At 38.1% G+C, this 266547-nt stretch overlaps 4 protein-coding genes and 1 long non-coding RNA gene across 21 annotated transcripts; 3 read left to right on the forward strand and 2 right to left on the reverse strand.

The window, feature by feature from the left end:
* Window positions 1–34596: 34596 nt before the first annotated feature.
* On the forward strand, window positions 34597–88788 carry RNF17 (ring finger protein 17). Its single transcript, XM_042793429.1, has 38 exons — window positions 34597–34670; window positions 35325–35416; window positions 36116–36174; window positions 37162–37217; window positions 38628–38727; window positions 40938–41018; window positions 42455–42555; window positions 43376–43547; window positions 44931–45007; window positions 47313–47387; window positions 48590–48861; window positions 50060–50137; window positions 52779–52940; window positions 53857–54046; window positions 54475–54640; window positions 55989–56179; window positions 57210–57352; window positions 57838–57987; window positions 58680–58795; window positions 61140–61260; window positions 61998–62115; window positions 65308–65529; window positions 66469–66619; window positions 67753–67871; window positions 68652–68742; window positions 69586–69701; window positions 70022–70329; window positions 71552–71715; window positions 72521–72640; window positions 73687–73767; window positions 74451–74587; window positions 74721–74745; window positions 79071–79181; window positions 84567–84723; window positions 85697–85832; window positions 87136–87325; window positions 87686–87787; window positions 88151–88788. Exons 1-37 carry the CDS (start codon window positions 34597–34599, stop codon window positions 87782–87784), a joined length of 4821 nt encoding a protein of 1606 aa, XP_042649363.1. The 3' UTR covers window positions 87785–87787; window positions 88151–88788.
* Window positions 88789–90234: 1446 nt separating this feature from the next.
* Window positions 90235–106660, reverse strand: CENPJ (centromere protein J). 7 transcript variants are annotated; one of them, XM_042793297.1, is made up of 17 exons: window positions 106620–106660; window positions 104665–105167; window positions 104020–104143; window positions 102980–103213; window positions 101653–101797; window positions 100052–100157; window positions 98141–99758; window positions 96578–96710; window positions 95560–95725; window positions 94328–94567; window positions 93608–93707; window positions 92567–92664; window positions 91756–91854; window positions 91528–91668; window positions 91333–91417; window positions 91112–91232; window positions 90235–90562 (listed from the first exon to the last, which is right to left on the reverse strand). In XM_042793297.1, exons 2-17 carry the CDS (start codon window positions 105085–105087, stop codon window positions 90370–90372), a joined length of 4026 nt encoding a protein of 1341 aa, XP_042649231.1. In that variant the 5' UTR covers window positions 105088–105167; window positions 106620–106660; the 3' UTR covers window positions 90235–90369. The 7 variants fall into 7 exon arrangements, with proteins under 7 accessions (XP_042649231.1, XP_032847046.2, XP_032847044.2 ...); XM_032991155.2 differs by having other exon boundaries at window positions 92564–92664; window positions 102917–103213; XM_032991153.2 differs by having other exon boundaries at window positions 92564–92661; window positions 98123–99758; window positions 102917–103213.
* Window positions 106661–106827: 167 nt separating this feature from the next.
* Window positions 106828–114713, forward strand: LOC116961138. Of its 3 annotated transcripts, none has more exons than XR_004406821.1 (5): window positions 106828–106924; window positions 108299–108439; window positions 110765–110937; window positions 111821–111933; window positions 114571–114713. It is a non-coding gene; the product is annotated as an uncharacterized LOC116961138 (long non-coding RNA). The 3 variants fall into 3 exon arrangements; XR_004406820.1 differs by having other exon boundaries at window positions 106844–106924; window positions 108318–108439; XR_006165342.1 differs by lacking the exon at window positions 110765–110937 and having other exon boundaries at window positions 106844–106924; window positions 108318–108439.
* An 11896-nt stretch (window positions 114714–126609) lies between these two features.
* Window positions 126610–154353, forward strand: MPHOSPH8 (M-phase phosphoprotein 8). Its single transcript, XM_042792146.1, is given in 15 exon segments — window positions 126610–127643; window positions 132260–132415; window positions 133317–134028; window positions 134031–134173; window positions 138654–138750; window positions 139927–140175; window positions 140614–140739; window positions 140826–140914; window positions 142078–142218; window positions 143032–143118; window positions 145090–145244; window positions 149644–149798; window positions 151098–151225; window positions 151914–151997; window positions 152898–154353. Coding segments are annotated over 15 exon segments (2625 nt in total). The 5' UTR covers window positions 126610–127382; the 3' UTR covers window positions 152940–154353.
* Window positions 154354–156969: 2616 nt separating this feature from the next.
* Window positions 156970–222143, reverse strand: PSPC1 (paraspeckle component 1). 9 transcript variants are annotated; one of them, XR_004406812.2, is made up of 10 exons: window positions 221268–222143; window positions 219063–219364; window positions 216333–216428; window positions 215115–215311; window positions 209768–209852; window positions 208620–208728; window positions 165849–166102; window positions 162533–162636; window positions 158211–158414; window positions 156970–157526 (listed from the first exon to the last, which is right to left on the reverse strand). XR_004406812.2 is itself a non-coding variant. In XM_009966720.3 (9 exons), exons 1-9 carry the CDS (start codon window positions 221646–221648, stop codon window positions 181929–181931), a joined length of 1584 nt encoding a protein of 527 aa, XP_009965022.2. In that variant the 5' UTR covers window positions 221649–222139; the 3' UTR covers window positions 181639–181928. The 9 variants fall into 9 exon arrangements, 3 of the variants coding, with proteins under 3 accessions (XP_009965022.2, XP_032846943.1, XP_032846945.1); XR_004406811.2 differs by having other exon boundaries at window positions 156970–157530; XR_004406810.2 differs by having other exon boundaries at window positions 158198–158414.
* Window positions 222144–266547: the final 44404 nt, after the last annotated feature.

The raw sequence follows: 266547 nt of genomic DNA on the forward strand, positions 1-266547 counted from the left end.
CCACATTCAGGTACAGGATTATGCAGGTCCTCCGATCTGCAACAGTGGACATTCCATTAAGTCCCTATATTACCAGCTACTCACACTAGCACCTCTACTCATATAAAAGTTGGGGTTTTTAATAAGTTAGTCTTCAAACTCCCAAGAAGTTGCCACCACAGGATAAGGCTTCCTATTCAGTAAATGGAGAGGTCAAGACATATTCTAAGAGGAATTATAGGCAGTGAAGTGAGGCATTTCGTTTTGCCATTGATTTTGTAAGAAACCTAGGCACCACTCTGCATAACTTGGCTTTTCCAAATACCAAACAAGAAGAGAGCGGGAGTCAGTCATACAAAAGGCCAGGCATATCGACAGACATCTGCATGGGTGCCAGCTGCCACTCACAATTTAAAGTCCCTCATTCGGGGACAGATGCTGATGGGGAGACAATGGAGAACAATGAAGGGAGGGAGTGACAAGGAAAAGAAGACAGCAAATCAAGAGATTGTGGGGGTTTTTTTGAAAAAACAAAGAAATTAGAGCACTACTGAAGAACAAGGAGACTGATGTATAAGCTCCCCTCACCTTGAATTTACAGATCTCACATTGCAGGCAACTGCCTTTAAGATCAGACCAAAGGAAAATTCATGGTAGAGACAATCTCCACCCCTCCTCAGTAGTGGGACCATCCTACATGAAGGCAGTTCTCTGCAGAAGAAGACCCCTTTGGTTCCTGTCTCACCCCTCTATCAAAGCAAGTGGGAACTCTACATGGGAAATGTGTAGACAGGAACTGTAATCTGGTCCCCTAGCACCCTATCCTCTGAAATCAAGGTTTCTAAAATTGTGACCTAAATTATGACTGAAAGACAGAATATTTCAGAATTCAGAAAGCATCGTCAACCTTTATTCAATTCATTTTGTGTCTAGTCTGTAAACTCAATGAAAGAGTTTTAAAGAAAATAACAGACAAGTACCCCACTGTTTTACTAAAGACAGGTACTTTCTTTTCCCGCTTAAAACTTTGCCCATTTTTCATACCTATCTTATTCCTAAGAAGATACAAGATAATTCTGATCTATCAAACACCTCTATGAAGCCTCAAGGAAAACTTGAATTTGAATCTTCAGTTTAGGCATTATCAGACCAGGAGGGGATTCAGCACAACGCAAATAGTTCTGGAGAAAGAACTTCTTCATTAAAAGGTTACTCTCTCATTCTACACATCTTCTGAAATAGAACTGATGTAACAGAGTGGATTAGCTGACCTTCACAATTTAACATAAACACAAAAAACAGTCCTTTTGATGTATATGAAGCTATCTCATTACTACTGAAGAAAAGAATAGCACTATGTGTTATCACACTAATTTCCAGTGGTTTTAAAACATTTCTTCATACAAGATACTATATCTTACAACGTAAAACTGGATTATTTCCGAACAGCCCATAGCAACCTTAAAAGCAATTTTATTTTTCAATAAGATTCACAGATATCATTTTAACTGTAACTTAATGAGCTTAAAGTAAGCACAGTGTGGATATAATCAACCCTCCTCAGAGTCCCTTAGAGTCACTGCATGCAGAAGATTTCATCTCAGCAGCCATAGCTAAGCAACTCTCTCCTATTGAGTGGCAAAATGTACATAGTGATTCACAGTGGTTTATAATTACAGAGATTAGCATCTCATAGTCATGGATACCACAGAGTGTGTTTCTCTCTTTGTAAAAGAAAAGTGTTCCTACCCATAACAGGAACCAGAAAAAACAAGTGAAGCCTACAGTTGTTGAGCATTCAATGGGAAACCCCATATCATTAGAAGGGCCAATCACTCCAGCAACAGCAAGTGTTTCCAATCAGACCCATCTATTGGCTTTCACTCCATAGATCTCTCTGTAATGTCCCAGGAAATTGTGGCAGAAGACAACTTTCCTTTTCTCATTCATAGGTGATGAAGTCAGTTACATGGAACTGCTCAGCATTACATTTTAATCTATGGCTCCTTGAGTTTTATGGTATGAATTTATTCTGATGATCTGATTTTGCAGGTTCCTGTACTTTCTGGAAAGGTACTCTCAAAATTTAAACAAACTCTCAAATGAGTTAAGAATGATCTATTCCTGTTATACCTGGTCATGAACGACTCTACGATCACACTTCGGATTTTAAAACAACTCTTTCATTCAGTTGCTAAACAAATGGGGTGAAGCAGATGGTAGGCTATATGAGGGAAATACAAAAATGGCAAGATGAAGAGATGTTCACATGGGGATCTTGGAGGAGGTTTATGTCTCCAAATCCAAGAACCGAGTCAGAAGGCTCTAGTCTATCACTGCTAAAACTCCCCAGTTGGATGGGTGGGACCCCAAGTTCTCTTGGCACCCTGTGTTTTGGTGCCTGCTCAGAGTAGCACATCCAAGAGCCCAGCATCTTCCTAAAACCCATTTCAGGACAGAGATTAGGTCCTTCATGCTGTCATTTCTGCTTCAGTTTAAGCTCTGGTAGACAGAGTTGCAATTCTGCAAAGTTGTAGATGTGCAACCTTCTTAGGCACGTCAGGGCTTGAAAGTGAGATAAGTCTTGCCCCAGCTTCTAAACAAGACCCTCAAAATAGGCAGTTTTTCATGTAGATGTAAAAATAGTAAAGCTTCTGACTTAACCCAAAGCTAGAAAAGGTCCACCAGAAAGCTCCGTAAAGCCCACGGAAAGCCACTTGACAATTTCAGTGAGATTTGGATCAGACTTTTATTGCATTACTTACATCTCTGGAATCTACAGGTGTAAAGAAGCCCTTTACACAAATCTTTAAAAAAAGAAATAGAAAGGGAACGCCCTGTGATTTCTCATTCCAATTACAAATTTTGAAGCTAAGTCAAATAGTCAAAATAAATATGTGTTTTCACAGCTGCTCATAATAGCTTAAAATATATAAAGCTTGAGTTATGAGTTATTTTTCTACTTTAGAACTGCATCATAACTTCCGCCCCTGTATGCATTTGCTCAGAGAGCCTGCTAAAATAATTTGCCAAGAATGGGACTGCATTGCCATCTGCTAACAGCTGAATGAGACTGGATCAAGCTTTACCCACTTTAAAAAAATCTTGTCCTCATATTGCCATCAATTTCTCCTCATCCTCTGTCTTGACGTGACCTGTTTTCAGTTTCTGAAAGAATCTTGAGGTCATGAATAACAGGATGAGTAATAGCTTAACAGGATCACTGAAATCAGAGAGGAAGAACACTAAGAGGGCAATGAAGTCTGCCTCCTTGTAACTACATGATTGTATTTACATTTTTTTATTTACAGTTTCAGTAACTTTTAATTTTGCCTGCCAATTGTCAATGTTGCAGGTCTCAGTGTTCCTCCTGCTTCCTTTCAGCAGTTCTGTAACCTAACAGTTCTCATTCCCACAAAGTATTTCTTCATATCCTGTGAGCATTTAAGATGACCCTTGTTTTAAGTTTCTCAGCTGTTGCTCATCTCAGAGAAGTTTTGACTATTCTGTATTATATGACTCTCAGAGAAAGGAAAGTTGTAGCCCTTCCCTCTTTGCCAAAATTACTGAGACACTGTGGCTCTGTAGCTAACTCTCCAGCATTTCTAAACAAGGCTCCTGTGTGGAGCTACACTAGTAACGGGACCTTTCTTTTTCATAGTGGGAGCCTACTCACCCATCATGAACAGCATCCCAACTGTTCTGTGTACTTCTGATTTAACAGTTCTTCTGGATAGTGCAAAAATGTAACGGTACTTCTGCTGCATAAAGAGAAGTCTCCAGCAAGCTACACAGCCCAAAGTCACAATCAGATTTCTTCAGAGAAAGAGATATTCCTGTATTTGTCATCTAAATAAAGAAAACAGGAAAGGTCTCCATTGTGTTTTGGTGAAGAATAGTCAAAGAAGGAACAAAGCCAGACTCCTAGGTATGCAGCTGAGATAATGTATCTCCAAAACACTCATGCAAAGCAGCAAAGATGCACCTTTTTGGGGCTGAGATTACATATATCACCTGCATCTTTCATAGGCATCTAATTCTGAAGATTTTAATCAAAGGCAACAAATCTTATAAGCAGATACTGCATTATTACAATTATGTGTGACAATTACTGTTCATACAAATTGATATTATGATATTACATTTTAATAAAGCCATATGTCAGGCATCCTCTACTTATCTCTCATACCCACTTTCTTTCTATAGTGTAGAGGCAGAAATTTTTCCCAAATTAGTTTAAAAAATTGGAAGGGGGAGAGGGTTTCTTTTTATTTCCTTCACTGTAGTTCAAACGTCAGAGCTCACTGTCACTAATATGAGATGATATGGGAAACAAGTCTGCTCAAAAGCAATCTGCTTTTACTCTTTGCAGAAGAGGTACAATTTTGCTCGTTTTGCCTCACCAATTGTAAATTTTGCAAGTGATAGAGTCTAAGTTTCATAGATTTTATTTCTGGATTCTGTTTATAACCACACAGTGTATATTATATTCTCACATTTTCCTCATTTAAATTATTTCATCTGTGATCCAGAAGAGATGGAACAGTGCCAGATGTCTAAAAGGTAAGATAGAGAACAAAAAGTTTCCTCAAATCTTTCTGGTTTGATATTTTAAATTTAACATACTCTGTTCAGCTGATGGGCTGGCAGTGAGAGCTTATAAGCAAAGAATGGTTGCCTCAGCCTTTCAAACTAGATTAAACAGTTCAGTATCATGTTCATGGATGGGCCGTAAAAAGGGAAAGCCTGAAATGCCAATATTGTCTGAACAATAGGAAGATGTTTCACTAAGTACATTACGTGATGTATCAGAATATGTTCATGTTGTTTTCAGGAACATTCTTCCTTCCAGTACTCCTCTAGCTGTAAGCAAGAATTACAAGCCTAAAATTTCAAATGCTCCTGATAATTTTGTACCCCATATTTTGGAATTCATCTGGATGACCTTAGAGAAAAACATGACACTCAAACGCTGAAGAAGAGTTTTTTGTAAAACTGTGTGTCTAGAACAACACAATTGATTGGACTCTGGTTGATACAAGTGAGTATTTGGATCATAGTTTCTTTGCCAAAGGGTGTGTGGTCCCCATACTTGGCTTCGGGGGCCAGGGGGGCAAGCAAACATCCCGGTGCAAAGTCTTAGAGATCCAAGTCTTGTACTGTAGCCTTGAACATGTGTCAGACATTTGTTATGCTCTGAATGTGGAAAAAAAGGGCATTAGGCTGAAATTTTACCTATCATTATTTCTTTATTAGAGACTGGGGTAGGACCACATCCTGGGGTTGGTAGACCAACAGATGTGGGATTCTTGGATCTAGAGGTCATATAAATGCTTTGGAAAATTCAACATTTGTAACTCTTGTTTTCCTTTATAAAGATCACTGATTAACTCTAGAAGTGTTGTTCTTAGCCTGACCTGTTGTAAACAAGAAAAGAATCATATCCAGACATTTCTGCAAACAACAGTTCTTGTGATGATGGCTGCAATATTTTGTCAGAGTTCAGGTAAATAGAGAGAAGCAGCCAAATAACAAACAGAAATATGGTGAGAAATAAAAACATTATAAATTTTCAAACACAGTAAGAGCAAGAAATATATCAGAGACCCTGCACAGACAATAGATGATGAAGCTACAGTAGAAGGGCTCAGAAAAAGATGAAGCTATAGCAGAAAAACTAAGTGTATTTTGTAACTACATTTGCTGGGCAGAGGGGGAGAGGGGAAGAAGATATGCTGGTACCCATCAGAACATTTTTTTATGGTAAGCACATGAAAGGTCTGTCTCAATTCAAGGTGTCAATAGAAATAGCTATGAAGTGAATAAAAGAAAGAGTGGTAACAACTGGACATTATAAGGTGGTAGAAAATCATGATTTCTAAAGATACTCTCAAGGTTAAAAAAGCCAAACCACTAAATCCCTGAAAACTGCCTCATGACCAGAAAAGTGGCAACAGTTTTACAAAGACTTTCAAAAGAGATTTGAGGAACTATAAACAAATAACATCTACGCTGGGGGAATTGGTAGCAACTCTCCTGAGGAATAGAATTAACAGGTACAACATGCAAAAGATCAACACAGCTTTCACAGAGATCAAGCATCACAAATCTGCTGGAATTCTCTGACAAGACTTTTAATAAATGTGTGGACAAAGAAGATGCATTTGATATAATCTATTTTCATTACCAAAACGCATCTGGCAGGGCTTATTGTGAGAAGCTCTTAAAGAAGTAAACTAAAATGGACAAGAGGAAAGGTCCTCACATGGCTAAGAAACAAAGGGTAAGAATATTTACTCAGTTTTCATGTTGTGAGAGGTCACTATGAAGCTCTGCTTGGGGCCACACTGTTCACCATATCTATATATAGATAATATGCATAAGGTTTGTTAATGTTTGTTAACAATACCAAGCTGTGCAAGGTAATGGAGATGCCAACTGACTGAAGAAATGCAGAAGAGTCTTATCACTAAGTGAATGAGAGAGAAAATGACAGATTAATTTCAGTACAGGTAAATCTAAAATGATACAGAGGAGGAAAATCGTACTTGCATGTTTATGATGCTGGGCTCTGAGATGGAAGTTGCCACTCAGGAATAAGGCCATGAGGTAATTCCAAGAAATAACTTGATAACATTGTAAGAAAAACAAAACATTAGTTTGAAAGTACTGGAAGACAAAATGTATCATGGGTCACTGCACAGACAACTATATCTTCGACACTGTGAGAAATTCTTACTCCTCCATACCAAAACAGTAGGAAAAAGCATCACTAAATGCTGCTCATTCCTTGCATTCTTACCTAAGCATATGCTGTTGACCCCTCTTAGGGTTAGCAGAGCTTTATGAGCCTACTATGATCTAAAGAATATTATTTTCATTCTTTCATATGTTACAGTTTCTATGTCTAAGAAAATTCATTCTTCCTATTACTACATCACAATACTTCAAATCCAGTAAGCAGTGTAACAGGAACACTTCCAGTTCTAGTGACTGGTGAGACAGCGATTTCGGTCTCATAATAAATCCTTTTAACCTAGAAGAGATTTCTGTGTAAATACAAGCTTGAACAAACAAAACAGTAGAATTTAGAAAGGAAGATGCATGACACTATTCGGTTTTATGCCAGTTCACATTTGCTCCTGACAGTACAGTTTCTCAGTTTTTTTCTACTGTCTAATTCCTAAGAGACATTTTTCTATGGTTAATATAGCTCATGTCATTTTCCAGAGGTTGTGTCAGTGTAATTTCCAATCCCTGTGTGTGGTGAAGACATCTGTGAGAATTGTAAACATCCACCCTGAAACTGCAATCTTAAGTTACGCAAAATTCCCTTTTGAATAAATGGGAATAGTCCTTCTTGGAAAAAAGCCAGAGACCTATAGATGCAAGTGGAGGAAGAACTTGAATTACTTTAGAAAAAAATTAAGAGCAAGTGATTTTCAGCACATTAAGTACCAGAGCTGCAATCTGATCATTACATCCACTCAGTTCCCTGGAACACAGTATACTCTATTATTCCACAAATAATCAGCTGGTCTCATTCTGAACAGTGTGATTTCTCCTAAATACAGTCAGAATGTGTTACAATAAACTGTATGATTTTCTGTTGTTTCTCTCTAATGCAAAGCAGTATCTTAATTTGACATTTTAGGATGCCACAAGTAAAACTCAAGCAAAAGATGCAAGAATAGGGGGTGACTAAATACATCTCCCCTTTGCCACCAAATAAGCACACAAAAATCTGATTCATATAGATTCATTGTACAGGCTGCCAGGACCCTAACTAGACAAGAAGATGCTCCCAATACGGTATCTCTATATTTCAGAGAAGCATAAGGACAGAGAGGACCACAAAAGCACCACAGAGGTGCTACAGAGTCCAGTGTGTTTAGGTGAAGTTAACAACCATTCTCTTTCTCCAGGGTGAAGGGAGTCTGCTGGTAGGGTTAAGAGAACCTTCCAGCTTCTATTTCCCTAAATATTTCAGGAAAGTCTTCATGCGAGATGTGCTGAAGAACCAGAGAGTGCTACATAATTATTAGAGGATATCTGTGAGAAATGCTGTTGCCTGGAAGTTGCACTGGAGGGGGGACTGATTTATGTCCTGACAGTCATGCTAGGGAGAATTTAAATATGTTTAATGACAGAATGAAAGTGAGGGTACCAGCGGTAAGTATGTTAAAAATTTAAATGGCCAGCTGGTTTTCTTGATTTCATGATCTTCTCTTTCAGCTTTTTGATACATCTGTCAGTCCCCTTGCAAAGCATGTCTTATGGATGAAAGTCTTCCAATCCTCCATCTCAGACCCCTCAGGATCCTCTGATAGACTTCATAAAGTACAGATATGACCAAAAAGCTGTTTCTAAAATCTGGACAGGGGAGTGTCTACCCTGGCAACTCAGCCAACTCAGACAGAAAAAGAAAGGCCAGCACCCTAAAAACTTAAACCTTCAACAAGAAACAGCATTCCCAAATCTTCTGTGTAGAGTCTGGTCCTGTTCCTGGCCGCCACCATTGCCCAAGCACTGCTTGCAAGATGCAAGTCCCAAAGCCCTCTCAGGACTGTACCTATGGGTAGCTGGCTTTGAAGGTACAAATTCTTTGGTTTGGAGGGACTTGGCATTTTTTATCACAAATATACATCTTCCTAGGTGCCCCAAGAAACCTTATTAGTTCCGTTGCCCTCAGGAACACCATGACAGGAGTGATATGAGTTCCCATCTCTTTAAGATGTTGATTGGAAGAACACCCAGGCTGGGCTTTTTCTCTGCCTTCAACACAGAAACCCAAGTGTGAATGTAAACAGACCCAGGACAGGGCATTTAGGGTTTAGTATTGTTACTGGAAATGAGAGGAGGTGGACTGACTCTGGCAGTCCTGACTCCTGTGCTGTCAATCCGCAGGGATGACTCTGGCAGTCTAGGGCACGCTGTACTGGATTCCTGCTGAGTACTTACACACCATAACAGGTGTTGCCAGGCCAAAAACTAGGACCTCATACTGGTCTGGCTGGGTGACATGGGGTCATGCACTATCCTTTCCTTCATCAAGCATCTAGAAATGTAGCTCAGGTAGCAGAAGAAGAGGCAGAGCTGCAGATTTTGGGAAGCATGAGAACGCTTTGTATCCAGAGACAGCTCCTCTGGCTCCTCTTCCCGGTATGCTATCTGCATGTTTGTACATGTACATGGCATGAGGCTGATGCTGGCACCTCTTTGCAGTGCAGTAGCTGGCTGAGCCAACTTTTGCTGTCTGATGAGAAAGAGGCAAAAGACCCAGGCACGCAATGGTTGCAACTACGTACAGTAGAAGCTGAAAGACCAAACTACTGTGTCTAAATATGCACAGTACTGCCAAAGGCTATCCAAATATCCTGGGACCACCCTGGGCTCCAATTTGGCTAGTTACTAGGCACATTTGGGCCATGTGGCAACTCCACCTCAGCTATCCCACTGTGGTATCAGAGCAAGGGGATGTGCCATACATACACACTGGATGACGGGTGTATACACAGGCTGAAGGGCAAGCCTGGGTGTTTTGGATCTGGCGTTCAAAGTAAACAGCTCATGATGTTGTCAAGTACACTCCCAGAGCAAGGCACTGTGGATGCTCGGGAAATGAGACCATGGGAGCACATAACTGACATGGCTATTAGAAAACAGGCCTTCTGTTCATCGTTTTACTCCCTTTACTGACAGTTTTATTTCCAAAAAATACAGATTTTCATCAATCTTACTTCTCTCTCTCTTATAGGTAATTGAAATATGAAGCTGAAGTAATAGGTATTACTTGGAGAAATTCAGAGCAGATTCTGCACCATCCGAAATCCCTTGTGCAGTTCTTTGTTCTTTACTTTGGACCTTTTTCCTCATTATAGATTGCATTTCAGTCTTTAGAGGGTTGACAGGTAATACATACTTTTAATATGTGTCCATGACAACATCTATTTCATTAAAACATACTGTATATGCCACACTGGCAACAATTTGATAGTATCTAAACTAATTCCAAAAATAATAATTACACCTTTCCATATTGTTAGCAAAGAGATCACTATCAATATCCCCCAGCCTCAGATAATTACTCAATCCACTCCTGAACTTAATTTCAATATAAAACTAACTTCTTCCAGGCAACATCAGAGTGACTGTAAAGCCACGTACCACTAAAGAGTCACCAAAATAAGTCTGTAGTGAAGTAAGAAATTAAGTGACTATGAGACCAGACAATCCTCTACCAAGGATCTCAGATCAACATTTCAGAAACAGCATCAACAGTCTTTTAATGAACGCAGTGTGGCCAAGTTCAGCCTTCTCACAAATTTATATAGTTGGAATAAATGGCCTCTTCAGTGCTTTACCGATTAGTATTTACTTTCTTGGGCTATTTCTATGATACCAGTGGGATTTACAATGCCTCTAGTGATGGCCTCATTCTCATCTCAATGAAGGATAATTGCATATGATGATCGCAGAATGTATTTACTTCACTTACTGCCTTATTTTTTGGATCCTTCCCAAACCTTGCATGGCCCAATGCTCCCCTCCAGGTTAACTCAGCCAGAAAAGGATACTGTTGTACACAGTATATACAGTACTGATATACCGCTAATGCTTCTAAGTCCTGCCTAAATGCTGTCTCCCACATTCCTGCAGGAGCATGTTTTACCTTTTTCCTGGTAAGCACGCCCGCATTGCTCCTCGCAGCAGAGCTGCTTCCTTGTCAGGTGAATACAGAGTCAGTATTCTGCTTCTTGTTGGGAAGATTCAGTACAAATTAGCAGACCATTGGCAGAACACTTCAATGAAAATTAATTCATTCATGTCCTGCTCTAAGTGGGCTTTTTTGCGAGTGACTTCTAAAACGGGATTGAGCTCTACAAAACACTCTGTAAGGCATAACCCTTCACCCTTACAGGAAACTGGATACCCTAATAAGTATATCATATCTGTGTTAGACTTCAGCACCTGTGGCTTCTCAGACATCAGGTCAGATAGAAAGGCATCTTGAAAATCATAATAGTCTTAACTTGGATATTAAAGAAGTTGTAGAGGTCTGATGTATAATTCCAGCCCATGCCTCCAAGATAAATGTGTGTGAAGCAGTTCAGTCATCAAGAAGAGATGATTAAAGATACTAATTCTATCTGCCTCACACCCATCATACCAGCCCCATTCCCTACACTTTATTAATGAGTGCACCATTGGAAAATCTGTTATCAATGTTCTTATTACACAAAGGTCACAGACTGCATTAGCATTTGCAATACAGTAGTTTTTTCCAGAGGTTGAGCAAGTCAGTCACTTGCAGAGAAGCTACCATATAAAGAACCTATCATCTTTCTCACATTGACTCCTGCCTTGGCTCAGAGCAGAATCTATCAGAAGTCAAGGATTTCATGACCATCAAGAAGTCAGTATTACCCATATTGCTCACATCTCTTCTGTGACACCCATTTTCTACAAAATATCTGCCTACAGAGATCAGAAAAGCAGCACAGTTGACAGCATTTAGCTGCCAGCACATCTCTGCAAGTTTCTATATGTTTGTTTTCAGGATGTGATTTTGTGCCTGCCACTAAGTTCTCAAATAAATGTCAGTGCTGTCCCCAAAGCAGCAGAAACTCTGCTCAGAAGACAAATGGGGAGGGAAAACACAACAACTTGTTTTATAGTTACCAATCTTTACAGAACTCTGAGGTCAAAGGACGATGACATTCAGATCTTGATAATGAACATGACATTTTCACAGTTACATTATCTTCTCTAAATGTCAGAACAGAGTACTCCAGTCACAGTACATCAGTGCACTCAGAGGAATCTGGTCTTCCATTCCCTCACATCAGTTTTATACCTGTTTGACTCCACTTACATTAAAAAAATTGTAAAATAAAAAATAAATTAAAAAAAAAAATAAAAAGAGGAATAAATCAGAGGGATGGAGTCAGCAATGATTTCTGAATTTGTGGGGTACATTTCCCTAAGTAAGATATCTTGGATACTGTAACAGTTGTAAAGATGATTATATTTAGGAAGAAAGCAACTCAGCCATTCTCTAATATTTCAGACAGTACAATGTCTGGGGCTTTTCTCAGATGTAAACCAAAACGGACACTTTCCCTGGTGTTTGGTATCTCTGTAAATGACCCTGAAATTTTGAACTAGACTTGCAGAATGACATTTACAAACTTGTATGCAGAAAATGAAAAGAGCAAACCAAAAAGAAAGAATCAATCCCCAAAATACTGATGCATGCTCTTCAGCAGAGTCAACCCAGAAACTTTAGCTTTTTTTCTCAGAATACTTGGTGGAAAATAATCAGACAGATATAGGCACATGGACAGTTAGAAGAGCTATATTGCTAAGACCATCTGTTATAGCACTTTTTGGTACACATGCAAAACCTCTTCATGAAGCTAACGTGATCTCTGGCTCCTTAACTCTGTTTGTCTTTGGCACATCACATTATTAGATTCAGAACCTGTAGCACAAGAAAAAGGAATAATAATGGAGCACTTAAATTTTAGATCTCTGCTTGATTCTCCCCCATACTCTCACAATGATGTTCATACTCTCATAATATTTTTCCTTTAATTACCTTTTCAAATGTATAATTAAATAAATATATACATAAATAAATACATAAATACATACATACATACCTTTGACATACTCATGTGTCTGCAAACTTGAGTAAAAAAAGACAACTATTTGTAATTTGGCAGATAAATTTTAATTTTTACTTTACTTGAGAAAGCAGAGAAAATTACAAGGGTGTGACAGGGTAACCAACTGGATATGAGCTGAGAGTGATTTAATCTTAGCTGAGAGCAAAAATGTGACCTTACAGTGCATTATACAGATACTACACAGTAGAAGTGGTGAAGTGGTAATCATCCAGTACACAGCATTTTGTCCAGTACTCATGTCACCCAGACCAAGGTTCAGAAAGCTGTTCAAATAACAGTGGCATATCCAGATACAGCTTTGTTATCAAAGAATTAAAAACATGGTCTATGCAGTTTCTCTAATGGAAAGTGAGCACAGAGCTTGATCAGTCTCTATCTATACAGCAGAGAAATTTCTGAAAGTAGATGGATCTTTAAGCTAGCAAAGACATTATGAGATTCAATATGTAGATATAGAGACTGGGATAGAAATAGCTGAAAACAGTTAACAAATAATTTAACAACTTTCTTATAAACATGATCAGTTTTCTTTAATTTACAGTCTTTAAAGCAAAACTCGATGCAGTTCTAAAGGCTATTACCACCCACAGCAGCTAACAGCTAGCACAAAAGACACTGAAGAATAGTAAAGAGTTATTGTTTCATAAATAAAAAACTTCTTTAATTCAGCGCATGTTTAAGTCATGGCAACCATAACCGGTAACAGAAGTTACAAGACATAAAAGTTACTGCAAGAAATTTCAAAGACAAAGTACTATGGTTAAATTTGTTGAACTAGAAGATATTTGGTACAGTCTGACTTCCAGTTGACCCCTCTCCCAAACCCAGTGGCTTTTTACCATTTAACAAAAATCACACATTGCAAGCGCATTTCCTACATGCATCTGCTCAAATGTGTTTTCTCTGTTGATGTTAACTACTAGCAATAGAAGGAAATAGTCAGATTATGTACAGAGAACAAGGAGAAAATACCCATTTTCAAATGAGGCGATGGAACACATAAGAAAAGAAGAAACTCCAATTAAGTTAATCCTGGTCTGATACAAAACCTGACCTATGCAACAGCTGTACACGGCTCCGCAGGATGCACAGATATCAGAGTTCAGGCACACTGAGGTCTCACCACCAGAAAAGCAAGAACTGCGGGTGGTAACTTCTCCTTGCTTCCTTAAATAAAGCGTGTTTCTTCTGTACAATGATCCTGATCTGTTCAAATTAGTTCTGCTTGGAACAAATGGTAGTTCTGATAGATGATGCCTTATATTAGCATGATAACAAGACATAAGCATTACCTGTTCTTTATCTTGTATAATATCATAATCTTTGACTTTAAGATTCTTTTCCTTAAAAATATTAAGTTACTTATATCTCAGTTCAATATGCAGTGATGAACACAGAAATAAAAATACAAAGAACTGATAAGTACAATATTTATAAAAATACTTTAATAAATAATTTAATAATTTTGTAACATATTAGTCATTTAAATCTTAATCGTATTATTTTGAAGCATTTGGATCACTGGCAGGTATGTATCCTCATACAGTTCTAGCATCCTCTTCAGAAACCCCTTCTTCATCACTTGTTAGTAAAAAGAGACAGGAACATACAGTGCCTTCCCAGCACTGTTTTTTAAACATTTTAAATTATTAAGAAAATAGCTCTGAGTTAAGATTATATTTTTTCCTCATTCATTTTCTATTATTTCCCACACTGTTCATTTCTCATAATTTTTAAGGCATCTGTTCCAGCACCCTGGGAGGAACCGCCTCTCATACCAAATGGCAAAACTGCAGATCCAGTTTAGTGTTTGACCACTGTACAGCTAACAGTGAGCTCTTGCTAACACGATTACATATCATTGCTTAGCCTTGCAGTCGTGTATGCATTCAGTAAAACTCACTTGTTAGACTTCACCATCATGCTGACACTCAACCAGCTCACTACCAAATTTATCATTGTGATAAAAGATTTTGTTCTAAATTCTCAAGTGTATGGGGAACGCTTTCAAAATGTTACATATTAAGATTGCAAGAGTACAGAGACCACAGACAGTAGACCACTGAGAAAGCCACTGTGAGCTATCTAACTACACACACAGATTCAATGCTCTTCACAAATCTGCTGGGGACAGCTATACTTAAACTGCTGGAGGCAAATCCCCTGCTGGCTTGCAGAGAGGAAATTTTACATCAATAGGACAAGAATCTGCTCCCACTGGATTGTCTTTGCTACAGCCTTGATCTGACAATATTTTGTATATCTTTGTGCACTGCACACATTTCTAAAGGGCAGTTGCTAGTTCCCGAGTGGCCGGTAGCCTATGGCAGGCTCAATGTTTCAAGTACTGTTTCACCTTCATACAGTAAAAAGTATGCTAACCCATTTGGAATTAATTTCTTTATTCTTCTACAGTTACTACTTGATGTTGCCTGCCTGACATTGCAAAAATGTATACCGAATCTTCTGTTTATTTACTTTTCTTCCTTAGCCTTCTCTCTTTCAACCCTGTGTTCATTTTTTACCATTAATAAAACAGTTTAATGTGATTTACGTAAAATGACAAAAGATATAATAGAGAATAAAATACAGGAAATCTCTTGTAGATCACGAAAAATTAATCCAAAACTTTATGGTTATAACAGTGGTCTTCTTACCCAGTCCATCCTTGCATGCTTGATATTGTCACAGTAAAGGTAATTTTCCTCTTCCTGTTTTTTAAATTAAAAATACATGTTAAAGACTAGATTAGATTAGATTTTGCTAAATGCTGAATTTTTTACATATATTTATAAGTGAGGGAATGTGTTTATAGAAATCCATCTCCTTGTGCATTGGTTCCTTCTCCTGCAATGAGCTGAGTGCTGTAAACTCTCTGCCATAGTGCACAGCAACATAACACTGTTTAAACTAGCTCCCAGAGGAAAGGCTGTCAAATGGACAATCGTTTAATAGCTTCTGCATTTTGTTTCTCCACAGAGATGAAGCAGAATGCCTTCTTTTCACAGTTTTTTAACATAAAGCTGTTAAAGAAAAAAAAAAAAAAAAAAAAAAAGTGGGTTAATTCTCAGTGCTGATCCCTCCTAACTTATTCTACCTCCCAGTTAACCTAAAAAGTCTCTTCACATGGGTCTTCTCCAGGGCCTTGTGCACCGTAGTATCCTTAGGGCATGCAGTGCACCATTCTGAACTACAAGAGCATACCGAGTATGTCCTACGTGAGCCCTATCAGCTCTGACAGCAGGTGCTAGCGTGCTGTTGGACCTGTGCGTGCCTTCCCCTTCTCTCCAGCACAGCAAGCCAGCCTTCATGCTCAGTCCAAGCAGCAGAGCTCCCACAGTGAAGGCTGTTGCAGTGGAGATGCTGAGAGGTGCTTTCTGACCTTAATCTAGACACAGCAAGATAATGACTCCAGCCCTCCTGTGACCCCTCTGCTGGGAATGTCCATCTGCTTTGAATTCTGTCACATATAGGAAAGCTGCGCTCCCTGGACACTCTTTGACTTTCTAATTTACAGCTCAGCAGACACAGGAAGAGGCAGGGGGAGCAGAAAGGGCTGCGGAGGTAACACTCTCAATGCTCTGTGGTTCAGCAGCATGTTGGGTTACCACCTCTGTGTCTGGTTTGGGCTGCTGTAGAAATACCTTATCCTCTTGTCAGTGCAATGCAGGGAAAGATTTTCACAGGAAATATTCCTAATCCCAGTTCCTCTGATTTTGCAGTTTATGCTAGTTAAACCCTTTTTTCTCCCAAACTGCCTCTATGAACACTTTAATTTTGTGGGTGGACTGTATTAATGTTGAAGTGCAGTCTTTGAAGTGCATGCTCCATCTTATTCAAGAGTAACTTTCTCACACAGAGAGGCCCTTCTGCCTTTCTTTCCATTGGCCTCAAAGTGAGTAGAACTATCAGATCTGGATGTAAGAAGGAGGGAGGTGAAACTGGTCAGGTATCACACTTGCAGCCCCACTCGTGGCACCATAAACAGCTAGCTGAGACAATAATGTGGGCACAGCCAAAGAATCCTACAGTTTCATACAGAGCAAAATGTCCTGAGCCAAACCAGCCCACAAGAGCTGCGGCTAAAGAACCATGCCCGAGCTAAAGGCCAAATAAGTAGATTTAACTTCCAGAGCCAGACATGCACTTCCCACACAATGAATTGAATTTATTCAGAGTCCAGACTTTCTAGCATCATTTCTCTGTCTTGCTCTGTTTCATACCTTCGTTTCTTATTTTTCTATTTTTTTTTTCTAAAATTCAGGTAATTTCAAAATTATGAAAAAAGAGCCGGAGAACTTCCTAATTCATTAAGTTAAAAAAACAAAACAAAACAGTACCTAGGAAACATTTGCTCAAAAATGTTCTTTGATAACTGGGATAAGATTTGTGTATTTTAAGTAGTCTAACAATATAATGTTCTGAACTAGTGAAAAGCAAGAAATTAAGTTCATAATGGTAACTCATTTTAAAAAACAAAATGGATTGCATCCAGTATAACTCAAGTTAATCCTCAATCAGATTCTTTCACACAAAAACAATCTTTACTTCAACTGGATCAGGACCAGTTACAAAGCTTTGTTATTTTTGGTAGTGATAGTAGTAACCATGGCAGTAAAAAAAACAGCTCTAGTAATTCAAATGGCATTTCAAGTATTTTTAAAAGCACAATTTATTTTTTACATTATTGAAAATTCATTAGTTGTGCATCTTGTATTCTTTGAGAAAAGCTTTGAGTAGTTTCTAAGATTGTAACTCATTGCATGAATCAGATGGTGTTGTCAAAGTATAAACATATTGTAATACTAGTCTTTGCACCATATTCTTTTAAACTCACATGGTTTTAGAGAAAGGTTTTCAAATGTATGAGATGGCACAATTTATTTACACAGCCATAGATACATATATATAAATATCTCTAGAAATCCACGTATCACCTTTTTTCACACATTAGACTCATGGTTGCAGAGACCCTTACAAGTATGAGGCTAGTTCATCCAACGTTATCTAACAAAGTACACAGTCATAAGTCCTCCTTTGCTGGCCCATCTGCTTTAAATCACACAAAAGTCATCTGGTATCCCGGGTTTGAGTGGTGGGGGTTTTTGGTAGCAGGGGAGGGGGCAATAGGGGTGGCCTCTCGAAGCTCCCCCAGCTCCAAGTCAGCTCCACCTCTGCACCAAAACTGAGCCCATCAGCTGCGCCTCTGCGATAACGTATTTAAGAAGGGACGTGGTGACGGGCAGTGGGACTGGTGAGGAGGAGTTGCTGCAGCTGCGTGAGCACCAAGGTCAGTGGAGGAACGGAGGAAGAAAGGAGGGGGGAGGTGTGCCGGAGCAGAGACCCCCCTGTATCCTGTGGGGAGACGGCAGGGCGGCCCCTCCTGCCACTGTGGAGCAGATGCTGATAAGGCCTGTGGGCCCCACAAGAAAATGAAGGTGGCTGTGCCTGAAGGTGGCCCTCTGAGCTGAAACTATGACATCTGAAATCAAAACTGTTAAATCAAGAAGCAGTCATATTAGTGGTTCAGATAGGGTAGGCACTGGAGTGAAAATAGCTCTGTTTCAAGCTGAGTTGCACCATGGAGGAAAATATTACAAAAACAAGACAGAAGCCTTTCAAAGACAGGAAAAGGAAAAAAGGAACAGAGAGATAAAAGTGAACAAAATACAGCAGCAACCTAGAGTGGACCAGATTTTCTTACTGATTTGCAAATGTAAACAAAAGGCACTGAATATATCATAAGGACCTAAGTGTTTAGTTAACACAGAAAGTCACATTCTCCCACTGATCCCCATGCAACCTTCATACCAGTATCAATGGCTAATTGATCTGTGCTTTGGGGAACTCACTGGCATGATTTTATACTCCTGGCTGCATGGACTACGTTATATCTAATCAAATTGTGGCATTCATTATCACAACATGCCAGATAAATTATTTGCATAAATAGATTTAAAATAATTAAACAGATTTTTGCAGAGAAGATCTATCAATGACTACTAAACATGATTAATATTTAACCTACTGACTCCAGAAACTACAAGTATGAACCAGGAGATGCAGCAATTTGTACCTCTAATGTTTCTCTATGCATCCACTATTTACCACAACTTGATAGAAACCCAGATTCACTAAGGTTGGAAGGGACCTCTGGAGACCATCTACTCCAACACTCCTGACCAAAGCAGGGTCACCTAGCACAGGTTGTTCACAGTTGGGTTTTAAATATCTTCAAGGAGGGAGACACTGGACAAACTTTTTCATTGTTTGACCACCTTTACAGTAAGACAGCTTTTTCTTATGTTCAAATAGAATTCCCCATTTTTCCGTTTGTGTGCATTGCCTCTTGTCCTGTCACTGGATACCACTGAGATGCCTCTGGCTCCATCTTCTTTACTCCCTCCCATCAGGTATTTATAAACACTGATAAGGACCCTGAGTCTTCTCCAGGATAAACAGTCCCAGCTCTCTAAGTCTCTCCTCATATGGAAGATGCTTCAAGCCCTTAATCATCTCCATGGCCCGTCGTGGACTTGCTCCAGTATGCCCATCACATCCTTGTACTCCCCCTCCTTGTCTTCCCAGCTGGTTTCCAATCCATTGCAGCTATCCCACCATGTGGCTGTGATCACAGTGTGATTGTAACACTGCAGCTACACGCAGACCTTCACTCCTCCTGTTTGCTCCCTATGCAGCATGCACTAGCACACAGGCACTCCAGAGAGGTATTTTGTCATGCTGATTTAGTGACTTAGTTCAATGTTTGGTCTGATCCTGTAAGGCTTCTGCTGTGGTTTAACCCCAGCCAGCAACTAAGCACCACACAGCCACGCATTCACTCCCCCCCACCGGTGGGATGGAGGATAGAATTAGAATAGTAAAAATGAGAAAATGCATGGGTTGAGATAGAAACAGTTTAATTATTAAAAAGAAATTATTATTGTTGTTGTTGTTATTATTATTATTATTATAAATTGTAAGGAAAAGAGGGAAAAAATAACAAAGAGAAAAATAAAACACCAATAATAATAATAATAATAATAATAATAATAATAATAATAATAATAATGAAAAGAGGGAAAAAAATAACAGAGAGAAAAATAAAACCCCAAGAAAGACAAGTGATACAAATGAAAACAATTGCTCACCACCAACCAACACCCAGCCAGGCGCTGAGTAGCATCCCCCTCCCTCCTGCCAACCTACTCCCTAGTTTCATTGCTGAATATGACCTCACATGGTGTGGGACATCCCTTTGGTCAGTTAGGGTCAGCTGTTCTGGCTGTGTCCCCTCCCAGCTTTTTGTGCACCTCCCACCCACCTGCTGGTGGGGAAGTGTGAGGAGCAGAAAAGGCCTTGACTCTGGCTAAGTGCTATTCAGCACTAACTAAAACATCCCTGTGTTACCAACATTGTTTTCAGCACAAATCCAAAACATAGACCCATACTAGCTGCTATGAAGAAATTTAACCCTATCCCAACCAAAACCAGCACAGCTACTCTTACAAACTGGTGCTCTGAGATTTTACCTTTTCAAGGTCAATATAGTAGGCAGTTCCCATAAAATCATAGGCAAAAGGTAGAGAAGGAACATTATAAGGTCATGGTCCAACATCTTAATCTAAGCCAGGGTCAAATACTGTTCCTGAGATACTTTTTTTTTAATATATTCTTCAGGTGTGCAGTAGTTTCAAATATCAGTTACCTTACTAAATGCTTGTCTCTCCCTAACATTTGAACACTTTTCCACAATATTTAACCTAATTAGTATTTGCTTAGCTAATGTCCAAATTTTGTTCAGCTAAAGCTGCCAGAAGCAACTTCTGTTGCTCCTTCGGTGAACATGGAGGGCAGTCTATTGACTTCTTCCTATCTGATACTTTTTATATATTCCAAGACAACCCATCTCACTGTTATTCTCATTACTTTAATTTTCATTTCATTGGCTGTGCTTTCCTGTCCCCTGAAAAGTCTGGCTGCTTTACCTGGGACTCCATCCAACTAGTTCACCTTTTTCTTGATATGCTTCCCCAAAATGGAGGAATAATAGAGCTGTGAGGCCTGCCAAACAGAAAAGGCACGCTATCTTTCAGACGACACTTGCCTTGTTCACAAAAACATGCCATTGTGGACTTGCATTTACCTTGTGACTTCTAAACTACATAATTTCAAAATCCTTTCATAGAACATATACAGGCCCAGTTTACATCTTAGTTGAGGACATCCACAAGACAACATCTGATGGAAGAGAATGGGATTAACGGTCTCAGGACACAACCTTCCCTCCTAAAAACATCTGAAAAAGGCTGCCACTCGGAGAACAAGTGGGTTAGCAGTCACAGAGGAGATATGGCAAAGGCAGAAGAGAGTGTGTTACTTCTATACAGCAAAGCATTTGTCTTTCCCAGAAATCTATAGCACCATTAAGCACCCAACTCTGAAGACTTCCTCCCTTTCTCTGAGGTCAGTCTATCACCTGGCATGAACATAGTGTGTAATATCTACTATCTTCTATGTTATTGTTGAAGATAAAGCCTTCAAGAGTCACCCCTGTAAATAAAATCTGTATGTTCTCACGTGTTTGCCACAAGTTAGCACAAACAATCTCTCATTATGCATTTCCTGCTTTTTGCATGACTCCTCACTGATAAGGCAGTTCCTCTGTTTCTTTCAAAGACAAAATGTGTTCAGTTTCTCTATGTTCTCTGGCCCAAACTCCCACTAGTTCAGACTAGGAGCAATGTGAATGTGAATAGAACCTGTATCACTCATTCAGTAGCATGCAGTGACCACATAGTTTCCTAGCTGGGAGAAACCAGGGGGACTCCTTTGATACAAAAGCAGCTTCACCCTAGAAGAAGATGCGTGAAAGTGGCACTCCTTACTTCAAGGGTTTCAAGCAAAGCAGCTGACAAAAACCAAGTATGTAATATCTCTTGAAGTTTGTTTAAAAAGTGTCTTCAAGTTGCTTTGTTTATTAAGTAGATGCAGTTTATGAGATCAGAGGGCAAGATAAATATTTAAAAGTATAGATACATCTATAGTTCCATAGGAGCTGTCAAAAGCTTCTGTTCCCACGTGCATATGAGCATATAAATTGTTTTATAAAAGTGCTAATGTCACTGTCTTCTATTAGCCTTCTGGAAATGTAGCACTTCTGAAAACCAGACATGTCTAAGCTATTTTCAACAGAGCAAATTAATTACATTAAATTAGGTCTCATGGTCTTTTAATGATAATTTTCACTTCCTCCTCTGATGCAGCATATAACTTAAACTTCCCTTTTGAGCAGAAGTTCATGTGAGTATTAGCATTATAGTCAGAGCAAGGATAAAAGAAATAAATAAAGGGGAATATCAGCTCCATTTGGAATCTGAAGGGGCTTATGCATATTACAAAGACACTGTATTATTCAGGCCTGGAACTGAGTAGCTCTGTTCCTCCTAATGATTAGGTAGGTGACCGAGGTAAGGTGTTTACAAATTCAGATGATCTTGGAGGGAAATCCTTCTAGGAAATTAGGTCCTTCATTCCCTCTAGTTTACTCTTTCCAATAAGAGCTATTACAGACTGCCAAAGTCTTATTATTTATTATCAGCCACCTGCAGATTTCTGTTTTGGACAAAAAAAAAAAAAAAAAGACAACCTAATTTTAAAGTATTACAGTTGATACTTTATCCACTTTATCCTAGGGAGAGAACAGACAGCAATATCCATCAGTCTTTAAATCCCCTTGTTTACTGTACCACTAGACTTTATGTAATGTTTTTCTTCCTGAAATGTGTCTGCCAGTGATATGAAATGATCGCAATGTAATATCCTAAATGTTTTCATCATGTGTAATTATTTATTTTCATGCCATTCTGAAACCCTAGGCAGATTGCCGACTTGATGATCATGTTTTCCCCCACAAAATACTTAATAGACAAGAGACAAAAGCCTTAGAAGGATCAGAAATAGAAATGTTTATATAATCTGCCATTTGAATCATCTGAAAGCAAATGCTATATCTTATTAGGAAAACACAAACAAGCTTTTCTTGTCAATGGCTTTTTTTTAACTGTTTGCCATAAACCTTTATCAATTAATTACAGTAATAATTACAAATGAAAATTATAAAACAAAGAAACAAAGAAAATAAGTAAAAGCCAAGCTGACTAAACTAATTTGTACCATCTTTGCAATAACTGGCAAAAGGCTGACATGTAATTTCTGTTAATGTTATTAATTTAATTGAATGCCTCTAGAACCACAGTTATATTCAATTTATGGCAATTTGCAAGTAAGTTTACAGTGTGAGCCCTAGTTTTTAAACTGGATGGAGAGTAACAGCATCACAATCCCTTTTATTTTTTAAAAAAGATTAAGATATTATGTGAATCTTTCAAAAACTAATGTCCAGTAAATTCTCACACCAGATTGACAATTCTGAAGCCTGCCATTGGAGTGGATAAAAACACATGACTTCAGGAGCATAGGGATGGTCTCTTTAATACAGCAGTATAAAACATGCACTTTTAGCTACTCTGCTAAAAGAAATATACCCTATAAGTTTGTTCCCTGTGGTCAGATTATTCTACCATTTTGGATGAATTAATTTGACTTTGAAAAGTCAGTTCCTGGACGAGCATAAAATGAAATCTTTCGTTTTTTTCCTAGGGACTGCGATTTCAGCTACCCTTGGCACTTCTGCACACTTCTTCAAAGTTTCAGTTGTAGTAAACAATTGGACTTTGGTCTTCTCTCAGTCGTGCTTGAAAGCATTAATAAATCCCAAACCCAGTACACAGCTAACGCTCATGGGCAGAATGCAAGAGAACTTGTACAGGCTGGGGAGATGAGAAAACTCTTACAGACACATTATTAGATAGCAGATTCGTTTGGGTGGGACTCAACTCAGCAAAAGGTTTTAATGTAGATGTCCTGATTTCAGGGAACTGAGAACTTTAGTCTCTCTAAGCATCCTTTATGGTTAGTGGGGAAAAATAGGCACTTGTAAGCGTGATTCATGTTTTGCTTCAAACATCTCCTTGAGAATGCAAAGGTATTCTAAAAGTTCCTCTTCACTAATTACAAGATGAGTCATGTCCAGGCTGTAAGGATCTTGGAATCCATATGCTTATAAAATGACCCTTGAGGTGACACAGCAAATGGTTGCAGACATGATAGTTCTTCATCACAAGTAGCAGACTGCTGCTATTCTCCACTTCTTTGGGTCCCATGTCATTCTTGTCAATTTATTCACAAGTAATGATTAGGCAAGTCAGCTTACTCACGAGTAAGGTCAAACAAGGGCTGAAACTGCACTCATGGAGTGTTTGCAAGGAACCGGCCCCATCTGGAAAATGTTATTCTGCATGATCATTTCTGCTCAGAATTCTTCTGGACATGGCTTTCTTTAGAGGGTTTCATCTGGGTGACAGAAAAGAGATGAGTAAGTTAGCCAGACGCAGCATGTTTTCAAACCTCTTCTTGTGGTGTCTTTGAGAATCTTCCAGGAAGAATCCAGCAAAGCCATACTGCTGTTTTGACATCTTCATTTCTTCCCAGCCTTACTGAGATAACTGTTATAATGGAAAGTAACATAGCTTAACAGCATTCTGCATAAGTTTTGGAATTCCTTTTGAAGCTGTACCTTTTAATAATACTACAGGAATCCTGGAAAATACAATGTGCTTATTAGCCTCAAGAATTATTAAAACTTAGGTGCTCTTATCAGCCCTAAGAAGAGTTTCTGTTTCTACATCAGCAGAAAACAAAAACCAAGGAAAATAAAACCAGATAATACTTTCAGTAGAGTATGTTGGTCAGGGATGAATATCCTTTTAGTCAAGCTTTCTCTCCTTATGTCCTTTCTTCCCACCTACACTTTCACAAACACCATGGCTCTTTTCTTCTACATTCTCAAGTAATCTCCCTTTAAGTCCATATCCAGAAGCTGCATAACCAACTGGTCTTACTTAATGACATTCCTCAACTGCAAAATCCATATAGAGCCCCATCTGAGATGCGTGCTTTTTTAAAAGCACTTGACCCAAAAACCAAACCAAACCAAACCAACCAACCAACCAAATAAAAAAACCCACAACCAACATACACTTTCAAACCAATCTGTAGGCTCTTTCCTTGACTTATTAGTAACTCCAGGATAACAACAACTTGATCTGGGTTCTAAACATGTGTCCAGGACTCTTGGACCTATGACCTGCTTGGAAAGACTGAAAACAACTGGCCAGGAATGAACTGATCAACTTTGCCTGGAATATGACTAAGTTCCCCTTTGTAAATACATGGAAATATACTCTGAGGAACTTCTAGCATTTGTGATTCTATCCTAGTATTTTCCATTATTTTAACTGAAGTTTGCTTGAAAAGTTTGGATTTGTTTTTCTCCTTGTTCCAGCCACTGCTCTCCCGCTCCAATCTGGCTGTGTATGTTGTTCAGTTTAGAAGAACAGGTTTCACATTTTCCATTTAGAACTCCAGTGATTCCTGGAATATATGTGATTTACATGGAAGAGCTTCCACACATTATTTCAGCCTGACAAGTGCGACTGAAGAAATGGAGAAAGCAACATGGAGGGAAAATCCAGCAAAGCCCTTCCTTCACTGAAGACAGACACTGGAAAATGCTTATTTGTCCCATGATTAATACATGTCATAAATTTTCATTATATATTCTCTGAAATGCTACAAACTTGAGGCACATTATAAGTATTCAGAAACAAGCTCTTGTCTGAATTAAATAAGGTGCCAGAATGCCTATCATAGGAAATGTAAGCCTGTGCTTTAACTGCTCTTCATGATTCCCCATTGCATTCCACCAGCAAGCTGTCAGCCTACACTGGAAGGATTATATCTTCATGTGAAAGAATGTTTTTCCCATTCTCAACTCAAACAGTGTCATCTCTGCTAAAGTTAATGTATCAGCCAAAATAGTAATTGGGATGTTTACCTAACCAGGAAATACACTAAAACTCAAAACATATTTTAGTGATGCTATCAAATAGATCATGTGCAACTACTTAGTCACCAAAATCATAAATGAATTTAAATCATGTATAAAAAACTAATCAGACACCTGAAATAAGTATATGTGTACAAAAATTTTATTGTATGTATACTGAATCATTTTGTGCCATGGTTGAATTTAGTTCTCCAAAAAGAGAGGCACTATATCACAGTATTACTCTACAATATTAACTTTGTATCAGACCTTTATTAGATTCTTGGGGTCAGAATCTATTAGCATGGAAATAAAAGCAAAAATATACTGGTCCTTACCAAGAGACAGTTTGACAAAAGTGACCTTATCTCTTACTGTGGCCATAAGTGGATGTTTAGCGCAAACTTATAAAAATAGACCAGTGTGGAATGCTGTTTCCCTTAATAGACTCTTTTGCTGTGAGCACTGAGAGACTAACAGAGCTATAATAGATCGTGCGTACATCATCCTTTTTAACAGTACTTCTGGTCTAATCCATGGACCATAAAATTGACTGATCATATTTTAATATATTTGTAATTCTGTAGGAAATTCATGGTTTGAGCACCACACAGCTGCTCACTTTCCCCCTTCCCCCTGCCCCCAGCACTGAGAAGAAGAAAATAAGCAAAGGCTTGGGATTCAAGATAGGGCAGGGAGGGATAAATCACCCATTATGGTCATAGGCAAAAGGCAGACTTGTTAGGGGAAGAAAAATTGAACATCAATTTAATACAGACACTAAAAACAACACTTAACAGACAGAGTAGGACTGTGAGAAGCACTACCACATCTTGAAAACGCCTTTCCTCCACCGCTCTGTTCTTCCCGGGCTCAGCTCTGCTCCCAATATCTCTACCTCCTCCCCCCAGCAGTGCAGGGGGCACGGAATGGGAGGGTGCAGCCAGTGCTGCTGCTTCTTCCATCTTTGAGGGGGGGGGAACTTCTTCCCCCTGAACCAGCATGTTCCCCCCCTCACAAACCTTCTTGACTCGAGTCCCTCCCACAGACCGCAGCATTTCCTGAACTGCTCCTGCATGGGACACGCTCTCATGCTGTAATCCTCCTGGTGCTGAACTATAACAGTGGGGGCTGCTTCTTCCCACAGGTTCCCAGCCTCCTTTGGGCTCAGTCACCTGAGATGACATGGGGCGCCCCACAGACTGCATATCGGCATCTGCTCCACCATAAACCTCCATGGGTGGTGGTGGGGGTGGCCCTGCCATCTCACCATAAAATACTGGGAGGTTCCTGCTCTGGCGCACCTTCCACCCTTTCTTCCTCCATTCTTCCCCTGACCTCAGTGTTCACATAGATGTCACAACTCCTCCTCCCAGGTCCCTTCTTAAATACATTATCGCAGAGGCGCAGCTGATTGGCTCAGTTTTGTTACAGAGTTGGGTCTGACTTGGAGCTGGGGGAGCTTCAAGAAGCTTCTTACAGGTGGCCACTGCTGTAGCCCTCTCCCCTGCTACCAAAACCCACCACCACCCACTTAAATCCAGGACACCTGAATTTTTAATATTATCCCTTGTGTAGAGAGTGATAGATTTAAAATTGACATATAGTCCTGAGAATGTGCCTCACTTGATTAGCTGCCTCTTTAAATTCAGATTATCTGTCATCGATTCCATTCCTTTTTCTTTACACATGAATAACACAAAAACCTCAAGACATAGAGTACCTTCTAGTAAAATATTTAAATATCTTTCCTAGAATAGGAAGAATTAATTTGATAATAATTGCAATGCCAAGGATTGGAATAAGCGTGCCACAGCGTGGAAATCCTGTTCGTTGTAAACAACATCAATTTTATCAGTAAAACAACAGAATTCAGAACCAACACTATGTGATATTTCTAATGCGTATTACAACCCCTAATAGCTGTCCTACTCCTTTGTCTATAGTTTTGGACAAAACATCACAAAACAACCAAAATAGACATGGGGAACTGGTGAACAAGTGACTAACTAGTCAAGGTCATACAAGGTGTTACTGCAGAATTACGGTACTGAAGTGTCATTTCATTGGTTTCATTATTCAAGCTCATGACCATCAGACAAAACCTTATTAACCTTAGGAATAATCCATACTCTCCCTTCATCAACACCCATTTTCAATGTATTATGAAGAATTCTAACTAGTATATCCTCTAAATGTCTTCTTAAAAAATCAACTATTTTCTATATGTTTATAAAAGATAAAGAAGCTAGTGCTTTTGTCTCATGGAGAGGTCCAGTAAGAGGAACCAAAGCTGAGCAGCCCAGTCGGGCTGAAAGGCTTATACAAACACACTTGGTAAATCGTATTTTTAACAATCTGCTGTGAAGGGAATCTCACTGCATATTTGCATCTTCAACTGCTGAAACTTTGTGTACAGGCACAGAAGGAATACTGCTGATCTTTTCACTTTCATCTCACATGGGTGATTCTGACAAATCTTCTAATAAATTTGGTTCTTAACAAAAGATGATTTGTTGGGAGTACTTTTTATCACAGGACCAGTTCACTGCATTTATCTCAGCACCCATCATGACCTACAGTGTATAGCTGTTGCCTTAGAAAGACCCCAAAGGAGAACTGAGAGAATAAATGTCTTCTCTGTTCACTTAAGGTGAGGCATTGTGACTACCCATAGTCTTTGCATACAAAATCTCAATGTAATTCATGAACCAAATCTCCCTTCAGCGTGTTTTCTGTATGTAATCTCTAAGGATGCAAGAAGAGACCATGCCTGTTTTCCAGAGTGGTTATGCTTTTACTAGGCCTTCGCCTCCACCACATCTGTTTGTGACTGGCAAATAATTTTCATCTTTGTCTCTGAATAATAAACAATACTACAGCAAGAATTGTGGTTGCAATATGCAGATAACTACCTTGGATCCAGTTAGTTCGGACAGCAATACATGAAAAGATAACACTTCAAGCCTCAGTGTACACTGTAAAGTCTACCAGGGAGCCTGGTTTCCCAGGTTACCACGTCTTCACCCTCCTGCAAACAAGCTCCATAAAACATAGCTGGAGTTGTTCTTTCTAGGCACGAGCAGAAATATGGCAGTCAAAACTACATGCAGCCTTTGCAGCATAGTGTATTACACTATCTTCTGCAATCTAATATTCCACAGACTATGGAATCACTATTAATATAGTCTACCATCTCGTTTGGTTTCTGAAAGCAGTGGCACAGAGAACCATTCTGGTTTTTTTTCCCAGCGAGTTGATAGTAATTCTGGACTACACAAGCATGTATGCGGTTGAAATATTTGCTTCATAAAGTATTGCTTAGCATTTGTCAGTGTTGGGTTCACATGTTATTCAAAAACTGCTGTTCCCTAGGCTCTAATAAAGCCTCCTGAAGGCTCCATGTACCTTTAGTCTTTTTGAAGCTGTATTTTAAAAGCATCTGAGCAATAATGGATGAGCTTAAAGTTGCATTATATGATAGGGTAAAAACAAATAACAAGCCCACACTCACCAGCATATTTCTCTCAGCTATGTGTTTAGATCCTAAAGCCTAGACTTTTTTCCCCGTTGTACTAATTAAATAATAATTCATGGTCCAAAAATGTGGACTAGAAAGAATATTTCATGAAGAATTTCAGATGGAATTTTTGCTGTGCAAGCAAGTTTCTTAAAGATTTTAAGAACAAAAGAGAAAGCTTGGCTTTCCTAGAGGCAGGATTTCGTTTTCAATGAGCCTAACAGTGGCTCATCTGCAACAAGCATTTCAGAAAGGTTTTGACATCTTTTATACATCTTCACACACACAAATATAACGAGAAGACCCCCAAACAAAATTAACTGCCTACATAGAGCCTTCAGTCAGACCCCATGGGATACTGCAGTCCCTCTCTTTGATACTCATTTCTGCATTAGGGCTGAAATCTATACCTTGATACAGATATACCAACTTTCAGAGGTTGAAAGCTGAAGTCACAAAAAGATTTTCTGCTTGTTTAACAAGTCCTTATTTCCAGATATCCCTATTTATACTATGTGGTCAAGGTGCATCATAGTCTTTTCAATAGTAAATTAAAATTGGGAATACATGCTCAGCCTCGCTACTGGCTGGACCTGGAGGGATGGAGCTGCTACAGCTTCAACCACGTCAGGCTCCTAGATTCGGCAGCTGACCGCAATGGACAAGGCCAACTCGCTATCCAAACTCTGGCTGCTATTTCCCTACATGCTAAAAAAAGATGGAATTTAAACAAAAAGTACTGTGTTATGCTCACAGTAAAAAGCTTGTAAGACGAATTTTAAAGGATGAAAGCCTGATTCAAGTGTTAAAAGCATCTCATAAAAATTAAAACATTTTAAATTCAATGCTTTTACACCTATGAATTTTCATGTCATATTTTTACTATTAATATACCTGAGGACAAACTCAGCAAATTTCTTACACTATGATTTAGATGGAAAAAAAAGATTCTGTAGAGAAAAGAAACTAGTGGGAGTTCAGCAACAATGCCAAAGGAGTACGTAGGACCAAACTGTCCATCATCACATTTACAGGTAACTTGTTGGTTTCAACTAGCAGAGTGGATGAGAAAAAATTATCTGGCATACTTTGCAATTAATTTCATTTGTAGAAAGTTAGATAAATAATAGCTACTGAATATAAGCACCCAATAACCGCTACTATGAGGACATGCCCATGTAAGAACAGCCACTGACTGCATTGTCAAATGCAAGGATCCAAGGCCCTCAGTATGAAATATGAGGAAACTAAATGGTTACCCAACAGCAACCTATATATCCAGCTCACTGTATGGCTCCAGAAACACTCGCGGTAACACAATGGAAGGGTGAACACACACCTGGGACCAGAAAAATGCAAGACCTACCCTTTCAGCAACAGCACAGGTGTAGATCAACCATAAGTGGTCATAAAAAGTAACTTAGGCACAGTGATAAAAGCAACATATTAACTGAAGTTGAATAAACAATAATTTTTACTTGAATGACGGTTGCGAGATACTACAGCTGTAAAAATTAACTATTTATAATGATAGAAATTTCACTGAAGAAAATACCAACTGTAGTCTTAGAGCAGAAATTATGCACGTTGAGTAATTCTAGAAATCACTGACATGTACATCCTGGCTAACAAAAAAAAACTATGATCTTGAAAAATCTAATCTCTTTCATAATACCAGTAATCTAAATCTGGGATACTTCAGAAAGATAGTTACAGATATTATGAGACAGTAACTGTTGGCGAGGAGTTGAGATGAAATACATTTCCCCCATCTGTCTCTGTTAGATGACCACATTTTGAAATTACTTGTTTAACTCATGTAAACCTTAGAAACCAGGTAATTCAGTTGTTAATGCTACACAATTAGCATTTCATTGATGAAATCGTACTTCCAATACACCTGCACATCTCCTATCTACAATTTTTTCAGAATCATTGCATTGGGCCCTGTCTGCAGTAGTATAACAGGCCTCCTTCCTTCTCCAAACACACATGCACCCCTTCACATAACATTTAGCAGAAAACTATTTTTCTCCTTACCATGTAATCACATGGCTATACTACAGAAAAAAATCCAATAGCAATCTCATACCAAATAACCATTCACAAAATCTATGATCTAAATTACAACAATTAAAAAAAAAAAAAATAAAAAAAAAAATAAAAAACTAACACTGGCCTGTTTTAGTGCATTTAGTCATTAAATTTTGAAAGCAAAAATTCTCGCTGAGAAAGGGCAAGATACAGACAAGAAAGGAGGATGCATTTGAACAAATAACAACTGGCTGGAAAGATCATCTAGACAGTATGCATATGTTTTCAACCTGCATTTGACTATGATTTATAAATATAACTACGTTGTTCACACCAAAGACAACAGCCTGTTCAGTATTATCTTTCTAATACCGTGTAGTTTCTGTAACAGACAAAGCTAGTGAAGTGAACGAGATCACCTTTGTGTAAGTGGAAGCGAGAGAGCGAATCCCCTCCAGAGCTAATCCACGCTGCCATCTTGTGGTTACCCACATCAGAAACACTGACTTTTACATTGCCTAAATTTTAAATATTATTGTACAAAATTAAGAAACATCAGTAATGTTCTCTGAATCGCTAATGGCACAGACAGAAGGTGTTCCTTCTTTTCTGGAAAACTACTGTTGTCATTTCAGAAATAATAAACCAAGCTGCTGGATTTGTCTTCAGATTTTCAGAGTGGTATGAGCACAAAACTGAAGGGGTGCAGTGTATGTTTATTTACTCTTTCATGTATAGGCTGACAGAGCTACAAACAAACATAAGATATAAATGATATATAATGTAACACATATGTATACCTTTTATAGTTCTTTGTAAAGGCATAGAGATCAGAATGTGAATATATTGTTAATTTTGACAAATTTATACGCAGAAAAAGATGAGCATTTGTTGCTGTTGTTCACTTACTTATTAAATGGAGCTAAAGTTGAAATATAAGTAAGGACAAGCTGTCTTCCCACCACAGAGCTAATTAGGCCTAATTAGGCTTCTCACAAAAAAGCTAATTAGGCTATTTTTTAGACAATACTGTACACTGCTGGTTTAAAATTGCATTCAGGCCTTTAACCAAGGCAATCCTACCTATCATGTCCCTTTCTCTGCTACGTCCACAACAGATCTCCCATCACATATCTTGTATTTTGCCCCTCAGCCATTATTCACCATGTTCTTAAGGAATGTTTATACGAGTTAATTTTTAAGTGTGAATTAACATAGAATATGAAAGATAAAGACAAAATTTTGGGTGTGCAGGCCTTTCCTCACCTTTGAAACTGAGGAAGCAATTTCCAAAGCTAAATACAAGTTGAGAAAACTCCTGAGATTTTAAGTTCCCTGAAAAACCTGGCTGGAGAATCTGAGAGAAATGATAACTGGCATTTACAGAGCGGGAGAAGGGGGTTTAGCTCTTACAGGACAGAGATGGCTATTTTGTTGTTTGTGGAACACGGGCTAACTGAAGATGAGAAAATAATAATGTGCCACAGCACCAGTCTCTAACAAGTCTATAAATTTTCATGTCAATAAATAAGACTTTCAGTTCCCAGCCCTGTCTTTTGACAGTATTTTTTAGGATTTCTCAAGAGGTTGTTTCTGAAAAACTACTGGTAACGGGAAGTTATATTGTATATGCAAGTTCAGCCTGGGACATGCAGATTTTTACTGTCACAAACAGGGTTTTCTACAAACTTTCTGTAGGCCAAACCACACCAAATAGAACCAGACTGGGCACTCGCACAGGTGTAAAATGTGACAACAGATCTCCACAAGGATTTTATACAAAGTCGAGTCTAATCAAGATCTGGTTAACAACGAGGGCTTCTGGGGGAAATTATTTACATGCTGAATCAGTTTGAGGATAACTTCTGGAAAGTTCTGCACCTCACAGACAAATCATGAACATTAAAGTGTAGACAAATAAAACCAGTGCAAGCTTGCTTGATTTGAGTGTTTCACCAGAAAGTAGGTGAGCGCCTAGCTCCACAGGATTTACTAATTTTTGAACTTTTCTTCTCATTTTTTCATGCTTTCTTCCTCATTACTCCTGAAATAATTCTGCCCTTTCAGCAGACAGGACTGTAGTCTTCTTTTGGCTCTTTTCTCGACAGACTTACAGTTTGCCTTGGCCACGCCACTGGGGTACTCCCTGTCGTTAACATAACCTGGAGTGGTTTGTGTGAACTTTCAAACTCTGTTTTGTTACTCAAGTCAAAACCCCAGCCTAACAAACACTTACTTAATACATTTAAAATGAAAGATGCAGGGTAGAATCTAGTTTTGCTGTGTCAACAGTGCAAAAATATGAGTAACTTAGCAAACTTGACTCTTGGAAAGGTGGCCTACTTCATGATTTGGCAAGTGTCTAAATGTTGCAGGGAGAAATCAGTGTATTTTTAAATTTAAACTGTAGTTTATTAGAGGTGATTTAAACAGAAATCTGGAGATTATCATGCTACATTTATAATAGCCAAAACATCTAGGGGTAAAACACTTCAAAACATCTCTTACATATCCTGCAAATAATGGGAATACATGTAGAATAAAATAAACCCAAAGAGGGGACTTTACGACTTAACGCCCAGGAAACACCCTATGTTCAAAGAAGGCCCTGTGGCCTCCCAGCAGACGCGAGGAGGGATCAGGCCAGCCAGCGCCTCGCCTGCCGCGGTGGCCCGGCCGCACCTCAGGGCGCCAACATGGCGGCGAATGCTGCCCGCGCGTGCCGCCGCAACCACCGCCCTCCCCCTCCCGCCCCGCCGTGATTGGCTGCGAGGGGACGAAGGGCTGACGCAGCGCTCGGTGATTGGCGGTTGGGGTAGCTGGGTTGGCGCGCGGTGGGCGCCGCGGCCTGTCTTCGTGCTGAGGGCAGCCCGGCTCCTGCTGTCCCGTCCCCGGCGGCCTCGGTATGTCCTTGCTCCAGCCTCTTCGCCGGCGGCCTCGTGGCATCTTGCAGCGGCAGTGGTGCTCTGGGCGCCGGTCGGGAGGAAAAAGCACCTCGCTTGTCGAGTAGTTTTTTTGTTTTGTTTTTTTTTTTTTTAAAAAAAAGGGTGTGGGGAGGTGAAGGTTGGGTCAGTATACGTGGTTTATTGCAGGCAGGGCATCAACCTACACTACTGAGATAGTGCAGAAAAGAGACATTAATATTGAGAGGGTGTGTGGTCAGGAAGAAGGTTTGAACACTTGTGGTGGTGTCTCTTGCTCTGTCTGGTAGTGGTAAGGTTATAAAAAGGCCAGCGTTTTGTTGCATTCAAAACACTTGCTTTTCAAGGAAAAGATAAGTGTATGTTTTATATGAATTTTGTGTCTTTAATTTTACTCTTTGCAAAGTGATGAAAAGTAATCTGTAGCGTTGGCTCAACTGATTAAATGTGTATATTGCAGAAAATTTGTCCCCCTTTTTTTTTTTTCAGTCGGGCACCATCATGAGTAGTAAGAAAGAATTCTCCCTGGTCGATGACAGTAATGAAGAACTTAGAAGAAAAATGAAAGTTATAAGGTACATGAGTTTTGAGATTACTCTGGTGGATTTAGTATTTTTAAGTCCTGATAATGTAATTATGAGGAAATAGTATTGAAGAATGGTAGAAAATAATTTTGTATTCAGCAGTGTTGCAAATGAGTCCATTTTTATGTCTCGTGTATGTAAAGCATGCAGTTTATGGAACATTTTAGGATTTGGAATGGGTTCAGGGAAAAAGACATTTTAAATGCACCTTGGGATGCTGTCATACTGAGTTATTAGGCTACCAATGTCTTGTATTGATGTGTATGTATATTTTACAAGCAAATAAACCACTGTTGATCTATTCAATGTGGTTTTAAACAACTATAGAATGAATGTGATTAAAATAGATTATATAAGTTTATACAGTATACAATGCTGGTTCTAATAAGCTAAATGCAGCATACCTAAAAACTCTAGTACCACTTTTATTGACAATTAATTTAGTATTGTAGAGATAATTGTTTCTCCTCAAGTTAAAAGAAGGCAACAATTTTTGTGTGTGGTGTGTTTTTCATTAATTGCACCTTCTTTGTCATAAAGTCATTTGGTAAAAGTTGGTAAGTTTAGTTCTAAGAGAGCTGGAAGTCAGAACTCCTGTTTGGTTCATATCTAATGATACTAAACCTTTACTTTTTACTTCTCAAGGCAATGTCTTAAGATACTAGAAGAAGATTTTACAGAACCATATCAGAGAAACAGTGATTTGTGTCATGTGTTAAAAGCTATGACTGAGAAAGGTAAGGCTTTTGGATCTTTTTATCTCCAGCAATTTTGTGGTGTGCTGTATTCACTGTTAATTTATATTTTATATGGTCTGTTAAAGACAATAGATGGGCTGCCAGATTTGATTAACGCATTGTTTATTTACTGTATTTCCAGTGCTTAGCAAGAACAATCAATACCTTTCTCTGCTCCTCCTGCTGTTTTTCTTGACAAAGCTACTGAAAAGTTTGTTTTAAAAGAAACCTATTTTTTTTCTGGGATTTTCTGCTCTGGTATCATTTTTCCAAGGGTTGTGAAATTATGTTGAGTACCCAGTATTTTTGTATGCTTTATGAAACAATTTTTTTTCCTGTACTACAGGTACAGATTTTGCACGTGTGTTTTCTTTTGCCTTTTCACCTTCCCTTTCATGTGTTTATCCTGTTCTGAATGTAGCAGCGACGTAATATAGCTAATCATGCAGATAATGCCCTAATCATTAAATGTAAGTAAGTTTTTGTGATCCCCAGATAACTTTCATATCTATTTATCTGGACTTCTGTTCCTAGCTTTCAGATTCTGTCATTACAAAAGTCAGTGTCCAAATCCCAGCTGACTTGAATGCTATCTAGAAGACTGCTCCGGTGATCATGTATTCTGTTTGTCTCATTGATTAAAATGTCCTACAGTTAACAACATTCAGAGTCGGATGTTTCCTGTGTTTGCTTTTACAGCACTGCATGAGGATGTAAAGGATGAAGATGCTGATTTTTTTGGTTACTCATCTACAGAAGTAAGTTGATCTAAAACTTTTTGTTCAGTAGTCACTGTGGTGTTCTGAAGTGGTGATACTACAGGATCTTTTCCCTTTTCATTGAAAGTGATTAAAGCAAGCTCAGGTCCCCTCTGAGGTAAGGGCCAGCACTTCAGAACCACCTACTCTCCAGCGTGTCTTCAGTAGCGTTTCTCATTATGCAGTGTAGCTGTGTAGCGCACACCTGATGTCAAAAATCTGGATTAAGGAAGGTTTATTTTTACAGTTTACATTAGTGCCCCATATTGCCAGCTACATTCCATCCTCTCATCTGCACATAATGTGCAGGAAATCAACTGGTGCATATGTTCTGGGCTTTTTTTTTTTTTAAAAAAAAAAAATCTCATTCCCTGTCAGCTCACAAAGAAGAGGTCTTAAAAGACTTTTTTGAAAAAAGCATGTCGCTTTGCATGATAGTGCATAATTTAGGAATGCATTTCTGTATTTAAAAAAAAAATATTTTGCTTGTGAATCTTTTCTGTATTATGACATGCTAATGCCATTTGTTTCACAGAAATCTATTATTTTGGACAAAAAAATAAGTGCTTTTTTAAATTTATGTAAAAGAGTGGCCATTCTGTTTTTTTCTGTTATGAAATCCAGATTTAGCTTTTATTGCAAAATACAGGTAAGTCAATTATTTGAAATTAAGCCCTGTCATTAAGCTTTATGGAAAAATAAGTTGTAATCAAGGTCAGTAATATATGTTAGAAGTTTTGCATAGTAGTGGGAAAAATAATAAGAGTAAACATGAAATCAGCGTTTGTTTTACTAGGAACACTTTTCATATACCACAATACACTGGTGGCTATTCACACCTCTCAATCCAACGAAGCTTGGTGTAGTTGAAATGGAGGAGGCGGGCAGATACTGAAGGTGCAAACAGGCTTATTAGAGCATTTTTTTACTGGGATTTGGGCTTAATGCTGGATTTGAACTTGCTTTCCTTTTTTCCTTTTAATTTAGACCAAAACTGATTTTAAACCTGGGCTGTGTGGTGGCTGCTCACAAAGGCTAGCAGGGTAAGTATTTATTAACTTAACTGTTCTTTGTGTGTTTAGATGCCATACTAGGAGAGGACTTGACTGAGCAAGCACTTCCATCCATTTTTTGTGGGCTGATTTTTTTTTTTTTTTTTTTTTTTTTTTCCTTTTTTCTATTCTTTAAACTTTGCTGATGTGGTGTTTAGTACTGTGAGAACACAACATGCTTGACACATGAGTACAAGTAACATTTCATTGCAAGGCAACAAGAAACAGACTGGTTTGGCTTGAAAATGTTTGGAACTGAAAGGTTGAAGCACTGTGGTAACTCTGTGATAAGGGTTCACAGGGAGGGTAGAGAAATGCTGGAATGCCAGGCTGTGGTAGGAGGGACCTACCTCGTCATTGAAGTGCCTCTTTCCTCCCACCCCCCTGCTGCTCCCGTTGCACCTTCTGCTTAGATAACAGATCACAGCTGTAAAGATTAGATGCCAGCAATGTTCTGTGGTATTGTCATATCTAAATTACGTTCACTTGCTTATTTGTCTAGGCTATGGGAACTTGAAGGAAGTCTAAAAGTGTGTGTCTTTCCCCCCCCGCCATTGCATTTGTATCATGTTGATACAAATGAGAATAGGCTCACGTAATTCTTACAGATCTGTTGCATAAGGGATCTGTTCTATACAGATGTGCTCTGTAAGGGAGGTATAGGTAATTTGTCTTCCAAGATTGGCTCATGTAATGCGCATTGCTAACCTTGCCCAAAGTGAAATAGAAACTCAAGGTTTCATGTATGAATGTCATACTCCATCAGTGTTCTCCAAGTCCTCTCACAGTTCATCAGAAACAACAAACTGAGCACAGGAAGAACAACACAGTGCTTCCTTCCTGGAATTAGGCTGGTTTATACAGACTGGTTTCATGAGAGTCTTGTCAGCTGTTGAGATCTATGTGTACTTTGCAGAAGAGCAGGCATGGGTAACCATACAACAGAATTTAAGAGCTTTCCTAACAGGTTGTCAGTAGATAGTTTTAATATAATCTGTCATGGATTGTAAAGATTTTAACAGTCTAATCAATATCTGATGTTATATGTAAAATATTTGGGCAACAAATGAAAAACTAATACTGGAATATTAATAGTCATGCATTTTACTCTAACTGGGGATAAAAATCACTACCACTTACTAAGGTTTTGTTCAGCCCTGCCAAAACTGTCAGATGAAAAATAATTACTAAAGGTGAATTTTAAGATGTTTCTAGTAGACAGAAAACTTCTTGAAAAATGAGGTACCTGTAGTGTATCACAGTGTGAATTCTACTGTTTCAAAAATAAGTGTGTTTAATGATAGATTTTGAAGTACTCAAAGTGCGTCTAAAATATTTGTGGAAAGTTTGATATCTTATATAAAACGCGTAGGTTTTTTTCCTTAAAGTTTTATTTTTCAGGCCCTTCAGTCACAATACTGAAGAGAAAAATGTTCAGCACCCTGTTTCGTCAAATGGTGAGGTAAGGGATAAATGGGCTCTAACTCCATTAGCAGAAATGGTGTGTTAATAGGAAATTTCCTTACGTTCTCACTCATGATTTTTGTATATGCATAGTTAATACTGCACTTCTTAAAACACAAAAACCTGCAGCCTTAATACTTACGTACTATTATTCCGTCTTACGGTAGAATCACTGTGCAGCTACAGTGTGAGTGAACTAACCCGGCAAAATGAATGCAACTCAAGCCTAACCAGATCATAGCTGAGGCAGACTGGCGTATTCAGCTGGCTGTGAAACTATGTATTTTGAATTTAGTTTTTCTTAAAAGACACCCAAGGCTTCACAGTATTTGGGTTTGGGGCTTTTTTATTTCTTTTTAAATTTCAGACAGCTGCAAGGTTCATGCAATGCATCCTTACAGTGGTCATTCAAGGCAACAAGGTTTTGGACAAATGGATCTCTCGTGAAAACATTCTGTTAAGTTTTTCAGCCTCATCTTTCTGGATGAGGTTTGTGAAGTTTTAAGCCAGGAAAACTGATCTTGTGTGTATTTTAAATGACAGAATAAAACAGAAATGAGGTGCATCTTGTGCCAGTCCTGTTTTCTTCTAGGGAGATTGTCCTGTACAGTTATCTTGAAGGAATCATAAGTTGCAAATATCTGTCTTGGCTTCTCAGGTAGTTTTGTTATAGTGCACATTAAAGTTTGAGCATGGTTTCCTTTTCTGAACATTTTTTTTTAAAGTTTGTTTGAAATAATGCTGTATCATGTTATCTTAAATACATTACTGTTGACAAAGTATTAAAGGAAATAGCCTGAGGTTATCTGAGTATCTTGAGTTTGAGGTCGTAAGTAATATTTTCATGGTAGTCACCTCTTGACAGAATATTTTCTGTCTTTGGAGAAAGTTGCTGAGAATGAGCTCATGTGAAAACCCTTGTTTATTGAGATTCTAGCCTAACTGCTACTTACTTTTGTTTTTTAAGTTTTTTTTTTCAGACTCCTTTATTTTGTGGTTGATTACTACATCTGTGGCAGTATCATTTCTTACATCACTGAATGAGTATATCCATGCCTTTTGAGTTTTGGAAGGATTTTTACTACTGCGTCATTGATCATAATGAGAACAACAAAGCAGAGGGATCAATACCATTCCATGACATTTTTACCTATTATGTCTCCTTCCATCTGCTCAAAATAGAGTGGGAATAGTTGTCATGGAGAAGTGTTCCTAACACAGTTAACATCCAAGTCATAATAGGAGGAGGGTTTCCTTCCCTTTTTCTGCTCCTTGGAAGGAGACATAATTGTTTTGAGATGTTCAGATGTACTGATTGGAAAATTGTTCTAGAGATGAAGGTGACAATAAACGTTTTTAATAAACTCCATAATGATGTGTGTGAGTAACAGGTCTCTCCCAGATTATGGGCAGCACTTCCTTTCAGTTACACCAGTGTCTGGTCAGAGGCAGAACTATTTCAGGTATTTGAACTCTAAGCTTTAATTTCTCTGTAGTTTGTGTTTCTTCCCCTTAACACTAGTGGGGAGCCCTTTAGAAACTGGAGATGTTTGCATATTGGTTAAGTTGGATTTTGGCAATGTGAGCTGGTTGCCTAATAGTGACAGGCTTACACAGCACCATCCCTGACGTTTTCAGTCATCCCCAGTTGATGATGTTCTCATTTTGCTTTTAGCAAAATACCAGCACTCTAACCAGTACTCTCACACTAGCTTTAGTAGTGCCGGTGACAAAATAAGACGCTTCTGTGCCGATTCAAATGCAAGTATTTTATTGTCTTTTCTTGGATCAGCATAAAACCAGAAACTTACTACACTTTTTAAATTTTTGTTTTCCCCAAATGACATTCCTAAATATTTTACTTTTTTCTAGGATGCAGTGTTCCCAGTCTTCAATCTTCCATGTTTTCTTTGCTCTGTATTAGTAACGTAACTTTGCTTTTCCTTCACATACTGTCTTCTCATTTAGTTTTTGTGTGTTATGTGTGTGTGCAAATAAATTGCATGTATTTAACAAACACATTTAGAATCCGTGTTTCAAAAATACTGCAATATAAATGTTCTCAGCATGATTCAGGTGAGCTAAGTATTTTGGGCCTGTTTGCAGCTATAGAGCTGCTCAGAGCCTTACATAGATCATTAGTCACCCACATCAAGTGCCTGTTTGTAAAAATGGCAAATTAGTATAGTCCATCTTACCTTCTAGTTACACAAGCAATTTTATATTCATTGTCAAATCTTTTCCCAGGACAGCAACACTATGGAAGAGATTGATGCAGCTTTGTGCGTAGCTATTTGTAATCTCAGCCACTTACATGATGCAGATGAGGTGGGTGAAAATAAGTTAAATAATGAAATCTTAAATCCTATCCTTGATTGAAGTTTTTTGTTATGAGTAGTCACACATTAACATGCTATTTAAATGTGGGTTTACTGCATTTGTTTTGACATCTCTTTTGTCCTTCAAATGTTTCTCTGAATATATAGCTTCAGATTCCAAGGAACAGTCTGGAGTTTACAGACTACAAGAGTAGTCTGTAAAGGAGTACATGAGCCTATGTGTAACTTAATAGGTCAATCCATATATTTAGCAGAACCATATATAAACCAGTTTTTAAGTACTAAGCTTGTGTTTCGTTGGAACAGGATAAAATTCAGCATTTGTTGCTTTACCAACTATGCTTTTTAGTTTTCATGTGCCTCTTTCTGGTTTAAAGGTGGAAAAGAAATTATGTGGGCAGCAGAAGTATTAATTTTAACAGACACAATATGTAAAACATGTAAATCAAATAATGCTTTTTTATACATAGTACAAATACAGGAAGAATCCTAAAATAGTGGATAATGCTGTGTATAGGTTTTGCTGAGTAACCTATGAACTTCTTCAGTGATAATTATTTTATTTAAACTTGAACTTAGGTTCAATGTGCTGTGGAAAAGCTTGCAGTTTTGTCTTTATGATTTATTTACATTTCACATGTATTCTAAGATACCCAGTCATAGAAGTGTTTAATGATCCAAAAGCTTAAAGCAAATTCATTCTAGTAAGAATGACATGAAGTGTCCTTAAAACCTGTTTTCTATTCGCTTTCTAACTTACCTCATTGCAGTGGCCAATTTGTCAGTTAAGCAAAGTTATGTTGAATACTTAATTCATGTACTAATGGCATCTTGTAAAAACTTACCATTTCAGCAGCTCTAATATAATAACTCATGCATACAACTGTGGTCTTCCAACAGCTTCTCAAAGACGGAGAATTGCTGAAGCAGTGTTGCATTGATAAGCTTTTTTTCCATAGTTTCTTCATTAAATGCAATTATGGAGACAAAACTGATGCTTAGCCAGAGGAAGGAGCTTTATTTTTTTCCTTTATGCCCACAATAAGGTTTAAAAAAAAAAAAAAGTAGAAATCTCAGCATGCTAGTTACCTGTGTATGGTGCTATATTAGAGTGTCAAAGTGAGACAGTGGGCCCAAGATATTTGAGTTTCTTACCTCATAGATCTAAAGACTTCTGTTGACATGAGCATCCAGACAGTGCGATCTTACTAGGAGTTAGAGCAAACAAAGGGATTTAATGAGCTATAATTGGTTTAAGTGTCATTCTTAAGTAGTTTAGTGTCACTCTTTCCGCTGGAGTATTGATTAGTGTCTCACTGTTCATTGCTTCTATTCTGTTTTGAATTTTTTAAAAAAAGTAATGTGATAATATAATAATAATATTGAAATAATAAATGCATGTTTATTTAATACTGAACAAAACAGATACTGAAATACTTGGAATTGAAAATTAAGCAGGAAGGAGACAAAGTTGTAGAAACTGCAGATAGAACATTTGATGAACTTACTACTTCTCTCCTTTCAAGGTACTAATCTGTTTTGAGGAATGGCGGGGATGAGTTATTTTCATAAAGCTGTTTCTAATTCAGATAAAAGAATTCTAAATAAAAATTCAGTCTTCCTTGTAGCAGTATTTTATAATACCCGTATTTAATTTTTGTGCAATATTTTTTCACTGTGATAGTGACATCTTGGAGCTGGTTTGCGTGGTTGGAAAACACTAGTTTATGCAGCTTCTGATCTTTAAAAAAAGAAGCTTAATCTTAATGGTGCTCATTTTATGAAATGGCTCAATTTGAGGGGTTTTTGATACTACCATTAGTGGGTGATGAATTTAACAGCAAGAATAACTTTTTTAAAAATTTACTTTCTGCATGTTTTCAAGCTGATAGAAGCCCAAGGACACTTAATTTCTTTCTTTTCAGAAATACTTGTATCTTCAGATTTAAGGGGGTGAGCAGTATCAAAGCTTAATGTTGCAGAAGAGCCTGTGAGAGGGGGATCTGACGATGGGCTGAATTGTAAAATCCAACTGTTTAGTTTTAAGTTGGATGTGTATGGAAGTACCAGAAGGCTTGAATGGGAGAGTGCTTTAAGCATTCAATAAAAAAAAAGTGTTTCTCCAAACAAAGAGGCTTTTCAGTGAGAACTCTTTTGTGGTTCTTCCAGTTATTAAGTGGGTTTTTTATGCTTTTCTCTTTTCACTGTTTGAGGAAAATTTTATTTCTGTGTAAGATGTATCCACTGTGTATTGTGGTATAACTGGCAATGGTGTGTTACAGTTGAGGTTTGAATTTGTATGTCTGAGTGCTTATTAAATTCTGAAAAGTAATGTTTTTAATACAGGAAAAGGAAACTATGTGCAGAATTAGCAAAGAGCATCAACAGCTACAGTGCTGGTATTGCAAAAGCTAAGGAAGTCATTGAAGAAAAGAAAAAGGACCTGATTGGTACAATTAGGATTGCAAATGAATTAAAAATTACACCTTCTGTAAGAACCTATTGTGATCTCACTCAGGTAGCTACTTTCTTGCACTATGAAATAATTTATTTTTAATGAGTATATTCAAATTGGGATTGAAAGTTTCTGTGATCCATCTTTCAGTTTGCTGACTTAAATATCGAGATTTTTGCAGTAATTTATTCTTACCCCACCTCTGCACACACACAGAGTTTATATTTGGTTTTTGTCACAAATTAGGGTCTGGTGGCTGGTGTGAAACAAAAAAGATGGTCCTTGCCTTGAAGAGCGTGCTCTCTGAAACAGCAAATGGAGGGGGAGGACAGGAAAACTGTGACAGAGTATTGTTCAGTGAAAGGGCAGCATTTTCAGCACGGGAGAAGTGTCTCAAGATTTTCCCGTTCCAGAGCTCTCCAACCCTCTCACTGAAATACTCCAGAACTAATAGCCATGCTCTCCTGGTCCTCTTGGTCCCAGGTCTTTACTTCCATTCTTCCTCCCCATCATATCTGCTGTTCATAGAAACCCACACTACCTGCCATGCTGAATCAGACCAAAGGTCTATCCTGTGAAGTCTCCTGTCTCTGACAAGAGACTGGAAAAGGTGCTTGGAGGAAGAATGTAAGAACCTGGGCATTTAGTGAGTTTACAAAGTGAGAGGTTAAGGATTTTATAATGGGTAGGATACAACAGGGTCATTGCACTGAATAAACATAACCTCGTTGTCTCATAAGCTTGTGTAACTTCCTTGAATGTTTTCATAATGCTTGTGTCAGTGTGTATGTGTATGTGCATATGTACATTATGTATTCGTATTCAGTGGCAGTGAGTTCCACGTTTGAATATTTAAAATGAGATGTATATAAACTAGCTTTCTCTGCTCTTTCTAAATATGCTACCCAGTTAATTAATTTGGAGACTTTGTAGTTCTTATTTTGAGAAAAATAATTAATAACTGGTTTTGTCATTCTTTGAAGTAGTATGATTTTTATGCTGTCTTGTTCCCTGCATGCAGTTCTCAATTCCCATATGAAGAAACTTTGTCTTTCTCATCTGATCCAGAAAAGAATTCTGATCCCTCATTTCTTCTGTCTCTTGCCTCTATCTTGCCCAGTGTGACTTTTGGGAGCTGGCACCTGCCACTGTCCTCCTATAGGCCTACCTTCTTACTTAGAAGTCAGCTTCCCAGTAGATGTTCATACAAAAGGAAAATCTGAATGCTGCTTCTGTTCACATGCTAACATTACAAAATCCCCAAACATTAGGTCTTAGCAATGTAAGAAGATATAATTGAGAATTGGTTGTTAATGAGTAAACTCTTGGGTTTTTTCTGCAGCATTAAAGATGTCATACTCTGGTTTTATTATGTTGTAGATAATAGGTGCCTGTATAATCTGTTTTTTGTATAACACAAGCTAAAACTGTACTACTTAATTTCAGGTTATTTATAATTTAAAGTTGCCAGTTGAGGCTGAGCTCTCAAGAGTGAATAGTTTGAAGAAAAAAATACCTCCAAGGTAAATGAGTGGACCGGGAGGTATTGGGAGGTACATGGAAGCCCTGGTTATCTTAATTACAAAAACTGTACATATAATAGTTAAACAGCAGAAATCAAGCTGCTTCAGTTGGATTTTCCTGATGTATATAAACTCATTACTAACAATGCGCTCTAGCCTTCATCTGAGGCATCAGGGAGAAAGCACATACAATTTGCTGCTGTGTAAACAAATATATATGCATTTAAAAAATTCTTGACAGACTTCTGCCACTTCTAAACTTCTCTCCTTCCAAATAGAAATAATTGGGGAAAGAATGGCGCATTTTTGGTTTGGTTTGGTTGGTTGTGGTTTTTTTTGGTTGGTTGTTTTTTCTTTAATTAATCAGTTTCTCACCTTCAGGAAAGACTTAAATGATTTTTGGGGCACTGATGTCTAAGAAGAAATTTGTGGAAAATCCCAGTTACCATGTTGCCTTCATTGGAAGTGACAAATATGGTTTCTATACCAGAAATGTGTGAGAAAATGTCATAGCTGTGGTACAGCTGACCTTATGCAGTTTGGTCATGAGGCTGGTCAGAGTACTATAATTGTAGTGCATGAAGGCCAAATGCAGGAACAATGAAGGAGGGACAGGACAAAGATGGTGTTAGGTTGGAACATCTTAGAGATCTCATTATGTTTCAGGACATGGAACCACTCTGGGAATTGGAGTGATTGTGTGCCATCAGATTCTGACTGGCACAGAGGAATGAAGCTCAAAGTTGATTACTTGCAGGCAAAGTGTGAAAAATTAGAGAGTCATTTAGGTTGGAAAAGACCCAGTCCAACTGTTAACCTACCACTACCAAGTCCACAACCAAACCATGTCCCTAAGTACCAAGTCTACACGTCTTTTAAATCACAGAATCATAGAATGGTTTGGATTGCAAGGGACTTTTAAAGGTCATCTAGTCCAACCGCCCTGCAATACGCAGGCACATCTTCAACTGGATCAGGTTGCTCAGAGCCCAGTTTTGCCTGACCTTTAATGTTTCCAGGGATGTGACATCTACCACCTCTTTGGACAACCTGTTCCAATGTTTCACCACCCTCATGGTAAAACATTTCTTCCTTATATCTAATCAGAATCTACCCTCTTTTAGTTTAAAGCCATTACCCCTTCTCCAGTCACTACAGGCCCTGCTAAAAGGTCTGCTCCCATATTTCTTATAAGCTGACTTTAAATACTGAAAGGCCACAATAATGTTTACCCAGAACCTTCTTCAGGCTAAACAACCCCATTTCTCTCAGTCAAGTGCCTCCAGGGGTGGTGACTCTACCACTCCCTGGGCAGCCTGTTCCAAAGCTTGGCAAAACTTACAGTTCCTCCTGTCATAAGTTAGTTGCGTCATTAGAATATGGATAAAGGAATCTTTAAAATCATCATTTAGTAAACTAGTGACCTGGTAGGTAGGGCCTATTTTGAAGATTATGTCAGTGGTGAATGAGAGTTTCAGAGAAGCCTATTTAAATGCACAATGACGAACTCTCCCAACCTAAAAGAACGCTAAAATGTGACAACATCAAATTTGTTTGCATTGCAAGACCTTTTAAGAACTTGAACAAAACGGGGGAAAAAGGAGATCTGATGAAGGTTGAGTATAAAGGCCTTGCATGCTAGTACCACTCCAAAAGTGAAAAAATCACAACTAGGAGGGGCATAGTAGTTAAGGCACATTTTCTAAATATAAATACCATAGAACAAGAAGTAAATATGTTCCTGAAGAGACAAGGGGGAAGAAGAAGGGCTGTTCAATACTGCTAACACTTCACTTTTCACAGTGTTCATTATAACTGGACAGCAAAACTAAAGATTTGATTGAATGAGGCTATGTTTACAAGTCTGTTAGCCTAACTGGAAAAGTGCTTAAAACAATTTTGCTAGATTTCATCAGTAAAATAAACAGTTGTTTATTACTGTAACAATAAGCAGAACAAAAAGAATACACATTTTCGGTTACAGTTTTGTTCTTCAGGGCTGTTGGAGAATTCTTTGTGCAGCATAATTTATTCTGAAGTGGGTATAGGTGTGAAAACGCAGTGAATGTTGGAATACTCTGTCCATGAGAGTGAAAGGCAAAGGAGTTTTTAAGAATGAATGTGAGGATAAATAAGCAACCAAATCTGTTGTTCATAGGAGTGGCAGAATTAAACAGGAATAAGTAATTAGTCTCTTGTTTTGCCCCTCCACAAATACTGTGCTGAAAAATAATGTGTTATCAAACTGTCAGAATGATTTAGGTATTCATTTCACCTTCGGTAATGTTTCTCCTCTTCTCTCAAGATTCTTCCTAAACACTGATGAGATTACAGCTTTCTTAAAAAATTTGGGCAAAATTGAATGGGGAACAACAACGCAGTAAGTATTTTTTTAATAGAAGGGATAGGGACAATAATTTACCTCTTCTTCTAATAGTTAAATATTTACTGGAGAATAAATTTGAAAATAAAAAAAAAAAAAATGTATAACCTCATGTGTTTATAGGAGTATAATGGAACAAAGCAAAACTTCAGATGCTGATATTTCAGTCAGCATCCCAGTTAATCCTGTTAGACTTCCTGACATTTCAGTTTTACTTGTGTTTCACCCACCTTTGTTTCACTGTATCACTTAAGTTATCAAGATTTTTTTTTTTTTTATGCTGTGTGCTTTTCAGCTTTGGTTGGCATTTAAAGATACAATCGTAGAATCACATAATCATTTTGGTTGGAAAAGACCTTTAAGATCATTTAGTCCAACCATAAATGTAACACTGCCAAGTCCACCACTAAACCATGTCCCTAAACACCATGTCTACATGCTCATAGTACGTGTAGTAGAGTCATTTATTGTTTCAGCATATGAAAATTACTTCATGTAAGTGTAAATAAATCTCTGAAATCAATAGCAAATACTGAATTTTACAGTATTTCCACTTCAGTCTAAGTACTGATTGTGTCAAATGCCAGAATAAGTTACTTAAGATAAAGTTCAACAAGAAAAAAACTCTTATTTTTAAAATAACAATTCCTTTTATTTTATTAGTCCCCTTTATTTATTTTTCCCTGCAGTCTTTGACAAAAATGAGAAAATGGAATGGAGTTGCTGTTAGGGCTGTTGTAGTTAGCACTAGTTATGTTAAATAAGGCTTATTGCATACTGTAATATTTGAAAATTCTGCAGATTACAGTGAAGAGTAATTGTTAGTACAAAAGCATCTGATATGCCTTTTGTTTTTAACATGAACTATCTATCACATTATTAATATCTTTTTCGAATAATTTTTATTTGTACCTGTGGTCTCTGATGATTGAAGCAGGGGTAGGTCTTGTACTTAGCTGTGCCCAAGAATACGTGCCATTTCTGTGACAATCCCTTTTAGGTTTCAGAAATCATGTTACCGTTTTTGTTGTCTTGGTATTAAAAAGCATAACGCAGTTTATTTCAAACAGCTTTTATGGGGTGTTTTCTTAGCATAGTGATGCATTCTTAACAAAACCTATGCTTTGACTTGTGTGTTTTTCTGAAAACAGACTGGATTATATTGATTTGTCTCCAAATAAATGTTTTCCCAGATACAGTGAAGATAATGGACAACATACTCCTATCCCTGATGACAAAGAAGACATGCCAGGCAGCAGTACTCAGTCATCTGTAGAGAATATGTTTCCAGCACTTAGAGAAAGTAAAATAAAGGCTCTTGCAAATAATCTTGATGTTCACAAAGAAGTGAAAAATACTCAAGCACAAGAAACACTTCATATGATACATCATGAGAGTATTCCTGCTCTACACAAGTCTCCATCCAGCCCTGATGTCATAATAGAAGAAATATTTGAAGAGGAGCTGGAAAGTAGGTTTCTTAATACCTGATGCTTTCAATGTTCTATTGTCAAGCATGATGTTATTTATGTGGTTTGTATTATGTTTTGTTTGTAGTTGTACTCGGCTCATATGAATTCTTCAATGATGTCTGTATTTCACTTTATCTTCCTTTGAGCTAACATCGTTTCTTTTTTGTCCACCTTCAGCTTAGCTTAGTGAAAACTTTCTCACGAGTTCTCTCAAAGAAGAGTCACAAGTGCTTGTGTTGGCCTGAATGATTGTCATTGACTCTTAGTTATTACGGTCTCCCTCAGAGTTTCTGACATTGGCTCTTGGAGAATGCATTTCTGGCAGTTCCCTTGGCTTCCTGAATCTTCTCCGAGGGTGTTGTCCTACATTAACTGGCAATAACAATTAGGTTCCTCAGCTTGTCAGATTTTCCCTGGACTGTATTAGTAAGAGTGTAGCTAACAGGTCCAGGAAGAAATCCTTCCCCTCTGCTAGGCTCTTGTGAGACTGAATCTGGAGTACTGCGTCCAGTTTTGGACCCAGCAGTACTGAAAGTCACTGTCATAATGGAGCGAGTCCAGCAGAACCTACCAAGCTGGTGTCCAGGAGGTGCTCAGGGATAGGCTGAAGGCACTTGTTGAAGAACAAGTTGGAACATGTAAATTCCAATTAGATATTAGGGAGGAGTAGATAGATGTGTCCTACAGCATAATTAAGATGCTTAACATCAGAGTGTTCTGTGTCCACAAATGCCTACAAAATCCCTATGATCAATAATGCTTAGGGAGGATGTGGGAGAGGGTAAGTAAGGGTGGTATGTGATAGCAATTGTAGCATATAGCTGTGATCAAGTTGAAGTAAATTTCAGAGCTTGGGCATGACTGTCTAAAATAGCGTATTCCAGAATCACAGTGGACTTCACAAAATACTTGTCGAAAAAAAAATTCCTTCAGACTGCAGTGTTATATGAATTTTGCATGTGTTGAATCTAAGAATTTTAGTGGTAGTTTTGTAATCTTGGAATTAACGTGGGCTGGCCACATGCACATAGTCCCTGTGTGTGCATCTGTTTCAGCCACATCGGATATGAGAATTTTTGCCTTTGCAGTACCCCTACAATACCTGTAATTTCTCTGTACTGTTTGCTGCTTTCCTACATATGTACAAATACTTAACTAAAATAATTCATTCAACTTTTCTCCTAAAACAATAAACAGAGTTTCCCACAGAATGTCATGCTGATCAACAGAGGAAGAAAGTCTTCACAAAGGAAGCACTTCTTCAATGCAGAGCTGGTTAGTGGTGTTCCTATCTGGGAAATAGTTTAGTTTACTAGAAGGGACCATCCTCTAAGCACTGAGAGCAAACACTGGAGTTTGTTAGAGTTGGACACATATGTTAGCATTCTAGTTGGGATCAGGAATGTAGTAGGCAGCAGATCTCCTGACCATACCTAGTTAGCGTGTATTCGCTCACATGTAGGGGCAGTCTTGGGACACATGGGCTGATTTCCTTCCAGTTAAAACTAGTCTGGGAGGTGCTTACAGTGCAGATGTCATTCTTAGCACCAGGACTTTTGCTCAGCAAAAATACTCCCTACTCTGCTCTTCTTGGTAATGTAAAGACAATACCATCTTAAGATTTGCCATAAAACCGCTTAGTTGGAAGATGCAATATGGGAAGTCCCAAGAAACTTTCAGAAGCTTGGCAGTGTTTCTCAACAACTGGGAGATACCTGACATAACAGTAGCAGTGTTGGCTGTGAACAGGGGGACCCATTTCTTATGTCAGTAGTTTATATACTGAATTTTGAACTGTTATCTTACTCTCCCTCCATCTATGGTTTTCTGAACTATTAGTGGACAGATAAATATACAAAACAGAGTAATTTGAGGAAATAAGTTACTTTGTTCAAAAAACCTGTAGGCAGAGTTTGTGCCGTGCTTTGAGCTTTGTTCATTGTTGAGTGTAAATGGTAATAAAAGCTTAAGAGTAGAGATTGCAGTATTGGGGAAGAAAGAGACTGACCTAAGAAGTTGACAGAGGAAGAAGCACTGGTGCAAAAAGATACGCCTTAATCTATAACACAATAAGTTAACAAGTGAAGAAAAAGATTAAGGAAATTGCACTGTTTCATTTGATTTGGGTCTTTTGTTTGGGTTTTTTTCCTTTGTGTTTTGTTGTTTGTTTTGTTTTTGTTTTTTTTTTTTCAAAAATGAGAGTCATATAAATGCACTTTCCTCTGACAATTTCCTGTCTAGTAACTTGTGAATTCACTGGCTGCTGTCATTGGGACTTGACAGAATGTTGGGGAATTTGAGCAGTTTAAGTCTGTAACAAATTCTGTGGAAATAAATAGTTAGCAGAGAAATTCTCCTAATACCAATACTGAAGTTAGTGTAGTGTGTGCTCACCCTTTACTAGATGTCAGAGAATTCGCATGGAGAGATAAACACCTCAAAACTATCACAATTGTGTGACGTTTGAGCCTTAGCAGACGGTTGAGTATCTCTCACATATACATGAGGTGAACAAGATCTTAAGAAATTAAATGATCAGAGTTACCTGGTGTGATTGCTTTTATCAGTAATATGCTAAAATACGTATTTTGTACAGTACTGGATCTTTTTTGGGTTATGGGAAGCATAATTTGAAGTTTGATACGAGTTTTTCATTCTCTCCTGCTAATAGGGTTAGTTATTCGACGAATAGTATTTGATATATTTTTCAAATCCTTTTCAGGCAGCTGTGGTTTGTTGGGATTTTTTGTTTGCACTTAGTTTAAGGAACATACTCAAACAGCTTAAAGACATCTCTTCTGGATCCATCTGGCTCTGGTGATCCAGAACTGGCCCAGCTCCCATTACTGTTTCTGGCTGGAGGGATCAGCCTCTGCTGATCTAGTGAAGTGTCTGGTAACCCTGGTCTACTTGAGGCAAGCTGGCTGATTCACCACATCATTGGAGATGGTGACCAGGGATGACCCAGAAGAGTCAGTGTACCTATAGGTGAAATCTTTCGAGTCATTCTGCCTTTTTACTCGGATTCCATCTTTCCCACAGGAAGTGCCCAAGAGTAATCTTGCATCTGTTCCGGACACTGCATTTCCTAAACTTCTAAGCACAGTCCTGCGTACATGCTCAGAATGTTTCAAATGCCAGATCCATTGTACCCTCTTTTGCCCACAGTGAGTTGTAGTCCAGAAGTGGGCACAGAGATGGCAGTACTCTAGGATGCTGCAAATCTCTCTGCTTGCTGTGCACTGATCAGTCACCCAGGTGTCACTGGATCTAGGTGATGGTATCCACTCTGCAGGAAGTTTTGTGGTGTAAAATACTCTTGTAGGAATTGAGTTGATGGGCTTCTAAAATCTTCTGACACATCCATCACCTTTGGTGAGTAGCTTCAGGAAGAGAAACCGGCATTTTGGATCTCCAGTTCAAGAGAGGTACCTGCAGTACAAAGGATTTGGATGCTTAATCTGAAGTACTGTCTTACATAGTGTCATCTCTTGGCTAGCTTTAGGCCATTCCTTCATGTATTATCACTGAATAACTGTACAGAAGTGCTTAGCATACCTATTCTTCTATGTAGGAGTCTTTATCTCTCTAATTTGCTGTCTAGAAGCTTTGTATATCTGTGTGAAATAGAGGGAATACAAACTTGGAATTATCTACTTAAATTCAGGCTAGCACTTTGTAAGCAGCAAGACAGCCTTTTGTTCTGCAGGAGAGCATAAGGGAGGTAGTTGAAAAGAGCTGATTTAAGCAGAAAGCAAACATAGTAACTAGTTTGAAACAAGTGTGAGCAGACTTCCCAGTTAAATCTATTTCAGATAATGTCATATTCAATGCAGCTTAAACCTAATCACATGTCTGATAATACCTGTTGGAGTCACTTGAAGAGTGCATGATAACCTGTTTTATGTCTTCTTAGGTTTGACAGAACTAGTGTTTGTAAGCCATGTTATAAGTCCAAGCCACTTCTATATTCAGAGATACTCACAGAAGAAAGAAGCAGGGCTTTTGGAGAAGAAATTGAACAAGTTTTGTTGTAATAAGAGTTCGTATCTCTTGCCTTCAGATGTTCTGGAACTAGGTAAATTATTAACTTCTAAATATCTACATTAGCTTAAAATACTATATTGCAGTATGTCTTCCTTAATGTAATATTAATTTTTATTCTCCACCCCCCTTCCACCCCTTTACATAGTAAAGCAGTCCTTATATGTTCTGGAATATATAATTAATGCTTTTTGGGAAACATTGTACACATTGTTCCGTAAAGCAGACTATTATTAAATCATATAAATTGAAACGGTAGAAGTGAAAAAGTTGCAGTCCTTCTCAACCTCAACAAATTGAGTGCTTAGAGGAACCAGCAGTTGAAACACCTGACTGCAAACTTAATGTTTTCCAGCATTAGGTGGTAATTGCTAACTGATAGTTTTTTCAGTATAATGATTTTAATGACTAGCCTAGTTCTTTCATTACCTCAGTAAATCAACTTTCTCTCATGCAGGCAACATTCCCTTTGAGTGAATAGATGATTCTTTTAAAGTTCACTAGCTGGATACTAGCCATTCTGGAAGTAAAAACGAAAGACGGTATTACATTGCTAAATCATTAAAATTATTTTCTAGCCTGCATGTTGAAGGTGTTAACTCACATCTAGAAAACATTTAGAAAACTGATAAAAAGTATGCAGTAGCCCTCAACTTTTGCCACTTCAGTAGGAGGTATAGAAAGTTTGACAGAATTTACTTCTTAATACAAGCCAAACACCTCCTGATGTTACAGATACTGTGTAAATGAATGCAGGGGGAAGAGTTCTGGCAGTTATTGAGACACGGTTTTTAATGTCTTTGTGTTTATTTTATCAGTAGAACTTTTACTACCTGTGTGGAAGATAGGCAACAGTGGAACATTATTGCAGAACTGTAATAATACTTCCAGTGTGAAATACCCACAAATACTGAATTTAGTCTTTCCTTTTCTGATTTGATTCCGTACAGGTGCTATAACTTTTGTTAAGAGTAAGGAAACTGGAATGTGGTGCCGTGGAACTATTACTGAACTAATTCCCCTAAAAAGAAAAAATAAGAGGAAGCCTTGTGGTCCAGTAAGATACAGAGTTTGTGATACTGCGCTGCTGGAAGTATTTCTGATTGATGTTGGGAGCTCTGTAGTTATAATTTTCTCAGGGTATGTTTACAGAGAGAGGTTTTTGTCTGTAATTGTTGTCCTTGACTGTTGTTTCTTAGTAGAGATCCTCTTGAATAACAGGTCCTCCATGAGCTTCACACAAGCAGATAACCACATGCCCAGATTACACTAATATTCTGTACATGTGTATTTCCAACAGGAAAAGTGTCAGTGTATGTAAGTGCGCAAGTATAGAAGCCTTCACGTGTTAAAATGTTTAACGTGCATTGCAAAAAGAAATTACTTAAGTCCTCAATGTTTAAAAAAAAAATGCATTTAATTGAGAGTTTCTAGTTTTGTTTCAGTGACATGACGTTATGCAAATTATTGTAATAATGATCTTTATTTTAAGTCTGGTGGGTTTTGGTGTTAGGTTTTTTCTTGCTTTTCTTTTAAGCTAGTACTGCTTTTATTCCCACTGATAATAGATATGTTCCTGCTGAAAGGCCTGAACCTGCTACTCTGCAAACTATTGAAACAGATGACATTTCTTTGTTTGTAAGGAAGCCTGATCAGCATATTGAGGCAGAACTTGCAGCTGTTCCTCCTTTAGCAGTACGGTGTTCACTGAAGGATGTTGTTCCCAAAAATGCAGTAAGTAAAAGCTGTTTGTACTATTCCAGGAGATTTTTTTTTTCCTAAGATTTATATTAAAGAACTTAAATACATAATTTACAATGATCTTATTCCAATATAAACACAGAGGAACTTGAGAGAAGTGCAGGGTACATTTTATTTTTTAAAAAAAGTTAAATCATCTCTTGTAAAAAGGTGGGTTGCATTGCTTTCATTGGAAAGGAAACAAGCTTGTAACAGTCTATGTTAAAAAGCCTCTGGGTTTACAAATGCATATTTCAGGTTTAAGCCTCACTACTCTTACTCAAGACATGTTCCTTTGTCAGCTTATAAAACAAATTACAGAACTGATATTTTATGGCTGTCTGATAACTTTATGCAAGTAGTAACTTTCAAAAATCATCCAAACAGAGAAGAAATGGCTTCAGTATTTTTAAGAGAAACTTCTCAGGGATTGTCCTTTGTTACTTAAAATTTTTTGCCACACATTGAAAAGTGTTATTTGTTCTCCTTCAGTATAACAACAAATAAAGTACTGTCAGCCCTTATTCCCTTAGAAAAATGACATATATTACAGTATAATTTTATTCAATATTCACTTACTTATTAGGCTTGCTTTATTTTTGCCACTTTCACATGGGGATGAACTATGTCCAGTGCAGCTGTGCATTTCTGAAAATATAAATGCAGTTTGGGTTTGGGTTTTCTTACCAGTCTGTTGTTTTCTGACATAACTTTAAATAGGAAAGATCTGGAACAGTTTTCACAGGTGTGGGTGAAATGCCTTCCTTATGTGCGCTTTCATTTTTTTCCACACCTAAGAAGCACAATTTGCAGTATCAAATGAGAAATGCATTCATTTGATCCAAGAGAAATAAATTCAGGCAGGCTTTGTCAAGGTAGATAAAACTTCAGGAGTGATGTTGTGGAGAGGAATTGAACAAACTATATTGTACCTTTGTATAAAGACAAAAAAATAAGAATAAACTTTCAAACAAATTGAGAAAGCAGAAATGTAAGTCATGAGATGAAACAATGTATGACAATTCTGATTTCTGAGAACAGAGAGGATGAAATCTTGCATCTTTAAAAGAGACATGGTGGAAACTGCAACCCTTTGATCTGGCTCAGTTTTATATAGTTAAAAACACTTACGAATCCATCATAGAAGAATAGTGTTTAGTGCTGTCCTGGCTGTGGACTAGTCAGTCTAACAGTGTGTTTGGTATTTCATCTGTTCAGATGCATCTGTGCTCCCTTCCTTGCCTATTTTTTTTTTTTTTTTTTTTTTTTTAAATTTTGATTACTATTTTTGCTTTAACATTCTCTGGCATCTTCAGTAACTCTTTCTTTCTTCCTAAAACAGAGTGAAGGTTGGGGAAAGGGAGCAAAGACAACATTTTTAGGAATGGTAAATAGTAAAGTTGTTTTAATGACCATATATAGAGAAGAGGATGGTGTTCTCATTGTGGATTTGAAGAAACCTCCATTTAATAAAATAAACAATAGTATGCCAGTGTCTCTCAAGGATGCATTAGTTTTTTTAGACTTGGCAAGGTATGCCCTTCGGTTTATGCTCTTATGTCATAAATGGTAACAGCATAATGCTTATGAAGTGAAGTGTACCAAGCAGGTTGTTTTTGCAGTGTTTGATATTAATGTATGATGTATTAATCTTCAGCAAAATCTGTTGATTTCTTTTTTTCACATTCATTAATAAGCACTGTGACATACTTATTTGCACTAGTCAGCATTTTATTTAGATAATTAACTTTATTATAGAAAATAACAAAATTTCTGTACAAGTTTGAATAACAAGGTGGTGAAAGGAGAAACCTTTAGTGTCTACCATAGGCAGAAAAACATATAGAAATCGGTCTTGTACCTGTTTGATTTGGCTGGTAGGCAGTGACAGGCTAGTCAGCACATCTGAACCAGCCACATGATGTGATGCATATAGCACAGCGAATAGGAGAAAAAATAATGGGGCATAAAGGGGAGCTTGATGGTGGCCTTAGGACAAAAGACAGCTGCTTTGGAGGGACCAGGGGAGGAGGCAGGAGGAGGAGAACAACATGAGCATTTTGGTGTTTGGATACAGTGGTATGGGATGCAAATCTGTAGGAAATTATAGTTTGCTTTGCTGCACACAGAGAAAGGCCTTTGTTTATATTTGAGAATAACTAATTGTGGTGAGAACAGTGGGAGATGACTTTTTCCTGCATCTGCACTCCTCAGGTAATTGCTTTTTCTAGTAAGTGAGGGAAAGGTTTTGTCAATGTAATGAAGTCTTTACCCTTAAGGGATTTTTTTAACAATTTAAATGTCTGCTACTGCATCCCAAATAACAAAATCTTTCTAGGAGCCACTTGCCATATATCTTTCTTCATATGTTAAATTTGTGGTGGGAGAAGCATTAGAGGGAGTTGACTGCAAAGAAGGAAGGTTCAAGCTATTCATAAAAACATGAATCAAGTTATTTTTGTAAGACCCTTTTGTGATTTTTATGGGAAGCTTGATATTGGAATAGTTCCTTCTCAATTAATTTTGACATAATTTATTCAGAATTTCATTTTGTTCACCTTAGGTTTAGATCACAGATTCCCAGTCAGTTAGAAAATAATACCGTCATGCAGTATAGTCCACCTAAGATTCCACAAGAAGGAGAAGAAATTTCTGTCATAGTTTGTCACATTAATAGTCCAAGTGATTTCTATCTACAGTTGGTAAGTTTAGAAATAAGGTCTATTTAAATAAAACTATGAACAATCATTTTATGTTGAGCTACTTACAGTTCACATTCATTAAGCCACAATTTCCATTCACTTCTGTCACTTCTTACCAGTTCTGGGATTCCTGGAATTAATAGATGAAACTAATTCCTACAATCCTGCATTAATTCTCGTTAATTCCAGGAATTCTTAGAATTCCACAAAGTGAACATTTTTTTTTGTCAGTTTTGTTACATGGTTAATTCCTATGTGGGTATGTAGTGTTTTACTTTATAGAGTGGTGATTGAACAGGGCAATATTCAACAATTGCTAGGCTCTCTAATTCACTTTACGTATTCATAACCACCATTTAATTTGGAGGGGGAAGACTAGGAAGTACATTACTAGAAAAAATGTCCCTTAAAAGACCAAAAGTACCATTTAAAAAAAAAAAAAAGAATACGATGAGTGTGTGTATGTTTTGCTTTTCTTATTTTAGAGAGATAGCCTGGATTCTTCAGTTCTTCCAAATAAAATTCAGGAAGTATATGAACACAAATATGGGAGAAACTTGGAAATAGTCTGCCCAGTTGAAGGCCAGGCCTGTATTGCAAAGCAAGAAGATGGGAATTGGTACAGAGCACAGATTATAGGTGAAGTATTGATTCTTTCATTCTAAGGCTAGATTGCAGAATCAGATGTGGTGTATGAATAGTAACAAACAGCCATTATTTTTACTAGGCATTCTTATACTAACAGGTGGGTTCATAAAGTCAGTAGTACTAATTCATATTATATCCTTTTACTATTAATGGAGTGTTTTATACATCTATTTCTCTAAAAGGTAGAAGCAGTATACTTCATTTTGTATATATTATTGAAATTCTATTACATAATTATTTTCAATAATGTTTCACTTACTATTACAGTTTGAACTTCAGATTTATCTATTATAGCCAACCGCTGAGTGTAACTAGTGTGGGTTAATAATTCTCCATAGTAATTCTGAAGGAGGTGGGAGGTGTACTTTTGCTGATTTGTATGTTGCTTTTATGGGCAGTGTAGCATGTCTGTATGCTTTTGTGTCTACTATTGTGTTTGACATGCCAGTGTTTCATAAAGAGGGTTAGATGGAAAGGGACCAAAATTCTAACTCTGTCAATTCAAACCCAAAAGAGCTGGTTCTTAAAGAATATAGATTTTTAATTGGGTTATAGAACATTTGAAGATGTGATATTTTATGATTATATGGTGTAAATTTGATTTTTGCTCTGACATTCTTGTGCTTTAACCTATATCAGATACTCATTTATTGTTTTAATAACTTGGGTTCTTTTTCTTGAAGGGCTGCCAAGTTGTCAAGAAGTTACGGTAAAATACGTTGACTTTGGCAACGTTGCTAACTTAACTCTTAAAGACATACGCAAAGTAGAAAAGGAGTTTCTGAGCTTTCCAGAAAAGGTAAATTAGTGCTTGTCTGGATTAAATACTCAAAATTAATAGAATCTCAGCAGATGGAAGGGGAAAGAGAGGGTTGTTAACGTTCTGAAGTAAATAAAATGTTAAGCAAGTTCCTTTTCACATGGCTTTATGATGTAACTTATTTAATATGTTTTGGGTACACACTGAAAATTCTTAATTTCTTTAATATCATTCAGTTTTAAATTAAATCTAATGTTACCTTGCAGTGATGAGGTGTATAAGCACTGTGTGTGTTTAATTCGAATACCTTCTTTTACTCCATAGTAAACTGAATTAATTTTTACATTCTTTGATTTTCAAATGATAATCTAATAACGGTCTTTATAAATTTTTTTTTCTTTATGGCATTTAAAGTTTGGTGTTTTCCTAATTTAGGTATTACAGGAGTTTCCCCCATTTGACAAGGAGAAAAACTGAGTGGGAGAGGAGAAGACAAAGTATTTCTGTCAAATAAAAAATGTACCTATGTAGAAAATAATTATTTTTCTTCAGCTGTTCATTTTATAGTTCTGGTTGCCAACCATAATTATGTTAAACTTGAAAACTTCATATGTTGATAGGGATTTTTTAAGCAGTTGTAGGCACCAGGGTTTTTTTAAGTAGTTGTAGGCACCAGAAGTAGCGATTGTTGTAACTAAGGTTGGCCAGCATCTTTTACTGAAAATAGGATATAATTGTTAATATTTTGGTCAGATGTTTCTGTGGAAAGTTTGAGCCAAAATAAATGAGCCTTTCTTGACAGCGAGGGAGAGGAAACACTCTGAAAATTGCAAAATGTTCTTGCTGTTGCAGTATCTTAATGCTTCAGAGCTGCTAATGAATAAGAGCATTGGGATTTTTGATGTGTGTTATCCTGTTGTTCCAACTGATTGCTTGTTATTGACCAAATATAAATCCTCAGAAAAATCTGTTAAGTTTGTCAGCTCTTGAGCACATAGTACTAGCTTTCCTCACTTCGAACATAAAGGAAAAGGTGGTAAAGAGTTACGGATACAGATGGGTATGTGACCGCTAGGGAATGGTCTAACAAAACTTGAACCCCTCAGTTACTCTCAAATTTTAACATTCTTATGTCATATATAGGTTATGGTGAAACACTCTGGCAAGGTGTTTACATGTGAAGTTTGTGTAAGAAATAACAAGTTCCTGTTGCTGTTTGCTTTAATGCAAGTAATAGAAAAATCAGCAGACTTGAGTCTGCTTATGTGTTGCTGTGGTTTCAAATCTTTTCTATTTAAAAAAAAATAAGGATTTAAAATTCTTTGAAACATGAATGAACACAAAATTGCAAAATCAAGCATTCAGAAGTTAAGAGTATCAGAAGTGAGGTTGCTTGTGCAGCTCTATCCTATTGAATGTAAGCATTGGTAAGTCTTCACATGTGATCTCATACTGCATTGCCTCAAATGTAAGTCGATTGTTTAAGAGATTTGAATCAGGCTGTTACAAGAGAAGTCAAACTTTTTCCAGTCTGTTAATAGTTCGTTAATGGACTTGGACGGTGCAGAAATCTTGGCCAAGACTGTAATGAGCAGTGCTTAATGTTGTTCTTGTCATCCACAGCCCTTTCTTTTAATGGTTATTTAACCTGTCAGTCAGTCTTATTTTCATATTTCTGACTGCCTGTGTCCTGTGAATATCTGCACAAAACATTCTTATTTCTATTGTCTATTTCCTTTCTCTCCCTTTTCCCTCATCTGTGTTACTCTTCTTTCATTTGGTGTAATAAACAAGAAGGAAGAAACAATAACATTCACAGTTAATTTAAAATTGAGCCATAGTGTAGCCACCAAAGTTTGCAATAAAAATGCTAAACAAAAATTCTTTCAATTGAAGTACTTCATCTCACCTGATTTCCTGTGTGTCTCTTCTTTTATGTCTCCTAATAAATACCTTTCAAAACTTTGGCAGGAATTTTCTGACATGGGTACTGTGGTGTGTCTCTGTTTAGCCCTTCAGATCTCTACAGTGGTATAGTCATGTTAATCTTAGATACTTTGAGTCTGTGTTATTACATCATAAACAAAACAGGACAAAGGCTTTCTTTATCACCTCTCTGCAGTAATTTTTCCTGATCTCTTCACCAGTTCTATGCCTGACCATAAAGGGAGGCAATGAGAAGTAAGCTCTTTCTATTTCAGCAAGAAGATATCTGAATTTGAGGTTCATGCTCAGCTGCCACCAGGGGGGGTGGAAATCATCTTAAATCAGTGGTCATGCTGCCTTGCTGTCCTGCACGAGCACAAAGCAAAGCCTGTGATTTGGCTGTAATGAGATGGTCTTTATATGTGATAGTATATACATAATTTGAATTATTCTTTAGGCAATAAGGTGCAGGCTGGCTTGCATTGGGCCCTATAAAGGGGCAAAGGAGTGGAACAGAGAAGCCAAGGAAAGATTTGAAGAAATGACTGAAGAAAAACTTATGTTTTGCTCAGTTGTTGGTAAGTTATCAAGATTGTATTCATTTATATTCAAATATTACTAAATTGACTCAAATGTAGAAACATGCACTTCCACATTTTAAATAGTATTTATTTGAAATGCCTGTGTTCATACTGGCAACATGTAACCTGGAGTGAGAATATCTAAACATTAATTAACTGGAGAAGACATAACAGATACAACTTCTGACAAAACCTCTGTTTATGTCTTCTTAGGGACTACACCAGCATTAAGTGATATAAGTATCCTGGTTTGTTGAGATGAGCTTGTTTCCAAAAGTGCTAGCTATCCTTGGCTCTTCCTGCCTTTGTTGATAGCTGGGAGTGTGAGCACTGCTGCTCTAAAACATTGCCAAAAAAAATAATTTCAGATAACACATATATTCCTTAGTAGGATTTTTCTCAATATCATTTATTGTTAATATGCAGCTACTTATTTTTCAACACCTGTGGAATGGTGGTTCAGAGCCCATCTAATAAATTAAATAACATATAGCAGTTGGTTTCTTTGTACAAAAATATTTTGTAATTATTGGTGTATTTTAAGTTAATTTTATAGATATGTGCAAAGCTAAGCCTCTACATATTGCTAATGTTCAGAATCAAATATTTTATAAATCAAATGTAATTTTACAAAATTGTGTCTTTTAGTACCATTTGCTGTGCCTCCAAAATCATAAATAGTCTTTATACTGTCGTTGATTGGCACTAATTATGTTTATATTATTCATTCACAGAAATTTTAGATGGTAACATCTTATCTATTGAACTTTTTGACTCCTCTACTGATCATGGAAGAAACTTTAGTATTAACTGCCAGCTAGTTAAAGAAGACCTAGCCTCCTACATACCTGGGTAAATACACTGTGCACAACTTAAAGTATTTGGATATAGTGAATTGTGTAACAGAGTTACTGGCTTTAGTATGTCACTTCCAGTGGCTGGAATTTACAACATTTGTGATAAATTAATTACAAATCACATTCACCAACTGACATTAGTTACAGAGTGTAACGTAACTCTGCAGTTTGGCATAGTTGAAGTCCAAAACTAAATCTTGACAACATAGTGTATTGAAATTGTAATTGATTCAAAAGTTGGAAATTAAATATTTGCATCATACTTGTAGTGTGCTTAAGTGCCAAATCTTCCCAAACTGGTTATCATGAAGGTTCCCCTTCTCTTGTAGTAAGAAAAGAAGTATCGCTTTTGTGTGTTTAACCTGCATCTAAGGTGAGTCAAGTCTTCAGAAGGTCTGTTACTAGGAAACAAATACTCAGATCACCAGCTATGACAGTGACAGACGGAAGAGTTGGGAAGCCTGCTGAGGGAGATGAAGCTGATAAGGAGATAACACTGCTGCATTTAATTTGTTGGCTTTTTAAAAAGATAATCTATGGGCTGTATTCATGAAAATCAGTCATTACTCTTTCATTAATAGTTTTTGAATACTGGTGAAAGTAAAAAGATTGTTATATTCCTGATTTGCTTTTTTTCAGGAGGAAGGGAAGAAGTGGATTTTCATCTCTTAGCTCAGAGATGTAACTAAATCCTAGTAACACTTTTTTTATACTGGTCACAATTTTTAGTAATATTTTTGTTAAGTTAAGCAGCTTTATTTAAACGTGAACAGCTGAACTGTTTTGTTACTCTCATCTAGGGTATTTTGTTGTCTTGCAGCTATACTTAGATGCCTGCTTGTGGCCTGCAAACAAGCGGGTATATTACTTTAATATAAGTTTCTGTGTAACACTGAAAACTTTAATGTAGGTTTTTTTGGTTGCTCACTCCTTTCTTTCGTTGGACTAGGTAGAAAATATAAGAAACAGGAGCAAAAAACATCAAAATAAGGACAGGGAAATCACTGAGTACTGTTGTGAGCAAAACAGACTTAATTTAACGTAATTTATTACTAATTAGCATAGGTAGTAATTTATAATAACATCAATTACCCTTCCCCTTTCCCAGGCTCAAGTTTACACCAAGCACCTCTCCTCACCCTCCTACACTCAGGTTACACCCAGTCCCTTCAGTGGGGCAGTAGGTGGTGCAGGAGGTTGGGGTCAGCAGTGGTTTCTCCCTGCTGCTTCTAACTTCTTGCTCTTTTCTTCTTGTGCTCCAGCGTGGGCCCTCTACCAGCCTCAGTCCCTTCAGGAGTGTGCCTCCTCCCCCCACAAAACACTTTCTGCTTTTCTGAGCTTGGTATTCCCTATGTTATTTCTCTTCTGTTGCCTTCTCTCTCTCCCACATGTTTTCTGCCCTTCATTAAATTGGAGGTGCCACCAGTTCCACTGAAGGGCTCAGCTGTGTCCTGTGGAGGGTCTGTTGCAGGGACAGCAGAAATGGGCTGTGTCTTCCATGGGGCAGCACCTGGCCTCTTCTTTCAGAGGTCACCCCTGCAGCCCCACTCCACAGCTATGAACACCTTGCTGTTTACGCCCAGTGCACCATGTCTTTTAGTTGGAATGATGTTTCCATGGAGGGGGGAGTTGTTTGGGGGGGGATTTGGAGGGGTTTTGATTGCTTTTTTTTCCAGTGTGTGTAGGTCTCTAGCCCTCCAGAGCTCATTTGTCACACTTCCTCTCTGAATTTTTCATTTGTGAAGGTGGATGTCTGCAAAAAGGCAAGAGGCTGGTGAATAATTTAAACCTAGTTTAGGTCATTTAGAATCATATTTGAGTTATGATTACCCTTTACTGTTTAGTGCTGTTGAGGGATAGCCAGGCCAGCTCTATACTAGGATAAGACAGTATAAGCAGGAGAGCACAGCATTTCATTGAAGCTGACTTGCTGACAAGCAGACATTGGTAACCTTACCTTTGCATTGGGATAGAAAGTAGTCCATACAGAATTCCAGGAAGAAACGTTGGAGTCTGAACTTCATTCCAAATTGGGTTTTCTTATGGATCTGCAATGGTAATGCTATACTGGAGTTACTGGAGAGGGGGTTGCAAAACATGTAACATGTATTTCACTTGGGAGAGCTCTCCATGGCAGATTTCATAGTTCAGACTAGTTATACACAAGGTAAATGTATTTATGAGCTATGGTGTTCATTTCCATTTTCCTGCAAGTTAGCTGTTCTACCCAGCAGTTTCCAATACTTGTATCAGGAAAGTTTGCATAAATAATTGTGTAGCTGTGTATGGTGGATGATTCAGTACTTCATGGAATTTTCTCTCGGGCAGAGCAGTTTGTTTCCTTCCCGTGAAGGAAAAGACGGGTGGTAGATCTCTGAAAACATAAAAGAATTTATTTCTGAAGGCCCTGAAATGGCCAACAGTCAAAGTCATGGTTGCTGTCTCCTTTAGTCAGTGATTTTTAAAAGAAGCCAGTTCTTTTGCATTAGCAGGTTTTTTTTCAACCTACAATCTCTTACATCTCTAGTGGGTACAATTCATGCAGACTTGTACTAAGCTGGACTGTAGCTCAAAATATGTATTAGCCAACTCTTGATTGCTGGTGGGCTTTATTCTATCCAGTTCACACAATATAAACAAGTTTTCATCAAGATATTATCATGACCATACTTCTTTCAGGAATAGTGCTAGCACTAGTTGTGTTGCATTTCTATCCCCAGGGAATGGTAAATGCTTCACTAGTTAATATTCTTCACTTTTGAAAGGAATGTTTACACATCTTAGAAGCTGATTGTTACATCTTTCACTCAGAGGCAACATCGATTTCTGGAAACATGATACTAGTAATCTCATGTCTTTTAAGCCATACACAAATAGTCATTCGGCAGCCCATTTGTGTCAGGTTTGGTTTTCTGCTGGCAGCCTATATTGTGTAGTGCTTTCCTCTGTCAGTAGAACGTGCAAGGATACCTCCTGAAGGAGAATAAAAAGAAGTTACTATCCTGAGTGTTTCAGAAGTAGCGTTTAGAAATGTTTGTCGGATTTTTTTCTGCTTTTCTAAGTTACTCGTTATTCACTCTTCACACTGAATGCCTGTCATGTTGAACTGTGATTGATTATTGAGCTCTTTTTCACTTTGTTTAAAATGTTTAAACTTTCCATTCTAATTAATTTGTGCTCTTTACAGGTACACTGCAAGTACTGCTGTAAGGCCCAGTGAAATATGGGATGTTCCTCTAGAAGAAATTCCTGAAACCTCGGAAGTCTTAAATCCTATAGACATGAAATCTGTGGATGAAGGAGATTTCAAATCACTTTCTAAGAAAGAGCTACAAGTGAGAATTAGTCATGTTGTGTCTCCTAGCAAAATTTTTATACAGTGGATGTCATCAGAAAGTATACTGAAAAGGTACTGAAATTTAAAGAACTTTTCTCAAGGCATTCTTATTGCAAGCTGGTGAAGTATAGTTAGAACAAGCTCTGGTTAGGGTTGCATTTGGCACAGAATACACTTTTGAATGCTATTGACTTACCTTGCATTATTGAGGAAGGTATAGGAACAGAAGGCAGATTGGCACTATATTGTGGTTCATTAAATAGTTGTGATTTCAAATGAAGTACATAAACTAACTCCTATTTCAAATCAGTTTTAATGTAGTAAATATTGGGGACTGATAAATGCAACCCTCTCCGGAAAGGTTAAATCTTTCTGCTCGCTCTTTCCTCCTCCCCATTATTGTTAAATAATAGCAGTATCCTGAGTCATAGAATTTCAAGTTAATTTCTTTCAACATGAACCTACTATGCTGTTAGAAAAGTTTGAAAGCAATTTCTAGACATACTGTATCAACCTTCCTTTGGTAGATATTTAGGTAGCATTTAGGTAATAGTGTGTACTGTTTGAAGACAGTTAAATGGAAACATTGCATAGTGCAAGTTGCTTATTGTCTGCCTCTTATTTCTCCTTTCTTTCATCTTTTTACCTTCTTGCATGTAGCTACACAGAGCCCCTTTGAATTAGTCATGACACTAAATAAGTAACACACTCTCAAGTTGTTGAGAAAAGATAGTGCATCTTTCAAATAATGCTGTACAGAAGAGTCAGGATCACTCAGATTAGTTCTGTTTAAGAAAAATGGTAGTTTTACAGAATTCTAATCATACTAGATGTGTTTTGAAGCCCCATTTCACATATTTCTAATGCATTATGAAGAAAAACTAAAACACTGTGTCTCATAAACATTTACTAAACTTTACTGTATGCTAGTTAAGCAGTAACCGACTAAATAAATCCTTCATTCACTGGATAAAATTTTACCACTAGAAAAATGGTTTCTTTACACGTTAGTTTACAGGAGAAGATGGCTACAACCTACAAAGAATCCCAGCCCCAGTCCGTGAAGTGGGAAAGTAGTATGCACTGTGCTGTTTACGTATGTGATTTGAAACAGTGGCAGAGAGGTCAAATAAGCAGGATTGTCTCTGAAACAAGTGCAGAGGTAAACCTCCTATCGTAAGGGGGTTCATACTTTTATTTCTAAAGTTTATAAGCATTAATTAAAATAATGTCAAATCTTCACTACTTCTGTGTTAATTTTTTCTCATACAGCTTTTTGCTTTGTCGAGAGTTTAAGTTCCATTGTACATTGCTGCAAACAAGATTAATGTCTCATCAAAGCTCAGATGCTTTTAGCAGGGATCCTGGTAGTTGAGGAAGTCTCATGAGGTTGACTTTGTGTATGTTTACACTACACTTTGCAACAAGGCATGGAATCCCAAGCTATAGCCTAGCAGTTTATCTTACATTCCAGAAGCTATGTGAGCCTGAGGGTCACATTAATTCAAACTTAATGATCCTTGCTAAAAGATGGAGCCAGTTGAACTGAGTGCAACACCACAGGAACACGTGGTTCTGCTGTTGCTTGAATCCCAAACTGATGGTGATGCACTGCGCCGTGTGGGTGTAACATTTTCCACAGTAACTTCTCACATGGTGCTATTTTAAGCATGTGTTTTGTTGCACTCATTTGAAAAAGAGTAAGGAGAATCAAGTGACATTTTGTAAATAGGTAATTACTTGCCTCAAAAGTAAGAATGGCTTTTTAATCATAGATAATCCAGGACTGGATTACTGTTGGTTCTCTCCACCATCATCAGATTATGCTCGTGGGTCTTGTTAGTAGGAAACAGAAGTGGGACTTCCTATACTTCTGGTTTGCATCATCTGCTTTCAAAGACTAAGAGGCCTCAAACAGCTATTTAACCACGTCAGAATCAAGAGCATAAAGAAAAAAGGGCTGGAGGGGAACTATTTCAGTGTTTCTAGGTTTACAAATTTAAATGCACTAACATAACTGAATCACAGGAGAAAAAATTTTCTTACTCAAGAAAGCATCTGTAAAGTTGTTTGACTACCTTTGAACATATTTATGTGTTTTGTCCTCTCAGTATGCTGTGGTAGCCATTTGTATTGCGTTACAAAGTACTTCAGTGCAAAGGCCATTCATTGAATCCTGGTAGTGCTTGTTTGAATTTGTTTACCTATTCAGGCATTCTTGGAATTCTCATTCGTTATGGTTAACAAAAAGAGAGATTTTTTTTTCTGTTTCATTGTGTTTCTTGTCTGTAACAGGTATTACTTTATGATTCTGGAGCTGAAAAAACAGTGGATATCAGCTGTCTAAGAAAACTTGAGGAAAATATGAAGATAATTAGGACATTAGCAATAGAATGTTCCTTGGCAGATATAAGGTAGCCTTTTGCTTATACTGAATAGCAGTATTAGAAACCTAATAATGACATAACTTAATATTTTCCTGTGTTAGCACTGATTGACTGAAGTTCGGATGTGATTTGCTTTTTGAATAAAGAAGAAATGGGATGGCTGGTTTAGTTTCTTTTTTTTTTTTTCCTGAGGGTTATGCTAGATACCAGCAGATCAGGAAGTGTACTATAGAAATAAAGAATATTTATATGATGAATTGTAAAATACTGGACAGATGATAGAGGTTTTTGTTATTTTACTGAATGCTTTTTTCCTTGGCTCAGAATTTGAGATGAATCAGATCTCATTAAAATGTACACGAAGTCTCTCTTTTCTAGACTGTAGAAAAGAGGGAGAACCAGGGTATTCCCCTGTGCATTTGGTTATGTGCTGTCTATACTGTGAAGAAAAAATAATCATGTTTGTAATACCCATTCCCTGAATGAATATAAAAAGCCTAATTTGCAGATGAAGTATGGATTTTCCTTTGTTCTGCTAAGACAGGTGACATACTTTTGAAACACATGATCCTCCTCATTTTGAAGTTTTGGGGTTGTATTTTTTAATTCTTCCTGTCATATAGATCCAGAGATGAATAACCATTTATTTTTATTGTTGACTGTAATGGAAATTGGTTTTTTTCCTGACAGTTCAGGCAGTTTAAAAAAAAAAAAATTAAAATCTCAGTAAAGGGAAGGGGTTGTGGTTAAATTCAGGAGATGCCAACTTCTCTTGTACTAAAGGAGATTATAATTGTTCTGCGTTAGGCCAACAGGTGGAAGCACGCAGTGGACAGCAACAGTGTGTGAATGTTTATCCTATTACCTAACGGGGGCACAGGTGAAAATAATCATACAGGTTTGTAATCAAAACCAGTGGTGTTTGTAAAATTTATGTCAGGTTGTCTGTTAATTTATTTTTTTTTTATATTTTTACTCTTCAGAAAGTCCTGAGTGGAACTTGCTTAGATCGCTGTTTGCTGTAAGGGAAAAGATGCTTTTTCTTTTTCCTACTTTACTTTTGTTAGTCACTGGAGCATTAGAGCAGTTTGGCTACCGAGTGTGGAAAGAACAGAGTCTTAGATGTATTTCGTTACTGAAGAATAATATTTATATCTTTGGGATCACTGGATGCTGACAGCCTTTATGGGCAAATGAGCAAGATACTCATGTTCTTGATGAGAATGATTTCAGCAGCTACTATATTGGTTTTCAAGCCTCAGAAACTGAAAGAATGAGTCCAATGCTGTATGAACATCAGTAGTAATTGATTTTCTCCGCTGGTAAAGAAAACACAATTATTATGAGGGATTGATTTGTTTAGTGTCTGTTGGTGTCTGCCAGTTAGGTTTTACAGTGTGTCTGGAAATAAAAGCACTGATGAGCAAAGGTATTTATGGGTGGGTTTAAAGCTCCTGCTGGAGGAAGACAAGTGTTTGGCAGTTCATTTTAATAAAACAGCTAAGGGAAGAAGCCCGGTTTTCTTTTTATAACAGTTGGTGAAATTATGGGAACTGTGACATGGATTAAATAAATTTTGTGTTTTCTGATGTGTACATCAGTTGTTCAATGACACCTGATTTGTAGTCAGTACCAATAAAATAAAAAATATGCCTGTGGTTTAGAGGAAATGCATATAATGTAATATGTTATATATGTTACGTACATACAGTATGTTGTCCAGCTGTCTCATTTTTTCCAGGAAAGCGATGTGGCTTGTGCATTGCCTGTGAAAATTCTTTGCAGAGATGAAACAGGACAACTGATTGATATTTCAGAACACCTTATTAAAAAGGGTTTGGCTTTTAGAAACAGAAGGTTTGGACACTTCTCTTTTATGTTATTTCAGACTCTCATATTCACATCATGATAAGCTAATACGTAAAACAAAAATTTAGATTGTCCTCTACAACATATGTAGCAACAGAACTCCAGTCTTAGTGAACTTACTTGAGTATAACATTATTAATTGTATCCATTGCATGTTTCAGATCTCTTAAGTTTGTAGATGAGATTTTTGACAGTATTTTAACAAGCATTTGCCATCTTTTTTTTTTTTACTTCTATTATTTTATTCTTTTGCACTTTTAAAGTTCTTTGCAGCTAATATGTTGACATGATTTGATTGAATCTGCTAGAACACAGAAAGCAGATGTGGCTTGCTCAGTCTCCAAGGAACATCTTAAAGTACATTTAGAGCAAGAGAACACACAACTGGATGGTTGTAATTCTGAAACTGCATGTGCAAGAAACAGCGCTGCTCCAGAGGAAAACATTACTGTCTCGGAAAGTGAACAAAACCCATGCAAAACAGATAAGTCACTGCTTCAGTCAGGAACAGTTGAAATATATAAATCCCCCATTATACCTGAGATGAAAAATTTTCAAGCTGTAGTAAGTTGCATTGGACGTGATGGAACTATTTATATAATACCAAAATCATTTGGTAAGATTACATGGAAGAAAATATGTCCATGACTCTGATAGCTTTGGTGTATCAGTATATACCAGATGTGTGTTCTAGTACACATGTTCTGTTCCAGAGCACAGTTGTGGAAGATTGTTGTGGGGGAGGATTGCTGCTGGGAGGTGATGGGGCCTTTGGTGTGGGGTTGAGGGGTGTATGACTGTGCACCCCTTACCATGCAGCGCTGGGGAGAGGTTCTGCAGCTTCCCAGGAGCAGGTGCCCTGTCCTCAAATCTGTCAGAATTGCCTCCCCTACCCTTCCACCCTCCCAAGAAATGAGAAAACCACAAGCACTTAGACATGTGACTGGCCTCTCTAGGCAGTATTGGGTAAAGCAGCAAGTGCTTTAGTTTATAATATTCAGATTGCGATACATTTTACTAATAATAACAAACTGAAGATTCAGTTCTAAAGATTCTTGGAAGTTACCCTGTTTCTAAAATACTACTAGATTTTTTTTCTTTCAGTGTGAGCTCAGTACCCAGTATCCTTGGGCTCTATTTATACTGTGATAGAGTCTGTATCTTGTAATATTTTCTGTTTGTACTGTTTGAAAGAGGTACATTGTCATCTGACAGATGCAGTGTCAGTCTTTGGTACCATGACAGTATATTGTGCTTTAGAGAAATGTTTCCATATGAGAGCATTAAATTTCTTTTCTTTTTTTTTCCACTCTACAAATACAGTTAATTATTAGATCATATTATCAGATTCAAAGTACAGTACCCCACTTGTCCAAGACTCTATTGTTCTTGCACTTGTTGCTGCAGACTATACCCGTAGCAGAAGGTGGCCTTCTGGACGCCTGTTTTGTTTTGTTTCATGGTGTTCTACCACTGTTTCTAGGAATCTGTTGTCTTGTTTGTGGAGAGGCTCTTGTATTAGTACTGCCAAGGTGTCAATTGCAAAATTTATAGACAGTTCTCCGAGATGAGAATCCAGAATTACTAATGGTTTCAGTTACTAATGGTAACAGTTGGAAATGCAGTTTACTTTTTGTTTTAAGTAGTAACTTGTTTGCATATACTAGATGTTCAACATACGTATTACATGAGTGTTGGAAAATATTTTTTGGAGTAGCACATGTATTTTATTTTTATACACATCTTAATCTGAATCTGCTAGTTTTTAGTGATTGAAATAATTTGCACCAATATGTTATAGACTATACAGAATTTACTTCTCTTATTCTTCCCCCCAGAAATTGAACTAAACAAATTGATGACTGAAATACAAAGTAATTTCAAATGCCTTGGTCTTCTGGAGCCCTACTGCTGGAAAAAGGGAGAAGCTTGTGTTGTAAGAGGATCAGATACCATGTGGTATCGAGGTAAAGTTGTAGAACTCGGTGGTACTACTCTCCAGGTAAGCTTGATTATATGGTGTGCGTGTGTGTGCATGAACGTGTGCACATGTATGTTTAAAATAGAAAATAAAATAATCTAATCCTCTAAAATCTATGATCACACCCTTTTTCGTTCAGCTGACCTGACTGTCCAGATGCTCATTCTGCTTAAAAGTGTGATAACTTCTGATTTTTACAATTATTTTAAAGATTAATTCTGTCTACCTACTTCAGTTGTCACAATTTTTCCCGTAGTTTTCCTGGTGTTGATAAATGTTAAGTAAAAAGCTACCCTTGATCACCTGTAAGTAACCCCCTTTCAGGTTTTTGATTCTTTTGTTGTTGTTCCAATATGCAGAATGCTTTGAAAATACTTAGGTTCAGCTACCCCTTACCCTATTCCCACTGAAAAAGTAGTGACTGTCTGGTTTGAGTTCTTTCTGCTGCACAGGTGTAGAGCTACTTTTCCTAATCAGCAGTTAATGTTATCTAAACTCCAAAGTCCGCTCGTGCTTTTTGAATGTAGATTTGCAAGTGTGACATTTTGCTGGTTCACAATTTTTTTATTTCTTTCCATTTTAAACTGCTGTAGATCATTACACAAAATGTTAGGATGTCTTGCGAGGGAAGTTTAGAAACAACTTCTAATCTGCCCTATCAGTTTTTTAATCCTTTCCTTCATTTCCACTTTATCATATCACCTGTTTATCGGCAAACCATTATTTTTTCCTCCAGAAAGATGAATGCTGTAAATGTATGCTTTCTCTTATTAAACTTTAATTAAAAGACAGGAATTATTTCAGGGAAGCTTTTCTTTTCATGTAGGTACAGTACATAGACCGTGGTTGGGTAGAGAGGATTCCTCAGTGTCATCTGTATCCAACTACGTTGTATACTGGTATTCCTCCATTTTGCATACCATGTCAGCTCTACAAGACAGTACCAGTAAGTAATGGTAAATTTGAAGACATTTTAGTAGGTAGTTACTCAAATCGATAGACTATTTAGTCATGCAAATGTTGAGACTAGTTGCTAGTATTTTTTCTTGCCTATGACGACAGAGAATAGCCGATGAGGATTGTTTCAGCAAGGCAGCCTTTTATCAGGAACTGCCAGATTGCTTTATGAAGTGACCATGCTTCAGAAGCAGCTGTCATTGGAATTACATCTTTGTGAGACAGGACACTTCAGTAGTTGGCAGGATGATACTCTCAAGTTCTAGTGCATTCTGCAGTAGCAGCAACAAGAAGTAAGGCCTGGATTTCTTAATGCAAAATGGCCAGAAAATTGTAAATCTTCAAGTCCAGCAGAAGTGTTTCAATCATTCTGAACTTAGCTGTGTAGGAAACAATCTGTTATGCTAAACTAATACAAGTGAATTGTTTAGGGGTTTTTGTTAGTAAGTAATTGATAGGTAAATAACATCTTCACATATCATTGAATCTTACTCAGATTTGAATGACGCATTTAGTAAATGTGAATTACTGAAATTATTATCTTACTTTTAAACTTATTTTTAAAGAGAACCTTATTGCTGAAAGCAATTCAACTGAAAGATTAAGACAGACAGGTTTATAAGCCTGCAGGTTGGGACACAAACAGATATTGCAGGGAATAAATGAAATATTTAAAGTATCCTGTGTTTTCTCTTGTCTGTTAAATTATCTTTGAGTGTAATTCGGTATCTTTGGATTATGCTTAGTGTAACTGCACACGTACATTATTATGTATATCATAAAGGTTAGACTTGACAAGCAGCATCTCTTTCTAAGCCACTTAAAGATCTGAAAATTGCTGGTCAGCTTTGTCACACAGGAAGTTTTAGTGTACCAAATAGCAGATAATGTTGAAGTGTAGACAAATCAAACTCATGATGTGTGTTTTCAGATAAACTTTTCAGTGATAGTCACGTATTTTCATCTGTGTTAAGAATAGTAGGAGTGTTACTTGTCAGCATCTAATGTGGGGGTTTCTTGCTTTTCACCAAACAGATTGGAAATTTTTGGCAGCAGGATGCAATAGATTGCCTTCAAGAGATACTTATAAATGAAGAGGTTGAAATACATGTTCAGGTAGGTTAATTTATTCATAGATGTGGAATGAGGCTTACTTTTTGTTTTCCTTTTTTTTTTTTTCTTTTAAATTGCATTAAGAATATTAGGTGAAGGAATATAGCAGAAATGTATTTCTCAGACAAAACAAAATTCCAAACTAAATTTATTTCTCCTATGACCTTTATTATAGTTTTCATGCCTTAAATACGTCCCTTAGAGGTATTAATATTTTTTGGTCCTGTTTATATTCTGTGTTGTCATTCTGACAAGCAACCTACAAACAGCATAAATTCTTCTAAATTCAATTTTATGTTACTAAAATTTGGCATAATTAAGTATGGACATTCCTAAATTAATATTTAACATTATAGGGAAACACATAATCTATATTGTCTGAAAACCTGCAGTTTCTGATAATTTAATTTCTAATGATAAATGGTGAAAGAGAAGGGTTTATTGCTGAGGTGTAACATGGTATAACGTTTCAGTGTTAGACAGAGTAGTCAGTGCTGCCATTCCAGAGACAGATAAATTCCTATCTGTGTCATAACTGATGTTAATAGCCATCATTACTGGTTTTGTATCTGTGATGAATGAGCATGGTGCATATAGTAATGACAGGTTTGAATTTCCTGGTCACTATTTCTAAAACCTCAGTCATGCTATTACTGTTATAATCTTCTTTTGTCTTCTGTAAATAGGAATTACCAGGTCACCCATGGGGCAAATTGTCGATCAAGCTGTATTTTGGTGGAATGTCGCTTTCTTCTTTCATGGCATTCCAGAAGTACTGTGTTGCTGAAGATTGTCAGGACATACAAAAGCTGGTGAGATTTGTGTGTGTGTGTCTTTTGCTGTTGTAATTCTGACATTAAAAAGATTGCTCAGTTGCTTGTTGTGGCCTTTGATTTGTTACTGCTTTTTATATATCTGTACCATTTTGTGATGTAAACAGCAATAAGACTATTAAGTACACAGCTGTGTAGCATAACAAGTGTAGGTATGATGTGTTGATAAAATTGTATGGAATAGAGAATTGCTAGAAGTTTGTTCTTGGACTCCTTGCTGAAAAGAGTATTTCGCATTTCTGTTTAAAGTCCAGTTAGTTTTTGTGTTCCTCTGTAACTTGATAGGAATAGGGTAATACTTTTATCACTTGAAGGGATTAGTTAATCATAGAAATACATCGCAAAGATGGAGGTGTTCAGAAGCAAAGTGAATCAAGTGTTTCAACATAAACTTAGTGATTTCTGAGTGAGTTACTTAAGTTCTTCATGCCAAGTGTCTGGGATATTCATCTCGTGTTCTTTAGAGGATTGAAATTTTCACCAAACTATATTGTCTTAACACAAAAAATTACATAAGTAATTCTGCTGTTTTTTTTTTTTCTTGAAATCAGAGGATCATGTTTATTTAAATAACTAAGGCTTTGTTGTTGTGTTTTTCTCTTAATTCTGTTTAAGCCTGACAATGTATTTTTCTTTCCAACATGAGTGTCTGCTTCAGAAAGTAATTTTACCATACAGAGTACACTGCTGTCACTGCTGATGTGAGTCTTGGCATGTATGCCAGTGGACTTCGATGCAGTTAGGAAAGTATCTCAGTGTATATTAGAACTGAGTAACCATGGAAAATGTAATTGTAAATTAGTTTCTTGTTGCATTTTCATACAGTCAGCACATGACACAACTTTCAGCAAACTGAAGATGGATCTTGAAATGAGATTGTACCCTTAAAACAAAAATAAATTTGGAAAACAAAATTAAAACCATGTACGAAGGTTGTAAGCAAGAAGCATTCAAAAAGCCTGGATTGCTTGCCACAAGCATATAGCAATAAGCAGATCCATTCCAGGAATAAGTGGTTCAGAACAATTCGTAAGAAAATTAATACTGGAGGTCTTCAGTTGTGTACCAGAAAAGGACCAAGGCCTCCAGAGCTCAGGCTGGTTCCAGGAGCAGAGCCTTGGGAACAGCAGAAGTGGGAAGCACGCCACTCCCTCTGAACATTCATTTAAACATCATCAGCTCTGGGTTTAGCTGTAGAGGCTAAGCAGCCATCCTCACAAGCCAACTGATACACTGCACTGACTAATGGATACTATTATTATATAAAGTATAGCCATTATATATGTTATTATTTTATAGTTTTTTAACTTTATTTCGTTGCTTCAATTTTGTGTTTTCAGGTAAGTAATCTTATAAGAACTTTATTCTGTTCTGTGAGTGTTGTAATTCTTTTAACAGTCGTATTGAGCTGCTTATGCCGAGCCCACCTACACCTGTGTCTTGCTTCGGAGTGTATTACTTTCTTTTGAGATACATTTCTGTTGAGTTGCACGGGTGAGTTTAAGAGCTGGTCTTTGTTACCGTATGACAATCCTAGCTTAGTCCTTAGCCAGAAAATTCCCTAGTAGGCAGTAGGATATTGGAGAGTACACCAGAACCCCAAGTATGGTGAGCTTACAGCAGTGAATCTTATTCTAGCTGTATGTGTACGTGTATGCGTGTTTGTGTGTATACACATATATGCACTTGCGTACTTACCTATATATCCAAGACGATTATACTGTGGTATTTTTTGATTTGGCTTTTTAGGAGATGGGGAGTGTTTGTTTCTTGGTTTTGTTTGTCTCTCTACCACTGAGGCAGAACACAGTAGCCAGGTGCTGCTTTGTGCTCATATATTCAGATGTGGGGGGACTATGAACTTGCTTCATTTGAGTCAAGTTTTTAATGTCTTCATTCTGAGATCGGGCTTAACTAACAACATAATTTTTAGAATTACTTTTTCTTCAGCAGTTGACTGCAGACCATTTCCAGCTGTCTGAACCAAAATCCATTCAAAATGCCTTATACAGACTATTTCTGTACTTAACTGCATTGCATATCAGCCACTTTACAGTGAGGTACTTGAAGTCTCCAGATTTTAAGATCATAATCTGAGTGAACACTTGGCCAGACTGTTCCATCTTAATCCACCCCTGGAAATGCCAGTGCAGATTTTTTTTAAGTCTATTCGTTTAGGTCAGGGGAGAGATGTGCTTCAGACTGCTGCTGACATGTTAGCCACATTAATTCAATTAACACTTACCTTCTGGTGGCAGCAAAGACAGTGCTGAAAAGACTTCATGCAGAGCTGTTTTTGATGTTACTGACTTGTCATCTGAACTCTCAGCATTGCCAGGAGCTGTTCAGCCTGCCAGCAATTCCCCCACTTCTAAATAGGCGGTTAATTTCCTCTAAACCCAGTCATCTGTATGACTAAAAGACCTGCAAGATACCCTAAGCAGTTGTTTCCTTGTTAGGAATTTATCAGGACAAGCCCGGATGAAGGATGAGAGTGTCAAATGACTGTGGACATATGCTGACAGCCAGCCATGTGGGTTGGAGGTCAGCTGTGTGGGTCACGAGTCCCAGCATCTCTGACACCAAGACCTGTTTTGTCACTGATGTTTGCAATAAGACTAGTTGAAAAGCTTCCTGCAAACACCTAGATAGAAAGCTCCTTCTGCTTTCCTTTTGTCAATGAGAGTAAAGCCTAAGATACCCTGCCTGTTTCAGAGAAAAACAGGATCTGAGACTTGCCAGTCTTCACTTTGTTCTTCATCATCCTAAAGATGTCTTTAGTGCCTCACACTACTGGGTGGGCTCATGGAGGCTGCTCATAAACAAAGCTTTGCATGTGGTAGAGAAGGAAGTACAACATAACACACTGCACTGCAGCCTACCATTTACCTAATTTGGGTTAAATTCTTCATGCTGAAAAGCACTCTTGTGTTGCCTTAAGCATACAGTATTTATGTGATGTTTATCTATTAAAAATACATAATTTCTGTAATGGTTTTACAGGTATAATAAGAAATGTAAGCCATATTTAGATTTTTAAATAATGGGCACAAAGACAGAAGGGATGAGGAACAACTGTTTGAAATAGGTAACTCCTGAAGCTGTCTTGGTAGAACATCTTTTTGGTATCAGTATTTGCAACTGGACTGTCTGTGCCAATATGTGCTAGATCTAGCAGTAACCAATCTACTGACAGTAAGAAAAGTCTGTTAACATTAACAATATAATTGTGAATGCAGTTTTCTTTCAAGGACACACACAATAGCTGACTAAGATACCCAGCTTAGCTACGTGCAGTGCTCAGTTGGGAATGAGCTGGAATTCTAAGTGGAATTTTTAGAGCCAGGTGTAGTCAGGTGGCCTGTCAAAATGTTCCTGATTGTTTTGCAGAAATCTGACATTTAGTTTGTATCAGTGATGATTGATGTATGTATCAATGATACATTTAGACTTCCTTTCTTTACGTGTATTTATCAAGATTGATTTTTTTTCTTTTTAATCTTAGGAATACATACTTTCAATGGAAAAGCTGTTTTTTCCTAGTTAAGTGTGAGGAGCATAATGTTTTTTTTGTAATCTATCCTATGTCAGATCATGCATGAGGAAGAAGGGGTCAGAATTTATTGCTTTATTTTGCAGTTACATAGACGGTTGCTTCCACTTTTCTTTTTGTTCTGGGCATAATGAAAACTGTTCATCAAGTAGATGTGTAAAACTAATGTATTTTAGAGAAATTGTACTTTTTATTATGTATCATACTAAAGTAAAAGAGAGAATAGGAGCTGTATTCATGACCTATGATCCATCTGAGCTATGTGCTATACATCCTTACAAAGGTATAATTTAATGCATCAAGACTGATTTTGCCATGAATCAAATGAGTTAATGGCATGTAGAACTCAGACTATAAAATACATGGTTCTAGAAGATGACACATCAGAGCGTGCTGTGCTACTGAGACAATATGTATCTATACTTTGAAAAATTTGCTATCGTTTTGAAAGAGTGTTGATTCTGGTGGCTAAGGAGTTAAATTATCCTTTGGTGTTCTCTTAAGGGATAACTTGCTCTGGCAAATTGCAGCAACATTGGGCATAGCATTCAGGTTAATCTGTACCAATTAATTGCTATTTATTTTAGTTTTTCTTTCAAAATATTTACTCGTTCAAGGGAATTCATATTCAATGCATTCCTGAATTAACAGTAATCAAATTAGCAAGTCAGTATGTTCGGACCATGTCAAAGATATGCTCTTTATATTTTAAAAGTGTTAATTAACTAGTTCTTTTACCGTTCAGCTAAAGCTTTCTTAAAAACCTAGTAAGTATTGAAAGGAAATGTTGATTAATATTTTTTTCATCAAGGACACACTGTTTACATTATTTGATAACCCCTTTGAAGCAGAAAGCATACCAAAGCTAGTTTTCATTTTGTTACTAGACGTGGTGCTTGACTAAGTCTGTCTTGGTCTAGGAGGTACTTGAAGGAGAAGTTCCTGTTTTGCTGTCGTACATGTTGCCACCACTGCCTATGCCAGGAGAGACCTTTCCTGTCAGAGTTACCCATTTGGTGTCCCCTAAGGAGGTATGTTTTGTAAACATCTCATATATGTTGCAGACAGGAAATGTTGCAGTCCCATCATGCTGGTGAAAAGGAAATTGTGGCTAACAATTTTAGATAACATAAAAAAGTATTAGTAAGGTTGCAGAATGCTACTGAATTATTGATGCAGATGGTTGTGCAGTGCAACTATCTGAATGAACTCCTATTTGAAATACCCTCTTGGGTCGGGGCAGAGAAATAAATACTGACCAATTCCCAAAAAAAAAAAAAAATAATTTTAAGACTACAATAGTGCGGTCTGGTACTTACCTTGTATAAGAAGAAAATAGGTCATTGGATTTTAATAGGTCATTGGCAGAACAATAATGATTTATCTCTTTATTGTCCAAAAATTAAATTACTGAAACGTTGTATAGTAATATGAACATTTGTTGGGTGTTAGTTGTATTTTACTGTCTTTGGTCAATGATTGATCATTGATTTTTCTGTAAACCTACACAGCTTCCCTCTAGTAGTCTCCCAGGAAAAAAGCAGAATGTAGTGTTCATTGATCAGATAAATTTTTCCTATATGGACTTCAGATTTTGAATTATGAAATAGGAGGAGAGGAGGCAGTGGGAAACTGATTGTGTTACAAAATATAACGCTTTCTAAGTGGAATGATTTATATTGTGTTTGTTGTGTGGTAAATCTGTAAACCTAATAACAGGTTTTGTAGTACTGAAGTGTTTGCTTTAAGTTCAGCATCATGGTCTAATAAAAATTCACTTGAGTATACATATCTTAAAAAAAACCCTGATGTATAGTGTACATATCCATTAGTACATTGTATAGTGTACATTATTGATTTTTCAAGTAGGCAGTAATGAAGTTGCAACAGGAAGTCTGAGGGCAATCAAGACAGACTTCTGGGCCTTGGGATGACTGGTTAAGGGATCAGGAGCACAGGTAGTGTTCTCTGTCCTTCCAGTTGGAGGGAATGATGTTGGAAGAAACAGGAAGAACCTGTGTGTCAATACCTGGCTCTGAGCCTGGTGTCGCTGACAGAATTTTGAGTTTTTTGATCACGGATCGGTCTACATGACACCAGGCCTGCTGGCAACAGATGGGGTACACCTGTGTCAAAGGGGGAAAAGGATCTTTGTGCAGGACTTAGGGCTCACTGAAAGAGCCTTAAACTAGATTTGGAGGGGAGAAAGGGATAAAACCAGGCTCAATAGAGATAAGCCTGGGGGGCAGCATGCCAGTGTTTGAGGGACGGTGTGCCAGTAAGGTCCTTCAGTCTGCCATCTCAGTGGACGTAGGGGATGGAGATCCATGCAGCAGCAAAGACACAAGGGTTATTGATGTGTTAGAAACTGTAGAAGCACCTGAGACTAATCACATAGGAATTAGGGCTTCTCCCCCCAGAAAGGTGGCAGGATGAGTAGCCTAACTGAAGTGCATCTACACCAGTGCACACAGCATGGGCAACAAACAGGAGGAGCTGGAAGCCACTGTGCAGCAGGAAAACTGTGATACAGTTGCCATCACAGAAACATGGTGAGATGACTTGCACAACTGGAGTGCTGCAATGGATGGCTGGTAAACTCTTCAGAAGGGACAGTCAAGGAAGGAGAGGTGTTGTGGTAGCCCTGTATGTTACGGAGTTTTCTGACTGTCCAGAGCTTGATGATGGTGACAATAGAGTTGAGTGTTAATGGGTAAGAATCAGGGGGAGGGAAGGCCAACAAGGTAGATAATCACAGTGGGAGTCTTATAGACCACCCAACCAGGATGAAGAGGCAGATTAAATATTCTATAAACAGCTGGAAGAAGTCTCAAGATTGCTAGCCCTTGTTCTTGTGGGATACTTTAACTTACCAGATGTCTGCAGGAAATACAATACAGCAGAGGAAGCGGTCTAGGAGGTTCCTGGAGTGTGTGGAAGATAACTTCCTGACACAGGTGGTGAGAGAGCCAGCTAGGGAAGGTGCCCCACTGGACCTGTTTGCAAACAGAGAACTTGTGGGTGATGGGATGGTTGGTGGCTGTCTTGGGCATAGCGATCACAAAATGATGGAGTTTTTGATTATTGGAGAAGTAAGGAGGGGGTTAGCAGAACTGCTACTTTGGACTTCTGGAGGGCAGACTTTAGCCTGTTTAGGAGTCTGGTTGACAGAGTCCCTTGGGAGGCCATCCTGAAGGGCAGAGAAGTCCAAGAAGGCTGGGCATTCTTCAAGAAGGAAATCTTAGAGGTACAGGAGCAGGCCGTTCCCATGTGCCAAAAGATGGGTCGGCAGGAAGAAGACTGACCTGGCTGAATGGAGAGCTTTGGCTAGAACTCAGAAGAAAAAAAAAAGAGTTTATGGTCTTTGGAAAAAGGGGCAGACAACTCAGGAGGACAAGGATGTCGTGACATTATGCAAGGAGAAAATTAGAAAGGCCAAAGCCCAACTAGAGCTTAATCTGGCTACTGCCTTAAAAGACAGTAAAAAATGTTTCTATAAATATATTAGCAACAAAAGGAGGGCTAAGGGAATCTCCATCCTTCACTGGATGCAGGGGGAAACATAGTGACAAAGGATAAGGAAAAGGCTGAGGTACTTAATGCCTTCTTTGTCTCAGTCTTTAACAGTAGGACCAGTTCTCGGGGCACCCAGCCCCACTGAGCTGGAAGACAGGAGTGAAGAGCAGAAGGAAGCCCCCCATAATCCAAGGGGAAATGGTTAGCAACATGCTATACCACTTAGCCACATACAAGTCTATAGAGCCAGATGGGAACCTGATCTCCTATGGCAAGGTGACTCAGTGGTTGAGGGAAAGGCTGTGGATGTTGTTTACCTGGACCTTAATAAAGCTTTTGACACCATTTCCCCCATCATTCTCCTGGAGAAACTGGCTGATCATGGCTTGGACGGGCGTACCCTTTGCTGGGTAAAAAACTGGCTGGATGGCTGGGCCCAAAGAGTCGTGGTGAATGCAGTTAAATCCACTTGGCAACCGGTCACAAGTGGTGTTCCCCAGGGCTCAGTATTGGGGCCAGTTCTGTGTAGTATCTTTATCAGTGATCTGGACAAGGGGATCAAGTGCATCCTCAGTAAGTTTGCAGACAACACCAAGTTGGGTGGGGGGGTTGATCTGCTTCAGGTTAGAAGGGCTCTATAGAGGGATCTGGACAGGCTGGATCGATGGGCTGAGGCCAACTCTATGAGATTCAACAAGACTCAATGCCGGGTCCTGCACTCGGGTCACAACAACCCCATGCAATGCTACAGGCTTGGGGAAGAGTGGCTGGAAAGCTGCCCAGCAGAAAAGGACCTGGGGGTGTCGGTCAACAGCCGACTGAATATGAGCCAGCAGTGTGCCCAGGTGGCCAAGAAGGCCAGTAGCATCCTGGCTTGTATCAGAAATAGCGTGGCCACCAGGATTAGGGAAGGGATTGTCCCTCTGTACTTGGCACTGGTGAGGCTGCACCTCAAATCCTGTGTTCAGTTTTGGGCCCCTCACTACAAGAAAGACATTGAGGCGCTGGAGCGTGTCCAGAGAAGGGCAACGAAGCTGGTGAAGGGTCCGGAGAACAAGTCTTGTGAGGAGCAGCTGAGGGAACTGAGGTTGTTTAGTCTGGAGAAAAGGCTGCACCAGGGGAGGTTTAGTTTGGATATTAGGAAATATTTCCTTACTGAAAGGCTTATGTTCTGGTTTCGGCTGGGATAGAGTTAATTTTCTTCCTAGTAGCTGGTACAGTGCTGTGATTTGGATTTAGTGTGAGAATAATGTTGGTAACACACTGATGTTTTAGTTGTTCCTAAGTAGCACCTGTCCAAAGTTCAGGAGTTTTCAGTTTCCCATGCTCTGCCAGCGAGGGGATGCACAAGAATCTGGGAAGGAACTTGGCCAGGACAGCTGACCTAAACTAGCTGAAGGCATATTCCATACCATAGAATGTCATGCTCAGTATATAAACTGTGGGGAGTTGGCCAGGAGGGTGGATCACTGCTCAGGCATTGGTCAGCAGGTGGTGAACAATTGCAGTGTGCATCACTTGTCTTTCCTTGGGTTTTGTTTCTCTTTTTCTTCTATTCCTTTTCATTACAAATATCATCATAATCATCATTATTATTAGTAGTAGTAATAATAATTTAATTTTAGTTATTAAGTTGTTCTTATCTCAACCTGTGAGTTTTACTTTTTTTTCCAATTCTCTTCCCCACCCCACTGGGAGTGGGGAGGAGTGAGAGAGCAGCTGCCTGGTACTTAGTTGCTGGCTGGGGTTAAACCATGACACTTACAAGCTTTGGAACAGGCTGCCCAGGGAAGTGGTTGAGTCACTGTCCCTGGAGTTATTTAAAAGATGTGTAGATGTGGTGCTTGGGGACATGGTTTAGTGGTGGACTTGGCAGTGTTAGGTTTATGGTTGGACTCCATGATCTTAAGGGTCTTTTCCAACTTAAAGAATTCTGTAACTCTCTAATATACAACTGTCTTGACTAAATACAAGATGGAAGTGTTTGGGTAGCTTAGAAAAGGGATTTTCTTAAATTATGTATTCTGCTTCCTCTCTTACAGGAGAAACTTTATAATGAATGTTTTTTTGGTTCCTTTTGTGCAGATGATTTGAGCTCTTGGTTTTGGTCATGGTATGTAACTGTAAACAATAGATCTGCTCAGGACTCCTATAGATTTAAATAGCAGTTGCATGATAGAGTTACAGCTTGATTATATTGTGTACAAATTAGAAAAAGAAAATTAGTTTTCTTCCTGGCTAGTGAATTATATTGCTGAGTTTATAAAAAAAAAAAAATAACCTATTCATTCATTTTCTTGGACTACCAGTAGAATATCACCATGTTCTGAACTGTCTGTTTTTAAAAAAAAAAAAAAAAGGCGTTTTATTTAGAAGCTGTTATGTAGGTTTTAATTCGCCTATGCATGTTGTTTAAACTTTCAGTTTCCTTGACCTACAGCATTATACTGATGACCCAGTTATAAATTAGGTGAGCGGAACGTCTTTGCGTAGCAAACAAAAAACACCATTTCAAAAATTCTTCTTTCATTAACTTTGATCTTTGGTTTGATTTTATGAAGTGAGATTATTTACCAAGTAGCAGGAGGAAGGAATCCTAGTAAGACACAGCCATGAAATCTTACATGGGTATATTCTCTAGTATAATTACATTCTTTTCTTTCTTACTTTTTAACATTGAAACATGGTGTTAATAAATCATGACTGTCTTCTGCTTCTGGAAAAAAAAATATGTGACTAGGAAATTATTCATAAATTGAGGGAAGAAGGGGAGCAAGGATGTGCTGAACCTTACAAAGATGGGAACAAGTAATCTTCTAATAATCTTTGCTCACTGATGGAATTTTAAGGGTCTAAGTCATCTGCAAAAATTGTAATGTGAGAGCCTTTTCTTTGAGTAGGTGTATATTTGCCTTGATCCTTCTAAGAACCTTACGAAACAGTCTGCCACAGAGGGAGATGCCAACTGTGACTCAAAGTTGGAGAGTCTTGATGAAGCCCTGAAGTGGTGCAATGAAAGTGTGGAGTCTCTTCCTCTCCTAACATGCTTCCGAACAGGTATATTAGTGTTTTTATTTTCCTTGTTGTTTCATGTGGATGTACAAAAAGCCTGAAATTCTTTTTGAATAATAGGAATAATTATATTCCTATGTATCTTTAAATAAAACTTCTGGAGAATAAGAAGTAATGCAACAGATACACTATAATCATATGTTTTTACTTTAATGAAACTCAGACTTCGGTGTCATTCTGCTACACTGGAAAATGATGGAAAGAACTCAGAATTCAGATGCTTGTTAAAGTTGATAAACTGAGTTTAGATTGCCTATGCCAGTAATAAAACTTTTCACTTAAGGTGACTGTCACTGAAGCTGTAACTGTGAAAATCTTGCTAGTAAATACTCAAAAGACACAAGTTATGTACAGAAAATCATGTTATCAGGAGTTAGAAATTATGTGACCCCTGAAGAGCATGATTTCACGTTAATTGTGGATTTCTCCATTTAGGCAAAAGATGGACTTAAATTCTCTTGTCCACAGCTCTTGGGCCTAAAATAATATAAAGCATATGGGTCTAAAACTTTGTAAAGAAACCAGTTATTGCCAGTACTTGGTTCTACTGACTAGTAAAATTCTGGTTGAGGTTTTAGGCAGCATCTGCCTTGTGTCCTCCAGACTACTATTTATTCTCTTACAGACCAATCTGTTCACTAACTGAAATGTGCAAACGAGACGAAGTTGAAAAGTTTAAATGTTAAACAGTTTGGATCACTATCTTTAACAAGCAGTTTTCTGTTAATCCTCATCATTACCATGTGAGGTAGAAAAATTTGACTTAAATTGCATACTCGTAATTGTGAATAGGGGTTCAGAGAGAATTGGAGGATGCATAGAACAAAATAGTAGCGTGAATTAGAGAAGGAAGAAAAAACTTGGTCATGAAGTAAAATGGATTTTAAAATTCAGTTAGATTGTACTGCATTGTGAGTATATTTTGGGGTGTTTTGTGTTGTTTTTTTTCTTTTTACAGAAATGCCTTGCCTTGTAGAATACCAGGATGGTTTATGGTATAGAGCAAAGCTCCTCTCCATTGAAGAATTTGACCCTGTTAAGATCCTGGTTCAGTTTGTTGACTATGGTAGTTTTTCAGTTGTCCCAACAAGCAGGTAAATACATCAGAAAGAATGCGTGTAAAACGTCTATGTGTATATGTATTTATACACTGATATTATAAAATATGTACTTATAAATTATGTATTTTTACATTTATTATTATTTGATTTTATATAACTATAGATGTTTGTAATAATTTGGCATTAGATTTCAGTTGGAGACAAAGCTGGTTGGATGGTTCACTGATTTCTATCTGCAGGGTATGGGGTTGTGCATCTGCTTCTCAGGTTGTTCTGAGAAGCCCGTTATTATGATATTAGATTTCTCCATCATCTGCGGGTTACTTAACCTGTGAAGTAGGCTCAGGTTTACAGTCTGCTTTTGCACCTAAGAAGCTTATGCAGAATAGGGACTGAGCCCTCCAAGTGTACAAACAAATGCTCTGATCCTGTGCAACAGCAATCTGCACAGAAGACAGCTGGGGGATGAGATAAGGGAGTATCTGAGGGGGACACACCCCGCTCTGCTGTGTGGAAAGTGGAAGTTCAAATCCCTGTTGTGCCTGGTGCCAAGCAGCCGTAGAAACTGCTCCTGTGCTGACACACAGGTGTCAGTTAAATGTCTCAAACCCCCCAGGCTTTTAGGGTCCCATAATCTTGTCTGACTTTGCTCTCTGGAAGCACTTTCACTTCAGATATATATATATACTGCGCTTGAGCTCATTGGGGAATCTGCGGGTCCTTGCTGAAGATGAGGCAAAAGGGGGATTTGAACAGATTTTGTGCTTCATGGACTGCTGGGGTCATGGGAGAGCGTGTGTTTTATGTCAGGGTTGTGTTTCCTGCTCTGTTTCCCCATTCCCTCGTTTCTGGAATAGAAAGGTAGAAGAATGGAGATGATGATATAAAACTAAGGTACCTATTGCCAGTTGTGTGTCTAGAGCACGTCCAGGCCTGAAGCACTTTGGACCACAAAGGTCTGTGTCATCTTCCAGACGCACCAGATCTGGTAACTGCGTTGTGATGAGTCACGCTTGCACTCCTCTGCTCAAATCTGCATTAGGCACTTGAGCCTCCTCCCCCTGGGGAGCCAGCGTGCCTGGCGGGCTGAGGGGTCTGTGTGACACTGGCCTGCTTCTTGGTACTTACTGTGCTGAAGTCTTTCAAGAGGGCCTGGATCCAGCGGATGAATTGTTTGGCCTCACACCAGCATGCTACTGTAAAGCAGGGAACTCTTATCCCAGTTTACACACCATGAATATACTGCATGAGCCATTAGGCTGTCCTTACCTCCATACTGACAGTTTAACTTGACAGGTGGATTGTTGCAGGCAAACATTTTTCATTTTTTTTCTAGATTGCGCCACATACCTTATCATCTGCTGAAGTATCCTGTTCAGGCAGTACGAGCTCTGTTGGCTGGATTTAAACCTGCTTTATATGATGCAAATGTGGAAAGGATTCCTTATTCCCCAGAATGGAGTGTGGAAGCATTGTGGGCTATGATGGAGTGTGTGGAAGGAAAACAGCTCTCTGCTTCCATACATGTGAGAGACACTTTCTTTTTTGATCCTAGTTCTTGGTCAGCCTAAAATTCTTACTAGCACTCTATTTCTGAGTATTTGTTTTACTGTGAACCCCCATAATTTAAAATTGTCAACCATTTACTGTGAAGGAATGCCAATGAAGAGAAGATCACATGGTGCTCTTCTGGATCCTGCAAACAAAAAGTTTCTGAGCATTCCTGTTACTTTAAAACCAGTCTCCTTTACCTAAAACCAGAAATACTATTTGTATATTCACAGTTCCATTTAGGCAGTGAGTATAGCCAGTAAAATAACTTCTACTATTGATTAGCTTGAGATTTAAATCTGTTACTGTCAAAACTGTCAACTTCTGATTTTCAGACTCTTTCACCAGAGGTCACCATTTCTTTGTATGAAGATGATGAAAACCTAGTTCATATGAAGCTGATAGAAATGGGACTTGCAGCTTTGGATGAGTGACATGTAAGTACAGTGAATATGAACTACGAATTAATTCTGTTGCAACAGTGTGATTCCGGAAGTTTTAAGCAAGGTCTAAACTGTCAGTAACGCAGACAACTAGAGTTTTATTTAAAAAAAAAAAATCTCTTCTGTCTGCACTTCCACTCTATTCATAAAATAAAATGCTGTTAAAAAAAACCAGTTCCTTTACATACACATTACTGAAGCCCACAGTACTGTTTTAAGAACTAAGAGGTACTGAAACAGACCCCTAAGGCAGTATAACAGAAGGAGCTTTTGCTGCTAGTAACAAGATGGTAACCTGATGTGTGACAGCGTACTCTGCCCAAACAATCAAAATTAATTGTTTTTCTTCATTTTCAGCCTTCTATCCCAGTGTCCTGTGCCAGCTGTTCTCAGACAGATTCATGATAACATACGGATATCCATACATCTAGTCAAACATGGAATATTTTAAATGAAAAGCGTTACAGTGTGTTGTCTAGAAAATACTGGAGACCTGTTTTTTCAGATTTCTTTACCAGCTCTATGTTAACTAGTCCTTTTCTCTCCAATTTAATAAGGACTCTTCTAATTGATGTTTAGAAATAATGTTCCCACCACTCTTGAATCTTGAAATAGTGAAACCCACCTTTTGACCTTAGAGCGTCAACTGATGTTCTGTGATATCCTTTCATAACAGTGCATGGAATTAATGTATGGTAGTAAAGAAATAGTTAAAAGCGCTTGTTTTGGTATCGTGTTAGAAGACTTGAAAGGAAGATTATAGTTTTATTACTGCGATGCTTCAGGCATATTTGGTGAGACTTTTCCAGCACCAGAGTCTGGAAGCAGGAGCAAACAGTTGGGGGTAGGGGACTGTTACTGTCTTTGTTCTGGACCATGTTTGTATTACTGCTGTTTTCGGTCACAATGAGATGGGTGTCTTTGCACCTCCTTCCCACTCCTAGAGCTGCAGTGTTCAGTTGGAAGTGTTGGAATAAACAGGAGCTTGCTCAGCATGGTTGTTTTCCTTTACTGCTACAGTATGTAAGGTTGCTTTCAGCTGTCTCTGTTGTACTAGTGTAACATTTAAATCTCTACCCCTTTCAGTCTCCCCCTAAACAATTATGTCTTGATTATCAAGGAAAAAACATACACAGTGAAGACTCCATCAGATCTCTGGGTGACCAGTTCCAGTACTGAGTCACCCTCGCAGTAAAAAAGTCTTTCTTGATGTTCAGAGGGAAGCTCCTGTGTTTCAGTTTGTGCACATACACACTTACCCTTAGGTAGGCCTCTTCCATCAAGATCACCTGAAAGCAAGTGTACAAAGCTTCCCTCAGCAGTGTCACTCAGGCACGCTGCAAGGGTAACATGCCTGTCCATACAGGCAGCAGCAGAGTCCCTTCACAGTTTTAGTACATGTTCTGTTATTAAGCAGACATGCTGTATGGTGTTGCAAATACCCTACAGAGCTGTCATGCGCTGTCTTCAGAATGTGTTTCTTTCCTTATTTAAAAAAAAAAAAAAAAAGAAAAAAAGGGCAAACAAAACTTGCTTAAAGGCACTTAGCCATGAATTACATAAGAGCTGTTGTTTAAGACTGCCAGGACCTGCCTATTCACACCCCACCAAGCAACTTACAGTTGTGAGTAAACAATTCCCACTACTGCAAGTTGATTTACCCCTTGAGTGAAAAAGGGGCACAGGCACAGTTAACTACAGAGCTTGCTTTCACTGAGGAGAGAGCAGGGATGAACAAAGGAAAGGAAATATCTTCTACTGTGTGAACGAATTAAAGTCTTCAGTATGCACTACAGTGGAGAGTTAGAGCGGATACTCCAGCAGTACCACTTTGCTTGTAGATACTGCAGAATACTAAAAGAAAGTTAGCTTAAAAACGCCTGCTAGGTGGGAGAATTGGATGAGATTACCTTTGTTGATTTCTGGCATTTCCTCCAGCATTTCTAAGTAACTTGGAGCATTAACCTGTCCCAGTCTCACCTGTCCTAGCCTTATGAATATGGAAGAGCAATTTACAAAACAGACTTTGGGGTCTGCTCATGCTGTTGCCTCCTAACTGTGAAATAAAGAAAAATTAAATTTACAAGGGAATAGCCTAAGGCTAACAGAAAAGGAATACTGTCATTTGTTTACTCTGAAGTCAAGCAATAAGTAAACTGATATCCAGACTCCTAAATCTGGCCTTTTGTATTTCACCTCACCAATAGTTCCAACAGCACAACTTTTTACTGTGGATTGAAGAATCTTGTGTCTTGGTTGTCTCAAATAAGGCAGTCTAGAGGCTGGTTTAATGAATTTTCACTGACAGCTGAGGATTTAATTAAAAAAAAAAAAAAAAAAAACCACCTTTAAACTAGATAACAGAATACTGAGTCAGTAAACTGCTGCTTAAAAGTAGAAATAGGAAAAAATTAGAAAAAGCTCTGATGTATTAACACGCACTGAAAAATAAATTTATTTCAGGAAAACTATAAACAATATATACACAAGAAGCTTAAAGGGGTTTTTCTTCTTGTTTACAGGAATGTACAATAATTTTGATGATGTGCTAACATTTCTGACGGTTTTGACATGACCTACAACTTAGTGTCCATGATAATGTTACCATCCTTGTCCTTTACTCTTACTCTCCCAGAGACATACTTTGTTTCTTGCTGTCCATTCATATACACAGTCTTGACAGTACCATCAGGATACTCCCGTCTCTTGAACTGTGGTGTGTGTAGTTCTCTCTGGCCATTATTGAACTCTATAGTTTTGCTTCCATCTCTGCATTAAATAAATGTATATAAGTACTTTTCTAAAAAAAAAATAAATCATTGTAAGGACTATACATAGGCTTAAGCTTAATCTCAGATAAAATATTAAATATGCAAGCCTAAATGAAGGAAGAACTTAAAAGTCAGGCTTTCCACAGATACTGTATTTCGTAAGTATCATCCCAGCTGGTTGGTACTGACAAACCTGCTTCTGCAAAACTGACATGAAAGGTTTAATGTTTTGAGGGCTATCAGTTATCGGCCGTCAGTCAGACCTGCTTGCTGCACCAGCTAGGTTCTCACATGTTCTCTAGAATTATATACAAATCAAAAAAACCTCTCAGGCTAGGGTATGAGTAAATATATACAGGCATTCAGTCTTTATGTCTCCTCCAAGCTACAAAAAAAAATCTCAAACAGTAAATACATATTCACAGTACAGTATATTCAAATGTAAACTTCTAGAAATAGATCTGTCAGCATGTACTGCCTCTGTCAGTGAGCCCTAACGGCTCCTTTCCCGTCGACAGCCTACAGTACCTGAAAAGGCAAAGCTTACCGCTGAATACGAACAATAGTACCATCTGGAAAGATACTTTCTTCTTGCCCATCAGTAAATAAATTTTTAATAGTTTGGTCTGGGAAGGTAATTTCTTTCTTGCCATCAGGATAATGTTTTTCTGAAATATATTTTGAGACAATACACTTATACAAATACAGGTGTATGTATATATATGAGCAGCAGTTTTGAGGGTTGGTTGGGTTGGAAGATTTCTTTACCTATTTGTCCATTTGAAAACTGCAAGACCTCTAAGCCATCAGAGTATGTAGTATGTGTGGTCTTAGTATCAGCATAATAATAAATCTGCAGAAAACAGTTCAGATTTAACATAATTAGTGAGAAATTTTATATGTGTGTGTACACATTTATGCATAAATATGTATAGAAAAATGCAGAAGATGTAGGGTACATACCACTGTTTGATCAGGCATAACCTGCTTCACATCCCCATTGAAGAAGGTTATAGTTACAGTCTTCCCATCGGAACCCACTTTTTTCCATGTCCCATTGGGGAAAAATACGAGGTGACAGCCATTTTTCAAGACCTTTTCAACCTAATAAATACATTACAGAGAGGTCACTATTGAGCCATCACACTCATTCATCTTTGACAACAGCTGTCATGCGGAATTTGAGTTTACCTTTCCATCAGGATAAGCAGTTTCTCTCTGTATCTCTTCACTGTCTGTATATGCAGGTGCAGATGGCAGTGACACATGAGCTTCATCAGGAGAGGTATCCTAAAATGACAAAATAATCTCGGCATAAATTCAAACTGAGCTTTGTCTTTATACTTTTTTTTTTTTTTCCTAGGCTGACAGATAGTTTAGGAAACAAGGAGTATCAGGAGAGGAAGACAGGTATAGGAAGACAAACACAGTCTGGGTTTTATGCAAGTCCTGGTATAATTCAGGTGGTAAGACAGACTGAGCCGCAGCAGTAATGGGTTGTCTGGGGTCAACTGTAGTCTGGACTAAAGTGGAATTAAGTGGTGTGTTGTAGGATGGTGCTCAACTGCCTTAAGTCATCCATACCAAGCTAGGAAATTAAGTTCCATAAAGCCTGAATGCTACCTACAGCAAACAGTGTAAGAATTAATTCAACTATTTACAAGATCCTTGCACAGTTGCCCTGCATGGAGCATATAAACATCCATCATTTTCCCCTCTCTCAAAAGGTAAAACATTTTGCAAAATTCAAGGGAGCAGGAGATTATTGGTTTATTTTCTTTCCTCAGTCAAAAGAATGTTGCAACTACAAGGCACAGGTAAAACACTGCATTGACTACTTCTCAGCCATTTTCTGGTATGACAATAAAATTGCAGTTAAAGAACATAAGGTAGGTCAACAGTTTCACCCGTCACCCTCCAGATACTCATTTAAGTACAAGTAACTTGGTTTATTTTAGTTTTTCCTCCCCCTTAAAAATCAAATCGATACAGGACTTACTACCATAAAAGTCCTAGAAGAATCTTCTAGTGCTGTCACTGTTTCAGAGTTGCTTCTGTCACTGGCAGGTCCTGATGCAGGTGTTCTAGAAAGCTTTCCTACTGAGATACATGTAATACAGTTAATTTGGACAGTGAAATTAAAGTTTTAAGTGTTATAGTTACAGATGGGGTCAAGCTGTACATTTCTTAAGTGCAGTAGAAACTGAAAGCAGTACATTTATGAAAAGAATCAGCATAAGCCAGCTCCCACGGGTATGTCATTTATGTGTCAGCAAGAAGCTATAACTGAAGAGTCATTGCAACAGGTGTAATACTTGCACTTTTTCTCCTATTTCATCTCTCTGGATTTACAAAGGATTTCCTCCCCCCTCCAGGGATCTAGACAGCATTATTAGTTATGACTTACAATGACTAAAGGAAGACCAGAAGAACCTTTTCAACAGGAACTGATCAGCAGACTTTTCCCACATCTCTCCTACCACACCAGAAAGATTACCAAAATAAAACCAGCAAGGGCTTCAATTCTTCAACATACTCCTGTAGCAGAGAACGTGGTGGTTGCTCGAGCTGTCAGAGGTGCCAAAAAAAGTACCCTCCAGTTACCTTCTGTATGTGATTAGTCATTAGGAAGGGGCACGGCTGCCAGCAGCACTTGCTCCTAACTGTGAACAAGGAACACGCGCTACAGCAGTGCGCAGGTGATCACGGCTCTAACAGAAGGTTCCGAGGGGACACAGCAGTTCCGATGCTATCAACAGCTTGGAGACATCAGTGATGAGTGCCGTTCTGGATTACAGACCGCAGCTGCTGGTACGCCCCGGAGCACTGAACATGAGCAGAAGCGTTTTCGCTCTGAGAATACTCTCATGACCACTTTCTCCAGCATCTGACCCTGCGAGGTATTTATCCACACGTTCGGGTCCGTTACAACTATTTTCTATCTACTTTTGAGGCGGTAATGCACTCTTTAATACAAGCAAAAACCAACATGAATTTTCTTTTAAAGAGTTACAGAACTCTCCGATTAGACAAACATTTATACCTTTTGCCTGTGAGTAACTTTTGCCATTTATCTTGCTGCACTTCTGTACTGGAAGAAGCGGGGATGCAGTTTGAGTTTTTGGGCCTCTATTTGGTAGACACTAAAAGAAAGGAAGTTAGTTGTGGTTTACGTGACAGTTGTTCATAACTGTTCATACAGCGGAAAAAGATGTATACACCATGTGATGTGAAATTTACTGGAAGCTTTCTGCACAAACCATACATTTTTGAGACTTGGTCAGCAGAAGGGCTTGTGAGGTGCAGCCCCAGCTATGCTTTGGAACTCTTCCTCTGTCTGCTGCCTTGCTACCAACAGCTGCGGAATGTTCATTTGATACAAGCAATCCTGAATAATACTTAGAGCTTCAAAACAAGATGTAACTGCTTTAGGCAGTGGTGAACTGCCTGGTTTGCCAGGCTGATCCTTAAGGTGCAGAGGTTCACAAGTTAGATCCCATCTATGATTTTTCTCTTATACTTGCACCATTTTTCATTTCTAAGATGAGTTCCTCAGTAGAATGGATGCTGTACATTGTGAACATTCACATTTAGAGAGAATGCAACATTAACAAAATTCTGTGTGTGTCACCACCAGCAGGGTCCCGAAGTTAATAAATTAAAAGTAAACATCTAAGTTGTAGCTATTGGATTCCAAGTTTATGATCCAAAACTCGAGAGTATTCACACAGATTAATTTAAAACGACAAGATTAATAACTTACAGATTCTGCTCTTTTTAGAGTCATCCCAGAATTTTCTATTTTCCTCTTGCTTCCAGCAGCTTCTACTTTCTTCCAGGCTTCTAGACGAAACCTCTCCATAATTTTGACTTCCTCTTTTAGCTCCATATTCTCATTTACTAAAGCTTCTATTTGATCTTTCAAACGTCTCTGGGTGGTTGACCATTTTGCCTCTCTTCTTTTTACATCTTCCTGTAACTCTGCAATTTGCTGTTTTAAAGCCTTAGAAAAAAAGCATTATAAATTAAAGAGCTTTCATTTTTGTTAACGCATTAGAAGATGTAATGGTCTAATAGAAATCAAAGCACACAAAAAGAGCACACAAGTGGCAAAAAAAAAAAATATCAGCTTAATAGGGCAGAAGGTGAAAGGTAGAAGTTTTCTTCCCTGAAAGAGATATTATTTAGGTTAGACTACCAACTTTATAAGCTCAACTGCAGTCATAGGAAGTGTCTTGCCCTTTTGGCATCCTTTACACTTCATAGATTGGCCAGTACAAATACACTTGAGACAGAAACATTAAATTTTTAAGGCTAGTCTTGAGAGAGCCCTTCAAAAATCTTGGCACAGGAAAATAGGGAGGACACAACCACATAAAACACATGTTAATCTGCCTAGCCAGTTTAGCAAATGTTGCTTCAATCCGTTGAAGTAAGGAAAATTTGTAGCGAAGGAGGAGGGAAATCCATGTGTCATGTACAGACAAGTCATATTAAACATCTCATGTACCCTACATCCTGACAATGAACAAACAAATCTTGTTTCTTAATCTCTGATACCTAAAGACCTACAAATAATAACAAAATGGAAGTTTGAAAACTGTAGAAGCTTACTACATTTGCTGTACAACAGTTATAAAGACAGAATAAACTCAAGTAGAGTTCTAGTTCGCACTTTGATCCGCTACCATGAATAAAAACTCACAACACTAACTACAGCAATTTTGTATTAAAGTTGAAGATCATCCTACCATAGTCATTAACAGTTTTTAGTATGGAAACAAGACAAAAAGATTTGCACATTGGGGGTTTTCACCTTAAAACCATCAAACAACGTTGTGAAGACTGTAGTTCCTTCCTCAGACCATGTCTACAAAGAGTTCCTATCCTGAAATCATCTGCAACCGTTCAATTAAGTTAGAATTTAGTTCTCAACTGCCTTTAAATGAATTTACATGTTCCTGTGTGGACTAGAAGAAGAATGTATTTTTATACCTGTATTTCGTCACGTTCTTTTTTATCTGGAATTGCTCTAGCTTCTGTGGTGTATTTTTCAAAAACTTTACGCTCCTTTTGCAGTTTTTTCATTTCCTTTTTTTTATATTCTTCTATTTCAGCCAGTTCTTGGGCTTTCTGCTGTTGAAAGTCCGCAATTTCTTTCCTATAATTATGAAACAAAGTTGTTTTAGACCAAAACTACTTCAAATGTGGGTTTTAAGGTAGAAAATGAAGACTAAATTTTGTGGTCATTGATTCCAATCCAGCATCTGTTACCCCAAGGAAGACTTACCCATAAATGGTGTTACTTACTTAAGGGTAAGAATTGTCACACAGTTAGTGTTTGAAGTCCAACAATATCTATTTTTATATCTTCTAGCCACAAAAGTTATTGTGAACTTAACAAAGCTTTGGCTAAAATCTTCCAACATTCTTCAAAGCAGTAGAACACCACTCCCCCGAAAGTACATGAGAAAAGAATCTGCTAACAGCAGGAGGTCACAAATGAAACATTAGCCAACAACATGATGCTGTTTCCAAACAAAACAGAAGTGACTTTGGTAGGAATAGGTATGCCACAATGAAGTCACCATAGATAATTATTCTGCTCTATATGTCACTTGTAAGTCCCCCAGTTCAAATGAAAATATTCTCAGTTTGTACACACAAACATCCAATCCAAAGGAAAAGCATCCATCATGTTAGCATGAAAATCAGTTTTGGAAGACCAATTTAGGACAGTGTTATCACTTAGAACAAAAGTACACAAATCCTTCCAAGTACAGCCTTTAAGGTTATCATATTAAACTAGCAGGGGTTCTTAATATTATAATTTGTGTGTAATAGTTACAGTTTAATATATACATAGAGCCACCAGTTTCTTTCTTGACTTAGTTTCCACTGTAACTGAAACACACCAAATATTTGCCTTGTGCTGTTGGTAACTGGACATTATGATATAGTCTGGAACAGACTAGGTAAGTGAATGCACCAAAACGTTTCAGTTAAAAATTACCTGATATTTGCCAAGGCATGCTCTCTTTCTTCACGGAGTTTAGTTAGAGTTGTATTTTCAGCTCTGAATCTCTCTATTTCAGTTTCCAATTCAGTGAGTCTCTCTCTCAGGACCTGGGATGGAACAGTGTTTCCTGCCAAAGAACAGCCAGATGCAAGTTATCTAAGCAGCATCCATAAGACAAGTAAAAATTATCACACAGTTAAAAAATAAAAACAAAAAAAAAATCAAGTGATACTATTCTAGAGATAGTAGTAGTATTGCAAAAAAATTCTACTATTGAAATAACAGAAAAGTGACATTTTAAAGCACTGTGTTATTTACTCAAGTATCTCAAATGTTGAGTATATCTGTCATCTTTGTAGAACTAAATATATCTTAGGAATTGGAATGTGAAGGGCTTCACATCAAGCTAGAGAAATTAAATGAAGGCATAAGGGCCAAGAATCAAACAGATAAGTTTATAGTTGTAAATTTTTCCAAGTTTTATTCACAACAAAGCCTGCTCACACCCATCACTGACATGAAATCTATTGCAGAGGCTGAGAACAGGATTTGTGGGCTTTTTTGCCATCCGAGTGTCCTGTTCAGTGACTACTGAAGGCTCCCAGGGTTTTAATAGTCGGTATGCAACAGAAGAGCCTAAACACTGATGTTGCAGTGTAGGTACTTGCATCACTCACCTTTAAATGCTCTGAGATTTAGTAAAAAATCCCTACTCCCCTTCCTGCAAACAACATCTAGCAGGCAGCTTTAGACAACTCTAACAAAATCAATTTTCCACAAAACAAGAAGCAGAAGTAGCAGCTTTCATATGAACTTCTCATAAAAACCTAATATCCTAACCATTCATTGGAGCAGAGTTTGAAAACAAGATCTTGCCACCTTACAGCGAAGGAATTCAAATGCTAGGCTATGCCATCATGTATTCACCAAACAACTGTATTTTTAATGATCTCACATAAATGCCACAGTTTCAACAGGAACTTTTAGAGGCAGTCCTTCCCCAGACCACAACCCTACAGTCAAAATCACCTTGGGCAAAGTGGAAAATTTAATCCATATTTCTCATATTCCATGTGAATTCTCTAGATACTATACTACTGTCAGAAAACACAGCCAGGGATGCCACCTCCTTATATTTTTAAGAGGAACAAGCTAACACAACAGTGCATAGCATAGCCCCGCTGTGGTGTAAACACACACTGCGGTGGAAAGGGAGGTACCACTTCATTTTCAGCACACCTTTGGTACTTTCCTTGATTTGGAAACAGTGATCAAGCAGCTCCAGATCAAGTTAATTCAACGAGCTGGTCTGACAAAAAATTAGCCTCCAGGAAAAAAGTTTTCATGGCTCCTACTCATTCTGCAAGCTGCATAATTGTTAGACCTGACGTCAGACATGCAGCCAGGAGAGGAAATGAAAGGTGAGAATAGGGCCGTTCCCTGCAGCAAAAGTCTGTACTTACACCCTTTGGTGTAATGTCAGGTGGCAGTTTAAGCGTTAGAAGGAAAGACTTGTATGTCGTCTTCAACATTTCCTACCAGTTGCTGTTCTCTCACCTCCTGGCTCCTGTTCCACATTTGATTTGATTTCATGCTCCGAATGACAGCCTGCCTTCTGTTTCGGTTTCAGTGAAGGAAACAGTTTCATCATCAGGTTTGACACAGGAGGTCCATGTGAATCACTGCCTACTGCAGACTCTCTGGACATTTCATCTCCCCGCTTTGGGGCAACTTTTCTCTTTATTGCCTTATCTGGGACAGTTGTATCATTCTTATTGGAAAAATCAGTCTGTAAAGGTGTTTTAGTATATTTTTCGGGTAAATCACCATTAACGTAATTTTCATCAAGATCACTCCATGTTCTTTCATCATCAAAGTCAAACTTGCTCCAACTTACACAAGACATGCTTCTCTGATGGTCTGAAGCTTTTTTAATCTTTTGCTTTGACAGTGCACTGCAATCTCTGTCTGACAGGCCAAGGTCAGCATCTCCATTTTTGCTGCCTTTGCTGATGTCTGTAGCAAAACCTCCAGAATCAAAAAATTCTGGATCACACTCTCTGTGGCTCATAAAGGATATCTTAGCATCTTCATTTTCATGCTTTAATGTGGTCTCAAATTCACTCTCAGAATCTGTAGTAGTATCACCTTTGCCCTCACCCTTATCTTCATTTACAATCCATTGATCACTTTTTACAGCAGGAACTGATGGCTTGGAAGAAGCTGAAAATATTACACTGTCTGTTTTACTCAATGGATCCTGCATTCTAAAATCTGTTCTTGAATTTAAGACTGTATGTATAACTGCTCTATCATTTGTATTTCCCTGTGTCATACAGTCTGCCTTTTTATTTTTTTTATTTATAAGTTCAACAGCCAACACCTTTACTTGCTGCTGTTTTGCCTTGATAGGGGTAGAAGACATTCTACGCCCTTTTAAAGTTTGCTGATCTTGATCCAAGATCCTTTGCACAAATGAGGAATTACTTGAGAAAGATATTTCATCTGCAGCTTGTTCTAGAAACAAAAATTCGTCTAATTCTAAATTCTCTTTTTCTTTTTCTTTTTCCCAGTTTTCCAGCTTATTCTGAAATGAAACTTCAAAAGAGAGTTCTGAATCTTTCACAGCGTGACCTACAGGACATTTAGAATTAGAAAAGGCACTGGCCAGCTCATGAGACAGCTGAGGCTTTCCTGTGACTAGTAATTTGTTTCTGATTTTGCCAGTGTTAGACTTAGCAAATTCTACTATGTTCTCTTTATTTTCTATTTTGTTGTTAATATCCGATGGGAAAGAATCTCTCATCTGTCTGTCATGATTTTTTTCTGGTTGCATTCTTGTTTCTATTGGCAGGGTATTTTTTCCATTCCTGAGTGCCAGGGTCTTCTGACTAGAACAATGTTTTTCAGGGTGATTATATTTTTTACATGGTACAAAAGGGTTCTCAGAAACCAGTTCTTTGCCAGGAGGCATAGTTTTCTTCTGTATTTGTGAAAGTACTCTGTCCACTTTAATAACATTTCTGTCATCTGAAGCCCTTTGTTGAAGTTTTGGGGCATTTTCTCCAAGTTTTGTAATTTTAGATTTGGCATTAGTGAATCTTGTTAAGCCTTCTCCTCTTTTCAGGAAGGGTCGTTTGATCACTGGTTTTGGAATGGCTGATCCATCTGTCTCCTGGAAAGGGGTCAGGAAAAGTAAAACATAAGATGTTAAAAAGCCCCCCACATAGTTTGAAGATTTCTTCAAACAAACCCCACATACGAGTCAGAATTTATGTAGTACCTTTCTACTGGACTTCTAAAGATATCTGAAATTAAATATTTGGGCCTTAGTGTTTTATATTTAAGAATGTGAATATTTCATTCAGTGTTAGCTTTTGATGCTAGAATCTTCCTTGTACATTTTTCAAGCACGTATTGCAGCTTGGCATGATACATAAAGAAAAATAAAATAAATAAATAAATAACCTGTAACTTCTGGTATTGCTCCAGACGCTGCTCTTCTAATTGTATCTGTTCTTCCAGGAATTCTTCAAATGTCTGTTTCTTCTCCTGAATTGCAGCTTTAATAGGTCTTGTGTAATTTAAACAAACAAATAAATCAATCAAGTCTTACATTTCTACATAAAGTAACTGTGTTTAACATCAGTGCTATTCAAAGACCTACGGCGTAGTTACATAAAAGATGACAAATTATGTGGTACTTTGGTCATTAAGTGTCAAAGTTAATCTGAGAAATGCATTCTAACACTAGCTGCTTATTGTTTGAGAAATGGTTTCTCAGTTCCCTGCTATAGTTAATTTACAAATCTAAAAGATACTGTATGTAGGTTTTACTGTTTCTTCTTTCATTCGCTGTCTCAATGATTCTTTCTTAGGCCCAGACCACCAAACTTTCACTTGTATTTTACTCATGCTGCCAATTTCTACTGTATCACCTTCCCACTCAGTAATGCTGCTGAGATCATGTCCCTTATCTCCCCCTTTGATACTCCTCCTCCTTCCCAGGAGTACTGGGTCTGGCTGGGATGGAGTCAGCTTTCTTCATAGCATTCCATATGATGCTGCGGTTTGGATTTGTGACTACAGTGTTTTAGCTATTACTGAACACTTCTTGCACAGCATCAAAGTTCTCTTTGGTTTTTCATGCTGCTCCCTGTCCCCAGCAAGTAGGCTGAGAGGGGACACAGCCAGAACAGCTGACCCAAACTGACCAAAGGGACATGCCATGCCATATAACATCATGTTCAGCAGCAAAACCTGGGGGCTTGGTCTTCCAAAAGTAACTGTTGCTCGGGGACCAAGTGGGCATTGGTCTGCTTATGGGAGGTAAGCATGACTGCCTTTGCATCACTTGGGGTTTTTTCCCTGTCTTTCCTTTACTTGTTAAGCTGGTTTTATCTCAACCTGCAAGTTTTCTCAAGTTTGCCTCCCTGATACCCCCTCCTATTCTGGGGGACAGAATGAGCAAGCGTCTGGGCAGGTGCTTAGCTGCTGTGTGGGCTCAATCCACCACAGCCTGGAAAAAGTGTTTCTTGTTTGTTGCAGACAAGGCAGAGCTTTAAAATGATGCCAACCACTACTGTTATTCTGTCAACTCCATAAACAAAGTTTTTACCATACATGGGAAGGCTTCTGCCACAAGCACAATTATTACTTCTTATTCATATACAGACATTTAAACAAACATAACTCCTGGTAATAAACTAAAAGTCACAGCCTTTTACTCCTCCTTCACATTACTACTTTCACCACGTAACAGTGAATAGGAGGTTGCAATAAATCAAACGGGGAACGGTAATTATAACTGCTTATATACTAAGCTATACTAAAATGTGCTTCTAAACTATCATTACCACAGGCTACACACACCTCTCCAGCCAGTACGCAACATCACATCTTTCACAGCGTAATTTCAAGCCAGAACTTCTCTTACTACAGGTCTCCACAGTACCTAGTAAAATGGAATCCTTGGTTGAGAAAGCTACACAGATTGAGAATATCAGGTCTCAGAATTCAACCAAACTTGTGTTATTTGACAAAAACTATGTAATAATGGTCTGGGTTACCTTTCCTCTGTATTAGTCCACAAATGGTTTCCTCCACTGGAATTTTCAGAGAGATCTGCACTTTCCACACATAAAGGATCAATGTGAAGATCTTCACTCTCCATTAATATTTCCACCTTTTGTTCTGGACACCACATGTTTTTTCCTATTAAATTAATAGAATTTTTTTTCCTCCCGAACAACAAATCAGTTTTCAACTCATACTTTAAGCATCATTCAGGTCAGATTAAAAACAGAAGGGAGATTCATAGTAATGTAGTCTGAATTCCTATATAAAATAGTCCTAAGATTTCCCCAAATTAATTCTTACTTGAATTTGACCTTTCTTTTTAAAGGAACCTACAATTATTTATTCAAAATTTTACACAGACCTTAAATAACCCATTCTGATTGTTCATCTTCTTTCTCCTATTGTTAATTTATGGCTTAAAGATAAAATAACAAAAATTTGGATGTCTGCTGCACTGACATCTTATCAAGCTTCTGTTTCCTATGTATATATGTATAAATTAAGATCAATTTATCCCTTCACATCCTCTTAAACCAAGCCCTCTGATTAAAAGCTTTAAAGCTGGTATGAAGTATGATAAAATGCAATCTCCTAACTTTTCCCCAAAACCACCACAGGTTAGTAAGGTTTAACTTCATTCAATTGCTAGATTGAAACCAAAACCTCTATTCCAGTCATAGCAGCAGAGTAGTCATGCTGGTGCCAATGGTAAAACTGAGAAGAGGAGAAAAGATAAAGAACTCCAGTGCATTGCTTCTGATGTACAAATAATTTTTAGTCATATAGTGCGACCTTGATTCCTAATTCCAGTTCAGTTACTAAGCCTCACAATAGAGTTGATCTGAAGACATTCTGTATCCCTGGATAGATTGTTATTTTCCATTTGCCACGTGAAAATGTGGGTACAGATCAGCCCAAACAATTCAGCTATCCAGTATCTGTCAATACGTGCTATTTTCCCCGTCTTTATCATAAATAAGCTTTAGCAGTAATTATTATTTTTTTTTCCTAAAATAGACAAGCATTTCATGCAGACAGAAGAACTTGATTTTTGTCTCCTGCTTTTAACAAAACTCACATGGACATTAACAGGAACACTCAGAGGTCTGTAAGCTGTTAGTAAACCAACCAACAAATGAAGTAAGACAAAACCTGTATAAAATCTTCACAATAAGTAGCAGAAAATTATGCTCAGTAACTACAAGGGGAAAAAAACCCACCACACACCAAGTTATCTTTCTACAAATGACCAACCAGTAATGTATTTGTCTTCCTCATTTTTCAAACAATTCTGCATTTTCAGAGGCACATCCAGACCTTGTTTCTCATAGGCAGGCACTCCTGAAACACTGTTCTTCAAAGATGAGGTGCAATCTTTGTTGTTAAACTTTTGTAAAAAATCACTGTCTTGTGCATCTGGAGAAACTATTGGTGCATAAGCTCTGTCTTCAAAGATATTCTGATACCAAGGTGATGGCAATTGGTATAAAGTTGTTAAGCCCACTGAATGCCCAGATCTTAACTTTTGACTTTCAGCCTTTAGAGTACAGCCTTGAAATTAAAAGAAAAAAAAATGGCTGTGACATTGTATTTGTATTACACCACCACTGTTCCACAGAAGAAAAGAAATGGCACTGAAGGCAAGACTGATGATCTAGCCTCCATCCTTATGGATGATGAGGTAATATGGATTTTGTTCACCTAAGGCTAAGCCCTAAATTCATTTTCTCAGCTAGGCAGAGTAAAATAAAGATAATCATTTAAGTCAGGTTGGACTGATAGGGCCAACTGGAGAAAATACCCCTGCTCAACTCTAAAAGCTTTTGCCAGCCCAGCACTGTCCCCTCCTTTGCACACAGCAAATGAGACTGGAAAACTGATACAGGTTACAAGTATTTATTTTTAAAGACAGATCAACTCCCTAGTCTAGTTCAGTTCATTACCTGAACAAATTCATTGCTGTGTAAGCACAAACAAGGAGTGACCATTTCACTTGGATACACTGACAGCTTAAAGCACTTGAAAGTACTGTGAGTAACAGCTAATCAGAAAGGAAAGCAACTGTTTGCTTTACACTGTCTTTTATATTTAAAATATGTTCTTCAAATCAAGGGCTCCCATCATAGCAAATACTGATCAAGTTACAATTATAGTTGGCATTCTATAAAAACAGGATAGTTTTCCTTCTGCAGTAGCACTCAACTTTCAGGCCCTGAAGCAATCCAGCATTTATCTCTGACTAATCAAGTAGTCTTCGGATGAAGATCACTGAATCCGCTTTCAGATTTTAACTGGAAAATTAGATTAAATTCTTCAGTTTACTCAAAGTACGTCATATGCTTGCTTTCTCAACTTACCAAGAACTGCTGTCTGGCCAGATACCATGCTAAGTAGCTTCTGTTGCTCTTCCATTAGCCTTTGCAGTTGCTCCATCTGTTGTTTCTTTAGCTGTTCCTGTTTCTGTTGTTGCAACTCCTTCAGCTTTTCAAACAAAAAAAAAAAATTATTAGAGGCTAAGTTTACTTAGAATGTACCACAGGGTTAATGTCATCAAGACAATGGGTATTTCTTGTCTTAAAGATGTTCTCTTTGGTAAGTATAAGATGAAGGAAATTAAGAATTTTTTCTAATATATACGCTATTTCCAGTTTGCCCAGTATAACAATTCCACTAGTCTTTAATTGACCAATCTGCAAACAATAGGAATCAGAACACTCATTTCTACTGCATGAGAAAAACATTCAAATTCTGCTCTTTTAACGTTAACTTCTACTATGCTGTGTTTTTATTAAAATATTAAATATTTCATAATAAATCTTTAAAAAAAGTATGGGATTCTGTTTTTTTTTTTCTTCTCTCCAAGACCTCAGTTACAGCCAACAGTACTAATACAAAGGACTAAGAGAAGGGAAAAAGAGTTTGCTTACTTCTAGGTATGACAAATCACATGCAGGAACAAAATAAATCTTAATGGGTATGTCAAGGAATTCTAGGACTTTTACCTGTTCAAGCTTTTGTAAGAGTGGATCGCTGTGATCAGATTTATTCTGGCCATCCACTTCACCATGGACAAAGTCTGTTTTAGAGGCTTCTACATCACATGCTGCTGCTGGAAAAGATGTTTCGGCGGTACATTGCTTAAGTGTACAAGAGCTGCCTGAATCTTCACACAAGGAGTCATCACTTACAGAACAGCTGTCTGAAAGATGCAACACTTCGGCAGGGAAAGCCGTGATGTTTTCAGGTCCAGGTAACAAATTTTCTTTGTTGATTTTTAAACCAGTGAAACTAGGATCTAATAAGACTCCAGCACGGGAACTATCGGCCATCCAATGTGCAATGAAATTTTGTTCACTACTCATATCTTCAACAGTTGGCATCTTGTAAATGGTATTCAAATTTATTTGATGATGTAGCATTAACATAACAATATTGTGTTGCGTTAGGACAGTAAAACTTTCAAAGTTCCAGGTATTTGATATGGGTGGTTACCTACTTTCAGCACCTAGAAATTAAGCACATAAAATAAAAAATCTATAACAATAGATTCCCAGTTAAAGAAAGTTACTCTCTTATAACCAACCTAGTACATTTATAAGTCACAATCTACTTGGCAATAGAAACAGCTTGGACAACAAGTAACAAACACTTTCTGTGCAGGAAATCAACATAACCCAATGTTTTATTGTATTGTTTATTTTAATGCAGTTAATTTTAACTCAAATATTATAAAGCTATGTATAATATCTTCAGGACTATGGAAAAGGATTCAGAATTTTTTTTAAGTGCCTTCAACAAAAGAGAAGTGATTTGAGGAGTTGAAAGAGAGAGTTCGCGCACAGGGCCTTCGTATTAATGCAAAGTATCAAATATGTCCATCTAAATAAACTATTTCAATGCAGCACTTTTCATTTTCGTGCCTTCCTTAGTATTTCACAGAAATTCCACAATCATCTTGCCTGTTGGCGTCTTCCTCCCAACCAGCTTTGTTTTTTAAATCCAACCCAAAAAAAAAGTTCGAAGACTGCAGAAGTTTTACTGATAACCAAATTCCTACAAGTGTCATAAAACATGAATGAATTCAGGTAGGTGGAAGACCCAAGGTGATTTCCTCAGGAAGAAAAAGACAGAACTGCTGCCGATGACGATGTGACAGCAAGAGCCTGGCCACTCGGTTGTGCTACCTCAAACTGGTCCCAGGGCAGTTAGCTCTGCCTGTGCATACAGTGCATCACGGGGAGAAGGGGCCAGGGGACAAAGGCCAGAGCAGCCCAGGCTCAACAGTCCCGCTGATCAGGAAATAACATCTCAAAGCTTCCTCATTCCCAAGAGATCAGTTTATGCCAGCTCTGGTTTAATTTTCCCACTGTAAAAGGGCTTATACTTTCAATTGAAGTTTGAAACTGTGATGAGGACAAACACCAAAATTCCCTTAGAAAAACGTTTTTCAACTGCGTTCTGTTTTGAAAGGCCACTGGAAGTTTCCCAGGGAGGCACTGGTTCCTACACAGGCAAATTCAAGTCTACAGGGCTCACGGGCTGCTTTTCCTGTCACCTTTTGGAGACCCTCCCGAGGCAGCCTGCCAGTTTAAAGCCTCCACTAAAGTTTACGGGCAGCACCGAAAGAGCTGGCAGGGCTGAAGCTGATCCGTCCCGAGGAGGGAAGGAGGGAAGGAGGGAAGGAGGGAAGGAGGGGACACCACCCACCCCACCCCCCCCAAAGGTCGCCGCTGGGGAGACGAGCAGAGCCCTGCTCCTCAGCCGAACCGAGAGGCCAGGCCGGCGTCTTCTTTCCCCCGCGGACCCAGACATTCCCCGCTGCGCTCTCACAGAGGGGGCCCGCCCTCCCCCGGCCCCTCACAGGTACCAAGGGGGCAGCAGCGGCGGCATCGCTCCTCGGGCCGCCACCACAGCAACACCCCGCTCCCGCCGCCCTCCCTCTGCTTCTATTACAAACCTGCCGCCATCGAGCAGCCTGCCGGCGCCACAGGCTGGGCACCGCCCCGGCGCCGAGCATGCTGGGAGTTGTAGTCCCAAGCCCCGTGTTCCCCGGCCAGCTGTGCGGCGGTGCTTCGGCGCTTCAACTACAGCTCCCAAGAGCCTCAGCGGCCAAAAGGCCGTTGATGGGCATCAACTGTGAAGTATTGCGCCTGCAGTCGCCGCCGCCGCGGTTCCTGCCCAGGGCGGTGAGGGGCGGGAAGCGGCGGCGGGGATCCGCTCGGGCGGCTGGGCCTGCCCCTCGCTCCTGAGGACGGCCCGCAGGTGGGGGCCGTGTTCTTCGGCGGCGGTCCCGGCACGGTGTGTGGGGAGGCTCCCGTGTGGTGAGCCCTCCCCAGGGCTGTGGCATTTGCTGCAGGAGGGCGGGTTTGGGCTTTTAGTTTGCTTTTATTGGGGCTACATGCATGCTTTCAACCTTCAAATAGTTGCAGTAAGAGAAGAACAGAAAGGTAAATGGACAGAAAGCATCCCCTGGCTTTCTGATATGTTGTGCTTTAGGCATGCTCTGTCTTACTGAGCGACGTTATTGTTTTCCTCTAAACTCCAGTAAGTGGCAGATCATCCCGCTCCAAAACTTGGGGCACGTCGCAGGCAGTGACCTGTTGCTGGAACTGTTGTGGGCAGGTAGAAACCCGAGCCCTGGGTTGCATAAACCCAAGGCAACCCTTTCAGTTGCCTACTACTACTTTTAATTTATGCTGTTACTTTCTATAGTTCCACAGGACTCTTTCTGCTAAACTTCCATTCATCTTTCCTGCACTTTGGTTTTACCAGTTATGAATATATTATCTACACGATTATCCTCAGATTGGATTCTTCGTTATCAGTGATAAGCTACTGTACTGAAAAATACAAGGATTTGTACTCTTGCTTTTTTAAAGCACAGCATTACATTCAGTCCCTTTGACACCTTTAGTAGGAAAATACAGTGGAGGTTTGTTTTCAGTTTATCTGCACACTGAAGGCCTTACAGGACTATTTAAGGTCTATTGTTGGACAATAAAAACTTTTATTTGGTTGGTTGTGCTAAAAATATAACCCATTGCTAACAATGGTGCTGAATTTGTGGCTTGATCGTGAAGTACAAGCTTCTGTGCCTGTGTGAAATACTTTTGAAGTTATTGAGGCCTTATGGATCTCCACCAACATAAATAAAAATTGTAAGAATTAAACCAGTGATAGTTGCAAGCCGTTCCAGTTTGCACAACTTCCTTATCTGGTGCTGCAACGACACAGTGTTCCAGTTGTAAAAATGTTTATCAATAGTTAATTAATCCTCGACACAGAATAGTTTTCTATTCTGATTTTGAATTTTGTGAATTTTGCCATTTAAAAATAATAAAGCCAAACACTGCTAAAATTCCTTGAGAAATTTGGTTCACTAGAGAAATAGGAGAAGAAATGCTACTATTCAGTGGTAGCATTCATCAACAATGAAAGAGAATAAAAGGGAGAGAAAAGCTGCTATGGACAAACTTCAAACAGGTTTTAAACTCATTTTTCTGCTCTCTGTCAGGTATTCCAAAGTTCCTTTGTGCTTTAACTGTGACAATTTCCTCCTCCTTCCAAGTATAGCGAGTGTTACTGCCCCTTGCTGTGCAGTAGACTGCACTTTGTTTGGTTTGCTTATTTGACTAGGTTGCTGTCCCTTTGGAAGTTTTACAGGGAGGTATGAGTGTGTCCTAGCCCTTCCTACCTACAGTGCCCAGGCTCTCCAGTTGTACTTCACGCTGTTGGGGAAGCAGGAAGATCTTTCGGGGAGGTCAGCTGCCTGAGCAGGTGAGCGTAAAAGATTTGGGAATTACCTGATATGATCTAACTTAATAGTGAAGTCATAATATGTTGTTACTTCTGCCCCTTGAAAGTGACATTTCTTCTTGCCCATAGCTAGCAATTATGGCAAGCTCATAAATATTGTCATATTAAAGTGTTTACTTCCACCTTGGGGAGAGGGTAATGTATTATAATTTACATTTTTTGGTTTTTAATTTTGAGGAGAATATGATTAAGTGAGTTAATTTCTCCCTTTCACTCTTGTGTAACATCTCCTAATATAACATTGGATGAGTTACTTTACATCATACTGTTACATATAGTTCCCATACGTGCTTGTCATTTTACAAACAGCAAAAATTGTATACATCATCCTCAAGAGTCTGTAAATTGTGCATAACATAAGGTGTTGACATTGAAGGAAAAAAGAAGGAAAGTGTGAAGAAAAGGAATATTGTAGGTACATTAGCATCTTGTTCAGAGCCCAGCAGTTTCCTGGTGACTTTGACAATGCACATCTCTTCAGGAGAGAAAGTGAAGAATTGAAGAATAGCATATCAAGATCTAGCAAGAGTATTCCAAAGATGTGACAGATTTCTTTGTGCAGTAAATTCAGGATCTTCCAAGATGTGTTGACACACAAACTGCTGATCTTCAGATATGATTTTGGGAAAAAAAAGTCAAGGACATTGCATCATTAAAAACAATAAACTGCTTTTAAGCTTTGTTAAAAAAAATAATGATTGTAAACAGAAAATGAACTAACAGATAATGGAGTACAAATATGTATTCATTGGCATCAATTCTGAATCATCTTTATAAATACAGCAGGAAGAGAGGTATTCCAATACCTAAATTTTGTGAGCTCTAGGATACTGAGAACAGCTACTAAAGCATATTATGATTATTCAGTGTTCTGTCCAGCTTTTTTTTTTTTTTTTAAACACTCTTACCGCGAATAGCTTTGGATTTTTACCATGTTGGCCACAACAGAACTTGGCCCATTATTGGACCTCTTATGTGCTGCTAAAAGCTCTACAGAACATTAGACACCTGGTCACTTCCATATCTTCATAGTTACTGCAGAAAAGTGGACACACTCTGAAGATAACCATATTTTAGTTGAGCTGGACAGTGACCTGAGAGTCCTGCTCTCTCCTGTCTGCGGATGAAGTGCAGAGGTACCATGTTTCTAAATTAGAAGTTTCAATTAAAATATGGTCCAGAAAGTTTCTCTGTTTTTAAATGTTTCCTTTGGACTCTAGCACTGAACCAGAATGAACTGCAAATAAATAGTATTTGGATTAATATTGTAGTTACGTATGCATAGCAACTGTAATTGGAACCTGTCTTTCAGAGTATATGTGTTCTTGTGGATACTGCTGATGTCCTCAGCTGTCATGATCTTAAAAAATATTCAGAAATACTAGCTCCAAGTTTTATATGCAGATTTCATTTGGAAATCATTTGAAAAGAGTTTTACAGATTGATGCATATAAGGTTAATAAATCACAAGACAACGGTTCTGGCCAAAGGCCAGACAGATAGGCTAGGTATATTTGAAATGTTTTATTCATCTATCAGTTACTTTGGGAAAGAATGTTACAGAAGATTAATGTTTAGACTTAGATTTTAAGAAATCGGCAACTATGGAACCTGCCAATAAAGTTGATTAAAAAATCAGAATTTTTTTTTTTTAAATAAATATTAGTTCCATTCTGTGGAGTCCTTCCATTGTTTTTTTTTTTTTTTTCTTTTAATGAAACTTCAAGTAAGGCTTCAGGTTGGAAATGTGGATAAAATACTGAGAATTAAAGCTACTCCAATGACTGTCTTTATTTGACTCCACTGGGAAAAAAAATGACAGTAACCTGGAAGTTTTTGTTGATTTCAACAGAATGCGGTGGGATTTCAGTGCCTTTGTATGAGGACATGTTATGTTCTGAAGTCAAACTTACGAGAAAATAAGATAGCTAGAGAACAAGTTAACACGGGCTAGAAATAATATGCAACATAATTAAAATAGAATTCCTTCAAGCATTCCAATACGTAACATGGTTCAGATGCAAACATCTATAACTCTGTGTAAAATTAAAAAAGACAAGTGTTCATTTTAATGCTGTGAGACAAGCCAAAGAATGTGAAAATGAGATGAGAAAAATCATTCTATTTAATGTATACAGTCAGTTTTATTTGTCTTTTTTTCTTCCTAGTAACTACGCTTTTTATTTCTTTTTACTTTTGCATCTCTTGGATTTTGCTGGGTGCCAATCTTTCCTATAAGTATTTTTAAATATAATTATTTTTTACATAATACATGTCATGAATCAGTGCAATTTTCAGAACTACATATTGTGGACTCGGATCTTGGCTGGGCTGCGGGCGGCTTTGACCTTGACGAGATGCAGCTCTGCCTTGAGAGAAAAATGTAAACAGCTGAGAGGAACTATCTTGAAAGAAAGGAAAATAAGAAGCAGAAAAAGAGGATGTCAGTGACTTAATCGGTGCATGTGGACAAAAGAAAGTAGCAAATGAGTGTATTATCTTAGGTGTGTGAACAAGATACTAGAGCCAACAGAAAAGCTGTAACCGGCGCGTGCATAAGAAAACATATAAAATAGCTGAAAGGATAGCAAAGGGGGGCTGGGGGCCTGCCTGCCTGCTTGTGTGCCTGCCTGCATGTCTGCCAGCCCCCATGAAGAAATAAAGACAAAAAAGAACTCTCTGACTCGTTATTCTGGCCGCTACAATATATAAGAGTAAGAATCAGGACCAATGCGCATTTGTACGTTTGCTGTGTAATTGAGTCTGTTACACAATTCTGGTTTTACACAGCAGAGGCCGTGGGCATGAATGACTGAAGCTGAGTAGATCCATTCAGTAGCAATCCTAACTAATTTTAAGCTAAAAGTAAAACCACATTCATACACTATATCTATACAACTTTTAAAAAAAAAAGGGGGGGGGAAGGGGAGGGTAAACCAACCAACCGAAAACCCCCAAAACCAACGTGAGTCATGGAGGAATAGTTCTCAGGCTCCATGGTCAGGTGGCACAGTGTAGCTCTTGACTACGTGCCCTAATTCTTTTTCCCCTCCCTGTCACAGAAGTCAGGGTGGCGAAGTGTATGGAGGGAATAAGCGCTGGCATAGCCCGGGGCAGTACTAATTCTGGCAGGGAAGCACTTGGGGCAGTTGCCCTTCAATACTTGACTCCTATCCTGCCAGTTACATGACTGAGTAAAATGTGACCTTAGTAGCTGTTAACTTGTTTCAACATGCAAAGTATTTATGCATATTAAGTAGTGGTGTTTTTATTAACTATTCATAAGTTAAATTAGAGAAGCCAGATATTTATTTACCAAGTAAATAAATGTTTTAATTGCAGATGTGGAAGACCTGTCATCTGCTGAAAGCAAAAATGCCACAAAGAAAAATGAAAACAATTATTCCAACCTTACTGTTATTATCAAAGACAGCGATAGAAGAATTGAGTCCAAGGTAGGTACTCTTAGGTAAAATAAAATACAATAAAATTAAAGATATATTTTGATACACCTATGTTGATATTTCTGTAAATTGGAAAAAAAAAAAAAAAAAAAAAAAAAAAAACACAAAACGAAAAATATCCCACTTCCCAGTCTGTTTCAATGACTTCTGGAGATGACTCTCATTATCTTAATAATAGTAGAAGATAAAATTATTCTTTCTTCATTTTCTGTATTCTGTGTATATGGATTTGATGGATTTTTTTTTTAACATTTGGATCTGTCTGTGGATATTGATTTTACATTTTTCCATCTCTGTACAACTACAGCCCAGCTCCCTAGTACATGCAAAGTTTCTTCCAACTCAGCTGGCACTAGTATGGCCCAAGTTTTATGTTTTTCTGACTGGAGCTCTGTTTATCATCACAATTTTTTTGTTTTCTTAGTTCACCGGGGTTTTTGCAATCCAGCCTGATTCATTGTTTTTAAAAGTGCTGAGCTTCCCTTTCTCCTGTGAAAATTCTTGGGAGATCTGAAAATCAAGATAACTGTGACCAGTCTTTGCTGATAGGGAAGCAGTGTTGTCATAACTGTTTCTAATTATTGATGTAAAGGAACAAAACCAGCTCCAACACTCCTAAATCTATTAACAAAATATAGCTTTCACTTTCAGAGACTGCTCTTCAGTCATAGGGTAGATATTTAGTTACTCTGTGGGAAAGTACTAGAAGTTACACTTGATCTAAAAGTCCTGATGCTGAAGGATATGACTACACATATATGTCCTAATGTGAAGGTCAGGAATAAGGGAGGAATTAGCCACAGACAGCACAGGTAGTTGCTGACCAAGCTATTAAAAAATAAACACTTAACCAGGCAATGAAAATACTTTTATTGTGTTGCCTCTGTAAGTTATGTAAAGAATGAAGACTGAAATCTGGTCTTCAGGTTCACACTAGACATCTTGGCTTGTTAGGGCGGCAGCTTTTCTGGATGGGATTTAATTTCTCAAAACTTTTTGTTATTTTGCTGCTGAAAATAGATTTATCTTCTTATATTAGTTCTTACTTTAGCATGATATTGCAGCCTGTTACAGTACCATATGTGATTTTAATTACTCTGATTCCATTCCAGATTTTACAGTGAAAATTATCAAGATACTCCTCTTTTTTCCCTCAAGATTTTGAAGTTGCAAAATACAGTGTCCTTGAAAAACTAAGCATTTCTGTTATTGTCAGAGAATGTAGGAGAATCAATAAATAAAAGCTTTACAGTTGTATACACATCAACAGTAACTCTTCTGTGTTATCATGTACTGCAATGTAAAGAGGAGCACTGAAAAATACTTCAATGCTTTCTGTCTTTCAGTGCAGACTAATTCTACCCTAAGAAAACTTTTCTATTATCACTGTAGTGTTCTCACCAAAGTATTGCAGTAGAATAATATGTTGGCTTCTGACAAAATATATGTTACCATGGCTATTATGTGTTAAATCTAATTTAAATTTTAAACTTTTTTATTAAAAATCTTTCAAAACACAGCAGTTACGGAAATGTACAGTAGATAGCACAATGAAGCCCTGAGGGGAGCTTCTGCTTATTACTGTGATACAAATAATTAATAATTCTCCTTTTTTTTTCTTAGCCAGTCATAGTGTGTAGTTCTAAATGGGGTGAAAAAGTAAGTGGGGCAAGAGGAAGTACTTGGTGCAATATCATGTGAATGAAACATACTTCAGCAATAAATTGGGGGTCAGGGCATGCTATCTCTCTGTTTAGGTTAACTGCAAGGAAAGCAAAGATCTTGTAGTTACTGAATTACAGTGTTCCCAAGAGCATTACAAGTTTCCATTTTGACTATATGCACACTTCAGTGCATCAGAGGACCAAAGGTATGAATCACTCTTTGACATTACCTGTTTGTTACGTTATGCACATTGAATGTACCTATCTCAGAGAGCTTCAGATGCTTTTCATACTTCTTTGCATTCTGATCCTTAGATACAGATAATAGGAGGTCATTCTGTTAAGTTTTATTTTAAAAATTTTGATTTATAGTTGGCTCCTCTACTCTGTGTGTTTGCTTACAGCTTGCTCAAAAGAACTGTTCAGGACTTGGCAGCAACACAGCATGGCCTTGGATGTACCTAGCTGATACTCACATACATTTTCCTGGCAATATCTGAGCTGTATAAAGACATGTTGAAATGCTATAGCAAGTGATATTCTGGACATACTGTTGAGAGACAGGAAACCTTCTCTTGAGGGCAGCCTAAGTGTACTTCTCAACATACAAGTTATGTATGCACTCTGGTATAGCACTTGCAGCCTGTCTCATTGTAAAAACAATAGATTCAGGTCAAAGATGCTGTATCAGGGATGAATTTTGAATAGTTCAATTGATAAACAAGTTACTACAGCACACATTTAGATGAACTTAGCTTGTCACTGTAAGGTTTGTATATGGGGCCCTGTGCTTGTTCTTTGTGTCCCAGGAACCCTCATGAAAGGACTGCCTTGCTGGAAGCCTGTTAAATCATGACCCAGAAGTTAAATGTGGGTTGTCAGCTGTTAGAGCAGTGTCTGGTAAAATTGATTCTTTAAGTCTCTGTATAGTTTCTTTGACTAACTTTACTTTTTCAATTTACAGAATAATAAACAATTCCTAACTAATAATGCTGAAGAAATAAAAGTATGAGACTTCTATTGCAGACTTGAAGAGCCAGGATTTCTTGCTCAGGGAAAGCTTTCCACCAGAAGCGGAATCTTTAGCTTCTACAAAATTGCAAAAGGCATGTAGAACTTGCGTGTTTACACTTTTCTGTCCTTAATGATTTATTTTAGTATCTAATTTTCTGAATGTGGTAAACATCTCCAAATTCTACAACTATATCACTGAACTGAGTATTCAGCATGGTTGTATCACCTTTCATATGCCTGCTTCTGGGTCACCATGGCAACAGGACAAAGCATTACATGAAAAAACGCAGGTTTGTTAAAATGCAATCTTAAAATAGCATCTTATTTTGAAGCAAAAGTTCTGTGCCTAGGGGATTGTAGCTACACTTCAGTGAGTTTATAATTGTTTTCCTTTTCATCTCTTCTCTTTTGTTAGAAGATAATTGTTTGAAACCATTCTTTTCATAAAACAATGTGAACACAAACTTAGGAATGCTGTGACTGGTAGAAAGCCTTTAACTATCTCAGGATATATTTGCTCCTGCAGGACTTAGAAAGTTGACCTGAGTTGGCACATGTTAGATTTCGTATTTTGAATTATCTGTTGTTTCTCTGCTGCTCTTCATCCTTTGGCTTGAAAAGACTGTAATATCTCCATCATGAAACAGCAGCTGAGCGTTTGCTAACACTCTGCTTTTATCCTTCAGCTCAGGGACAAGGTTGCCCATCCATTTCTTTGGATGCCCTTAGTGGCTTCTGAATTCTCCAGGTGGGACGGGAGGTCATCTCTGTGTTTAAATGCTGGCACAAAGCCAGAGATGGTCCGTGTGGGTCCTAGTCCCTGTGAGATCATATAGCTGTATTATACATCCAACTATTCAACAGTCATGCCTTCTGCTTCAGAGCTGCATTATACTGACGTCTGAAGTTCACTGTATCCTTGGGAGAGAAACATACACAAATTCACCTGAATTTTAGCTCCTATGATGCTTATATAACAAAGCTCTGTGATTAAATGAAGTAAAGAGGGTGCCATGCAATCCAAACTTAGTGATATAATAAGAGAAAGGAGCTCCAGGGTGATAAAAGTGTCAGGAATGACATACAAATATTTCATAACTGGTGCAGTTAATTTTTTTTTTCTTTGTAGGATAAAATAAAAAGGATTTGTGTTAAACAAGTAAAACCAAACCACAGAAAAAGTAAGTTGCTTTCATTGATATTGTTATCTGCTTTAATTTATTGGTGCCTTATATGATTACATTAAAACATTTAAATTTAATGTTTTTCTATTTATATGGAATATTTGATGATAAACGGCATTATCAAGGAACTAGTTTAATTTCACTTTTCACTCTAATCTGTTGTTAGCCTTAGGTAATATCATAGGGGAATAACTTTTAATTATTACACTCTTTTTCTTCACTAAGTAGTACCTTTTGTTTCAGAAACATTTCTGTTTTTAAGGATTATATATAAATTTCCAAGTCGCAAAACTTAATAAGACCATGATCTTCGGGTTTTTTTCAGTATCACTGCATTTAATATTTTAGCCTTTCTTTGCATTTGCATTTTAAATAAAAAATTTACAATTATCTGAAATAGTGATGTTGCTGGTAAGGTAAGGCTTCTTGGAAACTGAGTCTGGGAATACAACAGAAGATTGGTGAGAAGGATTGTCAACACACTCAAGTGACTTGCAGCTGGGGTGCTAAAAAATGCATATATCACACTAATTGTTCAGCTCTGTCTGCTTGACACATAGAATGTCTGTGCTTAGATAACACAGGTCTGTGAGAGACTCAGAGGCACCTTATCGAGCGTCCTTGAGATTCCTGCCCTGCTGTGGGGAAGATCAAAGCACAGTGGGAAAGTACAGCTGCAGAAATCCCAGATATATAGAGGCAAAAGCAACAAGCCCAAGAGCTTTTGTCTTCTCCTTTTCCTGACTAGCAAGGACCAAGCTCCAACGTGCCCATGTCCCCACTCACGTGCCCCTGCCCGAGTGTTGCTGCAGAGATCCCTCAGGTCACAAGGTAATGAGAATAAATTTACTCTTTGCATCTTATCTGTGGTTTTGTGGTTGTTCCTGTGTCCTGCCTGTGCTGGCCCACACACTGAATATTATAATTTTATTCCCAGTAACATTTCTGCATATTGCCATTCTCAACCAGAATAATAAACAATGCAGGTGGTAGTAGTAGCAGTAAATGTGTCAAACCTTCATGCTATTCATATTTCTATATTATAAACCATGAAAAGTGATTTTTATGAGCATGTCCTAGTTTCTTTGTTCTGTCTGCAAAGCAGGCACAAAACCACATCTGTTGTAATATTCTACTGTTATATTTAATCTTGAAATAGTGTTTCCTATTGGTGCTCTTATTCAGGACAATTACTACTGGATAGTAGAAATACTGTACTGATCAACTAAAGATTTGGTGCTATTTCTACCATGTATCAGGAATAAATGAATAAGTTCATACACTACACATCCAGTTGTAGAAAAGAGATTTAAAATGATAATACAATTTAATTTTTAATGTTAAGGGAAAATTCAACTAGAAAATCTGAATAAAAGTTGGGAAATACTTAAGAATAGTTGTTGTCTGAGGATGGAGATCGGGTATCTCTCTTATTCTTTCCAGCTTCAGGTTCTAGAAGAAGCACGACAAAGACATCCAGGTTAGCTGCAAACTTACTAATATTATATTAATAACATAGTACATTTTTCTGGCTGCAGGCTGGTTCTGTCTGCAGATACTCTAGAGCTGTACACACGGACTGCGTGTTTTATCCACAAGTATCTCAAGGATAATGGAGATGTGGCTGTAAATAGAAAATAATTGCTCATATGATATGCAGAGGATACACAGATTCATGGTACATTAATAATAATTGAGGTTAGGACTCAGAATAGTCAAGAATATTTGTTAAAATGGACCCATGTAACAAAAATGCTGTAAGACTGACAAATGTAAGGCTACATGTAGATGAAATGATTGCCACCCTACGTATATACATCCTTGGAGATTATATACTGGAAAACAGTGACTATCAATAACCCAGGGTTTATTACTCACCCAGTGAGTCAACAACGTGGAATGAACAACCATTGTGATATTGTGGCAAAAATAGTTAATACCATCTCAAAATATATGAACCAAGAAGTAGTGAAGAGAGATTCTTTTACTTTTTCAGGCAAAACTGACTGAAATTGGCAAAATGCCAGTCTGAAGACCTTAAAAGAATAAAAAGCAAACCAAAACATAAAAAACCAAAAATGCAACAACATCAACAACAACAAACAGCCTCAAGGCCACACACATAGACCTCAGTATGTGAACTGGGAGGGAATTCCATGACATTGTATGGTACCTTGTGTCTTTTATGTATCTTGTATTATTGCAGCTATCAAATTGGTTTTTAATATTACAGAAAGAAACTAAGAAGCAAAGACTGGAAATTAAAGCAGACTAAGAAAAAAAGACATGCAGTTTTAGCTGTGAGGTTTGGGACAGTTAGCCAGGCAAGATTATGGACTTGCCTTCTCTGAATTCCAGTTTGGCTGTCTGTTGTGAAATTTTGCTTTAGAAAATAAAACATTAGATTAAATGAAGAGACAATTGGCTAAAGTGTTATGTAATGTGTTACAGAGATCATGTCAGATGACCTCTTGATCCCTTCTATGAGAACTATGAATACCAGTAGTGAATCATCATGGTTATCCTTTGAGTACCCTCAGGACAGAAACTTGTCTAACTAGTTCAGTATTCTCCTTTTTCATCCAAAGAGTTAAAAAGAACAGGAAACATAGCTCCTTCTCATGGAGATATCATGGCATGCAGGTTAAACTTCGTCTTCCTGGGAGTGCCATTCAGGTTTGGGTTTTTTTTCTTCTCTTTTTATTTAGTGGATTTTCTATAGATATATCTACTGAGATGCCATCTAGTATTGAATGCATACATAGTTGGACACATAAAATTAAAATAAAAGTAAATTAATTTCATTGTAACTGTGCCTCTGCATTGGCAGTTCTGCTGTATTTAAAATGGAACTTTAATACAACTTGGGAGCATCATCTCAGCCTGTAGTCTGTAATGTGTTAAGATTGCAAGCTATTTAGAATGGTATCTGGGTGTGCCTTCTGTAACTTAGGTCAACTCACATAAAGCCATTTTCCTGGTATTTTGGCCCAAGAATTCCTAGGCAGAAGAATACCAAACATCTGCATTGGTGTATGGTGGCAGTATAGCCCAGGCTCACTACCTTGTATGTGGCAGCTACTGAACCTCAGCTGGTACATGTGCCAGAATTGCAGCACCAGCTGGATACACGCTTCGCTTTGTGTAGATTTATCTTCTGTGTGTGTACAACAATACTGTGCAGTGGAACTTCCTTGGCTCATAATCATCATTACATTAATCATTTCTATCTTAATAATGTAAAATGCCTCTCTGCTCATATTCTGTCACAGTCAAATTTTCCTCTGGATTTGCCCAGTATAACATAGAATAGGGTAAGAAATATTTAACTGATACATTGCTTTCATTTTGAACATATGAATGACAGTATAATGATACTGCATACAATATAAGGAGAGATACTGTTTTGATTAAAAACAAAAGTATCTTACTAATTCTGCAGTTATTTTGTTTCCTTGTAATTTTACTAAACAGGCATGTTCCCCAACAGTAGATGATATTTATCCAACTGATTTTCTAGGTGAGAAAGGGGAACCTGAAAGTTCCCAATTTCAACTTGAAGAAGTTCCTGTTAGTCAAAAGACCTTCTCACCAAAAAACATGGTGCAGGGCTCTGTAAATGTTTCTGAACTTGAAAGTAGTATTTGCAGTCTCAAATCAGATTTCAGTTTTGATAGAGATATCACAAAGGAGAGATCATCTGGAACAAGGTCACCTTCACCATATGACCTTCATCTGCTGGAAATTGCTGAACCTTTCTTGATATTTGGTTTTGAACCTAAGCCAGGAGATGGAATTAATCTGAGTCAACAAAAATCAATCCAGACACCTACACTTACAAAATCAGCGTTTTGTGTGGATGTTCCTGAACCTCCTGCTCCTCCTCCCGCTCCCTGTTATTTTTAAAAATCTGTAGGAGGCAGGAAACAAATCGATTCTTCTTGTGTTGCTCTGATTCAGGGTTTAGTATTGTCTGGTTCACCTACCTCTACACACACAAATTCTGAAAAGACTGGAATTGAAAAACAAGTTATTCCCAAATTTCCTGGTTTTCAAGTTAATAGAAAAGAAGCGTTGACACGGTCAAGGTATAGGAAAAAGGCAGTATGTCAGCGTGATGTTACGGCTCCTGAAGTAGGATTTATTGAGGAGTTTTAACAGCTCCTGAAGAAGGATTTATTGAGGAGTTTTAATGGCTCCTGAAGAAGGATTTATTGAGGAGTTTTAAGTTTGTGGTAAGTCTTCCATCAGTAGCCTTTTATATATATGATGCTACACATGTCATGTTGAAATCCAAACTGCATTTAGCTAATGAAAGCTGCCTTAAACATTTGCATTTCAATGTTCATGGATGTACAGCCAAAAAAGAACATGGTAAGGCTGGTAGTGAGGCTGCTTTCCAATTCAAGAAATCTGAGCCTGGAATGCAAAAAGCAATTCTTTTTGTTTGGTTGCTTTTTAGTTATTCTTTTTCAAAGTGATAAATCTTACACTCTGAATTCTGCCACTTGATCCTTACTACTCTAATAGGCAACTTTTAAATGAAATTACTTTGTATCATGAAGTAGTAGTCATATGGGTAATGGTGGTAGAATAAGATTCTTAATGAAAACTACTCTGTTCAGGAACAGTCTTGCTGTTTTATGCCAACACAGAGGATGCAGCAAAGTCTTCTGTTCAGTTTGATAAACAGGAATGAAATTCCTGAGCTCCAAAATAAGGTGCAGTACCCATCTTCTATTCATGCATTACCCAAAAATAAGATATGAATAGAAGGAAAAATTATCTTCAGCCTTGCCCTGAGATAAACATTTTGTAAATTATTTTATTTTCTTTGCTTTATAAAGAGCATGACGACATCAAAGTCATGCTATTTTTTGTTCCTTTCATGGGCAATCCATCATGCTTAAGAACAGGTACAAAATCAGAGCCAACACATGATGATAACATCTCCAGAGTCAAATTTTACTCTGGATTTTCCCAGTGTAAGGTAGAACAGGGTAAGAAATTTTTCATTTTGAACATACAAATGACAGTATAATGATAATGTGCATAATAGAAGAAAACATAGTTTTGATTAAAAGGAGAAAAAATGTCTTACTAACTCTCAAATTACTTCATTCCTTGTAATTTTGCTAAACAGGAACTTTCCCCAGCTGTAGCTGATGTTTGTGGAAATGCTTTCCTAAGTGGAAGAGAATGAACCTTTTTCAACCAGAAAAAGAGGTTTCTTTTTAAAAAGAGGAGTGGGTTTTAAACTTTTAAATACAATTACTTTGTATTATGATGTTGTAGCTGCATTTGTAATGGTGGTAAGATTCTTCGTGAACATTATCCTCTCCAGGAACAATCAAGGTGCTTTATAACAACAGAGAAAGAGAGGATTCAACAGAGAATTGACTTCTGTAAACTGGAAAGAAATTTCTGTGCTCCAAAATCAGGTACAGTATCCATAGTATGTTTATGCAGTACTTAAAAATAAAATGTAGGTAGAAGAAAAAAATATTTTTACTTTAATCCTGTCCTGAGATAAAGTAAAATACATTTATAAAACATTTATAAGCAGATTTTACAAGTGTATTATGACATCAGTCATGCTATGTTCCATTGCTTTCACAAGAAACTCAGCAGTGGATATGTAAGGAACAGTAGAAAATCAGGGCCAACAGGTGGTAATACACCTCCAGAACCTTTTTGCAGTCTCCATCAGTTCGCATCTTGAGGGCTTCCTGGGACAAATATAAAAACATATCGGAGAAGCTAAGTGGAAGAAATAGATGCAAATCATACACATTATGCAAGAAATTAAGAAGTACTTGGGTTTTAGAGTATTAGACTGAGAGATGTTGCAGCAGGAACTTCCCCTGGACAGTCAGAACAATTGCTAGGGAAACTAAATGAAACTGTACTGTCCAAGAATCTTGCAGGGAGGAGTCAGGGCAGATGTTTAGCTTTGTTGTTTTGGTATGTCCCCTGTGGTGGGAGAAATCCCTGTTCTGCATAACCCATCCCCAGTTTGGTGAGGTCACCAACCGAAGGGGTGAGGTCATGATCAACAATCAGATTGTGGGTCACACAGCCAATATCTGTAAGTAATAAACAGAAGGTTTTCAAGCATATTTTATGATCCAAGTGAAGATGTCACCATGGGATGCCCTCAGTGGAGGCTCCTGTTTATCAGCAGGGAGTGGGCATTCGGCATGGTGGTATGTTGAATTCCCTGTTGCTGGGAACACACCCTGTACAGTAGATCCAGTGAGTCCTCCAGCTGCCCCAGCTTCAACTTCCTTCATGCAGCAGAGTCCACCTAGTACTTGCACCCTTGTGACTCTTTCTTGCTGTTTTTTTAAAGCATTGCTTCATTCTATGTGTAATTAACTTTATTTTATGTATGAAATTTGTATGTGAAAGTAGCAAAGTACAGCCAATCTCAACATTAAGAAGAAACACATATTTTTCCTATATTTTTGACAGGACACTTTTATCGAATTATTTCTAAATATTGAACTATTACCATATGCCACATGGATACACTGGGCATTAGAGTAGTAGACTCATGACTGACTCTTGTGGGAATTAACTCCCAAAGTGTGGTTCAAGATTTCTTCTTTTTCAGTAGAATTACCAATTGTTGAATTTTAAAAATAAAAGTTTCTCACAGTTTTTTACACCAATTAATATTCTACAGATTTCCACTTTTTACATAATTTGGACAATTACTATGTAAACATCCATATCATATATATTATCTTCTAAATTACCTTAATCGAATGGTTATAAATTTGTGTCTACAGTTACATAAGACATGAAGCTGCAAGGACAGGTAGAGTTTCAAAAGTATTTAATATTGAAGAATAACTATTTGAACATCCTGTTGAAAGCGTCTTCCATCTGACCGGAGGGTAGCAAGCCATGTGGCAGATAATTTTAATCATGACAGTTGTCTAATTTTTCTCAGGGAAAGTCAGATAAAGCAGAATTGGTTTTGTTAATACTGCATTTAACAACATATATATTAAATTTAATAATTTTATAGAGACTTTGCATTCTCAGCAGAGAGGGATCCTTTATTATTTCTTCTGAGTATGAGGAATGTTTATTTTTTAGCACCTTTAAAAATAATTTCCAGAAGAAATTTGTTTGAAATAAATTTGAAAAGGCTAGTGTTGTCATTGTACATACTTTATATAGGAGTGATTTCAAAATTACTGTGTTCTTACTGTTTGAGGGTTTTTTACCAGGTAGACTAACTACAACATTCCGGGTCAATTACAGACATTTGGTAATATATCAGAGGGTTTTTGACATTTAATATTTGAATCATCTAGACTGATTATGTAGATTTCAGATTTTGTGTTTGTGCAAGCTTTTAAACAAATATTTGAAATAATTCTCCTATGTCTATTTTGTTCTTGCCAAAACCATTTTTCAGTGTCCTGAATCTTTGGCTTATCCATATGTTTGTTTATTCCATAGATGCTCTTGGCATCTCAGTCCACAGTTGGGAAAAACCTTGAAATCCGATGTTGATCATTTAATTAACAATCTTCTTATTAGAAAAGGCATTCAGTCACTTGATAAGTACTTTTCTGTAAAAAGCAGTACATTGTATTACATTTCCTATCTGTATGTGTTATTACTCTATATGTCTAGTGGAAATCTCAGTAAGATATGCTTGGAATTTAAGTGTGTCTCTTAAAGTTTTCAAAAGTGCCTGATTTTAATAATACCATTTATTCTCAACTTCTCTACAATATAGTGTCTTGATTGCTAAGCACATCTGGAGAAGTGTGTGGAGGATGTGAGGTAGTTGGAGTAGCAATAAAGGTTCTTTTATCTCGATTATTGTATCTGCTATATCAATATCTACTAAAGAAAAAAATAGAAGAAAAGTCACTTCTAGGAGAGAGGCAGAGATCACTTCTGCTTTTCACATTTCAAACAATGATATTTATGTAATTCTTTGTCACACTCTGCCTGCAGCATTCAGTATGCACTCCGCCTCTACACACTCTGCTATTTGATTCTGTCAATTGATGCTCTTTGCTGGCAGCAGACCAGAAAACTGGGGGGAGGGAGGAGGGGGAAAAGCCAATTTCTTCTTTCTAAATTATTAGAGGGTGCAATGCTTCATCAAAGGACAAAAATCTTGCAAGTTTCCCATTACTGCATGTATTAGAGTAGAACTGAAGCGAACACAAACTGCAGAAATCCCAGCAAAGCATTACCAAATTTAAGTTTGAAAGCCAGGAGCATATTTATCAAATCATGAATGTGAATACTCGATAGTAGTGATTGTATGGTAAAACAATTAAATAGCACTAGGACAATCGTTGTTTTAAAGTGATATGGAGTACTTTGCAGAAAGTGCTTTCCCTGTTGTCAAGAAATCATTTAAATAGTAACACTGCTTCCCTTTTCTTCTTCCTTAGTCCCAATGGTAAAGAAAAGCTACTGCAGTTGATTGCTGCTGCTCTTGTGCTACAGTTCACATGCTGCACAAAGGAACTGAAAGGGATAGTTTTCAAAACACTGATGAAACTGGGTGATTCATCTAATTCAAGGTGTGCTTTTAAGTAAAATCTTATAATTTAACGTAGTAATATAGCCTTCTCAATATACAAAAGATTAATTTCATTATGGAGAGTCAATGACTATGCTATGGGATATGGCTGTAGAAAAGGGAATGGAAGGTATTAATCATATTGGTGGCACATGGTTTATTTTAAGAGGATGGATGGAAGAAGGAATACTTTGCAAAATATGATACAAAAATAGAGATGTACAGAAAGTAGTAAAAGAGATTTTACACCTCCTATTAGAATCATTGAATAATTCAGGTTGGATATGACCTCTGGAGGTCGTCTCTTCCTTAAAGCAGGGCCAACTCAGATGCTGGGTCAGTTGTTCAGGATCTTGCCCAGCTGAGTTTTAAATATCTTTAAGGATGGAGGTTCATCAACCTCAGCTTTAAGGGCAACATTTTCCCGTGCTTAATATCACTTATTTTAGAAATTAGGAAAAAAATTCTCTTGGTCTTTTCCTTTGTGTAACTTGTGCCAGTTGGCCTACACCCTTTTTTAGGATCGTATTTATGGCTTGGGGTTCTTCACAACCATACACCATAAAATATTCTGGACAAGACTTTCGAAATTATTAGAGCAGATGATTCCGTGCAGCACAGCTTCCATCCTTTATTTTAGCTGTGAGGAATGCTGGTGCTGGCTCATTCTGAACACCACTCTGCTCACTTCTGTATGTCCCAGTGCTCTATTATCTTTTGAATGTAGAGTCTCTGCATCTGGGAAGTCCCTTTCTTTGAGGGTGAACAATTATCAGCTGCCGAGTTTTTTGGTACAGAGGAAAGACAAAGGTCTTAAAAGAAGCAGGAAGGAATAGGCCTCCAGTGAATCTGAATTGCACCAGCCACCAACAGATTTCTTGTGCCAAAACGGGAAGCTTTACATACTTCATACTTTGCAGGGCATGTAGGAACAGGATAAAGAAAGAGTCAGGAGAGCCCTGGAAATCTTCCTCTCTCCTTTGAATTTCCTTGACAGAGGGAAAAATTGATTGTATAATTTTGGCTACTCTAGTCAGGAACACAAACAAAAATGCATTGACTGCTGGATGAAAGCAATTCTAACATACGTGAACATACAAAGGAGGAATCAAGTTTGCCTTTTTGAAATGCACAGTACTTCACTGCAGTGATTGGAATAGTGCAAATAAATGCAAGTTATGATTACGAATCTACGTAATTCCCATGTGGAAGATTCTAAAAAGACAGGGCTGCTCAGATGACTATGTTTTCTGCATCAGATGATATTTTATGCAGGCTGGATCATTGTACTATAGAAAATTTTCTCTTTCACATAATTAATGTTAGAAATTATTTTCTTCTTCCTTCTTTGGTGGATTTACAAGGTTTTATTATAGTAAAATTTAATTTCTACTTCTAATTTCCTAGCAAATGGAGAATGCTCTCTACCAGTAAGAGAAATATTGTAGGAAGTCACTCAGGAAAACTGTGGAATCTCTTTTACAGATGTTTTCACAAGAATTTAAACAAACATCTGCCAAGGATGGAGTAGATATACTTGATCTCGTAGAGGAGGTTGCTAAGAGGAATATCCTGAGGTCCTCCTGTTTCTAAGGTGCTCTGAATCCTTGTTTTCATATGTGTAAGATACTCTTTTTAGTCAAAATACAAAGAAAAGATTTGTACTACACATTATATTTGAGAAGAGCTAGAATATGGGTTTCTTAAGAAATAGGAAAACTCCTTAATGTAGACAATGATAAACTAGCTTCTAAATCTGCTTTTAAGTCTTTGTATGGTCAACTGCTGCATTACTAGAGTTACCTTAAAAAGTAAGTCCTGGCAAAAATATTAATAAAAGAAATATTTTTCTCCTTCACTGCAGTTAGTTATACAGACAGTTTGGTTTTTCAGTGTTGCAACAATACATCCCATACAGGTGGGTACAGAAAGTATACATTCATGCTAAAGCCTGAATTTGAGTGATATGTGTTCTTCAAGGAACTCTTTCTGAGATACAATATATTAGCTCTGGCTCTAGCAAAGGCAGTTAAAAAGGCCAATAGGGTGTGGTTTATTTGCTTTTTCTTACAAGATCGTCTTTTTTGATGCTGCATGTTACATAAAAAAAAAAAAAAACAAACAAACAAAAAAAAAAAACCACAACCAAACCAGTACTTGCCCATAGGCAATTATTTTAATATGCAAAATACTATGAAAGTGAAGAGGATTCTTTTCTAGTTTACACCCTCTTTCCCTGCAGGACGTCATGCCGAGATGTCCATGTACATCTTTCTTGTGTGTTTCCCCAAAACCTTCTCCGGCTGAGGGCAAAGAATACCTTTGTACCAGGATCTCGACAACGCTCCGTCACTCGATTTGCACAAGCCGGTCCCACCCGGGCACCGTCTCTCTTGGCAGAAAGGTCAACAGCGTGGACGTGCCCTCGAGTGGCTCCGGTCACCGGTGACCACCTCCCTCCTCCGGAGGAACCTTACGCGAGGGCTCGGTTCCAGGAGGGGGCCCCCGGGCCAGCGTGCAGCCGGGCAGCTCCAGCGGCCACCCGGCCCCCGGCCCTCGCTGACAGGACCGGGGCTGCCGGCAGCCATAGCACCGATGGCCAGCACCGACGGGCGGTTTGAGCGGGACGGTACCGGGCTGCCCGCTCCCACCGCCCACCGCTACGGCGGGCATCGGGCTGTAAAACAGCGTGCCCCGGGGCGAGCGGCGCTACCGCGACGGCTTCCACAGGGCGGGGCGGGGCGGACGCGGCTGGAGCCCGCGGCCATCGGCGAGAGGCCGGGCCAAATCCCCCGCCTCCCCCTCCTCAGCCCGCCGGGGCCTCCCGCCGCCCATTGGCTGCCGCGGGCCACCGCGCTGAGGGCACGGGAGGCCTGCGGGCTCAGGGGCCCCGCCCCCCGTGCGTCATAGGCTGGCGGGGCGCCGATTGGCTGCGGCCGCCGCCTCGCGCCCTCCTCGCCTGGCGGTGGATGTCGCAGCCGCTTTTCCCCGTTGTCGTTTGAAATTCGGCCCAAAATGGCGGCGGCGGCGGCCGGGAGCGGGGCTGAGGCGGCGGCGGCCAGGGTGGAGGGGGCGGAGGAAGAGGAGGGGACGGCGGCCGCGGCGGAGGATGAGGAGGACGGGGAGGGAGACGGCAGCGGGGCTAGTAAGGGGGCGGGCTTGGCGGCCGCAGCAGCCGGCGGTGGCGGCGACGGCGGCGGCGAGGAGAGCGAGGAGGAGGAGGAGGATGTGGACGTGTTCGAGGTGGAGAAGATCCTTGACGTGAAGACCGAGGGGGTGAGCGCGCGCCGCCGCCGGCCGCTCGTCTGGGGCCGCGGCGGGGCCTCCCGGGCGGTGCGAGGGCGGCGGGTCCCTCGGGGAGGCCGCGGCGGCGGGGCCGGCGGGCAGCGGGGCCGCCCCGGCGGCGGGTTGCGCCCGGCGGCCCGAGGAGGTGCCCGGCGGCGGGGGAGCGGGGAGCGGCGGCCCGCTGTGTCCTGCTCTTCCCTCGCTTTCCGTGCGCGCAGGCGGGGAGAGGAGGAGGAGGCGGTGGCGGCGGCTGCCGCCGCTGCTGCTCAGGCAGATTTCCCTCCACGAGTCGTTTATACTTGGGCGGGAACCATGCAGAAATAGCAGTTCCGTTATGATTGTAATTTAAAACACGTTGTGCATAATTTTGCAAGGAAGCCTTTTGTATCTTACAGCTCTGACTAAAGAGGCTAAATCTGGGGTATCTTTAATTAGTTTTTTTTGTTTGCATTGTTAAACTACTCTCTGCTCTCATGGCTGAACTGGAGTAGTGGTTTGATGTAAAGTGTTTAAGTGCCAAAATGGGTAGGATTGAATATAATGGAGAACTTGGGGGTGGTTTCAAGGTATGTTTAGTGAGACTGTGTTTACTGGTGTATAAAACGTGTTAATATGAATTAAAATACGAGAGACTTCTTCCAATTAATATAACTAGCCATAGTGATCTTTGCTTTGTTTAGGCATAAATTTAATACTTTCCCTTCTTTGAAAGTATCCTAGACTGAAGTTCTTCTAAAATTTCCTAAACTTAAGTACAAAAAATAATAAACACAGCTATTTGTTTGTTATTATTAGATATCTGAAAATTGTTTATTTTAACCGATTTATGCTTTTTATTTTAAGCTTCAGTTAGGTACATGATAGTATAGAATTCTTACTGTTTAGTGCAAAACATCAGGGTTTTGAGACCCTTAGGTTAAGAGAACCTTCAGATCAGGAATTTCTTACATATTTGTGATGCTATCATGATATGGTTGTATCTTGGCTGAAATATCTTAGTGGCTTAAGAATGTTATGTTTTTGAGGTAATCCAGCATTTATAGATTTTCCTGTGTGAAGCGTTGGTCAAAATAATAGTCAAGCTTGAAAACAAGAGGACTCCTTTTTTGCTTTTTCCTTTATTCACCCCACCCCCACCCTGGAATGGGGGGGGGGGTGGGCAGGGCAGTCATATCATTCCACACATTTCTAGAGTACCAGAATACATCAAGCACCATCTCTTACAAATGTCATTGGCATGTGCTGTTAAAAAGGTGTGTTACTCCCCCTCTTCCTGTCCTCCTCCAAGCAGCCCATTCTGCAGCAGGTTCTGAGCTATATGCACTTGAGGTTTCCAGGCTGGATCAGTGCATTTAGTTTTACTGTATGCATGTACCTTACCCAGTAGGTGTTGATTGTAGCTTTGTAGCATCTGCTCCAGTTGCATCAGGTCACCTTTCCCTTGCTCTTCAGTGAGGGCCATGCTCCAGTGCTTCAGAAATACAGGGCAAGACAGATACACCCAGTCCTAACCTCTAAAATGGCTGGAAAAATCTGTGTGTTAGATTCAGTCGAGTATATTCTATGTAGTCTGCTTTAGCCTAGTGGTTCCCAGCTTGCAGATTCCCAAGTCTGATGCAAAGTTGAAGCAGATACACTGGGTCAGCCGGTGTCTGGCACAGCATAAGGCCAGTCAGTGTGTTCCTCTGTCACGGTTGCAGAAGCAGGAGAGGTCTGCACAGAGGAGCTCTCTTCATTGGCAGTCCTGATGTTGCTGGAGCTGGTGGTAGTGGTAGGGTGAGAGACAGCACTCCTGGGATGGGATTGGGCTGGGGAGTTAAACCTGTTGATAAATGAAACAGCAGCATGTCCTTCTTAAGAGAACAAGCAATGAAAGGTTGGAAAAGTTTCCTCTTAGTATATCTATAAAGCTTTTCATAGTGCACTACAATTAGAGTAAAACAAGAGGCTCCAGTGCAAATCGTGACATTCCCCAGTGGAAATGGGTAATCTTAACTCTGCTCTTTAATGACATGGTCATACCCCTTTCCATAGGCATTGTTTCTAGCCCATCACTAGTTTTTATAGAAGCTACAGCAGTATAAAAAGCCATGGAAGTGTTCATGTATTTGTAAGTGATACAGAGGAGAGAAATAACGATGTTGAGTAAAATAATGTTGACAGGTGAGTGTGAGGCTGTGTATGTATCTTAAGTGAAGACAGAAGACTGATCATCACAGTAAAGCTGTGTTTTTGTGTCATTCTCCATGTACTGGATGTAGAGTCATTCAGCAACCAAATAGTCTTAAATTTGCTTTAGACTTTATCCAGCTTTCTCAGTTAATTAAAAAAGGACTTCTAACTAATTTTGTACCTGAGTTACAAGGGTGTAACAGTAAGTCTGCAGCTAGCCGAAGTCCTGCATCTGCAATGGCATAACCCTGTACCACCAGGCAGCTGAGAGGCCAGCTGGCTAGGAAGCAGATTTTCAGGAAAGGAGCTGGGGGTCCCTGCAGACAAGCAAGTTGAACGTGAGTCAGCAGTTCTTGCAGCAAAGGAGGCCAACAGCATCCAAGAGTGTAGCCAGCAGATCGAGTGAGATGGTTCTTGCTCTCTTCTCGGTACTGCTGGGACGCATCCAGACTATTGTGTCAAGTTCTGAGCTTCCCAGGACAGAAGAGACATGGGCATACTGGAGTGAAAGGTTATAAAAATAGTTTAGGGACCTGGAGCACAAGATGCTGAGGGAGCTGGGTTTGCTCTGCCTTAAGAAAAGAATCAGGGGTGATCATAGTGGTATCTAAATCTACTTAATGGGAGGATATAGAGAGCACAGAGTCAGATGCTTCCCAGAGGTACACAGCGAAAGGGTGAGAGAGGCAGCAGACACAAGCTGGAACACAGGGCAGTCTGGATAGATACACGTGACAGGGCAGATTTCTGAGCAGTCTGGTCTAGTTGGTCCTGCATTGAGCAGAGTGTTTTATTTGTTAGGTCTGGAGTTCCCTTATAACCTAAATTATTCTGTGACTGTAATAATAAAGTTACTAGTAGTTTATTTCATGAGTAACCCCATTAGAAGAGAGACAGGTGAACATGATTTTGAAAACTAATTCCTAAATCAAAAGTGTATGGTTAGGTTACATTATAAGAGGAGAAGTATGACACTAATGTATCTGAGTATAGGCTCATTATTTATATGTCTGTGAAGGAAATAAGGTAAGGAGAGTTGATTGCTGAAGTTTAATGGCATATATACATACTTGGTCAAAGGTGAATGATGCTCAGGCAAAAATGTAAATTTATGGATAAATCCATTTAATAGTAAGTATCAAATGGCAGTTCCTTTGAAGCTTTTCTTCTGCAGGCTTGGTTAGCAATGTAGGATCTTTCAGAGCATTATCAATGTTTCTGAGATCAAGACATACTATTATTTTGCCTCTCCACAGGTGTTTTCCTTAGTATGTTTAGTATATTTGCCAATTTTTGTTTGTTTGTTTGTTTTTGTTAGAAAATAAGTTCAGGAATGGCTGAGTTGCATCATATTCATTATTGGCTTTCTTATATGAACAATTAATTTTCCGAAGTTTCATGCTAGCTTTTGTCATACCTCTGTTAAAAAGACTGAAGGCTTAATCAATAAAGGTGACCTCATTGATTTTATAGGACGTGTCTACTTTTCAGTTTGGTGCAGGAGGCCTTGAGTTGCCACTTCTCTGGCTGTATCAGCAACATGCTGAGTTAAAGCTAATAAGCCTTGCCTCTCAGCAAGAAAAGGAGTCCATCTTGAGAAACAAGGAATCAGACTAATTTATTTAGGAGAAAGACAAGAGATAATTTGATGGAAAGCTTGGTTTTTTGTTGTTGTGTTGTTTTTTTTTTTTTTTAATTGTGAAAAACTTTCTAATCTAGTAAAAAAACAAGGTAGAGACCAAAAGGTGCAATTTCATCCTACGGTGAAGTCAAATACTGTTGAAACAATTGGTGGTAGGGCTTTCATATATAATCTTTTACCAAAATCTTTGTAACTAACTCCCCTGAGATGCACACACTTGGAATTTTTTAGGTTTAACTTGATATCATTGGTGTGTTGGGTTTTTTTTTTTTAATTGTTAGTATTTCAGTTTATCAACAGAGGCATTGATTACAAATATAACATAAGTTATAAATTCCAATATAAAACTAGATGGTGTTAATGCATTCTAAATCTTAAGCTTTTATATCAACTTCTACAGCAAAGAAAAGCAATTCGAGCTTGAAATTTTTATAGAATAAGTATTAAAACTTTTGAAAAGGATAGTTTCATAACTGTCAGAACATCCATTTCAGTAAAATGATCGGGAATTTATGATTTGTACATTGTAGCTGTGGCTCTGAACAAATTTTAGGTATTACAAATATTTTGGATAAAACCACTCCCAATTACTGAAAAGTTTTGTGACCTACTTAGTTCAGTATGTGATGCAGATGGAAATAATGCTGGGAGTTCTAATGTTAATATTGGGCTGAACTCCCATTATATTAATTTCTATATACACAAAATGATATATCCACTGAGATCCCCAGGAATTTAATAGGTGACACAATACTATGCTGTATTGTATTAAATGTTGGGTTTTTTCTTACAGGGTAAAATTCTCTACAAAGTACGGTGGAAAGGATATACGTCTGATGATGATACCTGGGAACCAGAGGTTCATTTGGAAGATTGCAAAGAAGTGCTGCTTGAATTCAGAAAAAAAATTGTGGACCATAAGCCTAAACCTGCTAAAAAAGACATACAGGTATGTTTCACCTCCCAGTATCTTACACTGAAGATGTATTCTCTACCTAGGCTCTGCTAATGGGGGGAGGGAGAAGGGAAGACATTTGGGGTATGGTATTAAAAAGACTTAAAGAATCTCTTCAATCTAAAAGTGTTTTGCTTCATGTGAAACTGGCTGTTGTTGCTGCTCTCTGGTTAGGGATTTTTTTCTTATTTGACAAGTTTGCTTATAGACTCTAAATCCATCTAAACTTTGTTTCAGTTTTTAATGGGACTCAATAAATGATGTATGGTAATTTTAGCTTGTTTTTGATAACATAAACAACACCCTTTCCCTGCCCACATGCATATTGTCTTGTCAGTGAAGCTGGCCACTGCTCAATTTACCCTCCTTCTTTGTGTAGCAGATTGATGAATTTTTGCATGTTAACCATGAAGTTTTGTAAGATAGGAATACAGAAAAATGAATTGCAAGAAGGCAGCATATGGCTTTTTCTTTTCTTTTTTAACTATTCAGTTTGAAACTGAAGTGTAAGAATCTTTTTTGAAAACGGGTACTATACTTCTGGAAAACCTATAGGTAAATTTTACAAAAGCAGGTTACTTGGTTTTGATGTAAAATAGTTCAGATTTAGTTATCTTCTGAAATGTGGTTGTTGGATGTCTGATTGGTTTATTTGACTTGTTTTTGTGTTTATTTTCATGCAAACAGTAATGTAATTTAGGGAAGTGAGCTAGAATTGTGTTTACAAATTTTACAGTTTGACAACAAGGAATGATGTTTACAGTGATAAAAAGATTAAAGTGTTTGAAAACTTACTTTTCCCAAGCACCACCACTACCATTTTTGTATAGTTTACACCAAAGTGATACAGTTTAATGGGGAAAGAAATCTTTTCTTTTTTTCCCCTACCTTTTAGAAACTTTCTCTAAATGATGATGTATTTGAAGCAGAATCTGACAGTGACTGGCAAAGTGAAACAAAAGATGATGTTTCACCAAAGAAGAAAAAGAAGAAGTCAAAAGATGGAGAGGATAGAAGTCCAGATGATCTGAAGAAGAAAAAGTCTAAGTCTGCAAAACTCAAAGAAAAACCCAGAACAGAATACGAAAATTGCTCAGATACTTTGGGTTTAGATACAAAACCAAAAAAAAGGACTTCAGAAACAAAGGAGGATTCAAAGGACCCAAAGAAACAAAGGAAAGATGATAATAAAGAAATCAGGAAAAAGAAGGGGGAAATTAAAGATTTGAAAATAAAACCTAAAGAAGATTCTAAAGAAAATAAAAAATCACGGAAGGAGAAGCATGGAGATGTTCAGTTTGATTCAGAATCAAGTGCTTTAGATGATATATTTTCTCAAGGAACTGATAACGAAAATTCAGACTTAAATTCTGAAAATAAAGCTGAGAAGCAAAAGGTACTAAGTGGAGAAGAGAGATTGGAAGAAGAAATTGCTGAAAAAGATTCCATTGCTGATAGACATCTTGATGGATCAGCAAGTAATGAAGATGATAGTATTGATGTTAAGGTTAAAAGAAAGAAGAAAAAAATTCGGAAAGCTGAAGATTATAAAGAGGGAGGTAGAAAAGTGGAAACTCAAGATATCTTGAGTTTAGAGAAGAAAAGCACACACAAAAGCAAAAATGTCAAGAAAAAATAAAAATGGTACCAGGAGAGTTGGAGAAAGTGTCACCTGCTCCTTCACCAGTGCAGAAGGGTTTGAAATTGAGCGCTGATGAAAGAGGGCGCAAGTCCACTGATTCAGCTGCGGAGGTAAGCAATGTTAAGACATTGGAGTAGGGGCTGGGGATTAAATCAAACCTCTTTGAGGTAGAGATATCTCAACAGGCTACTGTTCATGATGACTGCCATGGTTTGAGCCTAGAGAGCAACTTAGCACCACACAGCTGTTCACTCATGCCTTCCCTCTGAGGAATGGGAAGGAGGAAATGAAGTGAAAGGCTTGGGAGTAGAGATAAGGACAGGGAGGGGTGACTTGTCCAGTTGTGTTCAAAAGACAGACTCATTAGGGGAAGAAAAAAAGAACATCACTTTAATTCAAACACTGATGATACCACGGCTTAACAGACAGAGTGGGACAGTGAGAAGCATTATCAAGCTCAGTTTTGTTCCCTATCTCTCTACCTCCTCAGTGGCACCGAGTGAGGCAGGAAATGGGGGTTACAGTCACCCTGCTGGGCCTTCCTCCTCAGGGGGAGGGCTCTTTGTATTCTCTCTTGCTCCAGCATGGTTCCCCTCTCACTGGAGACAGTCTTCCATGACCCTTCTCTGGCATGAGTCCTTCACGCAGGCTGCAGCCGTTCCCCTGCTGCTGCAGTGTGGGTCACCCCCACGTGTTTCAGTCCTTCAATATTGAACTGCAACAGTGGGGGCTGCTTCTTCCCTCAGAGTCCTGGCCTCCTTTGGGTGCAGCTGCCAGGTCTGGTGTGGGCTCCTCCACAGGCAGCAGGCAGAGCTCTTCACCATGGACCTCCATGGGTGGCAGAGCTGGGTGGCCCTGCTGCCTCACCACAGCTTATGGGGGGGTAGGAGGGGGGGGAGAGAGTATCTCTGCTCTGGCACACCTTCCCTCCTTCCTCCTTTCTTCTGCTGACTGCTGTGTTCACACAGGTGTCTTCCTCACAGCTCCCCACTCCTCTTCCCAGGTCCCCCCTTTTAAATAAGTTACTGCAGAGACACAGCCAGCATTGCTCCTTGGCTTGGCCTTGACCAGAGGTAGATCTGACTTGGAACTGTAGGAGCTTTGAGAAGCTTCTCACAGGAGGCCACAGCTGTAGCCTGCCTCCTCATCCCTGCCTCAGCTGTCAGAAACCCTGCCACACAAACCTAGCACAATGGGAAAGAGTAAAATACAAATTGGGAAGTTAATGAGCTGGATGAAGCTAAAGGAGAGAAGGGTGTCTTTAAATGTGAAAGTGTGACTTTCTCTTGTTTGTTACATGTACATACTTAGAATGGAATTTACTGTTCTTCCAAAACATGCTGTCATTTTTAGCTTCGTTCCTCCCACCTTCAGTAGTTCTTCAATTTGATGTTTTTCTGCTTGCGTAGTAAGATACTCAGTCTTGAGCAACTATCCGTACAACACTACATAATGAAGTGCACTTTTGAACTAAAACACACACTTGATCTCTCTCAAAAGCCAGCCATTCCATTATACCTTACATGTGTTAGCACCTGTCTGAGAATTGGAATGCTGAAATTGCTTCTGAACCCAAGTCTCACAGATAATTGTGCAGCTGGCTTGTATTAGAACTCCTGGGGTACTTATAGAAAATGTTTAGTTTCATGACATGGTTTCATATTAATTGTAAATGCTGTCCCTGTTCTAAGAGAAATAAGCTAAGTTAGATACTCTAATATTTATTTTTCCTTATTTAATACAGTAGAGTTATAAGAGAAGCAGGATGGTAAAGGTAAAATTAAAAAAAAATCATGGAAAATAATAAAACAATGTTTCTGTGATGTTTCTGAGAATATTAGTTCTTTCAGCTGCTTCAGTCTTTTTTGATACAGTTTGCAGTTCATAAACTTGGGCTGCTCAGGGAAAGCCTTTTCTGATTTGTAACAGGATTGCAGCTGAAATACGTTGATACTTACAGGATTATAGACCACTTCTGAGGCCATAATTCTGTGGTGGCAAGTTTCTTCCGTAGGTTCAGCTGTGGTCCTTTGCTTAAGATTGTTGTATGTATGGAGTGGGGCATCTTAAACATGAGAAAGTTGATTTTGGGGTAGAGAATTACGTGGCATAATTGCAGAGTAGAGCTACCTAAAATAGTGTTTGTGCAGGAGCTTAGTGGTAAAAGCTCTTGTAAACAAGGTTAAGCAGTTACCATGAGGCATAACTCGGTTTCAAAAAGTTAATTAATTAACTGAAATGGTATGGCCCTTTATTACTCAAGTATTTTGTTGTAGTTCGAAGCTATAGCATTCACGAGAGAAAGACATCAGGGATGATGATTGGATAAATTTTTCAAATCCTGTTTTATACCCTGAACGTGAAAAAATCAACAGCAGATGAAAATTGATTTGCTTATGGCTCTTCAGCCAGCACTCTCAGTAAGTTGTCTGTGTGCCTTTCTCAGGGTCATGCTCCAAGGAAGCAAGGAAAGCATTCTGCTACTTGCTTTTTTTTCAGTCTAGGAGACTGTCCTGGTTTCAGCCGGGTTAGAGCTAATTGGTTTTTTTTTTTCAATCCTTCTTAGTAGCTAAAGTAGTGCTGTGTTTTGGATTCAGTATGGGATTTGATATGAGAAAAATGTTGATAATGTACTGATGTTTTTAGTTGTTGCTAAGAAATATCAAGGACTTCTCAACTTCCCATGTCCTGCTAGTACACAGGCGCACAAGAAGCTGGGGGGGAGCACAGCCAGAGCAAGACCCCAGCTGGCCAATGGGATATTCCACACCTAACGTCATGCTCAGTATAGAGATGAGGGCTGCTCAGGAAGCTCACTCTGGCTTCTGGGGTGGTGGTTTCATGATTCTCTCTTCTCTGGGATCACTAGCCAGGAACAGGCTGGGCATCAGTCAGTGGGTGGTGAGCAATCACATTGTGCATTACTGGTTTGTATTTTCTATTATTATTATTTTATTTCGGTTATTAAATTGTATCTCAAGCTGTGAGTCTCCTTACCCTTACCCCTCCAATTCTTCCCCCCTTTTCCTAGGATTGGGGGAGGGTTAGTGAGTAGCTATGTGGTGTTTGGCTGCCGGCTGGGTTCAAACCATAACAGAGGCTTAAACAATTTTTTCTGTAACTGGTTAGTTATTCTCCAGAGCAGCTGTAGACTTACTGTGGGGGTGTGTTGTGGAGAGTTCTGGTGTTTTTTGGCTTCACTAAATTGTTGGCCCAAACAGATTATTCTTTTAAAATAAAATCACTGTGTGTGTTTCAGCTATCTGTCTTGCCTTATGTAGCTCTGATTACAGAACACTGTCCTGTCAGCTTAGAATAGTGTTCTCTGTTTGGAGGCAATTTACATGCCGAACCATTCTTTCCCTTCGATCTACCTCCAAAAATAAATGTGCAGTGTATGTTGTGCACCTGATCAGTATTGGAATCTGGAATAGAATTCAGCATTACTGATTTTAACAGCCCCTCTGTGTAGCAGATATGTGGTAATTGCTTCGGTAAGTTACGAGTCTCCTCTTAAATACCAGGCATCTGCTGGGATTACCAGCTGTCTGTGCTACTGGTTAATCATGCCGGTGATCAAAAGCTGAGGTTTTGTGGTGGGGAGGGGGCCAGTAAGACAGTTAAATTGTCTCAGCCCTGCTAACAGACGATACACCAAATTAATCTATTTTAATTGAAGGTTTTCCTATGGCAAAGAAATGGTAGCATTTAATGATAAATTCAGTCTTTAGTTCTTGCTGGGACTTGTTTGGGGGCAGTTTCCCAGAAAGTCACTGCTATTCCATGTACCAGGTTAGTGTCAGGGGTTGATACAAAGCCATGCCAAGGAGCTTTGTCCCACCTACTCTGCAGTTTGGAATTTGCTGACTGAATGGAGAGAGGATTACAGGAGGAGAAAGGAAACCTTTGGTGGAAGCAGTTGAATTCTATTTTGGCAAGTTCAATTATATATATATCTACATCAACCAGAAATTTCTCCTGTGATACTAGATATTACTAAGCTCAGTGTTCTGTGTGGATGTGGTAGGATTGGGAGGATTTTTCCAGGTGTCTGTTTTTCACAAATTATTGATGCCATAATGTTCTGTATGTGTAAATCGGTAAACTTGGAACCTTTCATATACCAATGTCAAGCTTTCTCAGTTAAGGTTCAAGTCAGTGCTGTCATAACTGCTTTGAATGTGGTGCTACAAAGGTGTTAAATACTTTGAAATAATTATGTTCTATTCAGGCATAGTATTTGGAAAAAAATGAAAAGAAAGTTTATAATTTTGAACTTCCTTCAACGCTCTGGGTTTGGCATATCTGTACCTCATGCTCTAAAGCACATTGCATGGCTAGGATGCAGTAAAAATCTAAATTTAAGTTGGTTTAGTTTGGAAATGACACCTCTTCTCTTACGGAAGAAGCCTTTAGAGACTTAACTCCTGATGCACCTGTTTAATCTTTTATTAGGAATGTCCACAAGTCTTGTTATATACAGTTTTCAGTAGTATTAATTTTAAATATATTTTTTGTTGGAATGGTCGAAGGATTTTATTCTCCATTTTTTCTCTACCACTTTAATTTGATCTTTGTTCTCAATATCAGGAGAAAGAAGTAAAGAGAACTGAAACAAAAGAAAAGTCTCAAAAAAAAGAGTCTGAAAAAGAAGAAAAGAGTGGAAAAGAACAAAAGGGCCTAAAAAGTAAGTGCAAACTGCTTAAAAGAGAGAAGGGAAAGACCCTTCCGGACATTATCCTCTTATTTCTACAAGAGCAGGTACTGTATACTTTTGTAACACATACCAGAAACAAGAATTTCTGCTTTTAGTTTGGGAAGCAGAAGTCTGCTGTTCAGTGGCTTTGTTAATATACGCTTCATGAGAATGCTGTATATACTTCCATGTATGAAGCATGGAAGTGTAGAGAAATCTTGTAATGTTTTTGTAGACAGGTCCAGATTTTGGCCTTTTTCATTTAATACTGTCAGCTGTGCTGCTGTAGCATGTAACAGGAATCTCTTTTTTTTTTTTTTTTTTTTTTTTTAGAGCAATTAATCCAACTATTGGCCATTTCCAGAAGCGTTCTTATGACACACTGTGAATACACACATTCTGTGTTTAGAAGAACTAGCAGAGGTTTCCATCAGAGAAACACTTTTTTTTTTTTTTTTTTTTTTGCCTTTTGCTTTAGCCACAGTGATGAGTTATATTATACAACCCTTAAAATATCACCAGAACTGGATGATTTGATACATGAAGAAAACTGTTTAGGTTGTATTTCTGTTCTTAATAGTATATTGGAATATTAATGCTACCACTCTTGATCTCAGTAAAATTCTGGCTGATTTTGTTCAGGATAAATGCCCTCACTACTCTGATGTGGATGAACTGAGGAAAACTAGGTAACTCCACCTTTGACAATTGTGAATGGCTATAGGAAGAGCTACAGTGCTTCAAACAGCTGTTGCTAGAGAGTTGCCTTTCACTGGAAGTAGCATAGGTGCTTGCAATGCTGAAGTAGTAACAAGCAGAATGAATAATTTTTGTTCCTTATACAGCACGTGTCCTTCATTTGTTCATCACAGATAGTGAACCATATTTTCAGAGTAATAACTTATGCATAATTCTAAACTATACTTAAAGATGGTGCCATGTTGAAAGTAGTCAGAAGTCACTTGTCAGGGTAGCTGGAGTTGAACCTAGCTCTCCCCAGTTCTTGTCTTACGTTGTTAAGCTTGCTCCTACGCTGCAGCAGTCATTGACTTATGGAAAGAGAACAGATGTTTTCTAAATGGACTCTGGTCACTCACTGAAAGACTATTACATTACAAAGTTTACTGGCTCAAGTAGTCACCCTTGGTAAATGTGTTAATATTCTAGGCTTTAAGGACATCAGAAGTGCATTTGACTTGTTTAATGCAGCTTCAGAAGAAAAAAGTGAATATTCTGAGAATAACTGCAAAAGAGAAGACTCTTCACTAGAATATACATTCATAGAAGAATTAAAATCAAAAGATGGCAAGGTGTACAAGGAAAGGAGGAACATAAGAGATGAAACAGACACATGGGCTTGCATTGCTGCAGACCGTGATCGAGAAGTAGTGGATGTGTGTCAAATGGAGAACTCTGGTAAGCAGTAGAAACAAACGCTGGGGAAAACTGAGCACTGGCAGTTAATATCTTCTCCATTCCTGCTTGCATCTTCTAGTGCTCCAATTCTTATCTCTGCAGGAGGCTGAAATGATGTTTTCTTTTGAAACTCGATAATTTTTTACTGTGTTTCTGCTGTTACGGTAATGGGGTGTTCACCATCTCTTAGCACTTCAGCCTAATTTATTACAACAAACACACAGTTTGTTTCAAGTAGAAGCATGTTATGTCGGTTTGTAAGGTAGCCTTCATTGTTTCAAACCATTCCATGCTGCCTTCCAGAGTCTATTTGAATGAAAAGTAGTAGTATGTTAAGCGTCTGATCATTGAAGCAATGGCAAGCAATGAATGGTTTGGAAATTTGTAAGTTACTTACTACTTTATATTTTTCCTTCCATAAAATCGAATGCATGATAGGTGGCAAGAAACAAATATTGAGTTTGGGTATGGACATGCAGTTAGAATGGCTGACACTAGAAGACTTTCAGAAGCATCTGGATGGAGAAGATGAGAATCATGTGTCAACAGAACCGATATCAAGTAGTGAGTAGTTGCTGGGAGGAAGGGACATTTCTTAGCTGGTGTTTCAAAGTGAAATATCCTATAATTGCGTTGAATTTATTTTCTAGCTCTCCTGAGGGATGCTGTTAAAAGCGGAGATTATATGACAGTAAAGATGGCACTTTCTTCAAACGAGGAATATAATCTAGATCAAGAGGTAATTCTTAAGCAACAGAAGTATGGGAAGGGGGTGGGAGGGAAGAGAGACAAATTTGGGTTGTTTGAAAAGTTTTCCCTTCTTGGTAGTAGCGAATTTCTATCTCATGTTGGGAAAAAAAGCAAAGTGAGAAAAGGGAGTACAGAATTTGGGGCTTCAATATCTATTATCCATTTATTCCAAAGAAAAAAATGAAGTGTGATACAAGTAAATTTTGATAGAAGCATCCCAGTAGCTGGATTTGCAGTAGATTTGCCCACTGGATTTAACTGAATATGAAATTAGAACTTTTTGTGGTACAAGGAGTGATGATACCCATCAGGTCAAGTGACAACTATGTAAAACATCTATATATGGGGAAAAAAAAAAATGAAATAGAATGGTTTGTTTGACGGATTGGGATCCCTTTACTCCATGAATAGTTTTCTGTCAGTTCATCAGCTGTGTTCTTACTGGTTTTTCCTTCAAGGATCTGTTTTCTTTTTAAGTAGTACTATAGTTCTGTTTTTGAGGATTAAAATCTCTGATATCAGTATTTTCACTAGTGATCTTGTGCGGTTGTATTATATAACGTTTTGAGAACTATACATTATGCTAAGACTTCTGTAGTGTAGGAGAAAAGACACCAGATGAACTACTGACGCAAGTATGTGTTCTTTGAATAGTATTATGTAGTGGAAAATGTAAGCCTGAGTGAGGAGACTGGCCACTCAGAGCAGTCTCTTCATAGTTATACTCTGATAAAATCCAAAAGCAGCATTGTGGTAGCAGCTGACATGAGCCATTTTCCTACAGTGTTTTTCCTCCAGTGGCTTCTGATTTATTTTTCCACTGTCTTGCTCTCTTCCCTGCCCTGAAATACCTTGCTGCCTTTCTTCCTGGCTTATTCTGGTTTCCCTCCTTCTTCTGGTCCTTGAGATGTTACAGGTTTTGCAGATTACAGAGCTCAGTGTGAGGCCTGTGGACAAGAGAAGTGGGAGGTGATAGTTTGTCGGTATCTGGCAGCCACGTATGCGGGTATTTTTCTGCCAGGGAAGGAAATCTTTTTGAAGCCTGTTGACATACTTGCAATTTTTGTTTTGTTGGCTTTGATTTATCTTAAATTATTTGATTTGGTTTTTACTTTGTTTTGGTTTTTTTAATGGCAACAGTTCTTGTTGCAGGACTCAAGTGGAATGACCCTAGTAATGCTTGCTGCTGCTGGTGGGCACGATGACCTTCTCCGCGTCCTAATCAGGAAAGGAGCTAAAGTTAATGGTAGACAGAAAAATGGAACAACTGCATTGATACACGCAGCTGAAAAGGTTGGCTTGGTTATGGTCATATCTGTGGTTCTTGGCTCTTTATGTTTAAAAGTGGTACTTTTTTTTTTTTCCCTTGGATGATGCCTAAGTAGTTAGCAGGGTGTAGCAGAGTGACTTTAACTGCATAATCGCAGCAGCTGTGGTTAATATAGTGTAAATAAATTCTGATCACAAACCCTGCCCTCAGTAGAGAATATTATAGAGCTACCTCAAGGGAAAGTGGAGGCAAAGGATATGTCTGAATTTGTCTGTCGTGGGGGCTGAAGTTATTGACTTAGAATTGCTTGTTATGATCTGTGGCTACACAGGATCCAAACTTGGGAGACTTTGAGAGCAAATCTCTCATTAGGCGAGATTTACTATTTGAGAGTTGAGAGATGGAGACTGTGGCAAGCTGTTCCCAAACCAAGACTACTAGACTAGTAAGTCAGAGGATATTTCATGGGTGCACTCTTTTGTTCAAATTGGTTTGTGTGTTTTCCCATATACAGTAGATACAAGGGAGCTTGATTCTAGTTTGTGATTAATGCAAAAATACCAGTTTCTTCCAATGGTGCTCACTATTGCAAGATCTAGGAAAAAAAGTAAGAATTATAAATACTCATGGCTATCTACTTGCGTGAGTCTGAATTACTCTTTATTAGCCACGGGAGAGAAAAATGTTAATTGTGCCATCCTCATGCTTTGGATTTTACTGATGGATTTTAAATAACTGTCACTTTATATTCTGAAACAAAACCAAGAAGAAAACAGAATATTTTCTACTTACTTGTCTTGTGGTTTGGTTTTGTTTTGTTTTTTGTTTTTTTCCAGAATTTTCTAACAACAGTAGCTATTCTTTTGGAAGCGGGGGCATATGTGAACATGCAGCAGAGCAGTGGTGAAACTGCTTTAATGAAGGTAAATTCAGCGTTTGTCCTAACACAGTTTAATAGTAAATACTTTTGGCAAACTAATAAAACATAAAAGCATATTTGTAGAGTCATGTAGGGAACACGTACTATATTTGAAATAAAAATATTATTCCTAGCTATTCTAGGTAGTGTTTTAATCTATTATTTTAATGTACTGCTATATCTAAAGAATAAATGCAGATGCCATCAGCGTACAGTGCTAAATGCGGCTCATCATCCTCTTCCATTTTCTGGCTCAAAGAAATGCACATGTGGTCTGAAAACTGAGATAATCTGGACATCAACAGGAAGAGATAAATTCAGAAAGGAGAATCTTTCACTTGGGTGTTGCTGTGATTGACTTTAGTTGTTTTATTGTGGGCCAGAAATAAAATAACAGGTTTGCAGTCTCCCTCCTACTGCCTGTTGTGCACCTTTACTCCTCCCCATCACAAAGGAAATTGCCAATTTATTTTTAAAATTTTGTTGTAATGGGAAAATTCTAAGACCCTTAAAACAGTCTGTGCTCCTCTTATTTTTTTTTTGTTGTTCATAACAAATAATTTCACCAAAATTCCCCCTCCTGATAAACTCGCTTTATTTGTATGTAGGCTGCTTAAGGCGGTTTGTTCACAGAAGAGGTTACAAAAGCTTTTCTGTCCAGGACAATGTGGCATTGTTTCTTTTATGTCCTCTGCAAGGCTTAACAAGTGTGGGGAATTCACATTTTCTGTAAAGAAAGTAACACACTTGTGGTTTCCTCAGTCCAAAATCATTTGGCTACCTCCATAAACCTCAGTATTTACTTTCATTGTTATTAAAGGTTTTACTAGTATTTGATGCACAGCTGTACATACTTTCTAATTGACAGCATACAGTGATTTATTCAGGATATTTGTTTTGCTGTGCAAATACAAAGAATAGGGTCTTCATTTCCAGTAACTTACTGGAACAAGTTTAGCCATGTGTGAATAAATATGTGTGTTGATCAAGTCGCTCTTATTTAACCTTAGGAGTTGGATCATACTTTTTAAAAGTGAGAGGAGAAAAAAAAAAAAAAAAGTCTTGGCATTTAAGTCCTTTATCTGAGGTGGTGTGTGATTTTTCTTTTTTTTTTTTTTTGGTGAGTTTTTTGGGGGGGGGGGGGCAGGCAGATGGGCTTATTTATTTATGGAAGATTATGGATTGAAAGCCTAGATGAAAGTTCAGAGCTGAGACAAATTTCAGAAAATAACTTCTGAGAAGCCTCATGAAGATGAATATTTATCTCTCGTGCCTTTTCCTAATTTGTCTGAGTGAAGTGTTTGAAAACAAGCGACCATGTGTTTGCATTCTTCAAAGTACACCTTTCTTTAGATTTTCTTGTACTTTTGACGAGTCTCTGTTGACATGCCCTAAAATTTTTGCTGTAAATAACATTGACCAGCCTTGGACACATAGGCAGTTGATAACAGTGACTGTTTATAATAACTAAATAACAATTTGGGGCAAATTCTGTTAGCTTACTGCACACTTGGAGTACCATTTGGACTGAGATTCCTAGAAACAGACACTTGGAAGTGTTCCTTTAGTCATGCTGAAAACTTCTGCAGAAACCCATTTATTCAGGTAAACAATTGCAAGAAAGTTCACAGTTACTGAACTGCAGCAGATTAGATGTTTTCACAGAAGTTTGGGGGTTTGATTTATCTTTTTTTTTTTTTTTTTTCTCCTTAAGTCCACTAGGTAATCCTGAGTGTTGATACTTCTGTGGGATCAGGTGTGTAGCATTGCCAGGGTAAAAATAAAATATTTATTGAGTGTGATTCTGAGTTTTGAGTTGTGTTAACAATCACAGAGCAAATACCTAAACTTGTTTTCTGAATTGTAACTAATTTTAATTTGTTTCTGCAGTTCTGCTTACTGTAATGTTATGCTGTGCTCTAACGGGGGATTTTTCATTGCTGTCCATCATTCCATCTTCTCGCTTTCTGCACAGGCGTGTAAAAGAGGGAATTCTGATATAGTGCGGCTTATGATTGAAAGTGGAGCAGACTGTAACATTTTGTCAAAGCATCAGAACAGTGCGCTGCATTTTGCTAAACAGTGTAATAACATACTGGTGTATGAGCAGCTCAAGAGCCATTTGGAAAGGTGAGTAAACTGTATGTTGAAGTCTGTCCTGGTGAAGTTTGCAATCCTAGGCATGTCGTAATTTTGACTTACGTCAGATCGGATTTGGGCAGAAAGCTAACTAATAAATCATGTGAAATTAAAGTTATGTGAGCTATCAGAATTATCAGACAGTTGCTTAAACACTGAGTAAAAAGATAGAAAGGAGGAAAAGGGAATTGCTAGAAGTAAAAGATTCCTTAAACTAGAAGTAGAGCAGTCAGGAAAACTAAAAAGTGTGTAAGCACTGGACAGTTGAATGTAAACTCTTATTAGGGCATGCCAAATAAAATTCCGTGGTTAAAAAACACGGAAAAAAAGTAGAAACAAACAAAAGAACACCAGATAAACTCCATGAAAAGTTGGTGTGGATAGTTAGGGTGTTGCTGGACCTTTAAACGTCAGCTGGGAGCTGAGAGTGCCAGGGCTGAAGTTTTCATGCCAGTAAATGATGGAAATAAAAATCTGTTGCACAACAGTCACTGAAGAGCAGTGTGGTGTATGGGGTGTGTGAAGTGTTCATGTGGTTATGTAAAAACATACTTAGCTGATGAATATGGATGCTAAATGGAGACAAACATACAGGGAGCAACCTCTTTAAATACAAATTTGGAGGAATACTGATAGTTAACATATCAGGGCAGAAAATCAAAACCAACAATCTCTAAAATTGGAGAAGACTCAAGGAGGGTCGCAGAGCTGCTGCAGCAGGTGGGATTTTGCCACAAATGCAGTTAGTGCTGTAAGAACACTGTCATAGTGCAAGATCCTTTTATTATTTTATCTATATTACATAAAGACAATCTACCAAGTAGTTTGTAGTCCAAGCTCATTCTCTTCTATTTAAGTGTTTAGAAAGCCCTGGCTGTTTTCTGTCTCGGATCTCTTGTTTCCTATCAGCTAACACCCTAAATCTATCTTGACAGAAACTGCCATGTAACAGTCACTGATACGTGCTGTAGTACTACCAATATCATTACTCTGTTTTAAACAGTTGTTAGTGCTTTTTCAGTACTAAATTTAAGCATACAAAGTCTAAAAAGTAAGATCTATAAGCAAACACTCCCATATCATCATTGCAGTTGTGGTCACAGTGGAGGTTAGGGAGCCCTTCTGTAAGGCAGAGAAATTTGTGGAACATTTGTAAAGTGAAATGTCAGGTAAAAAATACTGTAGTGCAAACCAGTAAAATACAAATAAATGCATTTCCAGGGCAAGGTTGTATTTGCCTGTGAATTCTAAAGGAACTCAGTTATGAAATTACAGAGTCAGAGCAACACAAAATGGTTGAGGTTGGAAGGGAGCTGTGGAGGTCATCTTGTCTGGCCCAGCTGCTCCAGCAGGGCCACATAGAGCTGGTTGGCCATGACCATGTCTTTTGAATATCTCCAAGGATGGAGACCTCACGACCTCCCTGGGCAACCTGTGACAGTGCTGCATCACCTCACAGTAAAAATGTGGTTCCTGATGTTCAGAAGGAACATGCTGTGTTTCAGTTTGTGCCCATAGTCCCCTCTCCAGTCACTGGGCACCACTGAAAAGAGCCTGGCTCTGTCTTCTTTGTCCCTTCACTTCAGGTGTTCATTGACATATACACATGGATAAGATCCACCTGAGCCTTCTCCAGGCTGAACAGTCCCAGCTCTTTCAGGCTTTCTTCATATGTCACATGCTCCAGTCCCTTCGTCTTTGTGGCCCTTCATTGGACTCTCTCCACTATGTCCATGTTTCTCTTGTAGTGACAAGCCTGGAACCCCACATAGTACCCCAGGTGGTGTCTCACCAGGGCTGAGTAGAGTGGAAGGATCCCCTCCCTTGACCTGCTGGCAGTATTTTGCCTAATGCAGCTTAGGATTCCATTGACCACCTTTGCTGCAGGAACACGTTGCTGGCTCATGTTCAAGTTGGTGTCTACCAGGTCCTTTTCTGCCAAGCTGCTTTCCAGCTGGGTGAATTCCAGCATGTCGTGGTGCCTGGTGTTGTTCCTCCTCAGGTGCAGGACTTTGCACTTCCCTTTGTTGAACTTCATGAGGTTCCTGTTGGCCCATTTCCCCAGCCTGTTGAGGTTCTGCTGGATGGCAGAACAACCCTTTGGTACATCAGCCGCTTGTCCCAGCTCTGTCTCACCTGCAGATTTGCTGAGGGTACACTCTGTCCCATCATCAGGTCATTAATGATAATGTTAAACAGGACCAGATCCAATATTGACTGCAGGGGTACACCAGGAGTGACTGGCTTCCAGCTAGCCTTTGTGCTACTGACTTTTTCTGAATTAGTCTGTTCCCATCCAGTTTCATAGTGAGAAGAAAGTAATGTGGTGCCAGCATTTTTAATGCAATGTAAAGCTTGTCTGAGGTCATGTAGATCACTGCACTGAAATTCTGTCCTGAACCGATAGAAGCTATAAGGAATGTTTTCTTCTATAGCAGGCTAAATGGAAAAAAAAAAAAAAAAAAAAAAAAGTGCTAAAAGCATAAAAAGTAGTAATAATTTTTCAAGCATAGAAAACTTGTTGAAGTGGATAAATGGAGTACGCGGATTCTTCCCCAGGGAAGGAAGTAATGAGTTGTGAGTAAAGGTTTTGAAGGCAGCAGAAAGCATGCAGGTAAAAGTGATCTAGTACCTGCTGTTTAGTGTATTGAAACTTTGTTACTCATTCACTATTTGATGCCTTTTGCAGTTTGTTACCTATTTAAAATCTGCCACCTTCAGTTTTGGCTAACCTGAACAATGAGTTTTAGAAGGTCTTGAACATGTAATTTTGCCAGTAAAACTGCAGTATTGCTAAATGCAGAGTGATGTCCATGGGGAATCACTGTGGTACAGTGAATTGTACAGGACATAACACAGCTCTTGCCAGTTGAGGAAGCTTCTAGACTCATTACCTGAAAATACCAGTTCAGGTCTTGTTAGTCAGAAAGGAAGAGAATACAGTAGTAGTGGAGCTGAAAATGAAATATAAATCCACGGTGTCCAGATGCCTTAAGTAGCACATGCTATTCCAGTTGCCTGGTTTCAAAAACAGAAGCAAAAAGGAAAAGTAAAGGTCAGACATAAGAAGCGGTTTCTGTGAGGGTCGTTTGAGGGAGATGATACATGTCGCTTTGGGACAGATTAAAAGGTCAAAATTTAAAATAAAATCAGAAAACAACAACAGAAAATCCATGAGGCAGGTCCTGCAGCTCATCCTGTTAAATGATTTAGTGATAGGTTTGAAATGGAGGAATGTTTTTGCACGGAAAAACTGAATTATAGATCTCATTGTTACAGAATGCTGTGGTCACATGGGATTTTAGAAGGGATTAAGTAGATTTAAGGAGAGGTATGATTTGACTGCAGTCTCTAGTTTTGGATGGCTCTAAATCAGATTGCTGGAAACTAGGACAGTGTACCAAAAAAAGACAACCATTTAATATCCCATCTTTAATACAGCTTTGTCTAGCATCTGGCAACTAGGCTAGATAGGCTTCTGGGCTTGCTTTGGTATGGCAATTCTTGTGGTTTCTTTCCAGTCAAACACTTCAGTTTCAGATTCTGCAGATGGTAATCTCCACTAGCACAGCAGGGAAGTGTGCTCTGAACAATAGCTGAACAAGTTAAACAGCTGAGAGAGTGGGGACCTTTGCCTTGCAAAAGCATTTAAAACCTATTTGTGTCAAAACAGCTTTCCGAAGAGGATTACTCAGTAACCTGCTTGTAAGGGTGCCAAATACTGTTGGTTAAAGTGGTTTCTCTTTGAAGGCTAGGCTGCTTGCTTAAATAAAACCCTCCTCTACCTTCAACCCAAAAAAAAAAAAACAAAAAAAAAAACAACCAAAAAAAAAACCAAACAGAAAATCCCCAATTTGGCAATTTAATGGTAGTGTTGCTACTTTATCACTGCATTCTTAGTAGAGTTTAACAGGGAACTCCATTTTTCCAACAGTACTGCCAGTAAAATTCTACAGTGACTTATTTGTTTATTTTTGTATTGTACTTGCAGTTAGGTTGATAAATCAGCCCTGATGGGGAAGTGTTTGTCTTATCAGCCAGTCGGTGCACGCTGATGTTTCGGGGACATCTTTCTACATAAAGAGCCTTCAAAATATGTGGCTAATCAGAATTTTTCTTTTTTAATCTACTGCAGTGCATTTGTCTCAGCTTTTCTTTTTATTGTTGTGGACTGGGTAGATGAATTTCACAAACAGGTTGCTGATAAAATATTTTATTAACAAAGTACTGGAACCTGGGGTTCACCTCTGCATAAATGCTAGTGATGGAGGCATTCACTCCTGAAAATGGGGAATCCAGAAAGGGTGTTCTGGAATCCTTTTTTGCATCAGCTTTCACTCATGGTAATTTTACTACCTGAAGCACAGGCCTCACTTGTTTGGTCTTTTAGGCTCTCCAGAGTAGCAGAAGATACCATCAGGGATTATTTTGAAGCTCGTCTTGCTTTGCTGGAGCCAGTCTTTCCAATCGCATGTCATCGTCTCTGTGAGGGGCCAGACTTTTCTACGGATTTTAACTATAAACCTCCACAAAATGTGCCAGAAGGTAGGGGGCTTGTTGGGATGTCTGTTTGTTTGTTTGTTTTTAAAAATATGGTAGAACAGTGCATTAAGAAACTGCCTTTTAAGTATGTCCGAAAGTGTCTGCTATGCGAAATTATTTTTGTATGACCGATTGTAGTACGTTACCTTAAGGATGCTCTGGTGGTGGAGCAGGGGGGAGCAGTGGATTTTGGTGCATTGTGGGTGGGGTTTATATCTATCTTTTAAGTTTTGTTTTATTGCCACATACACAGCTGCTTTCTTCTGTTTGTGGGTTGTATGAGCTTTCTGAGGGTTACGTTAGCTAAGTGACAGGTATTACAGGAGAGTGGCTTACCTTAGAATTAATAATTTCAACATTTTAATTTAAGAGCATACTTAGAATATCTTGTAGTGGATCATCTTGATTTGTAGACAGTACCTGATGCACTGGAGCCTTGGCGTATAGTCACAGCACTGTCACGATAGAAATGCAGTCTATTACAGAGAAGCAGGCAGCATCAGTCAGCTCTGTTGTGCCCACAGACCCTTTGAAAAAGTGGGGAATCAAATTCCCAATATAGTTGGGAATGTTTCTTCATTCTTTCAGGAATCTCGATATTAATCTCTGATGCTTGGCTTAGTTGGGTCATTTTTGTTCACCTTTTGAGTCTATCGGGGAAATACTGACCGATACTGATTTTTCTTGGTATAATGCATTAACGTAAGTGAAATGCTACTTAAACTACAGTTGAAAGTGGTTGTTTCTGCCAGGTTTTCTGGTTGTTAAGGCTTGTAATACACATCTCCCGGGTTGTGATTATAGGTATCCTGTATAGATTTAAGAAACCTTATATAAGCTCCTGAGGCATTTGTGGGTATTGAAGATTGTTGCTTATAGAATTTCAGTGCAGTTCATAAAGATCTGTAATTGACTGGGCTCAGCTCTCCTTACCAAGAGAATAGACAACCCAGACTACAGTAAATTCTGTAACTCTCTTCAGGTAAACCTAAAAGCAGAGAGGTGAACCATACCAAGGATCGCTGTATCCATTTTGCTTTCCTTTCGAATAGCCACATAAAGTTACTTCTGCTGCCAAAAGACCTCAGCTTCGTGACCAAGGCAGCTGTGGTCTGTGCTGGGATCCACTGGCTTGGAAGACTGAGTTTCTGCATGTCGCTTTGATTGGGGTTTCATATGTACTATATGGTATTTAAATGTATAATAGATATTTGTACCCATCTTAAAAGGTTCCGTTTATGCATCGTTCTAAATAATGGATCTCAGTTCAAATTCATGTGACTGAATTACCTTCCCTTTCAGGATCTGGAGTTCTTCTCTTTGTTTTCCATTCAAATTTCTTTGGCAAAGAAGTCGTTGCTCGGCTCTGTGGACCATGCAGTGTACAAGCTGTGGTTTTAAATGACAAATTCCAGCTCCCGGTATTTTTGGTAAATCTTTTCATATTACTGATTTGACTGTAAAACTGCTTTATAAAACCTTTATGGAGCAGCCTGGGAAATCTTAGTGCCTTAATTTGGATTTTGAGTATTGTGATAAAGCGTTTTTTTTAATCATGATAGGGGTTTTTTAAATGAAACTTAATTCTTCTTTCTGTATGGAGAGAACTACAAACCTTGCCTGTACTAGACCCCATAAAAATTTCTGACTTAAAAGGCAGGGATGTAGTGCTGGAGAACCTGCTTCGAGGTGACCCTGCTTGAGCGGAGGGTTGGAGCTGATGATGTTGAGATGTCCCCTCCAGCCTCAACAGTTCTGTGATTCTGTGACTTCAGAACTGAGGGCTTGAGCAGGCAGATGAGAATTCTGAACTGTTTCACTTCTCAAATTCACCCAGCCTCTCAAATTTTTCAGCCAAGTAAGTTCTTAAATATTTGTTTTAACAACCTACCTCATATTTCTAATGATTAATTGTTCTATTTTTTAAAAAGTATTGAATGCATCACTGCATAGTTTTCAAGTCCTCTTGTTTTCTCTGTGGTTGCATCAAAAGTTCTTTGCAGCATACACAAATTTTCTTTCAAAAAATGCACAGTGAAAATGTCGTATTAGTCCACTGGCATAGCACTTTAAGGCATATCCTGCCATTAACTCTGTCCATTTCCTTTTTCCTTTTAGGACAGTCACTTTATTTATTCCTTCAGCCCTACTGCAGGCCTTAACAAGCTTTTTATACGGTTGGCAGAAGCTCCTACTGCCAAGGTACAAAGTATTCTCAAAATCAAATGTGCATGTTAATTTGTTGTACAATAATTCTTCCATAGTCTAAATGCTTCTAGTTGTACGTTGCAAATGTGAAACTAAGGGCTTTCCACTCTTTCCTCATCCCAGTCTCCATCAGTTACAGTTCCATCCTGAGACATTGCCAGAATTGAGGATCATTGCCAAGGCTGTTATTTCTGTCATAATTAAATGGTTTTATGCTGCAGTCGGAATAATTCATGCACCAGGATGAAGTAATGTTACAGCTTGACATTTTCCCCATCTATGTGGTGAATCTCATGACTAACAGATACATGGAAAGCCAGTTATGTTTTTCATACAAACGTGTTTGCTTGTGTGTTCAGAACTTTGGAAGTATTTACTAGGATATGCAGTCTGCTTTTAAACAGTCTGTGTAGTCTCTTTTATTTCCAGGTGGTTTGGGCAGAAGTCCCACCACATGTTGCAGGATAAATAACAGATCCTCTTCTGGTAGCATTTATTTTATCCTTGGAAGACACACCAGTAAATTTGCTACATCTTCAGATTTAAAACTTACTCTTGAATGTTTTATTATGCACTTTTTTTTTTAAAAAAGAGGGGGAAAAATTGACCGCATATTCAGAGGGAGGTGTATGTGTATGTCTGGTTCAGCTTTGGGGGTCACTTGTTCGAACACCACCAGATGCAGTAGTATTTTCTTTGAGTCCTTTTACAAGCCATTCGTCTTTCAGTAGAGCTGCTATAAACTGATTTTATTAAACACATACTGTAAATTTTTTTTTTTTTTAGTCACTAGAAATTATATGCTTTTTCTTATGCTGTTCTTCTATTAGAAGAAGTGTTTAACACAGTAGTTACATATAAATCTTTATATGCAGCCTTTGTTTGTGTTTGCAGGTGAAGCTGCTAATAGGAGCATACCGAGTGCAGCTGCAGTGACCTCACAGCTGCGAGCATGTTGAGTGGACTGACACTTCTTTGGATTTACTTCTGATTCCTCTGTTTAGAGACTGACAAAGCAGTTTGGAATTGTTTGGCACCACACTCTTCAGAGGAAGTTCCCAGCTCACTGTCGCTCGTTGGCAGTCACGTAGGAAAGTGTGTTGGAGACCAGTGATACGCTGCACTGGTGGGACAGGGTTGTCAGCTTTTTTTTTTCTTTTTTACTTTGTACAGATGTAGATGTAAGTATTTGTGCCAATACATATAATTCTGTTTTTCTTTAACTTGTGGAGTCCAGACTGCATATTTCAGCTTTTCCACAATGTGGAATGGTGCATATAAGAACTATTTAAGGTAACTACGTGAAATGTCTTTTTTAATAGAAAGATCTTTTCCATTTGTACACTAAGATTTTCTACTTACCTAACTGTAATGTTTCTATGTCAAATGCAGAACTGTCATCTTCTTGGAGCCACGGGCAAAAATTACACTTGGAAGTCACTGCATTAGATTTAACTTTGAATTGCTGAGGGCTGTGTTCTGGTTTGGAACTGTTCCTGCTGCTGTCTCCTGCTGAGAAAGCAGTTGTGCTGAGAGTGATTCCCTTTGAACACACACAGTTAGGTCTGCGGGTGTGAGCAAAGACATCTGAACAGGCTCAATTCATAGAGGATTGCAGTCAGATTCCTAGTTATATCTGTTTTAAAATTACTTTTGTATTAGAGAAGCAACCAAGTTTTACAGACATCTTAACTTTTGAGTTCTTAGTCAAGTGAGATATGGGGAAACAAGCTGAAGATAGCAAACTAGAAAACTTGTAACTACCTTAAATGTGCGGGCAGTGCTTTTGTAGACAAGAATATAGATGGGGGATTTCAGGCGTTCTCAGCCTGACAGATGAGAACATGTATTGTCCTTTAAATCAGAAATTCAGTTCCTCAGTGCAAAGAGCTGCTATCTTTTTTTTTTTTTTTTTAATTTAAATAATCCATTTTATCAGATGATGGCAGTTCTGTAATGGTCCTGTGCTATAAAATACTTCATGAAGTATAGAATATTTTTCTTTGTAAATTAAGCGACATCTTGAAAAATAAAAAAAAAAAAAAAAAAAAAAAGAAAAATAATCCAGATGATTGTGCCTTTGCTGTTCTGGTTGCCACCCACAGTTTACATGCCACTCTGTGCCTATATTAGTAGCAAAACTATTGGGGATAAATTCTTAATGTATTTGAGCAATCACCATCAAAATGGTACAGCTTTATTAAGTATCCTTTTAAGAACTGTGACTTTTTAAGATGAAGTTCAATTAACTAGTTTTTAAGAGATGCCAAATGAATAAGTAACAGTACACTATTATTTCAATTTTGTGGAATGTCACATTAAGCTAAATAAAACCAGAACAATAACATGACATACAACTACTCCGTTCTGTTTTAACTTAGACTAGTTGCCTAGCTTTTTGCAAACAGTATTGATGGGACGTTAACAAGTCTGGGTTTTTAACAGACTTGGTACCTCCACCTCTGAAATACGTTAGATACCTCATTCTGCTCAGTGTGAACAACTGAAATGCATGAAAAGCACACGCTGAGAATCAGGTCTGTCGCTGCCAGGACTTGGGCTGTGGTGTAGCTCTAGTTCGTGTGAGTCACTGTGTGTAACCCTGGAAGATGAACAAGGAAAGGGGACCTGGAGAAGTGTTTCCTTGGAGTGACAGGTTCCCTGTGTGGGGCTACCCCCTTCCTCAGTTACCACTGTACATGGCACTAGAGAGCATGGGTGTGAAAGGTGCTGTACAGCACGTGTCAGGGTAAATAGCTGAACTGTTCAAGGTGGGGATGGGTTTTGAACAAATGTCCATATAACATAGATGCTATTTAGAAACGTGTACAGTCTAACCTAAAAATGTCTGCTAATGCTCCAGGAGTTGACATAGCATGTAGTTTGTCAAAGGCTGCTGATTTTGGCGGTGGTGTTTTCCCTTGAGGGAGGAGGTCTACTGGACATGGGAATAAAATATGGATTTATGATGCTTTTATTAAGGGATGGATTTTACAGCCATCTTTCTCTTTTAGTTGGCAATACAAATTCAGAATCCTTACTGAAGATGCATAAAAGGCATATGAAATGATGTTTGAAGCTGGTTTTGGTCTGATTTTATCATATGGTTTTTATCCATTTGCAAAGGAAAAGGTTTTGGTGGACAAAAAATGAAGAGAAAGTAGCTACAATAAGAACCAATTCTTTAGGCACTGTGGAGAAATACCTTTGAACTACTTGCTCGGTTTCTTCTTGCTCCTCTGTCAGCACAGCTAAGCAGGTGCAGTTCCCCTAAGCTGCAGTGGCAGGATGTTCTGAAGACTTGGATTCATTATCTTTCACTGCTGCATCATCGGTTCCTGGCCTCTCTCACAGATACTGAGAGGTGGTGGGTGATGCAGCTGCCTGTCCCAGGTCCTCTGTGCTTTCTGCACCCTTTTTTTTTTTTTTTTTTTTTTTTTTTTTTTCCTCCAAAATGAGGTGTTTTCTGATCAGTCTGGAAGGAAGCAAGCTGTTTCAGTACACAGAAGAGACAGGTGGCAGAGTACAGCTGCCACCTTCCCCAGGTAGGATTGCTCCAGGTGCCCCAGGGCCACCTGGAAACCTTGTGCCTGTCTACCTGCTCCTGTTCTGTTCTCACCCTCTGCCTTCCCCTACATACTGGAAAAGGGCCAGGGTGAAATCTTTTTGTTTTTCATGTCTTTCAGAGCAGTGGCAGTCTAGGAGCATGGGAGCTGAGGTGACCCTGCAGATGCATTCCTACAGCAGCACTTTCAGTTTTGCTGGAGTCTCACCTGTTGCGAATGCAAGAGAGCTCTAAAGGCCGTGTTTTGCTAAGCTACTGGTGCAGCAGGGGCACACACTGCAAGCCCATCACTGAATCCTGGCACTTCAGAATTCCTCAGCTTTTCTGTCTCCCACATAAAGGGGGGAAATATTTTGCAGATTTAGAAACTGTTAAAATGTTGAATGAAAGACAAAGACCAGAGTTAGGAGGAAAAAAAAACACTAAATGCAGATAAAAGACAGCAATGAATACAAATCTGAGCTGGACTGAGGCAGCAGTAAAAATTAAGGTTAGAAAAGGGTCTGTTAAAAAAAAAAAATCTCAAACGTTAAGTACAGCAGGCAGGAGGAAAGGACCAGGCAGAAGATTGTTCTTTTTGATTTCATATCAACCCTTTCTCCACAGCAGAGTCTCAACTGTCAGACAGAAAGCTACAACTGAACTTTCTTCAAGAATTTCTGTAATTCTCCCTACATGATTTGAATCATAAGGAACTCATCTAGAGTAGGTGGGTCAGACCTTCCCCTTGCCTCACTGCTTGCATGTGCACGCCCCTCAAACCAAGAGCAGGCACAGCTCTGCTTTTGAGACAACCCAAACCATGTGCCTGGGAGCTGAGGGCATCGTCCCCATACCCAGGGATTCACTGCAACTGTTGAGGCATGTGCCAGCAGCACAGATGTGTTCATCCAGAGCTGGAAGACAGAATTACCCACATGGTGACATCTCGATCTCTATCACGACCCTCCACTTTCTGACAAGAAGTCTTGTTCCCTGGAGCTGTTACTTGTACAGGCTCTCCACAGCCAAGTAGAGAGAATATGAATTTGGGGAAGAAAATCCAGTGAGGCCTGTTATAGCAGTTGCACATCTTACACTGAACACAGTCATCCCTGTTACGGGGGAAAAGCTGCTACCCCTTCCACAAACTGTAACAGCCCCAGCCTGTGAAGGCTCTGCTTATGTGCGTATTTATTTAAAAGGCTTTACCCAGCTGGCTGAGATCCTGTCTGGAAGTGTTTTCACAGATGCCAAAGCATTTGAGATTTCCCTTGTTTTCCTGGATGTCAAACCACAAGTGAACCCACAAGCAAACGTCACCCCACACAAGCCCCCAGCCTGGGTCCCCTGCATCCCCCTTCCTGCAACAAAAGGGAACTCCCAGGGTGGGGAGACCAGTTAAGTACAGCAAGACAGTACTGGCTTGCACTGTTTTTATTAGCGGTACGATGCAACACTTACACACACTGAGAATTATATGGGACTTCCTCAGTACTGTGCACTGCTAAGATGAGTCTGGCTTCATCTTCTCTACCCCTTTCCATTATGCAGCTGCAGGAAGAAAATTTCCTACTCCCCTACCTCATCTTTCCCAAACTGAACAAACCCTGCTGTCTACCCCCACAGCTCCTACGCTTTCATCTCCTGATCATCTTGGTGGCCTCCACCAGACTTGTTCCCATATACACATTGTCTTCAGGACCCCAGAACTGGTCACAGCAGCACTAAACAGGGAGGGAAAATTGTGTCTCTTGCCGCTGGTCTTCCCATGGAGCCCGGAATGGGGTTGGACACCTCCTTCTTCACTTGTCCCTCAAGACTCCCAGATCGGCTTCTGCAAAGCAGCTTCAGCACCGGTGTGTGCCCAGGCTGCACAGCTGCATCAGGTTCATTCTGTACCCACCACAGGACTTGGCATTTGCCTTTTTTTTTTCATCAGGTTCCCATCAGGCCCTTCATTCATGTTCACCGCTTTGCTGACTTAAGGAAATAGAAAATAAACATTGATTAATTTAAAACAGTTTTATAATGGACACAGAAACCCTGAAAAAAACCTGGATGTGTTACAATGCAATGTAAAAATCGCATCAAAATTCATTTTTCATTACTCATTCATTTCATCTTTTTATTGGGCTACTTTAAGAGAGCAGGCATTTTTATCATAACTTCCAATTCAGATTTAACTGCACAGTGAAATCTTACTGCAGCTTTAATCTCCCCAGTAGTTAACAGTTCCTTCCAGTCCTGTTCAGCTGTTGCTGGCTCATACCATTTTCACTAGGTACAATTCTACTGCAACTTAAAATACAATCCACACTATTGTTTTTTCTTTAAATATAAAACCAACCACTTTTGACACGTATTTTTCTTCTTGAAAATACTTTCTTATTTCATTTAGCTCTAAAGACTTTTAGTCCAAAACCAAACATTTAACCAAGGAGCAGTCTTTCAATAGATCATTTACTCTGGTTCCTGTTGTAGCATACAAACTTTAATCCTTTTATCAACACCATTTCCCAGCACTAGTATTTCTGGAAAGAAAATCTGCTTCCAGTACAGTCTAGATAAAAAGGGAGTCAAGACTTCAGTCAAACACATCAGAGTTGGCCAACATCAGCTTTACTACGAAATGTTCAACTTTGCTTACCACTGGGCATCACCTTCTCTGCCGCAGGCTGAAGCCAGTAACATCATAAAAGCTGTAACTCGTCTCCTCGTACAGGAAAAGGCATCTTGAACCTCACAAGCAGACACCATTTTCAGATTCTTCTGATGTGTCCTTCCCAGTCTGGGGTGCTGGTGCGGGACCCACCCCATGGTTTCAAACGGCCCCATGGCCTCAGGTCTCACAAGGGCAGGCCTGGTTACAATCAGAAAGAATACAGCTTAATTGAGAGTGATCAAATCGTCCCTCTCCACTGTTCAAGCGAGGTGCTGCAGACTTCATTACTGTTTTATTAGGTAACAGCATTATTCTTATACCCAAGAACACAGAGAAAACTAACCGCTTGTTATGCACACAAATAATACAAAGAGGCTGCTAACCGAACACAAAGTGAACAAATTCATCACAAAAGTCACAACCACTGTTAGCTAAGTGCTCCAATGAGTGACAACACAATTATACTCTCACCCCTGGTGGTCCCTGTAATTCCCACTTTTGCACATGACCGTGGTACAGCAGAAAGCCATCTCAGTTCTGAGGGCACCTAGCCACCAGCAGTATTCCCCAAAACCTAACGCAACGGAGAACATTTTCAGGAAATAAGTAGGATTCAGGCTGAGGAGTTACAAGAGATGCTGAAGTGATAACTTCCTTGAAAACGTATTTTTGTAATCAAAGTACAGCAAACAAGAAGACTCAAATGGCAAACTACAGAGCAATCCATTAGCAAATATAGTTGGATAAAGAGCTGGGAAGCACTAGCGCTTTCACAGACAGCCCTTCCAAGAAGTTACCTGGAATCAAACTGAGCAGGTGTAACTTTTTTTTAACATGACTAATTTGGCTCACTCTCCCAGCCTTTTGCAGCTTTTTCACAGTGTGCTGTTGCACACTCTGCCCCAAATACAATGCAACTTACTCACATTTTTACCCCATTTTCCCTCAATTTTTAATGCTATTTAATTAGGCCATTAGGCTTTGTCAGCCAGGTTCACACTGCAATCTGACATGCACACACACAGATTAATAATGGAGAGAGAGAAAAAGGATTTTATCACTCCACTGAGACAAGGAGTCATTACTTAGCCAGTGAAAGAAACACTTGTATCCCCAAGGAACCTTGGCCATCCGCTCTTCCCTTCACAGGAAGGAAACTAAGTTGAGGACAGAAAAATTCTGAGGTGCCTGGGAAACCTGCCAAACACTGAGACTCCCAAATGACTTTTGCACAGGGGCAGTCTGATACGTAAGGACAAGCAATACTGAATTCCCAACAGCTACATGGTCAAGACAAATTGTCAGCTGGACAAAAAAAATCTCTTTTGGGTCAAACTTTGAAAAAGAGTGTTTCTGTTACTACTGTTCTGATAAACAGTTCTAACTGTATTGTCCTTTTTTAATTTTGTGAGTAAATGCTTGTACCTTGCTTATTTCCATAGCCTGGTGTACATTACACATTATTGTGTGGTTATTTTTATATCCTACATCATTGTTGTGATTATTTTTTTATTACAATTTTACTACAACTAGAGAGCAACAGGGAACTCCTTAGTAAAAAGCAAAGCAAAACCATGAAACAAGGTGCATATCAGTTCTCCCATCTCCTGAGCCCCTGCTCCCTACCCCTCCCTTCCCCCTCCAGTATCAAATAGGTAACAGGGCCCAGGTTAGGGAACACTTAAACTGGACACAAGTGAAGTGTGTTGGGCCTGATGGGAGGCAGCCGAGGGAGCTGGCTGCTGGCACTGGCAGGCCACGCTCTGTGCCCAAAGGGGATGGCAACCGGGAGAGATGTGTGCGGACAAGGCAAAAGCAAATGTCACTGCTATCTTCAAGAAGGACCCAGGGAACTCCAGGCCCTGCAAAGGTGATGGCCCAGCTACTGCTGGAGACAATTTCCAGACCAAGTAGGTAACTGGGAGTCATCAGCATGGATTTATAAAGGGGTCATTTGCAAATCCTTAAGGATCCTAACCTATCAGCCTGCTATGCTGATCAGTTCAGTGGCTATGGGGAGAGCACTGGATATTGCCTGCCTTCACCTCAGAAGGCTTTTGACAGTCTGCCATAATACCTTCATGGACAAACAGATGAAGCACAGGCTTGGTAAGTGGACAGTGAGGCAGACTGAAAACTGGCTGAACACCCGCGCCCAGAAGGTTGTGATCAACAGCACAAAGCCCAGGTGGAGGCCTGTAAGTAGCAGGGTACCTCAGTACTGAGGCCAGTCCTTTTCAACGTTGTATTTATGACCTGGTTGATGGGACAGAGCACATCCTCAGCAAGTCTGCAGGTGAGACAAAGCTGAGAGCGGCTGATACGCCAGAGGGGCCTTGACAGGCTGGAGAAATGGGCCCAAAGGATCTCACCAAGTTCAGCAGAGGGAAATGCCAAATCGTGCACTTGGGGAGGAATGATCCCAGGCACCAAGACAGGCTGGAGGCCAACTGGATGGAAAGCAGCTCTAGAGGTAAAACCCAAGGGTCCTGCTAAATACCAAGTCCAAGAACCATCACGAGCAAAGAATGTGACCTGGCCACAAAGAAGGCCAAGGGCATCCTGCAGTGCACTACACAGAAAGTTGCCAGCAGAGGTGATCTTTCCCCTCTACTCAGCACTGGTGAGACATCTGGGGCGTTGTGTCCTGTGCTGTGCTCCTCAGTACAAGAGACATGGACATACTGGATCGAGGTTCGGTGAATGGAAGACAACTGAGGGACTGGGGCATCTTTCATGTTCTAAAAGGCTGAAGGTGCTGGGACTGTTCAGCCTGGAGGAGGCAGGGCAAAATCTTATAAATATTTATAAACATCTAATGAGAGGGTATAAGGATGGCAGAGTTTTCCCAGTGGTGCCCAGTGACAGGACCAGAGGCAATGGGCACAAACTGGTACACGGGAGGTTCCCTGTGAACACGAGGGAACTTTTACTGTGAGGGTGACCAAACACTGGTACAGATGCCCAGAGAGGTTGTGGAGTCTCCATTTCTTGGAGACCAAACCCAAATGAATACAGTTCAGGGCAACCTGCTGTACCCGACATCCTGCTTTGAGCAGGGGTTGGAACAATAATGCATAGCAGATTGGAAGTAAAAGGTAGGAAAAAAGTAGATAGTTTCTGTGGAGAGTGTAATAGGATTCTGCCTGTCTTGAGTAGAAATTTTGAACTATTTCAGTCTTGGGAATCAAATACCACGAGGGCAGTTTTTCAGTATTAGTTACAACTCACAGTACAGTGTGAGATGTATGACTGCAGAAAGACTTCTCTCATGTTGCCGTTCCTATGCTTTTTACAGAATGAAAAAGGACCCCATCACATTTATACTTCCCATGCAACTCTGAGGTTTTACTGCTTACTTCCCACACTTAATTTACCAGCTGACTTAGAAATCAGTAAAGGGACCCCCCTCTAATTAGCAATAAATCATATACACTACTACTATAGAATCACAGAATGGTTTGGTTTGGATGGGACCTTTGAAGATCATCTAGTTCAAGCCCCCTGCCATGGGGAGGGACATATTTCACGTCATTAATAAATAGCTCAATATATCCTGTTCTTTATACATATCTAGTTCTCTATTTAACACCACTAGAGAGACAGCTCTGAGTACATTTACTAGGCCAAATAAACACAGAGAACTAACCCAAATCCTTCTTGCTTTATCAGCAGAACTTGCACACCTCTGTCAAATCCCATCAGTGTTTAAAATTAAAATTTTTACTTTATAAAAGCAAGTGGTATTTTTGAATTTCAGAACTATCAGAATTACCAAACCAAGCTGCATAAATACCCCTTTAAAACCTTCTTATCTGTTAGTCTCACGGAGGTGATTCCAACACCCAGGGCAGATGACACCACATGCCTGTTTGTACACAAACTGAACTCAACCCCAGGTTTTACAGAGCACACAGGACCAGCCCTCCAGGCCGAAGCCGACTGGCTAATCCCGAGGACTGGTCAGAATCAGAAACTACAATGTTGACTGTACAAACGGGATTCTGAGTGCAAGGTATCAATAACATCCAGTAGCTCAGACTTGGCATCATATTCTTTTGACACTATGGGTTTTAGATGTAAGACACATTATGGCTAGACAGATCTTGAACTGTCTGCAAGAGGCTGTGTACATATACTTTCAGTACTTTAAAAACACATTAACGTCTGATAAATTATGCAAAGAATTACACTGTATGAAAGCAAGTATTAGTTTAAGTGTAGAAGGAGAATTACTCTACATCAAATTGCAAATGTGAACAAAAAGAGGGCTCCTAATTTCAGTAATTGCTAAATAAAACTGAATATCCTAATACATACCTCATACTAAAACTTGGTTTAGGATTTCCTTTTGTATGCATAAAACAGCAGAAGGATTCTGCACAAGCCAGTCTTCATCTGCATTTTAAGATTTTAATAGTAACCTAAAAAATAAAGAGACAGTAAATAACTGTGACATTTCAAACAAATTAGACAATACAGTAGCTTTTCTTTTCAAATACCCGTAAGTATAATATGGAGAAATAAACCATAATAAAACTTCACATTACCAGAAAAAAAATCCATTTATTCTCTACCCATTCTTACCACTCAGTTGTTACTACACAGATTTCTCTAAAGATTTTAATTTTACAACCTCAGCAGTTAAAAAACAGCTGTTCCAAGAACATTAACAAATTCCGAGATTTTCATACTTCTGCTTGGAATAGATTAAGAGCAGTTCTGCTCCAAAGAGCCCCAGGTCATTTTTCTTTGGAGGATTTTTAAAACAAACATATCAAACACAATACTGTTGTCTTCTAGGCCTGCCAATGCATGTGGACAAAGCAGCATTTCAATCCTCCTCCTATTATTGCCACTACAATAATTAGGATCCCTGCACACAACACAGTTATTAATGAAACTTGAGAACCGACTGCTCTCACTGGGAAGCACAGATTGCTTCCTCCCCGTTCTGCAGCCTGCTGTGGTACAGACACTTAACAGATACTCAAAAGGGGCAAAGCTATATATGAAAATAATATGACTGGACTAAAACTTTGTCCTGCTTTATAACAACATCTCAGAACAGAACTGCATACAAGTCTCATTAAAATACATTTTAATACTAAAAGCATTAGAAATTGATGCAAGAGTGTAAGACTTGTAATTTTAAAACTTCTGCAATAGATCTGCTTGCATTTGCAGTTAGTTGGAAGCACAGATGGCAAGTCAGAGTATAATTTTATTCCTATTATATTTATTAATAATTGAAATTGTTGTAAGGACATTCAAAAAGGCCTAGGTAATAACTGAAAATGTTAATAAGGGTATCCATCTTGAACTGCGTGTCATCTTCCAGAGTCCACATGCAAAATAATGATCCAAACTATTTAAAATTCAACAGCTCCCTGCCCCAGCCATTCAGGCTTCAAAACTGCTCTCATCCATGCGCACACACTCCCTCCTCCCCTGCCCCAAATTAAAATCACCTCTTCTCCACAAAACCCTCTGATCTAAAATAACGTGAGTACTGTAATATTTGATAGGTTTAACAGAATCCATTACTCGGGCTGGGGAAGCAGACATACAAACATGTTGCAGAGCCAAGGAGCCCTAAAGAAATCTCTGCAGGGAGGAAGACTGCCTGGAAAGCCCCCGATTACACCAGTGCAAGAGGATGAACAACTCTGTATGTTCTCTGATAAAGACTACTTAAAACAATTTACCAACACCCCGAGGTCCCCCCTGATGATCAGAAAACTTAGCACAGCCTGTGAAGTGTTTGTTACAGAAAGAATTACTTTGGAAATCCACACAACGGTTGCACCTTTCAGGCTAGCTTCACTTCAGGAACAGCCTCAAAAAGCAACTCAGAAGTGACACACAGGAAAATTACAACACACAACCACATTTACACTAACAGTAACATTTACCTTATCAGATACATCTGAAAAAAAGGCTGAGGCTAGCAGCTGAGAAAAAAATAGAGTTTCAAAGTTGGCATAATTTAATGTCTGAGTCCTATTAAAAGTGCTGTTAATTCATCAATTCTCCCATTTGCTTCCTTCTCATCTTTTCCCCCCCATGGTGCAGCTTGCTGTATATCAAGTTTCAAAAGTTCTGTTATCTATTCCATAACACAGACATTCAGCAACATGGATACTTTCTTCCTAAAGCAGATATGACAGAGCACATAACCCTTTAAAACTAGAGCGATAATTTTGCAGGTGCTAGTATTAAATCATTCGGCAGGTCAAATGCAGTAACGGCCACAAGCAATGACTGCCAGCCACAGGGACCAGGCTGGAATCCTCATCTGCACAAATATTAATGTCCTGGGACATTACCTCCACATGGTGAAACTAATCCAGCTATGGATAAATGTGTACCCATCTTAAAGGGAAGCTACAATTACACAAACTGCATGTCTTCCAGTCTGTATTTTAATATTATGAAAAAACCCCAAATCAGGCTTTTCCTCCTTTTTTTCCCCCCTATCTACAAACAGCAAGGCTAAGACCTCCAAAGGCCTAACATGGTTTTTCTAGTTTCTGTATCAGCCAATGTGTATTACTACCTTCTCCTGCCACCCAGATTTCCTGAAGAGAAAGCAGTGAGCCAGATTCTTGACAACTCCTAGATACTAGTGACAAAATTGTAGCCAAGTAAAACTGCTATGTTTTTGAAGACAATCCTTAAACCCAGCCAGTAAGACCACATGGTAGAGTTACAAATTAATCATTTACCAGAACTCAAATACTTACAAAGTGATGATAGTGCCTCTGGTTGGTAGGGGTCTTTTGGTTTGTTTGTTGGGTTTGTGGTTTTTTGTTGTGTTTTTACGAATATGTCTCTGGTTCTGCACTACTTCTTCATGATTCTCTCTCTACAAGAAATTAAGATCATTCCAACCTCTCTATCCTATGTAAACCCTACTGTTTATGATTAACAGCAATTACTTTGTTAGACCTGAACATATCCTAGCAGCTAGTGCTGAAAAAGGGGATTTGTAAGAGTGAACAGGAATACAGCAAATTGTTATTTTCAAAGTAACAGACTCTGAATCATCTTCATTCGTATGATAAAGCTTTTCTTTTAAAGCTCAAAGTGGGTATGGTGCCAAGCAAAATGAATCTGAAATATTCTAAAAGGCTAACAGCGTGATAAACATGCCTATTTCTGAAGAGAGCAGATGCATCATACACAAACTAAGCAATACTGTGCATACATTTTGCTATTATCGAGGAAAATTGAAAACCAGCTCTTCAGTACAACTTCTCTCAAGTAACACATACGCAGCATAACAGAGTACTCTCCACTGCTGTCTTTCCAACACAGAATTGCTATGCGAGACAAGCTCCAGGCTGCCACGGCAGCAGACCAAGCACCAACAGCCATCACACCCTACAACAGACGGACCTTTTATGTTTACCTTGCACACCGATGCTATGCTGCTTCACTGACGTGACTGACAGAACAGGTTGCTGGTTTGTTTTTTTTGTCTGTTTTGTTTTGTTTTGTTTTGTTTTGTTTTTTTGTTGTGGGTTTTTTTTTTTTTTTTTTTTTGTAATTAACAGAATTTTTGGTGGCTACTGTAACAAAGAGCTTCCCCCTTATATTTCTCCCTTTATTTTATGTCTACTTTAAAAATTACCTAGCAACAGAGAATAGCAGCATGGGTAAATTTTGACTTCCACTGAAGTGAGCCATATGACATTTTGCACCAGCAGGCACAGGTATCATTTTGAGAGTAGCAGAGCCACTATCCATCACACACAGGAAGGACTCCAATGCCGAGCTGTTCTCAGGAAAACACACAATCCCTTGTGGCCACTGATTTGGGGTTTCCAAAGGGAACCCAAGATGATCCGCAGAGCTGTGTTCATGTTTGCATTTGTTCAGGTTTACCTATCAAAAGGTAACAGATAACAGTGTTGGCTGCTGATGTACTAACAGAAGATACAGTGCTAGACATCTTTAAATGGTCAAGAAGTCTTTTCCTCCCCATTCTTCTCTTCATTTTTAGTCATTTGACCAAACCTGCTCACCTTAATCCTGAGTAGCCCCTGCTGAGCACAAAAGCACACATGTGCAACAATAAAACCATCAGAGTAAATCAATTGTCACCTGGGCATCACTGCACGGCTGCCAGTGATTACAGGAGAGAAAATGCTACATAACCTTTCCCAATCTTACATTCCCCAAATTCTCTCCTTAAGAATACATACTTTCAGACAGCTACAAGCAAGTATTTAAGGGAAAAAAGTTAACATTACCAAATTAAGGCTCAAAAGAAAAATTAAGTTCCTAGAAACAAAAGGGCAAATACTACTTGAACTGAGCTAGCAAGGCATTCAATGTCCTTGACAAGACTATTAAAAGCATTTTACATCTATTTCAAAACTGCCGATTTATAAGTTAGCACCTTAAACAGAATGAGGAATGTGAATGTAGTAATATTCCTCTTCTGTAACCAGATCTCAAGAAAGTAAAAACAGCAGTTACTAGCTGCTTGGTAATAAACCCATACCAGTGACAATACTATGATCAAGGAACATATGTTCTTCTGTTTTGTCTGGACTGCAAAACTTCACTCATACAGCAGTTAAACTATTTATTCAGTATTTGGGGAATGATGAGCATATCTGAAAATATTTAAACAGAATGGACAAAGATTTCATCTGTGCAGCTTAAGCAAGATCTGAATTTGAAGACATTGAAATTTATAAGTACTTTCTAAATTTAATAACAATTGTTCATTGATGAGTCATCATGTTCCGAGATGTAAGATCATGCATTTAATACAAAAGGAGGATCCATTTTTTTTGTAAAAAAGATGATTCCTACAATTTCAAACAAATTTGGATTTGATTAGCAGAAGGGAATGAAGTCTAACTTTTCAACACCACGCAGGCTTTACACAATATAATTAAAAGGTTATATTTTTAGACCTACATTATATATGAATATATACATTTTATTTTTGCAAAATTTTGTGAACTCTGAGGCATATAAAGTCATTAAAATAATCCTATATGAAACAGCAACTCAAGCCCATATTTTTTAATACGGCCCCCTCCCCTATATTCCAATGTCAAGTTGAGGAGTCTGCAGCACCAGAATAGCTGGCTGATCAGTGACTCTCATTATTATCCGTTCTATGTATGTTGTCACTGATACAGCAGAAATATCTTCAGATGTTCAGATTTCGACTTTCAATGACTGTGTTCATGCTGAACAGCTTGGAAAAACATCCAAAAGTATCATTTTCTCCATTCTGAACTCACGTGCCCTGTTACACAGATGCAAAGTTCCTGAGCATTTGTGATACTTTACCTTATCCTAACAGCTAAGTATAAAACTGATGCAGGGAATAACCTTTCTTATCATCTCTTTCACCTAGAAATAATGACGTATAGATGTGACTTCACCAATTAACAAAGAAAACTTAAGAAGCCTGACAGTTAAAAAGCATCTGAAACTGTTTCATGACTCAGCATTGGAAGCTACAGTTAGAATTTCATTAGCTTGTTTTATGTCAGGTTCTAGAAGTTCTGAGTTCATCTATCACAGAAACTTATGGCTTGTTTGAAGTAAATTTTGAAGTCTGCTGCAAATGAGATACAGTTAAACCAGCACTGCTAACATAGAATTAAGTAGTATCAGTACTGCTCTCCTACTTTAATAGAAGTCAGGATATCATTGTGCTACACACTGTGCAAACAAGTTTACATTTATACAACGAGATAAGAGAAACCCTAAGAAAACTTTAGACACATTTAAATAGGCATAGTTTTATTAGTATCAATTTATTTGACTTCAAAATAATTCTTTGTAGCAAAAATGTGTATAGGTAAACACTAAGAGACAGTTTTTTCATCATTTCAAGACCACATAAAAATCAGCAGAAACTTTTAAAGAACTACTTAATATATAGTTGAGATGTGATGACCTCACTAGTTGGAGGTTATTTTGAATCTTCCAAAAATATGGTGGGGAACGAAGTTTCAAGGAAAACCTCCTAGACTGTTCATAATCCAGCTTCTCCAATTCTTAAAAAAACAGCATTCATAAGGAATTGTGAAACTCACTGAAACACAGCACATGCACTTCTGAAGTGTTAGCAATGCTGCTTTACACAACTTTACATAACACTCCCCATTCCCTCCGGTAGGATTCCTTACCTGTTATGTTTGCAGCAGGTGCAAAGTTAGGCCAGTGTCCTAAACTCCTCTTCCAAAATAATGACAGCAGAATTGAGTATCTTTGTGGGGCTAAAGTCTCTGAAGCCGTGAGACTGTGCCAGGGGAAAGGGAGGGGCAAACTGTAGTCGCACAGTCCTTATAAAGAGCAACAACTTAAGATTCACTCAAAGAGCTTTCATCTCTGAAGAGCTTCTTTTGAAAAGGTAAAATTTAACAATACTAAGCAATACATACATCTATATTGAAACGGAACCTAGTAAGGAAGTATTCAAATACTTAAGTATGTAACTGAGTTTTAATGTCAATTCATATAAAGTTCAGTAAAGTCAAAGCTTTATTCAGAAGACAAAAATCACAGGAGGGTTATTATTGAAAGGGACCTCTAGAGACCATCGGGCCCAACCCCCCTGCTCAGGCAGGGGCACCTAGAGCCACAGCTTTTGATCTCCAAGGATGGAGACTCCACCACCTCCCCGATCCATCTGTGCCAGTGCCCAGTCACCCTCACACTGAAAAGGGTCTCCTGATGTTCACAGCCTGTGTTTCAGTTTGTGCTCACTGCCTCTGGTCCTGTCAAAAGATTTGGTAACGCATTGTGCAATTAAGTAATTTCCTTCCTGTGCTGATTCTGCTGGGTGACGATTTTTATCTCCGATTACTTCATGACAAATACAGAACACCAACTTCTACATTCCACCATAATAAAGCCGTATTTAGTAGAAAAAAAAAATATTACATTGGATTTGATATACACAGGATATTAAATGTGTATTTCAAGACAAAGACAACAGAATAGCATTGATAAATTGAAGGGTACCCTGCAAATGCTCTATCACATATTGGTCTACCAACATGAAGACTTACCTGCTTATGAAAAAAACAAAAACAAAAACAAAACACAAAGGAATGTTGTTTAAAGGTACCATTTCACAAGAAAACTTGTTTTGTAGAGAGGAAGGTATTTACAGATCTGCTTCAATATGACATAACTAGTCCTTGCAACAAACTAAGCCTGTACTTGCCCAGTCTAAGCAAATTACTATTCAGACCTGGGCTAAAAATTCTACAAGGCACCTGTGAACATTTCTATGGCAGGATATGCAGGGAACTCAACCACATAAAACTGAAGAGCAGAGATTCTCTGCTTGCTACTGCTGTACAAGCTTCCTTTTCTGGGACTCAAACTTGGCTTTTTGTCCTTTACTTGCACAGCTGGACATATTGCTGATGCTGCATTGAGATTTACCTCAACTTCCTAGTGGCATTTTACTGTCCTTATTTTAGTAGAAGTGGCTACCACCTGTAAGGTATTTTTCCAACCCCAAGTGAAATAGCTTTCTAAGCAAATATCAAGCATTTCAAAACCAACCAAACAAAAAAGAATTAAGCCTCAGCTCTCATATAGGTAGAGCTAAGGAAGCACCTGCTAACATGTAATGAAGACGAGTGAAAAGCACAATACCAGGAATAATTTCAAGTCTGAACAACAGATGTAACTATCAGGCAGTGTATGCTATGAATACTATTAAAATGAACCCTTCCACCATCTACCCCCCTGAAAAGTCACTCCAATTGACTATAACTTTCTTCATTTGAGAACAAAGTACAGAAGGCCTTAATGATGAAACCACTTTTGCAGAGAACTAAGCCAAGACCATATGGTAAGAAATAGGGAACTTCCTTTTCTTTTTCATCTTACATACAAAGGCAGTTTGTTGGCATCATATGCAAGACAAATATTTTGAATCATGACTGGCTGTTGGCACTATTTTTCATCATCGTTCATTCAGATTTTGAGATGCAAGCTCATAGTGTAACTCACATTAAAAATATACGTTTAAAAATAAGTTATCATGTCAGGTGACAAATTTGTAAATACCAAGACATTAATGAGAAAATGGCTATGAACACAGACCAAAACATAAATGTTGTTACTTCAGTTACCTGTTTGTGTCTTTTGATGTACACCGGAAAAAAAACATCAATTCTAACACACTGCAAACATTATTTGCTGTGTTGGAAAAAAAAAAAACCTCCACATAAGCAAGCAGCAGCTTCTCCAACAAAGTCTAGATTTCAAACCTGAGTTCTAACTACTGATGCATCAATGTATTTTAAAGGTTAACAGAACATTTACCTGTTATCAGAATTTTCCGCTACTCTTCACAGACCATCTTCAAAGAGCTCACAGTTTGCTCTCCTATTCTGCTCAACCTTGTTCTTGCCTTTTCATAACTTATTTCCATCGTATTTAACAACCAATTCTGTTCAACTTTCATTCTGAGCTCTGCAAAATCTCACATATGATCAGCATCTGATCGCTGAGTATGCTCTGAGAGGGTATATTTATGCATAAATTTTGAGTGATTCTAGTTTACACCACACTGTGTAAACTAAAATAATTGTGGATACCTGAGCAGTTTGAAGAAGAACCTCAGCACCTGGAGGTAAAAGCACGTCTTAGCATCTTTATTATAAAATCAGGGAATCGGACTGAAATAATCATCCAACAGAGTCATTTTCTGTAACACATCTTGAATTATCAAAAGATTTGTGTCACTGACGGTACAAGTATAACTGATTTGTATTTTTTGAAAATTAGTATATAATATTTCTTGAGTCTCTACTCAAGCTTGTGCAGATCAATACTTCCTTGAGAATACCACATTTATAATTCATGGAAGATAACATCTGGAAGCACACTGCAATGAATGAAAAGATATAAACTAAGAAGACTGCAGCTGGCAAAGAGCAAATGCTGATTTAAGTGCTCCATGACTACACTACCTTCAACCCCCAACTGCAGTAGCTGCCACTGTGCAATGGAAATTTGCTAAGCAGAAGAGATGAAGACTCCGAAAAGCATCCTTGTAGCCATAAAGGAACTTCATTGTCTGAGACAGGCGAAGCCACTGCTGAAACAACCAAAGGTACTACCATAGTCGAAGTCCTGGGCAGGCTATGACAGTCACGTAGCTGTACATGTATCCAACCAGCAGACAAGCTACCTCAGGTGCCGACTGTCCAACTACTCAGATTTATCACTGTGGCAAAATAATCATGTTCGTCAAACTTAAATCCTGTTCATAAAGTTGAAGGTCCTATCCTTCTTTTGTCACCATCAATGCAAAGATGACATTTTCCTGCAGTAAGAGCAGGACCAGATTTAGGCAGCTTTTCTTCTCAAGCAGGAGCTCTCTGAACTCATATCAGAAGTCCTCTGTAGGAAGCATTGTCACATTAAATTACACATATTTGAACTTCAGTCCTTTCCCAGCACAATTCTGTCCTGTATATTTAGCCTTTCCTCTATGTTATTAATAAAGCTTCACCTCTGCTCCTTTATGTAGACAAAAACATGAGAAAAAAATATGAGAAAATACAACCAACTCCCCAATAACATTACTCTTCTCCATAACTTAATGAAACACAGGCTTTCAGACAGATTTTGTCCATTAAAGCATGTATTTTATTTACATGTTTACATTGAACTAGTTTCATTTATAGCAGAACTCTGAAACATTTAAGAATTTTAGATAAGTTTATCAAGAGTCATATTTGGAGTTTTTAATTCTATGGTAGCTTCCAAATTTTTAGAGAAACAAACTGAAAGGTATCAAACCACATCTTCATGCTTTTCCACGTAACTATCTCCTCCATCTGTAAATCCATAAAGCGCACTCATCTACTTTTGTTTATCCATATTAATATCCATATTAGTCAAGAAAGGGTGTCTGTTTTAAGTTCTCATGTATTCTGTCACTTAATTATTGTGAGTTGATTTACAAAAAAGAGGAACTTTACAATTAGGTTAATCCAGAACGAAATCTTCTTCCCCCACACCCCTGGGAAGAGCCACAGATCCTTTTTAACAACACAACAGGTTAAGAATACATACGTGATATTCATATACTATCAAAATAAATGTGGGGAGGTATGTAATGACTCACTAAATCATATCAAGAACTAGTTTTACTGTGCATCTGACATCTGATTCTTTCCTTTAACCCATTTCCATCAAATTTAGTATTACAACCCTCAAATAAAGTTTTATACAGCTCGTACCTCCCACATCATCAGGAAAATTTAAAGCCTTTTACAATAAAAGAAAATCTGGAATACAGAATAGAAAAAGTCCTAAACGGAATGGGTAAGGATACCCAGAGCAGGCCAGTGACAACCTTCAAAAGATGAATGACTTGGCTCAATCCTATAGGCAGTATGTCACATTACATCCTCGCATACCTTCTAAAGCTTTGCAGCAGCTCGCAGAATTTTCAGCATAATATTAATGGAAGGTTAGGCTTGAGTCACAATGTCCTCAGTGTCAGACCAGTGAAAGATTTAGAGCTCAAATACTTCGTAAATACATAAGACATCTAGTAAAAGAAAGTTTCCTCACCTTCTTTAAAGATACACCATTCAGCTTCCTTGACACTGGGCAGTTTTGAAGATAACAGATTTTTAAACAATTTAATTGTGGGGGTTTTTTTTTACAATAATATGAAGAACATTCTACATTACCACTTCTCCCACCTGAGGCCTCAAGAATTATACAACATACAACAATCAATCCTGTACTCTCCCCCAAAAATCTAGAGGAACACTTGAAAGCCTTTTGAGTATTTCTGTAACTACTGCAGCAATAAAGCAGAAATGCAAATGTAGTATCAAGGTTCCGGGCAAAGAGTTTGAAAATCAGTATTTATTTCCCAAATATATCAGATGCCTGAGAAATTCATGTTTATGGTTAACTGGAAGAAGAAAAAGATATATGAAAGAATTGAAAGGTAGTAAGAATAATGCTCAAGATCAGATTTTATCCAATTAGGTTTAAAGGCACAACATATAATTAGTTTTTGGTAACTACCATCACTTGAACTATCCTATTTCTGATACTCATATTACATGCCATCAACTCCAGTAAAGTGCATGTGCTTAATTAACCATTAATATTATTAGTCAAGACACTAACAATGAATTAATACTTGTAACTGGGTAAAATAAGACAAATTGTATTTCTTGTTACGTCTTTATAACAAACAGTTTTGCACAATGGTTCTAATTTAAAAGGAGTAATACAAATGCATGTCCAGTACCATAATGCAAGTAAAAATGAGAGCATTTCTCCACAGATTTGTACTTTTCCCATCTCCTAGTTGACTGGCTTACTCTCACTCAATAAAGTTTTTAAAATTTCACTTTAAAAATGATGTAACTCAAACTAATTCTTCTTTTGTGTGTGTGTTTAATACAACTCGGGGAGTTACAGTACTACTCGGAGCAAACATCAAGTAATTTGTGATTTATTTACTGTCTTGTACTTGTACACATGCTTGTGATTAAAACTAGATTATCTGTGAAGTGGCCCGTAAGCAGGAAAAGATCTAGATGTAATCATGCATGAAAGCATACCAAGTGATTTTATTCTCCCGAGCCAGCTGTCATTTTAGAAGCAGTAAGAGGCATCCAGGACTTCCATTTACTTTCCTAATAAACACATTTTCATGACTTGCTACTTTTTCCCCATATGCAATAGAAAAACAATACTTTGCACAAAACATGCAGAGTGAACACAAAACAGAAAGCAAGTTTAGCAATGAAAAACCCTCCTAAACAAGTTACATAATACTAAACAAATGCTCTAGTACCCCCATCCTACAGACATTTGCAATCAACAGTGTGAATAAGATATGAAACTGTACACAACTGTGATGCAGGAATTATGCTGAACATGCATTAAGTGATATTACAAAAACTACACAAAGCATAACATGGCAACAACACCGGGACATATACCAAAAATGGTTCTAAAAAGCATAGCCATCCCCACTGCCAAGTTGATGTAATTTTCACTTTTCAACCACTAATTCCAAACATTATTATCTCATACTACTACTTTCAAAACTCTGAAAATTCAGTTTTTGAAATGTAGTAACTGTATTCTTCACACACTAAGGCAGAAACTTTATTTGTATTATTTGGCACAGCTCTGGTTCTGAAAACATCAGATGCAGAACTGCTACTGATACAATGCTGGAAGTTCTAGAATCAAGATGTTCCACACTGGAACAAAGCTGAAGATGAACTAGTGTTTCAATATTAAAGTTCTCCTCCTGTGCCTTCTGGAAAAGGCTTTTGCAGTTGATTAAAACTGGAGCTGCAGCTTACCTTTCACATGCTCTGTCCCTTAAAAGTGGAACATAATACATGGAACAATACAGTGCTATTGTATCAAAGAATGAAGAACATTAGCATTTTAGAAGACAGTATTTCCCATCTTTGTAACTGCAGTTTACATATTTTCTTCCAAGAAAAAGTACACGTGAATAGTCTTGTTTCTCTAAAGCAACTGTGTATACCATCCTTCCTGGAGAAATCATGAAGAACACTATTTTCCGTATTTTATTGGCTTGCATGTAACCTTCTTGGCAACTGCTGAAAGTGAACAGACAGATCAAGCTCACACATAATTTGGCTCAACATTTTAGGTACCTTTTTTTCTTTGTTACTTCAAATACCTGCCCTCTTGGGCCGACTAACACTAAGAACATAAAACATAACTGTACTATTCAGACATCTGAAGCCCTTCGCATGTTTCTTGCCTTAATATGTTAATCCTGAAATATATATGTCTTAGAATTACTGAAAAGTCATCCAAACCCACTTAATGAGAACCTATATAAAACTACGTTCTCTATGTGGCATGCAGATACAGCACAAACTAACCTATGTCCACGCTGTTTGGAAGACTATTGCTCTACTGCCCACTCCTTGCTGTTCTTTCCTTCCACACTGAACCAAGCAGACTCGCTAATTTTCCCTGGGCTGCTTTTACCCTGCTCACTGCATGGGCACAGAGATGCAATGGTGGCACAAAGCAGGCAAGAAGCAGAACCAAGCAGCAAGGAGGGCAAAGGGCTATTCGTATCTACAGCAATGCATGCACTCATTATTTCAAATATGCACATAATGATTTCAAACTTCCCATTAGCATACAAATATTTTAAACATCTGTAAGCAGCTTGAAAGACCACTTCCAGCTGGCAGTTTGAAGACTGCATTCTGCAGTACTGCAATAGCTCATTTGTGCAGGGGTTTCTCCTGCAATTTTACACTAGATAAAAATATGTAACGCTTAGTAACAGCACTGCAGAATAAATCCTTTTACAGTAAACAATGAACAGTAATGGAGATTTTTAGAAATAAGCACATTAAAATGCCCAAAACACCAAGAGCAAACAGATGCAAAAAGAATTATAATAAATCCTTGTGTTTTTAAAATCTTTTTAGATTTATTACATTTCCTCTTCCAACTTGCTTAAGTATATGTGGGTATTTAGCAGGAAAACCTGTTTTGCTTGGGGATGGTTAGGCACTGGGTTTGTCTGGTTTTCTTGGAGGTGTGTTTTTTTCATTCAAATATTCACTAAGAATAAAATTACTTTCCCTTTTGCACAAATAAAAAATTGATTACAGTGAAATTAAGGCAAAAAAACCCACTGATAATATTTTAATCCAATGCCATAATTACTAATAGTCACTATTTTTTTTCCTTTACACCATCTTCTGTTTGGTGCTTCTCTGGCTATGATACATAGGCGTATGACTGGTTTCTCACTGGTTTCATGAGAGGCTCACAATCTTAAAATCAGCTGTTTCATACTTACAACATGAGGTGTGTATAGTGCACAGAGTTGCTGTATTCAGCTACAAAAATCATGTCCTACAGAACAATTTTTTAACAGCAACATAAAAGAAACATATCCAACTGCAGTGACTCCAACCTATATTCCCATGAATATTAAATATTTTTTAGAACACTAATTCAGTTTTTCTGATACTCCTTGGCCATCTGCACAAACTAAACTTGAAGTTTAAAAAATCCAAACCATTAATGTAACTGGTATTTTCATCTTTTCCATTAAAAATTAGTTAGCTGGTGGTTTTCATGTATAACAAGCTTTAAAGTTATTTTTGTGACTCTCATAGATATAAAATTAAATCACATTTCCCCCACTTTTATTATGTTACTTTATTCCCTCCCCCCAATTTTTTTTTCAGTTTACATACAGGACCCTTCACACTTATTTCTGTTCAAGGTTCTACGCAATTTTTAAACAGAGAAATTAAAGGCAAAAACATTAACTTTATTCTCACTGCGCTTCTTTCAAGTCAAGCACTTGAAGTCCCGCATACAGTTAGCATATGAATTCAATCAAATTATACAGCTACGCTTTACTCTGCAGAAATTAAGATACAAAGGCACACTAGTAAAACTAGGAACAATAGATGCTCTAGAAAAAAAATTTACCAAAGCAAATAGAAAAACCGTATCAACACGTGTATGCAGTAAGTTAAGTTCCTCTTGAACCCCATACCTCTTACTATGAGCATTTTGTCCTCTATCAAGGGTTCACATTCAAATCAGTAAGTTTTTACCCACATGTACAAATATTTTTTTCTTTTCATGTGATTTGGGTATAAAATGTTCATTATATGGAAACAGTTTTACCTATAAATATGCTATGCTTATCTCTGAACTTTTAACTTTTCTGAATAGTTCCTCAAAATTAGGAAAAAATGGTTTCTGTTCTAAACTGCTTTTCTGAAGAAATCCATCTCTTACTGCTTTCAGAAGTCAGGCTGAGGTCATTACTCTGAATACCTCCAAATTTCAATTACATTAATTTTCATAGTAGCTTAAGGAAGTTCAAGATGGAAAAGACCTATTAAATCTATCCCACTGAAAATTAATACATTGAGTGCTTGTTTCCATGCATTTAAAATCGTCAAAAGTATTGTTTTCATGAAAATTTAATGTTCCTCTATTCTACAACTTACGTTTTAGACACAGAAAACATAATTTTCATAAACTTCAGTATTTCATGGATTACTGTGAAAACAAACCCGAAACACCTACAGCTATGATTTAAAAAATATTTTATGGGGAAACCCCCAAAACTATTAATAATGTAGATTTCTTCATAACAGCAAATGCCAAATTGGTGAGATGACCTACTAAGACTATTTTACAGTATATCCCAAAAGGCAACAAAAAGCCAATCCAATGGGAAAAACTATACCTGACATTAAGTATTGCAAGTTTTCAGTCCACCCTTCTATCGTTACTATGTTCTCACATTTCATTAAATGGATTTTTAAGAAATCAAATGCTTTTAGGATAACACAGTCCAATGTTTGCCACTAAACTAGCACTGCACAGCCAGCCATCTAAAGAAGTAATGCCCAACCTTTGTATTTTCCATCAGCCACGCTCCCACCCTCCTCACTAATCAAGAATCAGGGAAGTTTGAACTGGTATTTCCTCATGCTAGAAGTGAGCCAACAGCCCAAGGAAAGCACCAAATCCCAAGATGGTTCTGCTTCTTGATGACAGCACAGCGCCCAGATTAATAAACCCAGGGCTCCTGAGAAGACAATTAAATTGCATTTGAAATATGTGCTCTCTCAAGTCCCCTAGTCTTGGCCCCACGGACAAACTTAACAAGAAATGCTGGATGTAGTCTCTGTAAAACAACCTATGGATATGCATCATTTCATGTCTCAGGAATGGGACTGAAAATCCATTCACATTTGTGGTCCAATGTAAACTGATCCCATCAACTGCTACCCAGCCTTCTCTGCCATTTCAGTACTTCATGGAGAAGGGAATAATTATGACCCAACTTGTTATATAAAAAATTATATATTAAAAAGTATGCAAAAAAACTAGTTTCCACGACATGCTTTAAATGAGCTTTATGCCATCAGAGCATACCACTCATTTACTGAACACCTAACCTCAACACATATTCTCCCTTTAAAAGGCTTAAGGGGGTTCATTTTTCACTTAAGAATCTTCCTTCAGATTACTTCTGCATTTTTGAGCCAAGTTATCTCAAGGCAGATTGTTACACATTCACAGTCACTACTTCATAAAAGCCAATGTATTTGTATTTACTACCTTTCAAAAGAATTTGTAATTACAGATTATTTTTTGAGTTTAAAAAATTAAGTAGAAAAAGGGGAAAAATTAGTTTGATATAACATATTAAAACTTGATAGTATACTTTAAATCAGTATGCTCCTCAAGGAATGTGTACTACAAAATCCTATTGTATTCCCAAGATACCAATCTGCTTTATCTAATGAGCATGCTGGACAGAACTACAGAGAAACTAACTCACAACCAAACTGATTTTTTTTTTTTAAGTGTCCAATAGCTCCCCTTCAATTGGCTGAGGTGATAAATGAAAATGCAGGTAGACAAACTAGATTCTGGTGGTGTCGTCTTCTACATGATGAAACAGTAAAGCTTTGCTATCTTAAAGTATTAAAATTGTATCTCACATAAAAATCAAGCAGTTTAGACTGAAATTTCAGGAATAATGTAGAAATTGAGTAAGTACAACCGAAAGCAAGCACATTGTAGTAGTTAATTTCATATCCTTTCCAAGATTATTTGATTTACCACAGCATATAAGAGTCAAGACTTCACTGTACTTTCTAGTCAAACAGACCAAAGAGTTAAAAACTTAAGTACATGTGTACACAGAAAAAAAATTATAAATTCATTGGTCAGATGAAAAACAAGAAAAATTAATGACTTCCAGCACATAGGCAGTACCTTCAAGAAAAAACAGTGCTTGGCCACATCTACACGCCATTTTTAGGAAACAAACTGGGACCATTCCTTTCTAACAAAATTATGTTTTTACCATATAGCTACTCAGTTACTACCACATACAGCAAAACAAAAATCACTGTCTCTACAGTTGAGCTGTATACAAACAATATAGCCAGGCAGCCAAAGAAAGCTTTTAATAAGAGCAGGATTTGGCAGTTTGTCATCAGCTACAAAAGACATTCTTCATGAAATATTTAAAGTGTGCCCAAATTCAACATTTCAGTATTTACTTTTTAGGACTTAAAGGCTTGGTTCATAGATATTTAAAAAGAGATTAAGGTTAGATCAGATGGTCCTTGAGGTCCCTTCCAACCTAGTATTCTATGATTAGATGATTTACTGAAATAAGGATAGCAGACAAATCCACTGCTACCATGCAGCAAAGCCATCCAAGTCAGAGTTTTATGGGAAGGGTAGCTCACAACTATAGAATGAAAATCACTAATATTAACTAAAATCTACAATAACTTTTGAATACATACATACCTCTGCTTGCTGGCAAAAATGCAGTGCAACATTCACTTAAAATAGCATGAGGCTGGCAAGGAAAGACTAAACCACTTTTTGCAGATTTGGTACGTTTAATGTACTCCTGAGGCATACTCAGATACTACGACAGTGTATGTATCTAAACAAATATACAGGACTTAGCCAGAACACCTGAGTAACAGCCTTTTCTTTCAAAAACTGAACAGACTTCGTGAACCTAGTTCAAGTTATATTTAAAACATGTTCCCCTTACTGCTTTACAGTTTAGAATTACCAACTCATACCAGGACTTTCTCAATCCCCATAAAAAACACCATGTACAAGGGCAGAAAAGGTGAGACAGAAGGAATCTAATATTTAGACACTTTATCAGATGCTAATGTAAACTGCATTTTCAACTGAATGCAGTATGCCAAAGCAGACAGCTCAAGTAGTTGCTGTATGTAAACACTAGTTCACACCTAGTGAAAAAACAGCTATTTTCCCAAACACTGAGTTTTAGGAATAGTGTGCTATGTAAAACCAGTTGCAGGGGTTTTGGTTTTGTTGTTTTTTTTGTTGTTGTTGTTGGATTTTTTTTTTTTGAAGAATGAGTGCTGCAACACCATACATATATCAAGTAGGGGAGAGAGTATTTCAGACTTTAAACCTAACTCACTATTGCATGGCAAACAATACCATGGCACATATCTGAAGTCAAGCACAAAAGGGACACATTGAAGAGAGTCTAGAGGAAATGCTTAATAGTTACAAATTACACAAGTGAGGACCTATACATGTGATAACTCCTGAACTGTATGAAAACAATCTCTGTTTTAAGCCATGTAACACTGGCAATTTAAATAGCAGTGTACTTCCAAAATGCCAGCAACGCCATGATTTTCCTGGTACCCATTTACTCAATTCAATTCACAAAAATCATCACTGCTCTATTAAAAAGTAACACGTATGTGCTCTCTCTGCTGCTTACATCCCATGCTTTGAGCTACATACATACCATTTCAATATAAATAGGGGACCACGTTATCTCAAATCAGTTTTTAATCAATTTAGTATCACTATTCATGCAGATAAATTTCAGTAATTTTTATTTCTGAAAACATGAGTGAACTGACAAGAACAGAAAGCTAGTATTTTACAACTATTTTGCAGAGCAAAAATGCATTAGTAACCAAAACTATCCCTGCTTTCTTGACTTCACAGGAATAGAACCAATAGGTCTTTTCCATCATCTTCCATGAGTGACAAAATCTGAATAAGCTTCCTAATAGCTTTATCATCAATTTTATCTTAAGACTCAATCAGCAAACCTAGCCTGAGTTGTGTTGGAAATGAGTTTTTTTTAAATTCATCATCCTGTCAAACATTTATCAAGAATATTCACGTGCAATCTTTCTAAATGCATATTACTCTAAGTGAACAATTATTTTAACTGGAAAACACATATTTGCCTCCTAACTAAACAGTTAATCATTGATTACAGACTTGTTTCGATTCAAACCGACCACTGGGGGAAACATATAGTGATGCATTGACACAGTGGAAGGCTTTAAACCAGCTTGCACAAATGTCTCCTTGCAATGGCAACATACTTTAATGATTAGAAGAACACGCAGATGTCAACAAATTTTCTTCTGTAGAAGTACGGTTTAAGTAAATCAATTCATACTGTTATGAATAAAGCATACATACAGATTCCTTTTCCAAAGTTCTCCCCCCCAGCCCCAAGTTAAATTTTCCAATAATATGAGTAATGGATATACTCTGTTGATAAACCTATTGTGACTAAGTTTGCAAAGGGAGACTGAGATGCAAGGACACAGTGTCCTTAAGAACACTTTGTATAAAATTTGATGCTCTTCAAAAGCTGAAACAAAACAAAAGCAGTTGTGTTATAAATTGTTCATAGTATGTACTGCAACATGCAGGTTAGCTAAACATTCACTATTTAGAACTTTGTTGACACATAGTAGAAACTACATAAGAATGAAAATGATGCCACTTTTAATTAAGCACAAAAGTATTCTCACCCAGTATTAGTAATAACATTCCCAAAATCCTTTCGAGTGATTTTTATATTTTATTGCAATCAGATAACTGCACGTTTTACAGCATAGTCACACATTATATTTTGCTAAAGTCACAAACACATTGCCTTACATAATGATCCACATCATTTCTGCTCTATACTACAAAGCCTATGACTGAATACAAAAGAAGTTTTACAAAAGAAACTGTTTTAAAGACTACAATAACAATAAAACCGTTTTCAGATAACAGCTAAAATTATAAAGGCATATCACTGTATAGTTTTACTGGAATTTCTAAACAGTAAGGAATGAAATAAGTTTTAGTATCTGCGACGCTTGTTAGGTCCTTCAAAGTTGCCCCCTGGGTTTCCTCTACCAAAGCCACCAGGTCCACCACTCACGGCACCTACACCACTCATTGGCGGCTGAGGAGTTTCAGAGCCCGTTCTACTAACCAGAGGTGAACCCATCTGTGATGGGCCTCCTTGAGGGAATCTCTCATTATGCTAATACAAGTCCATTTGGAACATGCCAAATGTGAGTTACAACAAAAACCACAAGTGATGTTGTCATGAAGTTCAGCAGATAGTCCAGCAGAATCAGGATCACACATAGAGGGAAGAAAGGAGCAATTCAATTAGTTATTATGGAGAAAGAGCTGGAAATTAAAGAGTGCTAATGTTATGCTCCAACTTTGTGAAGTAAATTACAAATTATAAACTTAAGTATTAAGACCAACTCTGGTACTGAGTGTAACTTCATCCTTTCAAGCACAGCTGAATCAATACATATTCTCTATGAAACAGAAGAGACAGCAAACAGTAATTTTATACCTGAGCCTATTCTGCCTTATATACCAACTACAAAGCTCCTCCCTTAAGTAAATTAGACACAGAAACATTGTCAAACTAGGGAACAAAACCACCAGTTTTTGTATTTCTAAAGACTGCAGGTTTATTATTTTAATAGCATTATAACCTGAAGACTTATATACCCACATATCTGTGGATATTCAGTTCATACTACCTGGAGCCAGACTTTTGGTATGGCACTTTAGGAATCTTCAGTTATACTTTTAAAACCCAGTCTAAATAAACTAACACAACTAGTGACAAAATGCATAACTGGACTATGCTTAGTTTAAAAAAAATGTGATATAAATCTAAAGGTTAATCTGAAATTTCAATATCAGCTGAAAATCCAGTTAACGTCCCAAATTCATTTTCCTTAGTTCTGTGCCTAATATTAATAAAGGTATATATGCTTACACAGATTTATTTGGCTATAGCAATTAAAGACCTAAAACAGAAAACATGCATCTGAGCACTTACAGTTCAGTATACATACAAGCATTTAAAGGTAGAGCCCCACATGAAGAAATTTAAAACATTAACTCAACAGAACATAAACCATTAAAAGCATGGTTATATTGTACAACCAGATCTCAAAATAACTCTTCATTTACCTGCTGAGAACAGCTAGCTTTCAGAAGAAATTCCTTCTGTACAGAGATCTACATTAAGTGCCCAGGTATTCAGAGTTTGACAAGAACATTTAACACTAGCACTTTATTTATATGCCCAAATCAGAGAAAAATTCTTCTGAAAGTCTAACTCTTGTAATAGTAGTAGAGCTCAACAGTTCAAAGTCTTCTTATTCATATATATATTATTTTAAAACAGCATTATATCTATAGAAAAATATATGCAACTTAGATAATAGTTTTATGTATGTGCATTAAAATTTTACATCAAATAAGAAAAAAGTTACTTCAACAGCTGCATAAAGATCTACTACTGCCTCAAAGTACCTTAAAATCTGCAGCACTGGTTAAAAATTGTTTAAAATCTTTAACTCATGCCAGCTTGTTAGCAATGGATATGAATTTCAACAAAAAGCTTATCCCATACACTGGATAATTTTTACTACTTGACTTATTGACAAGAAGTCAAGTTCTCTTTCCAAAAAGGATCCCCCTCTCCAGCTAACAAGAAAACTGCAGCAATTAAGTACCTACAATAAAGTATGGGGGGGAACAAGCTATTTTAATGAAGTTTTGTTCTAAGACAATCTATGTTTCAAAGACTGCAGCGGAACAAAACAATTGCTCCAACTTTCCCCTAAAAGACTTCAGGAAAATATCACATTTTAAAAATTAAAAACTGTATTTTTAGTCTATAGAATATATTCTCCATCTCCCTCAGTGGAAAATGAAATTAACTCTTACAGTGTTTTAGTAGACAGCCCTCAAAGGATCTTTAAAGTCTTTCCAACAACAGGACAAATACAATAAGGCTATGCCTTTCTGTAGGGCCTGCCCCTTAAATTCAAAACCTTAAAAGACCAAAATGGAAAAAAAAAAAAAGCATCTAATTTGTCCTTCAGTAGCATGCAGAAGAAAATGGCAGTCAAAAAAAATTTTTTTAAAACATGCATTTTGAAGTGTCAGTATATTCTCTACATTTCCATACCTGGAATGACTTTGTAGAAAAACAACAGTTTGAGATAGATACCATGTGATTTTCCTTAAGTCGCTTTCTCACTGTCTAATCACGAGAGAATGTTCCAGAGGTGACCAGTAAGAGTGGTATCCACCAAAAGCATCTCTGAAACCAGTATTTTGTGAAAAGAATCCTCCTGGCTTTTTAAGAAATGCTACAACTGATAAAATGAGCTGGCTCCTATGATCTGAAGCAAGAAACTCTCCTTTAACTGGTAAAGATTAGACTCGTGTTCTGCACTCAATCAAAATCTTATTTCCCTCTAAGGAACATGGGATTTTGTCCAAAATTCATTAAACAGATTGCTCCATCACAGATGGATAGTGTTGAGAAGGTATATCTAAAAAATACAGCTACAAAATGCTTTTGTGTTCCAGTAAAACTATAATGGAACCACTGTTTATACTAGATATTCCTTTATATCACACCACTGCTAGAACATGCCAAATATCTATTTACAGAGTAATACTGAAAAATATGTAAAAATCAGATTCAAAATTATACAGTTGTTTCTCTACAGAAGACATTACAGACAGGAAAAGTGACTGGCTATGACAAAAGAGTAAAAATGGCTAGTGCTTTAACTGCATCCCAATGCCATATCTGCTTTTGATTAAAAAAATCCAGATGTATACAAGACATTCCCTATAAACCCTGGCAACTGGGCAATATTATCTTTCCTGTATTGGTATGACAGTTATCCCTAACAGGTATTGGCAAACTTATCTTCTAAGTGGTGTAATTACTGTCATAATCTCATGCTTTCAACGGTGTTAGAAAGGAAATACAAAAAACACTAACGTCGCTTTAAAAAAATAAATAGTTTACACAAAGATATCTTCACACTACATAGCTTCCAAAATTCAACTGTTCATCAAAATCCCCAACAAACTAATACACAGAATTTTGTTTCACAAACAAAAACAGCAAATGCCTAAATTTACAGATTACTCTGATAGGTTGTTGCTTCTTCATTTCACACAAGTGATTTCCTTCTATCAGTAAGTTTTTCATGACAGCTCATACATGAAATGCTTTCCCACAGCTGCTGTATATTCTAACCTCAATTTAAAGTCTAGTTACTGATTGAAGAACTCACCCCATTCCTAAGGGAAGCAGGACTTTCACAGTAATATCAAATAAAGATTTCCTTTCTGTGTTACAAATTATCTGCATGAACAAGTTTTATCAAATACTTTTAATCAGATTCAAAACATGTAACATGTTCTTACTCAGTGTGAAAATATCTTTGGTAACAAAAATGGGCCATGATACATGACAGCTATTCAAAGTAATTAAATTTGTGATACATTACCACTGTTCCATTATCTGGCATCATTGGTGTTCCCATATTTGCAGCTCCTTCTGGTCCCATGGAAGGACCAGGACCCATTGCAGGGCCAGGTAAACTTCCTCTGTTGTTCATATTCATACCCATCATTGGAGGAGGGCCTTGGTTACCAGCAGGTGCTGGGCTAAACGCATCTATGCAAAACAATCTATACTTAGAGCTGTCCTATCTGAATTTTACAAGAATAAACAAACAATTTACAATATTTTAAAAGCCAAATGTACAAGACTTCCAATACTCCAAATAAAAAAAAAAATTCTTTGAGACTGTACATTTATCTCAATCATCTGCTTTTAAACAGATTTTCATTAATCCCTATTATTTTGCATTACATAATCTGCCTTGTGTATTTGAACATCCTGAACTTCACAGCTAAACATAGCTGTACAGTTTCTGTGCAGGAACTGAAGTGTTCGTATAGCATATATATATGCAGTATACACACCACAAATTAGCAAAAGTATCAAGTGATTTCACAGTAACTGGCAGTTATAAGACAACTTGGCTCTTCAGAGATCATAACATATTCAATATACATTTGCAAGAACTGTTCTACTAGTATTATGTAAACTGCATATAATGTTACAGGGTATTAATCTAACATCTAAAAGCAATTCCAAAGATGGTGTTCAAATTTATAATAAAATTATTTGTAATTTGGCACAAATAAATCTTGCATTTAAATTTATTATAGTAGAAATACCAGAAAACTAAGTTTTGTCAAAACAAAGTGACAGAACAGCCTCCTCCAAAATTCTGATTCACATCAAGAGGTAGAAGAAAAGTTTAAAAGAATCTTTTGAGATCATTTAGCTATAACATCGTGCTAGGAAACACCACTCTGCCAGTACCCACTAACATACTCAACAGGTAAGTAAAATTGCCTTCATAACATTTTCTCATGTTGTTGTAAGAAAGAAAAAAGTCTGATTATATATATAATTTACATCTGCTATTATGAAGTATCATCAACTTTACAACTAGTGGTGATGCATTCCGCCCCCGGTCCCAGCCCCTCACCCCCCAAGCAATAATCCACCCTTTTCAGCCAAAAGCGTGCATCCAAAATTTGATAATGGATGAAGACATGCCTTTGAACTCTAACCTATGTTTTAAGTCATGACAACATACAATAAAATCAAGAAATCTGACATGTTGCTAGACTAATAAATTTGGTTTTATTTCAGAAATCAACCTCTCACCTCTCTTTACAACTGTAACTTCTTTAGTAATGAATATATAAATGTACGTCATTGTAAGCAGGCCATTTAGCACAGATACAGTACTATGACTATCTGCAGGTATGCAAAATTGCACCTTTATTACCTGCCCTGAGTACACATACTAAGCAGTCAGTAGTAAAACTGCCTGCAAGATATTGTTCCTAAAACTGCAAACCTGGGCTTGATCACACACATTGTTAACTGCAAGCTGCACAGCAAAAATACATGCAACACACTAGCATATATAAAGTGCTAAACAAGTTTATTAGAAATGACAGGAAAAAAATCCTGTAATTTTGAAAAGTACAAGTCATTTGAGCTTACTAATGAGAAACTCCCAAGACCCCTCCCTATGACACTAAGCCAAAACAAAGGTATGCACAAGCCAGATAGTTCTTATCTACCCACAAGCATGTAGCAGGTAGAAGACTGTGCTACAATTCAAGAGATTTACAGTTGAGTGTCATCCATTCAGTGAATAAAATGGAAGGAAATCCAGAAGTCTAAACTGCCCGTGTAAGGAAAAACCTTTGTTTTCAGAGGCTAGAAGTAGTCTGCAGGACTATCATGATGGCAGCGCTTGGTGCTGGTAGGAATGCCAGTAACTGAAAGCAGACAATGCTCAGTTATGTTATTGGCTTGCTTACCAGCCTAATAACCTTAGCCAGCTGGCCACACACAGGTAGTTTGCTTATGCTTCAACTGCAACAATGTTCTTACCCTCCATATCATACTCACATTGCTTCCAGGGTGACATAGAGTCACCTGTACTATCAAACCTCTGTATTATTAAACCAGTCTCTAGCAGAGTCAGCTCTGACAGAGCACAACTTGGGAGGGCAATGCAGAGAGGGAGTGGGGCCCTGCACAGTTTGAGCAGGAGGCCAGAATGGCATTTTAGCTATACCTCAAGAGGTCCTCCTAGCTCCAAAGCAGACCCTAAGAGCTAACCACTTGATTGCCCATTTTTTTGTGGGACACTGATGTTAGCAGTTAATTCACTGGACCAGGTACAGCAACAGGTGGAAACCAGTCATGAGTGTTCATGCCACAATGCACAGACACTAAAAAAAAATGTCTTTTTCTTGCAATCCAGAAGGCTGAAAAAGTACGCTTTAAGTGTCTGAACTGCACATGACAAGGTCTGGCACAGCTGGCAACAAGTCAATAAGTCTCATCAGTGCAGAGATAGTTCCCAAAAAAGCCTTTTTTTTTTCCCCCACGTATGATGAGGCATATAGATTCTCTCAGAAATTCTTTGCCATAGAAAATGTAAAAATGAGTGGTTCTGCACAAGTCATCCCAACAATAATTAAATCTGTCAGAGATACCTTGTTTTCTAATAACATTATCATGCAGGTATTTCCACTACTGAAGATACTCCAACTTCCCACTGTCCCACATGATGAAAAGTTGCCAATGGCACAGGTAAAGGCCAGTTAAAAATAAAGTTACAATTCCAACACAAATGTTGAGGAAGGATGCTAAGATCGACAATTAAAGGGCCTACTACTTAATGGTCTACTGTAGGTTTTTGGGATCAGATTTTTTTGGTAGTATTGGTGGGACTGTTAATGGGCTGGAGGAGGAAAAAAAAAAAAAAAAACCACACACCTCTACAGTGAGCTAACCTAAAATCCAGATACTGTGGCAAACACACACTATCTTTACCTATTCACTATGGATATTTTTCCCTTTTTAAAATAGTAGTTCCCTGTTACTATAACTTCTTTTCAAACTACACATTTATTTCTAAAAGCATTTGTGTAAGATTAGAATCAAATCACAGCACAAAGGTTATGAAGCAAGACTATAATGAACCTCACCTTTAAGCATTAAAACCTGAAAGGGAAAGGGCTGTGAACTGATTGCTATAAATACAGATTTAAAACCTGTATGTAAAAAGTATATCTTGTGGATCTGGACAACTGGCACAGTATCAATATTTACAAAGTCTCCTCATTAAATGAGATTTTCAAGTAGACTGCAATAATATGCAAAGGCACAACTATAAAATAAAAAAAAATAATAAATCAGTCATGATTTATACTTAAGCTTATTATTTGTAGATAACTTCACAATGTCTTCCCTTAGAATTATTTTTAAAGCTCATCACCTTCACTTAAAGAAAAAGCCTGTTTTGCAGCTATAAATATGTCTCAATAAATGCAAGGAAATTGTGAATAACATTTTAAAATCTGGACTGAGCAGATTCATTAGTCTATAAAGTCACATTGCACAAAAGGTCAAATGACAATATTTATTAAGTTCTGTGTGTACTTTCAATTTTAAAATACACAAAAAGTGTTAACTTTTCTTTAAATTCTCATCTTAATTTTTTCTAAATTAACATCAGGAAGCTTCTGACATATATATATATATTGACAGTTAATACAGTTTAGCAAGTTCTGATTTTTTAAAGACATATTCTAACTTTCAGTCTTGTTTAAAAGCAGATATTCTGGCCAAGATTCCAAACTGCATATATGCAGCAAGTACTAATTATTAAGAATGTACTTTTCTAGACTTCACATTAACAGTTTTTAGCAGTGACAGTATTTTAAGTCACAAAAGTGAACTGAGAACATACGCAAATACAGACTTGCAATAAATTAGCAGAACACCAACCACATTATTCATTAATCTTTTGTCAGGTACATCAACAAGAACTTACCAGTTTTAAGCTCTACACCTTTTCACTGCATGCAATTACAGTCACAACTTCTCTGTATAGGCAGTCCCTCCAAAAGAACGCCAAATACTTTCTTAACAGAAAATACCTCTTTTGTATCAGAAAATTTCTAGAGCATCACTTTTCCCTGCCTTTTTGTTTCTTTTAACTTGCACATCGTATTTTTCTCCCACAGGTAGTCAAAATGATAAAATAAAGATACACCTTGGGGAAAAAAACAGCTGTTTGGAAGCAAAATATATGAGGATTTTTTTATTTCCTAATACTGTTTACTCCTTTTTACCTATAGTTGTCACTAATTAATAATGCTTGAGTAACATGTACAGTCCCAAAGAAAAAGAGATTTTACATTACAGAAGCCTTTTTCCTTCAGATCCCTACCTCCCATGTTTATTGCTCCACGAGGACCCATATCACCCATTCTCATTTCCTGTTCTCTCTGAAAGTAAACATAGTTTTTATGGTCAACCTAGCATTCTTAGAATTTAAAACATTCCCATTTACTCCATGAAAATAAAAATTTTCAAGTTTCAAAAGTTTCCATTGATTACAAAAATGTACAAAGAATAAAATTAACTATACTCTCCTGCTTTTATAAAATCAAATGGAAAAAGTTCAATGTAGCAATGCTGTACAGTTTTGCATAATGCTAAATATCACAAGTTTCATTTACCAGATGCAGCAGCCTAAGGCTCCCAAACAGTTATGTGATAACTGCAAATTAATCCATCATCCTAGAGTGATTTTCATTAGTAAGAAGTATATTTACATTTTAACTGTAAATAAAGAGGTCTTATTATGGTATTGCCTAAAGGCCGTGGTTCAACAATACAGTCAATCTGGCTTCACAACTCAATGCCTGTGTTGACTGGAAACCAAGCACTGGTGTGTTATATTATGTTATATAAACTTCATCGTTGTTCAAATAGTTCTGATTTAACTTGGTAGTGGTACATTTCTTGACTAATTATATTGTGCTATTGATATGTTACTTCAGATATTGACCATCCTTTTGAAATCAGCATGAAGATGTAGGATCAACAAACTATGTAACATGCATTTATACTAAATAGACAAGTAACATGCCAAATTGATCCAGATTCAATTGATGCTCAGTTATCCAACAGCAAAAGAGTTCTGACATTGCTGATCATGAACCACGGTCTGATAGTACCCAGAGTGGCAAAAATCATCACTTAGGGGGAAAAAATACACCTATCACATTGAATTCCAAGGGATTTTAGTATTACTGTTCACATCAAAAGGAATAGATAGAAACAAATTCACAGTTCAAAACAAAAACTAATGAAACTTATACTGAAATTTTTTCTCATTGATTTTCTGCAAGAATGTTAACGTATATTCCACTCTTGAGTGAACACACGTGTGCTGAAAATAAGCATATATAAAAAAATTTACCTGATTCTGAAAATCATTCCACTTATTTAAGAGTATAAGTTCAGATGTAGTCTGAAAACAATTCTATAGACTGGACAACTGAATCAGTCTTGCTAAAAGCAATCTTTAAATGAAAATACTTATCAAATCAAAATACATCCATGGTATTTTACAGCTTCACAAAAATCCTTTCCATTCACTCGTGTTTGGGATGCCAAACACGAATCTTCTATCTTCACACGCTTAAAGCAGCAGACAGCAGTATTTGACAGAACAGAGTCAACAGTTTTGTAAAAAATATGCTGGTATGGGAAATTGTCTTAGGCTAGATGACAAAAGGCTCTCAGGTCAATAAATCTGTTTCTAGTAACTTGTATTAACCTAGAAAACGTACTTAACATAAGAAGATTATACACTATTTTTGAAAGAGTATGGCTTAGCATGGGGAGGAAAAACAAGGCCTCATAACTAAAAGACACAGGCAGCTTTTAAGGTCCAGTCATGAAAGGCCACTGATGAACACTAAAGACCTCTTCTTTTGACCCTAGAAGCCACGTTAAAACTTCGTAACAAAACACACAACTACTTTGTCAGATCTTTCACAGTAATGTCAACTGATATTTTAAGTTTACTTAGAACTGCTTTTAAGCAGCAGCCCTATTAGGATCAATCATACCCACAAATCGATACCAATGAGTCACAAAATCAGCATGCAACCTTGTTGATATTGGTCTGCTTTTACACCTCAGCTCTGACATGAATCAGCAGGAGAAATGGTAGTTTATCATCCCTAATGTCAATCCCCAGCCCAACATGGTAGAAAACCACTGTGGCTATCCATTTACAATAATCAGACAGCTGTGCACACATGGGTGCATGCATACATGCACCTGTGAAAACAGGACATGCCACAAATAGCAGCAAGATACTCTTTAGCTACAAGGGAAAGCACCAGATTTTGAATCACTACACATAACTAACTTGATGCATTTCAGGTTCAACTGCAAGTTGGTGGGTTGTGTTTTTTTAATGTGAAATGTGCCATGTAGGGCAGGGTCAAGTACAATACCAGCTAGAGAAGGATGTTAAGTATAGAGCTATAAAGCTGTACTAGTTAATAGAACTTAACTTGTTTTCTTTGCAAAGGATAGAAGCATTGGCAAGCTATACTACATAATTTTTTTTAAAAGCACACTATATTTCCTCCTAGCAATAAACCAATTTTTTCTCAGCCTGAAATGCTACCAGTCTTCATTTAATACTAAGTATAACAAAAGAGGGGTAAGAACCTGTAATTTTTACTATTTTTAGTCTAGTCTAGCCTTTGTAACAAAAAACATGAAGTTAATTATTTTCCATTTTGTAGCTTAACTTCGGTGTTGAATTATTACCATATAAAAACATTTCAGCTCCAGACTCAAGATCCACAAATGTGCCTATGATCTCTGCTTATTATTATTCCTACTGTTGCATGTTCACAACTTATCATGCTCTTTTGAATTTTCAGCATGGAAAAAATTATTCTATACTGTTAACACGGAATTAGAAAATTTAAGATATATGCCCTGTCAGGGAAAATACTCAATTTCAAACATTAACTGGCAGCATATAGCATTAACATAATTAAATGCTTGACATATTAACTATAAAAACATGTACTTCAATAATTTGCCAAAACCTGTATTTGCAGGAGTCCTGATGATGACAAAAACCTCAGTCCTATCCCACGCAAATCATGTCCTAGACAGCTATTTACTATGTGAACATAAACAAGTTATTGCAGGTAAGTTAGGTCAACCATCCCATGGGTTTTTCCCAAAATACGACAGAGAAAGGAATACCAACAGGCAGTTATGACAGAGTAGCCGAACCAGTGCTGTTTGATATTCCAACCCACCAGAGAGCTTCGTTCTTGGATACTCAAGCCCTCTGCAGAACATAACAATGATAGCATTATCTTCTCAGAGCTTCTTTTCCTCACTATGTGACTGCCCATTCTTCTGTTGAGTAGCAGGCTGCTTCAGCCCCTTTGCTGAAGCCACTCATACCTACCCATAACAGGGAGTTAAAATTGAGCAGCGAGAAAGGAGGCCTAAACTTTGACTAGAGAAACATGTAGGGACGTGATTAAGAACCTCTGAAGTCACGTGGTACCTGGGAAAACAACTTAAACTGGAAGAGAACAAGGAATATGGATGATACGCAATTATAGGGAGAAAAGAAAGCTGCAAGACAAAGAATGTGTAGTAAAGTGCAATTTAACCTTTGGGAAGATTAAAAAAAAAAAAAAACCAAAACAATACAAAAACCAAACAACATGAAAGGAATCAGGTAAAGAACAATATCCTACTGTAAAAGTGTAATTGGTTACACAACTCAAAAGAAAGCTTTCTAAATTACTTCTGCTGCAGGATTCTTGTAAAATACTTCAGAATTCACTAATGCAAGCAACCCTCAAGGTCACACTCACCTGAAAAACTTGTATTTAGAAAAACTGCTAGGATAGCAACTATAAGCATTATATTTGCAAATTACTTGATACAAGAATTAAAAATTACTGTTCCTCGTAATTCCAACTCATTTTAATGTCAATTGTAAAAAGCAGATCTACACAAAAATATTGAATACACCCAGTTTTCAAATTACATATATACTGTACTTTTAATACAGTATGGATTATACTCTTTTTACAAGTATCAGAAACAAGATTTCTTGAGCATTTGAGGTATATCATGTGCAACATTATTACGCCTCAATCACCACTGATACCAGTAGTCTAAGTATACAGAGAAGTTCCAAGATGATTCTTCTGGGTTTTTTTAAATATAATAGGATTTTTTTTAATTCACTCTCTCAAACCATGAAACTAAATGTTTTGAAAAGACACCTAGAATTGATACAGGAAAATATGTCAGATGCAATTCCTTTCTCAAACTGAAAATAAAAATACAAGTAGTCATAAAACTGCCGTGGCTTTTTTTTTTTTTTTAAACACTGACAAACCAACACTACCTTTTTTCCCCAGAAACAGGCATTGCAATTGCAGCAGCCCAAAGAAAATTTTTAAATCTTGTCTCAAATGATGCAATATTCATGGTAACAAAACTGTCAAAGAAAATATGGTATGGAATAAATATGGCATGGAATATTTCAGAACAGAAAAAAAGATATCAACAGAAATATTAACATATTCTTCAAGTGTCTGTGGCCAGGAGATTCACTTCCCAATTAACACAGGACTATTCACTCACCTTCCAGCTAAGAAACAGTGACCAAAATAATACTAAGACACAGCATCAAAAAAATACTTTATCAGAAAACTAGCACTTACCCCATAAACTTAAACCTCCACATTAAAATCAGAACTTAATTAGCACTTGGTGTAGGTGGTGTGTGTAGTGCAAAAATCAGTGCTGTTGACTCTCACCTGTTTTCATTAACATGGAAACTGAATTCTGTTCTCTAGCTGACTTTGTATTTGTGAAAACAGGTATGACATTTCTGTTCCTCTTACTAGAATTCATTAATCCCTTCTAGAGTGGTTTATTTCATGAAGTTCTTTCCAGAAAAGAAGAATTATTACCAAAGGCTTCTCCAGGAGGCATAAAACCCTTAAACCTTGCACAAGATTGTAACCTAATGAAAGACACCTATAGTTTAAAGACATAAATCATACAAGTGGTTAATATTGCTAGTTTGGCAGTCAAAGCTAGAATCTGGGGCATTGCTTCTGATTGTGCACTATTTGTCTTTTCCTCAGAATATTCTACTATTTCACTTCAATTTCATTAGAAGTTCAGCTGCCACCAAGGTACTGAAGCAATAAAAGCCTTCTCTTCCACTGACCCCTACTGTCATCTTTCCCTCTTTGTTTATGCATCAATTAGTATCTATACGTAAGATCCAAAAGTTACAATATCCCAGAATAGTTAATTTTATTCCATCACGTGCAGTAATAGTAAATATTTGAAAATTAAAAATACTGATCGTCTTTCAAAATCCAGGATTTCTTCGTGTGCCTGAGCACTGCAACCTAAAGCCAGGGTTAATGCCTCCCCTGAGCTGGGTGTCATACTACATGATACTATATGATTACGGAGATCTCTTCCAGTCTAAACTACTCAAGAATTCTATGAACTGAATGATTGCAACCGTCCAGGTCTTTGAAAAGAGTAAGCACCCTTACCTCACATAAAACTACACAAACAGATACATTAAACTAGATAACAGCTAAAGAAAATAGCTATACAACATGCAGCATACAGGAAACTCAACATCCCTATTTTTAAATAGGTAGTTTAATGAAAACAATTTTGATTAGGTTTAATAGCTGTCAACAGTACTCAGTCTTTGATTAAAACATTCTAACAGGGTTAGAGCAGAGAGTTAAAGTCAATTTCCTCCTTGGTTACTCAAGTCATGAATAGAGTTGATGGAGTTGATTCACTAAGTTAACACCATTACAAAAACCTCAACGTTAAAGAACTTATTATATCAGTAAAAAGAGGAATATACAGTGCATAAAATATATGCAGATACAAATATTCCAGGAAATGCTACAAGTTGGAAGAACATTCCGAATAGCAATAACAATGATAATTATAGCTGTTGATGAAAAAAATATATTGCTTTTCTTACAGAAAAAAATGATTTTAGTCCAGTGTATTTCTTAAATATTTCCACAATTTCTGTAAGATTGCAAAGGAAGCATCAGTGTTATTAGTTATTAAAATAGGGGAATTTCTTTTCAAGATAATTAACAGCAAAGGTATAAGAATGTATTTTAGAAAAACTTCCGCATACTACATCTTTGTTCTCTGCTTTTTGTTTTGGGAACAAACAGAAAAAGTCTTCAACTTCTGTGGGGCTTTCTCTCATTTCCCTTCTATATCTTTTGGAGAGCACTCAGTTGCTGAGGGCAGTCCTCAGCATCTAAACCCCACGGGAAAAAAAAAACAAACAAACAAACAAACAAAAAAAACCCCAAATGCAGTTAAAACAAGCTAAAAATATTTACTACTTTAAGCTGAAGTTATTCATCAAAAATACAAAAAAAATATTTTACTTCAGTGTTTTACAATCACAGTTGTAATAAAAAATACTAGATTTATATTAATGTGTAAGACAGCTACCACAGCATATTTAAAACATCAGTCTTAATATGCCTTGTAACATATACTAGTATATTTTACTCAGAATTAATAAAGAATTGGTTAGGATAGTATTCCATTATACAACTTTGTTAACTAAGTATTGAAATGCCTCTCAGTGTATCACCTAACACACATTAACACTAAAAAAGAAATGGATTGCAGTTTTGTGTGAGACAGCACAGACACACTTAACTCTTCTTACAGATCTAGAAGAAACTGTTTTCAAAAAGGAAGTTACATATTCTCTCAAATTCACCTTCATTTTAATACAGGACAATTCTGATCTTTACAAGATGGAAGACAGTTTAAGATCTTTCTTTGTTCAGGTAAAACTAACTTCTACTTTGCAAAACATGCGAGTTGTTGGGCTTTTTGGGGGGGAGACCACAGTGTTAAATAACTGTGATCCTCCCAGTATGCTTTGTTTTTTTAAGTCGTCTTCCTACAGCTGAATGCAAAACCCAATCTGAAGAAAAGCTGACTTCCTTTCAATACCTCCGTCCTCGCATGATGTTTCAGTCAGGTCTACCCTGACAGTTTTTGAAAAGCAAGCAGTTCAATTACACTAATATTACTCACGTTACGAAGACATCTAAGGGACACCTCACTAGCCAGCAACATTTAATAATCCCCTGAAAGAAAATACTATTTAATAAAGAAGAGACAGCCACTAGGCTAATCTGAGAGGTACGCCCACAGACTACCTGGAGGCCCCTCAAATTTCAGAGCAACAAGGAGACTGAAAGATCCTAGAAATTGCAACACATTTTTACTAAACACTGTAATGTAAATCTCATTGTACATGTTAGCAATCAAAAAGACTGTCATCTATAGCAGCTGCAAAGTCTTAATGCAACCTGATTATAAATATTGAAAGCATTCAAGAATGAACAATCGTTACACTACTATTATTCTCAAAAGATACTGCTGCAAGTAATCTTTTCTCTTAAGACTAGTTTCAATGTGACCGGTAAGATTTTAAGTCTTCCTCAGAATCTAAGTCAAAGGACAGCCGAGTACATTTAAATACTTCCTGTTATGGCATCTTGGCAAAGAAAAATTGTATTTCATACTTTCCAAATATAATTACTGTTTATAAGAGGCAAGCAGTCCACATGTTCTTCTTTCCTTTGTAATGCGGAAGAACCATTATCTTCTCTACCAGATTTTATTTGCATTACAGGTGTCCTTTACTCATTTTTTTTTCTTAAATCCAAAATGTTTTAGTTAATTCCACCTCTAAGAAAGTAAACCTGTGACATCTTTGATGAGTATATGAGTATGTATTTATATAATGAAAAAGTAAAATTGGATCAAAAAATGTATTTTCTTTTAATGAACTGTGGACCAAAACACCACCATTGAAAGAGGAAAGTGAATTTACTTTTCACAACACAAGACTCCCAAACACTCCTGCTATTCATCAAGCTCCATATGGCACGCTCAGCTTGTTCAAGACCGGAAATACGTTTCAGCTATTACTTCAAAATTAGCAAAGGGAAAGCTAAAAACTCTCATACAAAAATACTGATGCAAGAAGTTAAGGTAAGAAATGGTTGAAGTTCTTTCAAGAAAAAGTCAACTGAAAATGGCTAATATCGCAGAATGAAGCCTGTCTGCAGTAAAGAGTCACTCTCGGTAAACTGTTAAAATACTGTGGAAAATTTCCTTTTTTTCAAAATTTAAGTTTGGAGTAGAAACATAATTAGGTAGGAAAACAGTCCAAAATACTTGCAACTGTTATAAAATGGGAATATTTTCTCACTCATAACATGAGAAGCAGAAAATAACCACTGTTCTGAACTAAAGGAATAAAGCACAAACTAGAAAAGACAAAATAAATTCAAAATTATGTGAGAAAAGTGAATAATCATTACTGGGTTTCATCTCAGAACAAGTGAACAAAACAATACTTACTGTCTGAGCCAGAAAAGGTAGTAGGATGAACCTTCACAAACAGATACCTCAACAATCATTGATTTGGATGCAGAGATACTCATTTGTCTTCAATACTAAAAACTGACCATCACTACTACAAAAGCTGTCTACGAGACTACAGAGATTTTTACCAATGTCATTATCTAGTGACCTTAAACACTAAACTTGAGAATTACGATCTTTTACAGAAAATAACTTAAAGTCAATAACTTAAATAAAAGCACAAGTAAACGTGTTTTCATTAAAAAGCTTACGTGCTTTTTAAAGACCTTTTATCACATAAGCTACTGCAGCTTTGTTTTACACTGAACTTAAAATGCTGCATTACAGGTCAAAAATTCTACTGACAATCTAACTTGTTAACAAAAAAGAAAACAGTCTAAACTAAGCCAAGATTTGCTGTAGCACTTAATCGGTTGATTATAGAACTTTGCTCCATATTGACATTTGTCTGTATTTTTGTCTTGTAGTTACTTGCTGCTTCTCTGAATGTTAATACTGCATTTAAAATACCACATTAATATATCATTATTTCCAAAGGGTTTTCCCACCTCTCCCAATTCCATCTGTTATAATACAGTAAAATATTGTATACACAATATCTACACAATAAAACTGAGTAAAAAGGTTCCTCATTTTCTCACCACCTGTGAAAAATGTTATTCACTAGCCAAAAAATTAAGGTATACATAAGGCAAAATCAAGTCCCAAATTGCGTATAAACAACATCTAGGAACAAAATCAAAATATGCCTCTATTCAAACATCTTTACATTATCTGTTCAGATAGAGGAAAATCCTACCATGTTCCTTCACTGTCTATGGCTACACAGATGAAGCACTTTGAGGATATAACTGCAAAGACAGAATTTTTTTCCCAATACCATCACTGTTGAGCATTTGAGAGTAAACAGGAACAGAGGTATTCTGTCAAAATACAACTAACGCTCACAAGGAAGGTAAAATTCTGCTTCTCAAATATTTTAAGGTAAAATTCAGAAATAATTTTTCACAGGATGAAGGTGATTACAGACAATAACCACTTTAACAGATCTAGAAACCCTGTGGGGAAAAAAAAAAAAAGGTAGATATCTATATATTAACTCTCTTAATAGCAACTTCCTCATTACAACACTGTCAATTTGGTTCCAGAGTTATGAACCACTGTAGATCAATGGAACCAATATGTAAAAACACTTCTCCCGTTTCCATTAGCTTCACTTTTTGAATAACAGTAATGAAATTAAAAACATAAATTAAATACAATTCAACAGCTGAACATAATGCAAGCATTTCTTTCATTTATAACCAATTTAAGGCACTTAACTGTTTACTTACCTGCAAAACTACTTTCGGAAAGCAATATCCACTATATCAACAAGTTCACAAGTGATACATGTAATCTAATTTCATTACATTCACAATAGATTCTCATTTTCAGAGGCATATTAGATAATTTTATGCTGCAACTTAGAATTACTCTGGATTTATTTTAGCTTTAGAAATGGCATGAGAGTAGGTAAGTATCAAAACAGACATCCATGGCAGCATGGAGAATACATTACTTTCAGAGAACAAGTTGCAAATTATTTAAGATGTAATTCACAATTCACCCTGGTGGATATAGAGCTAACTGGACAGCCATACACAAATACAATAAAATATTTAACTGAAAACTGAGTGTTATAAAACAATGCTGCATTTGAGGTTTCCCAAATGTTAAATTGTCCTTGCACAGGAAACAAATCTAAGCAAATATTAAAAACAGAGTTAACACTGAACTGATTTCAAAACAACAATTTTCCCCAGCTGCAAGATCAAGGATGAAGTGAATTTCAAGTCATTAATGTTTACCAAGAATACCCTTTATCATGAAGTATTTATGTAAAAATCTAACTAATTCTTAACTGGAATGTTGAATGTAATGCTGCAAAATCAACTTAAAACACTTTAAAAGCAGCACTAGTTATAGCCACAGTACACTAAATATGACTCTTCACCAGACTTTTGTGTTAACAATTTTTCCTCACCAAGTAGATACTATATATGCTGACTAAATTGTAACAGAAAAGAAAATCCAATTGTAGTTGCTATCCCATAACTGATCTGAGTTACTAAGTAATTACAATTTGTCAAAAGAAATCAGTAAGAAGTTTTTCACTGCTATCAAGAGGTCCTGTAGGAGAAACTTCTAACAAACATATGCAGTCTTTTATTCATGTTACAAATGTTGCTTATAATCACAATAGTTTAATGTTTACGATTTCCCCAACAAAGGTCTGGCCTGTCCACACATATAGAATTTAAACATACAAAACATGAACAAAGCAGCAACTAAACTTCCTGGCATGAAACCAGGCTCTATAGACCTGAAGGCCATTTACTCTAAAACAGGAGCAAGATAAGGTAGACTTGAATGAAGATAAATGCTTATTTCAATAAACAGGGTTCTGACTGAGGAAAACAACACACATTGCACCATGCAATTCTAGTATTTTAATCAAAAGTTTAAGAAACTGGTCATCTGAACAAATCAAAATGGATTAAGAAAAACTGCTTTCGACTTAAATCCCCTGACCCAAGTCCATACACAGTAACTCTTGAGCTACAGTGTCTGCTTCATCAAAAGATAGCTAACAAAAGCTACTGTTTTATTTATGTACTATAGATCCAAAGGTCAGAATCATGTTAGGGACACAATGAGCATCACAACGAATAGGGACAAACAAAAATAGCTGATTCCTACCTAAAGAATGTGCAAGTTCCCCTATACACAAATATTTAATAATTCAGAATGGGCAGTGGGGAATGAACACAAAGACTCTGTAAGTAAATCATATTTTGAAATTATTGTAAGAAACAGCACTATATACAGAAGAGAAATAAAGCCTGAAGTACCTAACTTTGACATACTTTTTCAGGTATTTTGTATTAATACATTTAGAAGAGACACTTACCAGATAACCTGCCACAAGTGTATCAACGAAACTGCACTCTGCAACACTAGTAAAAGCAGTGTGCTTCATGTCACATACAAAACTAAAACAAATACTCTTTCTTCCTACTCAGTGCTAAGCCTAAATTAGTGAGCCATTAGCCACTGTAGGAAATAAAGGGGACAGACTTTTTAGTAAGGCCTGTAGTGACAGGATAAGGGGTAATGGTTTTAAACTAAAAGAGGGCAGATTCAGACCAAACACACAGAAGAAATTTTTTAGTGAGGGGTGGTGAAACACTGGAACAAGTTGCCCAGAGGTGGTAGATGACCCATCCCTGGAAACATTCAAGGTCGGGTTGGACAGTGCTCTTCGTAACCTGATCTAGTTGAAGATGTCCCTGCCCATGGCAGGGGGGTTGGACTAGATGACCTTTAAAGGTCCCTTCCAACCCGAACTATTCTGCAATAATGCTCAGGAAAAACCTTCTTAAATGACAAACTGTAAGTATATTTAAATGACTCTTTACATATTAGCTGCTATTAATCAAGATATTAAACTCCCCATCTGAACAGCTACAAAATAGCTCTACAAAAAACTCATCTCATGTTTTTTTTCCAAAAACTACTAGTTATTAAAAATGCTAATTCATATAACAATAACACCTAATCCCTGAAAAATTAAAGTGGAACCTAAAGAAAGACTTGATGGAAGACAGAAGCATCAGACTTAAATTCCATATTCCTCATGGAAGATTTAATAACCCAAAACAAGCATTAACTCTGGTAATAAGATAAAGCCTCTTGATGCCTACACTACAGAAAGGAGGTTTGTGAAATATTAATGTGAATAACCCCAAATATTTTAATTTAAAAATAGCATTTAGTCTGGTATCAAAAGACAGGCAATCTCACTAAGACAAGTTAAGTGCTATGTCTCAGTTTACTGCATTAACACAACTAAAATTTCAATTCCTCAACAGCAACTGAAGCAGAATGTTAGAGGGTAAACAAAAGGTCAGAAGCTTACTGCTCACACCAAGAAAAAAACTACTCAGAAGGCACTGCCTCTCGAGAAACTGTATCTGTAAATAAGCTTTCCTCACACTAAGCAACAGCTCCACTAACAGGTTTCCTCACATCAAAAAATAGTGTTTCTACAGAAATTTCACTTATTGCTTCTTGGATGTTTTACTCTTTCTTTAAACACAGACCCTTTGAATAAAGACAAACTTTTCTAAACAGATGAACTTATTTTGGCCACAAGTCTCAATGCCACCGAGTAAGATATCAGGATTTAGATGGGTGGATGAGTCCAAAATAGGTACCAAGTAGACAACTGAAACAAAGTTAGTTTCTTCTTAGTCTGGGTAAATATGTGTACAAACTCCAAGTCAAACTTAGCTCCAGTAGCTGAGGAAGAAAAAATGAACATTATTAAGGCAAACATTAACTTTATCTTCTACGAAATAGGTAGGGCATTTATCAAACGCTTATATTAACACAGGATTTTTCTAAACTATTTATAAAAGCCTCATTCTTACTTGCCAGAATTTGAAAAACTGAAGAACTTGGTATTTGAGAAACATAAGTTAGGCAAGTACATTTTTTTTAGCTTGTGAACAGTAACAATTTTCAGAAATTCTATTTAAAAATATGGACTTACTAAATCTGCTATTTAATGGAGTTTTTCATTTTTATCTGTAAACCCCATGAAAAGGGAGGAGTATGCAAATGGAGTATTCTATAAACAAGTACACCAGATGTCTTTGACGTCCTTCCATTAATAACTGAACAAAAAATGGCATCTGCTACATCTGAGGCCTCATGAAACACGAAAGACTGACAACAGATGTGATTTTGCCTTTGCATATGAAGCATCTGAAAAGTGTTCTTTTAGTTTCTTGATCCATCAGTCTTACTGAAAGAAAATTAAGTTATAAACAAAAACAGACAACCTAAGAAACATGGACAAAAAATTTCCTTATCAATTACTGTAGAAGAGAACAAACCTGTGAACGCTTATAAGTAGTACCACAACACCTAAATACATACTGGAGATTTATGCACATTTGACAGCACTTTAAGGGACAAAAATTACTTATGGTCACTTGTTCTGTTTGCAAATTTACATGAAGAATTAGTACATTCTAAAGCACTTTGTGCAAACATTAGAAGATTACAGCAGAGTAAAAGATTTTAGTCTCCTAAATATCTATAACACAAGGAAAATTTATGTTACCCTAAAGATTCAGTTCACACATACTGAAATAAAGTTATAAATTAAATATAACATTGTAATGATTATTTGTTCCATTACCGAAGTTACATTAAGTAGCACTCTTCATACACATAAAAACACAATCTAGAAAGTCAATGGTGAACTATCCTAAACCCATCTTGAAATACTTACAATCAAAAAGTATCTTATTCCACAAATAGCTTCAGTTTATGTACACAAACATGTAATATGCTACAAAGAGATGGTTGAGGTTCTGCACTGATTTTTATGCAACACTTTTTCATAGCCAAAGTAGATACAACAGTTAAAATAGGTTTTATATCTGGAAATGTAATTAAAGGCTGAAAATAATTTATGTAGTTCCTGAAAATAATACAACGTGAATATTCTAAGACCTCTTAAGGAACACTTATTCATATCTAAATTACCGAATTTAGTATCTAAAACACTGAGGAACAGAAGAAAGGCAAGATTTAAGTATCTGTCTACTGATATATAACACTGCAATTCTGCAAAAATAAAAAAATATTTAGTGCTACTGCCAAAGCTATGGCCACCCACAAAAACACAAACTGCATATTTATAAACTGCCTGCTCAAAGGCCTAGCCTATGTTGCTTTATGCAGAGGAAGAAACTTGATCATTGAAGTGAAACCACTGTCAAGAAAGCAGGAATGTTTTGTCAAGTTGGGGTTTTCTTCAGTTCTACATTTAATGATGTCTTTCTCCAAGCTAGTTTTACCTTAAAAGGCTTTTAAGGTGTCAAACATGAACTATTTCTTCCACGAGTATGTATGCTGGATTGCAATAAGGAGCTAATTCATCTCTCCCAACCAAGCTTTACAAAAGAGCTTTTATAAAGCTGCCTAGCTTTACAGCAGTTTGTTAAGAAACAGGGACTTTATTCATACAATCTCACAAAACTTCACTACCATCACTTTCATGAAGTACACTACACTGTCAAGACAGAATAACCAGAATTTATTTTTAGTAGAAAACAAAGTAAATTTTAAAAAGTATTTCTAGTCACTGAAGAGCCAAGAAGTGCAAAAAACTATTCCTGAACTACAAGGCCCAAGGAAATCTGACAGTCTTGTTTCAAAAATGTTTACTACTAAACTTGCAAGTGAATGTAAAAGTGAGGGGTAAGAAATGGGAAGCAACAAAGAAATAAAGCACTCCAAAAAAGGGCAAAACTCTTAAAACAAGACTAAATATGCGGCAGATTTTCCATTCAGTTTCTGGCATTCCTGAAAGCTATGAACTTCATTGTTGTTTTGGGATGTGTTTTTTTTTACTCCCTTGCTTTCATCTGTCTTACAGCTTTTGATCCAAGTCCACTACAATCTTTGCTGTTGAGGGAATCTCCACTGCTTTAGCAGCTGCCACTTTATGCTGATACTTACAAAACATACTTGAGCAGCAGTGCCTCTGTGTAAGAAAAATTAGAGGAAAGCAAAACAACACCTAGAAATAATTCTTGAAAAGACTAGGAGATAAAAGGAAGTTAAGCACTTAGTATACAAAGTTTTACATGAAAGAACAGTAAACATTCAGAAGTTGAAACTGATGGAACTCACAAGAAACAGTTCCTTACGTATGCAAGCTACAGTTGAAAAAGGGAGAACGTCCTTGGAGGTGAGAGGACAAGGAAATCCAGAAATCTCATCTCCCTCTTTAAATCATCAGTAAGAGCAGCAGTAAGCTGTAGGGCAGTACTACAGCTACTGTTTCATTAAGTACAATACCCACCTGACACTGCTTTGCAGTGTTACTACAGAATATACATCTGTGCACCACAGAACTAAGGCTACAGCTCTTACATGTTTTGGTCTATTTTGTAGACACATGAAAACTATTTTAATACATTAAATGCAAATCACTCTCACTCTTCTGAGTTGATGACATGAATAAAAGTAGTTCCTGGAACTGGAATTATTTGGTAAAAAGGCTCTGAGATCTAACAATGTAAATCTATGGCAGACATTCACAATTGGGTAGCAACCACTACAGTTTGAATAATTAATGTATTACTAACACTTAGAAGTACTGTATTTTTTTACAAAATATTTGTGCTGATGAAAAATATTGCTTCCAATTGCCATCAGCAAGCTCTGCTTTCAACAAGAATTATGTATGCAAAATAAACATTAGCAAAATATTTCATGAAAACAATTTCCTGATTAAGCTATCAAGAAATTGGAATGCATATATATTGAGTTATAGCAGCAGATTTCAACTAACTGAATTCTACAAAGCAAGAGAAAAACCCTAACCAATACAAAAGCGTTTATCAATAACTTATCTGCTAGAGATCATATAACTAGATTAATAAATTGTTTAGGCACCCCTATGCTGCCCGTTACATTAACAATCAATGCAATCACATCTTTAATGTATAACATCACCATGAACAAGAATGCTTCAGGAAGATAAATCCCCACACAGACAATATTTTTATGATTGGTAACTGCATTGAACTTGATTACAAGATGTTTTTCAAAAGCAGTTATACTGAAAAGTCAAAGTTTAACAGTTTGGGAAAAGATAAAGAAACTTCCAACAGGAAAGCCTAATACTGCAGCCTTATATGAGAGGTCCCAAATCTGGTCGTCACTGCACTTACCATTTATGTCCTCCTTTTTTTACACTGAATAGTAAAAAGGAATAGGATGTAAGTGAAGGAAGCTTACTTTTCAAAGCTTTTAAGAAACAAAAACAAGGATTAGAAACAATTATTTTCCTTCTAAATACATGGTTGGCAGAGACTTTATTGTTATAAGGATTATGCCAAAAGTTTATGAAGACCCGATTATGGTAGAAACTATCCACCAGTATCAAAAACCACCATTTTCACTAAGAGACAACTTTTAAACTCTTAAAACAGAAAATAACTTTTTTCAGTGTATGTGCAAAGGTAATCTGAGACTAGAAGTAATTACCAGATGGAGTCTGTTCACAGTAAATAAGTATTAGTAAGAATAAATGAAAAAAAATCAGTTGTGTAACAAATTCTACTAAATTGAAACAAGAATTTATGTATCATTTTGCAACCTTCAGAAAAGGCTTACAATTCTTCTCTGCTGCAAAATGCAAAGGCCTTTTCAATTCCCATTCACACTGTAAAACTTCAGGACAATTACCTGAAGATGTTATAAAGAACACCTATAAAATGCTAGGCCATGCTTAGTGTTACATAGCTGCCCTTACCAGAAATAGTCACTAAAGTAAATAAATACATCACTTCCAATTTTGTTTCAATTCTTCCTCTTTTGAAGTTCAACGGCCATTAGCAGGAAAACATGTCAATACATGACCAGAATATTAGTCTGAAGACTAGAGAAACAATTTTTAACATTATTGTACGTGCCACTTCAACTTCACATGACATTAAAAAACCACCACCTGTACTATATATTCCTTTATATAACTTGTAGCATTTTTTGGTAGAGTTGTCACTGCATAGCTACATCTATATATTCTTGCGGTGTGTTAAGTATTTCCAGATGAACACACAATTCCAGTATTGCAACTCAGTGGGAAAGCTACACTCCTCCAAAGAATTTTTCCACCTTTGCCTTTCCCCAAAAAAATTTCACCATATAAAAGTCACAAAAATTATGCATAGTGATTGAAGAGCTTTCCATTTGACCCATTCCTCTTCCCCTCCTCTGCTACATTTTTGCCATGTGCAGCACACCAACTTGAGCAGTTTTTATTCACATAGAGTTCAGAATTTAAAGATGCAGATTAGTATGAGGAAGGCCCAACTGTGGCAAGCAATTCAAGCACTGAAGCTAAGTAACATTATCTCAAGACAGTTGCAAGAAGAAAAGCAGTAGAGGTTGCTGTGGCCAACATTATCCCCAGCACCTCAATCAGCAGGAAACAGGCCACAGTCTCCTAACAGCAATGTAATCTGAAGGAGCTACTTCCACCTCAAGCCTGTGGACTGGCTCCCCAGCTTCCCCTTCCTGCAGATCTCTGCAGCAAGTAGCATGGGTGCCTCAGATCAGCCACAGGAGGATTCTGACAGGTAGCTTACAGGGTCATAAAGTCAGGCCAAGCCCAAAAGATACTATGTGAAGATATTAAGGTGATACTAGATTTTGTACTTGGCATTACAGAAGTCACAATCAATAAATGCTATTTCTAAATTACATCAGACAACTGTTATATTCTATTTCACAAAGTATGTTTAATAATACGTGGGAACACATTAAAGGACATCATGAGTTTTGAATTCTTCATCAACCCATAGAAAAGACGTGCTGAAAGCAGTTCTCTTTTACAGTGTAAGCACATACGGAAATAAATGACTGACTGTTTCCCGCTAAAAGTTTCTTCAAAAAAATCAGCAAAATCAACTGATAGCTGTTAGTGACACTAAAGGAATGATTTTGCTTCCCTCCCCATCTTTACTAAAAACAGTGAGGGTCAGAGGACAGGAAAAAAAATGTCCTGCTGAAAACAAGAAATATTTTATCTTCTAACTTCTCTTAGGATGTCTCAGAACATATATAATATATTCTTCTCAACCCTACCAAAAATGTTATGGTTGAGAATGCAAAACATATTTCTTCAACAAAACGAAATCAGAAAGTAGCTGAGAAACCAGCAGTTTATTTTTGATTTAGGTACCAAGTTGCACCTGTGAAAAAGAGCAAAATTCCCTCCTACAGACTACAGTTGCTATAATAGCATAAAAGATCATTGTATGGATCTCTTATTCATGGCTTCCTCACTAAGAATAGCTGTAACAGTAAAAGGTACCCTTCTCACATGAACCTAAAGCATTCACAACACAGATTGCATTCGTTTAACTGCTTTGGCTGGTAAAAAGAAAAATCATACCCTTGACCATGATAGATCATCATGAAAATTTAGAAGCTGACTCCTCTGATATTTTGCTAGTCCTGCAGGATGAGTCTTCAGAGGCAGAACACACCTAAATTACTAATATAAATAACGTAGAAATTATAGCAGAGGACAATTTTTTTTTTCCACCTTTATAATCTTTTGGTCTCCCTTAGTAAAGATGTTGAAGTTCTCCTCATCTAGTTTTACAGTAGGGTCAAAGGGGGAGAGTGATTTTAGGCTCCACATGAAGTTAACACTGCCCATTTTGTTTCTGAAGTATATTATTCTTAGTAAGTTAAGCATAAACCAAAATAAGCAATTCAAACAAGCTTAACAGCCTGAACTGGTTTAAAATTTAAACATTCAGTCAAACTAGGACACCTCCTCATTGAAACATCACTTATTACCATGAACTCCCACTTATAAAAATTCTATTATTTCATTGGAAAAATTCATTTCCTGAATAAAATAAGCAGATTATTATCTGAACACCTTCATTTGACTGAAGTGTTGCATCACCACCTTATAGGAAGAATAACAGTGATGCCATCATACAAGAGAATAACTACACTACTGAATTTGTACCACTCATGAGAATGATGGAATACTGAAGGAAAAACAGTAAACAAGAAGGCAGCAGATCAATAGCTAGCATATAAAAAAATATTAGAACAAAAAGATTCTTTTACAACTTGGACTTCTGTCACAATTTTACTTACATTGTCCATGAAATTTGGCTTAAATCCTCCCTCCTGCTGTCGTCGTAATTCCTCCTGTTCCCTCTGGCGCAGCATCTCTTCTTCACGACGTCGATGTTCTTCTTCATGTCTAGAATATTTTTCAAAAACTATGTCAATTTACACTCTTGACCTGTTCAGGCTTGTAATCAGTCTCAGGAGATAAGATCAAGCATATGAACAAAACAGGTTATTATTTATTTTTTTATATAGTGTAAAGTACATCTACTACACCTGATGGGTTTGAACATTATTGAAGTTTGTTTGTTTTGGGGGGATTTTTGTTGTTGTTGTTGCTTGTGGTTTTTGTTTCTTTGTTTGTTTTTTGTTTTGTTTTTTTAAACTGGAGTACAGGTAACTACAATACCAGTACATTCTATACCTGTTCTTCCAGCAACATATTGGTAAACAGCTTAAAATACTCCCATTTTTAACAAGTCACTACAGATTAAAACATTTCAATACTGCTAAAAGACACATGTTTAACTTTGAGCGGTGTTTTTGTTTTGTTCTCTCTCATCTACATTTCTTGTGATATTAAAGATAAAAAGTATAAACTCCAACATCATGATGATACTGTGTCTATTTTCTTAAATTTAGCAGATGCATGAAAGCAAATATTTGTATGAATCAGATCTTAAAGGAAAAACTGTTTGCAACATAGCATAATATCAAGTGAAAATATCCTCAGGAATCTCATGTCAGACTATAAATTTACAGTGCTAATCCACATACAGATCACCTGCCCACAAATCTTAGAAGCACGTTCATATCTATTACAGCTGTACTACAGTCACAAGGTTAAAAACAATATTAAAAAAACAATTTATGTTAAGACATTTCTACACTATTTAGTAATCTCAGAAATTTAGAGGAAAGAGTAGAGCTGAAATAAATTTAAAAATTCAATAAATATATGAATATATAAGAATAGTTTCAAGTGAGTGATAATTTTTTTGTTCAAGAACATAACAGCAACATCACACATTACGCTTTTGAAAAGCAACTCTTTAGGAGCAGAAACATTTTAATTTGATATAAAAAGCAAGCTCTACAAGCTAGAGTATCTAAATTCACACAGGCCTACAGCGGCTACATGCCGCACCTTTGCACAGTAGAAGACAAAATACCTCAATTGTATCTGCTTGCGTTTCTGAAGTTCTTGATTTCGAAGTTCTTCCAAACGCCTCAATTCTTCTTGACGTCGCATGAGATCTAACAGGATTAAAAATTTAATGAAGATAAAAAGCTGCCAGTCAACTATGTGTCAACACAAAAAACAGCTATTGCTGTCAGATTACAGTTCTAACATTCAATTTTTGAAGAAATTGCTCAACGCAACTAACTAGTTTCTTCCCGTAAAGCTGAGTCTAGTATATGAAAAAACACACTGGATCCAGAGCTCACAAAAACACAGAAAGGTACAGGACTGGCAAAGCCTCCAAAACAGAAATCTGAAGCCTTCAGACAAAGAAAGTGAGAAAAAACTCTCAATCTCTTAAATCGCATCCTGGTTTTATATCTAGGGCAAGACATCAATTATCCCACAATGTTGTGTACTGCTAAAGTCACACTAGCAAAAATCAAGTACAATATATACGGGTTTATACACTCCACTACCTATTGCAGACCACTGCATGGCACACATCAGAAAAAAAAATGCTATGAACATCAGGCACATGTAATCTGAGCCTCCATGGAGATTTATCACATAACTCCTTCCAGCAATTTGCAAACAACTACTCTTTTAACACTACCAGAAAAGAACAGCCATATCCCCTTAAAAAGCAGTTTAAATGTTCTTAAAAAGCAGAGCACAAGTAATAGTAATTACTTTTGTTATAGTAGTTTCTGACCAGTCACATTATTGATTGCTGCCTGGAAATTTGCTTTCTTCAATGAATATTAATTCTACCTTTTGTTAGAAAGCAGTTATTTGCCTTTTCTGCCTTCACAGACTATTGGCCACATGACATTATATATAGACACCATGAGGAACATTCCACTATACCACTCATCATATGCCTTTTATACTTTAGTTCAACTACTCCACATATTTCTCTAAGTATTTCTTCACTATATTAAAGCATCTTTTTAGCTACTCAAATCACTTTCCTCAAACTCACATCTGCATATTATTATAACTTAACCTTTTACTTTAATATCCAAAATCAACTACAACAACCAGTGCATTTCACCAAAATATCATGTATTTGTTTTCTTTTCTAACAAAGAACATTATCAGATTTTTACTCTCACAGCATCCTTATTGACATTAGAAGTCCCTTCTCAAGCACATTTTGCAGGCTTGCTTTTCCAATCTCTTCTGCATAATTAACACATTTCACACTTCAACAGAGTATGATTACATTGAAGATGCACTCAAATCACAAAGTCTGAGGGCTGCTTCTTTCCAACTGTGCTTGACACAGAAGGCCCGGCCACTTCTATCCTGATAACTTGGGGAGTACCACACGCCAACTTTTTATTTTTTTAAAAATAACCTTTGGATTACTTCCAAGAACAAGTGCATTTTTTTCTTTTCAAATTAACCTTTAGGTTTCAGGGTGTTACTGAGATCAGGAACTGACCCATTCTATGCTCAATATTGTCCACTGTGGGAAAAGATGTTTCCTTTTCAGTAATTTGTTCTTTCAAATTTATGTAGCATTCCCTTTTTCTTGTGTTAATACACTGGCACAGGATTTCCCACTCTCTTTCTACCACTAATTGCTACAAATTTATCATTTTCTCCCCCTTATTCTTAAGCTGTAGAGTCCAACTACTCTTCCCATTTCCTCTTTAATTTTCTTCCACAACATAGTTCTGATTAAAATACTAATGATTACAGGAATGCCAATAAAGTTCAACATATCAATTTATGATCCAGTACCATTTGACAATGGCAGATTCTTGGCACAACACCTTACTAGACAGATAAAAATAGAGATCTACAGGTTTGGGCTATGCAGAGAGCCATTCATATTAGAAGATCTGCAATGATGGTAATTCTGGACTGGCATATGTTGGACACAAGCCCGTTCTCTAAACAGAAAAATCCTGCACTAAAGCAGCTGTAAAAAAAAAAAAAAAAAACAAAAAAAAAAAAAAACACCAAAAAACAAACAAGAAACAAACAAAAAACTTCTGCACTTTGTTGTGCTTAAAAAACAGGCAAGGTCTTAATTTCATCCTCAACCTTCCACAGAGCAGAGGTGAAAGTATGCTCTCACCTCAGAAGTTAATCCTACAAGCAGGAATACCAAGCCCAAAATGATTTTTAAGTTGTTTTAGCTGCTGATTTTACAGGTTTTAAAAATAAAAAGTAAATGCCCAGCTTCCATATAAAGAATGAAGCTTCTGGTTAAATTCAGTCATGTTTTCCAGTATTTTCATAAACTATTTAACCACCATTATGAGTGAATATTTACAAAAACCTGAAGCATACCAGCAATATGTAGATCAGAAACATCATGCCAATTTACTTACACTTGGAAACATGTGTTCTGCTGTACAAATTACTTCTGACTCAATCTGTCAAAACATGACACTTAAAAGTGAAAAATTACACATATCAAAAGAATGAAGTCTATCTTCAGTATTAATACCACACCACAAAACCCTGAGTACTTAAAGCCAACGTTCTAGTTCAAGTCTTACTAGCTCTCCTAAAGTAATTTCAAAACCTTCACCTGCAGAAGTATCTAGACTCAAGTAAGCTCACCCTTCCAGTCTTTTTTTTAGCTCCTGACAATTAATATATTGCATTTTCTATTTCAAAAAAACTACTTCAATACACCTTTAAATCTGTGGTTTGTGTATCAGATATACAAAAATATTAATTCTGATGCCTCAAAAGTTTAAATGCACCTTTCTTAAAAACCCTATGATACAATCTCATTAATATAATTAATAGTCTTGTCATGATCTAAATTTATACCCAGAGACACTGTTCAGACCAGCAAGACTTAGAAGCAGCTAATATCTGAAAATAAATACAAGAGAAAAAAAACACCTTATTTTCATACGCTCTGAAGCTGGAGACTTGACATGATTAAAACAAAAGGAATGTTTACTAACCCCTAGATCTTGGCAAACTAAACATCTTCAGGTAAATAAGCAGAAATCTAATAATGTGAACAAAATTCCACGTTATTTGGTACCAAAGACAAGTATTCCATTAACCAAATGGGGAAAGAGCACATTTCCTCACTGGAATATTAGCACCAAAAGCGTTCATGTTCTAGTGGCTCTTTAATAGAAGGAGTAAGTTTTCTTCCTTTCCCACACAGAAGGGGAGCTTAATAGATATTCAAAATAAGGAATATTTTTTCCTTCACAGCGCCCTTGAAAGAAACCCCCATACCCACAAAACACACCTAAGCTGTTCTCCCATGTTTCACCATCAAGACCTTTTCTTTCTTAATAAACAGGCCACTTATCTTGTCTCAGTTTAAAACATCAATAAGACATCATGATAATTTAAGTCATCCCTAACCTTGCCATGAAGTACACGCAACAGGTGAATAAACTCTAAAAAAAATAAAGAGTGTAAGTTCTAAAACCAGATCATTAGCACTCAAATATTAACAAATCATCAAGTAAATTTCAGTAAACTTGGTAAATTTATCCCACCTATATTTTCAGCATTGGGCCATCTTTACCAATATCAGTCACATATATACACAACAATAAAAATGTGTGTAACTGAAAAGGAAGGGCTATACTATGTATTACATTGTTGTTATATCACATTAACATTCACATTCCTCACCTGTGAGATGCTATGCTTACATGCAAACCAAATGCTTTCACATTTTTTGCTTGGAAAATAAACCAAGAAACAACTTCACAGTTGTCATTTCAGGTGCTGCAGTAACTATTTGGCATTTTGAAACAGTTTTTTATTATGCTTTGTATTTCCGTACAAGATCTTACATAAATAATATGGTTTCACACTAAAAACAAGCACACCTATTTTGAAAAAAAAAAGGCAAAGTAAACTTTTTCCTAATGACAACTTTCAGTTGCAGTGGATTTAAGAATACTATCTAAAAAATGAAATATGCTCCCTTTAATCTCTTTTCCAGTTATGAAAACGTTTTAAAACCTATTTTAATAAACTGTATTTACGTTCAACATACTCAAGCATTTGCATGCTTTCAATCCACCAACCTTGATAATACTCTAATCCAGCTCATATAGGTATTTTCAACACATCATTCAAGTCAGCAGAAAAAAATAAGATAAACCAGTCTTGCACAGGGAAGTTGTACTACCAACAAAAATGTCCTCTTACGAGTAGGCATTAAGTAAAGACAAATAATTGCAGCAAACAGATTGTATGAGTTACCTGGGTTTAAGTTTTGAAATGCATCCACTATTTACAATCTCAAGTCTAAATCCCTTTAAAATGGCACGGCACTCTTATTCAGACTATCAAGCTAGTTATTAGACTGTCTTTTGATTTAATAACCTCAGAGATAATTTTTTTTTAGCTAGCCATGATCTCCCTTAAATTAAAATTTAAAAAGAAAATACTTTAATGTTTCATTTATGCAACAAGCCTTGAGATCCTTTCTGATATATCTGCAATACATTTAAATTCTATCCACTCAGGTCTTGCAATTTAGCAGTCATACAGAAGGAACTAAAATCAAGTAGTGGTTTAATTGTTCCGGACTAGAAAACAGTGATTGCTTGTCCACAGTGTTCTGGGAAAAACGTGTTTAGGTAGAAGGCTAACAAGCAGAAGTACAGAGATACTCGCCCTGCTACTGCCCTCTCTGCCCAAGAAACACAAGCCCCACCCAGCCCCATTCTTAAAGACAGGGCTTGAAAGCAACTGCTAGAGGGCTTTTCCCCCAACACTAGCAGAAGACAAGATGTTCAAACAATTACAGAAGAGGGATACATAATCTTAAAATTGCAAGAACGACCAAAATTCTTGGCAACTGTGAGTTACTTTCAGTTGTTACATACATCTAACACTATGTGCACATCAGACTTCTCAGCTGGGCTTCAAACAGGAAAAAGAAAAGTAACATTAGCTACTGAAGCATTTTAAATCATACAGGTGCACAGAACATCCAAAAGTACAAACTATCATTTTTTGTTCCCCCCCACACACACACACAGCCCACAAACAGTACTTAGTCCTATCTAGTAAGCAACACCAAAAATGGAAAATAATTTTACTGATGACTATGAAGCTACCATTCAATTTCTTTACATAAACTACTTACACTGAACAAATTCAAGAAGAGAAGAAAACAGACCTAACCAACCACCCCTTTCTCAGTTTCTTAATTCATCTCTGCAAATCATTAAGGAATATGTGTAAGGAGAAATATTACTTCCTTTTTCTCAGTTCAATTAATTTAATTAAATAGTGTCTGGCAAAATCCCCAGCTCAATGCTACACAAAGAAAATCTATGACAAAACATATTTAATACTAGTAGATTATCTGATTTTACCTTGCCTCATCAACATTAGCTGATGCTCATGTCTAGCTGCTTCCATTTCTGCCTCTAGTTTCTCTTTGGCTTCTCTAATGTTCCTGTCAACCTGTTCACGCTGTTGCTTTTCCATCTCATCAAGAGCCTTCCACCGTGAAGCATACTCAAACTCAAATGTTCCAGGCTGAGCAAAACGTGGAGGCTGCTCTCTTTCCCTAATGAAAATTTTGCAGTTAAAATATACAGAAGGACACATTTATATCAACAGCTGTAACAGCCAAAGAATTTATAAACAGTCACTTCAAGTGTAGATCTGACTTTAAATCAATCTGCCAGGTGACTACTTTCTAAACCAAAGCTTAATTTAGCTGTTAATACAAATAATGTGATCAGAGAAATTGTCCAAATAAAGATCTGTTCAATTTATATAATTTTAAGATAAAAATTCATATTTACATCAGTACAAAATACTGAACTGCAACACTAGTTTAACTGTGTTCAGCCTTCTGAAGCAAGCAGTCAATTCATAAAAACAGTTATTTAAATTAATATCAAAGCTTAATAGACAGCTCAGAATATTAATCAGAATCTCTAAACATTAAAAGATGTCAACATTTTATATCACATTCTAATACTAACACTGTAACAAACAGTGACACATTTTTTAAAAGTGTTATTCTTCAGCCTTATCAGAATAAGCATTTTAGCTTCAAGCAATATGATTTCTAAGTGGCAATCAAATTTCAATATTAAAATTACTATTATCAGATTAGGTGACTTCTCTTCCACCTCATAACCAAGACTCACTTTCTCATGTCATGCTCAAAGTTTTATCTTAAGTGTGGAAGCTACAAAGATTTACACTCCACTGACTTTACAAACAGCTATTCAGAGAACAGAAAAATCTGCGGGTATGTAAATCTCTGCAGTATTAGACCACACCTCTAATCCATAAAAGACTATAGCTTGGCTGGCCACAATCTCCAACTGATTTCAGTGTAGGCCAGGAATCTATCTACTTTAGTAAATGCATAGAATATTAAACCTACAAGTCTGAATTTTACTATGATTAGGAAATGTCAGCAAGGTCCTATTTAATCTTTTAACACAAAACAGCACAACATACAAAACTCTACTTCCTGTTGCACAAACTGAAAAATAAAAGTTACCATATATTTACCAAGCTAACTAAGTATATAAATCATGCTTTATAAAATAAAGCTAAACACAACTTACTTGTGATACTGTTGTGTTTTCTGCATTAGCTTCTCCGGGAGCCCATCTTCATCATCAAATTGCTCCATTGGTTCTACAACAACAGGTCGAGGTGTTCTGGAAGACAGTTTCCATTTAATAATTGAATCATAAATGAAGCAGTTGAAGTTATTTTAGTATGTTGAGGAAACACTCCAAAACACTAATATGCATTATCTGTAACTCCTCTCACATAATTTCTATGAGTCTTGATTTTAAGAATTATCTTTTAAAGTAATCGTTTCTATACCCCAAACCAGCTATTCCACCTAGAAACCACAATTTACTTGATGTAGTTCTGTTTGCTATGAAGTATTTAAAGATTTAAAATAAAATCTCAAAACCATCCATAAACTATTACAAAATATTTAGCAAATCTTTTTGTTTTCATCAGTGAGGCAACACAGGAGCCATGATTATACTGGGAAAGCACCAAACCAACCCAAAAAAGAGAAACACTACCTATTCGTATATTAAGTTACTTTTGAAAGTTACTCTATAACTGAAAACATCTTGATAATTTGGCATTAATATTCCAGTGATAATTAGAAAAACATTTCTGCTCAAATTATTTAAAACCCATTCTCTGAACCACCATAATCTCACAAACAAGAATTCAAATTTATCTTTGAAAATACTGTCCTTGAATTTCCATTATCTGTAGCGATCAGAGGCAAGTATTAGCCAGTACTGCCGCTGATGGCAGCATAAGGATCCTAAATTGTGTAAAAAGCATTCTGCATCAGTTTTGGGAACATAGCCTAGAATACACATCTTAAAGCAGTAAGAAAAGAGCTTGAAACACTATTTTCAAAACACCAGCACTTATTTATTGTGTTCCACACCTTTATTTCACTTTCCAGGTCTTTTCATAGGAAAAATAAAGTACCAATATATTTTAACAACAGCTGAAAAAGAAATCTTTGGGCATCAAGTACAGATTAAAAAGATGAAGTCTGAAATCACAGAGCACAACTCAGCAACTGTTTCTCCTGATGTTATCAGCATGGTAATTGCTGGCAGTTCTGTTTTTAAATGCAACTGAATTGTGGTGTTAAGTTTGACTTAACAATTTTAGATCTCTAAATCAACATTTCAAATGCCTAGCTTTGATATATTTAGCCCATGAATTTAAAGATTTTCTTCTGATCAGGCAAAGAATTTTCAGCTGAAAATGTAAAATTTTAGATTCTGAAGCAAAACATCAAAGTATCATGGCAACAGATTCACGCTAATTATCTCTGCAACTGTTCATTAGGGAATGTGTCAGCCACCTAAACAAGACAATTATCAAGTGCTTTTTATTCACTCAGGCCACAGTTAGATGGTCATTTCAAACCAACTAATTTATCCAGCTGGTAAAAAGAAAACACCCTCCCTCAAACCCCAGCATCTTTTTCTCTGCCACATCTCTCACACCAAGAATAGGATTCATGTAACACTGAACTAGATTAGTTCGCTTGTCTGGCTCACTGTGCTTCCACTCAAATACTAATGCCAAGAAAACCCAGGGGACAAGAACAAATTGCTGGCATCTACTGATAACAGTAAAGATGTATTCAGATTGAATTTACTGTGTAGCCACCAGGTCAGTTCAGTGGCACACAAGATTTATGAGATTATCATGAGAAAGGAGTTCCAGACCCTTTCCCCACCTCCAATTTCCTCCTAGCAACATTTTCTCCTGCCCTATCCTCTGCTAGACCTGATGTACATAGCACCCATGTTAGCAAGCAAATTCACATGCTTGAACAGCCAAAAATTAACCCAACAAAAAAACAACTGAACAGTTTTCTATTGTTTTAGCAAGCACAAGTGGCTTGTGGAAGTATCAGAAAATTCTCATCTGGATAAAAAAATCAACAGCACAGCCAGGGCAAGAAGAGAAAAGAACTGCAAGTTCTCCAATTTGATGGCAGCAAGTTTCCATGCTGTGGAACCACAGCGTTATTCTCCTAAATGAGAATTAGAAAAATCAAAAATAAAAAAAAATCCTGAATATCTGTCATTTCATACAGCCTTTAAGAAAGCATTTGCAAATGTCACCAGTGAATTGTTAAAGCACAGCAGTTAACAACTCTCTTCAGCAAGTACAGAAATAACAGATGAAAGAAAGAAGTGCTGTAATTTGCAAGCTTGCCCTTGAAAATAGAAAGTTTTCCAGAGATTGTTGCCATACACTTCTGCAGAATCTAAGCCTTCATTTGCAAAAAGAAAAAAAGAAAAAGTACTTCTGGGCTTTCAAGCCACAAATAAAACCTGAGATAGAAATAAACAGAACAACACTTTCCTGAGTTTACAGAAGTATCAGCAACGTAGTACAGTGTTTCCCTAAGAAACAGAGGAATATTATTTTGGCACATTGTTACTGGGATCAGGAGAAGTGCAATCAATGAAAATAAAGTCTCACTAGCAAAAGCCCTACTATATAAAGAAGGAATTGTACTGTTGCATATAGACAAGGAAAAGCAAAATGCTGCTATTGGACTCTCATATGGTGTAATTACAAACAGCAAGCAGAAAAAGATGGTTTACTTCACCAAAAAAAGCTCAAGTATTTGGGGTATTTATATAAAACACCTTAACTTCTCACCTCATGGCTTTCATAATTTGTAAATAAAATAAGAACTAGGTATTATCCATGAACACAGTTTTCTTTCCCATTAGAAATATATATTCACACCAATTCAAACAAAAAGCCTGTGAACTTACGTTGTTAGCAAGAATGCCCCATCACTGCATCTTTCTAGAGCTTTCCGTGCTGGAGGTTTTGCTGCAAACTCTACAAAACCTTTTCCTGTAGCTCTGCCACGATCATCTACTACAACAACAGCTCTTTCCACTGGCCCGAATTGAGAGAATGCTTGTTCCAGTAGCTCATTAGAAACCACAGGTGAAAGATTCTTGACCGTCAGGGCTGCTCCATGTGTAGCAAATCGAATTCGAAGTGGTCTGCTCTTCAAAATAGTACCATCAAGTTCTGCCTTTGCTATTTCAGCCAATGTCCTAGATTCCTTTTTCAAGATATAAAATATTTTATTTATTTTATTTTCAAAGACAACAGATACCAGTCTTGTGTTCCTCCCTCATTCTCCTACCACACCCCACACCCCCCCCAAAAAAAGTAGCAAAGTTTTTTTTCCTCTAACTTGAGCACAGCAGCATCAGGCCATCCATTCTCCTGCCACCCCCACCCCCCAAAAAAAGCCAAAGTTCCCATTCACTGATTGAAAAAACCTATGCATTTGTCACCCCCTATGATTTATTCTAAAAACCAAAGTAGGCACAAATTTCTGTTGCACATTAGGACTTAAATTCTCATTATGGTGGATACATTTATGCTGCTCTGTAAAGGCTTTCAGTAGGAAGTTGAAGACTTGATGCTACTTTGTATTTACCTACTCAAATGTTTATATTCTGCATTCCTAGCTCTATATAGTAGGAAACAAGTGTTTTCAAAGATCATACTACAGGCTCTAAGGTGGTTTGGGTGTTCAATTTGTTTTTAAATAAGTGAAAATATCACACTTGCTCATTATCACTGTTGGATGAACTCTCAATGAATGTCCAGTTCGAATTTCATCAACAGATGATGAAATTACCTTCTTTGTTCATGTATTCATTCTCACATTTACGGCCTTTCTGCACCCATATCCATGAGACAGTCTGTATCAATATCTGCCTTTTTTCTCATTTCAGATATTTTCACCAAGTTTGATACCTCCAATCCCTCACATTGAAAGAAATTATTCTTTAGACCATTGCTATTTTCTCCACAGCTCAACTGATTAGGTAAACCGTTAAAAAATAACATAGTCCCCAAACATAACATAAAAGAGAAGTTCATATAAAAGCTACATCTAATCTATATTACATTTAAAACTGACTAATGACATGTAAATGTATCTCGCTTCCTCCAGCAAATTGCTATTTCAGTCTGGGGGATTCTCAGGGTAAAAAATGTATGGCAGAATGCCACAAGCACTTATCTTTAAGATGACAAACAAAAAGCAAAAAATCCTAACCAGTAAAATATATGGAGAAATCATAACTAGAGACACACAAAGCTGTTCCCAGAATGATATAAATCAGTGCATTCTAGACATGGCAGTCATGAAAACTAATCCTGCACATTAGATTGACATTTAAATACAGTATCATAAGCTTTTCATATGATTCCTTTTTTCATGCTCAACTTGAGTATATTTGATTGAATACTTATTATCACTAAAAATCTAACCTTATCTGGATGCAAGTAATTTAAATAACCCAAGGTCCCACTGCTTTGCAATTCTGAGATTACATGTTCTGTTTTAACAATGTGTGAGCAGCGATATTTCAAAACAATTCCGTCCACTCTTTAAAATTAACTGCGTTTTCATAGACAAAACGTGTATTCATAACGAACTGTACAGGCTGAAATTTGCTTCTGCACAAAGAAGGATTTTTTCCTTAAGTACGATAAATTATCTCAGTCAAATAAAGGAAGTCTTTATTGTATCACAAGAATAAAGCAGATCGCGCAACCACATCTTCCATTTAATGAAGAATACCAGGCTGCAGGAGTACCCGCGGTAGCAGCACGTAATCGGGAACTGGTGGGGAGCCCTGGAACCAGCGGCGTTACCGCGTATTGAGAGGGGAGCCTAAACACGAGCGGCTGGGAAAGCTCCTCACAGTGCAGGCCTGTGACTTAGATGTATAGAAACAAACAGGAGACAGGAGAGAAGGAAGAGGAAGCGGAGAGAACAGCGCTAGCAGCAAAGAGAAAGCGAGAGAATGAGGGGCAGCTACTGGTTCTTTATACAGCCACGCGACAAGGAAAGGCGGGGAGGGGAGCAAAGGAGAAAAGTCCCCCGCCTGCAAAGGCAGCCTCTGGGTTACGGGGCAGCCATGGAGGCTCGCGCGAGTCCTCACCAAGCGAATGAAGCCAAAGCCGCGGTCCCGATTGATGAAGACCTCGCTGGGCTCCCCGTAGCGCTCGAAGAGGCGCTTGAAATCCTCCTCGGTGATATCAGTTGGCAGATTCCCCACGAACAGCCGGCAGCGCTGCGTGTAGCTCTTCTCGCCAGGCTTGAGAAAGCTTTTGATATCGATGGTGAACCCAACCTCCTGCTCTTCATCTCCACCTTCTTTGCTCGGCACTAGCGCCATGGCCGCTGCTGCCTCACTCTCCGTTTCTAGGCCCCGCAATCCCTTCAGGTTGCCGCCGCCGCCGCCACCCCCCACCATGCCCAGCGGCGCCGCTGGGGAGCTGTTCTCGATCCGCACTTGTTTCAAGTTCCTATTCGCTGCCATATTCAGCCCTCGCTCCGTTCTCTCTGGTTTTCCTGGGGGACGCGGAGCCCGGTTCAACAGCCACCAACCCCTGCCCCCTGTCAGTTCAAAATGGCGCCGCTGCCAACCTCGACGAGTTGTAACGTCCCTGAGGAAAGCCCCGCCTGCCGCCGCTTCTGCTCGTTGCTGGCCGCGGGGAGGGGTCCGCGCATGCGCCGCTCGGCGCGGCCGTGGAGGGGCCGTGTCCTTTAATGGCGTCCTCCCTCTCTCAGCAGCTCTTCTTCCATTTCGGCTTCGGCGTACAGGCGAACCTGCTTCAAACCGCGAGGAATCGGTCCTTGCGTCTGCAGAGGCAGCTGCTGACCAGCGGGATGCACTGCCTGACAGGATAACCCACCCAGAAGCTTCCTTGCTAGCTCAGCTCCCTCGGTGCCTGACCCGCCCGCGCTGAGAGCAGCCGCAAACGCAACCATACTGGCTTAGAGTAGTGGTCTCAGAAGCGTTCAGGTTCCGCAAGCACTCTGTCCCCAGGCGGAAGAACCCCGTGGTGGGGTCTCCCCTGAGGGAAGGGCAAGCAGGCGGGGTTTCCCCTCAGGAAAGGGCGGGCAGGCGGGGTGCCCCGGTGGGGTGCCTGGTCGCTGGGGCAGGCGTCACGCGGGAGGTGCCGAGGCGGCTGCAGGGGAAGAGCTTGGGGGAAGGAACCCCCGGGCACTGCGGAATGGAAATGAGAGGGAGGACCTGCAGACAGCGCAGGAAAAGCGTTCACAGTTAGATATGGGAGACAGGTGTGAGGGGGGAGAGGCCTTGTTACATCTGCTGCTCTCAGAACAGTTTCTTACAGGGCAACAGCTTCCATTATAAAGGTGATGACTTCTAAGAGGTGTGGAGTCAGACGTTTCCTCCCTTGGGCACCCCTTCTTGTAGCTAGAACTATATGTGTCTCTCATCCACAGCACAAGGCTACAGTTTTCTCTCCTCCTCACTTGCCAGATGCCCAAGTTGCCTGGTTTGATCAGTGTACTTCAACCAGTAATTCAACTGGCGTGCGATTTCTCAGACAAACCTCATCAGTCTGCCTGGAGCCTCGCAGAAAGCCTGATCGGTTTTTCAGTCTTATTACCACAGCAGCCTGAGCGCTTCAGGTGCCCATGTGGCTTTGCATCACGTAGGGGAACTCCTGTACAATAGAGCGAGACTTCAGGAGAAAAATAACTATTATTTGTTTTACTAAGAGAATTACAGCATTGACAAAATCTCACATGGTTAATAGTTACTTCAGCTAGTGCATGGCATGTACTATTCTTTTGAAAATGCAATGTCAAGCATGATATTCAAGAAAAAGTTAATTCTATAACAGGCATGAATCCCTTGCTCAGATATTTCCTTGTCCATTGGGGAATATTTTAAGTTACTGTGTCTTGTTTTTCCATTTCAGACACAGAAAACATCTCAGTCCTTTTTCTCATATCTCTGAGCTTGTACCAGGAGCTGGAGAAAATACAAGTTCCCAAACAGCATTAATTTATCAGCCCACCTGTTTCTGAAGCAGACTCGTGGGTGTAGGGCATCAGATTAAACCCAAATTTAAACCTCTGAAAATTGGAAAACACAGATGGTAGAGGAAGGGTATCTACTCACAGAAATGGCAGGAAGTCAGGCAGTGTAGGAACATGAGGGAGGCATTAGAGTAACAGTATGGGATCACTAAATTGCCTTGACTGTCCAAAGAGCTATGGTTTGTCATATATTCAGGATTCAATAACAAGACAAAAAGGAACCAACTTACAGCAAACCAACAGTTTGTTTAAAACTGGTAAGCATGTAAAGGGGATGAAATATATGTTAGAAATTATGTGACTACATTGTAAAGAATGAAAGCATAGTAGATGTGACAAGGGAGATGCATAGTAGTCTGATTGTTATGTTATTGCCAATGCTGTGTAATAAAATTGCCATGGTTTTCAGACACAGCTTTCCAAATTAGATTAGGAATTGTCGTGATTTGAGCTCAGAGGGCAACTGAGCACCACACAGCTACTCATTCCCCCCCTTCCCCCTCAAGGCTGAGAAAGAAAAAATAAAGCAAAAGGCTTGGTGGTCTGAGATAGGACGGGGAGGGGTAAAGTACCCATTATGGTCGTGGGCAATAGGCAGACTTGTTAGAGAAGAAAAACAGAACATAAATTTCTTACAGATACTAACAACAACACTTAACAGACAGAGTAGGACAGTAAGAAGCATTACCACATCTTGATAACACCTTCCCCCCACCCCTCCCTTTCTCCTGGGCTCAGCTCTCCTCCCGATATCTCTACCTCCTCCCCCAGCAGCACAAGGGGCAGGGAATGGGGGGTGCAGTCAGTGCTGCTGCTTCTTCCATCTTTAGTGGGAGGAGCTTCTGGAACGTCTTTCCCCTGCTCCAGCATGGTCCCCCTCTCATAGGAGACAGTTGTCCACAAACTTTCTCTGATGTCCCTCCCACAGGCTACAGCGTTTCCCTCGCTGCTCTGGTGTGGGACACCCCCTTATGCTGCAATCCTCTCAGCACCAAACTAGAACAGTGGGGGCTGCTTCTTCCCACAGAGTCCTGGCTGACTTTGGGCACGGCCACCTTAACTGATTGTGTGGGGGCCCCCACAGGCCATAAATCAGTGTCTGCTCCACTGTAGACCTTCATGGGTGACGGGGGGGGGCCACCCTGCTGTCTCACCACAAGATACAGGGGGTCTCTGCTCCGGCACACCTCCTTCCCCTTTCTTCCTCTCTTCCTCCGCTGACCTTGGTGATCATGGAGATATTGCAACTCCTCCTCACAAATCCAAATCTTCCTTCCAGGTTCCTTCTTAAATATGTTCTCACAGAGATGCAGCTGGTTGGCTTGGCCTTGGCCAGGGGTGGGTCCAACTTGGAGCTGGGGGAGCTTCGAGAAACTTCTCACAGGGGGCCATGGCTGTAGCCTGCTACCCAAAAAGCCTACCACCTGCTCAAACCCAGGAGAGTAATAAAAGCTACAACCATTTAAGCATACAACCATGATTTCCTGCATACTATAAAAAAGTCAATAAGAGGAACAAGGAGTGTTCACAAACTCCATATGACTCTTAACTTTCCTTAGCTGTAGCAACATCTCAGTAGTAAATGATAGTCCAGTAAAATAGATCAATAAAATTCCAACTTCCAGAAACAAGAAAATGATAATTAATATATCTGAAAAAAAATATAGATTTTTGGTATGCTCATGCATCCTTAGCTTATCTTCATTAGTCAGACTCATGGTATAACCATAATGCACATACTTGCACTGTTCTTAAACTTTGTTGAGCAGGAGGTATTTGAACATGCCCTATAGTCAAACATTTTAGGGTGATGTACAAAAAGAACCCCATATCTGCTATGTTCAATCACTTCCTCAACTTCATTTACAATGTATCATTTCACATTTTACTCATTCATCAGAACAATCCCAGATAGTTCATCTCCTACCTAACTGTCCAGAGTCTTTGTGGCTCAGTGATTGCTACACCTTGCCACTGACACCAGTTAACAAAAAAATGTTTTGAAAGGAGACAAAATGGATCCCTTAAAGGTCTTGTTCCAATGCTGTCCTTCTGTTATAAACATCCACTTAAATTTTTATGACTTACTAATTTCAACTCTTATCACAAGATGAGTTCTGCTAGACTGTTCCAGCCACTCTCAATAAGTTTGATATTATTATATTTAATACTTTGACTTTGAAGTCAAAGTATTTGAAGTACATGAAAGTCATTTCAGAAGAGTGCGGGAATAATAGTTATGATCACATAGTAATTTGTTTTCACTGTAATTCTTGAAGGTTTCTTTTGCAAGCCTGATTTTATTCAACTTCATGTTCAAAAAGCCACAACAGACAACCCTAATTTTGTACTACCAAAGTTTGTTTTGGCCTGGAATTTATTTTAAGACCTTAAAAAGGTCACGACTTCCTCTATTAGTAATATACTGCCTTTACATGTACTGCCAGACTCCCTTTCTGACTCATGTATAGCCTTGAATAATGATCTTGCAAATGGTTGTGTATTTAAAATTATTCACATAAATACAATAGTCTGCATATGCATGACTGTCTATAGTACAATCACTATTCCCCTAAGGATGATAACATTTCAGTGGCAGAAAACAGGAGCAGAATTGTGAAAATTGCCGGTATTTTTCATTTTGTCTGCTATAGATGAAGGTTCAGTTTGGTGTATGCTAAAGTGTTAACACTATCAAGGATTTGGGTGTTTTTCCAAAACCCACACCATCCAGCTGTGTGCCGTATGAGACATAGTGAGAAGCAACTATTCTAGCTTTTAATTTTCTGTATTGCAGCATTACTTCCCTACCAAATATCAGGATCCTGCTGAAAATCAGGGAGGCATTGGACCTCTAAAACAAAGCAATGAGAGCTTTTTATGCTGCAAACTTGTAAATGCTACACATCTTCATCTGCACATAAAAATCCCAAAGTATTTGTATTTACCCTTGAACAACTTCAAAGTGATTGTTCAGATAACAGCATTTCAGTGGTGACAGCTATGATGGTGCTAAAGTCTGCTCAACAAGAAGTGCTTCTCAGCAGGAGCAAGTAGCTTACTGCTCAAGATGTCTCTGGACTCGCAGGTTTATTTCTTTCTACTTTCTAGAATCTGCAGTGAGTCACAGTTTGGATCAGTACTTATAACTCAAGCTACAGAGGTAGATCATGACGGAATGTAACAGGGAGCACCAGAACTGAGAGGTAAATTAGGACATGGAGGGGGATGCTCCATTTGGAGGAGGAAAGAAACAATGGAAAACATGAAATTCTGCACTGAAAAAGTGAGGAATGCAATAGGCAAGCGGTTGATGACCTGAAGTTGGGATCCTATTCAGAAGTGCAAGGCCAAGGAACTGAGGCACACCTCTGTGCATGGCAGGTGGGAGCTGCTGCTGCTTCTCATCGCTTGCCATTAAAGACAGTGTTTGCCTGTAGTATTGATCATGGCAATATCTGGACAAATTAAGCTTACAGTAGGTTTTGGTCTCCACTACTGAGCTTTTCTTACAAAGTTAAATTGTCTAGGAATATTAAAAATACTAGCTGTCATAGCTGTTCCATCAAACCTGATGGCATAAACATAACGGTATGGCAAAAGAAGTGCTTAATGCAACCTGAAGAAGTGAGGCATACTTTGCAATTATCCGAGTATGACCTCATTATGCTACTACTCGAGCATTAAGACTGGTTACAAGATAATGTCATTGCAGTGCCATCTGGTGGCAAATACTGAAATTACCACTAGAACGTGAATAAATCAAGTGACAATAAAGATGGAAAACCTACAATAAAATTATCTCTCTGGTCCCAGATGGACAGGATGACTTGGATTTTCTATTTTTAAACCTGGTGGGCAAGCCTTCTTTCTCTGTTCTCCTTAATATTAACATAATTCAACAGGATACATTGTTTTTACATGGAGACAAATGTATATGAATCAGATTTATAAAATAATCTATAAAACCTAACCTAATAAGGTTAGTAGTCACCCATATGCATGCTATATTAATAGAATGAATACCAGTATTTCAGAATGATCCAAATATGAGAAGTCAGTATTATCCTTTAAAACAACATTGGTCTCTAGGAAACAAGGACTGAAAATACATGAAAATATATTCATTTGTGAAAGTGTACTTGTCAGATGGACATTTAGGCTCGACAAAAGCCACCTAACTTTTCCAAAGCTATTTTTCCCACTAATACAGGCAATGCATACAATGCACTTCATTTGGAATATTTTTCAGCATACTGTCTTTGCCTATTCCGTAGAAGAGTGACAGTTAACTAGTAAGGCAAGCAGGAAGTTAAAGGCTTGAGGAAGCACTCCCCAGATATAGTCAGCCTTTAATTTATCTCTAAACAATCTTTCAGTCTGCTGTCAGTTACATCAGGCAGAGCTTCATGACTGACAGTCCCTGGGGTTCAGTTAGGTTAGGGAGAAGAAGCAGTTTGTGTGGAACGGTTAAAGTGACTGGGAGAGACCCAGAAGGGCTGAGCTCCTAGCCCTGAAAGAAAGCAGTGCCACAAACGTGTTTTATTCAGGCCATTTTCTTCTGAGCAGTTTAACACAGACTCAGGCAGTTGCAATTTGCCACCAAGCTGGGCAGTTAGCCCAACCAAAATAGCCCACAGGCCCCAGAGGCCTTCCCATTTGCACTTCCCACGGGGCTTATTTGTCTTTCTTTGGACCCAGGAAGCCTCTTTTCCTCTGAAATTCTACCACGACAGTCTCTGACAGTTTAACCCTGATATGAGCTGATGAAAACTGCACTACCAAATCACAGAATGGCCTCCTGTTCTTTATCCCATACTTTGTGCACCATGAAAAGGATCCACCACCAGTCTATATGCAGTTATGGTCTCTACACAGCAGCTACCATCCAAATAACCGCACACTAAGGTCATGGAAACAATCTTTGCAGTGCAATCACTCCAAATGGAGCCATGCCACAGATACAATACTAGGTACATAACAATACTAAGCCCCACACCAAACAGGTATTTTCTTCCTCAGTCCTTGTGACACCATTTATGATGCAGGAAGAATTTGCTGTTGGGATCACACAAGTAAGGGAAGAGCACTGGGTTGAAGATGAGTAGGCCACCAACTGTTGAGGATGAATCGTGGTAAGTAGCACAGATCATGATGCAGAGCTAACACCTCTACTCCACAGTGAATTTATGTACAGATAGTAAGGAAGCGTTGATCTGCCACATCTGGAGCATAGGTTCACTGAGCAGGCTGTGGCATCGCACTGAGAAGATGTGATACACAGCCACTGGTCCAAAACACAATTATGAGAGTATCACAGTAAATGTGTGAAACTTAGAATAGCTGGAAACATGGGACAGGCTGAAGATGCTGTTAACATCTAATTCTCAAATGCTAGATAAGCAGGAGACGTGCCTGTGCCTGGCAATTAGATCATTGATATGGAGGCAGTGGGGTTCCAAGCACTGGCTATCTCAGTTACTTTTTGTGGACAATTTTTGGGGAAAAGTGGGCAATTCTTTTCAGTGCTTCTCTATTGCCCTAATGATTTTGAGCAAGGGATTTCACTGCATTAGCAGGCAAGAAGGAGGCTGGAGTTTGAATGAGCTCCTTATGAACTGTTTCCCTTATTGAAGTGATGGATTCATATTCTGCACATACAGTGCACCAGGAACTGAGCTGATCTAATAGTTCAGTCACCAAAATGGGGGAGTAAACACTCCCTTCCTTCCTCTGCTGCTTCTTGCTTCCTTACTTTCCTCTCACCTTTGGCCATAGAGTGTCCCCCTCCTGGTGCTGACTTGCATGCTCAGCAGATCTTCCATGATCCAGTTAGCTCACTAACCAACAGAAAACTTGACACTTTTCTACTGAATTAATTTCCTGCTGGGTTAGTGAATTGAAACAGCTCAAAGAGGGGTCTGACAAGCAACTGACCCAACACAAAGGTGAGCAGCGTCTAAGTGGCCAATAGCAGGGAGAAGGTGAAATGACAAAAGAGTTGATGTATTTCAGTTTCAACCATTACAGAACTTTCCCTTTTGTCATTTTTGGTTTAGAACAAGCAATAGAGGCTGAAGCCTGGATGGCTCGGGTACCAAGGAAAGACCACATCCTGCCAGAGCAGGGGACAAGCATGACTTGCTATCATGTGGAGACCAGGGCAGTGCCATCAGGTGAAGAAACAACCCTGGAAAAGTTCCCTTTCAAGAATAGCTAGGAGTTTCTTTGTTTATGACTTCTTTGTAGTGATGCTTTTTGAATTTGAAGATAATGAAGAAAATAATTTTTTGTACAAAAAGTATTTGACAACAACACTGTATTTTATAACCATTATTCATGTTATCTAAAACAGTTGGTGAGTTCCAAACCTGTGTAAAAGGTAAAGAATTCTATTTCAGATGTAACCCCAGACTGAACTGCTTCAGTTTACCTCTCCTTGATAGAGCCTTGACCTCTGAAAGTCCATTGATAGGAGATACCATTCGTTCACACAAAAGATCCAGTATTTTCACTGGGAAATATATAAGTGGAAGAGTTAGTGTTACACAACTAACTACATATACAGCATCTTACTAAAACAAGTGCAGTGAAATACTGGTTTTAACTCATAAAACCTGTAGGGAAATGTACAAATACTTATAAAATAATTTCTCAATATTCAGCCATTGTGGAAGAGATGAAGGAATTTACCTATTCCATTAAAAGCTTTTAGCAGGGTGGTTTAAAAGAGCCAATAACGCTACAGAGACATCTGGCTTTTAAAGGCTTCAAGGGACAATTCACCAGATGTCCAGTAGGATGTGGTAAATGGCTAATAGTTGGTTGTCTTTTACTCCAAATCATCTCTGTTATAGTCCGTAGGAAAATATATTTTCTGCATTCAATTATTTGTATTTTCTCTGATTAAGCTAATGTCTTCTGTAAATTTTCTTACATGATTCATCTTTGTACAGTAATTTCTTCTTTTGATTTTGCTTTCAAATTGGGACATAAGAATATTGCTCTGTGAATTGACTTACTCTTCCACAATGCCACTGGGGCTGAAAATGTTCTGTAATCTGAACAAATTAAGAACTCTTGCAACAGACAGTGACTATGATCTAGAAAAGTACAAGATATTTCTCTGTGGTCTTTATTTTTGCTTTCCAGGTCTAGAATTGGGTTTTGTATTTGGCAAGGGAAGGAGTTTAAACTGAATTAGGAATGTGTAAACTCAATTTTCAGTAGTTTATCTGATACGTTTACCTAAACCTATTTGATTTCACTCATATCTGTCAATCACTCTCACAGCTAAACAAGAAATAGTATTTATAATCTTTGAACATTTTCTACAGGTCAAAATATTTTACCAACCTGATAATTCAGTAACTGAAAAATTTTATCTAATCAAAATTATTAAACAATTAACAAGTTAGGTGAATTGAAACATTGTTTTGACACGTTTTTTAATATTTAATTGCAATTTTATTTAATTATTTTTAAGGTCGGATGTAGTTTGTCTGTAGTGTAGCACACAGGAACAAATCAACAAAAATAATGCAAGATGTGTAATCTCAAAGTTGCTAAATTAAAACCGATATCAGAAAATTAAGTTTGCTATAGTTGCTATTCCATATTTATTAATCCGGGTGTATGTCTAAAATTATACTGCACATAGGTCAGATTTTATAAATTTTCATTTCTGCAAAACTCTGAGAATCTAAGTCTTCTGCGTGTGGCTGTGCACAGCAGCACCACTTACACTGGTCTGCAGAGCCTCTGCTCCATTTTTCCCCTGATATTTCTTACTGTCCCTGTCTTATTTCTTACTGCAGATTTTTATTTTTTTTTTAACACATTGCTCAGCTGCATATACAGCCACGTGTGAACGAGACTGGGGAACTAATGCAGCTAAAAGAATAAAGGGAGAGGGAGAAGAGGAGCAAGTGAAGGGTTGTTTAAGCAAGCAAATAAATGTGGTATCACATTCCACCCTGGTCTCAAACAACATCTGAGGCTTCATCTTCCCTGAGGGGAGGGAAGAAACACTCCCTGAAGTACTATCTTCTTCCATATCAGGAATATGGAGGTATCCATCTGTGTGAGCATGACAAAGAGTCTGTCCCAGTAACAAGCACCTGAGGAATTTGAGGAGGAAGCCTATCAGATCCTGTTGCAGTTTAAATTTTTTCTACTCCTGTGTCAGCCATCTTTCTCCTAAATGTTGCAAGCTTTCCAGTACACTACTCATCAAAGTGGACCTGAGCTAAAATAGTAGGCTGAACTGCAGTAAAAAAGACATGAGCACATATTTCTTGCTCCCAGCTCTTCCTGGGATTAAGGTAAAGTTATCTTGGCAAGGAGGTAGCTCAGCTACCAGGCAGGCAGCTGAGAAATATAACACACTGAATTGCAATAGTAAAATTAACCATAAACTTTTAGCCTAGTATAAACATTAAGTGTAGACCCACTTTCCCAAAGTTATAGTCCAGTATAGTCAATTTTATCTCTTTTCAGACCAGAGTAAGGAAGGCCACAGGCTCCCCAGTTATTCTCTCAAGCAAATTTTAATCCCAAAATAAATGAAAGGGCAGTTTAGTTCATTCAGCAAGCAAATACAATAAACTGCTCTACATGCCTGCAGGTCAAGCATCCTTGCAGTGATAACCTGATCTCAGAGAAAACCTCTTGCACTTAAAGACAACCCTCCTATAGCCAGGCAGCTCCTACTTCTGTTGGGATACCATTTAAACCTAGTAGCAGGGAACTGTTGCCCTGAGCACTTCCCCGCACCAGTGAACTGATGAGTTACAGGGCAGAATAAGCTGCTCCCACAGGTCCTCATGGTGCTACTCACACTGTATGACAGTTACTGCAAGTTACTGGTTAAATCTGTAGCATAGCAAGATTGCCTCGTTGCCCAGCAATGACGAAATCTGTTAGAAATTGTACTGTCTCATATAGAAATTTAAGACATAACATTGCATCTTGCCAGATTCTAGATAAGACTAGATATATGAGCTCCTTTTTGTTTTGTTGGTTTGTTTTTGGTTTTTTTTTGTTTTTTTTTTTTTTTCTGGTATGTGTTTTCCTAATATTAAAGACTGTAAAGGGAACTAAACTAGGGTTTATGTTTGAATATCAGACCAAGCAAAGGCAGATACTTCCTGTGAACACATTTAACACATCACCCTGTGACCCAAGGCAATTTATTTAAGTCAATATTTTCGAAAGTAGGTGACAAAAGCTAGAGGCTAAAATCAGTGAAAGCCATAAGTACTTACTGCTTCAAAAATAAAGCCATTTTTATATAGGTGTCTATGGGACATACAGTCTAAAAAGTCTTGATCTTCTTAATATCTCAGTTTCTGCACTGGGGGAAATGTTTACTTGCTTCACAATGGTAATGTAATGTAATATGAATTAACTTTTAAGAACTCTGAATCCTCAAATGAAAGGAACTCTTCAAGTATAAATTCCCAAGATTAATAGTGTATTATAACACACAGAATCCCAGTTATCCTATGGCAGAAATGTGAGCAGGACAAATCCCCAAAGAAGTGATATTCATTAGGTGTTCCAATTCTGAGAAAAAAATGGGACACTGGTATTTTTTTTTTTTTTAATCAGGAAAAGGACTGGATGTACTGCTTGTAGGAACAGGACTGGAAAGAATACAAAAAAAAAAAATAAATCCAGATACCTCTACTACAACTCTGCAAATCAGCTCACGTGATCACCTGATGCCTCACAAAGAAACATCCGCCATGCAACCTACTTCGCCATGTACAATGCACAAAGCAGCCCACACGCAAAACCAACAACCTGCAGCATTTGCACAGTGGGACTCACATGTGCCTGAGCTTATCTAAAGATGTGTGCCTGATGGCTAGGGATGAATGCCTTGGTTACTGTGTACAGGAAATAGTATGAAGTTTGAAAAAAATGTGATGATGCAGAAGCACCTGGATCCCAGTGACATTCCAGGGTCCTGCAATGTCCAAAGTCCTCCGTCCAATTCCTTTGGACATAGTCAAACCAAACTGGAACTATACGGTCACAATAAGTCACTAATTTAGCTTTTTGCAGATGAACTTATTTGGTGGATACTTAAGAGAGAACTCTGATCAGAACACTGGTAATACTTTTTCTCAAACTAGCCCAATCCTGACACACTATGCTGAGTGTGATGGGATGCAGAACGCATTGAGGAGAGCCTCCTCAGACATGTGCATACACTTTCTAAAATATGCCAGACTACAGTGAAGCCCTAAAATAGAGAGACCAACTCAGTTGAAGGGAAGGAAGAATAGACTGGCTGAGGTCCGAGCTTGTATATGGAAAATAGGTTTGGTGAGAGAAGGCTGCTTTATTTGGCTACCAATAACATGATGACTCTTGACTGAGCTCTTTGTGGCAAAAATGTTTTCTTTCTCAGTATTTGTCATGGCTCAGAAGAAATTAAGAAATAATCAGATCCTTGTGTTTATTTTTACTTTTGCTTTCTCACATGACCATGTAGAATCTTTATGTGATCTGGTCCTGGACTAGGTTACCTACACCTGGCTGGTGGCCACACTCAGGCAAGGTACTACCATGCACTGCAGCAGAATTTAAATGGTTTCACACTGAATTGTATTTGAGTACAGGCAAAATTTGCCATAAAGACAACTGCAAGACTGAATATCAAAAGCTAAGTAGAGAACTGGGGTGCTGTTAGGCAATTCTGAACCATCAAGATGCATGCATCCTTCCAAGGACTAAACATTAGCTTTGATTTGGTAATCTCTGGTGATTTTCCAAGATGCATTGTCATATGAATCATAGGAAGAAGCTATAGATACAGGTCAATAGTAGGGTCAAAATGGAAAATAACTGGAGAATGGTGGCATCCAGCCCACATATCAAGACTGATAAGGCCAAGTCTAGAGCATGGATGATAGAGAATCAAACACAACATACTCTGCCATGACATGGAAGAAAATAAGAAAGAAGGTGCATGACCAATGCATGGAATCAGCATGTGCCAACCTGCAGAGCAAGTGCACTGGAAGGATGAAAGCCTTCATCTAACAGCATGGCAACATCAGCCTCGCTTCTTCGTATTTCTGCTTTTAGTGGGAGATGACTAAGACAGAGTGCTTGGAAGATGAGACAGTTGGTCAAAATAGCAAAATACCTTGAGAGCTGAAGCTATTATCTCTGGCATGGGCTGTACACTAATACCTTCCACCCCAGAAAACAGTAAATGTTCCCATAAAAGACAGAAGGATTAACAGTGTTAAAAGGAAAATATGCTTCAATCAGTACAAAAAAAAAAAAAGAGGTATTAGAGTGTGCAGCAGAGTGAGCTTGGAGAAGGAGCTGGGCAAACAGCAACAGTTCTAGCTGCACTTGCAGTAAGTGGCCAGTTTGGTTTTTGAAGTGTGAATTGCTTTCATGCAGTTACTCTGAGTATGCTAGAAAACACACATTTTTTGTTACGTGTGTGGTAATTCTCTCCTTTATTCTACATCCATATAGCCTTGCATAGCATTGCACATTTCTTATTCTAATCGCTTACCATCTTTTCAGTAAAGGTGCTACCATAGGTTGTCTTTTAAAATATTCAGTTAGCACTGACAGTCTAATTCCTTTTTTAATTATTACTATTTTTTCCTGTAACTGGAGGCTTATCTGTCAGCAAAGGCTTGTGCATAAAGTCGCCTGTGAGGAACCTCATGAATAATTGATCCTTTCCACAATGCCAGCGCCTCCCATTCTTCCCAAGAGGGCCGAGATCACAGACAGATGTGCTTTTTTTCCTGCCATTTTCCATCCCCGCGCCATTGTTCCCGACGGGCTGAGCTCACCACCCGCTGGCCCTGGCTGCGGCCGCCCCGGGAGGCCCGGCCCAGCCGCCGGCCACAAAGCCTCCGCCGCTCTCAAAATGGAGGCCTGAGGGCGAGGGCGGCTTCACTCCCGTTGAGAACTATGTGAATTGGCCGCCATGTTTAAAGAGGGCGCTCGTTGCGAGGCGTCCTGCGGTTTCAGCCTCTGCGGGCGGTCCCCTTGGCGGTTGGGAATACGGGGGGGGAAATGGTTATCGGGTAAGAACAGCTCCGAGTGTAACACCGAAAGGATGCGGTGCTTCAGGTCCCAGTGGTTTTCAACAGCGTCCGATCTGAAAGATCCACCTTGTTTCCATATTAGGACAAAATTTAGGAGAGTAAGACTATACACAGTATAGAAAACTTTAGGTACAATCAGCTTTAACTTCTAGGCTAAGTAATTGATTTAGTGAATCCTGTAACTGACTTTGTACTCAAGAACAAAGCACAGAAAACTTCAGAAGTATATTCTCTATTTTTCATACCTAGTAAAGACGCTGACTCTACACTGATACGTCTGTTCATGCCTGGAAACATTGGGGCCAGGTGCTGTCCCCAAGATGGGATCCTCTCTGCCCATGGGACTGAGCGTCACCTACGTTGGTGGTGGCTTGGCCAGGATTCCCCAATGTGCATTTACTCTTACAAGATACTTCTCCAGCAGACAATACATTTGAAAGATAATAATGTAATTTTACTGTTTCTTTTTCCATGTAACCTTTCTTGCAGGGAACATTCACCATATCCTCAACAGAGGTGTTGCAGTCATCCTTCCCACCCGTTGTTGCCTTGTTGTACCTGGTATCTCAGTGGCTGTGGGTAGGCTGCTCCGAGGAAGAGGTGGTGGACGTGGCTCTAAGGCCAGGTGCCTGGTGAGCCGGAGTCCTGCCAGCAGCGCTGCCCGGGGGGGCCAGGGCAGGCGGCAAAAATGCTTTGGGCACAGCTTCAAACATGGCATCATCCACATGAGGGAATGGGATTTTGACAGCAGTTCTGGACTGGCTCTCAGGATGCAGTTGTAGGTCTACTCAATGCATCTTGCAAGTCAGATGTAGAAGGATGAAACAAGTAATTTGGTTGTATTCATTTAATAATACCTCTTGGCAGTACACTTTTTTTAAAGTGCAACATATCAGAACAACTTTTAAAGGAAAGCATATTGTTGAGATTTAATAAATAAAGGCACTTGCAATCTGGACTTTCAACTGCTACAGTTTTTAGGTTCCACTGACTGATCTGACCCAACAGAAGGGCTTGTATTCATAGTCTTACTTGTCAAAATACTTGTGTAAATTATACGGTGGTTTTAGAAGTAGAAGATAATACAAGGTATTAAAATTTCTAAAGTTTCAAAGACAATGTAAATTCTAATGTACTAGATGTTTACTACTTAATTTTTAGCTAATGAGACTATTTGGGGGGATGTTTTGAAGTCAGGGATAAATTAAAAAAATATTAGCTAACTTCAAGACAATTATAGCACAAACTGATTTTTAAGAAGTCTGAAAAAGAAATATATTAAATGTTCCTTAGAAATATTTATCCAAACATCTAATGGGAACTTTATGTTATTCTTTTTTTTAAGATTGCCTCAAGCTAATTCTGAGAGTAGAGGAGAAAAGCAATGTCTATGTTGAGGACTGAGGAAGCTAAGTGGAACATTTTGGGTAGATATATATTCTCAACTAATAGCTTCTTTCTGAAGTCTGAGTCAGATATTATGTGAATATACACACTTTATTTTATACAATTTCTATAATTTCATTTAAAACTATAATTGCAATACATTTTACAGCAGATACTGATTAATTTCATGGAACTCATTTTAAGACCAATATTAATTCATATATTAAGACTGTATAATGCTCAACTGAACATACTTAAAATGTAAATACTTTGGAACAGGTATTAAGATATTTATAAAGTCATTAACACAGTGGGACTAAGCGATACTCTTAAGTGATACTGCAGTGTAAAATGTTACATTAAGTCAATCATTACACCATTGGGATTATCTGTTACAAGTACTGAAGATTGCATTATAAGATCTTATAATTTATTAAACAAAATTTTATATGAATAAATGCAGAAGAATGAACATTCAGTTGCACCCTCTTACACTGCTACACATAATACTGTCTAGAAATTGGTACTTTTTAGTAAGACAGCAGTTGCCAGGATGTAGGCTGAAAAATGCTGGGTTTAATTTAAAATTTTATTGCCAGATTTCACACTTTATACTTAGCAAGAACTGTTTCTTGCCAAGTGAACTTTCAGAAGACCATACTGTGCAAAATGGGTGATACTGTATTTGAAAAATACACATAAATCTGTGAACACAGGCTGCAGTCCATCCAGTGTGAATGTTTAACCTAGAGAAGAGCTGACTGTGAGAAGCACTGTATTTACTGTTATAAAACATTCTTTGTGTATTTCAAAATCACTTCAGGGAAGCCTATCCCAGCATCCTCAGATGCAAATTGTTTTAAGCATGTGATAAAGTTTTGGTTATTCAAGAATTAAAAATATGTATTCCATATTCTGCTGTGAATCTCTTCTAACAGAAATGTCTGAGGATTAGAGGAGCAAGGAGAGGGAAACCGAGCACATTGCAGAAGTGTAAAAAAGGCTCACGTCATAGAGAGGAGTGCAGTAAGGCCATCAAAGGCAACTAATATTCTTTTTCTAAACGTGTGGAAAGAGACAGAATTGCAAAACTTGCTCTCCAGGTAGCTTAAATGAATGGATGAATGGCACAGAGAGATCAAGCTTGAATGAAGTCTCAGTGAAGAAATACCTTCACAGATTACACAGGTCTTTTTGATATGCAAAGTTATTTGATGTAGAATGACAGGAATTACAATGAAAAGTCGTTCAGAGATCATCACTACAGAGTCAGCTAGTTTTGCTACACAGTGAAATAATGATGAAGGAAGAACATCCATCAGCCTGCTTAGCTGCTGCTCTTGGAGACTAGAGTTTCTGCCAGTTGATGTTTTTATAGAAGTATGTGTTCTGCCTTTGCATTTGTCTCCATTCAGCAGGTTTAAAGATCTATGTGAATCTGTTTGGGAACTGGTCACAAAACTATCTATCTACAAATACACCCTGATATACATACCTAGTATCCTGTATGTCAGGTGTTCCAGACAATGATGTTTTTAAAGTTACACATTTCTTCTTAGTTACAATTACAAATCAATTTCTACTCACCTTCCAGAGACAGACTGGGAGTAACAGTAAAAAGTGACTGTGGTTACTTAATTGACTGTTAAGTGGCAGAATATTAAATGTCCGTTTTTTCAGTGGAAGCTGGGCCATGTCTTACAATTTCCTGATTATTTCACTAGAATACATTGGTTTTTACTGTAGTTAAATAGGCAACTCAATTGGTCAATCTTACCTATAGAAACTGTACTGCTACAGTTGTAGAACTGTTGTCAGCACAATTAAGCTTCCATCTAAATTCTGTCTTTAGTCCTATATTGTCTTATTTTAGTAAATTTGTTTAACTTGAAAAGTTGGATGGATTAGTTCTGAATTCCAGATGATGGAGAAATAAATCCTCATGCTGTGCAACACTGATTTATTTTAAAATTGCTTCAGCACAAAATATTCAAGTTAAATAGAGCTATAGCCACTATAGTCTGATAGCTAAAGACTTTGTAGGGTCTGGATCTCAGGATCCACTAGTTCAAAAGGATCTATTTCTATCTTACCTTGCCTTCTACTCTTAAAACTCCTGAAAAAATAATGAATGGGATGTTTTACTTGAACAGAGGTTGTAATTAAGTAAAACTATATGTAATTATGATGAGTGCAATAAGCATCCTGATCATTTACTGGAATAACTCTGATCAGGAGAAGCCTTAGGACCTCATTTCAAATCTCTACATGCTGGATCACCTTTCAGTAGATTTAATCTAGATCACACATGAATACAGCACTGAATTTCCATCACACTACGAGAGCACTTGATACAGTGTTTATGCCTCTTTCATGGTGGCTATCCTTTTTCATAGTGTCTATGGGAGGACAAAAGATGCTTGATTCAGCAAGAAGTAGCTTGGTGAGATAATACCTGATCCAATATCAAATCCTCTAGGATGGTTAACCTTCACATTTTTTACATACATGTGAAGTTGCATGGTGAGTTTGTATGAGCTCAGGACTTTGCATCACATGGCTGCAATGTTTTTGATTCAATACTACTAGATTTCCTAAAAAAGATTGACAGCCTTGTGAAACTATGGCCTTATGGTCTGTCCCTATCAATCAGAGGAAGCATGTCTTCAGAAATCAACTACAGGATTTAATTTTTTTTTTTTTTATTAAAGCACCTGAGTAATAATTTCGGCTGTGCTGTATAAAGATTATTAACAAGAATGATTCTGAGCTAGTGCACTGTGAAAATTACTTAAACAGGTACATTTTCAAGTAAATTTTCATTCTCAGAGTAGAATGTGTCACATGGAAAGTCCATTGATTAATCTCAGGGTGCAGGAGTAGTTTTTTGGTGTGCTGTAAAGTGATTGTACAGTTATATTATAGATCCTTAAAAATTTGTTTATTTTTTAATGGAAATCTAAAATTGGTATCTTCTGTCCATATTTCATTTTCAAAATACATAGTTTGATTTTGGGCAATAGTAATCAACACCCACCAGTAAGTTCATTAGGAATTATCAGGTGTCACTTCTGAAAATGCAGTTGCTTATTCATTGTCTATCTTACGATCTTATTCTTAGCCTACCAAATAACATGATAGAAAATCTACCTGAGCTGAATAATGCATTCCAGTGTTTTTCTAGGACATTGAGAGCTAACTGTATCTAAGGTAGGATTAAAGCATAGATATTATATCCCAGTGCCTGCTGTCTACTTCCTGGAACAATGTACCTAAATAAAAATCTCTGACATGTATTTAAGATTTAAAAAGTGAATTTCTGGTCCTGTGGTTGTGAAGGAAATACTGCAATCATAAATTAGGTATGACTGATTGAAGGTGTTCAATCTCCTAGCCCAAATAAGAAGTGTGAGCAGCAACTGCCACTTAGCTAAAGAACTCTATGAACAAAGTCACAGATGGCTTCTTTCATGCACAGACACAAGCACAGCTTGGCTACAGAGAAGCACTATCTATGCATACTTCTTCCTGCTCCTGCTTCTTCACTGAAGAGAGATGGGGATTCCTGTAATAGCTTCATTGTTCCTGAGAGGAGTCATCCCCCGAGGCCTGTCTGGGAGCAGGTAACAGTCTGTGCCGCTGTTCTTGCCAGGATGGTGAGGAAGGCAGCTCCTGCCACCACTACTCCAGTCGAGTAGCCACAGCAAAGCTAAATGGAACCGCATGTCATGATATTCCTGAGTTCACTACTTCAAGGGCTAGGAGAAAACACCCCAAAAATGTATGGATGGTAAACTGGGATTTGGTATACAGGTGTTTTAAGCTGAGAACTTGCTGATCTCCACCATAGAATAAAAAGGGGTGGGGAAGCCTCTGGGTTTTTGCAGTATAGAAATTTACAGGATAATGAGGATATCTCAAAATAACCAGAAGCCTTGAGCGTTCATGCTTACTATAAGCAGTCATGAATCTTCAGTCTTCACCTGATGCTTAGAAGATGAACACCCTCTTCCCTCACTCCTCTGCTTATATACAACTATTTTAAATTACTGTATTTAAAGACCTTTAAGTCTTAATACATGATCCTAGTTATGATCAAATTGGTGTAACAGATTGTATTATTTTGGGGGCGACTAGAATACTAATGGGGTAAAGCCTGTTGTAGAAGAACAGATAAGGAAATAAGCAAAGACTTATCTTTGCTATGAGCTGCAGATGGTAGAGGGACACCTGCTGAAGATTTTTGGACAAATAATAAAGGAAATACGTATGGGTGTTACCGCTACGGGAACCTCTTATAGATTAGCAAACAAAAAATTGTAACTATTTGTGGGTAAGCAGACAAGTGATCCACAGCAACTATTTGATTCTAATGTAGATTAGTCATTAGGCTTATTATTTGCTGGGAAAAGAATACAGTGGGACACAGACTGTCCAGTAAAGTCTTACTGTTGTCCCTCATACAGGGGTCATTACTCGCTATGCAAAAGCCAGTCTCACACACAGAGCCGAGATACCAGTTTATTCCATAGTTGCACTAAGATGGGTGCTAGGTGGTAATTCCGCAAAGCTAGCACACTGCACAAAGGAACTACAGCCTATTGATCCCATTACATGATTAGTAAAAAACAGTTTACACTCATTGGTCCATACTTACCCTTCCATCTGCAATTGGTTAATTATATTTGAATTACCCTTGCTTGCTGTGTAAGTTGGCTCACATGCTCCTTACAGGTTGGGGGGGGGTCAAATTCCCTCAGTGTCCTGGGTTTGTGTGAGTGGTGGATTTTTTGTGGTAGCAGGGGAGGGAGGGGGCTACAGCGGCAGCCCCCTGTAAGAAGCTTCTCGAACATCCCCCAGCTCCAAGTTGGCCCCACCTCTGCACCAAGGCCAAGCCAATCAGCTGCACCTGAAGAAGGGAGGGGTAGTGGGTAGGTGTTCTCAAGATGTGGTAATGCTCCTCATCATCCTACTCTGTTAAGTGTTGTTAGTGTCTGTAATAAATCTGTGTTCTTTTTTTGCTTCCCCTAACAAGTCTGTTTTTGCCTATAACCATAATGGGTGATTTGCCCCTCCCTGTCCAATCTCGAATCCCAAGCCTGGCTTATTTTCCCCTTCTCAGCGCTGGTTGGGGAAAAGGGGAGTGAGTAGCTGCATGGTGCTCTGTTGCCCTCTGAGCTCAAACCAGGACACTCAGTTACCACAGATTTTTGCTGGCTTGATGCTGCTTGTGCACCCATCCAGCCTATGGTGCCAACTGAGGAGGATACACATCTCTTTATCAGTCTTTTATCTCCTCTTCAATGGAGAAGTCATTAGCAAGGTCTGGATCAATCAGGCTTACACAATGGAGCCACTAAGTATCCGGTTTACACAATGGAGCCAGTGAGTAGTGGTCCTTGTGCTTGTGAGAGACATTTGTATGGGCTACAAGGCTACAATTCCCCCCTTTGAGACTATCTAGAGATCTTAAATTTATCTAGAGAAATCTTAAATTCATCTAGATAGATCTTAAATTCATCCTTTCGACAGTTTGTTTACCCAAACATAAGCAACATCTCCCTGTACACTGATGAGTACATAAAGGCATACAAGCATAATTATTATTGTAACTAAAATCCCTTAGTGTCCTTATCCACAGACTCAAATCTGGGAACCAGGAAGTCAACCATTTGAACGTTTCTTCAACTCCGTAAGAAGTGTCATCTTCCTGTATCTCATGAAGCATTTCAGTCTGCTTCCAAATTTCATTCAAATCAGTGGAAATCCTTCTACTTTGATCTATATACGCACAGCAGCCTTTATTTAAAACTGTGCATACTCTTTGACGGGTCAGTGTCATATCAAGAGCCATTATATTTTCTTAAGTGATTGCAGCTAAAACTCAGGACGCTTCTTGCAGGGCCTTTCTAGCATTGTAAGTCTCACTTCCAGCTTTACTATGGCTTTTTCCAACTCACTGAGTCCTAACCATGGTATAAACCATCTGATAAAGGAAAGAAAAGCTGTTGGTCACTATATAAGAGAATTGATTCTTTATGTAAAGGAATCCCCTTTTGGCTGTGTTCTGGAAAATTAGTACAAACCCAGTAATCAGACTGGTTTGCAATTGTAACAGCCCTCTGAATCAGACTGAGGTGTAAATTCTGATCCAACGGATTTCCTGGTTCCTGCTGAGTCAGAAAAATTGGTATAAAATACTGTATTATCCAAACTAATCCTACTTTGTTCTTGACAGACATTTCTAAGCATATGAAATTGAAAATCATATGAAAATTAATTAATATCATGAATAGTATACAAAACAAATAAATCAATCCCTAAATATAATCTAAATTAGAATACAGCTTGATAGATTCTCAGCTACAGTTCATTTGATTCTTGAAATCTTCAGCTTCAAAGGTTGCATTTCCTTGGAAATCTACTCTTCTTTTGGAGCCTTCTTCACTCTGGTATCTAAGAGTTTATTCCTTCCACTTTAACAACAGTATACGTAACTAATATTACCAGGTAAGGTCCTTTCCACTGTTCCTTCAAGGGCTCATCCCACCAGGTCCGAATATAGGCTTTATCACCTGTCTGGAAGTCATGTACCAGAGTATCTAAAGGTATCGGTGTGATCTCTGGTTTAGATACCTGTGAAGGAAAGAGAGAATACACCCCAAAATTAACATATATCCCGCTAGTGAATTACCCGTTACATGCATTTGGCTATCTTTGCCAGTTAAGTCACTTACTGGCTATGGTTTACCATACAGTATTTCAAAAGGACTTGCACCTTCTCTGACCCTGGGGTAATCTCAATTCTCATTAATGCTATTGGCAGTACACCTATCCATTTCATCTCATTTCCCTGACACAATTTTGAATTTATGTGTTTTGGGTTTTTTTAATGTTTGATCCATTGTTTCCACCTTTCCACTTGACTGTGGCCACAAGGGAGTATGCAAATCCCACCTCCTTTGTAGGACTTTCGCAACTTCTTTTACTATTTCAGCTATAAAATGGGGCCCATTATCGGATGACATCCCTTCTGGGATGCCAAATCTCAGAACTACCTCTTTGAATAAGAACTACTTCTTTAGGTTTGTTGGTATGGCACAGGAAAGTTTCAGGCCACCCAGAAAAAGTATCTACCAAAACCAAAAGATATTTAAAATGCTACATATTGATAATTCAAAAAAATCTTTTGCCAGTATTCCCCTGGGGCTCAACCTGTCTCAATTCTCCAAATTTACTGTTTTGTTTGTTTGTTTTCAATATTTCTGAATACTTGTCCACCTTTTAGTTACCCACCAACCTTCTGATTTGGTACATTTTAAATGTTTGGCAAGCCAATTCACTTCTTCAGACTATTTCAGAGGTTTCCATTGAACTTTCCTCAAAGGAATCAATGCTCCAATCAATTATTCTGTTTCTGTAACTCTTTTAGTTGTTCATCAGCCTTTCGATTTCCTCTCACCACTTCTGTTTGTCCTTTCTAGTAGGCTTTGCAATGCACAATTGCAACTTCTGTTGCCTCTAAAACAGCTTGTAGCAGATTTAGATTCTCTGATTCATATTTAATAGGAGCTCCTTGGGAAGACAACAGTCTGCATTCCTTCCAGATGGCTCTGTGCGCATGGACCACTACAAATGCATACTTGGAGTCTGTATAGACGTTTACTCTTTTACCTTTAGACAACTCCAAAGCTCAGGTTAGAGTTATCATTTCTGCCTTCTGATTGAAGTGTTGGGTGGCAATGCTCATGCTTCAATTTCTTCCTGTAGGGTTACCATGGCATAGCCAGCCTTCTGTTCCCCTTGCTACTTCCATCTGTAAGAAGTTCAAATTCTGTATAGGTTAATGGTACATAGTCATGCTCCAGCTCTCCCCTCTCATCTATCAGAGCAGGATTCAAGGTAGAAGACATCCTCAAAGTGACATCATCTTGTTTGATCAGCATTGCCTGATACTCAGCTAGTCTGCTAGGGGAGATCCAGTGGTGCTCCTTTTGTTCAAGCACAGTTATCACTGCATGTGCTACAAAAACTGTAATAAGCTGTCCCAAAGTTAGTTTTGGGGCTTCTTTAATTAAACACCACCACTGTGGCTACTGCTCTTAAACATGCAGGCCATCCTTTACTTACTTCATACAGTTGCTTAGAGAAGTAAGCTACCGGCCTTTTCCAGGCTTCTAGAGTCTGGTTCAGGACCTTTAGTGCTACATGTTGTCTCTTGTGGGTATACAAATGGTTTACTCAAGTCTGGCAGGCCCAAAACAGGAGCTCTCATTCAGTCTTAATGAATCAAACCCTTTCCATCACTCTGGTGCCCATTCCAAAGTTTCTCCAGGACCTTTGATAGATACATATAATGGTTTAGCAATCAGGCTAAAATTTAGTATCCAGAGTCTGCACTATCCAGCCAAGAACCCTCACAGTTCTTTCTTAGATTGGGGAGGAGCTATTCAACAACTAGCTTCATTTCATTCTGCACTCAATTCTCTTTTTCCTTGAGATATTTCAAATCCCAGGTAAGTCACTATAGTCTGAGCTATCTGGACCTTTTTCTGGGAGACACAGTATTCAGCTAGCCCCAGGAAACTGAGCAAGTCAGTTGTGACAATATGACATTCCTGTTCAGTTCTGGTTTCCAAAAGTATATCATCCACATATTGCAACAGTGGGATGGAGGAATTCTTACCTTGCCATTCTTCTAATTCTTTGGCAAGTACAGTACTAAACAAGGTCAGGCTATTCTTGAATCCTTGGGGCAGCACAGTCTAGTACAGTTGTACTTTCCTATCAGTAGCGGACTTTCCCATCCAAAGGCAAAGATCTCCAGTCTTTCCTCTTCCAGAGGGATGTAAAATAAAGCATCTTTTAAATCTAATACTGTAAAATACACACTGTTTTCAGAGATTGTACACGGTAAGGTGTACGGGTTAGACACTACAGGATGGACATCTACAGTGATTTTGTTAATCTCCCTTAAATCTTGCACCAGCCTACATTCTTGAGTTCGAGGTTTCTTCACGGGTAGAATAGGGGTATTATATTCAGACTGACATTCCCATAGTAAGCCATACTGCACAAAGGTATTAATTAGTCGTTCTAACTCCATCCTTAACTCCTAAATTCATTGGGTACTGCTTTTTCCTTACCAGTTGTGATCCTGATTTTAATTGTACCTTTATTGGAGTAGCGTTTTTCACTCATCCATGCTTCTTAGAGTCCTCTACCAGGGGTATTACAGTATCCAACATTTATTCTGATATCTTGGTCTCCTCCTGTTTCTTTGCAGTCAATAGGCATAACTGCGCTTTCCATGCCATCTCCTCAGGCATGTGTAGCTGAATAGAATCATCAGAAAATGTTAGTTGTGCTTTCAATTTACACAATAAATCACACCCCAACAATGGGAGAGGGCACAGTGGCATGGATAGAAATTAATAAGTTAATGTAATATTTCCAACTGTACATTCCATAGGTTTAAAAAATGTCCTTAAGGCTCGCTTTCCCGTGACCCCAACAATTGGCACGTGCATTTTACTTAAAGGACCCTTACAACTAGTTACAACCGAATGGGTTGCCCCACTATCTACTAGAAAACCAATACTATAATTCCCCAGTTTTATGAGAGCTAGGGGGTTGGCTGGAGAGATTTTGGTATTTTTCCCTGGTCTCCTTCATTCCGTATCAGACATCCCTAGCCTCATCAGGTTAACATCTGATTCCGGCCCCCCTTTTCCTGAGGATTCAGCAAATAATTTTTTTTCTCTGTGGGCATTCATGTTTCCTGTGCCCTTCTTTCCTGCAAAAAAGCACACCGATTATGACCCATAGGGATACAGTTGGAGGAGTTAACCCCCTGTCCTCATCCTCTGTTCCCTTCACCTCTTCCCCCACCTCTACACTTCAGCCCCTTCCTCCGCCTCTACTGGGGCATCAGCAATCATTGCTATCAGCAGCAAGGCTTGTAATTTTATTCCTTTATGCTTTTGCTTGAGTCTTTCCCTCTTTTCTCTTTCATCTCTGTTATCTCTAGCAATTGCAGTATGGTCATTCCTACCACTTTTGCAATGTGTGCAGTACATTAACTGCAGTTAATCAGCATACAAGCTATTAGTTATTATGTACACACTCTACATTTACCAGATTCCCTTTTGGGACCAACATCTGCACATCCTCAGCCTCCCCACCATCCTCAAAAAATTCTTTTTGCATTCTTTTCCAACTTCACATTTACATTCCATCAATGTCATCCACCAACCATCTACATTTTTCATGCTTAAAACAAAAATAAATCAACATACTTAATCAACAACTTCATCCCATTTATCCATCCTTCTACAGAACAACATCAATTGCAAAACAGTATTCTAATTCAAGGTCCCACACTCTGGCCATCTTTTGTCAACATCAAGTACAAACATCAGCCACCATTGTCCACAATATCTTAGTAATTTTTCTTTTGTTAGGGTATCCCCTCTGAATTTATTCCACTGTTTAAGGACGCATCCTAAAGGGGTACAAGGGGTTATCTTGGTGGAGGAAATCGAACCCATACTGGAATTATTTTCTAGGAAATAAATTTTTAACCACAGCTTCATACACCCTGCTTCTCATCCTCTGCATCTACGTGTAGAAGAAAATTAAGCTCCTGCTATGGTCCTTTAATGGAACAACTTATGCAGAGCAACCAGAATCTGAAGTAAAAATTCCTACTCACCAATCCTCCCTCGTGTCCCTTTACTGATGTCTCATAGAGACGTGGCATCGTTGTGTCACTTGCTGCCCGACTGTGGGAGAGGAGCCAATGGAGTCCCCGATCAACGGGTCGGTGCACGCTGGAGTGCGGTCAGGCTGCTGCTCCACGTCGGTATGGCAAAATGAACCAGGCAGGGCTGTCAGCGAGGTCCCATCTGGGTCGCCAAAACTGTTGTCCCTCATACAGGGGTCATTACTCGTTGTGTAAAAGCCAATCTCACACACAGAGCCAAGATACCAGTTTATTCCACAGTTGCACTAAGATGGGTGCTAGCTGGTAATTCCACAAAGCTAGCACACTGCACAAATGAACTACAGCCTATTAATCCTATCACATGATTAGTAAAAACCTATCTAAATCTACACTGATTGGTCCATATTTGAATTAGCCTCGCTTGCTGTGTAAATTAGCACCCATGCTCCTTACAGGTGGGGGGGGCAAGTTCCCTCAGTTACCACAGATTCTTGCTGGCTCCATGCATCTTGGGGAACCATCCAGCCTATGGTGCCAACTGGGGAGGATGCTCATCTCTTTATCAGTCTTTTATCTCCTCTTCAATGGAGTAGTCATTAGCAAGGTCTGGATCAATCAGGCTTACACAATGGAGCCACTAAGTATCCGGTTTACACAATGGAGCCAGTGAGTAGTGGTCCTTGTGCTCAATGAGAAACAGTTGTATGGACTACATGGCTACACTACAGTGCTCTAGTGAAAACTTTTTGATGCAGCCGGGGAAAGCACCTTGAAGGAAGCTTCTACAAGCTACACTGTTAACAAACTGAGGAACTGGTTAAAAATGGGAAGTTAGGAGAACACCCAGGAAGGAGACTAGGAAATAGGCATTCAAGATCTTCAGAAAAATAAAAGCAAGCAGAAATTGGAGACAAGCTGCCAGTTCCTGAAAGAAATATTTTACATACACAGATGTGAACTGTTTCGTGGGGTAGGAAAGACAGTAAACGCACAAAGAGACCAACCTGGTTAAACCATGAGTTCTTCATTTTTTGTAAACAAAGAAACACAGTGAAAGTGCAAAATAGGTTGAATTACCAAGGAAAAAGTAAAAATACATAGTATAAGTATAAAGGTACAAAAATTGGAGAGGCCAAGACACACAAAAATAAAATCAAAAAAGGAGGCAGTGAGCTAAAACCATCAAGGAATAGTACATGCATATTTAACTACATTAACAATAAAACAGATATCAAGAAAATAGTCCACTGATAAATACATAAGAAATTTATCAACAGATCTAGCAGTTTAATGCCTTTTTTGCATAAGCTTTCACCACCAAGGTCAGTTGCGATCAGCGGGTAGCACAATGCCATAGTTAAAGTAGTACTCAGCCAAGAAGAAGAAAGAACAGATTAGAAAATACTTTGAATTGTGTACTCTCAAATTGTCTGAAGCTGAGGAACCTCAGTCTAGGATACTTAAAGCACTGGATGAAGTAGTTAGCAGCTATCTTTGACAAATTGTGAAAAGTAATGAGAGATTCGAAAAGGGAAAACATCATACTTATATTTTAAAAGGGGAGAAAGAGAAATCAGGGAATTCTAAACCAGTCAGCCTAATGTTTGTTTTTTGGGTTTTTTTTTTTTTTTTTTTTTTGTTGGTGTTTTTGTTTTTTTTTTTGTTTGTTTTTTTTTTTTTTCTGTAAAAATGTTGGAACAAACTACTTACAAGAGTCAGAAAGAACAAAAGTCTCATCCAGCATAAAGCAAATCATAGCAAGCTAGTTTGATTCTTTTCTATGTCAGGTCAATGGATCTTATACATGAAGAACCAGTCTACATTTTGGATACTGACTTTAGTAATAGTTTTGATATTCCTGTATGTGAAAGTCTAATAAATAACCTGGAGAAGCATCACCTAGATGTAACTACTGTAATGCAAAACTGTACTAATAGAGTCGTTATTGATTGTTCTCCATCAAAGTGGGAGATCAAGAGTGCATTGACTGGACTCCTGCAGGGGCAGGGTCCAGTATTGTTCACTATTTCAAAAGGTACCTGAGTAATTAGATAGAAAAATTCAACTCTGCAGATGACACAAAAATAGGAGAGATTTTAACTGTATTTAGTCAGGATTAGAATTCAAAAGAGTAAATCAGAGAAATCACCTGGAGAAAAAAAAAAAAAAAAAGCATATAACTCAACCAAGAAAGGTACAAGATGCTACCTTTGGGCAGAAATAATCAAGTGTAGGATGGAGAGCAATGAAGTGCTCAGGTGACTGTTCTACAAAGAAGGATGTGGGAATCCTGGTGTATTACCAACATAAAATGGTGTTACAAAAAAACCCTGCCAGTAGTGGGGTGGATAAACAGGAATACATTCTACAAGACACAGGAAGTAATCCCACATTACATGGCACTGGAGACTCTTCAACTGTAATAGTGTTCAATTCTGGGCACTCAACAAAGTCTGCATCAACTCGCAAGTGTCCAAAGAAAACCAAAGGAATGACTACATCTGTAGAAAATATGGTCTGAAATAAATTAAGAATATATTATGTGTATATTTATTCTGAAAAAGCAAGAAAGATTCAATTTTAATGCTAGAGAAAACTGAATATTGAAGGTGTTGAAGTGTTAGAACAAAATTCATGAGGTTGTAGATGTTGTTTAAAAACAAGCTAACTCAAGTTTTAAAGAGCAGGTCAGGAATTATAAAGACACAATTAATTTTGCATTGGGCTAAAGCAATGGGCTACATGACCCTGAGAGATCCCTTTCAGCCTTAGCATTTCATGTCTTCTCCACAATCTAATTAGTTCTATGAGATTTCAGCCTAGTGAAGCAGAGGACCAGTCTCTGTTCTAATCACTCCACCTTTCCAAATTGCCTCAGAAATATCTTTTTTTTAACATGAAAACTGCTTGCTCAGATGTTTTTAGCTCTGACTATTCAGTCATAATATTTATTTTCAGTATCCTTCCGTAGATTAAGGATTAGGACATCCTGGTGAGGTCTTAAATTAAGTCCTATAAACAATAGTGCTAGAGTGTGTTTCTACAGACAGAAGATTATTGTGTTGTTAACTAGCTTGAGCTAGCTAATTTAATACCATGCAGGAATGGAGCAGAGATTGCCTTCTCAAATGCCTGAATGAATCATTTCACTAATCCATTCATGGCAGGAGGGTAAGAGGCTGATGTGTCATATTGATATAATTTCCTCAAAAAGCAGCTGGAACTCTTCATATGTGGACTGAGCCATTGTCACTTATGATCTGTTCAGGGAATTCTTGTTCATGGGCCTTATTACTTTCATTATTTGCATTCCTTTGCATAGAATACTTAAGACTATTTTAGGCACCTAAAGATACAGCACAGTAGTTGAAATGGAATTAATTATTCATTCTCCAATCAGTATCTGAAAAGTGCTAGAGTATTTGTTTGATGTGCTAAAAAGAGCTGGTACGGCATACTGTCACATGCTGACCCCTTCTGATCACTCAGTGTGCGCAGACTGCTACAGAGTAATTAGCTGTTCCCAAAGGTGCAAGACAGTTTCTTTCGCATGTGTTGTGGTTGTCATTCTCATTGACTTTATAATTTCTTTTTATTTGTGGAAGATACTACACTATGTCTGTAATGACGACTGCTATTTTTACCGCTCCTGGTGGTAAGTTTCCCAGGAATAAAGTAAATTTCCTAGGAATAACTGTTCTGGTGCTTCACACATCTTTGGTATATTCTAAACTGTAATTTTAAGCAAATAAAGATGGAGTAAGTTGTTCACTTAAGGAAGTCCTGTTCCTCATTATAACACCATATATGTTAGCCAGCACTAGCACACTTCTGGTTTCATGTTGCATCTCTTTGCTTCCACTGAATTCAGTCTGTGCCATACAAAACAGGTAAGCTGCTTCTAGTTGTGTATCTTGATAGTCTCACCTGCTATCACTGATGGCAAATGTGAGAAGTTCATTACTCTGTTGGTTGTTACTTTTTATCTTTGCGTCTTTATCAGCAAGCACCCAAAAACGTTTCTCTAACTGGACACCCGCCATTCCAGGTATTCCTTTTTTTCGATTACAAATCAGGGGAGAAGATCCAAGTCACATCCTGCCTAGCTTCCCTCCCAGTCTCACATTAGCACCCCTGCTGAGGTGCACTTTTTCTATCATGTGGTGGATAAAAGCGGGCACCTGGATCCAGCTACCACTCAACATAGGGGCTGTCTCCAACTCTGAAAACTAAAATCTGTGGATGTTACCTATAGGTGAAGTAAGTTGCTTTCCGTATCAATACTGGTGATATTTTTCCAGTTCTCAGGACTTCTTATCAGTGCAAACATAGTTGCGTTCTACAGAGGTAAGACGTTTAGAGTTAAAAATATAAAAGCCTTCGGTATCATCTTAAGGTATTTTAAAATACTGATTGTCTCGTCTCCAGAGGAGGATGACAAATTACATGCAAATATGTACTATGATATGAAAGGATCATTTCAGATTACAAAAACTTAATGACAGCTGGAAACTTTGGTCTGCTGAGACCAACTCATTTTTTCTCTGCTCTACAATGTTTCGTTTGAATTTAGCTGTTCTGTCCCAGTGTTAGCTAATGGAGTGCTGCTGCAATAACTAAAATTCCCAGAAACAAACCTAAACAAATCATACTATGTAGTTAAAATGTCTAGAGACAGCTTTTCATTGATGGAATTTATCGGTGGTATTGCCACAGTCCAGCAACACTTCTACATTGTTGGGGTTTTTTTTAAAACCCTTTGCTCTGTTTGCTCTAAGACCATACTCATCTGCAAAATATATTTTGGATCTGAGAGGTGCTGTTTCTCACTTGTGCCACTGAGAAATCCAAGTAGCATCAATGTGTTAAGGATCACATCCTGTTGTGTCCTGCAGTCAGATTGCTCAGGGAGTCAGTTTCTGGACTAATAGCTCTGTAGCTGATCATGGCAAGTCTTGACAAGCAGACAAGCTAGAAGCTGATCCCAGAGCTTTGCCCTCTGTATTTAAGGGAGATTCACCCCATACATTTCATGTGCACTGTTATTCTTTGCTGTTCTTTGCATTTCAGTTGTAATCATGCTCCTGACTTTTGCTCGAGTCCTTACTGATTTTCTTGAGATCTGCTTTCTAGTCCTGTATTGTTTCCCCTCCCACTCCAGTAGTGGCACTTGGCTTTGATCAGATCAACTCAGTCCTCTGCATACACTAGAACTTTCTTTGATTCTTCTTAGTTTTATGAGTGGACATACTCTTGACCGACTACTTGATTGGTAAATCCTTTGACATTTCTGGTTCAGCATCTTCTTTGTTTACAATGAAAACCTATGGGTTATGCTGTGGCCTATTTTTCCTGGTCTATTGCTTGTTGAGAAATAATAAGTGCAAATATTCTCAGCTATTAATACACATATGGGTTTAAGTGTTTTAATTCCAAAATGTTACTTATGACCACTTTCAGTATCCATTGGCTTGGGCTAGATTCATCTTGGAATAATGCTTGTCAACAGCTAATAAGGAAAATACATGCAGTATTTTAGGCAACAAGGGTTGATCTCAAGATAGTATTATTAACCATTATTAACCTTGCATATAAAATGAGAACTCTCCAAGACCTTAACTTATATGTTTTGCAAAATATACTGGATTAGCTTTGCTCTATATTCAAGCAATACTGCATTCCCGTGCTATGCAGAAAAATTCAGTGTTTTTTTCAAGAAGGTTATCTAATTTTGTTTTTCTCTGGAGTCTTTTTTAAAATGATGAACATAGCTGAATAATCCTCAATCACCTACTATCAAATAGTACATGATTCCTTCATTTCATAGCTAAGAAGCGTAATCATGGCTCCTTAGGCCAATGCCAAATGTACAAAACAACCACTACCTCAGCTGGTATATACCTGGGAATATCTAATACATCAGCTTTTAAGTGACAAATACAAGGTGCAAATGCTAAAACAGGAAAATGCTGCAGCATCTCTATGTTTTTTTTATTTACATGATTCACATTTAGTCTGAAATTTAAAAGTGATCAATGCTCAAGAAACACCTGATTTAGAGTTTCAAGAACTGAGGGAATTGGGAGATATAGGAATTTTGTGAAGCTTCTAAACCCCACTCTGAGTCAGTGAAAGAAAGAAAATTAAAACACTTCCACCTTTTACTCCATATAATGAGAAACATTTACTATAGAAATGCACATTTTACAATACACAAATGAAGGTTTTGCTTTTAATTTCATTTGTACCATCCAAATTCCTGTTTACTTCACTGCTTCTACTTCTAGTAAAATAGTTTCATTTTAATTCTGAAAGCAGCATATTGGATTTATACATTTATTGCAATGATGATATTCCCAGCAGTGACAGACTTGATATAGAACTGCAACAAATTCTCAATGCACCCATTAATCCACACAAAAATGTCTGAATCAGATTATTTTCTCTAGCAAATACAGAAGTTGACAACAATGTAATTATTACTTTAAAGTATCTACCTGAGCTTGTATTTAGGTAAACATGAAGAAAATTAAGCCCCTTGCTGTTCATTGCTGGAGAAAAATCAGAATTAAGAAATGCAACACAATTCAGGAAAATTAACTGGTCAACTATTATTAACTATTTGCTGTAAACAAAACACAAGTTTTTCTTCCTATGTTTATGTTAGAATTTAATCACCCTTGGAAAGATCTCTTACCAAAATGAGTAATTGCTACAAACAACAAAACCAACTACAAACAACAAAAAGCTACAATACCTCTGTTTAGTTTCAGTGGCTTTTCCAACAACTTTGGTGTTTATTTATTTCCTCCAGAAGAAAAACTGATAATGAAGTCAGTTATTTCTTGATGCAGTCCCATTTATTCCTGAAGAACTAAAAAGATATATATATTCTGAGAAATACACACATAATTTTATCTTTCTTTTATAGAAGAAGAAAAAGTGATGGTAACTCTCCTCCAGCAGTTCTACATTCTGAATTCATTTTCCTCCAGTTCCTTGATGTGCCATCTACTCACGTATAATCATATCTAAATAAAAAGTAACATGAAACTCATCAGTCTTCCTCTGACAAACTGATTAGACCACATGTAGCTTAAGTGTCACGGGACATTTTTTCTTCTTAATTCTTGATTCTAGTTAAACCACCTGGGGTCTATTAATGACAAAAGGATATCCAGCGCAGCTTCACTGATCAGAAAGCTGGGAAGGGCTGTTGTGTCTCCTCTCCTGACTGATTCTAGAATAGACCCTTGGCTGCCTAATCAACACAGAACATAAGACTTTATCAGAATTAATTCCCACATGAGTTATAACTTTTAGGGAAAAAAAAAAAAACAAACTGTGATTAAAACACTTGTAGTGATGAAGAATCCATACCAAATCTTGATAAGTAGTTCCAGTGCAGTCTGTGCCTTTCTTTTGTTCTATTATGCCTGACTTCAACATTTAGGCAATAAACAGGGAGCTCTAGTACTACCAAATACAAGTTTCCCATGGGAGAAATCTTAAATAAAGTTAGGATTTGTAAAAAGCTGAAGTCACCTGAGCTTCTTAGTACAATGCTGTCTCTCACTACAGATTGGTTTTGCTCTCTTCAGACATCCAGAAGTTGGGCATTTAGAAGAAGTAAGCATCAAGACTACTCTAAACAGTCAATGGTGAGAGAAAAGTATGTGCAGAAATACCGTACCATCTACAGAGTAGTACAGTTTTGTGAGACCAAAACCACATTGTAAGTCTATTTTTTCACTCTCTTAGTAATTCTCTATAATTACTTCAGTACTGGTCCACACCTTTGCCAAGTACAGTTGTAATATAATTTGCCTACAACCTCTTAATATTTTGTTCTTTATACTTTTAAGGATTATAATGGTCCTCTTGCCTACAAGACAGTGCTGAGGGATTGCATTTCACTGTGACCCAGTTAGCACTGGCTAGGATAAAGCACCTGGACTCCTAAAGATGGTCAAATTTCTTCCCAGCTGATGAGCTTGCATGTAGAAATATTAAACTGCCTATATCTTCCTTGCACTCTCTTACTAAATGATTCTATCATTCTATGTGGGTAACATGCCCTTATAGAATAACTGTATTAATTAAACTGGCTTATAATCAGAAAACAAGGAAGATCTCCAATTACATTTTATAAATGTCTTACTGGATCACATTGTGCTATGTACTGCTCCTCTATACAGTGGAAAATAACTTCTCATCTCTTACTTTTGGGTTCCCACAGAATTTAAAGTAAGAGTTTCTCTAAATTATGCCATCATATTTTTTGCTGCTATTATCATTGACCCATCAGGTATAGTGTAAGAAAACTGTGATATTAAATTCTTTTCCATTCCCAGATTGCATGAATGATATGATTGCATGAATTCCTGATCTCTGATTCCCTAGTCATCTGCTGATGGAGAGCTCTTCATAATGGGGATTTTCCACTAATTATCTCTAGCCATTTTAAATTGTGTGTATTGAAAAGTGACTTTGTAGAGCAAAGTTTCCAGCCTAGAGTCTTTCCTCATAAGTGTCTTCATAGTTTTACTTCTGTTCCATGCTTTCACTTCTGTTTTACTAACATAACTAAAGTCAAATACTATATTTTTTCAATCAGTAAAATGTATCTGTTGACACTCTCCTATTAAATTAAAGGTCTATAAACTGCAGAGAGTTAAAATTTATGGCATTTGGCTTTGTTGTAAAGGGCTTTATAATAAAGTATATTTTAAGTTCAGATGAAGCTTTCTCTTGTTTATCTGTTTGTAAGCTTCCTCTCTCATGTGTTACTGCAAAGTTCTGCCTCTTCCTTGTCTAGAAATTAACTGGTATCTCACTTCTATCTGAGTAGAGAAACAAGGCACCTACCTCAGTGGGTCATTTGTTCTCTAGCAGAACAATGACTTTGGGCTGGTTGGGGTTGTTTTGATAATGTGGTCAATGTTAGGCATCTTGGAATCCTGAATCTTTACACATGCCACAAGGGTAACTACACTATCCAAAAGCCATGGGGCAGAGCCCATAGAAATCCATAAATATGTCCTCTTTGTTCCAAAAGAAACCTTGAAACCTATGTATTTCACAACTATGATCCTTGGTAATATATGCAACCTGTTTCCTACCTCTCTCCTTCCTGACTTCTATCCACTAACCTACATTTGCAAAACTTGTAAGCTGGAGGCTGACAGAGTATTTGGGGAGGTATCACTCTATTGCCATCCTCTGCTGCTCTGTAGCATTGACCACTGTGACACATGGGATCCTGGGCTAAACAGACCTTTTGTTTGGCTGCTTTTATGTTTCTATGTTCCTGTAAACCTGAAAATTCTCTGCACAAGTTAGCTTGTGATCAATAAATTCTTAGGTTCCATCCATTCTGATACGCTCCAGTCTGAGGTGCAATCTCTGTAATTGTCCCTGTTACAATGCCAAGAACTGAGAGCAGGGAAGTGGTGCTGGAATATAGAAATGTGAGAAGATATGCTTGGGGGAACTGAATGATTACTAAGATAAGGAAAGGATGAGAGCTAGAACAAGGTTTCAAAGAGATAGGGGATTAGGTTATAAATCTCAGATGTGCCAGGATTTGTATCTTGAGACTGGAAGTTACGACATGTGAGAAAATGGAAGACGGAGACATAGGCTGAAGGGCAGGTACTGATGGAGAAGAAAAGGGAATGCATGGTCCTTTTGAATGCAGATTAGGATCCAGGATTCCTGAGTTAGCTGGTAAAGAGACAACATAAAATATTAGTTTATCTCTCCCTAATGATTGAGCTGCACAGAATTCTCACATGATTGTTTTCTCCTGCTTTTATTTGCCATTAGCTAATGGCATCAGAATTTGTTCTATAAACTCCTGAGTTTCGAACTTTTTGGATGAGCCTCAGAGATGTAAATTTGCTTCAACAAGATACAATTTCTGATGGTTGTTTTTCTAGATTGCATTTTAGGAAGTTACCTTCTAAAAGTAGGAGTGTGTTAAGATTACAGAGGCTGAAATATTCAAAAAGTAGAGAGCGCTCAAAATCAAGCTGCTTATGAAAACTTAATTCGAACTCCTGGAATATTATGTACTATGATACAGTCTTTTATTTATGAGATCACATACTATATTTCCCACAGGCCATTCCTTCCTTCAGTACACAAAATACCTAGTGTTCAGAGTATGAAGTCATGAAGTAGCCTGTTGTTTGTATGATCCTTTCCTCATCTAATACAAAGGCTACACAGTGCAGTGACTGAGGCAGAAGATTTCAAAAAGAAAAAGTTGGTTGTGCGTTTTGGACAGAAGAGTACCGCCTGAAACAACTGGATTCTCTCCTTGTCTCATTTCAATGAATCCTGCATGAGGCTGAAACTCATTTAATTCAGATTTGGGATAGGCAATGAGAGAGATGTATTTTTCACTTCCTACGTACCCAGCCTCGAGCTCTGGAGACTTCTCAACTGCAAAAGAAGTTGATGTCAGATGTGATTGCCAAATGAAGTGTAAAAATAAATGCTATCTCCTTGACAATCATAGCCATTCAAAACAGGCAGATAAAATAACACATATCTTTGACAATAATATAATTGTACTTTAGTTCTCTGTGTATAAAATGGGGATAAATGGACTAATGTCTGTGAAGCTGTCATCTGCCAGTGATAGGTGTCAAAAGAACCACGAAATATCCTGAGTTGGAAGGGACCCATGAGGATCATCAAATCCAACTCCTGACTCCACACAGGCCAACCTAAAAGTTAAACCATATATCTAAGAGTGTTGTTCAAACACTTCGTGAACATCGACAAACTTGGGGCCATGAACACTGCCCTGTGGAGGTTGTTCCAGTGCTCGACCACCCTCTCAGTGAAGAACTTTTTCCTAATATCCAATCTGAACTTACTCTGACACAGCTTTAAGACATTCCCTTATGTCCTGTCACCAGACACCAGAAAGAAGAGATCAGCACCTCTCTCTATACTCCCCCTTGTGAGGAAGTTTTAGACAACAATATCTACATTGTAGACAATGTCAACAATGTAGACCCCTCAGTCTCCTCTAAGCTGAACAAACCTACTATCCTCAAACACTCCTCATAAGTCATGCCCTCTTCACCATCTTTGTTACCCTCCTTTGGACACATTCTAGTATTTTTATATCCTCATGTTGTGGAGCCCAGAACTGCACACAGTACTAGGGATGAGGCCAGACTGATGCTGAGTATAGTGGGACAATCACTTCTTTTGACAGTTAGCTATACTGTGCCTAATGCTCCTCAGGATATGTCTGGCCCTTTTGGCTGCCAGGGCACGTTATTGACTTATATTGATCTTACCATCAACCAAAAACCCCAGATCCCTTTCTGCAGGGCTGTACTTGCACTCCAGGTTCTTGTCCCCTAGTATATCTGTACATCCAGGATCATACCATCCCAAGGAAAATTATTTAGAGCATGGATGGAATAGTGTCTCCAGCATGAACTGAATACCCTAGCATGGGGATAAAACAAAATGCTTAAGGATATTCATGAATGTCATTCACCTTATATGCTGAATGAGACAGAGGTGATATGAAAAAGGAGCATTAGCGCAATTTGGGAACATAACATAATGCATACACCCAAATGTGCATTGCCAATTAATAACTTGTTCAAGGGGTAGAAAGCATAGGAGCAGGTCTGAAGGTGGGATCACAGGGTGAGGATTTTTGAATCTGACTCAGCATAAGCTGACAAAGTGGGAGGAGGAGCTGCCTGTTGAGCTGAACATAGACAGTGAGACGCAAGGGTAGGAGATAGCAGCTCCAGGGAGTGGAGAGTATGGGAGGCATTTCTCAAAAGCCATGTGATCAATTGGCTGTGATTTTCACAGCTGGATTTTAAGAACTGAATTGAAGTTGCACGGGCATGTAGGGAAAGTTGCATTTCCTAACCTGTAAGCATTTAACTTTGCAAACTCACTATTTCTTCAATTACTTTTTCATGTATAACACTTACTTGTAAAGGAGAACGCAAAAATGGTTTAGAACAAAATGAATAAATGTTTGTGAAAGAAGATTCTAGTTTTAGAGTAAGAGCAAGAAATTGAAGGAAAGGTACCTTAAGAGACACTAGAAAGTTAAAAGGGAATTATGACCTTTGGAGGACCACAGAAGTAAAGAAAAGAACACAACAGATTCAGGATGAGGGGTGGTGGTGCACCAGTGAGGGTCAAGCACTGGTTAATGCAATGAAGAAAGAAAAATTTGGGTTATGTGAAAAAGAGGCTTCAATATGATGACAGATGTTTAAAGAACAAGAATTTGGGTTTTCTGGATGCAAGTGAAATTTTCATTTTGTAGTCATTCTAAAGGAAGAAATGGTAAGGTCAGTAAGGAGTCTTATGAGAATCTCATCACACAGTCGAGTCTTCATGGAAAGTAGGGCTGGATCCTTCCCATATGCAAAGATCTGTGCAGTACATATTTTGAGTCTGATGGCAAGGGAGGCACTGTGCTGTTTAGCATACTCTCCCATCCGCCTTAGAGTTCAATGAAGCCCTGGTGGAAAGATCCTGTAGTAAATTTCCTGGCTGTGTCCTGCCCTAAGTAATTTTTCCAAATGGCCTTTTAGCATATAAAACAGCAATGCATTAATTCAATCTGAAGGTACCGATGACCACGGCACAGTCCTCATCCAACAGGAAAGGACAAGTTGCCTAAAAAAGCAACTTTGTTCATTGCTAGAACAGGCTGAGACACTTTGAAGGAAACTGAAGAAAAATGGCTTTGTTTTGAAAATGAAAAGGTTTGCAAAAAAAATACCATTTTTTCCAGTTTTTGTCTATGAAGTGTCAAAATATTGTCAGAACTATCACCACAGTGATGTGCAGTAAGAGTATCTTACGATTTTTAATAATTTAATTTTAAAATTACATTGTCCACAATAAATTTGTTAAATAATGCTTTAAAAACCAAACAATTTTAAGCCTTATGAAATAGAATTCACAATTTAATATTTTGCAGGTTCTCTCAGCCAGCTCTAAACAATGCTAATGACTAATTAAAAACTACATTGTGGATCTTACTGAAATAAAGCAGAAGCCAGATCATCAAAAACTTCTCATGGCTTTTCATATATGTAGCATCACTTTGATTTATGCAGGCTAGCAGTGCAGTTTCACAAATGGGTTATACATTGTTTCCTTGTGTTTCCCACTGCACTCCCGTATTTATTTGGCACTATCACTTATCTGATTGCACATGCAGTGATACCAACGTGTTGGTCCAACTGAAAATTGGCCAATTTTTAGCCACATGAATGTTCATGTCAGCATGGAAAGGTGACAGAAATTTATAGCCAGTCACTGAGGAGAGGACAGGACTGCTGCTTTTGGCAGCAGCTTTATCATGCAGCAACTTGCCCGTGGTGAAATCACTCACTAAACCTCACGGAGACTAATATAATTCAAGCTCCTCAGTATGAGAAATACCAGAAAAATAAAGGAATACCATATGCCAGATCTAATGGACAGAAACAGAGTTTAAGGTTCCTGTATACTGAAGCCCTTTCTTTCAGTACTGTTCTTTCAGACCCCACAGGAGAGCTTCAACTTGTAAGCAGAAAGATCTTGTTTAGGAGGAGACTGGAAAAGGTTTGATTTACCAAATCCTGTACTTAATATTTGTGATCAAATAGTTTTTGAAATACACTAATGAAAACCTAGAAAAAAAATGGATTTAGAAAGAATAAGGAATTTTCTTTATATATATGCATACACAGATGCTGCTCCAAAGATAGGTTATGGTAAGATGAGAAGCTAGGTTCATGCAACAACTCCCTCCTGCTGAAATGGAGTCATTCTGTCCTCCTTCAGGCTGCACGCTCCTCTATGCTTTTTTTGGGGGGGCTTCAGTACCTGTCTGACACATAAGTCACTTCAACTTACTAAGGTGACAAAAAGCTATTAGCTTTTTTTTTTTCCTTGATTGGTTTAGTAGGTTGGAGAACAAATGTTATTAATGGTGGCAGGGCCCCAAATATAGTTCAATGTCATAGCTGACAGCTTTTCTCAGAAAATGTCACTAAACCAACGTGAAATGATGCTATTTTAGACTTGGACTTACAGTTTAAGGACAGTATAGAAAAGCTCGTTGTATAAAATTATCCTAAAGTTGACTTGGTGTAAGTTGAATGGAAAGAAAATAAAAGCAGGTCTGTATCTAAGCCTCTTGATTTCATAAGGCAAATTTTGGTAAACTAAGGAACCTAGTTAATCACATCAATTGGACTGAGGAGGTCAGGAGTTTGAAATGGAAATGGTTTGCCGTTTCTTCCAGAGGCAGGAGCTAACACAATGCATGAAAAGGACAACCGAGACTAAACAGAACACTTTAGGGCAAGAGGGACTCACTAGCAAAAAAGCTTTGCTACACATAGAGAAGCACAGAGGAGGGAAATGGCAGGAGGTAGTACTGAACAGTAGAGCGCCAAACTGGAGAGTGACTGCTAGTGGATTTCTCTGGGAGTTATTCTTGGGATTGATCTTATTGTTTGGCAAAGAAATGAAAATAAGCTTATTGCATTGGCTGGTTTCACAAAATTAGGCATCATCATCAACACAGCTGCAGTGGGATGTCAGATGGAAAAACAATGAATGACCCTGATGATTGATCTAATGAAAAGAAAACAAACTGCTATAATACAAAATGCAAGGTCATGCACTTGGATGCTAATAAAAATTTTGCTGTTAACAGAGAAATTTCCCATTAAATGAATGAGGCAGAAAAGAACATAGGTGCTACTAGAACAGATGGTGGTTATCTAATGTAGTTGTGCAAAAAGGCAAGTGTGTACCCAAGACCATGGTATTTCATGGAGATATGGAAATATTAATGTACTGTACAATGTAGTAGTTCAATTTAAAGTGGAATATTATGGGAATTTGAACCTATATTTAAGACAGATGAGTTCAGACTGGGAGAGAGGGCAATAAAGGCTAGTAGAATGACCAGGGAAATTAAGATCTGTTGAGCCAGAAGAGACTAAAAGATCTTTGTTTAGTCTAGCAAAAGGAAGGCTGAGAGGGAATAAGATTACTGTCTATAAATATATCAGGGGTAAACACCAGGGAGGGAGAAGAGCTACTTAAGCCAAAGGACAAATACTGGCACAAAAACAAACGGGTTCTTGAATAAATTTAGTCTGGAAATTAGAAGAAGGTTTCTAGTCACCAAAACAATGAAGTTCTGGAACAGATTTGCAACAGGAGTAGGGGTTAAACATATCAAACTACCATTAAGATGGAGCTTGAAAAGTTTCTGGAAGGGATTATATGACAGAGTTTCCTGTAATAGCAAGAAATTGGACTCAGTAACCTAGGAAGTCTTTTCCAGTCTTAAGGTCCTATATTCTCTTTTGCACTGTTATTTCTTCTCCATAAAGATGAAGAAATTTATCCAACTAAAATCCTCAAATGTTTAAAAAACAATAAAAATTATTTTGCAATTAGAAGTTGTGTTGATTATTATAAATTCACTGTAAGTGATTTCAGAATAACACTTCATTGGGTATTACATTCTCAGTCTTTACTGTATTGGAATGTCTTCTGCGGGGAGGTTACTCAGTTTAGACCATGAGTTGTTCTTTACTTTTTCAAAACTGAAATATGGGTTATGGCATAAAGGTCCTTTCAAGATAGTAATCCTATAGGAAAGTGTCTATTATCTCAATATTTGACCTCTTGAAACATCGTTTTTGGTTAAATATGCTGCAAATTAAACAGATGAATGCAATTTATTTACAGATATGTATTGATTTGTTTATAAATATTATGAAAAGTAGCTCAACAACCATAATGAAAACCACAGGTAATGTTTAGTAGAAAGTAATTTTTTTCAATTTTTTTATAGTATGGGTTCTGTTAGGTACAGTACAAACATATACATATGGTACCTTTTCATTAACAGCTTTAGTCTATAAAGAATAGCTACAATGCCTAATGAAAATAAAGAATCGGAACACCAATAGAGGGAATATTCTAGAATAAAATCAAAATGATCAAGGTGCTACTGATCATAGGTGCTTTAAGATTCTGCTTTTTTTGTTTGGTTTTGTTTTTATAATATTCTCCCTTCCACTACTATTTCCTGAAGCTGTGTTGGACAACCAGCTAGTAGACCAGGATTCCATTATGACATGACCAAGAAAACGTGATATATTCCATTCATAAATACAGTTTGTCCACATCTTTCTTCTTTATGATGGCCAAAGGCAACTGAGGCTAAATAGACAAAGAAGTGGGATTAAGGACAGAAAAGAAAGAGAAATATTGGCAGATGTGATAGAAGGAAGTAGAGAAAAGAATAAGATAAAGAGGATAAATAAACCTGTGTATGGCAGAAATCACAAGGCTTGTGGGGTTGGGCAGTATAGAAGCCACAATGGCATGAAAGAAATTTTGGGGTCACATATTTTACAAAGGATTAGATACCATTTTAACTTCCACAGAAGGTGGAAACACACAATTTCTATAAACATAAGGTTTATCTGCATTCCAAACACATTTTTTTTTCCAAGCCAATCTTCAAATTAGTTGTAATAAACTGTCTTTTAAAGGGTTTCATGAACCTCTACTTTCCTAGTGTTACGTAGATGAAGTAGTGAAAGACATCTTGTTCAAAGTATTTCCTCTTCATTCCTCAGAACTCCATTCTAGACACCCAGATAATTAGTTTGATGTAAACAGTGTTCAGGTTGAAGAAGTCCCTCAGTCAACGCATTATGTTTGCTTCTAGTTCTGGAACAAAGGCCACTATTTTTAATCATAGATAAATATTACTGATAGCAGGAAGTAGCTTTAAACTGTGTTCATTCTGTTCCTACAATTTACTATGCATCACTTGAAGGTTGGCTTGGTATAGTTCTTTAGATTCCTGCTCAAATGTAAACTCTTTAAAATATATCAGATTACTCTTCAGTTCTGACACAATTGACTGCTTTTTGAGACAATTTTACTCCATGACAGATAGAAAGATGTCACTCTTCTTGTAAGTGTTTGAGCATACTGTTGGTTCAGCTTTGTTGAATTTATCTACTGCCAGTCAATAGGTTTGACATTTTTCAGTGAAGTTGCTGACATCAGGCCTGTCCATGAAAGCAGTGGTATGGAGCCTACAAATACACCTGTATCAGATCTCTAGCATTCATGAAGAGATTTTACTACTTAGTGTTTGAGCTAATGTTAACTCCTTCAAACTGTAAAAAAAATTACTTGATCTGGATTATTCTTAAAAATAACCTGAATAATATGTGGTTTTACAGATGAGGAATTCACATGGGTGTCTCAACATTTTCATCCTTTCTTCTGCTGTCAGTCAAAAAATTAATGGAAAAATCATCGTGCATTTCATTATTTTTGTCCACATTTGAGCATATGAATTCAAAAAAGGTTTACCTATCTACAAGGGGACAAGGGTTCTCTGGAATTACAGACTTTTATATATAAATACATTTTAGTACAGTTCCAAAATCACAAGCAAAACCATTAAAATTTCTGTTTGAACTGTATAATCTAAAATATTAATGAAAATGGTCTATTGCTACATTGCTACATCAAAGTCCCAGATAACACTGTTAGGTAATGTCTATTGCTAGGGCAGTGGTAAGAGGAAGGTGCTCTTTGCTTACTTTTAAAATGCCTTATAAAGGTGATTGATAGGTGTCACTTATGTTCTAAACTAGAAACCCACTACGTATCTACAATCTATCTGTGGAAGCATCAAAGTTCTCAAAAACAGGTACTTAAGTCCTCTTGAATGTCTTTCTGAACTTCATCAGAACTTCAATGTTTACAGATAGGCACTGTTGTGGAACAGAAGACATTTTCCTGAGATGTGTGACTGGAAAGGTTGAAAAATATGTCATGTGGAGAATGACTTAATGCAGTTTTGACTTTTACCAACTTAGAAGACATTCAGGGCTAATAATGAAAACAGTCAGGAGCCAGCTGAGCTGACGGAGCATTATAAGATTCAATGTTGTACTATGATCATAACTGGTTGGATGGTGTGATGCTGTAGAACAAAGTTGATGAATTTACAGGGCAACTTTGAGGAGACCTTCAAAACAGGTGCTGATTCCTCTCGATGGCACTTTCCTCCTTGGCAGTGGTTGTGTAAGAGCTGTTTTGCCATCAACTCACTTCTTTCTTTCAGCTGTGAGCAATGGCAGTGCAAGCTGCTATCAGCCCTGAGGTAACTCCACCAGACCTCCAAGCTTTATCAGATGGCTAGGGCAGTGTGGAAAAAAAAAAAATCATTAATTCTCACCAACAACATAGAGCAACAGTGTTGGAGAAGCTTTTGGCTTGAGTTGTTGACTGAAGCCTGTGTCTCCGGGAGGGACCATTAGGAAGAAATTAGATGTATTTATTGTGACAATAAAAGATAGAAAACTTCTGGTCGCTCCCACACATGAAAGTTATTAACCGAACTCATCAAGGGTGGCAAAGGAAGGCGCCAGCCCTTAAGAGCAACGCTGCTCTGCAAGCTCCCCGGGCTGGATCCCGCGGGAAGATCCTCGCTCCAGGCTGGAAATGGCGCCAGCGGCTTGAACCCGGTTCCTTGAGCAGGCGAGGGGCTCTCTCCAGGGGACACTGCTCCGCGTGGTTGACGTGAATTGATACCGGCTAGAGAGGGCATTTGCTCGCTCTCTCTCCCTCTTCTGGGCAGAGGAGAATGAGTAAATGGGGCAGAGCGGGACCAGCGCGCACGACGGGAGGCTGAGCTTCCCAGGTCCTCGAAGGAGCGGGCGTTGAGTGCCATGGCCAGCGCGGGGGGAAAGAGCCGCGCAAGGGAAGTGCGCATCCTCCATTTTGGCGGAGGGCGGGCGGAGAGCTTGGCGCCTGGCCGCCGTCGCCGTCCGCAGCACTCCTCTCCACCCCGCGGCGCTGCCGGGGGGCACCCGGCTCCTCTTCCCGCGGGGAGCCGGGCAGAGCCGCTTCAAATGGACGCCCCGCTGCGCCTCCCGTTGGTTCGAATTGGTCCCAAACTCCCCGCAGCAGCTTCCGACAAAATGGAGGACGCCACCACTGCTACCACCACCACCAGCTCCTCCAGGAGCCATGTCGGCGGCTGACATGGCGCCCTCCCCCGCAGCGGGAGGGGGCAGGAGGGCGTCCTAGGGCGAGGGCGGCGA

Source organism: Tyto alba, unplaced genomic scaffold, assembly GCF_018691265.1.
Source record: "Tyto alba isolate M040663 unplaced genomic scaffold, T.alba_DEE_v4.0 Super-Scaffold_2, whole genome shotgun sequence".
NCBI classification, from domain to species: Eukaryota; Metazoa; Chordata; class Aves; order Strigiformes; family Tytonidae; genus Tyto; species Tyto alba.

What these genes read in the sequence shown, in the direction of transcription:
- RNF17 (XM_042793429.1), top strand. Translation starts at nt 34,597, where the DNA reads ATGAGTAGTAAGAAAGAATTCTCCCTGGTCGATGACAGTAATGAAGAA. An exon ending in TTGGTTACTCATCTACAGAA is followed by an intron (nt 36,175 to 37,161) that starts GTAAGTTGATCT and finishes CTTTTAATTTAG; the next exon opens with ACCAAAACTGATTTTAAACC. An exon ending in TGTTCCTTGGCAGATATAAG is followed by an intron (nt 67,872 to 68,651) that starts GTAGCCTTTTGC and finishes GTTCTGCGTTAG; the next exon opens with GCCAACAGGTGGAAGCACGC.
- CENPJ (XM_032991153.2), bottom strand. Translation starts at nt 105,087, where the DNA reads ATGTTAATGCTACATCATCAAATAAATTTGAATACCATTTACAAGATG. An exon ending in CTGCTTATCCTGATGGAAAG is followed by an intron (nt 91,669 to 91,755) that starts GTAAACTCAAAT and finishes TGTATTTATTAG; the next exon opens with GTTGAAAAGGTCTTGAAAAA. An exon ending in ACTATTGTTCGTATTCAGCG is followed by an intron (nt 90,563 to 91,111) that starts GTAAGCTTTGCC and finishes TATTTAATGCAG; the next exon opens with AGATGGAAGCAAAACTATAG.
- PSPC1 (XM_009966720.3), bottom strand. Translation starts at nt 221,648, where the DNA reads ATGGCAGCGAATAGGAACTTGAAACAAGTGCGGATCGAGAACAGCTCC. An exon ending in GCTTTGGCTTCATTCGCTTG is followed by an intron (nt 219,365 to 221,267) that starts GTGAGGACTCGC and finishes ATCTTGAAAAAG; the next exon opens with GAATCTAGGACATTGGCTGA. An exon ending in TGCCAGATAATGGAACAGTG is followed by an intron (nt 182,115 to 185,424) that starts GTAATGTATCAC and finishes GACTTGTATTAG; the next exon opens with CATAATGAGAGATTCCCTCA.